This window comes from Bombina bombina, chromosome 2 (genome assembly GCF_027579735.1).
Source record: "Bombina bombina isolate aBomBom1 chromosome 2, aBomBom1.pri, whole genome shotgun sequence".
NCBI classification, from domain to species: Eukaryota; Metazoa; Chordata; class Amphibia; order Anura; family Bombinatoridae; genus Bombina; species Bombina bombina.
In genome coordinates, this window is record NC_069500.1 from 1,318,794,208 (window position 1) to 1,319,082,565 (window position 288,358).

Genomic DNA, 288,358 nt, shown 5'->3' on the forward strand with positions numbered 1-288,358 from the left:
ATAACCTATGAAACATAATCTTCCTTCTTTTGTTAAGTAATTTTCCATATATCTGTTTTCAAGTTGATGAGGTTAATTTTCCTAAGAAATGACAAAGTCTCTAACTGTGTAAGTGTCTCATAAATGATTGTAACTGAGATTCAATCTTTGAGATCAGTTACTTTCCATATGAGTAGGTTTTATGTTTGGGGAGTAAACCTAGTATGTGTAGTATTAGTTAGTTCATTGGAAATCACAAATAGCTATGCACATAAAGGTTAAATCCCCAGGTAACTGCAGAAACAAAGTAAGAAACGCTAGCAAAATAAACTGGTAGTAATATCAGGTAAGTTGGTAGAAAAAGTTCTTCTATCTTTATAGGTTTGAATGATCTCAGAAGAGCAAGCCCTGTGTTCGGAGAAAGCAGCAGCGCTGTAAGGAGATCCAGACTCTGCACACACTGGATCGGCAGGGAGGTGATGGAGGATGACGTCACCCAAACATGTAAGCGGCTGGAGACAGAACCGTGTGGAGATCCAGCCGGAATGGAATGAGAGTAGGGTAAGTAAGCAAAACAGATGCAACGGAGAAGTGCGATAAGCTGGAAGATGAAATAAGGAATTTAATCTAGCAGCAGAGTTAGGCTTGATAGGAGAAATCCAAACTCTCAGCAGAGAGAAGAGTAACAGCTGGAAATGAAGAGCAGTCAAAACTTCAATACCAAGCAAGGTATTGAAGCAGAAAGGCACCCTATATAGGGGAAATAATAGAGCACACCTCTTAAAGGTATATTATGCCAGAATTTATGACACATGGATATCAAACAATTGCAAACAGATTTTATATGGGGTTCAAGTCAGGGGACTGGAATGGCCATCGCAGAACTTTGATTTTGTGGTCAGTAAACCATTTTTCTGTTGATTTTGATGTATGTTTTGGATCATTGTCCTGCGGGAAGATCCAACCATGGCCTATTTTAAGCTTTATGGCAGAGGCACTCAGGTGTTCATTCAATATATATTAATATTTGATAGAGTCCATGAGGCCATGTATCATAACAAAATGTCCAAGTCCTCTGGCAGGTAAACATTATTCAACACATTTAACCGTGGGCATGAGATACTTTTCCATATGGCTACCTCTCTGTGTGCGCCAAACCCACCTCTGGTGTTTATTGCCAAAAAGCTCTATTTTGGTTTCACCTGACCAAAGAAACCGATCCCATTTGAAGTTCCAGTAGTGTCTGACAAACTGAAGATGCTTGAGTTTGTTTTTGGATGAGAGTGAAACCCTTCCAAACAAATTGTGGCGATGTAGGTGACTTGAATTGTAGTTTTGGACACTTTCTGACCCTAAGACGCAACTAAATTCTGCAAATCTCCACCTGTGATTCTCAGAGATATTATGGTCACTCAAACCATCCTCTTCACTGTGCGTTGAGACTAAGTAGCCAATTTAACAAGGGCCGAATGGCCCCTGTTCCCCTTGTTTCCGTGCGAACCTTCAGGCTTGCCGGAAACAGCAGTTATGAAGCAGCAATATTAAGACCGCTGCTCCTTAACTGGTCCGCCTGCTCTAAGGCTGCAGACATCAATCCGCCCAATCTCATATTATCAGGCTGATTGACATCTCCTGCTAGCGGCCGATTGGCTGCAAATCTGCAGTGGGCGGCAATGCACAAGCAGTTCACAAGATCTGCTTGTGCAATGATAAATGCTGACAGCGTATGCTGTCTGCATTCATCGATGTCTGTCGGACATGATCCGATGATAAATCGGCCCCAATGTATACACACATCCTCTTCCAGGTTGATTCATAACATTTCCATTTGACTGGAACATCTTAATTATTGCTTTGATGGCGGAAATGGGCATTTTCAATTATTTTTCTTTTTCTTTTTCTTAGAGCCACATCCCATTTTGTGAAGCTCAACAACCTTTTGCCACACATCACAGCTATATTAATTGGTCTCACCCATTTATGATTAATGACTAAGGGAATTTGGCCTATGTGTTACCTCATATTTATACACATGTGAAACAGAAAGTCACGGTTGAACAATTTCCTATTCCTAGTCACCCAAGTGTACTAAAAAAATTTCAAATATCACTGGGAATATACATTAAATATATTTTTTTCACATGAATTCATTGGTGTGCCAAAAATTGTGCCACACATATTTTTTTGGGGGGGATAAACCTGTTTTGTGTTGTGTTTGCAATTGTTTGATATCCATGAGAGCAGAACAGCCTTCTTTGCTAATATTTACCAAATGTGCCAATATTAGTAGAGGGCACTGTATATACAGATATATATCGGAATATCTATTTAGAAATACATGCTATGCTATGTGCAGAACATTGGAATGTGAAATATTTACAGTAAATACACACTATAACACTTTATTAAAATTAATATTGCATAAATATGCTTTTACATGTTTTCATCCACTTAACTGCAAAGGGCTCCAAAGGACATATATATTTGTAGGTATTTATATGTATATATATATATATACACACACATATATACAATATACATATTTATCTATGTATCTCTATGTTAAAGCCATTTGCGTACCTTTTTTTTTATCTGAGACCTCACTTTTTTGTGCAATTTGTTTTAAAATATTTTTATTAGATAGTGTGACTCTACTTTTAAATGTATTTTTGGTGTGTTTTGTGACACTTTTTAGTTGCTATCCCGACTACTGAAAAACCTGACTCGCCGTGATAAACCTTTTGCTTGTGCATAACTGTTAGCGCTCCACTAGTAATTTGGCCTGAAATGTTTTTAGTGTTTTATATCACTTTAACCACAACTTCAAGGTTAAAGGTTAAAATATTTTGTGATTCGGACAGAGCATACAGTTTTAAAAAAAGTTTCCAGTTTACTTTTATTATGAGATTTGCTTCATTCGTGTTGCTGTCACACACACACACACACACACACACAGATATATATATATATATATATATATATATATATATATATACTGTATATACAAATTACACATAACATAGGTGTAAAGAGATACCAATGGATCTTATCTCTAAAAGATTTCCACTGTTGTATAAATATACAGATAAATCCTGCAAACTGCAATAGGAAATAGACATGCAGAGTACCATGAATGAAAGGTATATACCTAGAGGGGTATATTCTATAGATTGTGTACACTAAAAGTATAGGACATTTAATGTCTTGCATCCACAGAGACAGGAGTTCTGCTTATGTAAAAAGAATTATTTGTTTAACAGAAAATCTGCAAGATCAACAGTATAAAACTGCAGACTGGCATAAATAAACTATCTGTTTACATCCCCTGGCAATGGAGTACAATGCTTAAATGACTTATAAATAAGCATTAATAGCTTACGGCCAGATTACGAGTTTTGCGTTATGAGCCGCTCGGTAATAATTTGCAAGTTATTTCCACCGTTCACCATTAATAGCGCTGCTATTACAGGTTTGCAAAAACCCAGCGTTAGCAGGCAATATGGCAGCGTTGAGCTCCATACCGCACACAAATACCAGCGCTGCTTTGAGCTGGTTTTACATGCTCGTGCACGATTTCCCCATAGACATCAATGGGGAGAGCCGACTAAAAAAAAGCCTCACACCTGCAATAAAGGAGCGTAAAGCTCCGTAATGCAGCCCCATTGATTCCTATGGGGAAAGAAAATGTATGTTTACACCTAACACCCTAACATAAACCCTGAGTTTAAATATCCCTAATCTGCCGCCCCCGACATCGCCAACACCTACATTACACTTATTAACCCCTAATCTGCCGCCCCCGACATCGCTGACACCTACATTACACTTATGAACCCCTAATCTGCCGCCCCCAATGTCACCGACACCTACCTACACTTATTAACCCCTAATCTGACGCCCCCAACATCGCCGTCACCACTATACTAAAGTTATTAACCCCTAAACCTCTGGCCTCCCACATCACTAACACTAAATAAATATATTAACCCCTAAACCTAACCCTAACCCTAAGTCTAACCCTAACACCCCTAAATTTAATATAATTAAAATAAATCTAAATAAAAATTACTATCATTAACTAAATAATTCCTATTTAAAACTAAATACTTACCTATAAAATAAACCCTAAGCTAGCTACTATATAACTAATATTTACATTGTATGTAGGTTTTATTTTTATTTCACAGCTAAGTTAGTATTTATTTTAACTAGGTAGACAAAATAGGTAACCCCCCAAATAAAATCCTATCTAAAAAACCTAAGATCTCCATTGCCCTAAAAAGGGCATTTGAATGGGCATTGCCCTTAAAAGGGCATTTAGCTCTTTTTCTGTGCCCAAACCCTAATCTAAAAATAAAACCAACCCAATAAACCCTTAATAAAACCTAAACACTAACCCCCGAAGATCCACTTACAGTTTTTGAAGACCGGACATCCATCCTCATCAAGCTGGGAGAAGTCTTCATCCAAGCGGCAAGAAGTCGTCCTCCAGGTGGGCAGATATCTTCATCCAGACGGCATCTTCCATCTTCATCCTTCTGACGCAGAGCAGCTCCATCTTCAAAACATCCAGCGCGGAGCATCCTCTATTTTCGATGGTTCTTGTAGAATGAAGGTTCCTTTAAATGACGTCATCCAAGATGGCATCCCTTGAATTCCGATTGGCTGATAGAATTCTATCAGTTAATCAGAATTAAAGGTGAAAAAATCCTGTTGGCTGATGCAATCAGCCAATAGGATTGAGCTCGCATTCTATTGGCTGTTCCAATCAGCCAATAGAATGCGAGCTCAATCCTATTGGCTGATTGGATCAGCCAATAGGATTGAAGCTCAATCCTTCACCTTTATTTCCGATTGGCTAATAGAATTCTATCAGCCAATCGGAATTCAAGGGACGCCATTTTGGATGATCTCATTTAAAGGAAACTTCATTCTTCAAGAGCCATCGAAAGAAGAGGATGCTCTGCATCTTGAAGATGGAGCCTCTCCGCGTCGGAAGGATGAAGATAGAAGATGCCATCTGGATGAAGACTTCTGCCCACCTGGAGGACGACTTCTTGCCGCTTGGATGAAGACTTCTCCCGGCTTCGTTGAGGACTTCTGTCCGCTTGGATGAAGACTTCTCCCGGCTTCGTTGAGGATGTATGTCCGGTCTTCATAAACTGTAAGTGGATCTTCGGGGGTTAGTTTTAGGTTTTTAAGGGTTTATTGGGTGGGTTTTATTTTTAGCTTAGGATTTTGGGCAGCGAAAAAGAGCTAAATGCCCTTTTAAGGGCAATGCCCATACAAATGCCCTTTTCAGGGCAATGGGGAGCTTAGGTTTTTTTGGATAGGATTTTATTAGTGGGGTTTGGTTGTGTGGGTGGTGGGTTTTACTGTTGGGGGATTGTTTGTATTTTTTTTACAGGTAAAAGAGCTGATTTCTTTGGGGCAATGCCCAGCAAAAGGCCCTTTTAAGGGCTATTGCCAGTTTAGTTTAGGCTAGGGTTTTTTTTATTTTGGGGGGGCTTTTATATTTTGATAGGGCTATTAGATTAGGTGTAATTAGTTTAAATATTTGATCATTTCTTTTTTATTTTGTGTAATTTAGTGTTTATTTTTTTTTGTAATTTAGTTAATTGTATTTAATGAATGTAATGTATTTAATTGTAGTGTAATGTTAGGTGTTAGTGTAAGACAGGTTAGGTTTTATTTTACAGGTAAATTTGTATTTATTTTAATTAGGTAGTTAGTAAATAGTTAATAACTATTTACTGACTAGTCTACCTAGTTAAAATAAATACAAACTTAGCTGTGAAATAAAAATAAAACCTAAGCTAGCTACAATGTAACTATTAGTTATATTGTAGCTAGCTTAGGGTTTATTTTACAGGCAAGTATTTAGGTTTAAATAGGAATTATTTAGTTAATGATAGTAATTTTTATTTAGATTTATTTTAATTATATTAAAGTTAGGGGTGTTAGGGTTAGACTTAGGGTTAGGTTTAGGGGTTAATAACTTTAGTATAGTGTCAGAGGTAAAGTTGGGGGTGGCAGATTAGGGGTTAATAATATTTAACTAGTGTTTGCGATGCGGGAGTGTGGCGGTTTAGGGGTTAATATGTTTATTATAGTGGTGGCGATGTCCGGAGCGGCAGATTAGGGGTTAATCATTTTGTTATAGTGTTTGCTATGCGGGAGGGTCTCGGTTTAGGGGTTAATAGGTAGTTTATGGGTGTTAGTGTACTTTGTAACACTTATGTAACACTAGTTATGAGTTTTATGCTACAGATTTGTAACGTAAAACTCATAACTACTGACTTTAGATGGTGGTACGAATCTTGACGGTATAGGCTGTACTGCTCACTTTTTGGCCTCCCAGGCAAAACTCGTAATACCGGCGCTACGGAAGTCCCAATAAAAAAGGACTTTTTCAAAGGTGCGTTAGTTACGTTGCGTTACGGCCAAAAAAGTGTGCGGTACAGCTATACCTGCAAAACTCGTAATAGCAGCGGTAGTTGAAAAGCAGCGTTATGAGGCTTTTTCACTCATAACGCAAAACTCGTAATCTAGCCGTTTGATAGTTATAAATGGTAATGGCACCTTATGTTATTTTGTTTAGTAATAAATACAATTTCACATATAATACATTTGGTACCCTGAAGCTCTCATAAGAATGTGCTATGGTGTACAGTTGTTTAAGGCCTTCAGAGAGGATGTTATCAATTCTGAACCTTAGGTTATCAGCACAAGAAATATTTTGCACATTTACCTCAGAACTGAGTTAAAACCCCAGATTTGAGTGACCTGTTATACTTGAACATCTTTGCAAAATAAACATATATATGTATATATAGGGATACCACTAACTGACTCCTCTATGGAAATAACTGTGGGTACAGAAATATTTTGTTCCATGTTTGTACTTCTATAACAGCATACAATGACGCCTGATATAATAAACAGTACAGAGAAAAACAGATAGAGAGCCTTCTACACTATAGAAATACTCCTTCAGAAATGTACACAATCTCCCTATGTAATCAGTGTTATAGCCCCCAGACATAAGAAGATTCCCTAACTACTTCCTGGCAGCTCCTATCTGGTTACTCACCATTTTCCTGGGTTTGGCAGGCACTAAAAATCAGATTAGAATAATAGAATCCGTTTACAAGTAAGCCTCAACTGTTGTAGCTTAAATCTAGTCACAGAGGCTCTGGATTGAGAGAGAATGGCCTGGAAACACTGATGGTGCAAAGCTACAGCCATGAATAAAGCTGGTGTCTTTGTATAATGAAAAAAAAACAACTCTTTAGGTTGTTTGTGAATCCAATCTAGTGCACCAAGCATAATAATCCTATAAACCCTGCCAAAAAGTGTTCCCCATCCTAACCGGAGCCTGCACTACTATACCGCATCATGCACTAAGCTATTGCCGGTTCTCTTACAGGGTCATACACATAATTTTTTTAAAAGTGCTCAAATAAAAAACCCTAAAGCTGCCAGAGGGTTAAAAAGGGTCAGAGCCTCCTCTAATAATGTTCCCAATGCTAGTAGAACTGTTAGGAATATAATATAGAGAAAACATTGTGTAATGAGGGGAGCAGGTGAAGTCTCCTGGATATGCAGTACCTGTGTCAGAGTACCTACAAATATCCTCTGGGCTGTTTCTATACTGTATATTGTACAAAATACCATATCATATCATGTTATAGAAACACTAGAAAGAGGGGTCCCCCAGCAGAGGAACTTACTCTTTTATAATTGCTGAGAAGATAAAAAAGACAGATTAACAATCTGCTGATATATATAACAAGATCTATAGAATGTTAGTCTCATGACTTTAAAAAAAAAAAAAGTTGCTGAAAGATTTCAGCTGTGGTTTAGCTCAATCTTCATATCCCAGACATGTCCTCCAGTACAAAATGAGATATGAACAAAATAAAGCTCAAGATGAAAGAAAATACACCCAGACTGTGTATACAGAAGAAGAGCGCCTGTGGCAACCTTTTAAGTCAGCAAAAGTCTTGAATATTTTTTTCCACAGATGTGATTTGTGTATAGAAGAAATAACTATGCAGTATTGCAGCATTGCAGCATTTTGTATCCACAATCCTGCATTCATTTTGACAGATGTGCTTGAAATGTTTGTGTTTAACATCCTTTTTCTTGTAGATTTCACATGGTGCTGAAGCAGTATTAATACAATCTGATCAATTTCTCGATGAAGCTGTGCACATTTCCTAGCAAAGATGTAAACATTTGCTATGTTTATGTGACTGCAAGACTTTTAGACTGTATCATTAGGCTATACAAGTAGGTAGCATTATATACCATTTACAAACAAAATTTATGAAAAACTTGGGAGAATTTAGAGAACCAATCTTTTTTTTTTAGATACATATTGGTTCACAATTAAGAGAACATATAACAAAGATGATGTAATTTGTAATATTTTTTTTTATATATATAAATTTTATTGAGATATAGGGGCCTAGTTATCAAGCCGTCAACCTCAAATACGCTGGAATTCCGCAGCGTATTTGTGGCGAGGCTGATTCGCCTTAGTTATCAAAGGCTCGAGACCGGCAAAAGTAGAATTTTGTGACGTAAGCATCGATCCGCCGGACTCAGTCCGACACAGATCGATTCTTACGTCACTCCAGATGTTCCGCACACAAGTGCGGCACATTCTCACTACTTTTGCTAGTTATCAAAAAACTAGCAGGTACGCTCGGCACTTTTACGGCCCAGCGTACCTGATTTTCAAACCGCCACCCCTGGAGGCGGCGGATCCCATAGGAATCAATGGGAGTCTGACCATAGCGAAAGTACAAGTTCGCTGCTGACAGACATCCCATTCATTCCTATGGGAGCTGTCTACACCTAACACCCTAACATGTACCCCGAGTCTAAACACCACTAATCTGTCCCCCCTACACCGCCGCAACTAAATAAAGTTATTACCCCCTAAACCGCCGCTCCCGGAGCCCACCGCAAGCTACTCTATACATATTAACCCCTAAACCGCCGCTCCCGGAGCCCACCGCAAGCTACTCTATACATATCAACCCCTAAACCGCCGCTCCCGGAGCCCACCGCAAGCTACTCTATACATATTAACCCCTAAACCGCCGCTCCCGGAGCCCACCGCAACTATAATAAATGTATTAACCCCTAAACCGCCGCTCCCTGAACCCGCCGCAACCCCGCCAATCAGAATTGAGGGGACGCCATCTTGGATGAAGTCCCTTAAAGGAGCCTTCATTCGTCGTAGTCCGTCGGTGAAGAAGGAGGTTCCGCGTCGGCGGAAGGAAGATTCAAGACCCGGCTTGGAAGATGACATCGCCCGGATAGAAGACCTCTTCAGCGCCTCTTTGAAGATGACATCGGCCGGATCGAAGACTTTTCTTCAGCGCCGCCTGGATGATGACTTCATCGGATGGAAGATTTCTTCAGCGCCGCTTGGAGGATTAACGTCTTCCGCTCCGGATGTCCACTTCGGTTCCATCGCTGCTCGGCTGAGTGAAGACAAGGTAGGATAATCTTCAGGGGATTAGTGTTAGGTTTTTGTAAGGGGGGTTTGGGTTAGATTAGGGGTATGTGGGTGGTGGGTTTTAATGTTGGGGGGGGGTTGTATTTTTCTTTTACAGGCAAAAGAGCTGTTTTCTTTGGGGCATGCCCCCACAAATGGCCCTTTTAAGGGCTGGTAAGGTAAAAGAGCTTTGAAGTTTATTTAATTTAGAATAGGGTAGGGCATTTTTTTATTTTGGGGGGGTTTGTTATTTTATTAGGGGGCTTAGATTAGGTGTAAGTAGCTTAAAATTGTTGTAATATTTTTAACATGTTTGTAACTTATTTTTTTATTTTTTGTAACTTAGCTTTTTTATTTTTTGTACTTTAGTTAGTTTATGTAATTGTATTTAATTGTAGTTATTTGTAGGTAGTTTATTTAATTAATTTAATGATAGTGTAGTATTAGGTTTAATTGTAACTTAGGTTAGGATTTATTTTACAGGTAATTTTGTATTTCTTTTAGCTAGGTAGTTATTAAATAGTTACTAACTATTTAATAACTATTCTAACTAGCTAAAATAAATACAAAGTTACCTGTAAAATAAATATAAATCCTAAGATAGCTAGAATATAATTATTATTTATATTGTAGCTATATTAGGGTTTATTTTACAGGTAAGTATTTAGTTTTAAATAGGAATAATTTATTAAAGTATAGTGTAGTGTTAGGTGTAATTGTAACTTAGGTTAGGATTTATTTTACAGGTAAATTTCAGTTTATTTTAGATAGGTAAGCTATTAAATAGTTAATAACTATTTAATAGCTATTGTACCTAGTTAAAATAAATTGAAAGGTACCTGTAAAATAAAAATAAATCCTAAGATAGCTAGAATATAATTATTATTTATATTGTAGCTATATTAGGGTTTATTTTATAGGTAAGTATTTAGTTTTAAATAGGATTCATTTAGTTAATAAGAGTTAATTTATTTAGATTTATTTAATTAATATTTAAGTTAGGGGGGCGTTAGGGTTAGGGTTAGACTTAGGTTTAGGGGTTAATAATTTTATTACAGTGGCGGCGGCGTAGTGGGGGGCAGGATAGGGGTTAATAAATTTATTATAGGGGCGACGGTGTAGGGGAGGCAGATTAGGGGTTAATAAATTTATTATAGGTGACGACGGTGTAGGGGGGGCAGGATAGGGGTTAATAGGTTTAATATAGGTTGCGGCGGGTTCAGGGAGTGGCGGTTTAGGGGTTAAACTATTTATTTAGTTGCGGAGAGGTGCGGGATCAGCAGGATAGGGGTTAATAACTTTATAATAGAGGGCGACGGTGTAGGGGGGGCAGGATAGGGGTTACTAGGTATACTGTAGGTGGCAGTGGTGTCCGGGAGCGGCGGTTTAGGGGTTAATACATTTATAAGAGTTGCGGCGGGGTCTAGGAGCGGCGGTTTAGGGATTAGTAACTTTATTGAGTTGCGGGAGGCTCCGGGGCGCCGGTATAGTGATAGAATAGTGTAGTTTAGTGTGAGTGCTTAGTGACAGGCTAGCAATAAAGCTGGGAAAAAGCCGAAGGGCAGCGAGATCGGATGAGTGATAACTGTCACAGTCCGCTGCTCATCGCCCCGCGGCTTTTTGACAGCTTTATTTGATAACTTAGGAGTATTTTTTCAGGTCCGCGGCGGCGATGTGAGGCGAGCTTAGGCGGGCGTATCGGGCCGGCGAAGCCAGAAAAGTAGACGGCTTGATAACTACCCCCCGAAGTAACATGCAATTACTATATAACATTTCTCCAGCTTATTATATGACAAAATGCACAGATAACATGTAGTAACATAAATATTATAGACTAGAACTTCCTATAAATTCTGTTATAGAATAATGGAAGAATCTAGAGCGAAGGATTGTTTCAAAGTGTATAGGTCTAGATAAAAGGAATAAGCCTGTTTTGTGACATCTCATTTTTTCAATTTTTTACTTGTATATGTGCTCAAATATCCCCCCTTGACTATATTTAGACAGCTTATAAAGTTTTATCCCCAAGTGGTAAGTTAGAGCCTCTCATGGACCCCTAAACGTTAAATTGGACTAAGGGGAATTTTAAGGGGAACAGGAAAAAAGTAAAATAGGATTTCCATAGAATGCATTTTCCTATGCCTATTAAATAAGCAAATTATATGGGGAGGGAGATAATGTTAGCAAATATGTATAATGCAAGCTCACATGACCATATACATTTCACTTAGGAGATAAAGTATTGAACAGGTATATATGCATTAATAGATTGCAACATAACGTAAATAAGGACTCACTCTGGCCTTAAATAATGGGTGTTATGATTGTTACCCAAACTTATCGGAGAGAATGAGTAATGTCCATTAGTTATATAAGAGGTTGGGACAGATATGGGGCAATCCGCCCCTATAACATATTAATGTTAGACAGGGTCTGAACTAATGTTTGTCTTATCTTAAGCGAGGGAATCCTATGGTAATGCACTGTACATCCAGGGATATATTATCATAACTTCTGTGTAACCCATCTGTGTGGCATCATTCCATACAAATCAACACAGACAGTATCAACATTGTGTAGCAGATTATATCAGAGCCTCAATATTGGGATACATATTTGTGTAAGAAAAAAAAACCATATATTGAGTGAGAAACGTTTCCCTCATCCTACAGTAGTACAAACTATTCCCAACTTAAACTTGTCAGCATATATTAGCAACATATAGAGTATAACATAGAGACAGGCACCTTTAATGTACCTATATAGATCCTGTAACAAAGGTCCTGAGTGCTAAGCAAGTGACTGTGAGCAGGCAACTGTAACAAACCAGTTTGGGGAACTAAAGCATCTGACTTTACTGTCGTCATAAATAGTGTCCCTTGTTAGTATGCCCCTATAGCATAAAACTTATCCCGTTGTTGCCACATGGAGAAAAAGAACAGCAGATTTCACATAGGACATAATATTAAATGCGTTAAAGAGGTAGAGTGGAATAAACATTCCCAATAAGATGAGGGTAAGGAAAAGTAAGATGGCTTTGTACTTTGCATGAGTCCATAACTTATAAGTCACTAAGAGAACATTAGTTAAATTACCACATGTGGAGCCAGATAGCAGGAAAAGCATTGGTATTCAAATCCATATTCCTGCTTGTTATGAAAGCACTATTATCCTATTCCAGTTCTCTCAGAGGAAGTGTTTCCCCCACCGCTCCCATATTGAACCAAGTGCAAGACTTGTTTGGCAGTCTCTGCTGTTCGGATCCTTGTTGAAAAATCCAGGAGGTTAAAGAATTTAAACAATCCGACCAAGCCCAAAGAAAGTGGAATTTAAGTGTCAGAGGGTCCTCCATTATGATCATCATTCTCTGCTCTTTCCCACCACAATGCCTATCAGGCAATAACGCCTTTCTTGTCTTCCACACTGGCCTCGCTGAGCATCCGATCAGCGAGTTTTCCAGAGCCATATCCTCAGTGTCCGTTAGAGAATCATAGTCTGTGCGACCAGGAGATCAGTCACTGCAGGTCTGAACGTTATGTAGTGTGGTCTGCGACAGCATCGGAAGAGCTGCTCCTGTTTCAGGCAAGTCAGTAAGTATGGTAGGTTCCAAGGCACCGCCACCCACATGCTGTTGCACAAAAAGGGGTATACTTAACATAGTGCAAGCGGACATGATACGATGTAGCATATCATGTCTGCTGCACATCGATAAATGCAGACAGCATACACAGTCAGCATTTATCATTGCACCAGCAGTTCTTCTGAACTGCTGGTGCAATGCCGCCCCCTGCAGATTTGCGGCCAATCGGCCACTAGCAGGGGGTGTCAATCAATTTGATCGTATTCGATTGGGTTAATTTCTGTCCGTGGCTTCAGAGCAGGCAGACAAGTTATGGAGCAGCGGTCTTTTTGTGCTCGCCGGAAACAAGGGGCATCAAGCTCCATACGGAGCTTGATAAATGGGCCCCTTAAGAGTAGATTTCTATAAGCCAATAGGAATTAAAGGTGAAAAAATCCTATTGGCTGTTGCAATCAGCCAATAGGATTGAGCTTTCATCCTATTGGCTGATCCAATCAGCCAATAGTAACATAGTAACATAGTAACATAGTAACATAGTAGATAAGGTTGAAAAAAAGACTGAAGTCCATCAAGTTCAACCTATACAAATCTAAAATACTTACAAAAAGCTCCAGTTAAGCTTAAATAACCCCATTAAAATGTGACCCATTTAATACTAGCAATCATATCCATAAATTTTGTTTGTATACAGAAACTTATCCAGACTATTTTTAAATGTATCTATGGTATTGGCATTCACTACCTCCTTTGGTAATGAGTTCCACAATTTTATTGCTCTCACAGTGAAAAAACGTTTCCGTTGCAGGAGATTAAATCTCCTTTCCTCCAACCTTAAATTATGACCTCTTGTCAGAAACAATTTTCTTGGAATAAACAGAGCTTCTGCCATCTCTGTATATGGGCCTTGAATATATTTATATAAAGTAATCATGTCACCTCTCAAGCGCCTTTTTTCTAAAGAAAACAGACCCAGTTTGGCTAGCCTCTCCTCATAGGTTAATTTCTCCAATCCCCTTATTAGCTTTGTGGCCCTTCTCTGAACTTTTTCTAGTTCTGCAATATCTTTTTTAGCAATTGGTCCCCAGAACTGCACTCCAAACTCAAGGTGAGGTCTTACCAGGGCTTTATATAATGACAGAATTATGCTTTCCTCCCTTGAATCAATGCCTCTTTTAATACATGCTAGTATCTTATTAGCCTTTGAAGCCGCTGCCCTGCATTGTGCACCCATCTTTAGCTTGTTATCTATTACTACTCCCAAATCCCTTTCCTCCTGTGTTTGGCTAAGTCTTGTCCCATTTAAAAAATACGTAGCCTGCTTATTTTTACTTCCAAAATGTAGAACCTTGCATTTTTCCGTATTAAATCTCATTTTCCATTCACTTGCCCATAGTTCTAATTTTAGCAAATCCCTTTGTAAAGACAGTTCGTCCTGCTCTGACCTTATGACCTTACTTAACTTAGTATCATCTGCAAAAATATAGATGTCGCTATTTAATCCTTGCTCCAAGTCATTTATAAAAATATTAAAAAGAACAGGGCCCAGTACTGATCCCTGGGGGACGCCACTGATTACCTTTGTCCAATCTGAGTATGATCCATTTACTACTACTCATTGCTCCCTATCTTTTATCCAGTTATTTATCCATGAGCTAACATTTTCAGCTATTCCCAGTCCCTTAATTTTGTGCATTAATCTCTCATGTGGCACTGTATCAAATGCCTTTGCAAAATCTAAGTATATCACATCCACTGATTCCCCTTTATCTATATTTTGACTTACTTCCTCGTAGAATCTAATTAGATTAGTTTGACATGATCTATTTCTCCTAAAGCCATGCTGATTAGAACTCATAATCTTGTTTACACGAATATGCTCATCAATATAATCCCTTATAATCCCTTCAATAGAGCCAATAGAATGAGAGCTCAATCCTATTGGTTGATTGCAACAGCCAATAGGATTTTTTCACCTTTAATTCCTATTGGCTGATAGAAATCTTACAGCCAATAGGAATGTAAGGGACACCATCTTGGAAACTTCATTTTACAGCGACCATCGCCGTATGTCTTGAAGATGGACCCGCTCTGCGCCGGATGGATGAAGATAGAAGATGCCGTCTGGATGAAGACTTCTTGCTGTCTGGATGAGGACTTCGCCGGCTGGATGAAGATTGAAGAGGCCGTCCGGATGATGAATTCTTGCCACCTGGATGATGACTTCGCCGACTGGATGAGGATGGATGTCCGGACTTCGAAAAACTGTAAGTGGATCGTCGGGGGCAATGCTCATTCAAATGCCCTTTTCAGGGTAATGGTTAGCTTAGGTTTATTTAGATAGATTTTTATTTGGGGGGGTTGGTTGATTGGGTGGTGGGTTTTACTGTTGGGGGGCGTTTATATTTTTTTACAGGTAAAAGAGCTGATTTCTTTGGGGCAATGCCCCACAAAAGACCCTTTTAAGGGCCATTGGCAGTTTAGTGTAGGCTAGGGTTTTTTTTATTTTGGGGGGAATTTTTTATTTTGATAGGGCTATTAGATTAAGAGTTATTCATTTTTATTTTTGATAATGTGTTTTTTTTATTTTTTGTAATTTAGTGTTTATTTTTTTTGTAATTTAGAAAATTGTATTTTAATAATGTATTTTATTGTAATGTTAGTTTTTAGTGTAAGGCAGGTTAGGTTTTATTTTACAGGTAACTTTTTATTTATTTTTGCTAGGTAGTTATTAAATAGTTAATAACTATTTACTAACTAGTCTACCTTGTTAAATAAATACAAACTTACCTGTGAACTTAAAATAAAACCTAAGATAGCTACAATATAACTATTAGTTATATTGTAGCTAGCTTAGGTTTTATTTTACAGGTAAGTTTGTATTTAGTTTTAAATAGGAATTATTTAGGTAATAATTGTAAGGTTTATTTAGATTTAATTTAATTATATTTAAGTTAGGGGGCGGAGCTACGCCATGCTGGTGCATGGACGTGCTGTAGAATAGCTCCGGAGCTGTTGGGGCCTTTGAGCTACCAAATTGGCATCTATGTCGCCTTACCTCACTCGAGCCTCAATCTAACCCTTTCTCAGTTGCTCCGGCTGCCCTTTACACTACCCAGGCTAGAAGAGGGAACACCGGGCAGAGTGCTCAGGACCACTGAAGCGGGAGCCGCGGCCGCCATCTTGCCGCCCAACTTGCTTGTCCTGCATGATCTTGTTGCTTGCTGCGGGCCAGTTCTCACCCAGAAAGCCTACCTACACGAGCATTAAGAGAAACATCACAGCACAGCTGACCTGTCTAGCCGGTACTGCACTGGGGGAGATCTCGCTACCGGAGGCTGACTCCTGCTTCCCACGTGGTGAGTCCCGACATTTGCGCTCACCTACCCTGTCGCATACTCACTGTGACACTGCTGGGCATACTTAGAGGGGAGAACAAGCAATATCCCCTATAACACATATTACAAGCCACCATAGAATAACACACAAGCAGACTGCTTATTTCCAGATAAAGCCAGAGTGAGGGGACAGCCACCACAGGCCGCACATAAGGCATATAAAGACTGTTCTATGCATAAGGAGACATTCAAACACCCAGTCAGCAGTGCTTTTTGCTGCCACGAGGGGACTTTATGCTAGCTTATGAACTTTAAAGCACTACAATCCTGTAATTCACTGTAGAACGACCGCAACACCCACTGTCATCTACCCCTGAGGACAGTAATAAATTGCGACAGCTTCTTGGTGTAACGCCACCATACCTCTCAAAAATCCCACAACCTACAGTGATATTGTCTGTCTATCTTTCATCTATCAGCCTAAGCAGGGCTATCATTGCCCCCGCCATTCACCTTGAACTCTCAATACCCACACCTGGCTATAATGGCAAGCAAGAAGGGAAATAAACCTGACAAACTAACAAAACTACAACCCTTGGGCCCCTCTGTCTCATCATTCTTTCACCCCCATGACCCTGCGCCCACTGAGAATACGCAACCCTCGGACCAACCCGCAGTGGGCCCTGACCACAACGCCCCACACAACCCGCTTCAATCTATACAGTCCCAGATAGCGGGCCTCCCCTCAAAATCTGATATAGAATCCCTGAAGAAGTTTATTAAAGACGAAATAAAGGATCTTAAAAAAGACCTCAATGACTTGGGATCCAGAATAGAATATGTTGAAGAAGGCCAGGAACAACTCAATACCATGGTCAGCACTAATACCCATCAACTTTCTATACATGACTCTATGATTCATCCCCTGTCTGATAAAATCGAAGACCTCGAAAATCGAGGAAGGAGGAATAACCTTCGCCTGAGGGGAATTCCAGAAGACACCTCTACTGACCAACTCAAAACTTATGTCAAAGAATTTTTTCATTATCTCTTACCTCATACCTCTCCCCTCAAAGACGAAGATATTGAGAGGGTACACAGGGCCCTGAGACCCCCCGCTAAACCTCCTGCCCCTCCCAGAGATGTAATCCTCAGATTCCTCAAATTCACCACCAGAGAGGAGATCTGGCAGGCTGCCAGGACCAGACGATCAATACAATTTCATAACCATTCTCTACAAGTATACCAGGATCTATGCCCTCAAATGGTCCAAAGAAGAAGGGAGGTCCACTTCATTACCAAAACTCTACAAGACAATAACATTAGATACCGGTGGGGCTTTCCATTCAGTCTCATCATCTCACACAATGGAAGCCAGATCATCTATAAAAGTTTCTCGGATCTAGAAAGCATCTCTAAAAAGCTTAACCTCTCACTCGAACCTCCATCCGAGAAAGTCATTGATAACTCTCTCTGTGCGCCTGCACCTGAGGATGGATACCCTAAAGAACAGAGGCTCAACTGGTCCAAAGTAGCACCTAAAAGGCGCAAGACAGGCCCCTCCTCCTCACTTGCAGATCCCTGATCCCAAGGGCACCTTACTGTGCTTGACTTTATAATTACCATCAATCTAACACTTCAACTTCCCACTTACTCACTTTGGCCCCATGAAACAAAAGGCCTTCCCCGGGTTGCTCAATATCTCAAGTCCCCCGGAAATGCTTTGGGACATTGATACATCATAGACTTTTTTAGGTTGATATTGTTTGTATGTTTGATGCTCGGTCCCTACCTCCCCATACCTACTAACCCAACTGAGCTTAGAGTTATATTAATTATTTTGAACATGCCATTAGTTCTAATACAAATTATTAAATACCCTCAAAGGTTACCCAACATCATGCCTCCCCCATGGATGATGTTCTTACAACCTTATCCAGGCCACAACATTTTTAAATGTGGCTTATTTTATGTTTTTTTCTTTTTGTTCTTTTGTTTTACTGTTGATTCAGCTTTTCTTCAACTGTTATACTGTTGTTAACCATATGCTCTCTTGTTTAGTTTGTTCCAGCTTTGATATCTTTAGTGCTGTCCTACCATCATCTGATCTCCTAAGGCTTTTCACTCGCTTTTATGCCTCTACTCTTCACTACCTTAATGGGTCTTTCGGCAACGACAGGTAATTCTACACAACATCACTCCATACTGTCTAGGGACACTTACCTACACATTCTACACTTCCACTCCCGAACTCAACATGCTCCTGTATTCTTCACGCCTTCACAATTATTCATAGCTTCCCCCACCACATATAGACATGGATAGATCCCCTAGATCTATTAAGATTTCCTCACATAATGTTAAGGGATTTAACATTCCTCAGAAAAGGACCACGGCTATGAGGGACTACCAAAAACTAAAATTCGATATCATCCTACTACAAGAAACACACTTCCGAAAAGGCAGGGAACCCTTACAGTCTTTTAGAAGATTTGGTCAGGCATTTTTCTCCTCCCACACTTCAAAACAAAATGGGGTGGGGATCTTGATTAGAAAACAGTTTCCCTTTACCCCCACTAACATATACAGGGACAGGGAGGGCAGACTGGTGGTTATCACTGGGCGACTTTTTAACAAGGTCATTACCATTGCCAACATATACTCACCTAACTCCAACCACGCACAATTTTTTACCCAGGCATGTAATATAATTTCTGAACTCACTAAGGGCACACTAATCCTAGGGGGTGATATTAATGTCCCCCTCGACCCCAGTGTAGATTGCTCATCTGGCTCCTCCTCCATACCCCAGAAAACTCTAAAATTCATTAAGTCGTCCCTGACAAAATTAAAAGTACACGATGCTTGGAGAATATTCCACCCACAAGAAAGGGGCTTTTCCTTTTACTCCTATCCCCACCAAAGCTACTCTCGCATTGACTACTTGATGATAGATGTCACCAGTCTAGCTTTAGTCCAAACCTCAGATATCCATCCTATTACATGGTCCGACCACGCCATGATTAGTATCTCAATAAACTGGCCCACATCTCAGAGATGCGACCGCACATGGAGACTAGACGAATCCCTATTGTCTGACCCCATGACTAGATTACGTATACATGACAAGATTATAACATACTTTAGCCTAAACTCCACCCATGAGGTTTCACCCCTCAATATATGGGAAGCCCACAAGTGCGTTATTAGAGGGGACCTAATTGCCATCAAGGCGGATAGAGATAGACAAAACTCATTAGCTCTTAAAAACTTACTAGAAGAATTAGAAAAGCTAACAGACTCGCATAAGAGACACCCAAAGTCCCATTCCCTACTCGAGCATATTCAGCACAAACAGAAACAACTAGATCTCCTCCTGGGTAGAGAGGCTAAACGTAGGGCCCTATTTCTAAAAAGAAGATTTTACGAGGGAGGAAACAAGCAGGGTAGGCTTCTGGCGAAACTCTTACACAATACATCTGCAAAAAGTTACATTATGTCCATAAAAGACCCTAAAGGTAAAACTTGGAATTCCTCATCTGACATTGCCGACAACTTTAGAACATATTACGAGGGCCTTTACAATTTACACAAAACCACGACTCCACCATCTCAATCTGCTATCACTGAATACCTAACTTCCCTTGACCTTCCTACCCTCTCCGCAGACCAGAAATCCGACTTAGACTCCCCCATCACCTTAAAAGAAGTTCAGGCCGCTATACGCTCTTTCCCCCCTGGGAAAGCCCCAGGCCCAGACGGCTTTAGCCATTCGTACTACTCCAAATTTATTGATATATTGGCATCCCCCCTCCTTGCCCATTTTTTAGACATTGACAACGGAATCTCCTTCCCCTCTCTATCCCTTCAAGCACACATCTCTGTTATCCCTAAACCTAACAAATCCACCGACTCTATCCCTAACTACAGGCCGATTTCTCTGCTGAATGCAGACATAAAAATATATGCTAAAATTTTATCATCCAGACTGAATCGATATCTCCCCTGCTTGATCCACCAAGATCAGGTCGGTTTCATCCCCTTCAGAGAAGCTAGGGACAATACGGTCCGCAACCTCCATCTCCTCTGGCACTCTAAGAAGTGTAACCTTCCCACATTATTCCTATCCACCGACGCGGAGAAAGCCTTCAACCGCATCGGATGGTCCTTCCTCAGAGCCACCCTCCAATCTTTCGGCCTTGGAGATCTCATGCTCCACAGAATTTTTGCGTTGTACAATGGCCCTAGTGCACAAATTCGAATCAACGGTATATTATCCACCCCTTTCCAGATATCAAATGGCACTAGACAGGGGTGTCCCCTGTCACCCCTGTTATTTGTCTGCCTCCTAGAAACCTTCGCTACCAAAATCCGGCAAAATAAAGAGATACGGGGCATCTCGATCGGGGATGACTTATATAAGTTGTCTCTGTTCGCAGATGACATACTGTTCACACTTACAGACCCCATCAAATCCATTCCTGCACTACTAGACAAACTCACACTCTTCCACAGCCTGACCAACTTCCTCATAAACCACTCCAAGTCAGAATTCCTAGGAGTCTCCCTGACACCATCCATTTCACAGCTCCTTAGATCCGTTTGCCCCTTCCGCCATTGCCCATCCTCCCTGAAATATTTAGGCACATATCTTACTGACGACTTAGACAAGGTCTTTCATCTAAATTTTGCCTCCCTAAAGACTTCGCTGGAACGTGACCTGTCTTCCTGGCACTCCAGGCGCCTATCCTGGATGGGCAGAATTAATGCAATTAAAATGACCGCCTTCCCGAGAATTCTATACTTACTACAGGCCCTTCCTATCCCCCTCCCGTCTCGATACCTGGCCGGCCTCCAGCGATTATTTAATTCCTTTATCTGGGGGGGAAAACACTCTAGAATCAATAATAAAACTATGATGAGCCCCCGCATACATGGGGGCCTGGGCATCCCAAATTTGAACTTGTATAGCCGAGCAGTCTTTATCCAAAGAATACTCGACTGGAGAATTCATAAGACCCAAAAAAGATGGGTCACTCTTGAGAAATCTTTGAACCCTAGTTTAGTACTAGAGTCTAGTTGTTGGTCCCCGAGGGGGGGAGACTGGCCGGACATTTCAGACAACCCTATCACTAAAGAAACTCTGACCCAATGGGAAAAGGTGAATAGGGAAAATCCTTATCTTTCATCCAGACCCTCCCCTCTGACCTCATTGATATATATTCATGAGTTTTCTCTAACTGATTGTGAGGGACCCCTTGGAACGAGAGCTTCCTGCTCAGACATATCCATCTATCACATTTCTGATAATGAAAGCCTCCGTCCTCATCCACAGTTAGTAGAGATGGGCTTCTCTTGGGCCCAGCACTGGTTCACCTATAGGAAGGTACACCACTACATTACGACCCACAAACAACACCTTAATCTATTGAGACCTCGAACTAAACTTGAGCATCTACTTTCAGCTACATCTACACTAAATCACACTTTATCCAAAATATATTCCATTCTCACCCCCCCCCCCCCGGCAGCCTTCCCGCCTCCGTGGAGTCCTGGGAACGGGAGCTGGGAGTTATCATCCTCCTACAGGTGGCTTCATCCATATTCATTAATACCAAATCCTCATCATCATCTGCTCGTCTATTAGAAATGAATTACAAAATCCTACACAACTGGTACCTCACCCCACGTTGCCTACATACACTATACCCTTCGACTAATAAACGCTGTTGGCGGTGTGGACACATAGGCAGTGGCATGGGCCACATGTGGTGGTGGTGTAATGCCATTAATTCTTTTTGGAGATCTGTTGTCTGTGAAATGGAAAAGATTTTTCAGAAAACACTACAGTGGGATCCACTCCCCTCCAAGCCATACCTTATACTTTTTCGCATATTCACAAATAGCGCTAAATCACTCATTGCTAAAAATTGGAAGTCCCAGACCCCCCTAGCCTTATACAATGGAGGAGTATGGTCACTGACCTCTTAGAGTTGGAGGAATACAGCGCATTCAGATTAAATAATAGAGACCATTATATCATTGCACAAGATGCTTGGGAGCAGTACATTAAAAAACACACCACACTCTCACAGGTTGACGGGCCCCCAACACTCTCTCCTAACACGCCAATGGAGACCTAGCTTTTCTATACTCCTTCAGCTTTCCCTTAGAGCATATATTATATAAACATGCTGGACTAACACATGGACTATTACCTTATTTACAGGTAACTTTCTTATCTTTTTCGCTATTTATTTTCCTTCCTTGCTTTATCTCAACCCACGTGTAAACATACGTTTGTTGTCATTATTGTTATTTCACTTGGGATGTATCACAAGTTTGTATATGCTGATACATTTTGTATTGTTTTCCTTTTTTTTTTTCTCTCTCTTTAAAACCTTTAATAAAAACAGACCTTGGAATAATTATATTTAAGTTAGGGGGTGTTAGGGTTACGTTAGGGTTAGGTTTAGGGGTTAATATATTTATGAAGAGTTAGTGATGTGGAAGGTCAGAGGTTTAGGGGTTAATAAGTTTATTATAGTGGCGACGATGTCGGGGAGTGGCGGAATAGGGGTTCATAATTTTTTTTTAGTGAAGGCGATGTCTGGAACAGCAGATTAGGGTTAATAAACTTATTATAGTGTTTGCAATGCGGGAGGGCGGTGGTTTAGGGTTTAATAAGTAGTTTATGGGTGTTAGAGTACTTTTTAACACTTTAGTTACTTTTTACTTTTATGCTACAGCTTTGTAACGTAAAACTCATAACTACTGAGTTTAGATGGCGGTACAGATCTTGTTGGTTATAGGGTGTACCACTCACTTTTTGGCCTCCCAGGCAAACTCGTAATACCGGCACTATGGAAGTCCCATTGAAAAATGACTTTTTTTAAAGTGCGGTACTGACGTTGCGTGACGACCAAAAAGGTGTGCGGTATACCTATACCAACAAGACTTATAATAGTGGCGTTAGGGAAAAAGCCTTCTATAAGAGTAGGGGGCGCCCTAAATTACAATTGTAACAATGGTGAGGAGTAATACTATAAGGTATAATAATCTAGTATACAATTTTCTAGCAATCAGAACAGAATAATCAAATGTCAGATACAATTCAGGTTACTTAGTAGAAAGTTACTATGTGGAGAACAGATATTATAGAGGCAGCAATCTGTAAAGAATCCGGCCGGGATCCCAAGAAGATGATCTACAAAACATAAAAAAGACAGATGCGCCACATGGCCCAATATTGTATGTTCAGCGGGGTAGATATATTCTAGTGGTGTCAATATTAACTCACAATCTAGGGAGCACTTCAGTTAGTGCAGCAGGAGCAGTCTGGGATCAATCACAGTCACCCAGCAGACCGACCTCTAGGGCAAAATGGTATGGTTCTGTAGTGGAGATACAAGCAAAAACAAAAGTGCCTATATGGCCTAGTACTGTTTGAACCAAAGGATGGAGTTCTGTGTATTTGAAAATATACTCACAATTTGTATAGCATCTTTATTGATGCTAATCAGGCAGGAAGGGATCAATGCAGTCACCCAACAGACTATGGCAGATTTTTACAGCAGGCAGAGCCGCAGAGCTCTCAAGAATCAGGTTAGGTCCAAATGATACACAATAGCAAGTGTTTAAATAAAAAGTTGATACTTTACTAGATAAAACCAATAAAAACAAGCGACGCGTTTCTCAGTCACAGACTGTTTCCTCAGGCTTAAAAAGCAGCGTTCTGAATCATAACAATGCTTTTTCACTCATAACGCAAAACTCGTAATCTAGCTGTAAATGTTTTGCCTTATTGAAAAAGTACTTTTATTAATAGTTATTTTGAGAAAGATTCAGCATAACATTAGCCTTACACATAGTGGGATGTATGTACATAGATGGACTTAAAAAATGGAACGTTATATTCTTGTATATGTTTTATTCACAGATATTGTAATAACAGGAATATGTCAGCATGTTCCATCATGTTGAGATATGATTAAATATAAATATATATATATATATATATATATATATATATATAATTCCATTGTGTTTTTCTCTTGGTGTTATTTTGTAATGAAGTTATTGTGTTATTAAAATCTGAAAAAAAATAATGAAATATATTTATTTGTTTTTACTTTATTTTCTTTATGCTATATCTTACAAAGAAATGATGTATTACTTTAAAGAATTGGCCCCGTCTGGATGTTTCAGCACATCCTCATGATCAAGGTAAAGTGCAGGTTCATCCAGAAGGCCATTTCATTGTTCTATATTTTGTCAGCAACAACACACCTAGATCAACCCTATGATGTTCTGGAGAGCCTACTGTAAACTACCTCCTGAATGGTCCATGTACCAAAGATACACACACTCGCCAATCTGGTACTAGTATTGGATAGATTTTAGGCTCCTATCCACTTCATCCTGATTATGAGTGACAGTCTTTATACATCAGCATCAAAAAAGTAGACACTAACAAATGACCAATTTTTATTTTATAGCACTTTTAATATATACTTTTTTCAATATCTTATAAGTATTTGTCTGATCTGAAAATATTATTGGAAAACTGTATTCCTTACAGTGAACAATAGGTAACTGTAGGTGTGAAAAGAAACAAACACAAAAGCGGGAAAAAAAGATAAATTCACAACAGAATATCATATGCAAAAAAAGTAGTGCATGAACGTGTAGGTAAATTAATTTCAGCTAGATTAAGAGTTTTGCGGTATGAGGGGTGAGGTATTAACTTGCATGTTATTGTCACCGCTCACTTCCCTACATCGCTGGTATTACAGGTTTACAAAAAAACGGCGTTAGCAGGCAAGAAGTGAGCGTAGAGCAAAATTGTACTCCATACCGCACTCCAATACCAGCGCTGCTTAAGTCAGCGGTGAGCTGGTTTTACGTGCTTGCGCACGATTTCCCCATAGACATCAATGGGGAGAGCCAGCTGAAAAAAAGCCTAACACCTGCAATAAAGCAGCGTAAAGCTAAGTAACGCAGCCCCATTGATTCCTATGGGGAAAGAAAATGTATGTTTACACCTAACACCCTAACATGAACCCCGAGTCTAAACACCCCTAATCTTACACTTATTAATCCCTAATCTGCCGCCCCGACATCGCCGACATCTACATTATACTTATTAACCCCTAATCTGCCACTCCGGACATCGCCGCCACTATAATAGACATATTAACCCCTAAACCGTCGCACTCCCGCATCGCAAACACTAGTTAAATATTATTAACCCCTAATCTGCCGCCCCTAACATCACCACCACCTACCTACATTTATTAACCCTTAATATGCCGCCCCCAACGTCGCCGCCACTATACTAACTTTATTAACCCCTAAACCTAAGTCTAACCCTAACACCCCCTAACTTAAATATAATTAAAATAAATCTAAATAAAAATTGCTATCATTACCTAAATTATTCCTATTTAAAACTAAATACTTACCTGTAAAATAAACCCTAAGATAGCTACAATATAACTAATAATTACATTGTATCTATCTTAGGGTTTATTTTAATTTTACAGGCAAGTTTGTATTTATTTTTACTAGGTAGAATAGTTACTAGTTATTAACTATTTACTAACTACCTAGTTAAAATAAATACAAATTTACCTGTAAAATAAAACCTAACCTGAGTTACACTAACACCTAACATTACACTACAATTAAATAAATTACCTAAATTAATTACAATTACCTAAATTTAAAAAAAAAACACACACTAAATTACACAAAATCAAAAAAGAAATTATCAGATATTTAAACTAATTACACCTAATCTAATAGCCCTATCAAAATAAAAAAGCCCCCCCAAAATAAATAAAAACCCTAGCCTAAACTAAACTACCAATAGCCTTTCAAAGGGCCTTTTGCGGAGTATTGCCCCAAAGTAATCAGCTCTTTTACCTGTAAAAAAAATACAAACACCCCCCCAGTAAAACCCACCGCCCACACAACCAATCCCCCAAATAAAATCCTAACTAAAAAAACCTAAGCTCCCCATTGCCCTGAAAAGGGCATTTGGGTGGGCATTGCCCTTAAAAGGGCATTAAGCTCTTTTTCAATCGCCCAAACCCTAATCTAAAACTAAAACCCACCCAATAATTCCTTAAAAAAAACTAACACTAACCCCTGAAGATCCATTTACAGTTTTGAAGACCGGACATCTATCCTCAACGAAGCCGGGAGAAGTCCTCAACGAAGCCGGGAGAAGTCTTCATCCAAGCCGGCAGAAGTGGTCCTCCAGGCAGGCAGAAGTCTTCATCCAGACGGCATCTTCTATCTTCATCCATCCAGCGTGGAGCGGGTCCATCTTCAAGACATCCAGCGCAGAGCATCCTCTTCAATCGAAGTCTTCTTCCCGAATGAAGGTTCCTTTAAGTGACGTCATCCAAGATGGCGTCCCTTGAATTCTGATTGGCTGATAGAATTCTATCAGCCAATCGGAATTAAAGGTGAAAAAATCCTATTGGCTGATACAATCAGCCAATAAGATTGAGCTTCAATCCTATTGGCTGATCAAATCAGACAATAGGATTGAGCTCGCATTCTATTGGCTGATTGGAACAGCCAATAGAATGCAAGCTCAATCCTATTGGCTGATTGCATCAGCCAATAGGATTTTTTCACCTTTAATTCCGATTGGCTGATAGAATTCTATCAGCCAATCGGAATTCAAGGGACACCATCTTGGATGACGTCACTTAAAGGAACCTTCATTCGGGAAGAAGACTTTGATTGAAGAGGATGCTCCGTGCCGGATGTCTTGAAGATGGACCTGCTCCGCGCCGGATGGATGAAGATAGAAGAAGCCGTCTGGATGAAGACTTCTGCCGTCTGGAGGACCACTTCTGCCGGCTTGGATGAAGACTTCTCCCGGCTTCGTTGAGGACTTCTTGCCGCTTTGCTGAGGACTTCTTCCGGCTTCGTTGAGGATAGATGTCCGGTCTTCAAAACTGTAAATGGATCTTCAGGGGTTAGTGTTAGTTTTTTTTAAGGAATTATTGGGTGGGTTTTAGTTTTAGATTAGGGTTTTGGCAATTGAAAAAGAGCTAAATGCCCATTTAAGGGCAATGCCCATCCAAATGCCCTTTTCAGGGCAATGGGGAGCTTAGTTTTTTTTTAGTTAGGATTTTATTTGGGGGGTTGGATGTGTGGGTGGTGGGTTTTACTGTTGGGGGGTGTTTGTATTTTTTTACAGGTAAAAGAGATGATTTCTTTGGGGCAAAGGCCCTTTTAAGGGCTATTGGTAGTTTAGTTTAGGCTAGGTTTTTTTTTATTTTGGGGGGGGGGCTTTTTTTATTTTGATAGGGCTATTAGATTAGGTGTAATTAGTTTAAATATCTGATAATTTCTTTTTTATTTTGTGTAATTTAGTGTTTTGTTTTTTTGTAATTTAGGTAATTGTATTTAATTTAGGTAATTTATTTAATTGTAGTGTAAGGTTAGGTGTTAGTGTATCTCAGGTTAGGTTTTTTTTTTACAGGTAAATTTGTATTTATTTTAGCTAGGTAGTTAGTAAATAGTTAATAACTATTTAGTAACTATTCTACCTAGATAAAATAAATACAAACTTGCCTGTGAAATAAAAATAAACCCTAAGCTAGCTACAATGTAACTATTAGTTATATTGTAGCTAGCTTAGGTTTTATTTTATAGGTAAGTATTTAGTTTTAAATAGGAATAATTTAGGTAATGATAGTAATTTTTATTTAGATTTATTTTAATTATATTTAAGTTAGGGGGTGTTAGGGTTAGACTTAGGTTTAGGGTTTTAATACATTTAGTATAGTGGAGGCGACGTTGGGGGCGGCAGATTAGGTGTTAATAAATGTAGGTAGGTGGCGGTGATGTTAGGGGCAGCAGATTAGGGTTTAATAATATTTAACTAGTGTTGACGATGCGGGAGTGCAGCGGTTTAGGGGTTAATATGTTTATTATAGTGGCGGCAATGTCGGGAGCGGCAGATTAGGGGTTAATCATTTTATTTTAGTGTTTGCAATGCGGGAGGGCCTCGGTTTAGGGGTTAATGGGTAGTTTATGGGTGTTAGTGTACTTTTTAGCACTTTAGTTATGATTTTTATGTTACGTGTTTTTAGCATAAAACTCATAACTACTGACTTTAGATTGCGTTACGAATCTTGTGGGATAGGCTGTACCGCTCACATTTTGGCCTCCCAGAAAAAGCTTGTAATATCGGCGCTATGGAAGTCCCATTGAAAAAAGACTTTACGCAAATTGCGTAAGTTAATTTGCGCTAAGGCCAAAAAAGTGTGCGGTGCCCCTAAACCTGCAAGACTCGTAATACCAGCGGTAGTGAAAAAGCAGTGTTATGAGCCTTAACGCTGCTTTTTCACTCATACCGCAAAACTCGTAATCTAGCCGTTTGAAAATTAAAATTTTGGTGCATGTGCTGTTAAAAACTTTGGCTGATGTACAATGGTGAAATAGATTGCGATACAATGCACTGCAGTCCTTCCTAGCAGTCACGAGGGTAAACTAATTCAAGTTTATTTTAAGTGAACATTTCTAAAAATAAATAAATTAATGTCTATCAGCTAGATTACAAGTTTTGCATTGCGGCTTTTAACGCTGAAAATATGGCATTTTCAGCGTCAAAATAGCACCGCAGCTATAACAAGTGTTGCCAGTATAGCTGTACCGCACACCTTTTAGCCTGTAACACGTCAGTCCCGAACGCGTAAAAATGACGTTTTTTCATGGGTTTCCCATTGCGCCGGTATTACGAGTTTTGCGTTCTGGCTAAAAAGTGAGCGGTACAGCCTAAAATGACAAGATCTGTACTGCCATCTAAAGTCAGTAGTTATGAGTTTAACACTACAAAGCTGTAGGATAAAACTGATAACTAAACTGCTACAAAGTACACTAACACCCATAAAATACCTATTAACTCCTAAACCGAGGCCCTCCCGCATCGCAAACACTATAATACATTTATTAACATCTAATCTGCTGCTCCCGACATCGCCACCACTAAAAAAAATGTATTAACCCCTATTCCGCCGCTCCCCAACATTGTCACAACTATAATAAACTTATTAACCCCTAAACCGCTGCCCTCCCGTATCGCAAACACTATTTAAATATTATTAACCCCTAATCTGCCGTCCGCCCACACCGCCGCTATAATAAACCTATTAACCTCTAAACCGCAAGCCTCCAACAACGAAATATACTAAAATAAACTATTAACCCCTAAACCCAAAAGCCCCCCACAACAAAATAAACTAATTTAAACTAGTAACCCCTAAACCTAACGACCCCCTAACTTTATATTAAAATTTCCCTAAAACTATTATAATTATTAAACTGAAATTAAACTAACTACCAATTAAATAAAACTAAACTACCAATAAAAAAATCCTAACACTACAATTACAAAAAAGTTTCTAATTTCAAAAAAATAAAAACTAACTAAATTACAAAAACAAACACTAAATTACGAAAAATAACAAACAAATTATCAAAAATAAAAAATAATTACACCTAATCTAATAGCCCTATCAAAATAAAAAAGCCCACCCAAAATAAAAAAAAACGTAGCCTACAATAAACTACCAATGGCCCTTAAAAGGGCCTTTTGCTGGGCATTGGCCCAAAGATATCAGCTCTTTTACCTGTAAAATAAATACAAACACCCCCACAACAGTAAAACCCACCACCCTAACCTAAAAAATAAAACCCACCCAATAAACCCTTAAAAAAGCCTAACACTAACCCCCTGATGATCCACTTACAGTTTTTGAAGTCCCACTTGAACGATCTTCATCCCGGCAAAGTCTTCATCTAGAAGGCCTCTTCAATCTTCATCCTGGCGACGACGTCCTGATCCAAGTGGAGAGAAGTCTTCATCCAGGCGGCCTCTTCAATCTTCATCCAGGCGGCATATTCTATCTTGATCCTGGAGGCGCGGAGCGGGTCCATCCTGAAGACATCTGGTGCGGAGCATCCTCTTCATATGGTCGCCACTGTACACTGGATCTTCAATGCAAGGGATGCGATTCAAGATGGCGTCCCTTGCATTCCTATTGTCTGAGAAATTTGAATCAGTCATTAGGAATTAGGGATGCTAAAATCCTATTGGCTATTAAAATCAGCCAATAGGATTTAAGAAACTCTCATTCTATTAGCTAATTTGAATTTTAGGCTTTTTTAAGGGTTTATTGGGTGGGTTTTATTTTTTAGGTTAGGGCCTGGACAGTAAAAGAGCTAACTCTAAATGCCTTTTTAAGGGCAATGCCCATACAAATGCCCTATGGGGTAGCTTAGTTTTTTTTTAGATAGTTATTTTTTATTTTGTGGGTTTTGGGGATGTTAATTTTATTTTTAAAGAAGAGCTCATATCTTTAGGGCAATGCCCTACAAAAGGCCCTTTTAAGGGCCCCCAAAAAGGCCCTTTTAAGGGCCCCCAAAAAGGCCCTTTTAAGGGCCCCTGGTAGTTTGGGGAGTGGGGGTTTGTGTAGTGTTAGGGGGTGTTTGTATTTTTTTTGGAGAAAAATGGCTGTTTATCTCAGGGCAATGCCCTACAAAAGGCCCTTTTAAGGGCCCCCCAAAAGGCCCTTTTAAGGGCCCCCCAAAAGGCCCTTTTAAGGGCCCTTGGTAGTTTATTCTAGAGTAGTTTTTTTTTATTTTGGGGTGGGTTTATTTTTTTAAGGGTATTACAATAGGATTAATCTTTGTTTTTATGGATAATTTCTTTCTTTTTTTTTGTAATGTTAGGTTTTAGTTTAAGGCAGGTTAGGTTTTATTTCAAGGTAAGTTTATATTTATTTTAACTAGGTCGTTTATAAATAGTTAATAACTATTTACTAACAAGTCTACCTAGTTAAAATAAATACAAACTTACCCGTGAAATAAAGATAAAACCAAAGCTATCTACAAAATAACTATTTGTTATATTGTAGCTAGCTTAGGTTTTATTTCACAGGTAAGAATTTAGTTTTAAATAGGTATTATTTAGTTAATAATTGTAAATTTAATTTAGATCTAATTTAATTATGTTAAAGTTAGGGGGTTAAGTTAAGGGTTAGGTTTAGGGTTAGGTTTAGGGGTTAATAGTTTAATTAAACTTGTTGCGATGTGGGGGGGCTGGCGGTTTATGGGTTAATTGGCTTATTTAGTTAATATTGGTACATTTAATTTAGCTATATTTTTATTATGTTAAAGTTAGGGGTGTTAGGGTTAGGTTTAGGGTTATGTTAGAGTTAGTTTTAGACGTTAATATAGTTTAATTTAGCTTGTTGCGATGTGGGGGGCTGGCGGTTTAGGGGTTAGTAAATGTAGTATAGTGGCAGCGGTATCGGGAGTGGCAGATTAGGGGTTAATAATTTATTTAGGTAGCTGCGATATCGGGAGCGGCAGATTAGGGGTTAATAACTGTAGGCTCGCGTCAGCGATGTTGGGGGCAGCAGATTAGGGGTGTTTATACTCAGGGTTTATGCAGGGTGTTAGGTTTAAACTGTATTTTTATTTCCACGTAGACATCAATGGGGCTGCGTTACGGAACTTTTGTTTCTGCGATCGTAGGTGTTAGTTTTTTTTTTTTGCCGGCTCTTCCCATTGATGTCTATGGGGAAATCGTGCACGAGCACGTCTCAGCGGCGCTCTGATTGTGTGCGGTATGGAGCTCAATGCAACCATATCGCACGCAAAAGGCGTATGTTTCCAAACTTGTAATAGCAGCGCTAAAGGAAATTAAACAACATAACTTTTGTTGCGTTCGTTAATTTCTCTATAGCGCTCAAAACTCGTAATCTATGTGTATGTAAATAAATGTTCATATAGTAAAATGTTGAATCATTCATACATTGAAATTTGAACAAATATACTCTAGATGAGATGTAACCATAAATATGGACCAGAAAATGTATACTTGTTTATAGTATTTTACATACACTTAAAAATATATTTGTTGTACCAATACAGTTCCAATGCTGTTAGCGCAGTATAGGGCTAGATTACAATTGGGTTTTCGTGGTCATTTGCAAGTTAAATTCCGCTCATTATTATAAGCTGAAAGTAAATGCGATCGTGTGAGCGCAATCGCGATTTATGCTAGAATGATTACCGTGACCTCAGAACTCTGGTTAAATGTTACGCGCCACAAAAATGTGTCCTAAAACACTTTAAAAATGTATGTAAAACTACTTTTACACTTATGATAACACTGTCTGATAAAAATTATTAAAAAAAAAATATTGCATTAAAAAGTTATAGAGGCTCAAGGATATGAGGTCTCAGGCGTTAGGAAGTTAGGAAAAAGGACTGCAAAGGGCATAAACAAAGAGATACATAAATACACATGTCTAAATATGTATATGTATGTATATATATATATATATATATATATATATATATATATAGTATATGTGTGTGTGTACTTATATGTGTGTGTGTGTACATATGTATTTATATGTGTATAAATGTATTTACAGACATATACACACATATAAACACATAAATTCATATGTATACATATAAGTGCATTGGAGCTCTTTGAAGTCAAGTAGATGAAATCATAAAAATATATATTTATGCAATGATGATATTTAAGTGTTATACTATGTATTTGCTGTAAATATTATACATTCCAATGTTCTGAACGTAGCAGAATATGTTCTATGTATTTTTAAATAGATATTCCTATATACTGTATATCTATACGTATAAAAAATCATCTATATAAAGGTATAGATATATATATTCATGCAAAAACTCATCAGATATACATAGAAATAGCTCTTATATGTGCAGACCATTGGATTATGAAATATGCAATTTAAAATAACTCCAATCGTGTTTGCGTGAATTGTGGGTGTTAGTTTTTTTTTTTTCTTTTTTGGCTCCATTGAAGTCTATGGGGAATGCGATTTTGCATTTGCGACTTCTCAAACACTCGAACGCGAGCGCAGTCTATCACTCCATTTGTAAACTGGCCCATAGTCATCTGTTAATAGGTCATACAAGGCAAGAAGAATACATCTTTCTACTATGCTTCTGTCTCTCAAATCCTGAAGCAGAACTTATTGACATTACATTATTTGTGGGGGCACTGGGCCTTACAGACTACTCATTTTCCTGGTTAATTTCTACCCCAGGATGGATCAACTTTTTGTGGCTATCCACATCTTTCAAACCTGCATCCATTGGACCTTCCCTCTCATTGCCTTATGCCCCTCACCACACTCTCTGTTTTCCAGCTCAGCTTCTGCCACTGTCTGGACCTGACTCATTCTATCTGTTACTGGCAACATTTTTATGTGAGGTTCGTCCACTTTGGCACATAGCCTTTGCCATAGGCCCCCTCTCTCACGCACTGCCACCCTTACTGACCATAATATTCTTCCTCTTCCTATTGATCCAGATCTTATACCTCTCACAGGATGGGGACTTCTTATTCCCAAACCATGACATAATGGAAGACATAGGCCCCAATTTATCAAAGGTTTTGCGGACCTGATCCGACACTGCAGTCTTTAGACCACTGCTTCATAACTTGTGTTTCTGGCGAGTCTGAAGCTTGATAAATATGGGCCATAGTGTGATCCATCTTGGAACTAATTTGGACAAGTAATTGCTAAATTGTATAGATATTGATTGTAAAGAAATGGTGACAGCTATACAAGAACTAAATGGTGGAAAGATCTATTAAAACAATTCTCATTCTTGAAATTGGTCAAAAATGTGTTTTCAGTTTAAAAGGTGAAACTGCAGGATAATGTTTACATATTAGTATACCCTATCAAATTTTCCCCATTAATGGTATAAGGGATGTTTTCATAGCGCAAATATACTTTAAAAGCTTAAAGGAGCATACATGTGCAATAAGAGAATGGTCTAATGCATTTTCTTATAGACCTATTGCTTGTATAAACTTAAAGGGACAGTCTAGGCCAAAATAAACTTTCATGATTCAGATAGAGCATGTAATTTTAAACAATTTTCCACTTTACTTTTATTGCCAATTTTGCTTTGTTCTCTTGGTATTCTTAGTTGAAAGCTTAACCTAGGAGGTTCATATGCTAATTTCTTAGACCTTGAAGCCCACCTCTTTCAGATTGCATTTTAACAGTTTTTCACCACTAGAGGGTGTTAGTTCACATATTTCATATAGATAACACTGTGCTCGTGCACGTGAAGTAATCTGGGAGCAGGCACTGATTGGCTAGACTGCAAGTCTGTCAAAAGAACTGAAAAAAGGGGCAGTTTGCAGAGGCTTAGATACAAGATAATCACAGAGGTTAAAAGTATATTATTATAACTGTGTTGGTTATGCAAAACTGGGAAATGGGTAATAAAGGGATTATCTATCTTTTAAAACAATACAAATTTTGGTGTAGACTGTCCCTTTAAATGAGTACCCTTAAATTGGGTAATAATAACAACTATTACTATTCAGCTGCCGATTTGGTTAATTCATTAATTAATTTGAGTCTCACTGGGAGAAAGGCGCTATATAAATACTAGTTATTATTATTATTATTATTATTATTATTATTATTATGTGCTAAACTAATGCAGAAGGATTCAACAAATAATTAAAGTCAGCTCCGGAGGAGCAATACAGGGTTCATCCTGAGCTAGTGAGTCAACCATGAGTGACATATATGCATAGCTGCCAATCAATAGTCATGTTTAGCTGTGGCCAATTAGGAAATAATTAAATGAGTTTCTGCAAATATCTACAGTGCAACATGCAGTCCAACTTCACTGGACTGAGTAGAAATATTACAATTTCAGAGTTAAATTACAGTAAAAGCAGAAAACAAAAACAATGAATATGCATTGCAAAGATTTAATTAATTATGCATAATTAAACATTGTGGGCAAGATTACAAGTGGAGCAGTATTTAACGCTCCCACTAGTGCACTAACTTTGCTAGAAGTAAGTTTTTTGCGAGTGTCAGGTAGCACTCCTATTACAAGTTGAAAGTAAAAAGTTTTCGCTTGTGCTCTAACCCGATGCACGCAAAAAGCCGAACCTAGAATATCGTGTTAACATATTCTCCCATAGAAGTCAATGGAGCAAAAAAGTCGAAAAAAACTAACACCCTACTCGTGCATAAACCCGATCGCATATTCTCATGTGCGCTAAACCAACATGAAAGTATGAATATTTTATATTCCAATGTTCTTCACATAGCAGAATATTTCCTATTCATTTATATACACATATCTCTGCATATATCTAATGGTATTTTGGTACAATATATATCTATATATAGATGATTATATATACTGTAGGTGTATATATATATATATATATATATATATATATATATATATATATATATATATATGTATAGGAATATCTATTTAAAAATACATAGAACATATTCTGCTATGAGCAGAGCATTGGAAATTGAAATATGTACAGTACATAGTTAAAACCATTATTACATATGAATATCTATATATATGTACATATGTATTTATGTGTTTATATGTGTATGTCTGTAAATACATAAATACATATGTACACAGATATAAACACACATATTTAAACATGTATATGTATGTATTTCTATGTTAAAGCCCTTTGAGACCTAATTTCTTTAAGCCCTCATAACTTTTTTGTACAAAATTATTATTATTAATAATAATATAATAGTGTTTATTATGAGTGTAACTGTACTTTCTAATGCATTTTTGATGTGTTGTGCAACTTTTTTGCTTTGCAAAACCGTTACCCAGAGCGCTGAGGACGAGGTAATCATTCTAAGGTAAATTGCAATAGAGTTCACGTTTGCGTTTACTTTCAGCTTGTAATCCGAGCCCTAAACCTGATGCACAAACACTCTCGATAAACCTATTTTCGCTAGCGTGTAACTGTTAGCGAGCCACTCGTATTCTGGCCCTTAATGGGGAATTACATTTGAGTTTAATATCTGTTTAGCCTTTTGTTTAAAGCGTTCATTAAGGTTAAGTACATATTTACATGCACGCAATAGTGCAATAAGATGGCTTATTGTTGAATTATCAAATAATTTGAAATGGGTTCAAATTTGAAAACACAAAAAAATACAATGCATTTGCAAATGATTTATCTATAATCGGGCTGCTGCAGAGGTAAATTATTTGACAGGAAAAAAAAAATCATAATATTTTCTTGTTGGCAACAGCTGTCTGTTTTCACAAGAAAGTATGTATAACATTTAAAATATACGCAAATAAAAAATCAGGATACATCTGGATTTCATTTTAACTTTACAACATATGTACTCAAATCAATTTACTTAATACTCTTCCATGGGTGTTCCTCTAAACTGTAACTAGATATGAGACACTTTTTTTAGACTCACTTACTTACTTTAACAAACTATCTTGATGATTTTACATTTAACAATTTAGCAACCAAATGTTGAATATTTCAAATGTTCACAAATAATTTGAGATTATGCAAAGACTATAGGGCCGATTTATCATTTGTCTTGCGGACATGATCTGCTGTAGCAATCACGTCCCCAAGACATCGATAAATGCCGACAGCATACTCTGGTGAACTGCTTGTGCAATTCCGCCCCCTGCAGATTCACAGCCAATCGGTCGCTAGCAGGGGGTGTCAATCAACCCATTCGTATGCGATCACGACGATTGATGTCAGAGGCAGTGGATGAGTTAAGGAGCAGCGGTTTTGAAGACCACTGCTTCTTAACTCCTGTTTCAGGCGAGCCTAAAGGATTGCGCGGAAACAGGGGTATTTGGCCCCATTCGGGCCATGATAAATTGGCCCCTAGGTGTATTGTTCTGTCTGCTAATGTTAGCATATCTAAATACATTTGTAGCTGGAACTGCTGCAGAGATAGTGGTTGTATGGACTGGCCAATGGCAATAAATGAGGCAGGAATTTAGGCAAACTGGTCATGCGTAGTCTGGAATCAACCAGATCTGAAACCTAGAAGCAGAAAAGGATTTAACATTCAGGAATGGAATGGTTTAACAGTTTAGCAACCTAAAGGGACATGAAACCCAATTTTTTTCTTTCATGATTTAGATTAAGGGGCCGAATTATCATAGTGCGAGCGGATATGATCCAATATTGCGGATCATCTCCGCTGCACATCGATAAATGCCGACAGCATATGCTCTCTGCATTTATCATTACACAGCAGTTCTTGTGAACTGCAGGTGCAATACCGCCCCCTGCAGGGGGTGTCAATCAACCCGATCCTTTCGATCAGGTTGATTTCTGTTGATTTCTGTCCGCCTCCTCAGAGCTCATAGGGAGCTTGATAAATATGCCTCATAGAATACAATTGTAAACAACTTTCCACTTTAGTCCTGATAATGACCAACACAACATTCATGATATTATTGATTTCAATGAGGGTTGTGATTATTTTGCCCTACAAGGTCTCTATGCAGAATCCTCCACTTCTCAACACTTCTCCATCAAATCAAGACACACAGGGTTTAAACCCAAGTCTGTCTTCTACCCCACTAAGGAGAGAGGTCCCTTTTTAGAGGCCTTTCACCATAGGGTGGAAGAAGACTTGATCAAGTTGACTAAATATCATAAGAGAGATTACAATAATTTGTCCATGGAAGAGCTGCGTGCCCTTGACAGCCTGAAAGAAAGAGATACGATTGTCATCAGACAGGCTGACAAGGGCGGTAGCATTGTTGTCATGGACAGACTGTCATATACCCAAGAGGCAGAACACCAGATTAATGATCCAGAAGTGTATATTAACTTACACAAAGACCCCACAGCTGATTTTAAGCGAGAACTGGTGGATTTGCTGGATGATGGGCTGGAGATGGGGATTCTAGATCAAGCGACATTTGATTTTCTAAATGTTCAATCACCAGTCATTCCTATATTCCATCACCTCCCCAAGGTTCATAAATCCTTGGAGGAGGTAAGAGGAAGACCGATTGTTTCAGGAATAGGTTCTCTATTTGAAAACCTTTCAGGTTGGATAGAGTCTCTACTCCAGCCCATTGTCTATCAGTTACCTTCTTATTTGAAGGATACCACCCACCTACTCAATAGCATGGATAAAATCTCCTGGGATGAGGAGTGTGAATGGCTGACCGTTGACGTAGTCAGCCTTTACTCCACTATACCACACAAAGATGGTTTAGAGGCAATCAAATTTTCTCTAGACGTGTATACTACTTATGATGATAATCTGAAAGGATTTGTGTTGAGGGTCATTCAATTCCTTCTAGAACACAACTACTTTAAGTTCGGGGATGGCTTCTACCTACAGAGACGTGGGACCGCTATGGGGGCTAAATTTGCCCCTTCCTATGCCAACCTGTTTATGGGTTGGTGGGAGCGGTCCCACGTCTTTGGGGAACAGAATCCATTCAGGTCCAGAATTAAGACATACAAGAGATATATTGATGATCTCTTGTTTGTATGGACAGGAGGTACCGAAGCAAAGGCAGATTTCATTAAGTATCTTAATAGGAATCAAGTTAACCTCAGATTTACTGCAGAATCAGGAACTGTGGAGATACCATATCTAGATGTAATCCTCAAAAGGGTCAGTCTCTACAGGCAAAGTAACCACTGGTCTGTATAGCTAGCCCATATCTTCCAATACTATCCTCCATGCAAAGTCCTCACATCCAAAACATACTGGTTTTGGTGTAGCTAAAGGCCAGTTCATCAGACTCAAGCGTAATTGCACTCTTGAGTCAGATTTTTTAGTTGAGGCAGATAAACTGAGGGATCAATTACTGGAGAGAGGGTACTCAAAAAAGACTACGAACAGGGCTTTGCTTGAAGTTAAGAGACTAGACAGGGATTCACTATTACAGGGCTCCAAAACCAAAAGTAATTATAGATTTCAGGAAGATAGACCCTGTTTTGTTACAACTTATAGTCCACAGTTTGAAGAAATATGCAATATTGTGAAAAGACATCTATCAATAGTGACAGGAGAGGATAGGACTATGTGTCAAAAGGATGCAGCTTCATCTCTAAGAGGGGCATAACATTAGGCAACATACTATCTCCATCCATGTTACCAAGTAAGCATAAGAGAACTAGCAGCTGGCTTACTTCCAAAGGCCACTACAAATGTCACTTTTCACAATGCATAGCTTGTAATCATATGAGACCCACTAAACACTTCCAATCTTATGTAACCCAAAAAGTATTTGATCTAAGTGAGTGCACGAATTGTCGCACAAGATTTGTGATCTATCTTGCAGAATGCTCCCAGTGTAAATTACAGTACGTGGGGTGCACCTCAAGGGAGGTGCGCTCACGCATAAGGGAGCATCTTAACAATATTGAGCAAGAAATAGATTGTTCAGATCTTGTGCGACATTTCATACAAGAACACAACAAGAAAGTTACCACCTTTAACTGGTGTGTAATTGAACGTATTAAAGTAGGTCCCAGGGGAGGTGATAAAACAGTAAAAATGTTTTTATAGAGAAGCCTTTTGGATATTCTTATTGAGAACTAGAAAACCTCAAGGGTTCAACATTAGTGGTGACATAATCAATTTTTGGCAAAAAGTATAAATACCAGTGCAACTTGTAAATTTTCTAAAAACAAGAAACATGTTTCCCCATATCAATGAGCCTAAGTAGGGTGTCCCATAGAGTAGAATAGAGTCCCCCACAATAAGACATGCATTAGCCAAGAGAATTTATATTTATTAAATACATTTAACATATACTTAATGTTTTATTCTTGGCTAATTCGTCAAAGCTCAATTAAACAGGGAAATGTTGGTAGATTATAAAGTATTTACGTTTCTGTTTATATTTACATATTTACATATTTTATACTATACTGATTACAATGAAACCACATTCTCAGTATATCCATTTACCCCAATACATATTCCTAGTATCCACTCAAGGTCTGATTGTGTTTTAGAAATTCTGCCACAGTGTTTTTGTATTAACTTGATTAGGATGGCTATTTAAGAGTTGATTGGCCATCAGTAAGCATCTACGATTAAGGCATACTAGCCGAAACGCGTCAGATGCTACACTGAACAGCACTGCCTCTGTGCAGTTTTTACTACTTGACATGTAGTTTCCTGTGACAAAAGGAATTAAAGTTTATTCAAACTCTACCTGAGGCTCGCTGGTTTTCTTTTCATGTTTGGAACTTTCCACTTTACTTCTATTATCTATTGTGCGTTCTTCTCTTAGTATCTTTTGTTGAAGAAACAGCAATGGATGTTGGTGAGCCAATACCGTGAGGCATATGTATGCAGCCACCAATCAGAAGCTCCTGAGCATATCTAGATATACCAAGAGAAGGAAACAAATTAGATAATAGAAATATATTGGAAAGTTGTTTAAAAGTGCATGCTCTGTCTGAAAAAAAATTGGGTTTCATGTCCCTTTAAGCAGAAAAAGACTTGGTAATTTTGTTACCAGGTGCACAGCCATATTAACAACAGGACAGACTTGGTAATCTCAGTCAGGAACAGACTTGCAAGCAGAACAGGACTTCCAAGTATGAACCGGGTTACCAATTTACAAGCAGGGCCGGACTAGGTAATCTAAAAGTCAGGTAGGCAACTTGTTGCTTGGACAATACTACGCATGTGCATCTGGATCATTATATATCATGGAAGAAGACGGACATTCACAGCATCCTGCTCTTTTCTGACATGTTTTTCTTCTTGTGAAAGTTCACCCCAATCAGTGTTCCTTCTAAAGCCTGTTTTGGGAGCATCCCAGCAGTGAAACAGTTAATTAGAGCAATTAGTAAACACTGCAAATTGCAGACTACAAGGTGCGTTTCCCTTATTAACTATTTCACTGCTGGGCTGCACACAAAACTGGCCTTAGAAGGAACACTGACTCCAATATGATCTGCACAAACCCAGTCTTTTGAAAAACAATTGCAGCAAACAAGGTGTTAAAACATTACAAATATTTTCAAACCAACCTAACACATTCATTTACTGCAAGACTTCAGAAAATGTTTTAACTACCAGGTGCTTAGTGTCCCTTTAAATGGAAAAAAAATTTCAGTGCTTAGTGGGCATACTCAGCAGAGGACCCTGGAGTAAACATATACACATAAAGATATACAGTATAGACAGTAGGATGAGTGCACTCACACTAACTATATTCAAATGTCAGGGTGCTAAGAAGCAGGTAGGTAGTAGATCTGGAACAGAGCACTCACTGCTCTTGAAAAGTATTAAAACTTGAGTTTATTTCAGTGACGTTTTGGGGTGTTCACCCCTTTGTCAGACAAACAATAGTGAACAATTACCAGAAAAAATTCAAAGGGGTTACCTTGGCAACATACACACACAGTAATATCAAATAATGATAGTGGTAATAAAAACAAAAAACCTAAAAAAATGTATACAAAAATATATATATACAGTGATACGTGAACCAATATACCCACTGTGTACCATACAAGAATCTACTAAACCCATCCTAAGTGCTGAGACAAAGATGTTACAATCTGTCATAAAAATGGATACAAAATAGCAGCTAAGTGTATAAAAATCCCCCACTGCTATTACGAGTCTTGCAGGTATAGGTGTACCGCTTGTTTGGCCTTACCGCAAACCGACTTACATAAACTTCGTAAACCCTTTTTTCTGTGGGACTTCCATAGCGTAGGTATTACGAGTCTGTCCTGGGAGGCCAAAAAGTGAGCGGTACACCCTATACCGCCAAGATCCGTAACGCATTTTAGTAGTAATTATGAGTTTTACACTACAACGCTGTAGCATAAAACTAAAGTGCTAAAAAGTACACTAACACCCATAAACTACCTATTAACCCCTAAACCTAGGCCCTCCCGCATTGCAAACACTATAATAAAATAATTTAACCCCTAATCTGCCGACCGGACATCGCCGCCATCTACATTATACCTATGAACCCCTAATCTGCCACTCCGGACATCGCTGCCACTATAATAAACATATTAACCCCTAAACTGCCGCACTCCCGCCTCGCAAACACTAGTTAAATATTATTAACCTCTAATCTGCCGCCACCTACATTATACTTATTAACCCCTAATCTTCCGCTCCGGACACCGCTGCCACCTACATTATACTTATTAACCCCTAATCTGCTGCCCCCAACATCGATGACACCTATATTATATTTATTAACCTCTAATCTCCCGCCCCCAATGTCGTCGCAACCTACAGGGCCGGATTTCCCATTAGGCACAGTAGGCATGTGCCTACAGGCGCCTTGCAGTGAGGGGCGCCTGCCTGTCAATAATAATGAAAAAAAAAAAAAAAAAAAAAATTTTTTTTTTTTTTTTTTTTTTTTATGAGGGCATTTATTTTAGTAAGAATTGTGCTGCCAGGTGCCTACAAAGTCGAGTGTTTCATTGGGAATATGTTACAGCAGTTGAGGGAGCCATGAAGGAGAGAGGGGCAAAGATTAAAACTAAACCCCTCCCATTGAATTTCTAAATTCTAATTTTAAACACATTTGTTGACCCCTGGATTACATATAATCTACAACATCCCATGTTTTCCTTTGAGAGCAACATCATATGATATTTATATTTCAGAACAAAATAAATGTAACATCCGTGTGTATTTGTACCAAAAATATCAGAGTTTACAAGATTTTTTTCATATAGTGGAAAAAAATACCTACATTTTATATTTTCTTCCACTGGCTGCACAGGTTGTTGATGGTGATGAGCTTGCATGCTGCTAGTTTTAATATTGCTATTGTTTACACAAAACTGTGTTTAACTCCAACAAAATGTTAAGCACATAGTCAAAGTCATCTCCAGAAAAGCAATACACTAATGGCTTGTCAATAAACATGTCCTATGAGCCCATCTAGGTCTGCACAGATGTGTATTGCTGTCTCAGAACTGACACTGTCTATGTGTTTAACTCTTTTGCAAGAGGCTAACACACTTCTGTGCAAGCACTAGTGCAATAATAAAATGCCCAGCAAACTGTCACATTTTATGTCCCTTTAAATAGGGTTTTCTTTAGAATATTTTGCATTAAAAGTTTAACATGATTTGTTTTTGTTATACATAACAGAAATTGTATGGCCATTTGAGTCAAGTGAATATAGATTTTTGGTGTAGCTTCCATTACAACAAATATTGCAATTGGTGTGTGTATTTGTGTATCTCCATAAAAGGGAAAATGTAATTTTACATCTAATATTTATTTTTAGTTGTCCTAAATAATAATAAAAAAAAAGTCCTCATTTTTTCCACTTTTTTTCTGGGGGGGTGGGGGGGTTGGGGGGCGCTTCAGGTTTTTGTGCCTACAGCCACCTGAGATGTAAATCCGGCCCTGGCAACCTACCTACATTTATTAACCCCTAATCTGCCACCCCCAACGTCGCCACCACTATATTAAATTTATTAACCCCTAAATCTAAGTCTAACCCTAAACCTAACACCCCCTAGCTTAAATATAATTTAAATAAATCTACATAAAATTACTATCATTACCTAAATTATTCCTATTTAAAACTAAATACTTACCTATAAAATAAACCCTAAACTAGCTGCAATATAACTAATAGTTACATTGTATCTTAGCTTAGGGTTTATTTTTATTTTACAGGCAAGTTTGTATTTATTTTAACTAGGTAGCATAGTTATTAAATAGTTATTAACTATTTAATAACTACCTAGCTAAAATAAATTCAAATTTACCTGTAAAATAAAACCTAACCTAAATTGCACTAACACCTAATACTACACTATAATTAAATAAATTCCCTACATTAAATACAATTAAATAAATTAAATTAAATTAGCTAAATCACAAAAACCAACAAACACTAAATTACAGAAAATAAAAAACAAACTACAGATCTTTAAACTAATTACACCTAATCTAATAGCCCTATCAAAATAAAAAAGCCCCCCCCAAATAAAAAAAACCCTATCCTAAACTAAACTACTAATAGCCCTTAAAAGGGCTCTTTTTCCTTTAAAAAAAAATACAAACCCCCCCCCAACTGTAAAACCCACCACCCACACAAACAACCCCCCAAATAAAAGCCTAACTAAAAAACCCTAAACTAAAAAAACCTAAAAAATAAACCCACCCAATACACCCATAAAAAATCCTTAAAAATCCTAACACTAACCCCCGAAGATTCGCTTACCTGGAGAAGTCTTCATCCAAGCGTCTACATGTCCTCAAGGAAGCCGGCAGAAGTGGTCCTCCAGACGGGCAGAAGTCTTCATCCAGACGGCATCTTCTATCTTCATCCTTCCAATGCGGTTCGGCTCTATCTTCAAGGCATCCGGCGCGGAGCATCCTCTTCAAACAACGTCTTCTTCAGAATGAATATCACTTTAAATGACGTCATACAAGATGGCGTCCCTTAGATTCTGATTGGCTGATAGAATTCTATCAGCCAATCGGAATTAAGGCAATCAGCCAATAGGATTGAGCTGGCATTCTATTGACTGTTCCAATCAGCCAACAGAATGCGAGCTCAATCCTATTGGCTGATTGGATCAGCCAATAGGATTGAAGCCAATAGGATTTTTTCTACCTTAATTCCGATTGGCTGATTGAATTCTATCAGCCAATCGGAATCTAAGGGACGCCATCTTGGATAACGTCACTTAAAGTGATGTTCATTCCGAAGAAGACGTTGTTTGAAGAGGATGCTCCACGCCGGATGTCTTAAAGATGGAGCCACTCCACGATGGAAGGATGAAGATAGAAGATGCCGTCTGGATGAAGACTTCTGCAGGCTTCCTTGAGGACATCTTGCCGCTTGGATGAAGACTTCTCCCGGGAAGTGAATCTTCGGGGGTTAGTGTTAGGATTTTTTAAGGGTGTATTGGGTAGGTTTAATTTTTTAGGTTACGGCTTTGGGCAGCAATAGAGCTAAATGCCCTTTTAAGGGCAATGCCCATCCAAATGACATTTTGCCCATTTTGGTGGGTTTTTCTGTTGGGGGGGTGTTTGTATTTTTTTTACAGGAAAAAAAGCTGATTTCTTTGGGGCAATGCCCCGCAAAAGACCCTTTTAAGGGCTATTGGTAGTTTAGTTTAGGCTAGGGTTTTTTTTTATTTTGAGTTTTTTTTTTTATTTTGATAGGGCTATTAGATTAGGTGTAATTAGTTTAAAGATCTGTAATTTGTTTTGTATTTTCTGTAATTTAGTGTTTTGTTTTGTTTTGTGATTTAGCTAATTTAATTTAATTTATTTGATTGTATTTAATGTAGGGAATTTATTTAATTATAGTGTAGTGTCTTTCACAGTGTGACCTTGCTCCAAAAAGTGCCTTCCCACCGGTTGGTCACTCTTGTTTTTTAATTGCCGTGCGAATCGCACTGCGGTGGTTCGCCATCCTTTTCTTGATGTCATCCAAGATTTTCCCTATATAGAATAGTCCACATATTCAGCTTAACATGTAGATCACATATGGGGTAGTGCATGTTAGAAAATGTTTGATCTGGAATCCCTTATTGGTATGGGGGTGCTTTAAGTTGCTGCCCTGAATCATAGAATGGCAAGTTACACAGCTCGGGCATCTGTATGATCCTTTCTTAGCAGTCTGTAACCATGAGTCTTTTTTGTAGCAAAGCTGGGGGTCTGTTAATACCGGCATATCAAGTAGACTCCTACTGCATATAAATGCAACTCTTGGGGGTCCGTATCCCTCATAAGGGAGGGATCTATCGCTATTGATCACATACCAATGTTGATTCAGTGCCGCCCCCCATGTTTCTTAGTTGTGGGCAGTAAGGTGTGATGAAATTGACCCTCTGTGTATCAACCTGAGGTTTCGCTGTCTGCATAAGTTCTTGCTGTGTGGTTGATTAAACCATTCTCCTTGCCGTGGTAACATCACCATTCTTATAGCCTCTTGCCACACATTTTTCTTCCATTTGGTATAGCTGTAGCAGTTTCTGTGCTTCTGTGGAATTTTTTCTGGCCACCCATAGCATCTGTGCCCTCGGGATGGTTCTTACCAATGGTCTTGGATGACAGCTGGTGGCATGTAAGATAGAATTCCTATCACTGGATTTGTGGAATAGTGTAGTGCCTAGCCTGTCAGACTCTTTAAAAATCCGTAGATCCAGAAAGTCTATGCTGTTTTTGCTTGATGTCATTTTCAGCTTAGTGGGGCAATTTGAGTTGTTGAATGCATCAATTCGTTCATGGAGGGCCTGTGCTTTATCTCTCCATATCAACAGGATATCGTTGATATACCACCTGTAGAATATCACTTTGGGATGCTGGTATATCTGTAGTACTTGTTCCTCAATATGTTCCATAAATAGTTTGGCAAATGCTGGTGCCATATTGGAGCCCATAGCTGTAACGGTTATCTGGAGGTAGTAGCTCTTCTCAAAGCGGAAATAATTTTTCAAGCATAGCGTGAGTAGTTCTTTAACAAACCCAACTGGTGGGCCAACATATTGATTTTTCTTTACACAATCAAAAATCCTCTCTATGCCCTCACCTTGCGGGATCACAGTGCACAGGCTGGTAACGTCCATACTCACAAGGAGGTCTTCATCTGCAACATCTGTGATTTTTTACAGCAAGTCAATGAGTGCCCATGAATCTCTAAGATACAAATTCATATTCCTTACCATTGGTTGTAATATGTGGTCAAGGAAAATCGCCAATGGCTGTAGTAAAGAGTCTCTCGCTGAAACTATGGGCCGACCAGGTGGGGACATAAGAGCCTTGAGAATTTTTGATAAGGTGTACATTATAGGGCGTACTGGATGATCTACTGTCAGCCAGCCCTTTGTTTTAGTATCAATTCATTCCGTGGTATATGCATTATAGATTATTGTGTCGATCTGTTGCTTCAGTCTGATGGTGGGATCCCCAGACAGAATTCTGTATGTCTGTGTGTCAGAGAGTTGTTTAAAGATCTCGTCCTTATACTTCTGGTAATCTTGGATAACAACTGCTCCACCCTTGTCAACTGGACGTATCACAAAGTTTGTTACCCTCTCAGTACTTGGGATGTTCTCCATAATATGTATATGTATGAATTGACTGCATAGAAGTTAGCTCAGCGCTTCCAGTGCTATCTATTGGTAAATATATAGTTAGATTTTAATACACTTAGCTGCTATTTTGTATTCAGATTGTAACGTCTTTGTCTCAGCACTTAAGATGGGTTTAGTAGATTCTTGTATGTACACAGAGGGTATATTGATTCACGTATCACTGTATATATATATATATATATATATTTCTATACATTTTTTAATGTTTTTTGTTTTTATTACCACTATCATTCTTTGGTATTACTGTGGGTGTATGTTGCCAAGGTAACCCCTTGGCATTTTTCTGGTAGTGGGAGGGGCCTAATGCCTTTAAATTGTTTTTCACATTGTTCACTATTGTTGGTCTGAGAAAGGGGTGAACACCCCGAAACATCACTGAAATTAACTCAAGTTTGAATACTTTTCAAGACCAGCGAGTGCTTTGTTCCACATCTACCATAAACATATATATATATATATATATATATATATATAAGCACAGACATCAGCAGAGAGATCATGTTGGAGCATAAAACATACAGTCCATCAGATAACGCATTTTTGCCCCTCCTCTTTTGAAGACGCTCGTGCTCTCTCTGCTGATGTCTTCAGCCTACTTATGCATGGATGCTCACAATTTGCACATATGAATGCTATCATGTACCACGTATTATTTGTGATTAGTATGGCCCTAATTATTCAGGGTTAAGTGATGGTGGGCCGTTAATCCCACTGTATGATGCTTGCATGTACCATGGTTAAAGGACCACTCAATGAACTGCATAATTAACATGTGCATAATAAAAAGACAATGATTTAAAACCTCTGAATTTCAAAAAAGCAGTAGATTTTTATTTTCTTACAAATTTATTTTTTCTCCCATTTTCTGGCCCCCTGTAACATGTGACAGACATCAGCCAATCACAGACGAGTATATGTATGCCCTGTGAGCTTGTGCACATGTGTTCCCCAGCAAGTGTCCTGATTTTCTTGGGTTGTCAGCTTGTTTTGTGTGTGTGTGGCTGATTTGCACTGTGTCTTTTCCGGATGTTACAGCATTAAAGACTGCATCAGGATTAAAGTATTTTGCTTTGGACAACTCCTACAAACTTTTCCTGAGTTTACCTATACTGGATAGCGTTCTCCACACATCTGCAGACTACTTATTATCACTTTTAAGTTATGTGATGTTATTGTGCACTTAATTTTGTTTACATTTAGGTATCTATGTGTGCAGTTTTGGATGTACTGCCAGACCGAGTGCGTCATGGTCATTCTTTGAGTTTTGTGTTTTATTTCATTACCCCCTCTCTCCTATATTTTATTTCCTATTTTATATCTGTTCCTTCAGCAAGGAAACAGATAAGGGACAACTTATGCACAAGCATGGCGGCGCCCATTACTTTATATAAACTCAGTGGAATTTAGAAAACCAATAATTTTCTAGAGTTAAAGGGACTTTAAACTGCTGTGCACAACTATAGTAGGATTGTTACTACTCAACATGATATTGTTTTCTCTCCTGTACCTTAAGCTCTCTTTAAAGCTGTTCTCTTATTTTGCCTCCTTACAGAATCCAGTCAGTAAAGCTCTGCATTTTATACTGGGTGCCTCCATCTTGTAGCTCACATATTGTTGCACCCTGTGATAGGAGCAGTGCACTTTCACAGATCTGCATTTTGACAGCTGTACCTTGCACTTCAGTTTAGATCACATAAACGAGAGCAGAAGAGTTACATTTTTCCATTTTTTTTGCACAGTTTAAAAGTTACATAACAAAGATAAGCTCCAAGATGGCGGTGCCCAGTGTGAGGATGCTGAAATTCGACTAACTGATAATTGTAAGGGGTTAAAATAAGAGAATTACTTTGAAGACAGCTACAGGCACATGAGGAAAAACAATAGACAGTGGAGGGACCAGCATGGGACTGAAACAAGCTAAGGGTTAATGCTGGAAGGAGTGAGATAGGAGAAGAGGGCAGTCTTGGGTCTAGCTGCAACAATGTTGCTAGTGTAGGGAGGAGATCCCCTTCCTTACCTTAAAAGTGATCAGCACAGCTTCCTTGCCCTCTTCTTCCTGGATCCTGGAGCAGAGAAATTTTGCCTCCCACCCTTCCCTGTTGACAAGATGGTGGCCCCCCTTTTTAGTTAATGGTTAGGGCATGGACCTAGATATGCCTAGTCAGGCTAGCCTCAGTTAGTCCATACCTGTCTCGATTTATTTTCCATTTCTGGATTTCTCCGTTCGTGCGGCTGAGATACAGAAAACCTCACTGGGAAAGTGTTGTTTGGCACCCTGACTGCGGGAGGTAGCGGCCCTGTTGCGTAGGAAAGGGCGAAAAGGGGTGAGCGATGACCGATCTGAAAGTGAGAGGGGTGGACGTCCCCAAGTGCACGTGGAGTGCCCCTCCTTCCTCTTGTGGGTGGGTCACAAGAGCTCGACATCCCTCAGTAGCATTTCCTTGAGCAGAGAGCCTCTCTGCTGCAGGTTCCGTTTTGGGCCGTTTACCTCCAGCAGCGCTGGTTTATGTTTAGTGATAAGTTCTTGCCGCCATCTTGCCTGTCGGTTCAGTTATAGAAGTCATTTAATAAATGTTTTGACCCGTGACGGTCAAAAATGTACCCACAATCAGTGTCTGTGTCTTATTTATTCCTTAGATTTTATTTAAAGGTTAAGTTATGTTATGTCCCTCTCTGCTGGTAACAACTGATAGGCATTTAATCCCTTAAGCACAGTGAATAGTAATCATGTTACTGTAGTTGTGCTCAGCAGTTTAATGTCCCTTTTAATTACAGGGAAAGGGAACAAAACAAATATGGAAAGTATACTGCAAAGTTTTTAACTTCACATAATTAAACATTTTATATTACAATCTTATACATCTCATGTTTAATATTCCTTTAATACAATCACACTAAATTCGTATGTTTAAAATCCTGTAATTACAAGGTGCTAACTTTCCCTTTAAAGATGAGGTTATATAACAGGGTAAACACTAAGGAGAGCGCATGTGTGTAATTCAGATGAGAGGGGACAATCTGATATGCAGCTGAGGAATGTACTGACACATCTGTAGGATACAAGAGCAGAAAGTAAGTTATTATGAACTGACACAGGAAGAGAAGAAGTGATCTAGTTACAGATACAGGGGGTATGAAGACTAAGTAGAAAAAGAGTACATTGTGGAAAGCTTAATAAAATACAAATGTTACTTTTCCACATTTTCTTCAATGTAGAGGGATGGGATAACCCTTCATATCAGTGTAATTCAGATGAGAGTGTGTGTTACAGGCGACGCAGTCTTAAAGGGATAGGAAAGTGAAAATTAAACTTGCATGATTCAGATAGAGCATGTCGTTTTAAGACACTTTTAAATTCACTTCTATTTTCAAATGTGCTTTGTTCTGTTAGTATCCCTTGTTAAAAAATGAATACGCACATATCATACACTAGTGGGAGCTGCTGCTAATTGGTGCCTGCACACATTTGTCTCTTGTGATTGGCTAAATAGATATTATCAGCTTCCTGTTAGTAGTGCAATGCTGTCTCTTCAGCAATGGATAACAAGATAATGAAGAAAATTTGATAATAGAATTAAATTTTAAAGTTGTTTAAAATTGTATGTTCTATCTGAATCATAAAAGAAAATTTTGATGTTTACTATCCCTTTAAGGAGCATCTCAGGTAAAGAGAATATTGATACTTTTTTAAAATAAACTCTATAGGCAAAACATTAGTAACCTTTCTAAAATGCTCAGAAGAAGAATTTGCTGTGTTTTTCTACTAAAAAAAAAAATTAAATATTTAAAGGAAAACCAAATCTTTTTGCTAAAGGGACACAGACTCTCTACCCAGACACTTATTCACTTACCGTTCCAGCCACCCATGCCCTATAGCAGTTCAGCTAATCAGAAGCCATACTGCCAGCATTATTCAGAAATATCAGTGTGCTCCATAAAATGAAAGACTGTGGCCCAGCTAGAGCTGTCACACCAAGCAACAGTTTATTTTGAAGCTGGGCTGGGCAAGGGACCCTGCTATCTATTGAAGGGCAAGTGGTATGCTTCTGTACTGTACCGTGCTGTCATCTTGAAAACCACCAGAGGAAATGAAAGGTCTGACTAATACCGTATATAAGTGGCCTAAAGGAGTTAAAAAGTTATGGAAAGCATTTTCTGCTATTTGCCATAGACACAGTTTGTGCATAGACTACAATGAAGCAAACACATTGTTGAAAATTGTAAGGTTTAGTTTCCTTTTAAACTTCATCCCATTATATTTAATTAACAATCACCTAGATTACGAGTTTTGCGCTATAGAGGGTGCGAAACGAAAGCAACAAAAGTTGCGTTATTTCACCCTCCATAGCGCTGCCATTACAAGTTTTGAAACAGCCGGCTTGTGCGTGCGATATGGCGGTTTTAAGCTCCAAACCGCACAAAATACAAGCGCTGTTTTGACGTGCTCCTGCACGCTTTCCCTATAGACATCAATGTGGAGAGCAGGCTAAAAAAAAACAACTAACACCCTCGATCGTGGAATGAAAAGCTCCGTAACGCAGCCCCATTGATGTCTATGGGGAAAAAAAAGTTATGTTTAAACCTAACACCCTAACATAAACACCACGTTTAACCCCCCTAATCTGCTGCCCCCGACATTGCCGACACCTATATAATGCTATTAACCTCTAATCTGCTGCCCCCGACATCGCCAACACCTAAATAAAGTTATTAACCCCTAATCTGTCGCTCCAGATATCGCCGCCACTGAAATAAAGCTATTAACCCTTAATCTGCCGCTCCCAATATCGCCACCACTATACTAAAGTTATTAACCCCTATTCCCCTGCACCCACAACATCGCACACACTATAATAAATCTATTAACCCCTATTCCGAAGCTCCCGGACATTGCTGCCATTAAAAATGTTATTAACCCCTAAACCGACAGCCCCCCACATCGCAACAACCTAAATTAAACTATTAACCCCTCAACCTAACCCTTACTCTAAAGTAACCCTAACACCCCCTAACTTTAACATAATTAACATAGGGCTAAATTAAAGTTACAATTATTAAATAATAACAATTTAAAACTAAATACAAAGTAACTTACCTGTGAAATAACTAATAGTTATATAGTAGCTAGCTTAGGTTTAATTTTTATTTCACAGGTAAGTTTGTATTTATTTTAACTAGGTAGACTAGTTAGTAATTAGTTATTAACGATTTACTAACTACCTAGTTAAAATAAATATAAACTTACTTGTGAAATAAAACCTAAGCTGCCTTACACTAAAACCTAACATTACAAAAAATAAAAAAACTACCATTACAAAAAATAACAAACAAAATTATACAAAATAATAAAAATTATTCCTATTCTAATACCCTTTTAAAAAAATAAAAAACCCACCCCAAAATAAAAAACCCTAATGTATAATAAACTACCAAGGGCCCTTAAAAGGGCCTTTCGTAGGGCATGGCCCTAAAGTTAACAGTTCTTTTGGTACAAAACAAAATAAACACCCCCTAACAGTATACAAACCCCCCCCCCCAACCCACAGAATAAAAATAAAGTAAAACCTAATCTACCCATTGCCCTGAAAAGGGCATTCAGCTCTTTTATGAAATGCCCAAACCCTAAAATAAAAATAAAAACCCACCCCAAAACAAAAAAAATTACACAAAATAACAAACGAATTATCAAAAATATTAAAAATTATTCCTATTCTAATGCCTATTTAAAACAAAACCCACCCCAAAATAAAAAACCTAATCTACAATAAACTACCAATAGCCCGTAAAAGGGCTTTTTGTAGAGCATTGCCCTAAGTTAATAAGCTCTTTTTTTTTTACAAAGACCCACTAACAATACAAACCCCCCCAAACCCACAAAATAAAAAAAAACTATCTAAAAAAACCTAAGTTACCCATAGCCCTGAAAAGGGCATTTGTATGGGCATTGCCCTTAAAAGGGCATTTAGCTCTTTTCCGAAAAGCTCAAACCACAAAATAAAAACAAAAACCACCCAGAAAAAGTTTAAAAAATCCTAACACTAATCCCTGAAGATCCACTTACAGTTGTTGAAGTCCCACTTGAAGGATCTTCATCCTGGCGGCTCCATCTTAATCCCGGCGTCTTTTATCTTCATCCTGGCGGCGCAGAGCAGGTCCATCTTGATAACATCCGGCGTGGGGCATTCTCTTCATACGGTAGCTGCTGTACACTGAATCTTCAATGCAAGGTACGCGATTCAAGATGGTGTCCCTTGCATTCCTATTGGCTGATTTGATTTTGGAAATTCAAATCAGCCAATAGGATGAGAGCTACTGAAATCCTATTGGCTGTTCAAAACAGCCTATAGGATGAGAACTTCTGAAATTATATTGGCTGTTCAAATCAGCCAATAGAATTTGAGTAGCTCTCATCCTATTGGCTGATATTTTCTCATTCATGCTCTTAATCAAATAATATAATTTATGGAAGAACAAGATATTAAAAAAGGCATGAAAGACTGTTATACAGAGAGTATAATTTTAAAATTACTTTCCAATTTATGTCTTATCAAATTGACTTTGTTCTCCTGGTATCCCTTGTTGAAACTCTGCCCATTTCCATGAGAACATACTGAGGAAGGCTCAGAAGTAGCATCAATGTTAGCAAAAATGTTTGTAGCAAAAAGGTCCATTCTTTTCACATTTAAATATATTACAGTAAATACCTAGTTATTACAAGATTTATCTGCATTTTTACAATAAATGTATTATGTGAGTGTGAAATTTTGAATGCATTAAAAGCATGTTTTTCAATAGCCAAACTTTTTATAGGAGTACAGGAACATAGATCTTACACACACTGGCTGATGAAATCAAAGAAATGTAAAAAAGTACAAACTTTATTCTATAAAAAGATACAAGCATAAAAATAGGGTTGGGGTTTAACATAAGAATAAGAGATGTCTTTGGGGGGGTCACAGCCCCTCCGCACAGACCCGTTTCATAGCTCAAAGGCACTTGTTCACTGATATTTCAGTGAGGCTGGCCCAACTTTTTTATTAGACTCCTGTCCAATCAAATATTTATACCTAGATAATAAAAATATTGTTTAAAAATTGCTGGCAACAGTGGCAAGTATTTTAAAATAATTTTCAAAAATAAGCAAAATTAATTACATAGCAAAGCTGCCTGGAGCAGCCAACTCTACCACCTTATCATTGTTCAGACATAGGCATTGTATTTCACAGCTTCTAGGCATGCTCCAGCTGATAATACCTATGCACTTTTGCATTCTATCAAAACAACAATAGATATAGAGATACAGCCATAGAAGGAAATGTGTGGGGGGAGTTAGAGCTTTACAATTCAAAAACTAAAAAGAAAAGATTAATGGCGAGGCACTGCAGTATAAATTTGCAGGTAAAGTACATATTATTATATTTCGTCTCTTTCCCAACTTGTTTTATGCCCCTTTAATAATTAGATAAATCATATAAATCAATCAAAGCAAATAAAATATGTTATTTCATAAAGGCAATATATTTGAATTGATATATCCAATGGGTTAAGGAAGAAAGGAGAAAGAGTAGAAAAGAAAAACAAATGTGAGTTTAAATCATATGTCTGTGACGTGGAGGTCCTATTCATGCGATCCATTATTAACACCTAAACAACCAGCCCCCCCGCATCGCAACACACTAAATTAAACTATTAACCCCTAAACCTAACACCCCCTAACTATAAATTAAACTTACAATATAACTACCTTAAAATAAAGAAAAACTTACCTGTGAAATAAATTAAAAAAACTAAGATTAAACTATAAATTAACCTAACATTACTATTTTTAAAAAAAAATAAAATAAAATAAAAATAAAAAAACTAAATTACAATATTAAAAAATCCTAACACTTGAATTAAAAAATGTAAAATAAAAAAAACACACTAAAATTACGAAAAATAAAAAACACTAACGGCTAGATTTAGAGTTCTGCGGCCAAAGGGGTGCGTTAGCTACGCATGCTTCCCCCCCCCGCACCTTTTAAATACCGCTGGTATTTAGAGTTCACAGAAGGGCTGCGTTAGGCTCCAAAAAAGGAGCGCATAGCATATTTACCGCAACTGCAACTCTCAATACCAGCGGTGCTTACGGACGCGGCCAGCTTCAAAATTGTGCTCGTGCACGATTCCCCCATAGAAAACAATGGGGCAGTTTGAGCTGAAAAAAAACCTAACACCTGCAAAAAAGCAGCGTTCAGCTCCTAACGCAGCCCCATTGTTTCCTATGGGGAAACACTTCCTAAGTCTGCACCTAACACCCTAACATGTACCCTGAGTCTAAATACCCCTATCCTTACACTTATTAACCCCTAATCTGCCGCCCCCGCTATCGCTGACCCCTGCATATTATTATTAACCCCTAATCTGCCGCTCCGTACACCGCCGCAACCTACATTATACCTATGTACCCCTAATCTGCTGCCCCTAACACCGCCGACCCCTATATTATATTTATTAACCCCTAATCTGCCGCCCCCAACGTCGCCTCCACCTACCTACAATAATTAACCCCTAATCTGCCGACCGGATCTCACCGCTACTATAATATTAATGTATTAACCCCTAAAGCTAAGTCTAACCCTAACACTAACACCCCCCTAAGTTAAATATAATTTAAATCTAACTAAATAAATTAACTCTTATTAAATAAATTAATCATATTTAAAGCTAAATACTTACCTGTAAAATAAACCCTAATATAGCTATAATATAAATTATAATTATATTGTAGCTATTTTAGGATTAATATTTATTTTACAGGTAACTTTGTAATTATTTTAACCAGGTACAATAGCTATTAAATAGTTAATAACTATTTAATAGCTACCTAGTTAAAATAATTACAAAATTACCTGTAAAATAAATCCTAACCTTAGTTACAATTAAACCTAACACTACACTATCAATAAATTAATTAAATAAAATACCTACAATTATCTACAATTAAACCTAACACTACACTATCAATAAATTAATTAAATAAAATACCTACAATTAAATACAATTAAATAAACTAACTAAAGTACAAAAATAAAAAAGAACTAAGTTACAAAAAATAAAAAAATATTTACAAACATTAGAAAAATATTACAACAATTTTAAACTAATTACACCTACTCTAAGCCCCCTAATAAAATAACAAAGACCCCCAAAATAAAAAAATGCCCTACCCTATTTTAAAATTAAAATAGAAAAGCTCTTTTACCTTACCAGCCCTTAAAAGGGCCCTTTGCGGGGCATGCCCCAAAGAATTCAGCTCTTTTGCCTGTAAAAAAAACATACAATACCCCCCCAACATTACAACCCACCACCCACATACCCCTAATCTAACCCAAACCCCCCTTAAATAAACCTAACACTAAGCCCCTGAAGATCTCCCTACCTTGTCTTCACTTCGCCGGGTTCACCGATCCATCCACCGAAGTCTTGATCCAAGCCTCCGAAGTCTTGATCCAAGCCCAAGCAGGGGCTTAATAGAGTGACGTCCATCCTCCGGCTGAAGTCTTGATCCAAGCGGGCAGAAGAGGACATCCGGACCGGCAAACATCTACATCCAAGCCGCATCTTCTATGTTGTTCAATCCGATGATGACCGGCTGATCTTCAAGACCTCCAGCGCGGATCCATCCATCTTCACCGACGACTTCCCGACGAATGACGGTTCCTTTAAGGGACGTCATCCAAGATAGCGTCCCTCGAATTCCGATTGGCTGATAGGATTCTATCAGCCAATCGGAATTAAGGTAGGAAAATTCTGATTGGCTGATGGAATCAGCCAATCGGAATTCGAGGGACGCCATCTTGGATGACGTCCCTTAAAGGAACCGTCATTCGTGAAGATGTTTGCCGGTCCGGATGTCCTCTTCTGCCCGCTTGGATCAAGACTTCAGTAACTTAGTTCTTTTTTATTTTTTGTACTTTAGTTAGTTTATTTCATTGTATTTATTTGTAGGTATTGAATTTAATTAATTTATTGATAGTGTAGTGTTAGGTTTAATTGTAGATAATTGTAGGTATTGTATTTAATTAATTTATTGATAGTGTAGTGTTAGGTTTAATTGTAACTTAGGTTAAGATTTATTTTACAGGTAATTTTGTAATTATTGTAACTATTTTAGCTATTAAATAGTTCTTAACTATTTAATAGCTATTGTACCTGGTTAAAATAATTACAAAGTTGCCTGTAAAATAAATATTAATCCTAAAATAGCTACAATATAATTATAATTTATATTGTAGCTATATTAGGGTTTATTTTACAGGTAAGTATTTAGCTTTAAATAGGAATAATTTATTTAATAAGAGTTAATTTATTTCGTTAGATTTAAATTATATTTAATTTAGGGGGGTGTTAGTGTTAGGGTTAGACTTAGCTTTAGGGGTTAATACATTTATTATAGTAGCGGTGTGGTCCGGTCGGCAGATTAGGGGTTAATAATTGTAGGTAGGTGGAGGCAACGTTGGGGGCGGCAGATTAGGGGTTAATAAATATAATATAGGGGTCGGCTGTGTTAGGGGCAGCAGATTAGGGGTACATAGGTATAATGTAGGTTGCGGCGGTGTACGGAGCGGCAGATTAGGGGTTAAAAAAAATATGCAGGTGTCAGCGATAGCGGGGGCGGCAGATTAGGGGTTAATAAATATTATGTAGGGGTCGGCGGTATTAGGGGCAACAGATTAGGGGTATATAGGGATAACGTAAGTGGCGGCGGTGTACGGAGCAGCAGATTAGGGGTTAAAATAGAGTGGCGGCGATGTGGGGGGGCCTCGGTTTAGGGGTACATAGGTAGTTTATGGGTGTTAGTGTACTTTAGAGCACAGTAGCTAAGAGCTTTATAAACCGGCATTAGCCCAGAAAGCTCTACTGACTTTTTTCTGCGGCTGGAGTTTTGTCGTTAGATTTCTAACGCTCACTTCAGCCAAGACTCTAAATACCGGCGTTAGAAAGATCTCATTGAAAAGATAGGATACGCAAATGGCGTAGGGGGATCTGCAGTATGGAAAAGTCACGGCTGCAAAGTGAGCGTTAGACCCTTTCCTGACTGACTCCAAATACCAGCGGGCAGTAAAAACCAGCGTTAGGAGCCTCTAACGCTGGTTTTGACGGCTACCGCCAAACTAAATAAATTAACTCTTATTAAATAAATTAATCCTATTTAAAGCTAAATACTTACCTGTAAAATAAACCCTAATATAGCTATAATATAAATTATAATTATATTGTAGCTATTTTAGGATTAATATTTATTTTACAGGTAACTTTGTAATTATTTTAACCAGGTACAATAGCTATTAAATAGTTAATAACTATTTAATAGCTACCTAGTTAAAATAATTACAAAATTACCTGTAAAATAAATCCTAACCTTAGTTACAATTAAACCTAACACTACACTATCAATAAATTAATTAAATAAAATACCTACAATTATCTACAATTAAACCTAACACTACACTATCAATAAATTAATTAAATAAAATACCTACAATTAAATACAATTAAATAAACTAACTAAAGTACAAAAATAAAAAAGAACTAAGTTACAAAAAATAAAAAAATATTTACAAACATTAGAAAAATATTACAACAATTTTAAACTAATTACACCTACTCTAAGCCCCCTAATAAAATAACTATTGTACCTGGTTAAAATAATTACAAAGTTGCCTGTAAAATAAATATTAATCCTAAAATAGCTACAATATAATTATAATTTATATTGTAGCTATATTAGGGTTTATTTTACAGGTAAGTATTTAGCTTTAAATAGGAATAATTTATTTAATAAGAGTTCATTTATTTCGTTAGATTTAAATTATATTTAATTTAGGGGGGTGTTAGTGTTAGGGTTAGACTTAGCTTTAGGGGTTAATACATTTATTATAGTAGCGGTGTGGTCCGGTCGGCAGATTAGGGGTTAATAATTGTAGGTAGGTGGAGGCGACGTTGGGGGCGGCAGATTAGGGGTTAATAAATATAATATAGGGGTCGGCTGTGTTAGGGGCAGCAGATTAGGGGTACATAGGTATAATGTAGGTTGCGGCGGTGTACGGAGCGGCAGATTAGGGGTTAAAAAAAATATGCAGGTGTCAGCGATAGCGGGGGCGGCAGATTAGGGGTTAATAAATATTATGTAGGGGTCGGCGGTATTAGGGGCAACAGATTAGGGGTATATAGGGATAACGTAAGTGGCGGCGGTGTACGGAGCGGCAGATTAGGGGTTAAAATAGAGTGGCGGCGATGTGGGGGGGCCTCGGTTTAGGGGTACATAGGTAGTTTATGGGTGTTAGTGTACTTTAGAGCACAGTAGCTAAGAGCTTTATAAACCGGCATTAGCCCAGAAAGCTCTACTGACTTTTTTCTGCGGCTGGAGTTTTGTCGTTAGATTTCTAACGCTCACTTCAGCCAAGACTCTAAATACCGGCGTTAGAAAGATCTCATTGAAAAGATAGGATACGCAAATGGCGTAGGGGGATCTGCAGTATGGAAAAGTCACGGCTGCAAAGTGAGCGTTAGACCCTTTCCTGACTGACTCCAAATACCAGCGGGCAGTAAAAACCAGCGTTAGGAGCCTCTAACGCTGGTTTTGACGGCTACCGCCAAACTCTAAATCTAGGCCTAAGATTACAAAAAATAATAAACGAAATTATTCAAAATAATAAAAAATTAAACCTAATCTAATACCCCTATAAAAACAAAAAAGCCACCACAAAATAAAAACACCCCCCTAAGCTACAAATAAACTACAAATAGCCCTTAAAATGGCCTTTTGTAGGGCATTGCTACACAGCTCTTTTACCTAACAAATTACAAAGTCCCCCCTAACAGTAAAGCCCCACCCAACCAACCACCCAAAATAAAAGAATCTAAGTAAAAAAAAATCTAAGCTACCCATTGCTCCTAAAGGGGCATTTGTATGGGCATTGCCCTTAAAAGGGCAATTAGCACTTTTGCGCCCATAAAAAAAGCCCTAATCTAAAAAACCCACCCAAAAAAACTAACACTAACCCCAGAAAATGTACTCACTGTTCCTGAAGTCTAGGCGGAGCAATGTCTTCATCCAGGCGGCAAAGATCTTCTTCGAGGGTGGCACCATCTTCTAACTTCTTCCTGAAGGTGCGGAGCGGTCTTCGGCGATGCACGGATCCGAAGCGCTGGTCCTCATCTGGAGCGCTGGTCCTCTTCAGCGGCGGCGGTCTTCAATGAGGTGGATCCTCTTCATGCAATCGTCAGCCGCATACTGAAGCTTGAATGCAAGGTACCCCTTTTATATTGTGGTACCCTTGCATTCCTATTGGCTGAAAAATTCAAATCAGCCAATAGGATGAGAGCTGCTTACATCCCATTGGCTGATAGCTCAGACAAAACAAACAGTAAGTGCACAACCATTCATTCTTATAGTACAGGTGTTATACAATCTGATTGGTTATAGTGCCTGCTGACAGTTTTTTTAAATTTTATTTTTTAAATGCCTGATAGTGGGAGTGTTTGGTGCAGCGGTTCTACAGTCAACTTTACTAGTAATGTAGCAAGATTACATTGCCAATGCAAAGTAAACATAGTTAAAAGTTCATAAAATCAACATTTACAGTCCCTTTAAATACAATTATTCAAATAAGTTCAAGCAGTGTTTGTGATTGTCATTCAATGTGATCTATTCATTAACCAGAGTACCCTGCAGCTACAAAACTTAAAGGGATATTCCAGTCAAAATTTAAATGCACATAGATGAATTACATCTTTGAATAGAAACATTTTTGCAATATAAATGTATTGAAAAAAATGCTTCTTTCTCTGCACGTGCATGTAAAGCAGCGCTAGATATTCTCAGTGCATTAGCATTTTAAATACTGCAGCTGCTCAGAGCAGCAGTGGGGCCTGTTTCATGTCAGCAATTAACAAATTGTGTAATTTCCAGATGGTACAAGCACCTTAGGCATACTTAAATACACTTTTGAAACAGTTATGGCTTTTATTAGAAGCATTTTTGCTAATATATGTATATTACTAAAATGCTTATATTCAAACCTGAAATGCACCTGTGTGGATTCCAATTTTGTCTGGAATGTCCCTTTAATACTGGATACAAGTTTAACTATATGTCTAATGACAGAACATTATGCTTTCAGGCAGTTGAAACAGATCCAATAAAAACAAAAATATCTGTCAAATGTTTAAACCAGAAAGTAATGCACTTGTGCAGATATTCCATAACAAATAACTCTAGTGGAACAACATGTTTATTTTATAGACTGGAAAGTATTAACGTCTCGAAGAGAAACTTGTTAGATCTGAGTAAAATACTTTAAAATAAATAAAAATATTTACCCATGACAAAATACGCAAATATATTTTGGAAGTTAAAACAACACAAAAAATGATAAAGCGTATTCTCTTTTTTATCCTGCACGGTAGAAATATACTATAAACATTAGTACTTGCAATGGAAAAATCACATGTGGTTATTAACAGTTTCTATAAATAATTTAACTTCAAACAAATCTAGAGCTTGGCTCTGCAGGACAGAATTAAAAAGATGTTGTTAATTTGAAGTCAGCTGACAAAGAATAGAAACAGTTTATGGTCTAAAAATAAAGCTGGTCAAATGTTAGCAATGTGTTTCCAAATGGTCTGCAATGAAACACATATTTTAATTTTTATGTTCTAGAAAACCTATATTACAGTGGTCACAATTATATTTTTCTCACAAATCTTATTTGTGAAATTGATGACAGTAGATACTTTATTATATTGTCATGTGCACTTCTTTAAAGGGATAGTCTAGTTAATATGGAACTTTCGTGATTCAGATAGAGCGTGTGATTTTAAGCAACTTTCTAATTTACTCCTATTATCAATTTTTCTTTGTTCTCTTGGTATCTTTATTTGAAAAGGCAAGAATGTAGGGGCGGAGCCAACTCGGAAACAGAATGGACGCACATTTGTAGAGCTCCTGATAACTCTTCTCTTTTTATATTAAGAATTGCCATCCAGCTGACTGAATAACACTGTAAAAGCGAGACTGAACTCTACTGAGACTACCTAGTCTATTGATGTAACCTATACTTCAAGCTACTGGAACAGTGGAGCTGCACACTTTGATCGTGGCCTGGTTGGTATAGAAGCTATTGTGTAGCGGCCACCTTGCCTCTGTCACCCTCGTGGCACATTATAACCCGGACAGTAGCAGCTCATTCGTGTATGGACTGTTAGCAACCTGGCAAAACCACCCTTAGCCATGGAGGATCTTTGTAACACTGTCCATATAGTGTTTGAGGAGCTGAAGAGAGAAATTTCCCAGATATTTGACAACTATACCCACCCTCTGTCTCCTCCCTCGGAGCAACAAGTGAAGTCGGAAAGGGTACTCGATTATACTACCGAAAGGCATGTGATACAGAGCCGACAGACAATGCTGCAATCTGCCCCACCATCAGCAGAGGATACATCTGTGGCACAAAAGGTGTTAGACGGGGAGCACGGGTTCCGAGGAGCTACTATGTTTTTACCTCCATCAGACAGCGATGAAAATTTCGGTGCAGGATGTGCCGCGTTTGTGAGGCTGGGAGACATCGAGCTCGTAATAGTGTTGAAAGTCGGCAGAAGAGCGAGAGCTAAAGATTTGCATAGCACCTTGCTTGCAGAGACTGGTTCGGCCCTGAAAGATGTGCTGGTCATGCTTAGTGACCGTGTCCGGGAGATTGACCGGCTATGCGGCTTGGTAACGGACCGAAGGTGCTATACCCATGCATGTAACTGTCAAGCCCTTGAGAAAGGTGTCTGGACTATACTGACTGTTGGGATAGGATAAAGGCCATAATTGATGGACTGTATGTATGGCTGGGTTTTTCACCAGATGATATAGCTTTGTCTCCTATAGTTCTAAAATACGTTCCCCTTACTAATGTAAGCTTTTAATATCCCCTTAGAACACATATATATCATTATGCTCAATCTCACATATTAGAATTTGTATGCTCTCTCGCATGTTTTTTGTTTGTTTAAAGGGACAGTCAAGTATAAATTAAACGTTCATTATTCAGATAGGACTTTTAATTTTAATTGACTTTCCAATTTACTTTTATCATCAAATGTGCTTTTTTCTCTTGGTATTCTTAGTTTAAACTAAACATAGGTAGGCTCATATGCTAATTTCTAAGCCTTTGAGGGCTGCCTCTTATCACATGCTTTTTTAAATCTATTTTCAACACAAAGAGACAGAAAGTACACGTGGGCCATATAGATAACACTGTGTTCAGGCACAGGGGGTTATTTAAGATTTAGCACAAAACAATGCTAAATTTAAGACAATAGATAATAAACAGTCACAGTCATGTGATCAGGGGGCTGGAAGAAGGTTCCTAGATACAAGGTAATCACAGAGGTAAAAAGTACATTAATATAACTGTGTTGGTTATGCAAAACTGGGGAATGGGTAATAAAGGGGTTATCCGTCTTTTAAAACAATAACAATTATATGGTTGACTGTCCCTTTAAGTAAGAACTGCTAGAGTGTTGTTCGTTTACAGTTTAGTTCTTTTACTTAGCAGCACACACTTATGCTAGTTCTATATATTTGCTGTATATTATTTGCTGATTCACCCCGGAACAAATTTAGAGGCTCAATGCTGCTTATGGATATGTTTGTGGAGCTGGAGTTGCTTAGCTGAGATATTTCATATGTTATTTATCAGACATGCTCTAAGATTGATGCTCATATCCCTAAAAACCTATACTTACAGAAGTAGCTACCTCTCATACTATATAAAAGCTTAAGGTAGATGTTGTCTGCGGCTGGGGCAACATAACATATAACTCAGGAGGAAGGGGGTTTACTAGATTTCTTTTATGATTTAGGGGACTCGATCACTGAAAAAGGCTGGCAATAACCTCTGTGCTAAATTCGTATCTTTTTCATAGTTAAGTATAGTTAGAGCATAATCTGCGCTGAACATGAATAAGAGCTCCCTGCTAAGCTACCCTGTTTAGTTTAGTTTCAATGCTATAGTTGTATTGAACATTAACAAGTTGCAGGCATAGTTTATCATAGTTTTATGGGGTAACCCACCACCTTATCTTAGTACTATGCGTTAGCCAGGGCATGGCAGACCATTGCAGACAGGCACTTTTATATACTTGAACACTCCCTAGAAAGGGTAATTTATATAGATAGAGTTTATTATGTAGCGTATTGGCCCTGCACTAGATTGTACATAATGATTTTAATAATTTCACTCTAGTCTTGCCTGGCACTAGGCATGCATACTATTTGTGAAGATATACCGGGCAATATCCTAGTCTCTATTAGTTTAATATCAAGACTCTATGTTAAGGTAAGAAATAGTTGCAAGTTGATAATTTTGTCCATCCCTGTAGCAATATAAGAGTGTACTTTCCTAGTAGGGTTAGGTATATTATTTATTTGTCTCTTTTATATCTGGATATTTTAGTAACCACAACCCTCAGTAACACCATCCCGCCCCCCCCCCCCTAAACTTCTTGTTTATTTAATAAACACAGGAATGTAGATTCCATAGAACCTCCCTATTCAACTTCAAAACTAGTCTCCCAATCTTAAGTTGTTCATATAATGTAATCTAGATGAGCTGAGAGCTTGTGATATATAAATAATACAATGACCAATGGTGATATTGCTTGCTAGATATTGCCAATATATGTGAAATGCGTGTCCAGTTATTTCTCAGAGATAGTTGTTTTTTCATATGCTCTCATGCCGCTGGAGTATTGAAAGCACTAATGCTTTAACAAGCTTCTTTATAGTAGCTGTATAGGCTATGAAGAAGAGCAATAGGTTTTGATTAAATCCAAACTGGGACCCTATAATATAAAACCCTCCTGCTATTTTTTTATTATCTTTTATAATTGACATGTTGGAGGCCCGAGAGTGGCCTCACCTATGTTATGGAGGTTAAAAATTGAGGATACACAATATACTTTCCTTTTTTATTATATTACTGTGCAGATACAATTGGGATTCAAGGAAGTCTTATTATATTTCATGATTTTTATGTATCTCTGTCAATATGATCTTTTGTCACTTTATTGATATGACATATATCACATGTATCTTGCTCTGTTTTTGTATAATTGCATTTATGTCTGTTTTTTTATTTAATCCTCAATAAAAATATTTAAAAAAAAAAGCAAGAATGTAAGCATAGAAGCCAGACCATTTTTGGTTCAGCACCTGGGTAGCGCTTGCTGATTGGTGAATAAATGTAGCAACCAATTAGCAAGCGCTACCCAGGTGCTGAACCAAAAACGGGCCGTCTCCTAAGCTTAAATTCCTGCTTTTCAAATAAAAATAGTAAGAGAACAAATAAAATCTGATAATAGGAGTAAATTAGAAAGTTGCTTAAAATTGCAAGCTCTATCTGAATTATGAAAGAAAATTGGGGTTTAGTATCCCTTTAAATTTGAATTTGTTTCCTGGTTACATTTCAGTTTTCAAAGTTCAATAACTTTAAACCAAAGAAAGTAGTTCTGCTAAAACATGGCAGTTTTATAGCCATTACTAGTGAGAGTGCTGCTATTCAGAAAAATGTCATTGTCTTATAACTGGTATTTTTAGATGGTGCTTCAGCAGACAGGGCTCTGAGGGCTGCAAGTTAATTTCATGAAACTTGGCATGCTGATAGCTTTTGACTTAATCTAATGACTTTTGTTATTTTGGAGCTTATACATTTTGTAATTTTAAGTTATTTTATTCAAATTAGCTTTTGTTTTGCAGCAGGCCACAGTGTGGGTTGTACAGCTACTTTTGCACCTGACACAGTCAGCAGTACTTTATTAATCTAGCTGCAGTGCAGGAACCTGTCAGCAGGGGGAGCCTATTTCTGTGTTCACTTCCCCACACTACTAGAGGCCCAATTCTCAAGCACGTTACAGCTTGGATTGAAGTTGTAGTGCAGACTTCTCAGGGGCAGAACTCATTTAGGGCCAGAAGCTAAAAGCATTATCACAATAGATCTATTAGAAATGTGCAGCCAAGAAAATGTAATTTCGGACTAAATTTTCTTTCCCAATATTTAGGGAAATTCGTTTCCCCAAATATTTTGGTGGCTGCAATATTCGGTATTCATTTAGTTTAAAACAAAACAAATACTGAATTTTTGTTAAACATTTACATTTGTTTTTGAAAAGTTCACCTGTAGCTACAATACTTACCTAATGATATGGAGAGCGCACTAAGGTAAGCATTAACCCCTTAATTTTTTTTAAAGCAAACAAATTAATACTGACGTTTTCTTTAATTTTCGTAGTGCATTCATTTGGATTTTTGTTTCGTTAAAACAAAATGAAAATCTGATTTTTGTGATGAATGTACATCTCTAAGACTTATATAATGAAATAACTGTTGTCTTGCTAGGAGGCATTTTACTATAATTCACTGTCACCTAGATTACGAGTTTTGCATTACTGCTTTTAACGCTGAAATTGTCCATTATGCTGGAATGGCCAGGAATGCAAATTACGAGTCATGTCGGTATAGCTATACCGCAAGCATTTTAGCCTGTAACGCAACGTCCATTCCGCACTCAAAAAAATGACGTTTAAGTGGGGGATTTCCATAGCGCCGGTATTACAGGTTGTGAGGTCCGGCTAAATGTTTGCGTTACAGCCTATACCGACACTATCCATACCGCCATCTGAGACCAGTAGTTATGGATTTTGCAACTAAAATGTTACAAAGTACACTAATACCCATAAACTACCTAATTAAACCCTAAATCGCCACCCTCCTGCATCGCAAAAACTATTTAAAACTTATTAACCCCTAATCTGCCGCCCACCCACATTGCGACTATTAAATAAATTTATTAACCTCTAATCTGCCGCCCACCCACATTGCTAACACTATTTAAATATATTAACCCCTAAACTGCCGCTCCTCAACATCACCGCCACTAAATAAGCCTAAAATATTAACCCCTAAACCTCCAGTCCCCCACATCGCAAAACACAAAATTAAACTATTAACCCCTAAATCTAACATCCCCCTAACTTTAAATTAAAATTACAATTTAACTATATTTAAATAAATAAAAACGTACCTATGAAATAAAAATAAACCTAACATTAAACTATAAATTAACCTAACCTTACTATTTTAATAAAATAAAAAACTACCAAATAAAAATCATAAATTACAAATTAAAAAAAAACTAATCCTAAAAATTTTTTAAAAAAATCTAACATTACAAATAAAATAAACATTAAAATTCCGAAAAATAAAAAACACTAACGGCTAGATTACGAGTCTTGCGTTAGCCGTAAAAAGCAGCGTTAAGGGGTCCCAACGCTGCTTTTTAACACCTGCTGGTATTACGAGTCAGGCAGGAAAGGGTCTACCGCTCACTTTTTTTCCGCGATTTTAGCTTACCGCAAATCCCCTTACGTCAATTGCGTATCCTATCTTTTTAATGGGATTTGCCTAACGCCAGTATTACGATCGCCTGAAAAAGTGAGCGGTAGACCCACTCCTGTCCAGACTCCTACTGCATATAAAAGTCAGTAGTTAAGAGTTTTATGGGCTAACGCCGTAACATAAAGCTCTTAACTAAAGTGCTACAAAGTACACTAACACCCATAAACTAACTTGAGGAAACGGCCAGGAGCTTGCGGCCAAGAAACGCGTTTTAAGCTCGTAAAAATAAAACATACATTGTTTTAAATATACACTTTGTTACGGCTCGTATACAATTGTCTCCCCCTGCTTCACTGGGGGAGTTTTCAAATGTATAAGCTGTCTCCTAATTACGGATTGCGCCGCTCGCTCCAGACACAGAGGGGTAATCGTTGCTAATATTGAAGATCTCCTGTGCACTACGGAGGAGAGTCCACGGCTGCATCTCTGAATCTTTGGAGGATCCGTGACTCAGCGTACTGACTGCTGTTGAATGTCAGCCTGCACATTCGCACTTCTTTACAGAAGAGTGCCAGTACTTTTGTGAGTATATCTCCATCCGTTTTTAGTGTAGTATTGCATTCTGAAGTTTGTCTACACCATGAGGCGCTGTCTTTTTTTGTCCTTCCTATAGATGCACTGATCGATCACTCAAGCAGCCCATCTTTCTAACTCACCACCAAACCAGAGACTGTTTTTACGTCTGTGATACCGGTCAAGGTTTTATTCAAACTTTTTTTGGACTTTAGATAAAATTGTTTCTTGGACTTTTTTCCAAACTGGTATATCCACAACTATTTGTTTTATTGTATGTACGTGTATGAGCACTTTTATTTTGTATATTTTTTTATCTGTATTTTAGTTCTAACTATTTTTACTTTGGCGCACACTATCACTATATATTCAATATAGTGCTATTTTCCAACACCCATAAACTACCTATTAACCCCTAAACCGAGCCCCCCCCCACATCGCAAACACTATAATAAAATGATTTAACCCCTAATCTGCCGACCGGACGTCGCCGTCACTTTAATAAATGTATTAACCCCTAAACCGCCGCACTCCCACCTCGCAAACACTAGTTACATTTTATTAACCCCTAATCTGCCGTCCCTAATATCGCCGACACCTACCTACATTTATTAACCCCTAATCTGCCGCCCCCAACGTCACCACTACTATATTAAATTTATTAACCCCTAAATCTAAATCTAACCCTAACCCCCCCTAACTTAAATATAATTTAAATAAAACTAAATTAAATTACTACTATTAAATAAATTAATCCTATTTAAAACTAAATACTTACCTATAAAATAATCCCTAAAATAGCTACAATATAAATAATAATTACATTGTAGCCATCTTAGGGTTTATTTTTATTTTACAGGCAACTTTGTATTTATTTTAACTAGGTACAATAGTTATTAAATAGTTATTAACTATTCAATAACTTCCTAGTTAAAATAAATACAAATTTACCTGTAAAATAAACCCTAACCTAAGTTACAATTACACCTAACACTACACTATCATTAAACTAATTACCTTAACTACCTACAATTAATTACAATTAAATTAAATAAACTAAATTACGAAAAAATCAAACACTAAATTACAGAAAATAAAAAAAGAATTACAAGAATTTTAAACTAATTACACCTAATCTAATCCCCCTAATAAAATAAAAAAGCCCCCCAAAATAATGAAATTCCCTACCCTCTACTAAATTACAAATAGCCCTTAAAAGGGCCTTTTGCGGGGCATTGCCCCAAAGGTATCAGCTCTTTCACTTGTAAAAAAAAATACAATACCCTCCCAACATTAAAACCCACCACCCACACACCCAACCCTACTCTAAAACCCACCCAATCCCCCCTTAAAAAAACCTAACACTACCCCCTTGAAGATCACCCTACCTTGGACGTCTTCACCCAGCCGGACACAAGTGGTCCTCCAGAGGGTCCAAAGTATTCATCCTATCCGGCCAGAAGAGGACATCCAGACCGGCAGAAGGCTTCATCCAGGCGGCATCTTCTATCTTTATCCTTCCGGAGCAGAGCGGGTCCATCTTGTGATCACATGTAAATTCTGTGGTAAACAATATACAGGGTCTACCAGTAGAAACCTAAAGGACAGGATATGTGAGCACCTTACATCAATAGAAAAAGAACCCCCAAAAACCCCTGTGGGGAAACATTTTAACCTTCATAAAGAAGGAAAAACTGCACTCAGTTTTCAAGCTATAGATTATGTCCCTCCAAACAAGAGAGGAGGGGACAGATACAGGAAACTATTGGACAGAGAAGTCCAATGGATCTTTAAACTAGAGACTAGGGAACCTAACGGGATACATTTAAGATGGGATTTGGACTTATATCAGGGTATGTAACAAATAGGCTTTGTCCTCTATAAGTATATAATCTCCTATACTATCCCTCTTATTTCCTCTCTCTTCTCTGGTATAAATTCACCAAATATACTAATAACCATATGAAACAATAATAAAAGAACCTATGTTTATACATACAAAAATAATAAAGAGAATTGGCCTTTTGTGTATAATATAATAGAACAAACAGTTACTTCAATATATAAATTATGGCACCCTATGCGAATAAATCTAACCCTAAATGATAGAAAGTTACATCATGCCTGTAGAATATAAAATAAGGTAACAGATATGCAAATAAAACAAAAATATATATATTCATACTAAGCTAATTGTGTCTGTAGTTGTATATAAACATATGGTTTTGAAGTCAATAAGTACTGAGTCCTCTTGTTTAAAAATATCACGCTTTTAGTGGAAAGTATTTTGCTCACATTTATCAGTATGGATACTAAGAAATGTATATGGTATATGGAATAATAACATGACATTCAATACTTGCTACCGCTTTTTTGAATGTATATATATGTATTGTGTTTTCAATGATATTTATGTTTTTACAATGTATTATGGCTTTTAAGCAACTTACTAATAACTAGTAACAAGTGTCCATACACTTATAATTCTAACTTATGTTGCTATTTTCCAACTAGAGCCACAACGCTGTATTGAATGTTTTCTCTTTTTTATTATGTATTTTGTGTGTTGTATATATTGTTCTCTCTATGTATGTATTTCTCTGTGAACATGGCCGCAATTGCTCTAAAAAACCGCCCTCAAAGACTTAACTACTTTGCAGATATAACTGTCTGCGGTAGTAAATGAGAAAGGGCGCTCCAGCACTTGCGGGGATGATCATGGAGACTCCTCTAATACGTCAGAATCCTTGGGAGGTGTGTCCATTGTTTAGTTATTTATACCTGTATGTGGACACTCCCAGGACATCTTTGAGAAACAGCCTGTGGGCGTGAAACGCGTCAGATGATATATCTCGTATCGTCTCTCCTCGATTTCATGTGAGTTACAAATGTTTTAAGGCATATCCAATAAATTTTTGTTACTTTTTATAAGGCTGTGTACATATATGTGTCTTATGTTCACCTACAAGAACTTGTCATTGTGAAAATACACACGTAAGAAGAAAGAATCCTTGTTTTGTCCATATATATATATATATATATATATATATATATTACCATTAGAACAAATAGTTTATAATCACCTAACATACTTTCTCTTAAAAAGTTATTTACTTGACCAACTCCAGTCTGGCTTTCTAAATAAACTCTCAATGAAAACCGCTTTCACTAAGGTAAACAATGATCTAGTATCTGCTTAAGCTTACTCATTCTTTAAGACCTATCTGCTGCATTGGCAAACGTATCTACCTTTACAACATTCTTTCAAAAACATATCTTCTGATCCTCTTTTCTCAATCTAGAAATACACTCTTGAAAAATGTATATCTTCCATTGGGGGTCTAGTACAACCTCTATTCCAAAGACACACAAATCTATCTCTCTTCTGTTAACTTCTCTCATAGGGCCCGATGATCTAAAGCTCTCTGGCCTGGCGAGATAATGGAAGAATGCTCGCCAGTCCTTCTATTTTCCTGGAGGAGTGTTCTACAGCCACTTTTTATCCTGAAAACAGAGTGTCTCGTTAAGGGGCGTATACTGCATTTTCTATTGAAAAGTGCACAATAAAATTTGTATTTTAAACATAGAAAAATAATAGTTTAACCATGCATACAAAAATAAGCAGGACAAAATTGTATTGTTAATGTGCATCAAAAATCTTAACAAAATTCTTCACCAAAATCGTACAATTTGTATGTAAATTACACAAGAATAAATCATATTAAATATGCACAGCATAAATTGTAACTGTAGTACACTGGATGTGCAAAAATCACTTAGAAATTCCTACTTATAAATACAAAATGCAAAGCGTTCCATGGGAGTATATGAAATTGTCTCTCTAATCCCTGTGTAAATCTGTAAAGATTTTCTCACTACAGTTTAGATCATCAAGCCCATAGACATTCTATACCAGAGATCTCTCTTGCTGTCTGGAACTCTGCACTCAAAATATCAGCCAAGGTCCACTGTGTTGACATCACATTGGACTCTGAACTCCACATATACAAGCACTTGTCAGATCCTGCCATTCTAATAATACCTCTATAATTTGCTGCCTTCTTTACCCAAGAATCTGCGGAATCTGTTGGTGCTCTACAAATAACTAATAATAATAACAAAATGTTTATTCACTCACTCATTTTGTCGTGTATTGATAACTCTACTCTTAATTGACTTTCCCAACACTTGCCTCTCTCCCAGTTTATTGTGAATGCTTTGGCTGGGCTCATCCACCTAAGTTGCCGATCATATCAGCTACCTTGTTCTGCCAGTCCCTACACTGGCTCCCCATGTGATTTAGAATCTAATTTAAAATATTGAACCTAACCTACCTAACCTAACTATAAAGCTGCCAACAACTTCACACACAGATATTTATTCACTTATCTGTATGTACTTCCCGACCAGCCCCCAACCAATGTCTATCAATTGCCATCATTACTATTTTTCTCTGCCACCTCCAAGACTTATTTCATACTGCTCCTCCTCTCTGGAACACTCTACCTCACTCCATCACAGCGTCGCCCACCTTGCAAAGTTTCAAGAATACTTTGAAAACCCACATATTTAAAGAGGTTTACCACAACTTCTCTGAAAGTTCTAATTTATCCTCTTGAATTGCTTGCAGCAACTACAATACTTGTAACAAGCTACCGCACACCCCTAAACCTGTAGATTGCAATCTCCACAGAACAATACCCTTCTCCTATACTGACTTATTTTATTTAGTCTGTTTTATGTATATGTGCATTTTTGTTTACCATAAATCAGTGCCATTTTCTATCCCTACATATGTGCCCCGAGCTTCATAATTTGTCACCTATTCACAAATAAATTATAATACTAAATAACCCGAAGATGCATATTGTGAATAGGGATGGACAAAATATTTGCATCCAAGTAGTAGAAAAAATATACTCTTTGACTCAGATGATTTAAAACAAGTTTGTGCAAAACTGAACCCTAGAGTTAAATAGCTCACTGACTGATAAGAACAACCCCCACAGCTCTGTTTGTGGACAAGCACTTGCCACACAAGCATACAAACAAAATGTACTTTTATTCAGGACTGGAAAATCCCATTCAAAAAAGTAAATCAATTCATTTCAAAAGCACACTTGTTTAAAGTAAGTAATGTAAATGGAAAAATAAAATGTACCAAATGCAGAAAATAATATATAATAGCTATATATAGAGCAAATGATAAACAATCACAAAGACCAGTTCTGCTTGTGGGATTCTGAGTCACCTTTTATGCACCTGGAATATGAGGTCATATACTCAAAAAATGTTTTTAAATTGTCTGGTCTCAATTGCTGCAAGGTATGTGAGAACAAAGAAAAATATAGGTTAAAAAGTTACAGGTACTCTCTCACTTTTGCCATGCTAGTTAGTTTTCATAATCTTTCATTAACATGTTAGCTATTTCATTAGCTAATGCAATTGTAATGAGTAAATGAATATATATATATATATAAATAATTCAGACTAATTATGCTTTTATATTGTTGGCGGCTCTTATTATGCTAACAATGGAGTACTGCAATTTTAGTAAATTTTATTAATGCAAGGCCTTGGACAAACACTAATGCTTGAAAGGGTATTACAAATTGTTAATTAAAATAACATGCACCTTTACAGCTTGCCCCATACTTTCAGTGGGAAGCTGTTGTAGCTCGCTAATTGCACCCAGATTAAAAGTGTTACACTCAAGTGCAATCCTAAAGAGGGATTTCACATTTAAAGGGAAATTAAACCCATTTTTTTTTTATTTAATTTTTCAGATAGAGCATGTGTTTTTAAACAACTTTCCAATTTAATTTTATTATCTAATTGGTTTAGTTGTCTTTGTAACCCTTGTTAAAAAGGATACCTAGATAGGCTCAGGAACTGCTGATTGGTAGCTGTACATATTTGCTTCATGTCATCGGCTCACTCAATGTGCTAACTAGCTTCCAGTAGTGCATTGCTTCTTTTTCAACAAAGAATACCAAGAGTTTGAAGCAAATTTGATAATATTGGAAAGTTGTTTAAATTGCATGCTCTTTCTGAATCAAGAAATAAAGATTTTGGGTTTCATAACCCTTTAAGTATTTCTCATTAATGTTTGTTATTGGGCATTCATATACAAATGAAAATACTATACTAATAAATATATTAGGGTTGCAGCGATACCGATACTAGTATCGGTATCGGTGCCGATACCAAGTATTTGCATGAGTACTTGTACTCGTGCAAATGCACCGATACTTAAACCTATACCTCCAATTCCTACCCATACGCCATCTTGTGGCATTTTTCAAACTGCATGTTCCCATTTCATTTTAAACTGGAGTGGAGACTTAACTAAAAATTGTTCTGCCAATACAAATTGCTGTTATTTGTATTATTGTACATCAGAGCAGTTATTCAGACAAACCCCTGAAGTACTGGGCAGTTAATAAACTGAGATTTAATGGCCCAAAAATATCTTTCTAACCCATGCAGTAGTGTGAAAAGTGAAAGACTGTTCAGCTTAACGTCAAACGTCCTTGTTGTTAGCAGAAACAGACTTATAGCTGAACATGCAGAGATGCTTCTGTTCCTTAATAAGAACTTTCCACTAACTTTTGAAAAAATATTCTAATTGCTATATTGCCTGTTATACTGCTAGTTCTCCTCTTGCACAAATATGCTCAAAACATACTGTACTCTGAGGAACAACCTTAGCCAGGGCTGGACTGGGAATAAAAAGCAGCCCTGGAAAAATATGAAGACCAGCCCTATTTTCTGTTGAAGAAAAGTTGTCGGACTGTATTTGAAAAGGTTAGAATAGGGCAGCAAACAGTGTACAAAAGGCTTATGATATAATAGACCATACCATAAGCAGAAACATAGAGCCTTATCTTTTCAGAAACAACTTGTATAATCCTATATTTTAACTGTAGTTAGCTGATAATGGATTTGAACTTCGTTTACCACATTTCACACATAAGAAACTCAGATATAGTCCATACTAGATCTAGAGCTATCAACACAATAAATGCGAAAAAGACTCACTTGTATCAAGCGGTGTTACCTCCAAATGGAGAGAGTATTAGGTAAGCGGTCAGTAATCCTTATCCTCCATAGATTGCAGCACAGCAGTTGGAGCACTGAAAAATTAAACAGCGTCTCGAATTGTCTTCTCAGTGTTGTGAGGGCTCCCCTACGTAGTCCTCTCAGGAAAGGCAAAATAGATATAAAGAGGTTACAACACCATTGCAGATGACATTAACCCATATATATGACGGCAGGAAGGCTGATGAAAGATAATTAAAACGTCCACTTTATTAGTATATTGCAGATAAAAAACAGCAAGGCACAGTTGAACACAGACCTAGATTACTGCTGACGCATTTCCTGCCACATTCGGCACTTCATCAGAGCTAGCAAACCGGTGTGTGAGGGTTCCTTAAAGCAAGGTGTAACACCGCACACACCAGTAAGGTGACCACGTGTCCCGTATTGCCCGGGACAGTCCCGCATTTTGAAGGTCTGTCCCGGGTCCCGCCATTCATTGTCCCGGACTGACTGACTGAAACTGACAGCACTCTGACAGCACTGAAACAGCCACGCGGATTGACTCACTCTCACTGACTAAGACTTTAGGGCACGGGCGGCTTGTTGCCGGCTTCCCGCAGTGCAGATAGTGAGAGTGTTGAGACTCCTCCCAGACGCTAGACATGATCATCCCAGGGGGCCAGACTGACCAGAGGCGCCGCCAGTGGCCACCTGGCCAGTAAGTTGAGGGAGCCGCTTCCGGAATCCGGATATGAATTTATGTATGCACGATTCACCCGCCACCCCTCTGGTTGCCGTCTAGACTCTAGCTCTAGCCTACTATATAATGTGATATGTCGCTGGCTGCGTGGACAGTTGGACCTGGCCCGTGAACGTTATTGGAGTCGAGAGTCAAGACCGGTGGAGCCGTGGAGAGTGCTGTTGCTGTGCATGACAGTTGGACTGAAGCCAAGCCAATGAGGAGCAGGAGAGAGTGCAGGCCCTTAATTTTAAACATTGTAGAAACCTACACTTATTTTTCTTGATTTGATTTGTTTATTAGTCTTTTTAAATTGTTCTGTATAACATGAAATGCATATTTATGTAGCTACTGCGGGGGGGGTGTTTCCTGTGTGATATGCCCCTCTGTGTGATATGACCTCTGTACCCTCATGCCTGGCAACGTCTCCTACAGCTCATATTCAGCTTCTTTCCCATAAAAAGCCTTGTGGATATGTTATCTACAGTACAGGTGCCCAGTGTATGTGATGCTGGATATGTTATATACAGTATAGGGTGCCCTGTATGTGATGCTGGATATGTTATATACAGTATAGGTTGTTTTTTTTGGGGGGTGGGGGGCAGGGGGGGGGCGGACCAGGGGGGGGCAGGGGGAGGCGGTCCAGAGGTGGGGGGGCAGCCCAGGGGCCTCTATATCACTGTAATCAGAAAAAACATACAGTATATATATCGCGATTTATAACTAGTATACGACCTGTCACAATGGTTTAAACAGAGAAAATCCCAAAATCAAGCAAATAGCCCCAATAATGTATTACTTTGTATAAAAAGTTAAATGCCAATATGTAAAAAACATAATGGGGCAAGATAAGGGAAGCAAGTAATATACTCATTATACCTCTGTAAACACATACCAGCAGTAGCGATTATATTTTGCAAAACAAGTGTAAAAAACAAAACATAAACAGCATAAGAAAAAAGTATCTTATATAACCAAAATATAAGTAAAAATATGAGTAAAAATCCAAGTGGAAAAAATAAAAAAGTGAAAAATATATATCCCTACAAATCAGAAAAATAAACCTATTGAAAACATGAACATAAACATAGTAATCAATAGCAATGGGCGCACCACAGTAATTACCTGGCAAACTTGCCAATATCCCTTATAGATATAGATAGGACATTGACATGTATAAATGTCAATACTGTGAAAACGGAATATAAACCAAATAAATCACCCAATAATCCATATAGACATATAACATCGTCGCAAATGAAAAATCTAAACAAAAAGCAAATAGAAATAGACATAGAAATAGGCACCAAAAACCACAAATATGCATCATGAGCAATTCAGATCCTATTTAAAGTGACAGTAACACAAGTGTCTCATAATAATCTATAGGACAAATACGTGTACATTCTAAGTCCTAACTATTCAAAAAGATCCAGTAAACCACCCCTCCACTCGTGTAATATCGTACAAAAAATTAAACACAAATATATGTATTAGGTGCTGAGACTAGTAAGATGAGACAAGTAGTGTGATATATACATCCAACCATATCTGAAATCCATAAAATCATACAGACTACAGTAAAAATGAGAACATACAGACTATACTAAAAATAAAAACAGTCTGTAGACAATCCATCCCTTCAAAAAAAGGGGGGGGGGCATTATGACTAAACAATTTTATATCACTGATCTTGTTCATACCAAATGGAACACCATTCTTCTGTGTGTGAATCCAAAAGACCTCACGTTTGCTGAGGGCTGCATACCTATACACCTGGTGTGGGCGGTGTTACACCTTGCTTTAAGGAACCCTCACACACCGGTTTGCGAGCTCTGATGAAGTGCCGAATGTGACAGGAAACGCGTCAGCAGTAATCTAGGTCTGTGTTCAACTGTGCCTTGCTGTTTTTTATCTGCAATATACTAATAAAGTGGACGTTTTAATTATCTTTCATCAGCCTTCCTGACGTCATATATATGGGTTAATGTCATCTGCAACGGTGTTGTAACCTCTTTATATCTATTTTCTGTTGAGTCAGTAGAATGCAAATGCCCCATTTTTCTCAAAGGGGATTATTGGGATACTCCTTCCCCAATATTATTTTCATAATTAAATTATATTACTTTGTATTAAAGGGCCATAATACCCAAATGTTTAACCACTTGAAAGTGATGCAGCATAGCTGTAAAAAGCTGACTAGAAAATATCTCCTGAACATCTCTATGTAAAAAAGAAAGATATTTTACCTCAAAAGTTCCTCAGTAGCCACCTCCCATTGTAAAGGATTTCTAAGCAGCATTTTAGTGTGTCTGTCCTGGGACCTCTTAGGGGATGAGCATCGTGCACTCTCATATTATTTCACCAATCAGGTAAAGGAAGCTTACTATGAAATCTCATGAGAGTTAAGTAAAATCTCGTGAGATCACAGTAAGAGTTCATGACCTCAGCACTGCTGATGCTGATTGGCTGCTGTTCATTTCTTCATTTTTTATTTTTTTTTACCTGCAGCTGGCTGCAGCTGAGTATAACTTTTTACACAGCACTTACTCTGCTGAGCTGAGAAGATTGTGAGGTAAAATATCTTCCTTTTTTACATAGAGATGCTCAGGTGATATTTTCCTGTCAGCTTTTTACAGTTATACTGCATCAGTTTCAAGTGATTTAGCATATGAGTATTATGTCCCTTTAAGTACAAATGTCAGATTGATGAGTTATATAGGCACCCTACAACTCAATTGCATCCAGTAATCCCCCTTTAAATTGTAGCTTTCCAGCCCTAGCTGCTGCAGCTGTTATTTATTATTGTTATTATTAATACAGTATGTTATTGTAATATTTTTATTTATAAACATGTTCTGTAAACTTTGTGACAACAAGCACATAAAACTGTTTTATTATTTCAAAATGTCTTTTGAGATACAGTTCATAATTATAAAGAAGTGATCTTAAATCATTACTCTGTAATGTGCTAGGTAAACTGTCATGACATAAAAAAGTATCGGTAATTGGTATCGGTGAGTATTTGAAAAAAGTATCGGTACTTGTACTCGGTCTTAAAAAAAATGGTATTGGTGCAACCCTAAAATATATGGAGGTGGATAAAAACATAATGAAATTGGAACAATGGATAAGGACAAAACAGCTTGAGAGAAGGGTTAAAAAGATGAGGTATATGACAAGGGATTGGAGTGGGAATGGGTTACGAGTGTATGTATGTATGTGTATGGGTGTGTGTATGCATGTGTATGTATGGGTGTGTGTATGTATGTGTATGTATGGGTGTGTGTATGTATGTGTATGGGTGTGTATATGTATGTATATGTGTGTGTATGTATGTGTATGGGTGTGTGCATGTATGTGTGTATGCATGTGTATAGGTGTGTGTATGTATGTATATGTGTGTGTATGTATGTGAATGGGTGTGTATATGTATGTATATCTGTGTGTATGTATGTGTATGGGTGTGTGTATGTATGTGTATGTATGGGTGTGTGTATGTATGTGAATGGGTGTGTATATGTATGTATATGTGTGTGTATGTATGTGTATGGGTGTGTGCATGTATGTGTGTATGCATGTGTATAGGTGTGTGTATGTATGTATATGTGTGTGTATGTATGTGTATGGGTGTGTGTGTGTATGTATGTGTATGGGTGTGTATATGTATGTATATGTGTGTGTATGTATGTGTATGTGTGTGTATGTGTGTGTGTGTATGTATGGGTGTGTGTATGTATGGGTGTGTATATGTATGTATATGTATGGGTGTGTGCATGTATGTGTGTATGTATGTGTATGGGTGTGTGCATGTATGTGTGTATGCATGTGTATAGGTGTGTGTATGTATGTGTATGGGTGTGTGTATGTATGTGTATGGGTGTGTATATGTATGTATATGTGTGTATGTATGGGTATGGGTGTGTGCATGTATGTGTGTATAGGTGTGTGTATGTATGTGTAGTGGTGTGTGTATGTATGTGTATGGGTGTGTGTGCATGTATGTGTGGATGCATGTGTATAGGTGTGTGTATGGGTGTATGTGTATGCATGTGTATAGGTGTGTGTGTATGTGTATGGGTGTGTACATGTATGTATGGGTGTGTGTGTATGTATGTGTATGGGTGTGTGCATGTATGTGTGTATGCATGTGTATAGGTGTGTGTATGTATGTGTATGGGTGTGTGTATGTATGTGTATGGGTGTGCGCATGTATGTGGGTATGTATGTATGTACAGTATGTTGATGGGTGTGTGCATGTATGTGTATGGTTGTGTATATGTATGTATAGGTGTGTTTATGTATATGTATAGGTGTGTTTATATATGTATTGGTGTATCTATAGGTGTATGCATGTGTATGGGTGTGTGAATGTATGTACATGTGTGTGTATGTATGTGTGTATGTTTGTATGTGTTGTGTATCTATGTGTGTATGCATGTGTATCTGTGTATATATATATATATATATATATATATATACCTGTGGTGTGTTTATGTATGTATGTGTGTATGTATCTGAATGGGTGTGTATATGTTTGTGTGAGGGTGTGTATGTATGTGTGTGTATGTATGTATGTATGAGTGTGTGTGTGTGTATATGTATGTATGTATGTATGTGTGTGTGTATATATGTATGTATGTATGTATGTATGTATGTGTATGGGTGTCTGTATGTATGAGTATGTATGTATGTGTGTATGTACTGTGAGTGTATAGGTGTGTGTATGTATGTGCATGGGTGTGTATGTATGTGTATATGTATGTGTGTGTGTATAGGTTTGTGTATGTGTATAGATGTGTTTATGTATGCATATGTGTATTTATGGGTGTGTATGTATGTATGCATATGAGTGTGTGTGTATGTATGTGTATGGGTGATGTGTGTGCATGTATGGGAGTGTGTATCTCTGTGTATGGGTGTGTGTATGTATGTGTATGGGTGTGTGTATGTATGTGTATGGGTGATGTGTGTGCATGTATGGGAGTGTGTATCTCTGTGTATGGGTGTGTGTATGTATAGGTGTGTGTATGTATGTGTATGGATGTGTGTATGTATGTATATAGGTGTGTTTACATATGTATGAGTGTGTGTGGGTGTGTGTATGTATGTGTATGGATGTGTGTAAATATATGTACGGGTGTGTATATGTATGTGTGTATGTATGGGTATGTTTGTGTGTATGTATTTATTAAGTCATATGTTAAATTCAGGCCAAGAACAACTGATAACTTGCCGTGCATTCATTTGCACTCTGCCTTGTGCATAACAATAATCACTGATCAGGTATTATAAGTTGTTGGATAAAATGTTTAATTAAAGCATTTTTAATGCACCTGATCTGTATATAGTAAGCCCAACAGTTTCAATGTGATTCAGTAGTAGCACGCCCATTGTGTTACTATCACACATAAGTCGTTACGTTCTACACTCTCACACAATCTGAAATACTGCTATAGAAGTGAAGGTGAATTACGGCATAATAAATGTTAAACAATGGGTTCAAATGAAAAAGGCTGTGGGGAAGGGTTAAATGGATAAGGTATATGAAAAAGGAGCAGGGGTGGGAAGGGGTCTAGGCTGCAGGCAAGCAGTATAGATTGTTCTACAGCTCGCGTTTCTGTGCTTCACTTGTAATCTAGGCCAAACTATATAACAAAGAACTAAAGAAAAACTCCTCTAGTTGAGTAGAATTTTTGAGTTTGTGTTACTCTACATCAATAATGTAATCAAGGGCTGTCAGAGAAATCTGTAATCTATGTGAAATGATGTATCTGCATTATCTGACATGAATACTGTAGCGGTCACTATATTACCACAAAACATGATCCAGATAGAGCACACAATTTTATATACAGATACTTCTATTATCAAATCTGATTCATTTTATTGGTATATTTGCTGAAGGTGCAGCAATTAACTACTGGGAGCTAGCTGAGCACATTGAGTGAACCAATGACAAGAGGCATATATGTGCAGCCACCTATCAGCAGCTAGCTCCAAGTATTGCAAAATTGAATGCTCTTAATCACTATACTTTAATTATGACTTTACTCTTTTTAACCATTGACTTGTAATTTAAACGCAATACATCAAAAAGTATGGATTGTGCACAAGCGTTATTAACATTCCATACCAGCTGCCATTTTATAAACCCATTTTTTTTTATCTAAAAGAAAAACATAACCAAAATAAAACTATTACTAACTTTATTTAATTTCTGAAATGATGTGAATGATTCATAGGTTTTATGTTTTTTTCTTTTAATTTGTCACTATGGAATATGTCACCTTCAGGAACGTTTTATTGCCTCCTGACTTTGCTTACTTTTAACTGCTATAAATATTCATGTTTGGCTGCATTTACAGCCACTTCCAACAGCAAAAGAAAGAGAAAAAAAAATCTCCATTTGTTTACTTGTTATATAAATTAATAGTCCAGCCAGATAACACTAATAAAGAGATGACTGTTATAGAAGCAAAAAGAGAGTAGCCCTTTATGTGACGACTCCAGTAAATAGTGAAATGTTTTTTCCTACCATGTTATCCCTCATGAGAGCTCTGGTTTTTACCTCTAATTGTACAGTATATACAGGTGGCCCTCATTTTACAACGGTTCAATTTACACCGTTTCAGAATAACAACCTTTTTTTTCAGTCATGTGACCGCTATTGAAAAGCATTGAGAAGCAGTGCATTTATTAAAATAGCCAGTAGGTGGAGCTGTCCGCTTGTGTTGCAGCAAAATCAAGCAAGCTGAAATTAATCAGTTTAACCAGACCTGAGCTATCGAGCAGATTTCAAAGGAACAAGATCTTCCTGTCTATAAATCAGTCCAGATTGGAATGCATAGAAAGAACTTTTTGCAGAAAAATGCAAATGAAGTCTCTGTTGTGTGATTATTTTATTAGTTTTATAATGCTGTTTAGCAAATGTTTTTGTTCATTTAACTTAGTTTAATTATATATTCTGTGTTGTGTGATTATTTTATTAGGTTTATAATGCTATTTAGAATTTAAAGTCTTCATTTCAAAGCTTTAAAAATAATGTATTAGGTGCTACTTATGTCAATTTTGAGAGGGGTCTGGAACCTATCTTCCTTACTTCCCATTGACTTACATTATAAACTGGGTTTCAATTTACAACGGTTTCGATTTACAACCATTCCTTCTGGAACCTAACCCCAGCGTAAACTGAGGGCTACCTGTATGTATATATATATATATATATATATATATATATATATATATTGTCAGCTATATTAAAGAGACAGTAATTAAAGTGTAATTACAATGTTTTTCTGCAGTCTTGCAATAAATTAACATACGTGCATGCTCATGCATGAGTAAAAATCATTTTAATAACTTATTGTTAGCGGTTTTTCAATAGCCAAACTTGACCTTCCACTTTATTTGGAGCAGCCAATCCAGACTAAAGGATCCATATATATGTGAATGGAGATCACAAAAAAGAGGGCGCCTCCTAGTATAATACTGCGAGTATAACCAACAATGGCAAATCTTGAGAGAGAAAATATACTCACAAAATGAGCAGCACCAATGTGCTAAGTGACGCGAGCTGAGATATCACAGTTTCCCAGCGAATTGATCCTCAAGAGGATATAGGGGCTCGGGAGTGCTCAGATAAGGTCCAGGTAAGACTCAGGCTTCCATAAAGTTCAGCAAACGTTTAATAAAACCAGTAATAAACCAATGGGTATGTAAATTACCCAAAGTGTGTAAAAACAAAGTTTCTACGCGTTTCTCAGCTGTGCTAGCTGTTTCATCAGGCATCAATCCAGACTAAAGTAGACAAAGCTTGCTGCTGTCACTTTGTTAACAAAGTCTTTATTGTTTTGTAGTTTCTCGTCAGATTAAACCTGGTAAAGCCAATTAGGGACATATATGTGGCAGGGTTAGGCTTGTGAGATCAATTACAGGAAAAGGATGCAAATAAGTATATTGCATTTATTACTACACATACATTTCATATTACAAGTATTTATGGTCCCTTTAAAACCTGACAATTACTGTGTGCCAAGCTGTCATTGTGCCTAGAAAATGGGTTCTAACGTCTGGTAAGTGTCCTTAGGAACTGCCATAATGGCTGGTGGAGGGAGGGGATGAAATCATATCAGAGTTAATGGCACTTTTGAATGGTTAACCTTGTCTCAAGTCTCAGCAAGCTACTCCGCCTTCCATCCTCAAACTCCAAGGGGCACTCAGAAAGGATGTGAACAGTATACCGATGGCCAAGACCAACAAATGTAAAAGTGGCGATCCTAGGGTTAAATCTCTGCTTGTGCAGCAAGGGAAGCACAAAGCTACATGGAGCCAGGTGGGAAATAACAACTAGCGACCATATTCGGCATTTGTTTCAGAACAAACATTCCGAATGCACATCCCTGCGATCATGTAACAGGCAAAATTGTCCTCTAGTGTTTTGAAGGGCCATTATAGTGGTAAAATGACATGCTCTAATCTATAAGAGCATGTAAGTCTCTAGTGACGCAGTAATTCTATGTGTTTAGGAGTTAAACACATACTTAAAGTCCGATCAAGCTGTTCAACTTAATATAGCACATTTCCTTGCTGGGTAAAGCAGCCAACAGCTTTACCCAGCATGGGAGCGCTCTACCTTAAATGGACACGAAACCCAAAACTTTTCTTTTCTGATTCAGATGGAGTATGGTATTTTAAACAACGTTCTAATTTACGTCTATTATCAAATTATTTTCATTCTCTAGATATCTTTTGTTGAAAGCAAAGGACATAAGCTCAGGAGCATGCATGTGTCTGGAGTACTATATAGCAAGAATAATATCCATTTGCATTTGCAAGAGCACTAGATGGCAGCATTATTTCCTGCCATGTATCTTTTCAACAAAGAATATCACGGGTACAAAGCAAATTTGATAATAGAAGTTAAATTGGAAACTTTTTTAAAAAAAATTGTATGCTCTGTCTGAATCACAAAATAATTTTTTGGAGTTTCATATCCCTTTAATTTGTGATATGCACCATTCTAATTGCTCATTTTAAAGGGACAGTCTACATCAGAATTTGTATTGTTTAAAAAGATAGATAAACCCTTTATTAAACCATTCCCCAGTTTTGCATAACCAACACAGTTATATTAATATACGTTTTACCTCTGTGATTACCTTGTATCTAAGCATCTTCTTATTTATGATCTATTGACTTGCATCTTAGCCAATTAGTGCTGTGTTGTGCTGACTCTTAAATAACTCAGTGGGCATGAGCACAATGTTATTTATATGGCTTACATGAACTAGCAGTCTCCTGTTTTGAAAGCTAATAAAAATGCATGTGATAAGAGGCTGTCTGTATTGGCTTAGAAACAGGCAGAAATTTAGAGGTTTAAATGTTATAAAGTACAGTATATTAATATAACAAAGTTGGTTGTACAAAGCTGGGGAATGGGTAGTAAAGGCATTATCTATCTTTTTAAACAAGAACAATTTTAGTGTTGACTGTCCCTTTAAGTCTATATAGAAAATAGTGTACAAAGATACAGAAGTATAAAGTAAAACAAGTATATGGATTTAATATATTACATATTTTCCTGTTTGATAAGGGACATATGGGTTCATTCGGGACCCTTGTGATGAAGTCTCGCACAAATCATTTTTCGCACATGCAACTGGCAACTGCGATTTAAGAAGCAGCGATCATAAACTGCTGTTTCTTACCCTCTCTGCCACCTCAGAGGTGAAGGGTTAAAATCACCCATGATTGATCAGACCAGGAAAAACATCAGTTCCTGAGAGCTCTTGTCTGGGAACTTGTTTGCCGATACCTCCTTAAAGGGAAAGTCTAATTTTTTTGTTGTTTAAAAAGATAGATAATGCCTTTACTACCCATTTCCCAGTTTTTCACGACCAACATTATTATAGTAATATACTTTATACCGTCTAAGTTTGCCAGTTGTCCCTTATAGCATTAGCTTTTAATTAGCTCTTTAAATCTTGCACAACAGCCAGACAGTTGCTAGTTCATGTGTGCCATATAGATAATATTGTGCTCACTCCCGTGGAGAATGATAATGGTTATACAAGAACCAGCACTCATTGACTGAAATGCAATATTGTTAAAAGCACTGAGATAAGGGGCAGTCTGCAGGAGTTTAGATACAGGTAATCATAGAGGTCAAAATTATATTAATATTACAGTGTTGGTTGTGCAAAACTGGGGAATGGGTAACTGTCCCTTTAAATATACCTAATAACAGTCAAAACTGAAAAGCACATGAGTTATATTTTGAAGCCCTGTGCTAACACAGTCAAATCATATATGCTCAAAGAGAGAGCAGTGGAGTGTGAGGCACACGGTACATAAGGACAAAGCGCTCTGGTGTATTGGTACATGACAGACACACTGGAGGGGTCGTTTTCTTTGCCAGACAGAGTCCCTCCTAGTGGGCTGGACCTGAAGAGATTCCAGGAATGACTTCCCAGCCCATGTAAGCCCCTTAGTCACCCCCTCCCATGACTATTGTATATTAGAGTCTGCAGGTCCTGTAGCTGCATTATTAATGTACTCTACCTCTTGTAGTGAGTGAGGCAGGCTGATGGTTTAGCAAGACATCCTTACCCTGCTCACTTGCCTGTGTCTGTGCACCCTAGGCTGTCTGTGCGAGACTTATCTGGGGACAAACTAACCCAGCAAGTACAGACTGGATCTATGTCCCCCTTATCTGTGAACTGAGATACAAGAAGCTACTTTTGATCGATCACTAAGGATGAAGTTCAGCCATTTCTGTTCCCTCCTTCCTCTCCTGCTACTGAGCCGGGCATCAGCTAACTGCCCAGCACGCTGTGATGTGTCTAGGTGCCCCAGCCCCATTTGCCCCAGTGGGTATGTCCCGGACAAATGCAACTGCTGCCTGATTTGTGCTGCGGGGGAAGGCGACTCCTGTGGACGGGAGGGGGATCCACCGTGCGGGGACAGCCTGCTCTGCAAACCCCCTCCTGGTATGAGAGGGGTGAAGGGGACCTGCCAGTGTAAGCACAACTACAAAGTATGTGCCAACGATGGGATAACCTATGACAACTTGTGCCAGCTGAAGGTGTCCAGCCGTCGAGCTCTGCAGCAGGGGCTCCCCCCGGTGGTGCAGGTGCAGAAGGGAGCCTGCCAATCGGGTAAGCATGGCATTAAGGCTATGGGCACTCACTGACAATGCAGTTACATATTACTCAGTAAATATGCTGTTTATTCAGTTACTAACCCCATGGCAGCCAGAGAGGTTCGCAATATATAAAAATGCACAGACTAATAATACTGAACTAGAAAATACACTCAGTAATATGAATCAAGTAGGACGATTTGTTCACATTAATTAAATATAAATATAACCTGTAAAATTAAACACAGTAAAGGTTATACTCTTATTTACCCTTGGGATTAATAGATTCCTAAAAATTTGAAGCTTTATTCCAGAGCATAATTTAATAGTATCTTCTAGGATTCTGTCCATCCTTTTCTTAGTTTTAACTCACAAACTCTTAACTCTCTGCCATTTATTCATCTTCCAGACACAATTTCTTAGTGACTCATTCACATTTAAATATACACAGCCAGAGAACAGTTACATAGGATGTAAATTGTAAACACAAGGGCAGCTATATAGCCTGTAACCCCTCATTATGCAAACACTACAAACAGACAGAAGCAATACACAGTGAAACCATAGATCTTCAAGACTGTCTCAAGCCAAAAAGTTGACTGAAAATGAATGAGCCATATATGTAAAAAACATGAAAAGGGTTAAATATATCCTTAAATTGCTGCAAGGAGCTGGGAGCCACTAATATCAGGGTTAAATTTAGCATTTTTCAAACTGGCAGCAGTCCCACATTCCAATGCATATAAAAAAATAATACGAAATGAAAAGCCATAGTAGTGATGTAGTGTCAAGGAGTGTAGAATGTTTTGGAGAAGATGTGATATCTTGCTGTAGCTGCATTTTAAAGTTTAATTATGCATAGAAAAACAACTTGCTATATACTTTCATTCTTTATTTAAAATGATCAGAACTGGATGTACACGATGCAATCTCAATGCTAACTCTGCTACATATTTGTTTTTGCAAACATAATGACTGTAGGTATACTTTTCTACTCTGGGAACATGCCCAGATTGGCTCCTACAAAGGAAATTAGTGGGTAGAGTTTGGTTATTGAAAAAATACTGCAGCAAAAGTTTTTTTTTTATGTTTTGATTCTTGTCTGATAGGCTATATGATTGCAATACACCAGAAATGTCATGTAATTAATTATCAGGTGTTTTATTTCCCTTTATCTATATGACTGTCATAACAGGAAAAGCTAGGTAAACATCATCAGAACTAATAGGACTAGGAGGCTGTTTATAGGTGATTTGGAGGGATCTTATGGATTTCAAAGAAACAAAAGATACAACAGTTACACGCAAGTGAAAAGGGGTTTATCGCTCGTGCGTCAAGTTTTCAGCTCGTATTACAAGTTGAAAGTAAACTCGATCGCTTGAGAGCAATTGAAGTTATTGCTCGTCAGACAAGCACAACCTCAGATCTCTGATTAACTGTTTGGCAAAACAAAAAAGTGTCACAAAACACATAAAAATACAGTATAGTTACGCTCATAACAATACCTAAACAACAGCAACAAAAAATATTGCACAAAAAAGTGTTAAGGGATCAAAGATATGATTTCTCAGGTGTTAGAAAAAAAGGCAGGTAAAGGGCTTTAACATAGACATACATATACATGTCTAAATATGTATGTGTATATTTATATTTATATGTGTATATATGTATTTACAGACATATATACACATATAAACACACAAATACATATGTACACACATAGGAGATATATAAAAGTGGTATATATATATATATATTTATTTATATGTGTATATATGTATTTACAGACATATATACACATATAAACACATAAATACATATGTACACACATAGGAGATATATAAAAGTGGTATATATATATATATATTTATTTATATGTGTATATATGTATTTACAGACATATATACACATATAAACACATAAATACATATGTACACACATAGGAGATATATAAAAGTGCATTGGAGCCCTTTTCAATTAAGTAGATGAAAACATGTAAAAACATATTTATGCAATATTAATTTTTAATAAAGTGTTATACTGTGTATTAACCGTAAATATTTCACATTCCAATGTTCTGCACATAGCAGAATATGTTTTATGTATTTTTAAATATATATATATATATATATATATATATATATATATATATATATATATATAAACATATATAGAACAAATGGAGTAGAATGAAGGGCACTCTCAGGATTTGTTTGTATTTGTAAATCAAAGTAGTTTATTCATAGTATCAAAGCTTTTGCAAAAGCTCTGGTGAAATTGCTGTCAGGCGTGTGGGTCTGCTGAGATATTATCCGTCTTGAGGAAGGCTTCTGTTAAAGCCGAAACGTTGACTATGAAGAATTGTTGATACTATGAATAATACAAACAAATCCTGAGAGTGCCCTTCATTCTACTCCATTTGTTCTATATGTTCCTTTAAGGACTGCACCCAGGTGTTTGAGTATCACCTAAGGTTTGAGTGCTGGACAATTTGCTATTTTATATATATATATATGTATTTAGGAATAAATGGAACATATTGTTCTATGTGAAGAACACTGCAATGTGAAATATTAATATTTTCATGTTGGGTTAGCGCACATGAGAATATGCGATCGGGTTTGCGCGAGAGTAGAATGTTAAGTTTTGTTTACACTTTTTTTGCTCCATTGACTTTTATGGGGGAATAGGTTATTGCGCGTGCAATATTCTAAGTTAGGCTTTTTACGCCTGCCAGGTTAGTGCGCAAGCGAAAACAGTTTACTTTCAACTTTTTATACAAATGCGCCTACTTCTAACGGAGTTAATGCTCCACTTGTAATCTGGCCCAATGTGTTTCCATTGACTTGTTTAGACGTGTTTTTCCACTCCAACACTTGCAGGGGCAGCCCTCATGGAATTGTATAAAAAAGGCAGCTGTCCCTACGAGTGGCGAGATGTCCCCCATACAGTGCACTGTACCTTAAAATTGCTGTTATTTTCGTATGCAAAGGTTTTCCTTTCAGAATTATTAGCGCTTTGAGTATTTTGATAAAAGCTTGCCACCTTTTAAGTTGCAAGAAAAAACAGTGAGACCTGTAGGGCGAAAATGTTTACAGAATTACGCTGGGATTTTAAGAGACAATTTCATATACGCCCATGGAATGCCCATGTTTAGACTATTTTATCAAAAAACAATTACGTTTTTGTATTTCGTACTTGTACCAAATAATTTCTATGTACTTTTTGCACGTTCAATTTATACTGTACGGAGCCCCAGAAGTGTCACACAAGATTTGTTTTATAAATCGTGCGCACATTTTGCTAAATCGTGAGCACATTTTGCTAAATCCTGAGCACATTTTACTAAATCGTGAGCACATTTTGCTAAATTGTGCACACGATTTAGCTAAATTGTGCGCAAGATTTAGCTAAATCGTGAGCATTATTTATAATCATGCTATGCCACCTTAATCACCCTGCTCACAAGCTACACTTTGAGTTTCAGTTCAGTCTATGGGGCCGATATATCAAGCTCCGTATGGAGCTTGATGCCCCTGTTTCCGCGCGAGCTTTTAGGCTTGCCGGAAACAGAAGTTATGAAGCAGCGGTCTAAAGTCCACTGCTCCAAAACAGAAATCATCCTATACGATCAGGTTGATTGACACCCCCTGCTAGCGGGCAATTGGCCGCAAATCTGCAGGGGGCGGCATTGCACAAACAGTTCACAAGAACTGCTGGTGCAATGATAAATGCCAACAGCGTATGCTGTCTGCCTTTATCAATGTGCAATGGACATAATACGCTACATCGTATCATGTCCGTCCGCACTTTCATAAATCTACCCCAATGTGTCAGAGTCAGACTGGAGACTCAGTACAGACAGACTGGTAAGTAACTGCACCTTAGCTTCAGTCACATGGTTTTCTAAAAGCCCAATGTTATCAATACGTTATGTGACAAACAGTACATTTAACATAAAGCATATTTATCCTTTCACAATACAATGCAATTATATTCAAATTATTGGAGGTGAAATAGGTGTACATTAATTATATTATATTTTAAGTATATATCGAACAGAAATTAGTGAATTATTCAGGTTAAAAACTGGTTTCTCAAAACAAAACATTTGTGCTCCCTGTAAAAAATGATGAATTGTACAATTTCAAATGCATATTTTTCTGTCATTTCTCTATAAAATATTGTCACAGTCTTTTTTAACCCCTTAACGACCAAGGACGTACGCCACACGTCCTCAAAAAAAATACACTTAATGACCGAGGACGTGTGGCGTACGTCCTTGGTCTGGAAAGCAGCTGGAAGCGATCCTGCTCGCTTCCAGCTGCTTTCCGGTTATTGCAGTGATGCCTCGATATGGAGGCATCCTGCAATAACCCCCCTTGGCCATCCGATGCAGAGAGAGCCACTCTGTGGCCCTCTCTGCACCGGACATCGATGGTCGGTATCGTTGGTGGGTGGGAGCTTACGTGGGAGGCGGGTGGGCGGCCATCGATGTTGTGTATGGAGGGGAGGGGGGCGGGATCGGGGGCGGGACCCACGGGGGCGCGCGCGTGTACGGGGGTTGGAGGGCGGGCGCGTGCACGGGGCGGGAGCGGGTGGGAACCGCTACACTACAGAAAAACATAAAGTAAAAAGTAAACAAAAAAAATAAAGTTTAAACTTTATAAATATAATCTAAGGGATCTGGAAGGGGTGGGGGGTTGGTCTTGGTGGGGGGGAAAGCTACACTACAGAAAATGGCTTTTTTTTTTAATAAAATGGCAAAATTTTTGCAAAACTGGGTACTGGCAGTAAATATGCTTTTTTTTTTTTTTTAAATGGCCAAATACTTTTTATTTTAGTACTGGCAGAGTTTCTGCCAGTACTTAAGATGGCGGGGACAATTGTGGGGTGGGGGATGGAAGAGAGCTGTTTGGGAGGGATCAGGGGGTCTGATGTTTCAGGTGGGAGGCTGAGCTCTACACTAAAGATAAAATTAACCCTGCAAGCTCCCTACAAGCTACATAATTAACCCCTTCACTGCTAGCCATAATACACGTGTGATGCGCAGCGGCATTTAGAGGCCTTCTAATTACCAAAAAGCAATGCCAAAGCCATATATGTCTGCTATTTCTGAACAAAGGGGATCCCAGAGAAGCATTTACAACCATTTGTGCCATAATTGCACAAGCTGTTTGTAAATAATTTCAGTGAGAAACCTAAAATTGAGAAAAATTTAACTTTTTTTTTAATTTGATCGCATTTGCCGGTGAAATGGTGGCATAAAATATACCAAAATTGGCCTAGATCAATACTTGGGGTTGTCTACTACACTACACTAAAGCTAAAACTATCCCAAAAAGCTCCCTACATGCTCCCTAATTAACCCCTTCACTGCTGGGCATAATACACGTGTGGTGCGCAGTGGCATTTAGCGGCCTTCTAATTACCAAAAAGCAACGCCAAAGTCATATATGTCTGCTATTTCTGAACAAAGGGGATCCCAGATAAGAATTTACAACAATTTATGCCATAATTGCACAAGCTGTTTGTAAATAATTTAAGTTAGAAACCAAAAGTTTGTGAAAAAATTTGTGAAAAGTGAACGATTTTTTGTATTTGATTGCATTTGGCGGTGAAATGGTGGCATGAAATATACCAAAATGGGCCTAGATCAATACTTTGGGTTGTCTACTAAAAAAAAATATATACATGTCAATGGATATTCAGAGATTCCTGAAAGATATCAGTGTTCTAATGTAACTAATTTTGAAAAGAAATGGTTTGGAAATAGCAAAGTGCTACTTGTATTTATGGCCCTATAGTTTACAGAAAAAGCAAAGAACATGTAAACATTGGGTATTTCTAAATTCAGGACAAAATTTAGAAACTATTTAGCATGGGTGTTTTTTTGTGGTTGTAGATGTGTAACAGATTTTGGGGGTCAAAGTTAGAAAAAGTGTGTTTTTTTCCATTTTTTCCTCATATTTTATAATTTTTTTTATAGTAAATTATAAGATATGATGAAAATAATGGTATCTTTAGAAAGTCCATTTAATGGCGAGAAAAACGGTATATAATATGTGTGGGTACAGTAAATGAGTAAGAGGAAAATTACAGCTAAACACAAACACCTCAAAAATGTAAAAATAGCCTTGGTCCCAAACGGACAGGAAATGGAAAAGTGCTGTGGTCATTAAGGGGTTAAGCAGGGTAATGTTGGCAATTCATTTTTTATTAATACTATGGAAACATCCAATTTGATTCTACTACCTAAAGAAAAAACTGGCAGTGAAAACTATACACATTTTCATAATTCTCTGTGCACAATAGAATCCAGGAAAGCCTGTGTTATTGTACACGCAAGGCTGTACATTGCAAAGCTTATCCAAAAGAAAGGAATTGGATCCTGGATAGCTGCAAAATGTGTTGTTTACATTGAGATTATCTGTCTGAGTACAGTGTAAAGTTTAAAGGGACAGTCTACTTCAAATGTTTTATTGTGTAAAAAGATAGCGCCTTTACTACCCATTCCCCAGCATTGCACATTCAACATGGTTATGTTAATATAATTTATAAGAACTAAAATCTATAGCATTTTATAAGTTTTTTACAGCAAGACAAAAGCTAGTTAAAGTTGTCAGTATATGGCCGGGTTATAATACAATATATTTAATAATTATTCATTAAAACAAACCCCCAATAAAATGTGTATACCAAGACAATAAAATTAATGTAAATTCCTGAATTCTTTTTATTAGTTAATATTTATAGACACATTGAAATATATTTGTAGAAAACTAAATCTGAATCAAATTATACACGTTTAAATTAATATAATATGCTATACAAATATCATAAAATGTACCTTTAGAACTAGCCTTATTCACAATTGAGTTTCATTAAAATATCACAATAAGATAGCAAGATGTAAGCCACTAACATTCAGAATTATACTTTAACAGTGCTTAATTAAACAGTAGAACAATATACACTCTAATTAAAAACACCAGGAGTTATATATATTCTTAATGTAAACAGTCAGTTTAAATGCCAATTTATCTATGTTGAAATAAGTTCTTATTTACCTACAGTTAAGACAATTCTAAAATATATTTGTATATTTGCAAAGATAAATTACTTAGCATACAAAAGACAAGCTTAACACTGTACAGAACTATGAAACACAAGGTTAAAATACAATTTGTTCTTTTAGACCTGCTATTACAGCAACAATGGATGTTTTTTTTAGATATTACCTATACTTAGCAACCTCCTATACTTTACCAAAAATAACCAAATCAACATTCAGCTTCCAATATTTCTCAACATGTCCAATTTCACCTCAGAATACAAAAAGGGAGTATTTTGCATGTGGAGAATAAGGGTAGCTATTAGCTTAATAGTAACAGTGTTCCAGCAGCAAATTTTTATCAGTTACAAGTTTAGCAGACAAGACCAGCCAGCAGCAGTCAAAGTTTTGCAGCCAAGTTCTTAGCAAAAGTTAGCCCCTTTCTCTCTCTATGCTTGGGGTTAAATCATGTGATATAACTCCACCCCTTTTTGTTATGTACCATCATTGGTGAATTGGTTTGGGAGGCCCTTTGAAGCTGAACATCTCATTGGACCCCTAGAAATGCATGGTTGCTTAGGGAAACACATTTTTAACAGTCAAATCTTTTGGCTGTAATTCTCGCATCGCAACACCAGGGGCAGCAGACAGACAAACAGTTCATTTTAATTGTTTCTATACAGTAAAAACATTTCTTTAAAAATGTTCATTTAAAATGCCATAATTTCTTTATATTAATAAGTTACATGTTCAAATACACATGGTCACACAGTATCCTTTTCCTAATCATTTTAAAACCACATGTGAATGTATTTCACTTATAATGTATAAAAACAGAATTTATGCTTACCTGATAAATTACTTTCTCCAACGGTGTGTCCGGTCCACGGCGTCATCCTTACTTGTGGGATATTCTCTTCCCCAACAGGAAATGGCAAAGAGTCCCAGCAAAGCTGGTCACATGATCCCTCCTAGGCTCCGCCCACCCCAGTCATTCGACCGACGGACAGGAGGAAATATATATAGGAGAAACCATATGGTACCGTGGTGACTGTAGTTAGAGAAAATAATTCATCAGACCTGATTAAAAAACCAGGGCGGGCCGTGGACCGGACACACCGTTGGAGAAAGTAATTTATCAGGTAAGCATAAATTCTGTTTTCTCCAACATTGGTGTGTCCGGTCCACGGCGTCATCCTTACTTGTGGGAACCAATACCAAAGCTTTAGGACACGGATGAAGGGAGGGAGCAAATCAGGTCACCTAAACGGAAGGCACCACAGCTTGCAAAACCTTTCTCCCAAAAATAGCCTCCGAAGAAGCAAAAGTATCAAATTTGTAAAATTTGGCAAAAGTGTGCAGTGAAGACCAAGTCGCTGCCTTACATATCTGGTCAACAGAAGCCTCGTTCTTGAAGGCCCATGTGGAAGCCACAGCCCTAGTGGAGTGAGCTGTGATTCTTTCAGGAGGCTGCCGTCCGGCAGTCTCATAAGCCAATCGGATAATGCTTTTAAGCCAAAAGGAAAGAGAGGTAGAAGTCGCTTTTTGACCTCTCCTTTTACCAGAATAAACAACAAACAAGGAAGATGTTTGTCTGAAATCTTTAGTAGCCTCTAAATAGAATTTTAGAGCACGGACAATGTCCAAATTGTGTAACAAACGTTCCTTCTTTGAAACTGGATTCGGACACAAAGAAGGTACAACTATCTCCTGGTTAATATTTTTGTTAGAAACAACTTTAGGAAGAAAACCAGGCTTAGTACGCAAAACCACCTTATCTGCATGGAACACCAGATAAGGAGGAGAACACTGCAGAGCAGATAACTCTGAAACTCTTCTAGCAGAAGAAATTGCAACCAAAAACAAAACTTTCCAAGATAGTAACTTAATATCTATGGAATGTAAGGGTTCAAACGGAACCCCTTGAAGAACTGAAAGAACTAGATTTAGACTCCAGGGAGGAGTCAAAGGTCTGTAAACAGGCTTGATCCTAACCAGAGCCTGAACAAATGCTTGAACATCTGGCACAGCTGCCAGTCTTTTGTGTAGTAAGACAGATAAAGCAGAGATCTGTCCCTTTAGAGAACTTGCAGATAATCCTTTCTCCAAACCTTCTTGAAGAAAGGAGAGAATTTTAGGAATTTTTATCTTATTCCATGGGAATCCTTTGGATTCACACCAACAGATATATTTTTTCCATATTTTATGGTAAATCTTTCTAGTTACAGGTTTTCTGGCCTGAACCAGAGTATCTATCACCGAATCTGAAAACCCACGCTTTGATAGAATCAAGCGTTCAATCTCCAAGCCGTCAGTTGGAGGGAGACCAGATTTGGGTGTTCGAATGGACCTTGAACAAGAAGGTCCTGTCTCAAAGGTAGCTTCCATGGTGGAGCCGATGACATATTCACCAGGTCTGCATACCAAGTCCTGCGTGGCCACGCAGGAGCTATCAAGATCACCGAGGCCCTCTCCTGATTGATCCTGGCTACCAGCCTGGGAATGAGAGGAAACGGTGGGAATACGTAAGCTAGGTTGAAAGTCCAAGGTGCTACTAGTGCATCTACTAGAGTCGCCTTGAGATCCCTGGATCTGGACCCGTAGCAAGGAACCTTGAAGTTCTGATGAGACGCCATCAGATCCATGTCTGGAATGCCCCATAATTGAGTTATTTGGGCAAAGATTTCCGGATGGAGTTCCCACTCCCCCGGATGAAATGTCTGACGACTCAGAAAATCCGCTTCCCAATTTTCCACTCCTGGGATGTGGATCGCAGACAAGTGGCAGGAGTGATCCTCCGCCCATTGAATTATTTTGGTCACTTCTTTCATCGCCAGGGAACTCTTTGTTCCCCCTTGATGACTGATATAAGCAACAGTCGTCATGTTGTCTGATTGGAACCTTATGAATTTGGCCTTTGCTAGTTGAGGCCAAGCTCTGAGAGCATTGAATATCGCTCTCAGTTCCAGAATGTTTATCGGGAGAAGAGACTCTTCCCGAGACCATAGACCCTGAGCTTTCAGGGATTCCCAGACCGCACCCCAGCCCACTAGACTGGCGTCGGTCGTGACAATGACCCACTCTGGCCTGCGGAAGCTCATTCCCTGGGGCAGATGGTCCAGGGTCAGCCACCAACGGAGTGAATCTCTGGTCTTTTGATCTACTTGAATCATTGGAGACAAGTCTGTATAATCCCCATTCCACTGTTTGAGCATGCACAGTTGTAATGGTCTTAGATGAATTCGTGCAAAAGGAACTATGTCCATTGTTGCAACCATCAATCCTATTACTTCCATGCACTGCGCTATGGAAGGACGAGGAACAGAATGAAGCACTTGACAAGAGCTTAGAAGTTTTGATTTTCTGACCTCTGTCAGAAAAATCCTCATTTCTAAGGAATCTATTATTGTTCCCAAGAAGGGAACTCTTGTTGACGGGGACAGAGAACTCTTTTCTTTGTTCACCTTCCATCCGTGAGATGTGAGAAAGGCTAGAACGATGTCCGTATGAGCCTTTGCCTTTGACAGGGACGACGCTTGTATTAGAATGTCGTCCAAGTAAGGTACTACTGCAATGCCCCTTGGTCTTAGAACCGCTAGAAGGGACCCTAGCACCTTTGTGAAAATCCTTGGAGCAGTGGCTAATCCGAATGGAAGAGCCACAAACTGGTAATGTTTGTCCAGAAAAGCGAACCTTAGGAACTGATGATGTTCCTTGTGGATAGGGATATGTAGGTACGCATCCTTTAGATCCACGGTAGTCATAAATTGACTTTCCTGGATGGTGGGTAGAATCGTTCGAATAGTTTCCATTTTGAACGATGGTACCCTGAGAAATTTGTTTAGGATCTTCAAATCCAAAATTGGTCTGAACGTTCCCTCTTTTTTGGGAACTACGAACAGATTGGAATAAAATCCCATTCCTTGTTCCTTTATTGGAACTGGGTGTATCACTCCCATCTTTAACAGGTCTTCTACACAATGTAAGAATGCCTGTCTCTTTATTTGGTTTGAGGATAAGTGAGACTTGTGGAACCTTCCCCTTGGAGGTAGTTCCTTGAATTCCAGGAGATAACCTTGAGAAACTATTTCTAGTGCCCAAGGATCCTGAACATCTCTTGCCCAAGCCTGAGCAAAGAGAGAGAGTCTGCCCCCCACCAGATCCGGTCCCGGATCGGGGGCTACTCCTTCATGCTGTTTTGTTAGCAGTGGCAGGCTTCTTGGCCTGCTTACCCTTGTTCCAGCCTTGCATTGGTTTCCAGGCTGGTTTGGGTTGTGAGGCATTACCGTCTTGCTTAGAGGATGCAGAATTAGAGGCTGGTCCATTTCTGCGAAAGGGACGAAAATTAGGTTTATTTTTAGCCTTAAAAGACCTATCCTGTGGAAGGGCGTGGCCCTTTCCCCCAGTGATGTCTGAAATAATCTCTTTCAAATCAGGTCCAAATAAAGTTTTACCTTTGAAAGGAATGTTAAGCAATTTTGTCTTGGATGACACATCCGCTGACCAAGACTTTAGCCAAAGCGCTCTGCGTGCCACGATAGCAAACCCTGAATTTTTCGCCGCTAATTTTGCTAATTGCAAAGCGGCATCTAAAATAAAAGAGTTAGCCAATTTAAGTGCGTGAACTCTGTCCATAACCTCCTCATATGGAGTTTCTCTACTGAGCGACTTTTCTAGTTCCTCGAACCAGAACCACGCTGCTGTAGTGACAGGAACAATGCATGAAATTGGTTGTAGAAGGTAGCCTTGCTGTACAAAAATCTTTTTAAGCAAACCTTCCAATTTTTTATCCATAGGATGTTTGAAAGCACAACTATCTTCAATAGGAATAGTAGTGCGTTTGTTTAGAGTAGAAACTGCCCCCTCGACCTTGGGGACTGTCTGCCATAAGTCCTTTCTGGGGTCGACCATAGGAAATAATTTCTTAAATATAGGGGGAGGAACAAAAGGTATGCCAGGCTTTTCCCACTCTTTATTTACTATGTCCGCCACCCGCTTGGGTATAGGAAAAGCGTTGGGGGGCACCGGAACCTCTAGGAACCTGTCCATCTTGCATAATTTCTCTGGAATGACCAAATTGTCACAATCATCCAGAGTAGATAACACCTCCTTAAGCAGTACGCGGAGATGTTCTAATTTAAATTTAAATGTCACAACATCAGGTTCAGCTTGATGAGAAATTTTTCCTGAATCTGAAATTTCTCCCTCAGACAAAACCTCCCTCATGGCCCCTTCAGATTGGTGTGAGGGTATGACAGAACAATTATCATCAGCGTCCTCTTGCTCTTCAGTGTTTAAAACAGAGCAATCGCGCTTTCTCTGATAAGTAGGCATTTTGGATAAAAGATTTGCTATGGAGTTATCCATTACAGCCGTTAATTGTTGCATGGTAATAAGTATTGGTGCACTAGATGTACTAGGGGCCTCCTGCATGGGCAAAACTGGTGTAGACACAGTAGGAGATGATGTAGTATCATGTTTACTCCCCTCATTTGAGGAATCATCTTGGGCAATATCATTATTTGTGGCAGTACTGTCCTTACTTTGTTTGGACGCTATGGCACAATTATCACATAAATTTAAATGGGGAGACACATTGGCTTTCATACATATAGAACATAGCTTATCTGAAGGTACAGACATGTTAAACAGGCTTAAACTTGTCAACAAAGCACAAAAAACGTTTTAAAATAAAACCGTTACTGTCACTTTAAATTTCAAACAGAAAACACTTTATTACTGAATATGTGAAAAAGTATGAAGGAATTGTTCAAAAATTACCAAAATTTCACCACAGTGTCTTAAAGCCTTGAAAGTATTGCACACCACATTTCAGAGCTTTAACCCTTAAAATAACGGAACCGGAGCCGTTTTTCAATTTAACCCCTATACAGTCCCAGATATAGTCTTTGCTAAGACCCAACCAAGCCCTGAGGGGAATACGATACCAAATGACGCCTTCTAAAAGCTTTTTCAGAGATTCTTAGATCCTCACACATGCATCTGCATGCCCTGCTCTCAAAAAAACAACTGCGCATTAATGGCGCGAAAATGAGGCTCAGTCTATGACTAGAAAGGCCCCCTGACTGAAAAAGGTGTCCAATACAGTGCCTGCCGTTTTATAAACGTTCCCCAAGATTATAAATGCCAATTGTTAGCCTAAATCTTAATAATATGCACAAATAAAGCAATCGATTTAGCCCATAAAAATGTCTACCAGTTTTTTAGCCCATAATAAGCCCTTTATTCTGTTTGTTTTTGACTAAGAAAATGGCTTACCGGTCCCCATGAGGGGAAATGACAGCCTTCCAGCATTACACAGTCTTGTTAGAAATATGGCTAGTCATACCTTAAGCAGAAAAGTCTGCTAACTGTTTCCCCCAACTGAAGTTACTTCATCTCAACAGTCCTATGTGGAAACAGCAATCGATTTTAGTTACTGTCTGCTAAAATCATCTTCCTCTTACAAACAGAAATCTTCATCCTTTTCTGTTTCAGAGTAAATAGTACATACCAGCACTATTTTAAAATAACAAACACTTGATAGAAGAATAAAAACTACATTTAAACACCAAAAAACTCTTAACCATCTCCGTGGAGATGTTGCCTGTGCAACGGCAAAGAGAATGACTGGGGTGGGCGGAGCCTAGGAGGGATCATGTGACCAGCTTTGCTGGGACTCTTTGCCATTTCCTGTTGGGGAAGAGAATATCCCACAAGTAAGGATGACGCCGTGGACCGGACACACCAATGTTGGAGAAATGCATTTAAACCATATTTTCTATGAAACAATTTAAGGATTATAATATTTTTATCCTGGATTCAATTTCCTTCTTCAGCCATCCGCTCAACATTACATACATGCTTTGAGATCAGCAAATATATGTGGTTTTCACACAATTATATCTACATTGGATAATTATCCCATACATATTAATATTTCATATCTGTATGTTTCTTTTTGAGTGTATAAAACACATAGGATATTATTTAAAATACCAGTTATATGTGTACTTACTAGGTGCCTGAAATGAAAGAAATAATTGTTAGAAATGTTAAACATTCATATATCTATTTGCAATATTTATCAATCTCAGAAAATATTTATCTAATATGAATGTTATTTGTCTCTGCTTCTTAGGTCCACAATCTCCCATATTCATGTGTTTAAAAAAAAATACAGAGGTTAAGACATTTTGAAATTTTTGTCTGAATATTTATTTGAGTATTCCCTTATATGAAGATTATATAGATAATTTCTTTTGCAAGATTTATAATATACAAAATATACATGACCATTTCTTTTGAAGCAATTTTCCTTTCCTTGAAATAACTGATAGCCAAATGTTTTATATGCAGAAGAAAGGGTTAGTGACAATCTGATAGGGATTTTAGCTTCACACCTCAGCAGGATATCTTTGGAAGCAAACCTTTGTTCTCAGATGTGGAATACATAGAGTGTGATGAATGAGCATGCTCAAACTTATTATTTGAGACATTTCATACCTATTTTATCTTATATTATATATATATATATATATGTATTTTCCACTGACATTTACAGATGCCCTGACAATGTGTAACATATAGATTACACTGAGCTGATTCTCGTTGAATCGTGAGTGATCACTGATTGGCTAAATTCAAGTATGCACACACCTCTGAGATAAGGGGGATTGGTGCAAAGCCTTAGATACAAGTTACTCATGGATTATTTAGTATTGTATTGTGAAAGGATAAATATTCTTTATGCTAAATGTACTGTTTGTCACATAACATATTGCTAACATGGGGCTTTTAGAAATCCATGTGACTGAAGCTGAGGTGCACAGTTACTTGCTACCAATTTACCAGTTTGTGCTGAAATTTACTGACAGATAGGGCTTGGTTTATCAATCAAGGGGCGGACAGGGGCATACATATTCATCCTGTCCGCCCCAGCTCTCTTCTGGTGGTGCCTGCAATCCCGCTACCTACCCACACACAGCCAATCACGCACGGGCAGAGGCTGTCAATCTCCCTGGTCGGACAAGGAGAAAAGGGTAGGGAAGTAGCTGTCTCATGGCCGCTGCTTGATAAATCGTAACTGCAGGTTCTCTTGTGAGAACCTGTAGTCATAGGGAGGAGAAGGGCTTCATAAATCAAGCCCATAGTGATGTCCAGTTTATGAACGATGCAGTAGAATTACATAATTAACAAGTGAATAATAAAAAGACAATGCAAAAACACCTACTCTGAATTTCCAGTAAGCAGTAGATATTTTTCTGACAAATAATTTTTTTCTCTCATATTCCAGCCCCCTGTATCATGTGACAGACATCAGCCAATTACAGACTAGTATACGTATACCATGTGAGCTTGGGCACATGCTTAGTAGGATTTTGTTCCCTAGAAAGTGGAAAAATTGAAGTAAATTGGAAAGTGTCTTAAAACTGCATGCTCTGTCTGAATCATAAAAGGTTATTTTGACTTGAGTGTCCCATTTAACTTACTCATTTGCAATGAAACACTCAGTTAACAGTACACTGATTTAAATATCAGGTCACAGCAGTTCTCAATAGACGCCTGCCTTTACCCCAAACTGCACCTTACTATAAATACTCCTCACCATAACTTAACCCGAAGGATCCCTGTTAACCCTAACTGTCCCTAAATCTGGGATAATAATTATTGTGTTAATGTAAATTTATTATAATACCTATTAGGTAAATAAAGTGGGTATCACTTCCCTGTGTATGATCATGGATAACCAGTCTTTTGTCAGATATGCAACTATTAGGCAAATACAACCGTACAAAATGCAGCATACTCTGTTCTATGCACTGTGTTGGAACCCACACAATATATGCAGCACACTCTGTTCTATGCACTGTGTTGGAACCCACACAATATATGCAGCACACTCTGTTCTATGCACCATGTTGTATGTATTTGCCTTGGTTTTTCATATACAACAAAAGACTGCTTATCCATGTGATATGAGTAAGAAATAGATGTAACGCTGCATTGTATGTCAGTACGAGTCGGACAGTGACTCAGGAGTCAGGTATCGGATTGGTGGAGCATCCATAATAGGAGAATCTGCGGCTCGTCCTTCATGCATCACGTGCCCAACAAGTGAACTGATGAATTGGTTCATGAACTGGTTCAGTTAAACAAACCGTCCAAAATGAATTGATTCATCAAGATGAATCAGACTTCCCATACCACTGAACTAAACTGAAAGAACTAGTATCTGGTGGGCGGGAGCTCCTCCTCCTGTAGATAGGTCATCAAAACTAGGGGAGGAGCAGGCTGATCTATAAGGGGGAGAATTCATGCTTAAAGGGACAGTATACACCAATTTTCATATAACTGCATGTAATAGACACTACTATAAAGAAGAACAAGCACAGATACTGATCTAAAATTCCAGTATAAAACCTTTTAAAAACTTACTTAGAAGCTTCAAATTTAGCACTGTTGATGAAATTAGCTGTAACACCCAGTGAAAGGGGCGTGATGCAGATACTCCCCCCCCCTTCCCTGCATATGAAAAGACAGATTAGACAATCAGAAGCCAGCAGTGGTCTGTAAACGCATGTATACATCTGACACATTGGCCCATATTTATCAAGCTCCGAACGGAGCTCGAAGGGCCGTGTTTCTGGTGAGTCTTCAGACTCGCCAGAAACACAAGTTATGAAGCAGCGGTCTAAAGAGTACGATCGGGTTGATTGACAGCTCCCTGCTGGCGGCCGATTGGCCGCGAGTCAGCAGGGGGCAGCGTTGCACCACCTGCTCTTTTGAGCTGCTGGTGCAATGTTAAATGCGGAGAGCGTATTGCTCTCCGCATTTAGCGAGGTCTTGTGGAGCTGATCCGCACTGTCGGATCAGGTCCGCAAGACCTTTGATAAATAGGGGCCTTTGGAGCCTGGGTAGGAGTCTGAAAACCAGCACAATGTTAAAAAATAAGCAAAACTATACATTGTTGCAAAAAACCTCCCAGGTGGACTGTATAAATGGATCATCTACAAAACATTTATGCAAATAAAAATCTAGTGTATAATGTGGAATAGCATTATTATAATTATTTATAAATCGTGTGCACAATTTAGATAGATAGTGAGCACGATTTAGCTAAATCGTGCGCCCGATTTAACAAAATGTGCTCATGATTTAGTAAAATGTGCTCACAATTTATTTATAAAAAAATCTTGTGTGACACCTCTGGGGCTCCGTAATACTGTGCATATTTAATATGACTTATTCCTGTGTAATTTACATGCATTTTTGATAAAATTCGATATTTGGCGAGCACTTTTGTTATGATTTTTGATGTACCTTAACAACACAATTTTTCCTGCGTATTTTTGTGTGAATGGTTCAATGATTCATTTTCTATGATTTTTAAATTACAATTTTCACTGTGCACTTTTGTAATGGATGCATCTCCTTCCTATATGAAAATGCAGTATACGCTCCTTAGCAAGACAGGGTAAACAGTGGATTTATAAAATTCCACCAGGGAAATAGAAGTACTGGCGAGCATTCTTAAAGAATTTCACCAGCCCAGAGAGCTTTATAGAATCGGGCCCTTAGAGAGAACAATTTAAATGTAACATTTTAGTGACAGTCTCTCCTAGATCCCACTGTGTGATTTCTTCTGCTAGCTCTTTTTTACATAGCTTTTATGCTCCCGTTACTGCAGTATTGAAATTTTTATAGGTGCTAGTTTCAACAAGCAAAATAAGCTATCTAAAATGACAAAATAAAGATAAAGGATCTATTTGTAAGCAATTTAAAGGGACATGAAACACAATTTTTCTTTGTTTCTAGATCACACACATGCAAAAGTGATTTGATGCACTTGACTGCCCCTCGCTTATTCCTGCTCAATTTGTATAATGTGTTGAGGCATAGAAGGCCTTTTACGGTCATCTAACACTCAGAGACTTTAAAAAAATTGGACATTTTTCAGTGTTAGTTTATTTAGTGATTTATTTCTGATTAGAACAATGACTCATTGAGGTTATGGAAATGACAGAATATTCTGCAACACCAACTTAAAATTTCACCAGTCGCCACTGCTGCTGGTGGTCATTGCACATGCCACACAGTGATTACTTTACCAGGCTCAATAGCCCTATATGTATTAATGTAGCACTGCCTTTATCAGTATCCACGCAGAGTAGTGCATTTTACAGATCTTTTATCTCTGACTATTTTTGTTTCTTTTTATAATAAAATATGCTTCCTCCTTAAGGCTTAATTCCCTTTTCAGTACAAAAAACAAACTGAAAAACTTATTTTTGGCAACAGTAAATATATCTTAGTCTTGCCAAACCATACAAAAAAGAACAATTCACATAACTTAAATGGTTCATGTGTAAAAGAACATTAGTTGGATCCCAAGTTTAACTATCACTAAATCTGTGACCTGAATTGACATTTATCCAAACTCATAGATGCAACTTCTGGTTTTGTACTTATTTTATTGCAGTGATACCCAAAAATTTTTTAGTGAGATTGACACAAATCATAAGAAAAAAATAAGTAATTTCTAAACCTTTTAATGCTGCAAGAAACTGACGGCTAGATTTAGAGTTCTGTGGCCAAAGGTGTGCGTTAGCTACGCATGCTTTTTTTTCCCTGCACCTTTTAAATACTGCTGGTATTTAGAGTTCACAGAAGGGCTGCGTTAGGCTCCAAAAAAGGGAGCGTAGAGCATATTTACCGCCACTGCAACTCTCGATACCAGCGGTGCTTACGGACGCGGCCAGCTTCAAAAACGTGCTTGTGCACGATTCCCCCATAGGAAACAATGGGGCTGTTTGAGCTGAAAAAAAAAACCTAACACCTGCAAAAAAGCAGCGTTAAGCTCCTAACGCAGCCCCATTGTTTCCTATGGGGAAACACTTCCTAAGTCTGCACCTAACACCCTAACATGTACCCCGAGTCTAAACACCCCTAACCTTACACTTATTAACCCCTAATCTGCCGCCTCCGCTATCGCTGACACCTGCATATTATTATTAACCCCTAATCTGCCGCTCCGTACACCGCCGCAACCTACATTATACCTATTTACCCCTAATCTGCTGCCCCTAACACCGCCGACCCCTATATTATATATATTAACCCCTAATCTGCCGCCCCCGCTATCGCTGACCCCTGCATATTATTATTAACCCCTAATCTGCCGCTCCGTACACCGCTGCAACCTACATTATACCTATGTACTCCTAATCTGCTGCCCCTAACACCGCCGACACCTATATTATATTTATTAACCCCTAATCTGCCGCCCCCAACGTCGCCTCCACCTACCTACACTTATTAACCCCTAATCTGCCGACCGGATCTCGCCGCTACTATAATAAATGTATTAACCCCTAAAGCTAAGTCTAACCCTAACACTAACACCCCCCCTAAGTTAAATATAATTTAAATCTAACGAAATAAATTAACTCTTATTAAATAAATTATTCCTATTTAAAGCTAAATACTTACCTGTAAAATAAACCCTAATATAGCTACAATATAAATTATAATTATAACTTTGTATTTATTTTAACCAGGTACAATAGCTATTAAATAGTTAATAACTATTTAATAGTTACCTAGTTAAAATAATTACAAAATTACCTGTAAAATAAATCCTAACCTAGGTTACAATTAAACCTAACACTACACTATCAATAAATAAATTAATAAATAAATTAAATAAACTACCTACAATTATCTGCAATTAAACCTAACACTACACTATCAATAAATTAATTAAATACAATACCTACAAATAAATACAATTAAATAAACTAACTAAAGTACAAAAAATAAAAAAATATTTACAAACATTAGAAAAATATTACAACAATTTTAAGCTAATTACACCTACTCTAAGCCCCCTAATAAAATAACAAAGACCCCCAAAATAAAAAAATGCCCTACCCTATTCTAAAATTAAAATAGAAAAGCTCTTTTACCTTACCAGCCCTGAAAAGGGCCCTTTGCGGGGCATGCCCCAAATAATTCAGCTCTTTTGCCTGTAAAAAAAAACATACAATACCCCCCCCAACATTACAACCCACCACCCACATACCCCTAATCTAACCCAAACCCCCCTTAAATAAACCTAACACTAAGCCCCTGAAGATCTCCCTACCATGTCTTCACCACGCCGGGTTCACCGATCGATCCAGAAGAGCCTCCGATGTCTTGATCCAAGCCCAAGCGGGGGGCTGAAGATGTCCATGATCCGGATGAAGTCTTCATCCAAGCGGGAGCTGAATAGGTCCATGATCCGACTGAAGTCTTCTATCAAGCGGCATCTTCAATCTTCTTTCTTCTGGATCCATGTAGTTCATCCCGCCGATGTGGAACATCCATCTTCACCGACGACTTCCCGACGAATGACGGTTCCTTTAAGGGACGTCATCCAAAATGGCGTCTCTCGAATTCCGATTGGCTGATAGGATTCTATCAGCCAATCGGAATTAAGGTAGGAAAATTCTGATTGGCTGATGGAATCAGCCAATCAGATTCAAGTTCAATCCGATTGGCTGATCCGATCAGCCAATCAGATTGAGCTCGCATTCTATTGGCTGGTCCGGATGTCCTCTTCTGCCCGCTTGGATCAAGACTTCAGCTGGAGGAAGGATGTCTTCAGCCCCCCACTTGGGCTTGGATCAAGACATCGGAGCCTGGACGGATCGCTGATACCCGGTGTGGTGAAGATAAGGTAGGAAGATCTTCAGGGGCTTAGTGTTAGGTTTATTTAAGGGGGGTTTGGGTTAGATTAGGGGTATGTGGGTGGTGGGTTGTAATGTTGGGGGGGGCTATTGTATGTTTTTTTTACAGGCAAAAGAGCTGAATTCTTTGGGGCATGCCCCGCAAATGGCCCTTTTAAGGGCTGGTAAGGTAAAAGAGCTTTTCTATTTTAATTTTAGAATAGGGTAGGGCATTTTTTTTATTTTGGGGGGCTTTGTTATTTTATTAACGGCTAGATTTGGAGTTTGGCGGTAAAAGGGCTGTTAACGCTCCGCGGGTTTTTTTCTGGCCGCACCATAAATTTAACTCTGGTATCGAGAGTTCAAACAAATGCTGCGTTAGGCTCCAAAAAAGGAGCGTAGAGCATATTTAGCGCAAATGCAACTCTCGATACCAGAGTTGCTTACGGACGCGGCCGGCCTCAAAAACGTGCTCGTGCACGATTCTCCCATAGGAAACAATGGGGCTGTTTGAGCTGAAAAAAAACCTAACACCTGCAAAAAAGCAGCGTTCAGCTCCTAACGCAGCCCCATTGTTTCCTATGGGGAAACACTTCCTACGTCTGCACCTAACACTCTAACATGTACCCCGAGTCTAAACACCCCTAGCCTTACACTTATTAACCCCTAATCTGCCGCCCCCGCTATCGCTGACCCCTGCATTACACTTTTAACCCCTAATCTGCCGCTCCGTAAACCGCCGCCACCTACGTTATCCCTATGTACCCCTAATCTGCTGCCCTAACATCGCCGACCCCTATGTTATATTTATTAACCCCTAATCTGCCCCCCACAACGTCGCCGACACCTACCTACACTTATTAACCCCTAATCTGCCGAGCGGACCTGAGCGCTACTATAATAAAGTTATTAACCCCTAATCCGCCTCACTAACCCTATCATAAATAGTATTAACCCCTAATCTGCCCTCCCTAACATCGCAGACACCTACCTTCAATTATTAACCCCTAATCTGCCGACCGGAGCTCACCGCTATTCTAATAAATGTATTAACCCCTAAAGCTAAGTCTAACCCTAACACTAACACCCCCCTAAGTTAAATATAATTTTTATCTAACGAAATAAATTAACTCTTATTAAATAAATGATTCCTATTTAAAGCTAAATACTTACCTGTAAAATAAATCCTAATATAGCTACAATATAAATTACATTTATATTATAGCTATTTAGGATTAATATTTATTTTACAGGTAACTTTGTATTTATTTTAACCAGGTACAATAGCTATTAAATAGTTAAGAACTATTTAATAGTTACCTAGTTAAAATAATTACAAATTTACCTGTAAAATAAATCCTAACCTAAGATATAATTAAACCTAACACTACCCTATCAATAAAATAATTAAATAAACTACCTACAATTACCTACAATTAACCTAACACTACACTATCAATAAATTAATTAAACACAATTGCTACAAATAAATACAATTAAATAAACTATCTAAAGTACAAAAAATAAAAAAGAACTAAGTTACAGAAAATAAAAAAATATTTACAAACATAAGAAAAATATTACAACAATTTTAAACTAATTACACCTACTCTAAGCCCCCTAATAAAATAACAAAGACCCCCAAAATAAAAAATTCCCTACCCTATTCTAAAATGCAAAAATTACAAGCTCTTTTACCTTACCAGCCCTGAACAGGGCCCTTTGCGGGGCATGCCCCAAGAATTTCAGCTCTTTTGCCTGTAAAAAAAAACATACAATACCCCCCCCCCCAACATTACAACCCACCACCCACATAGCCCTAATCTAACCCAAACCCCCTTAAATAAACCTAACACTAATCCCCTGAAGATCTTCCTACCTTGTCTTCACCATCCAGGTATCACCGATCCGTCCTGGCTCCAAGATCTTCATCCAACCCAAGCGGGGGTTGGCGATCCATAATCCGGTGCTCCAAAGTCTTCCTCCTATCCGGCAAGAAGAGGACATCCGGACCGGCAAACATCTTCTCCAAGCGGCATCTTCTATGTTCTTCCATCCGATGACGACCGGCTCCATCTTGAAGACCTCCAACGCGGATCCATCCTCTTCTTCCGACGACTAGACGACGAATGACGGTTCCTTTAAGGGACGTCATCCAAGATGGCGTCCCTCGAATTCCGATTGGCTGATAGGATTCTATCAGCCAATCGGAATTAAGGTAGGAATATTCTGATTGGCTGATGGAATCAGCCAATCAGAATCAAGTTCAATCCGATTGGCTGATCCAATCAGCCAATCAGATTGAGCTCGCATTCTATTGGCTGATCGGAACAGCCAATAGAATGCGAGCTCAATCTGATTGGCTGATTGGATCAGCCAATCGGATTGAACTTGAATCTGATTGGCTGATTCCATCAGCCAATCAGAAAATTCCTACCTTAATTCCGATTGGCTGATAGAATCCTATCATCCAATCGGAATTCGAGGGACGCCATCTTGGATGACGTCCCTTAAAGGAACCGTCATTCGTCGTCTAGTCGTCGGAAGAAGAGGATGGATCCGCGCTGGAGGTCTTCAAGATGGAGCCGGTCGTCATCGGATGGAAGAACATAGAAGATGCCGCTTGGAGAAGATGTTTGCCGGTCCGGATGTCCTCTTCTTGCCGGATAGGAGGAAGACTTTGGAGCACCGGATTATGGATCGCCAACCCCCGCTTGGGTTGGATGAAGATCTTGGAGCCAGGACGGATCGGTGATACCTGGATGGTGAAGACAAGGTAGGAAGATCTTCAGGGGATTAGTGTTAGGTTTATTTAAGGGGGTTTGGGTTAGATTAGGGCTATGTGGGTGGTGGGTTGTAATGTTGGGGGGGGGGTATTGTATGTTTTTTTTTACAGGCAAAAGAGCTGAAATTCTTGGGGCATGCCCCGCAAAGGGCCCTGTTCAGGGCTGGTAAGGTAAAAGAGCTTGTAATTTTTGTATTTTAGAATAGGGTAGGGAATTTTTTATTTTGGGGGTCTTTGTTATTTTATTAGGGGGCTTAGAGTAGGTGTAATTAGTTTAAAATTGTTGTAAAATTTTTCTAATGTTTGTAAATATTTTTTTATTTTTTGTACTTTAGTTAGTTTATTTAATTGTATTTATTTGTAGGTATTTTATTTAATTTATTTATTGATAGTGTAGTGTTAGGTTTAATTGTAGATAATTGTAGGTATTTTATTTAATTAATTTATTGCTAGTGTAGTGTTAAGTTTAATTGTAACTTAGGTTAGGATTTATTTTACAGGTAATTTTGTAATTATTTTAACTAGGTAGCTATTAAATAGTTATTACCTGGTTAATATAATTACAAAGTTGCCTGTAAAATAAATATTAATCCTAAAATAGCTACAATATAATTATAATTTATATTGTAGCTATATTAGGGTTTATTTTACAGGTAAGTATTTAGCTTTAAATAGGAATAATTTATTTAATAAGTGTTAATTTATTTTGTTAGATTTAAATTATATTTAACTTAGAGGGCTGTTAGTGTTAGGGTTAGACTTAGCTTTAGGGGTTAATACATTTATTATAGTAGCGGTGAGGTCCGGTCGGCAGATTAGGGGTTAATACTTGAAGTTAGGTGTCGGTGAGGTTAGGGAGGGCAGATTAGGGGTTAATACTATTTATTATAGGGTTAGTGAGGCGGGAGTGAGGGGAATTAGGGGTTAATAACTTTATTATAGTAGCGGCGCGGTCCGGTCGGCAGATTAGAGGTTAATAAGTGTAGGTAGGTGTCGGCGACGTTGAGGGGGGCAGATTAGGGGTTAATAAATATAATATAGGGGTCGGCGGTGTTAGGGGCAGCAGATTAGGGGTTAAGTAAGTAAGTATAACGTAGGGGTTAAGTAAGTAAGTATAACGTAGCTGGCGGCGGTGTGCGGTCGGCAGATTAGGGGTTAAAAAAATTTAATCGAGTGGCGGCGATGTGGGGGGACCTCGGTTTAGGGGTACATAGGTAGTTTATGGGTGTTAGTGTACTTTAGAGCACAGTAGTTATGAGCTTTATAAACCGGCTTTAGCCCAGAAAGCTCTTAACTACTGACTTTTTTCTGCGGCTGGAGTTTTGTCGTTAGATTTCTAACGCTCACTTCAGCCACAACTCTAAATACCAGCGTTAGAAAGATCCCATTGAAAAGATAGGATACACAAATGGCGTAGGGGGATCTGCGGTATGGAAAAGTCGTGGCTGCAAAGTGAGCGTTAGACCCTTTCCTGACTGACTCTAAATACCAGCGGTAGCCCAAAACCAGCGTTAGGAGCCTCTAACGCTGGTTTTGACGGCTAACGCCAAACTCTAAATCTAGCCGAAAAATTAATACAAAAGTTTAGACAATAAGTTTATACAATCAAACAACATTTAACCATACTTACCTTGTCCTCCTCACCCTTAGCCACTGATTTATCTTCCATTAAAGAGAGAACAGGTGCACGCTTGCGCTGTTTTCTCTCAGCTTGGTATCTTTATTTGAAAAAGTAGAAATGTAAGCTTAGGAGCTGGCCCATTTTTGGTTCAGCAACTGGGTAGCGCTTGCTTATTGAATGGCTACATTTAGACACCAATCAGCAAGTGCTACACAGGTGCTAAACCAAAAAATGGGCTGGCTACTAAGCTTACATTAGTGCCTTTTTAAATAAAGATACCAAGAGAATGAAGAAAAAATAATAATAGAAGTAAATTAGAAAGCTGCTTAAAATTGCTTGCTCTATCTGAATCATAAAAGTTTAATTTTGACTTTGCTGTGCCTTTAAATAGAACATTATTAATTATTAATTTTAATTTAACTGTGTATACTATTCTAATATATAAAAAACTAGTCTTAAAGCCTGTTCACAGGGGCCATTTTTTGCAGTACAGCGGTCCTACCCCTTGCACTCTCCCTCCCACTCTCTTTTGCTCTCTCTCTCTTCCCCCTCTCTTTTGCGCTCTCTCTCCCCCTCTCTTTTGCACTCTCTCCCCCTCTCTTTTGAGCTCTCTCTCTCCATCCTCTCTTTTGCGCTCTCTCTCTCCCCCCCTCTCATTTGCGCTCTCTCCCCCTCTCTTTTGCGCTTTCTCTCTCCCCCTCTCTTTTGTGCTCTCTCTCTCCCCCTCTCTTTTGCTCTGTCCCCCCCCCCTCTCTTTTACACTCTCTCCCCGCTCTCTTTTGCTCTCTCCATCCCTCTCTTTTGCTCTCTCTCTCCCCTCTATATTGCTCTCTCCCTCTCTCTCTCCCCCTCTCTCTCTCCCCCCCTCTATCTCCCCCCCTCTCTCTCCCCCACACTCACTCTCTCTCCCCCTCTCTCCCCCTTTCTCTCTCCCCTTCTCTCTCTCCCCTCTCTCTCTCTCCCCCCTCTCTCCCCCCTCTCTCCCCCCTCTCTCCCCCCCTCTCTCTCCTCTCCCCCTCTCTCTTTCTCCCCCCTCTCTCCCCCCTCTCTCCCCCTCTCTCTCTTTCTCCCCCCTCTCTCCCCCTTCTCTCTCTCTCTCCCCCCCTCTCTCTCCCCCTCTCTCTCTACCTCCCCTCTCTCTCTCTCTCTCTCTCTCTCTCTCTCCTCCCCCTCTCTCTCTATCCCCCCTCTCTCTCCCCCTCTCTTTCTCTCCCTCCCTCTCTCTCCCCTCTTTCTCCTCCCCCTCTCTCCTCCCCCTCTCTCTCTTTCTCCCCCCTCTCTCTCCCCCTCTCTCTATTTCTCCCCCCCTCTCCCCCTTCTCTCTCTCTCCCCCCTCTCTCTCCCCCTCTCTCTCTACCTCCCCCCCCCTCTCTCTCTCCTCCTCCCCTCTCCCCCCTCTCTCTCTATCCACCCTCTCTCTCTCCCCCTCTCTTTCTCTACCCCTCTCTCTCTATCCCCCCTCTCTCTCCTCCCCCTCTCTCTCTCTCTACCTCCCCCCCTCTCTCTCCTCCCCCCCCTCTCCCCCCTCTCTCTCTATCCCCCCCTCTCTCCTCCCCCTCTCTCTCTTTCTCCCCCTCTATCTCCCCTCTCTCTCCTCCCCCTCTCTCTCTCTCTACCTCCCCCCCTCTCTCTCCTCCCCCCTCTCTCCCCCCTCTCTCTCTATCCCCCCCTCTCTCTCCCCCTCTCTTTCTCTCCCCCTCTCTCTCTATCCCCCCTCTCTCTCCTCCCCCTCTCTCTCTTTCTCCCCCTCTATCTCCCCTCTCTCTCCCCCCCTCTCTCCCCCTTCTCTCTTTCTCCACCTCTCTCTCTTTACCTCCCCCCTCTCACTCTCTCTCCTCCCCCCTCTCCCCCCTCTCTCTCTATCCCCCCTCTCTCTCCCCCTCTCTCCCCCCTCACCCCCCTCTCTCTCCTCCCCCTCTCTCCTCCCTCCTCTCTCCCCCCTCTCTTTCTCTCCCCCTCTCTTTCTCTCCCCCCCTCTCTCTCTCCCCCCTCTCTCTCCTCCCCCTCTCTCTCTCCTCCCCCTCTCTCTCCCCCCTCTCTCCCCCCTCTCTCTCTCCCTCTCTTTCTTTCTCCCCCCCCTCTCTCCCCCCTCTCTCTCTCTCTACCTCCCCCACCCTCTCTCTCTTTCTCCTCCCCCTCTCTCTCTATCCCCCCCTCTCTCTATCCCCCCCCTCTCTCTCTATCCCCACTCCCCCTCTCTCCCCCCCTCTCTCCCCCCTCTCCCCCCTCTCACCCTCTCTCTCTCCCCCCTCTCACCTCCTATCTCCCCCCTCTCTTCTTTTGCTCTCTCTCTCTCCTTTTCCTTTGCTCTCGCTCTTCCCCTCTCTTTTGCTCTCTCTCTTTCCCCCCCTCTCTTGCTCTTTCCCCTCTATCTCGCGTGCGTGACCGTGCCCGGCCCCCTCCTCACACCCGACCGCGCCCCCTTCACGTCCGGCCACACCCCCTGCTCACACCTGGTCACGCTCACTTCTGCCCGCACTGCAGATCAGGTAGGGACTCCAAGGCCAGGTGTGTTTGTCCTTGTGCTGTCTCTACTGCGCATGACAGCTTCGGACAAACACACTTGGCCTTTTATATAATAGGATGGTACAAAATCTCCTTTTACCTAGGAAGGAACCTGTAAAAATATACGGCTAGATTACGAGTCTTGCGTTAGCCTTAAGAAGCAGCGTTGAGAGGTCCCAACGCTGCTTTTTAACGCCCACTAGTATTACGAGTCTGGCAGGTACTGGTGTACCGCTCACTTTTCTTCCACGACTCGAGCATACCGCAAATCCCCTTACGTCAATTGCATATCCTATATTTTCAATGTGATTTGCCTAACACTGGTATTATGAGTCTTGGAAGAAGTGGGCGGTAGACCCTCTCCTGTCAAGACTAATACCGCATTTAAAAGTCAGTAGTTAAGAGATTTATGGGCTAATGCCGGAACATAAAACTCTTAACTAAAGTGCTAAAAAGTACACTAACACCCATAAACTACCTATTAACCCCTAAACCAAGCCCCCCCCCCACATCGGAAACACTTTAATAAATATATTAACCCCTAATCTGCCGATCGGACATCGCCGCCACTTGAATAAATATATTAACCCCTAAACCGCCGCACTCCCGACTTGCGAACACTAGTTACATTTTATTAACCCTAATCTGCCGTCCCTAACATCGCCGACACCTACTTACATTTATTAACCCCTAATCTGCCACCCCCAATGTCGCCGCTACTATATTAAAGGTATTAACCCCTAAACCTAAGTCTAAATCTAACCCTAACCCCCCAACTTAAATTACATTTTATTAACCCCTAATCTGCCGTCCCTAACATCGCCGACACCTACTTACATTTATTAACCCCTAATCTGCCACCCCCAATGTCGCCGCTAGTATATTAAAGGTATTAACCCCTAAACCTAAGTCTAAACCTAACCCTAACCCCCCCAACTTAAATATAATTTAAAATAATCTAAATAAAATTACTACAATTAAATAAATTAATCCTATTTAAAACTAAATACTTACCTGTAAAATAAACCCTAAGCTAGCTACAATATAACTAATAGTGCAATAGTTATTAAATAGTTATTAACTATATAATAGCTTCCTAGTTAAAATAAAGACAAATATACCTGTAAAATAAATCCTAACCTAAGTTACAATTACACCTAACACTACACTATAATTAAACTTATTACCTAAACTACCTACAATTAATTACAATTAAATTAAATAAACTAAATTACGAAAAAAAACAAACACTAAATTACAGGGGGAAAAAAAGAATTACAAGAATTTTAAACTAATTACACCTAATCTAATCCCCCTAATAAAATAAAAAAGCCCACCAAATAATAAAATTCTCTACCCTATACTAAATTACAAATAGCCCTTAAAAGGGCCTTTTGCGGGGCATTGCCCCAAAGTAATCAGCTCTTTCACCTGTAAAAAAAAATACAATACCCCCCCAACATTAAAACCCACCACCCACACACCCAACCCTACTCTAAAACCCACCCAATCCCCCCTTAAAAAACCTAACACTACCCCCTGAAGATCTCCCTACCTTGAGCCGTCTTCACCCAGCTGGGCACAAGTGGACCTCCAGAGGGGCAGAAGTCTTCATCCGATCCGGGCAGAAGAGGTCCTCCAAGCAGCAGAAGTCTTCATCCAGGCGGTATCTTCTATCTTCATCCACCCGGAACGGAGCGGATCCATCTTCAATCCAGCCGACGTGGAGCCATCCTCTTCCATCGGGGTCCTAACGAAGAATGAAGGTTCCTTTAAATGACGTCATCCAAGATGGCGTCCCTTGAATTCCAATTGGCTGATAGGATTCTATCAGCCAATCGGAATTAAGGTAGGAAAAATCCTATTGGCTAATCCAATCAGCCAATAGGATTGAACTTCAATCCTATTGGCTGATTGGATCAGCCAATAGGATTTTTCCTACCTTAATTCCAATTGACTGACAGAATCCTATTAGCCAATCGGAATTTAAAGGAACCTTCATTCTTCGTTAGGACGTCGATGGAAGAGGATGGTTCCGCGTCGGCTGGATTGAACATGGATCCACTCCGGATGGATGAAGATAGAAGATGCCGCCTGGATGAAGACTTCTGCCGCTTGGAGGACCTCTTCTGCCCGGATCAGATGAAGACTTTTGCCCCTCTGGAGGTCCACTTGTGCCCGGCTGGGTGAAGACGGCTCAAGGTAGGGAGATCTTCAGGGGGGTAGTGTTAGGTTTTTTTAAGGGGGGATTGGGTGGGTTTTAGAGTAGGGTTGGGTGGGGGCAGTAGATTAGGGGTTCATAGGGATAATGTAGGTGGCGGTGGTGTCCGGAGCAGCAGATTAGGGGTTAATAATATAATGTAGGTGGCGACAATGTCGGGGGTGGCAGATTAGGGGTTAATAAGTGTAAGATTAGGGGTATTTAGACTCGGGGTTCATGTTAGGGTGTTAGGTGCAGACATAAGTTTTATTTCCCCATAGGAAACAATGGGGCTGCGTTAGGAGCTGAATGCTGCTTTTTTGCAGGTGTTAGTTTTTTTTTTCAGCCAGCTCAGCCCCATTGTTTCCTATGGGGAAATCGTGCACGAGCACGTTCAGCCAGCTCACCGCTGACTTAAGCAACGATGGTATTGAGGTGAGATGTGGAGCTAAATTTTGCTCTACGCTCACCTTTTTGCGGCTGACGCCAGGTTTAAAAAAACCTGTAATACCAGCGTTGTCTTAAGCGAGCGGTGGGAAAAAAAGGCTCGTTAGCCCCGCAAGCCTTACTGACAAAAACTCGTAATCTAGCCCATAATTTGATGTCTTTAAATGGACATAAAATTGTGGTTTATTTATGCATAGTATATACAGTATCAGCAATTAAACATATAATGAATGCAGTAAAATAATTTAAAACTAAGTTAAATAGGGAGATTTTATCTATTTTATCTTATTTTAACATGTCCCCAGTGCTAATCTCAGAGAGAAGCCAAATGATAGGGAAGTGAGGAGACAATCAGTAGTTGAGTTTGTTCTGAGATTGTTACAGGAGCCTGCAGAAAAGCTGATGTTTAAAAACAAACACTTTTTTAACCCCTTCCTGCCGGGACCCATTTCAATTTTTACAAATGAGTAAAAATTGAAATCACGCAATCGTTCATGTGATTGGGTGTTCAATGATTGGATCAGGTCAAGGGTGAGTGCCTGTGATGCTAGGCACGCTTCCCAGCAGTGGCATCACTAGGGTTGGTGTCACCCGGTGCGGTAAGTCATGGTGTCACCACCCCCCAGAAAGCAGACACACACAAAAACACGGGCAAACAGCTCTACATACAAAATATGTAAACTGCACTGCATTAATTATAAAGCTCATGCCTAGAGCTGCTCCCTGGCTCAGCAGAGCATCAGATGAAAGATAAACAGAGCACTCTAAAATAAATCACTGAAGAAAAGGTTTAGGCGCGCAAACTATGAAAATTCTGCTCTCTGACTCTGTTCCAAGTCTGTCAGTGCACAGCCCTGGGCCGCATGTCACTGAGCAGTGAGCACAGATAGGCAGGCAGGTTTAGGCTAGCAGCGCAACTTTGCAAGCCCCACGGCACACCCACAACATTCATCATGAAATTGGGCAGGGGAGGAGCAAAGTACAAACAAGCAAAAGCAGCTGGGAAAACTATTTGTTGAAATTGCAGCACTGGCTCAAGGGACAAAAAAATTGTGTGTCTACAACTTCCCCAGTCCCACTAATGTTCACAAATGCCAGCCTCTAATAAAATAATCTATGCATCTCAACATTGAATTTCAATAAAATAAAAAAAAAAAAAAAAAAAATTATTTTTTTTTGGTGTCACCCCCTGGAGGGTGTCACCCTGGTGCGGCCCGCACCCCCCGCACCCCCTAGTGATGCCACTGCTTCCCAGCCCGCTATCCCATATAGAAAGCAGCTATTGTTTCAGGACAGCCAAACAGCTAGGACGTTCCATATTGTTCTAACGGAGCTAAAGCCCAACGGGTTAGGGCAGCATGGATAGTCATTTAGCCTGAAATAGAACTAGTATCAGATGCAAACCTATCAGTAGCAGCTCATGAAGAAGAAGCAGGTTTATTTTCTAAACTATTGTGAAAGAGACACAGAATCAGAGCAAATTGTACGGTCTGGAAGCTCTGTCACACAAAGTGCAACTGGGAACAATTTTAAGCCAATTTTGGACTAAAATGCTTTCTGATTACATTATAATTTTAGTATTGTTTTGTGATGAACACTGCTGTTCAGTTATTTGTTTTGGTGAAAAGAATATTACTAGAATGATGATTTCATTTTATGATCATAGTTTGAGTTATGATATGAGCATGTTTAAGAAAGTGTATTGGTACTCAAAGTGGGATCTGTTTGGCATTTTGAACAATTGTTCTGCTTAGGGAATTACTAGGGTGTATTTATGACCTGAAGGATAATAAACACTTTGTTAATATCAATAGCTGTAAAGTCTGTGTTTATTCCTTGCTAGTGCAAAATCACATATACTATACAAATATCTAGTCAAGTTTTGTTTCAGAATATAGAAGACATATATTGTACAATACAAAAATCACTTAATAATATTTTATACAAACATAAACTGATGCCAATAAGGGCACCTAAAAAAGAATATATTACAAATAGTGTTTCTAAAATAATTTAAAAAAAAATCCAAAGAAAGGTTATATGCAGCCGATGCAGGCTGTAAATATTCAGGCAGCTCTCCTCAAGTGTCAGGCCATCCACCATGAGAAGCCTAAGAAATGAATCAGAGAGCCTCATAGTGTAATACAGAAATTCAAACACTTCAAATATGGCAAGAAAAAAACTCACATTTGGTGAAGAACACAGAGTGCGGTATAGGCAGGCCGGATTCTTAGAGTCACGTGGCTAACTCGCCCCTCGTCTCAGGAACGTTTGCAACCGTCCGCAGAGGATCCACCAGCTAACTGGAGTGTGACCAAAGTTGAAGAACATCAAGTAGTTTCTTTCTTAGCAACATCAATAGATGTACAAAATAGTGAATAGTTAAAAAGTGTTTATTAATTAAAACACCAAGGGGTAGATTTGTCAAGAAACGTACGCCCCTGTCCGCCCCAGGTCGTCTCTGGTGGGCAGCAATCCGCTGGCAGAATTAAACATTGCACACGTGTGCTACTTTGCACTCGTGTGCAATGCCGCCCCCCTTCCCGCGTACAGCCAATCAGCTGTTAATCTCCCTGGTTGGACGAGACCGGGGAGATTGAAATTATCCTCCTAAGAGGTGTAGAAGAAGGTAGGGAAGCTACCAATCGAGCCCCAAGTATCAAGTTATGCGTTTATCAGTAAAACACTGTTTCATCACTCTTTGTTACAATACAATAAAATCTGCTACTCTAAATACATAGTGTAATCCAATCACAAAAAAACTCCCCTTTTTTTTACTTTCGCACCATATTTGACGATCATAACGAAAACATATAAAAATTATTTTGCAATATGCTCAACAAATAATCAAGATAAGTCTCATATACAATATATGTAAATACAATGAAATAGATAACATATTGGGGCATATTTATCAAGCTCCGTAACTTGTCCACCTTCTCTGATGCCGCGGACAGAAATCAACCCGATCGAATACAATCTGGTTGATTGACACCCCCTGATAGCGGCCGCGAATCTGAAGGGGGCGGCATTGCACCAGTAGTTCACTAGAACTACTGGTGCAATGATAAATGCCAACAGCGTATGATGTCGGCATTTATCGATGTGCGGCAGACAGGATACGCTACTTTGTATCATGTTCGCTCGCACATTGATAAATATGCCCCATAGAATGTATTAATAATTCATTTGCATTACTTTAAACATTTGACCCTTCTCGTCCTTCTAAACCCTGATAGGATACTCATCGCGTGGCAGATCACTATACACTATAATTTCTCTCGAAACTGGAGAATCTCTGCTTATCAGGCCCATATAAAATATTGAAGCTCTCTAGGAAACTGAAGCTGTCAGTTTTAAAGTTGTATTTTAAAAGAAGAAATACAAAGTGCAATGTAGTTTGTAAAAGATACACATACTTGTACAAAGTGTGATCTTACTGAAAAAGAAATTGTAAAAGAAGCATGTGTGTGTACAGAAAGTGATAAAATAAGGAAATCTGATTTCTCTGCAAGCTCAACCCATTTTAATAGTTTGTGGTTTCAAAGAACAAGATCAGCTATTTAATATACAAAAATAAACCCAAAGAAGCAATTTATCATACATTTTAAAAAACTGCAGCTGGTATAACAAGTCATTGGAAATGTCCCTTTAAGCTGAATTAATGGAAGGGATGGGAGAGTATTTACAGGTGAGGTAAGAGATATAGAAGAATGCCGTGTTACTGAGGGCAGTTTTATTTTTAAGGCTAAAGCAAGCTAATAAAGAGATTGAATATGAGAAGCATGAAGGGAAGCTGAGGATTGCAGGGCTATTGAAATGTTTGAAATAGGGACAGACAGTTCCGATGATCAGTGAAGATAGAGTAGCTGTAGACAAGTCGGAATATAATGCATCAATGCATTATAATATTTAAGTACTATTAAAAACAGTAGGATTGCATAATAAAAATACAATGCAATAGTACACACTATTTTTTTTTTTCAAAATTTACTTCAATTTGCCAGCCCCATTGTATCATGTGATAGCTGTCAGCCAATAACAAACTCATATACTTATGTACTGTGAATGCAGTAAGAGCTGGTGCCTCATAAAGTGTGCATAATTTGATAATGAAAGTAAATTGGAAAATTTTATAAAACTGCAGTATCATAAACATTTCATTTTGACTTTAGAATACCTTTAATTGTATGTGTATAGGAGTTCTAGATTGCAGGAAATCAGAGCTCAAGAGTGATACATTGCTCTCTCTGGGGAATCTCATCAACCTTAAAGGGACGTCACTTTTTTGCTTCTGAAGTAGTGTAGTATGAGTTGAAAGCAAACATGTTCGCTTGAGCGCAATTGAATTTATCGTGCGTCGGATAGCGCAACCTCAGAGCTCTGGTTAATTGTTATGCAAGACAAAAAAGTTGCACAAAACACATCAAAGTTACATTAAAAAGTAAAGTTACACTCATAATAACACTGCCTGCTAAAACGTATTTTAAAAAAGTGCATAAAAAAGTTATAAAGGCTTGAAAATATTAGATTTCAGACGGCAAAGGGCTTCAACATAGATTTACAGACATATACACATATAAACACATATATACCAATGTATACATATATAGACCCCCCTCTCTCTCTCTCTCTCTCTCTATATATATATATATATATATGTATATTTAGTTAGATAGACAGATAGATAGATATGTGCATTGGAGCCCTTTGCAGTTAAGTAGCTGAAAACATGTAAAATCATGTTTTTGCAATATTTATATTTACTAAAGTGTTTAACTATGAATGTAGTGCAAATATTTTACATTCCAATGTTTCTTCTTTCCGCAATAGAAGAGGAACATTTTGAAAAATGTATAACAATTTCAGAAGAGCAATCATTTTTAATCTAGATTGTAAGTTCCCACGGGAATAGGGCCCTCAATTCCCCCTGTATTTTGTCTGTAAAATTTTGTCTTTTATCATATTGTTTCTCCACTGTACTGTTATCCTTGTACCCATGGGCAGCGCTGCGGAATCTGTTGGCGCTTTATAAATAAATAATAATAATAATAATAATAAACTAATCTTGCCAGATAGGGATAGAGGGACCGATTTTTATCTCTCAAGCTGTTCACAGAACTTATGAACTGCTGTACCTATATTCATCTTATACCACTCCTCATGATCATTAGATATTTTAATCCCTAAATATCTTGCGGACTCTCTAAACAATCTTTATTTTTGAATACCCACAGAATCTCTGATTTATATAAGTTAATTTCATATCCAGAAAAAGCACTAAACAACCTAATAATATTACTAATTTGGGGAAAATTAATTGAAGTGTGCCGTGAAAAAAATAAAAGATCATCCGTGTACAAGGCAGTTATAATTTCTTGTCCTGAAATTTGTATACTCTGTATTTATTGTCTCATCAAGATTGCCAATGACTGATGTATATAATATATACATCAGAAACCGTGGAAGAAACAGATAATAGTGATACATTTTTGAATAGTTTAGATATACCAAAGATAACGCAGCTACAGCAGGAAGTGTTAAATAAAACAATAACAATAGAAGAAGTTAATAAAATCATTGCTAGTTTGCCTTCTGGTAAATCCCCAGGTCCTGATGGACTACCAGTTGAATGGTATAAAATCATGAGAACATCTCCAGTAGACATAATGACAAATTTATTTAATAATTATCTGATTGATAATATGTACCCCTCGGAATCCATCTTGGCAGCCAACATTATTGTAATCCCCAAAACTGAGAAAGACCCACTTAATGTTACTTCATATCGTCCAATTTCACTCCTTAATCAGGATTATAAGATACTAACTAAATTGTTATCTAATAGACTAAGGAATATCCTCCCTGAGTTAATCCACTCGGATCAATCAGGGTTTGTTTAATCTAGAACATCTAGTAGAAATATGCGTAAAGTCTTACATATAGTAAATCATTTTTAGTTATTAAAAAAGAAAAGAGGAAATGGGCAACCAATACAGAATGCATTAATGTTGGCCCTAGACGCCAAGAAGACTTTTGATAGGGTAGAGTGGCCGTACTTAATGTCCTGCTTAGGAAGATTTAATATAAAGGGTCCTTTTAGGAACTTTATTGAGAATGTATATTCCAATACTACTGCTTCAGTCATAGTTAATGGAGGGATGTCTCTGAGATTTAGGCTAGGCAGAGGGACCCGGCATTGCCCTCTGTCTCCCCTTTTGTTTAATTTGGTGTTGGAACCATTGGCGATTAAATTAAGAGAACATTTTCCAGGTATAGTTATAGAAGGGGAAATTTATCTTCTCTCCTTATATGCGGACGACATGTAAGTGTTTATTTAGGACCCAGAAAAATACTTACACGATATTGTTAAAGTGATTAATGAATTTTATTTTACTTCTTAAAAAAGACATTGAGAGACTGAATAAGATCGTCAATAAGTTTCTCTGGTGTGGGAAAAAAACTTGGATTAGCCTAGATAAATTGAAACAACCAATAAAAGGTGGCGGTATGGGGGTTCCAGATATTTATTTATACAATCTGTCATAACTAACAAGGATGACTGTAGATTTGATGCTGGAGACTGAACATTTCTATGTGGATTCACTGGAAAAAATCACTGTAGGGGGATAAACAGAGCTTTTGCACTCCATATGGAATTTAAGGAGTTTCAACCCTCAATCAGAAATAATATTATGTATAAAGGTTCAAGATTAGTAAAATGCTTACATTTCCAAATAAAGGATCATTCTATTTACCAATAAGGGGGAACCCAAATTTTCAGCCAGGCAATGACTCAAATATATTTAAGGAATGGGAGAGAGTGGGAATTTATATGATAGGAGACTTATTAGATACAGTGAATAAGACTATGCAAACATTTTCAGAATTACAATACAGATATAATCTCACAGAAACACATAATTACTCATACACTCAAGTATCACATTATATAAATGGAATCATAAAAAGCCCAACATTTGAATGGGAATCACACCCCCTGAACGAGATGATATAAGGATTTCAGAAACTAAAATGTTCTTATTCTGCTCTCTATAAAGCTCAACTGGACTTAAGTTCATGTAAGATAAGGGTTAAAATTTTGGAGGGGTGACAAAAGGAAGCCTCCATACAGATAGATATTAAGGATATGGAAAAAAAAGTCTTTGAAATATTATAATAACTACACAGGAATCATACTTTAGAGAAGCACAAATTAAAATCGTACATAGATTCTATATTACACCAAAGAAAGCATCAAGATGGTGTAGCTGTGAAAACAAATGTGCTAAATGTAATTTTTATGACCCTAATTTGAAACATCTATTATGGGATTGCCCTAAAATTATACAGTTTTGGGCTAAAGTTAGTTTTGGGGCTTCAAAAGCATTACATGCAAACATCAATATAAACTTTAAAAATGCTGTGTTGGCCTTTGATAAACAAATTAAGCATGAGGAAGCTAGTTTCATGACAATGAAACTCTTACTAACAAGCAAATGTATAATGACACTATGGTTGTTAAAACAAGGTCTCAGTATTCAAGAATTTAAGTCAGCTCTTTTAGAAGAAATGAATACGGACATTTTTTATGTATTATACGACATAGATACAAGACATAGGCCTAGATTTAGAGTTTGGCGGTAGCCGTGAAAACCAGCGTTAGAGGCTCCTAACGCTGGTTTTAGGCTACCGCCGGTATTTGGAGTCAGTCAGGAAAGGGTCTAACGCTCACTTTGCAGCCGCGACTTTTCCATACCGCAGATCCCCTTACATCAATTGCGTATCCTATCTTTTCAATGGGATCTTTCTAACTCCGGTATTTAGAGTCGTGTCTGAAGTGAGCGTTAGAATTCTAACGACAAAACTCCAGCCGCAGAAAAAAGTCAGTAGTTAAGAGCTTTATGGGCTAACGCCGGTTTATAAAGCTCTTAACTACTGTGCTCTAAAGTACACTAACACCCATAAACTACCTATGTACCCCTAAACCGAGGTACCCCCACATCGCCGCCACTCGATTAAAACATTTTAACCCCTAATCTGCCGACCGCCACCTACGTTATACTTATGTACCCCTAATCTGCTGCCCCTAACACCGCCGACCCCTATATTATATTTATTAACCCCTAACCTTCCCCCCACAACGTCGCCGCCAGCTACCTACAATAATTAACCCCTAATCTGCCGACCGCCACCTACGTTATCCTTATGTACCCCTAATCTGCTGCCCCTAACACCGCCAACCCCTATATTATATTTATTAACCCCTAATCTGCCCCCTCAACGTCGCCTCCACCTGCCTACACTTATTAACCCCTAATCTGCCGAGCGGACCGCACCACTACTATAATAAAGTTATTAACCCCTAATCCGCCTCACTCCCGCCTCAATAACCCTATAATAAATAGTATTAACCCCTAATCTGCCCTCCCTAACATCGCCGACACCTAACTTCAAGTATTAACCCCTAATCTGCCGACTGGAGCTCACCGCTATTCTAATAAATGTATTAACCCCTAAAGCTAAGTCTAACCCTAACACTAACACCCCCCTAAGTTAAATATAATTTAAATCTAACGAAATAAATTAACTCTTATTAAATAAATTATTCCTATTTAAAGCTAAATACTTACCTGTAAAATAAACCCTAATATAGCTACAATATAAATTATAATTATATTATAGCTATTTTAGGATTTATATTTATTTTACAGGTAACTTTGTATTTATTTTAACCAGGTACAATAGCTATTAAATAGTTAAGAACTATTTAATAGCTAAAATAGTTAAAATAATTTCAAAATTACCTGTAAAATAAATCCTAACCTAAGTTACAATTAAACCTAACACTACATTATCAATAAATTAATTAAATAAAATACCTACAATTATCTACAATTAAACCTAACACTACACAATCAATAAATTAATTAAATACAATTCCTACAAATAAATACAATTAAATAAACTAACTAAAGTACAAAAAATAAAAAAGAACTAAGTTACAAAAAATAAAAAAATATTTACAAACATTAGAAAAAAATTACAACAATTTTAAACTAATTACACCTACTCTAAGCCCCCTAATAAAATAACAAAGACCCCCAAAATAAAAAAATGCCCTACCCTATTCTAAATTACAAAAGTTCAAAACTCTTTTACCTTACCATCCCTGAACAGGGCCCTTTGCGGGGCATGCCCCAAAGAATTCAGCTCTTTTGCCTGTAAAAAAACACATGCAAACCCCGCCCCAACATTACAACCCACCACCCATACCCCTAATCTAACCCAAACCCCCCTTAAATAAACCTAACACTAAGCCCCTGAAGATCTTCCTACCTTATCTTCACCTCTATCACACCGATCGGTCCTGGCTCCAAAATCTTCATCCAACCCAAGCGGGGGCTAGACATCCATCATCCGGCGGCTGAAGAGGTCCAGAAGAGGCTCCAAAATCTTCATCCTATCCGGGGAGAAGAGGCGATCCAGACCGGCAACCATCTTGATCCAAGCGGCATCTTCTATCTTCATCCGATGAGGACCGGCTCCATCGTGAAGACCTCCAGCGCGGATCAATCTTCTTCCGACGACGTCCAACTGAAGAATGACGGTTCCTTTAAGGGACGTCATCCAAGATGGCGTCCCTCGAATTCCGATTGGCTGATAGGATTCTATCAGCCAATCGGAATTAAGGTAGGAAAATTCTGATTGGCTGATGGAATCAGCCAATCAGAATCAAGTTCAATCCGATGGAATCAGATGGAATCAGCCAATCAGATTCAAGTTCAATCCGATTGGCTGATCCGATCAGCCAATCAGATTGAGCTTGCATTCTATTGGCTGATCGAAACAGCCAATAGAATGCGACCTCAATGTGTTTATTTAATTGTGTTACGGTTGCCTCCAGGCTGGCTGGAAGTTGGACCGTAGAAAAGGATGCTCCTAGCGCTCACCAAAGGAGCAGCAGCACCGTGGACACTCTAACTGCTGCGTAGCCACCATCAGTAATGCAGACTATATGAACCACCGCTGCTGGGCTGGTATCTCGCCGTCTGCTCTGCGCCCTGGACCTACGACCAGGCTCCAGTAGGCGAACCTCTTCCTTCTGTAGCAATCCCTGTAGCTAAGGGAGTATGAAAAACATAGCAATCCCTGTAGTGATTATAAGCTGTCCCCTACAAACATGAGTCAAAGCTGCAAGTTAGAGGGTCAAAAATAGGTCTGATGTGCTGGAGCACACAGCCTCCTTTTTATTGAGGTTACATGCAAACAGGACACTCTCAGGGGGAGGCATAAAATCCCCCATCACACATTTGATATTAGATAGAGAGACACTCCCTTTGACAGGCCACAACATTTACTTCAGCAGATAACATTACACACAATAAAACAATGCAGTCCACCTTATCAATACTAGTCTGATTAGACAATGGGAAAGTTGATCACTAAACCTAATTAGAGCTAATCCCAGCAGACTTGTATTTAGAATAGGTTTCTTGAAGCTGAACAAAATTTAACTCTTAATGGCACACAATGAAACTGAACCAAGTGGGAGAAAGCCAGGGACAAGTCATTTCACAGGTCTGGGGACATAGTCTTAAAGGGGGCATTGTTCACCAGAGTCACAATATGTCCCCAGACGTTTCCCAAAGGGCCACACACACCCAACAAAAGTCAATATACTCTCAGGGGCACAATCTTCCAGGGGCCATAGTCATGAGGAAGGAGGCTGGCAAATAGGCTTCTCCAAAATCCAGGGAAGCAGGGCAACCTTCCATTTAAAGGGCCAGTCACAAATAGCAGTTTGTAACATATCTCCCCTTTTGGAGGGAGACTAACAAGGCACCTGACCTTCTGTCGGTCAGTGCCTAAGTTAGTCTCGCAACCCACCCACAAATAAACACTAGCAGCAAAGCAGCCCCCCCACAACAAGTAGCACTGGCCTGTAGGTTCCAGGTTATAGGATGAAAGTGTAGCATCCTCTGCCTTCCTGGCGCAGCTGTGCAAATAGCTGATGGTACTTGGGGGGCAGAGGCCAGCGGCACTCTGCCCTGGTGCCAGCGCTTCTGCTGGGGTGAGGGGTTTGCAGGCCAGTCCTGTAACAAGGGGGTCTGTAGGGCAGAGGCCAGCAGCGCTCTGTTCTGATGCCAGCTCTTCTGCTGGGGGAATTGGGGCATAGTCCTGCCCGGTGGCAAAGGGAACGTGGGGGTCAGTGGGGGTTAACATCTCCACTGTTAACCCTGGGCCCAAGTTAGGAGTTAGCTGGGGAGGGGGAGATTGGCTTACCTCCTCCTCCTGATACTCCGGTGGCCGTTGGGAAGGGAGGTCGATGCTCTCCGCTTCCTGTGGAACATGCTGCGGCTGGGGAGAGAGACCGGTTGTCTCCTCTCCCTGGAAGGCACACTCCGGCTGGGGAGGGAGGTCGATGCTCTCCCCTCCCTGTAGCTGGGTCTGTCGCTGGGGATCTGGGCCGCCTGCCCAGCATCCCTGTAGGGCCGGTAGAGAGACTGCGGTCCCATCTCCACCTGCCTGCTGGGGGTCCTCCCAGGACCAGTCTATGAGGCCTGCTGCCTCTGGTATCTCTGGCTGGGGAAGGGGACTGGTTGTCTCTTCCCTCTGCACGGTATACTGCCGCTGGGGAGGGAGGTCGCTGCTCTCCTCTCCCTGTAACTCTGGCTGCCGCTGGGAAGGGAGGTCGTTGCTCTCCGCTCCCTGTGACTCACTTTCTCGCTGGAGACCAGGTGTCCAGACCCTCAAACTCCACAGTTGGCGCTCAAAGGCTCGTGCCGCTTTGTTCTCCGTATCCAATTCCCGGATGATGCGACTGACTACCTCCTGTGCAGGGTCTGGACCATATCGGACTAGCCGCCTCTTTACCTCTGGAACGAAATCCGCGCCCTCATAGCGACGGATCAGGTTGAGGTGCTCTTCACAGGGTTCTGAATAGTGTCTTGTCAGCTCCATGCTGCTGTAGGTAGGGACGCTGCGCAGTGGCTAGCGTTGCCCTCAATAACTCTCCTACGATACCAGTGCTGTTGTGGTGCTGCTCCTTGCGCTAGGACGCCAATCCCACCGCTGCCACCAAATGTTACGGTTGCCTCCAGGCTGGCTGGAAGTTGGACCGTAGAAAAGGATGCTCCTAGCGCTCACCAAAGGAGCAGCAGCACCGTGGACACTCTAACTGCTGCGTAGCCACCATCAGTAATGCAGACTATATGAACCACCGCTGCTGGGCTGGTATCTCGCCGTCTGCTCTGCGCCCTGGACCTACGACCAGGCTCCAGTAGGCGAACCTCTTCCTTCTGTAGCAATCCCTGTAGCTAAGGGAGTATGAAAAACATAGCAATCCCTGTAGTGATTATAAGCTGTCCCCTACAAACATGAGTCAAAGCTGCAAGTTAGAGGGTCAAAAATAGGTCTGATGTGCTGGAGCACACAGCCTCCTTTTTATTGAGGTTACATGCAAACAGGACACTCTCAGGGGGAGGCATAAAATCCCCCATCACACATTTGATATTAGATAGAGAGACACTCCCTTTGACAGGCCACAACATTTACTTCAGCAGATAACATTACACACAATAAAACAATGCAGTCCACCTTATCAATACTAGTCTGATTAGACAATGGGAAAGTTGATCACTAAACCTAATTAGAGCTAATCCCAGCAGACTTGTATTTAGAATAGGTTTCTTGAAGCTGAACAAAATTTAACTCTTAATGGCACACAATGAAACTGAACCAAGTGGGAGAAAGCCAGGGACAAGTCATTTCACAGGTCTGGGGACATAGTCTTAAAGGGGGCATTGTTCACCAGAGTCACAATATGTCCCCAGACGTTTCCCAAAGGGCCACACACACCCAACAAAAGTCAATATACTCTCAGGGGCACAATCTTCCAGGGGCCATAGTCATGAGGAAGGAGGCTGGCAAATAGGCTTCTCCAAAATCCAGGGAAGCAGGGCAACCTTCCATTTAAAGGGCCAGTCACAAATAGCAGTTTGTAACAAATTGTATTTATTTGTAGGAATTGTATTTAATTAATTTATTGATAGTGTAGTGTTAGGTTTAATTGTAGATAATTGTAGGTATTTTATTTAATTAATTTATTGATAGTGTAGTGTTAGGTTTAATTGTATCTTAGGTTAGGATTTATTTTACAGGTAATTTTGTAATTATTTTAACTAGGTAGCTATTAAATAGTAAATAACTATTTAATAGCTATTGTACCTGGTTAAAATAAATACAAAGTTACCTGTAAAATAAATATAAATCCTAAAATAGCTATAATATAATTATAATTTATTTGTAGCTATATTAGGGTTTATTTTACAGGTAAGTATTTAGCTTTAAATAGGAATAATTTATTTAATAAGAGTTAATTTATTTTGTTAGATTTAAATTATATTTAATTTAGGGGGGGTGTTAGGGTTAAAGTTAGACTTAGCTTTAGGGGTTAATAAATTTATTAGAGTAGCGGTGAGCTCCTGTTGGCAGATTAGGGGTTAATACTTGAAGTTAGGTGTCGGCAATGTTAGGGAGGGCAGATTAGGGGTTAATACTATTTATTATAGGGTTATTGAGGCGGGAGTGAGGCGGATTAGGGGTTAATACATTTATTATAGTAGCGCTCAGGTCCGGTCGGTAGATTAGGGGTTAATAAGTGTAGTTAGGTGGAGGCGACGATTAGGGGTTGATAAATATAATATAGGGGTCGGCGATGTTAGGGCAGCAGATTAGGGGTACATAGGGATAATGTAGGTGGCGGGGGTGTACGGAGCGGCAGATTAGGGGTTAAAAATAATATGCAGGGGTCAGCGATAGCGGGGTCGGCAGATTAGGGGTTAATAAGTGTAAGGTTAGGGGTGTTTAGACTCGGGGTACATGTTAGAGTGTTAGGTGCAGACTTAGGAAGTGTTTCCCCATAGGAAACAATGGGGCTGCGTTAGGAGCTGAACGCGGCTTTTTTGCAGGTGTTAGGTTTTTTTTCAGCTCAAACAGCCCCATTGTTTTCTATGGGGGAATCGTGCACGAGCACGTATTTGAAGCTGGCCGCGTCCGTAAGCAACTCTGGTATCCAGAGTTGCAGTGGCGGTAAATATGCCTGTACGCTCCCTTTTTGGAGCTTAACGCAGCCATTCTGTGAACTCTCAATACCAGAGGTATTTAAAAAGTGCGGCCAGAAAAAAGCCAGCGTTAGCTACGCGGGTCGTTACCGACAAAACTCTAAATCTAGGCGTAAGTGATTTAAAAAAAAATTGGGAGATTTTATTAATACATTAGAAATGGATGTTAAACTACAAGCCCTTGCACCATTAGCTCCATACATAGTGGTAGGATACATTTTTACAGAGTTGGAACACACCTAGTTAGGCATATGGTATGAGTTGGGGCTTTTTGAAATAGAGCGTATAAGATCGAGTTTTGGGTGTGTAATGTTGTGGCCTTTTCATTGGGATAAAAAAATGTTTATGGCCTTGGATTGATAAATTATATATACCCCTCTCTAGTTCTTACAATCATGAAGGTCCTTAACAAAGAGTTATTAGTAAAAATGTATGGTTGTTACAATGGGTAATTTGTATAATCTGGAATAGGCAAAGAAGGATCATTGTTGCCTTAAGTATTTAACATGTGTATGTTTTAAAACTTTTTCTGTATTGGATTGAATTGTAACTGTAATTATATATTATGTAATTTGATATGTGTATTCTCTTACACCTAGATTTAGAGTTCTGCGTTAGCCGTCAAAACCAGCATTAAGGGGTCCTAATGCTGCTTTTTACCGCCCGCTGGTATTTAGAGTCAGCCAGGAAAGGGTCTAACGCACACTTTCCAGCCGCGACTTTTCCATACCGCAGATCCCCTTACGCCAATTGCGTATCCTATCTTTTCAATGGGATCTTCCTAACGCCGATATTTAGAGACTTGGCTGAAGTGAGCGGTAGACCCTCTACCGACAAGACTCCAGCCGCAGAAAAAAGTCAGGAGTTAAGAGCTTTATGGGCTAACGCCGGTTTATTAAGCTCTTAACTACTGTGCTCTAAAGTACGCTAACACCCATAAACTACCTATGTACCCCTAAACCGAGGCCCCCCCACATCGCCGCCACTATAATACATTTTTTTAACCCCTAATCTGCTGACTGGACACCGCCGCCACCTACATTATCCCTATGTACCCCTAATCTGCTGCCCCTAACATCGCCAACACCTACATAATATTTATTAACCCCTAATCTGCCCCTCAATGTCGCTGCTACCTTACCTACACTTATTAACCCCTAATCTTCCGACCGGACCTCGCCGCCACTATAATAAATTTATTAACCCCTAAACCGCCTCACTCCCGCCTCGCAAACCCTATAATAAATTTTATTAACCCCTAATCTGCCCTCCCTAACATCTGCAACACCTAACTTCAAGTATTAACCCCTAATCTGCCGACCGGACCTCGCCGATACTCTAATATATGTATTAACCCCTAAAGCTAAGTCTAACCCTAACCCTAACACCCCCCTAAGTTAAATATAATTTTATTCTAACAAAATAAATTAAATCTTATTAAAAAAATTAATCCTATTTAAAGCTAAATACTTACCTGTAAAATAAACCCTAATATAGCTACAATATAACTAATAATTACATTGTAGCTATTTTAGGATTTATATCTATTTCTCCAACATAGGTGTGTCCGGTCCACGGCGTCATCCTTACTTGTGGGATATTCTCTTCCCCAACAGGAAATGGCAAAGAGCCCAGCAAAGCTGGTCACATGATCCCTCCTAGGCTCCGCCTACCCCAGTCATTCTCTTTGCCGTTGTACAGGCAACATCTCCACGGAGATGGCTTAGAGTTTTTTAGTGTTTAACTGTAGTTTTTATTATTCAATCAAGAGTTTGTTATTTTGAAATAGTGCTGGTATGTACTATTTACTCAGAAACAGAAAAGAGATGAAGATTTCTGTTTGTATGAGGAAAATGATTTTAGCAACCGTCACTAAAATCCATGGCTGTTCCACACAGGACTGTTGAGAGCAATTAACTTCAGTTGGGGGAACAGTGAGCAGTCTCTTGCTGCTTGAGGTATGACACATTCTAACAAGACGATGTAATGCTGGAAGCTGTCATTTTCCCTCTGGGATCCGGTAAGCCATGTTTATTATGATTGTAAATAAGGGCTTCAAAAAGGGCTTATTAAGACTGTAGACTTTTTTTGGGCTAAATCGATTGATTATTAACACATATTTAGCCTTGAGGAATCATTTTATCTGGGTATTTTGATATAATAATATCGGCAGGCACTGTTTTAGACACCTTATTCTTTAGGGGCTTTCCCAAAGCATAGGCAGAGCCTCATTTTCGCGCCGGTGTTGCGCACTTGTTTTTGAGAGGCATGGCATGCAGTCGCATGTGAGAGGAGCTCTGATACTTAGAAAAGACTTTCTGAAGGCGTCATTTGGTATCGTATTCCCCTTGGGGCTTGGTTGGGTCTCAGCAAAGCAGATACCAGGGACTGTAAAGGGCTTAAAGTTCAAAACGGCTCCGGTTCCGTTATTTTAAGGGTTAAAGCTTCCAAATTTGGTGTGCAATACTTTTAAGGCTTTAAGACACTGTGGTGAAAATTTGGTAAATTTTGAACAATTCCTTCATGTTTTTTCGCATTTGCAGTAATAAAGTGTGTTCAGTTTAAAATTTAAAGTGACAATAACGGTTTTATTTTAAAACGTTTTTTGTACTTGTTATCAAGTTTATGCCTGTTTAACATGTCTGAACTACCAGATAGACTGTGTTCTGAATGTGGGGAAGCCAGAATTCCTATTCATTTAAATAAATGTGATTTATGTGACAATGACAATGATGCCCAAGATGATTCCTCAAGTGAGGGGAGTAAGCATGGTACTGCATCATTCCCTCCTTCGTCTACACGAGTCTTGCCCACTCAGGAGGCCCCTAGTACATCTAGCGCGCCAATACTCCTTACTATGCAACAATTAACGGCTGTAATGGATAATTCTGTCAAAAACATTTTAGCCAAAATGAACACTTATCAGCGTAAGCGCGACTGCTCTGTTTTAGATACTGAAGAGCATGACGACGCTGATATTAATATTTCTGAAGGGCCCCTAACTCAGTCTGATGGGGCCAGGGAGGTTTTGTCTGAGGGAGAAATTACTGATTCAGGGAACATTTCTCAACAAGCTGAACCTGATGTGATTGCATTTAAATTTAAGTTGGAACATCTCCGCATTCTGCTTAAGGAGGTATTATCCACTCTGGATGATTGTGACAAGTTGGTCATCCCAGAGAAACTATGTAAAATGGACAAGTTCCTAGAGGTGCCGGGGCTCCCAGAAGCTTTTCCTATACCCAAGCGGGTGGCGGACATTGTTAATAAAGAATGGGAAAGGCCCGGTATTCCTTTCGTCCCTCCCCCCATATTTAAAAAATTGTTTCCTATGGTCGACCCCAGAAAGGACTTATGGCAGACAGTCCCCAAGGTCGAGGGAGCGGTTTCCACTTTAAACAAACGCACCACTATACCCATAGAGGATAGTTGTGTTTTCAAAGATCCTATGGATAAAAAATTAGAAGGTTTGCTTAAAAAGATGTTTGTTCAGCAGGGTTACCTTCTACAACCAATTTCATGCATTGTCCCTGTCGCTACAGCCGCATGTTTCTGGTTCGATGAGCTGATAAAGGCGGTCGACAGTGATTCTCCTCCTTATGAGGAGATTATGGACAGAATCAATGCCCTCAAATTGGCTAATTCTTTCACCCTAGACGCCACTTTGCAATTGGCTAGGTTAGCGGCTAAGAATTCTGGGTTTGCTATTGTGGCGCGCAGAGCGCTTTGGTTGAAATCTTGGTCGGCTGATGCGTCTTCCAAGAACAAGCTACTTAACATTCCTTTCAAGGGGAAAACGCTGTTTGGCCCTGACTTGAAAGAGATTATCTCGGATATCACTGGGGGTAAGGGCCACGCCCTTCCTCAGGATCGGCCTTTCAAGGCAAAAAATAAACCTAATTTTCGTCCCTTTCGTAGAAACGGACCAGCCCAAAGTGCTACGTCCTCTAAGCAAGAGGGTAATACTTCTCAAGCCAAGCCAGCTTGGAGACCAATGCAAGGCTGGAACAAGGGAAAGCAGGCCAAGAAACCTGCCACTGCTACCAAGACAGCATGAAATGTTGGCCCCCGATCCGGGACCGGATCTGGTGGGGGGCAGACTCTCTCTCTTCGCTCAGGCTTGGGCAAGAGATGTTCTGGATCCTTGGGCGCTAGAAATAGTCTCCCAAGGTTATCTTCTGGAATTCAAGGGACTTCCCCCAAGGGGGAGGTTCCACAGGTCTCAGTTGTCTTCAGACCACATAAAAAGACAGGCATTCTTACATTGTGTAGAAGACCTGTTAAAAATGGGAGTGATTCATCCCGTTCCATTAAGAGAACAAGGGATGGGGTTCTACTCCAATCTGTTTATAGTTCCCAAAAAAGAGGGAACGTTCAGACCAATCTTAGATCTCAAGATCTTAAACAAGTTTCTCAAGGTTCCATCGTTCAAGATGGAAACCATTCGAACTATTCTTCCTTCCATCCAGGAAGGTCAATTCATGACCACGGTGGATTTAAAGGATGCGTATCTACATATTCCTATCCACAAGGAACATCATCGGTTCCTGAGGTTCGCATTCCTGGACAAACATTACCAGTTCGTGGCCCTTCCTTTCGGATTAGCCACTGCTCCAAGGATTTTCACAAAGGTACTAGGGTCCCTTCTAGCTGTGCTAAGACCAAGGGGCATTGCTGTAGTACCTTACTTGGACGACATTCTGATTCAAGCGTCGTCCCTTCCTCAAGCAAAGGCTCACACGGACATTGTCCTGGCCTTTCTCAGATCTCACGGATGGAAAGTGAACGTGGAAAAGAGTTCTCTATCTCCGTCAACAAGGGTTCCCTTCTTGGGAACAATAATAGACTCCTTAGAAATGAGGATTTTTCTGACAGAGGCCAGAAAAACAAAACCTCTAGACTCTTGTCGGATACTCCATTCCGTTCCTCTTCCTTCCATAGCTCAGTGCATGGAAGTGATCGGGTTGATGGTAGCGGCAATGTACATAGTTCCTTTTGCACGCATTCATCTAAGACCATTACAACTGTGCATGCTCAGTCAGTGGAATGGGGACTATACAGACTTGTCTCCGAAGATACAAGTAAATCAGAGGACCAGAGACTCACTCCGTTGGTGGCTGTCCCTGGACAACCTGTCACGAGGGATGACATTCCGCAGACCAGAGTGGGTCATTGTCACGACCGACGCCAGTCTGATGGGCTGGGGCGCGGTCTGGGGATCCCTGAAAGCTCAGGGTCTTTGGTCTCGGGAAGAATCTCTTCTACCGATAAATATTCTGGAACTGAGAGCGATATTCAATGCTCTCAAGGCTTGGCCTCAGCTTGCGAGGGCCAAGTTCATACGGCTTCAATCAGACAACATGACAACTGTTGCGTACATCAACCATCAGGGGGGAACAAGGAGTTCCCTGGCGATGGAAGAAGTGACCAAAATCATTCTATGGGCGGAGTCTCACTCCTGCCAACTGTCTGCTATCCACATCCCAGGAGTGGAAAATTGGGAAGCGGATTTTCTGAGTCGTCAGACATTGCATCCGGGGGAGTGGGAACTCCATCCGGAAATCTTTGCCCAAGTCACTCAGCTGTGGGGCATTCCAGACATGGATCTGATGGCCTCTCGTCAGAACTTCAAAGTTCCTTGCTACGGGTCCAGATCCAGGGATCCCAAGGCGGCTCTAGTGGATGCACTAGTAGCACCTTGGACCTTCAAACTAGCTTATGTGTTCCCGCCGTTTCCTCTCATCCCCAGGCTGGTAGCCAGGATCAATCAGGAGAGGGCGTCGGTGATCTTGATAGCTCCTGCGTGGCCACGCAGGACTTGGTACGCAGATCTGGTGAATATGTCATCGGCTCCTCCTTGGAAGCTACCTTTGAGACGAGACCTTCTTGTTCAGGGTCCGTTCGAACATCCAAATCTGGTTTCACTCCAGCTGACTGCTTGGAGATTGAACGCTTGATCTTATCGAAGCGAGGATTCTCAGATTCTGTTATCGATACTCTTGTTCAGGCCAGAAAGCCTGTAACTAGAAAGATTTACCACAAAATTTGGAAAAAATATATCTGTTGGTGTGAATCTAAAGGATTCCCTTGGGACAAGGTTAAGATTCCTAGGATTCTATCCTTCCTTCAAGAAGGATTGGAAAAAGGATTATCTGCAAGTTCCCTGAAGGGACAGATTTCTGCCTTGTCTGTGTTACTTCACAAAAAGCTGGCCGCTGTGCCAGATGTTCAAGCCTTTGTTCAGGCTCTGGTTAGAATTAAGCCTGTTTACAAACCTTTGACTCCTCCTTGGAGTCTCAATTTAGTTCTTTCAGTTCTTCAGGGGGTTCCGTTTGAACCCTTGCATTCCGTTGATATTAAGTTATTATCTTGGAAAGTTTTGTTTTTAGTTGCAATTTCTTCTGCTAGAAGAGTTTCAGAATTATCTGCTCTGCAGTGTTCTCCTCCTTATCTGGTGTTCCATGCAGATAAGGTGGTTTTACGTACTAAACCTGGTTTTCTTCCAAAAGTTGTTTCTAACAAAAACATTAACCAGGAGATTATCGTACCTTCTCTGTGTCCGAAACCAGTTTCAAAGAAGGAACGTTTGTTGCACAATTTGGATGTTGTTCGCGCTCTAAAATTCTATTTAGATGCTACAAAGGATTTTAGACAAACATCTTCCTTGTTTGTTGTTTATTCTGGTAAAAGGAGAGGTCAAAAAGCAACTTCTACCTCTCTCTCTTTTTGGATTAAAAGCATCATCAGATTGGCTTACGAGACTGCCGGACGGCAGCCTCCCGAAAGAATCACAGCTCATTCCACTAGGGCTGTGGCTTCCACATGGGCCTTCAAGAACGAGGCTTCTGTTGATCAGATATGTAGGGCAGCGACTTGGTCTTCACTGCACACTTTTACCAAATTTTACAAGTTTGATACTTTTGCTTCTTCTGAGGCTATTTTTGGGAGAAAGGTTTTGCAAGCCGTGGTGCCTTCCATTTAGGTGACCTGATTTGCTCCCTCCCTTCATCCGTGTCCTAAAGCTTTGGTATTGGTTCCCACAAGTAAGGATGACGCCGTGGACCGGACACACCTATGTTGGAGAAAACAGAATTTATGTTTACCTGATAAATTACTTTCTCCAACGGTGTGTCCGGTCCACGGCCCGCCCTGGTTTTTTTAATCAGGTCTGATAATTTATTTTCTTTAACTACAGTCACCACGGTACCATATGGTTTCTCCTATGCAAATATTCCTCCTTAACGTCGGTCGAATGACTGGGGTAGGCGGAGCCTAGGAGGGATCATGTGACCAGCTTTGCTGGGCTCTTTGCCATTTCCTGTTGGGGAAGAGAATATCCCACAAGTAAGGATGACGCCGTGGACCGGACACACCGTTGGAGAAAGTAATTTATCAGGTAAACATAAATTCTGTTTTTCCAGGCAACTTTGTATTTATTTTAACCAGGTACAATAGCTATTAAATAGTTATTTACTATTTAATAGCTACCTAGTTAAAATAATTACAAAATTACCTGTAAAATAAATCCTAACCTAAGATACAATTAAACCTAACACTACACTATCAATAAATTAATTAACTAAACTACCTACAATTACCTACAATTAAATCAACTAAACTAAATTACAAAAACAAACAAACACTAAATTACAAAAAATAAAAAAAGATTACAAGAATTTTAAACTAATTACACCTACTCTAAGCCCCCTTAAAAAATAACAAAGCCCCCCAAAATAAAAAAATGCCCTACCCTAATCTAAAATAAAAAGTTAACAGCTCTATTACCTTACCAGCCCTTAAAGGGCTTTTTGCGGGGCATGCCCCAAAGAAATCAGCTCTTTTGCCTGTAAAAAAAACATACAATACCCCCCCAACATTACAACCCACCACCCACATACCCCTAATCTAACCCACCCAAACCCCCCTTAAAAAACCTAACACTAAGCCCCTGAAGATCTTCCTACCTTGTCTTCACCCAGCCGGGTACCATCCGATCCATCCAGAAGTGGGTCCGAAGTCTTCATCCTATCCGGCCAGAAGAAGTCCTCCAGAGGGTCGGAAGTCTTCATCCAGGCGGCATCTTCTATCTTCTTCCATCCGGAGCAGAGCGGGTCCATCTTGAAGCAGCCGGCGCGGATCCATCCTCTTCTAACGACGTCCTAACACCGAATGAAGGTTCCTTTAAGGGACGTCATCCAAGATGGCGTCCCTCGAATTCCGATTGGCTGATAGGATTCTATCTGCCAATTGGAATTAAGGTAGGAAAAATCTGATTGGCTAATTGAATCAGCCAATCAGATTCAAGTTCAATCTGATTGGCTGATCCAATCAGCCAATCAGATTGAGCTCGCATTCTATTGGCTGTTCCGATCAGCCAATAGAATGCAAGCTCAATCTGATGACTCTAATGCGATATAAAAGATTAAAAGGGATAATGGACATCCTTGCATTGTCCCGTGCAATAGCCTAAATGGAGTAGTCTGGATGTTATTTATCAGTAAATATGCGGGCGGTTCAATGTATAGCAATTGTATTACATTGTATATTTTGCCTTGGTATCCAAATTTACTCAGGGAGGTTAGAAGATGATCCCATGTTATGGAGTCAAAGGCTTTACAAGCATCGAGGGAGAAAATAGATAGGTCATGTTTGAGTTGAGGATTTTTAAATTTCAGATTATACCAGGTATTTGAAATAGTCAAGAATACTTTCCTATTGTTTACATTTGAAGATCTGTCCTTCATGAAGCCAGTCTGGTCCGAGCAGATAACACCCCCAAGCAAAGGCTGAATTCTCTTTGCTATTAGTTTAGTTAATATTTTGTAATCCAGGTATAATAATGCAATTGGTCTGTAGGAGTCAATACTCTCTGGGTTTTTCTCAGGTTTTCGAAATAAGAGTAATTGCAGATTTATTAAAATCCCTTGGGGGCATCATTTGTCCCCACCCGAACTTATTAAAAAGAAGGGTCAAAGTTTCGGTATTATCTTTAATTAGGATCTTGTTTAATTCTGCTGGTAATCCATCTGGTCCAGCTACTTTGTTATTAGCTAGTTCTCTAATGATCCTAGTTATTTCATTTTCTGAGATTGGAACATTCATTTTCTCTAACTCTGACAGGCTAACACGAAGATTATCAATGCGTAACCAGAACTGTTCCTTCTTTTCCAAATCAATTGTGGGGCGAGAATCTAAATTCTTATAGAATTCCTGAAAATCCTCCTTAATCTTATCTGTTTCTATCAACTCTGTCTTGATATCTTATTTTAGTAATAAAGGAAGCGCTGTTGTGATGTTTATTAATTTGTACCAAAAGTTTCCCAGATTTTCTGCCAAATCTATAATATTTAGGAAGCATGCTTAATATCACCCTTAATAGTCATATTGATGAAAAAACATCTCATTTGTTTTTAAGCCTCTACTGTAAATTCTTCCTCCAATTACTTCTACCTTGGTCTCTAATATATCTTGTATATGCATTTATTAATTGTTTTGTTACCTGCTCTTTCCTTTGGCCAAGTTTCTTTTTTAATTTATGCATGTATGACATAATCTCTCCCCGTAAAACAGCTTTCCCAGCTTGCCATAAAATATGTTTTTTCCATATATCCCAGATTATTTTGTGTATATGCTTCCCACTTACCTTGTAGGCAGCTAATTGATTTTGTATCATTTAGTAAATATCTAGGGAAGGAATAAAATTACCTGTTCTGTTATCATTTGATGTCTCAAAAAAGATAAAGGAGCATGATCAGATATAGTTATTTTACATATCCTAGCATCTTTAACCAAATTTACAAATTTTTCTGAAATCAGAAACGTTGATTCTAGACAATACTGAAAAGGTTTTTCGAAAGGCAAGTAAAATCTTTCTAATCCGGGTGCATATTCCTCCAAATATCTTGTAATTTTAAAAAGATAACCAACACTGTTACATTAATATACGTTTTACCTCTGTAGTGCTGGTTCCTGCATAACTCCACAGGAGTGAGAACAATGTTATCTATATTGCACAGCACACATGAACTAGCAGGAAAAGCTAATAAAATGCACTATACTAAGAGGTTGCCTACAGGGGTTAGAAACAGGCAGACAATTTGAGGTTATAAAGTATTGTAATATATCAATGTTGGTTGTGCACAGCTGGGGAATGGGTAGTAAAGGCATTATCTATCTTTTTAAACAATAAAAATCAAGTAGTCCCTTTAAATTTGAAGTGATCTTTCATCACATTTTAAAAGTTGGAGGATCAGTTACCATCATTCTTTCTAAAAGGATATTATCTAGTTATTTTACAGATAACAATTTTACTATATTTTTGGACTATTTCTTCTGTGTTTTTTACATTTTTAACCATGAAATGTAAGCTTAGGTGATTTCAAAATAAATTAATAAACCACTGGAAAAAGAAAGGTATTTGATTAATATTTAGTATTTAAAACATTGCAAACCCATAGAATTAACTGAAAAAGCTAAACAGAGTAATCTGTCATAACTGTAAAGCATAAAGCTGCTTGGGAAATAGCTTGAAAATTGTCATTTTTATAGATCTGTATGTGATTAGTCCTTATTGTTTTTTCTTCACTTATCTTTTAGCTCAGCAATGCAAATTCCCTTCTGAAGGGAAATGAATGCAGAAGCATTGCTGACATGGGAATACTTCATGGGAAGGAAAACACAAAGGGACAGTCTACACCAGAATATGTATTGTATTAAAATATAGAAAATCCCTTTATTACCCATTCTCTAGTTTTGCATAAGCAACACAGTTATATTAATATACTTTTTACCTCTGTGATTATCTTGTATCTAAGCCTCTGCAAACTGCCCCTTATTTCAGTTATTTTGACAGATTTGCATTTTAGCCAATGTGTGCTGGCTCCTAGGAACTCCATGTGCAAGCATAGTGTTATCTATATGAAACACATGAACTAACACCCTCTAGTGGTGAAAAACTGTCAAAAGGCACTGAGCTAAGATGCGGCCTTCAAGGGCTTAGAAACTAGTATATGAACTTCCTAGAGTTAGCTTTCAACTAAGAATATCAAGAGAACAAACAAAATTGGTGATAGAAGTAAATTGGAAAATTGTTTAAAATGATATGCCCTGTCTGAATAATGAAAGTTTGTTTTTGGATAGACTGTCCCTTTAAAGGGACTGTAAACACCTTCAGATAGTTATTCAAAATATTTGCTTATGCATTATATTTGCATTATTTATTTTCAAGACTAAGGGATAGATTACAAGTGAGGTGCAAACCTATTTGCACAAGCAATATTGTGTTTTTCGTGAGCAGTTTTAATTTCGCTGATATTACAAGTTGAGCAAAATCATTACCGCAATCTCAGAGCTGTGGTTAACTGTTTTGCGAAACAAAAAAATTGTCACAAAACACTTCAAAAATACATTACAAAGTACAGTTACATTCATAATAACACAATCTAATAAAAAAATATTAAAAAAATGCATTAAAAAATTATAAGGGCTCAAAGATATGAGGTCTCAGGTGTTAGAAAAAACAGGCAAAGGGCTTTAACATAGACATACATACATATACATGTCTGTAGATGTAAATGTATGTACAGTATCTCACAAAAGTGAATACAACCCTACCAATTTTGTAAATATTGTATTATATCTTTTCATGTGACAACACTGAAGAAATGACATTTTGCTACAATGTAAAGTAGTGAGTGTACAGCCTGTATAACAGTGTAAACTTGCGTCCCCTCAAAATAACTCAACACACAGCCATTAATGTCTAAACCTTTGGCAACAAAAGTGAGTGCACCCCTAAGTGGAAATGTCCAAATTGGGCCCAAAGTGTCAATATTTTGTGTGGCCACCATTATTTTCCAGCCCTGCCTAAACCCGCTTGGGCATGGAGTTCACCAGAGCTTCACAGGTTGCCACTGGAATCCTCTTCCACTCCTCCATGACAACATCACGGAGCTGGTGGATGTTAGAGATCTTGCGCTCCCCCACCTTCTATTTGAGGTCGAATGTTGAACTTCCATTGACCAGTATGAGAGAGTGTGAGAGTGATAACAAATTTAACACACCTGCTCCCCATTCCCACCTGGGAACTTGTAACACTAACGAGTCACATGACCCCAGGGAGGGAAAATGGCTAATTGGGCCCAATTTGGACATTTCCACTTAGGGGTGTATTCACTTTTGTTTCCAATATATATATATATAAATCCATGGGGTGTCATCATGAAAGGACAGCAACCCTTAATCATGGTTTTTGTTACCCGAAATGTTGCTGTCCTTTCATGATGACACCCCAATAAAGGTTTCTAACTTTCAAGAAACAGTGCTGGTGCCATTTGTCTTTTTCTCTTTGGATTCATATGTTAGAGGTGAACAGGACCCTCTGGCGGACGTGCACTTTGTTATCTACTATGAATTTCTGACTAGTGCTGGACCTATTGCCCTTTATATATATATATATATATATATATATATATATATATATATATATATTTATATTTATATTTATATATATATATATATGTATATATATATATATATATGTTTATATATGTGTACATATGTATTTATGTATTTTTATTTATATGTGTGTATATATATATATATATATATATATATATATTTACAGTCATAAATACACATATAAACACATAAATAAATATGTATACACATATAGACATATATCTAAGTGCATTGGAGCCCTTTGCAGTTAAGTATATAAAAACATATAAAATCATATTTAAACAATATTCATATTTAATAGTGTTCTACTGTGTATTTACTGTAAATATTTTACATTCCAGTGTTCTGCACATATGTATTTTTTTTTTATTTTTTTTTTAAATTGTCTTTATTAAGAGCTTTAAAAATGACAACAAGGTTACTCATTACTTACATTAGTGAGAGTAACAGACAGGATAAACATTGAGCAAACTCCCATTGTCATTACCACACACATAAGAATTGGGTAATTTGTGAAGAAATTCCAGTGAATATTACATAGAATTTATACCCCAAATGGTTAGACATTTTTAGATTTTACAAAACATAATATCAGTGATTAACTTTTGATTAAAACTGAAAGAGGATTAAAAAAAAATCCTCCATAACTAGAGGAAAGAAGAAGAAGACAGAGAGTCAGGAGAGTAGAAGGACAAGAGGAGGGGAGGAGGGAAAAAAAAAAAAAAAAAAAAAAAAGGACATACATCTCAGGTGTTTCCAACTAGATTGTGCCAGTCCAAATCGACTTCATCATTTCATATGTCTCTAATTTGTTTGTCTTGAGGTAATGATATCTTTCCAAGGACAAAAGTTCCGAAACCACTGACCTCCACTCCTCCAGCGAAGGTGTTATTTTGGTTTTCTAGTGCTTAGGAATCAATTTTTTTGCTGCCGTAAGCATTATCAACACCAATGGTCATATGTATTTTTTTTTAATTTATATTTATGAATAAATAGAACATGTTCTGCTATGTGAAGAATATTGGTATGTGAAATATTAATATTTCATGTCAGGTTAGCGCACTATGCGATTGAGTTTGCACGTAAATAGTTGTTTTTCAGCTTTTTTTTTGCTCCATTGACTTCTATGGGGGAAAAGGTTATCACGTGTGTGATATTCTAAATTCAGCTTTTTAAGTGCCTCAGGTTAACATGTGAGCAATAACTTTTTACTTTCAACTTGTAATACAAGCACAACCCGACGCACAAACAAAAATTACTTCTAGCGCAGTTAATGTTCGAGCGGGAGCGTTACATAGCGCTCCACTTGTAATATGGCCCTTAATTGGTTGGAGCTCACTCTTTCAAATAGGAGTTCTATGACAAGAGAGTAATAAAGACCTCTTAAAGCAATATTAAACAAAACAGTATCGGCTAGATTTAGAGTTTTGCGGCCAAAGGGGTGCGTTAGCTGCGCGTGTTTTTTCCCCCCCGCACCTTTTAAATACCGCTGGTATTTAGAGTTCTCTGAAGGGCTGCGTTAGGCTCCAAAAAGGGAGCGTAGAGCATAATTTACAGCCACTTCAACTCTAAATACCAGCGTTGCTTACGGACGCGGCCAGCTTCAAAAACGTGCTCGTGCACGTTGGATCAGCCAATCAGATTGAGCTCGCATTCTATTGGCTGATCGGAACAGCCAATAGAATGCAAGCTCAATCAGATTGACTTATTGGATCAGCCAATCAGATTGAACTTGAATCTGATTGGCTGATTCAATCAGCCAATCAGATTTTTCCTACCTTAATTCCGATTGGCTGATAGAATCCTATCAGCCAATCAGAATTCGAGGGACGCCATCTTGGATGACGTCATTTAAAGGAACCTTCATTCGTCGTTAGTCCGTCGGTGAAGAAGGATGGCTCCGCGTCGGCTGCTTCAAGATGGTCCCGCTCCGCGGCCGATGGAAGAAGATAGAAGATGCCGCATGGATGAAGATATCTGCTGGTCCGGATGTCCTCTTCTGCCCGGATAGGATGAAGACTTCGGACCCTCTGGAGGAGCTCTTCTGCCCGGATAGGATGAAGACTTCGGACCCTCTGGAAGAGCTCTTCTGCCCGGATAGGATGAGGACTTCGGACCCTCTTCTGGACGGATCGGTGATACCCGGCTGGGTGAAAATAAGGTAGGAAGATCTTCTGGGGCTTAGTGTTAGGTTTTTTAAGGGGGGTTTGGGTGGGTTAGATTAAGGGTATGTGGGTGGTGGGTTGTAATGTTGGGGGGGTATTGTATGTTTTTTTTTTACAGGCAAAAGAGCTGATTTCTTTGGGGCATGCCCCGCAAAAGGCCCTTTTAAGGGCTGGTAAGGTAATAGAGCTGTTAACTTTTTATTTTAGAATAGGGTAGGGCATTTTTTTTATTTTGGGGGGCTTTGTTATTTTTTTAGGGGGCTTAGAGTATGTGTAATTAGTTTAAAATTCTTGTAATCTTTTTTTTATTTTTTGTAATTTAGTGTTTTTGTTTTTTTTGTAATTTAGTTTAGTTGATTTAATTGTAGGTAGTTTAGTTAATTTATTTATTGATAGTGTAGTGTTAGGTTTAATTGTAATTTAGGTTAGGATTTATTTTACAGGTAATTTTGTAATTATTTTAACTAGGTAGCTATTAAATAGTTATTAACTATTTAATAACTATTGTACCTAGTTCAAATAAATACAAAGTTGCCTGTAAAATAAATATAAATCCTAAAATAGCTACAATATAATTATTTGTTATATTGTAGCTATATTAGGGTTTATTTTACAGGTAAGTATTTAGTTTTAAATAGGAATAATTTATTTAATAAGAGTTAATTTATTTCGTTAGATAAAAATTATATTTAACTTAGGGGGGTGTTAGGGTTAGACTTAGCTTTAGGGGTTAATACATTTATTAGAGTAGCGGCGAGGTTCGGTCGACAGATTAGGGGTTAATAAGTGTAGGTAGGTAGCGGCGACGTTGGGGGGGGGGCAGATTAGGGGTTAATAAATGTTATGTAGGTGTCAGCGATATCAGGGGCAGCAGAATTGGGGTACATAGGGATAACGTAGGTGGCGGCGGTGTGCGGTCGGCAGGTTAGGGGTTAAAAAAATTTATTAGAGTGGCGGCGGATGTGGGCGGACCTCGGTTTAGGGGTACATAGGTAGTTTATGGGTGTTAGTGTACTTTAGAGCACAGTAGTTAAGAGGTTTATAAACCTGCGTTAGCCCATAAAGCTCTTAACTCCTGACTTTTTTCTGCGGCTGGAGTTTTGTCGTTAGAGTTCTAACGCTCACTTCAGCCAAGACTCTAAATACCAGCATTAGAAAGATCCCATTGAAAAGATAGGATACGCAATTGGTGTAAGGGGATCTGCGGTATGGAAAAGTCGCGGCTGGAAAGTGAGCGTTAGACCAAATAAATAAATACCAGTGGGCGGCCAAAACCAGCGTTAGGAGCCCTTAACGCTGGTTTTGACGGCTAACGCAGAACTCTAAATCTAGGCGAAAGAGATTGTAATACAGTATAATATTTTTAATTATATGTAATGGAAAATATATTTTAATAGTCTAAATTAAACCAGTAATGTGTAGAAATACAAATAAATACAATTAAAACAGCAAATTGATTTTTACACTTACATCTCTGTTATATAATGGAAAAATGACCCTCCATACATTCATTTGTTTTTGGAACTTCAAAGCACATTTGTTTTGTATTTTCTGTTTTCAAGGTAGCAGTTTACTGGTTTCAGATGATGAGTGAATCGCAAACGTATGTGCGCAAACTATATTGGGTTTTTGCAATTGTGCACAGGTTAAATTGCCCTCATATTACAAGTAGAAAGTAAACGCGATTGCTTGAGTTCAATTCAAGTTAACGCCCATCGGGTTAGCATGTAATATTTCAGATAGTGTCTTATTACTCAGCAAAGTTTCTGGCCTCAGAGAGCTGACACTGGTATGTATTGCTTCTCTGAAGTAGTAATGTGTGTCATACAAGTCACTGCTGACTCTTTGAGAAGGTGTGGTGTTTGAATACTGGTGTACAGGCCTGGCAGCATATGTGCATATGCCAGAGAAAATCAGTAATAACTTTTATAGAACCATTTTTGCTAAAGGAAGTATATTGCAGAAATGCTTCCATTTCAAAGTGAAATACACCCACGCCCTTTTCAATTTTCACTTTTCTATCCCTTTAATTCAAAACCATTTTTTCCTTTTCTAATATATAGCACCAAGCATTTGTTTAAACTAGAATGTGCTTTACATACAGTTGTAAAGGACCTCTCCATATGTTTAAAATGGTTCACACATGACTGACATCAGGCAATAAATTGTGCTAAAAAACATAGTATAAGAGGGCATATATCTGAGATTAAATAAAGTTATTAAAAACATAACTATAAGATGACTCTGCTTGACATGCATTTTTTAATAGTTATGAAAAGGATAAGTGGGCTATCTACTATGATACACTATGATTTTATTTCCATATGCTAACAGTATCATTTTGTCTGGAAAGCAAATCATAGCGTTATTATTTCCAGAGTTAAAATGCCATATAATCATCTGATTTCCTAGTCTCTTCAACACTATATACAGTGCGGCGGCTGCATTACAACATTGCGTCTGCACATCGCGCAGTCATCAGTGCTTGGAAAAAAAAGGTTTGGTTATTTGAGTACTGATGTTCACAAATGGGAATTACAGAGCTGCCAGTCACAAAGTGTCTAGAGGTGTTATGCCCAATGAGAAGTGGAAACCACAGAAATCCAACCAGAAAGCAGTCGTGTTCCATTCCGGTTATTTACATGGGTTAGTTCTTAACATGGGGAGAAGTGTGTTTACATAGGTGCAGCTTTAGAATGTTTAGGTGCGTCTGCCAAGCAGTCTAAATAGTTCTAAAATTCTTTTTGGCTTAGAGTCAAATGTATTAACTGTTCTTTTGCAAATAGTGTACATTCCACAGTGGCTGACACTTTCCTATTAATTCACTTCATTTTGAAGTCAAACTAATTCAGGGTTCAAATGATTTTTCAATGTCAGTCTCAGTTTTACAAATTTTCATGAAAACAGCTGACAAGGCCGTTTGTTCTCTAGACACTAAAATAATTTATTAATGGTACAAATTGCAGCCATGTATCTATAAACTTCATTTCTTTCATAGATCTTAGAGTGAAATATAGTATTTCTCTTATTCTACTTTGTAAACTTTAAACTTGGATATATGATGCTAAATTTATTAAGGATTACTAAGAAACATATAAACATAGTTTTAAGCAGCATATAAAAAGCAGGACATATTAAGCCTGCCATAGGGCTCGATGATTGAAAGCTCTCTGGGCTGGCGAGATTATTAATGAATGCTCGCCAAGTTCTTCTATTTCCCTGGGGGAATGATCTAAATCCATTTTTTACCCTGAAAACAGGGGTGTCTCGCTAAGGGGCGTATACTGCATTTTCATATGAAATGTGCACAACAAAATTCGTATTTTAAACATTATACAAAACAAATATTTGAACCATTCACACAAAAAATAAGCAGGGAAAATTGTATTTTTAAGCTGCATCACAAATCGTAACAAAATTCTTCACCAAAAATCTTATGTTAGCAAAAAATTAAAATTAGTATGTAAATTACACAGGCATAAATCAAATTAAATATGCACAGCGTAAATCGTAATTGTAGTACACTGGATGTGCAAAAATCACACAGACGTCTAGTCCATGAGCCAATCACACTTCTTGTAAAGAAGAGCTTACACACTCTAGAACTTACTACTCTCCAACTTGAGCTCAAAACCCTTGTTCTATGTTTTTTTGTGAAATATACTTTCAGACTTCAGTTTTATTATTAATATATGTGAAGTTTTCTATCCTATCAACTCTCACTCTTCTCTTCAAGTCAGGATGTCATTTTTTTGCACGTTTCATTTTTTTAGATCATATACAATTTTAGTAGCTCTCCAGAGTTGTACACAACATTATGTCATGCCTAATGTATGTTGCAGGCATTCTTTAATTGACCCCTACCACATCTATTTTAAAGGGCCATAATACCCAAATTATGTCACTTGAAAGTGATGCGGCATAGCTGTAAAATGCTGACTAGAAAATATCACCTGAGCATCTCTATCTAAAAAAGAAAGATATTTTACCTCAAAAGTTCCTCAGTAGCCACATCCCATTGTAAAGGACTTCTAAGCAGCATATTAGTGTGTCTGTCCCGGGACAGCCGAAGGATTGAGCCTTGTGCACTCTCATGAGAGTTAAGTCAACTCTCATGATATCACAGTAAAAGAGTTCATGACCTCAGCACTGCTGATGCTGATTGGCTGCTGTTCATTTCTTCTTCTTTTTTTTTTTTACCTGCAGCTGGGAGCAGCTGAAATAGAACTTTTTACACAGAACTTACTCTACTGAGCTGAGGAGATTGGGAGGTAAAATATCTTCCTTTTTTACATAGAGATGCTCAGGTGATATTTTCCTGTCAGCTTTTTACAGTTATACTTCATTAGTTTCAAGTGATTTAGCATATGAGTATTATGTCCAATTTACTTCTATTGTTTAATTTGCTTCTTTCTCTTGTTATCCTTTGCTGAAATGTTTGTCTAGGTAAGTTCATGAGCAGCAGAGCACCTAGGGTCTAACTGTTGATTGGTGTCTGCATATATATCGATTGTGATTGGTTTACCCATGTGTTCAGTTGGAAACCAGTAGTGCATTGATGCTCTTTCAACAAATGATACCAAGAGAACTAAGCAAATTTGATAATAGAAGTAAATTAGAAAGTTGTTTAAAAGTGAATTCTCTATCTGAATCATGAAAGAAAATGTTTGGGTTTCATGTCCCTTTAAGTCTATTGCATAAAGAAACCAGCCTTTTGTTAGAGTGTGTAATTTATCTATCAATCCTACATTACTGTGTGTTTAACCCTCTCTCAGGACTTGCAGAGCATTGCTGGTCCCGACCAGAAAAGCTGTCAACCCAATCAGCAGGCGGACAGGGTTATGGAGCAGCGGGCCCTCAAGCTCCATTCGGAGCTTGATAAATGGGCCTCTATGTTTACAACTGTGTTGTATAAATGTCACATACGAATTCGAAAGGGACATTTAAATTCGAAAGTGACATTCGAAAACTCTAAATAACATTCGATAATAGAATTTTTAAGAATATTCGTTCTTCTCAACATTCTATTATGTAAATCGAATTTCTACAATAACATTCGTTCTAACATTCGAATATAAACACATTTGCCCATCCCTAATCTCTACACATCATGTGAGGTATGTTTGTCTATAAGAACACTCACTGTGGGAAATTCACTAACCTTCCTCCCTTTTCTTATCTCTCCAGCTTTACCAGTTGCAATATTCTACGCAGCTAATTCTCTAAACTTCTCTCTCCATTCCTTAGTAAAAGTAGGTAACAAAGAAATTTGTGAAACTAAAGCGATTAAAGAAAATGGATAGACTGGAAATTTCTCTTCCTTGTTCACCTGTAGATGCAGGAGACTGAATACCTGCCGTAAAGAATCTAGCACTAATGCCAATCGCAAAAGGACAAAAGAGATAGCGACAGACAGAATAAAAATACAGAAGACAAAACAGTGTGTGTAATAGAAACTATCTCTAGTACAGCTGAAAGGGGACGATTAACATGAAAAAAAATAGACAACGTTCTAAAATATAGACTAATTGCAAATTATTGTCTTTTACTACAATTATTAGCAATAAAATATTATAGGGACAGTAAAGTCAAAATGACATTTTGATGATTCATATAGAGCATGCAATTATAAGCAACTTTCCAATCTCTTTCTGTAATTTAATTTGCTTTATGCTCTTGGTATTCTTTGTTGAAAAACATACCTAGGTAGGTTTAGGAACAGCAATGCACTAATGGGAGCTAGCTGCTGATTTGTCATTGGCTCATCAGATGCAGTCAGCTAGCATCCAGTTATGCATAGTTCTTTCCACTTGGGAACTGTAGTGCTCTGCAGGCCCCTAGCAGTACTTCTACTGTGTGTTTAACCCTTTAGCATTAAAGGGTCGCTAGTCTTAAATTACAGTTTTAACTAGATAGAGCATGTCAGTTTTCAACAATAGTTTCCACTTTAAACATATTTATACATGTTATCTATTGATTGGTCTGTTTATATCTATCTCTTTCTACCTATCTGTCTGTCTCTCTGTCTGTCCGTCTCTCTTTCTTTCTTTCTGTCTCTGTCTGTCTGTCTATCTATCTGTCTGTCTGTCTGTCTGTCTGTCTCTGTGTCGGTCTATCAATCTATTTATCTATCCCCTGAAGCATTACCCCAATAAATGTATATTCAATAAATGTATATTCAATGTATTTCTTTGTTCCTGCCACCCTGGTTGCTTAAATATATATTTTAGTCTGAACGGAATTATGATGGTGCTAAAGGTCAGAATTTTACCCTGGGTGGTCCTTGTTTTAATTGGTTATGTAAAATACACTTGTATGTTTTTAAGGTTTCTCAGTATTTAATTTATCATATCATATATTGTAAGCTTTTAAATGTAGGAGGTCAGATGAGGTTATAACTATTTATGGGTTTATGAGCAGTCAAGGACATTTTGGTCAAATGGAAACTCTAACACTGTAATTAAAGAACGTCTTTTGGTGTCTAGGAGCCCTGTTCACGAAAAGTTCTTACTAACATACCCAATTCTTTCTGCCAGTATAGGTCACCAACATCCTAACAGTCCAAGATATAAATTTAACTTCATTGCTGATGTGGTCGAAAAGATTGCTCCTGCCGTGGTGCACATTGAACTTTTTTTAAGGTAACGTATATTATACACCAGTATGTTTGACAGCTCTGCTGAAGAGGGGAATTCTTTATGCCCAGTGAAGCTTATTATAAATTTGCAAAGCATTGAGATCAACAGAGGGTAAAGCTATAAGGAAATATTATTAACAACAGTAATCAACAATTGCATATTCTTTGGGTAAGGTTAAATGTAAGGGCAATATAAATTGGAGATACTAATTCTTCTTTGCACTGGGAGAAGCAGTAGTTTTTTTTGTAGTATTATGGAGGTAATAATATCTATTGACACTGCATATTGATTTGCAAGTTTGTTTTAGGTTCAGTTCCCAAAGGAACATCATATATTTTGTGATTGTTATATAAATCAGGACAATTATATAAATTTTTTATTAGTATAAAAATTAATTGTTGTGCAATAGGTTGGTTGTAAAAGTTATAATAGTTTTAACAGGAAGTTGCATTTAAAAACACTCCATAATGAAAGAGTAAGATGTCAAAATAACCAGAGTATTGCAGTATGCAATCAGATCTTTTTTTATTGCACTAAGACAAGCTTTTGAGAGTTTTCCTCTTCCTCAGGTCTGAAGCAATACTAATCAATATGACAGAGTTTAACACTTTAAACAAGATATTGTTAAAGAAGGGGAGGGGGGAGGGGGTATTGTAAATAGCAGAATCGGCCTGAGAGTGAAAGGTGCAGAGCGTTTTTGAGAAAACCAAGGCCAGAACAAATAAACATAGAAGAAACAATATGCACATTAAACAGCAGAAATAAGTATAAAAATCATATACAGCTGCATAATATGTTAATATATAAATGTTCAAATAAAAGTAATATATAAATTAGTTCAAATAAAAGTAATATATAAATTAGTTCAAATAAAAGTAAAGTAGTGGTGACAAAAAAGAAGAAGAAAATAATTAGATATACAAGAGACTTTTTTTCTTCTTTCATGATTCAGATAGAGCATGCAATTTTATGCAACTTTCTAATTTACTCCTATTATCAATTATTCTTCATTCTCTTGGTATCTTTATTTGAAAAAGCAGGAATGTAATCTTAGGGGCTGGCCCATTTTTTGTTCAGCACCTGGGTAGTGCTTGCTGATTGGTGGCTAAATGTAGCATCCTTGATCACACGCTGTACACTGTATCATGTACACCACGTTTGCAGATGTGCATGAATATGGTCCCTTAATGTTGTATGTTTTTTTGTCTGGCTGCTATTTTCACATACAGTATATGTTGGCACAGTTTGCAGTTTGTTGCATTGTACGGTGCCATTCTGTGTAAGATCCTTTTCTTGGGTCAGTTTGCAGCCGACCAATCTTAGTCTCATGTTTGGTGGTTGTTTAAATGCCAGTATCGGGGGCTTGGGAAATATTTCTTTAAGTATGGGGTCCTCTGAGAGTGCTGGCTGTAGGAAGGTCTTTGATAATTTAGCTTTTTTCCTCAAGAGTTGGGTTATAGGTAACTACCAGAGGGGTCATTGTTGTGTTTTGTTTTTGCTTTGTATTGCAGAAGCCTTTCCTGTGGTGTTTTTATCTAAAACCAACTATAGAGGAAATACATAAAATTATTATTATTATAAACCTACAGCAAGCACTCTCAGAGGACCCCATACTTAAAGAAATATTTCCTCAGCCCCAGATACTGGCATTTAAACAACCACTAAACCTGAGATTGGTCTGCTGCAAACGGACCCCAGTATAGGAGCTTACACAGAATGTAACAAATCTCACTGTAAATGGTGCCAACTTATATGTGAAAATAACATATAATGTGTCCCTCTATGCCTGATGCATAGAGGGACACATTGTTTATTTTGTTCCCTTTTCCTGTAATTTAATTCTGAATATTGTGGGCTTTCCAAATCCCTGTTAAAAGTGGAAGTTCAGACAAAGCTATATTCCACGCAGTCATTCGTTGCACACTCTAGTAAGCCATTTATTACTGTCCCTAATTGGCTTTAGTAGAAAAAGAAACCCTAAGTTACAATATGGCGGCGCCCACTACTTAATGGACATTAGAATGTTACCCATATATTTTCAATATTTAAACAACTAATATCATTTTAAAAATACATGTATATATTATTCTCAGCTAATATTTGCTCTGAATACATCATTCTATCGATGATTTATTTAGTGTTTAATGTCTCTATAATAAAGATGCAATATACATAAGCTGAATCTCCCAATCCTGGCCTCTCAATCAGGCTATAATTGCAAATGTAATCTATCTCAATGCAACCATTAAAGGGACACTGAACCCAATTTTTTATTTTGTGATTCAGATAGAGCATTCAATTTTAAACAACTTTCTATTTCTCTCCTAATATCAATCTTTCTCTATTTAAAAAAGAAGGCATGTAAGCTATTTTTTTGGTTCAGGACCATGGAAAGCACTTTTTTATTGGTAGGTGAATTTACCCACCAATCAGCAAGAACAACACAGTGTGTTCACCAAAAATGAGCCAGCATCTAAACTTACATTCTTGCATTTCAAATAAAGATATCAAGAGAATGAAAAGAATTTGATAATAGGAGTAAATTAGAAAGTTGCTTAAAATTGCATGCTCTATCTGAATCACGATAGAAAAAATTTGGGTTCAGTGTCCCTTTAACTAAACGTGGATGTATTCTCCTCCTCATTTAGTAAAAATAAAAAAAAATAAAAAAATTTCAGGAACTTTGAATTATATATAAAACTATCTAAGAATAGCATTAGCATTATATTTTATTATATTATAGTATTTAATTTTTGTAATAAGAGTATTTTGATTACAGCTTAATTGCTTAATTAAGAAATAGGTTTTAGCTTCTATAAAATGCAAAGGAACGTAAAGAGCAAGATTTATCAAGCACAATCAGTTTTCCCCTTATAATTCTCCTATGCGTTCACCTCAGCACACCTTAAGAGAAGCGCCTTTTTTGTGCTTTTCCATAAGCGAGTTCAGGCGATGTAATGATATATTTCTTCTTGTCGAATTAGTCTATGCACTTCATTTATCATTGAGAATAAGCACATTCTCTTGCTAGCTCATGTTCACTGAAATACCCAAAAGTACTAAAATGTATATTTTTTAAAAGGGTCAAATTTTCCACCATAATCGTATATATATATATATAGTAGACAAACATTCCTTTTTTTAAAATAATAAAACATAAATAATTCCCAGAACATAAGATAATATAAAACACACACACATATGTATATATATATATATATATATATATATATATATATATATATATATATATATATATTTACATCATAAAGTTTCATATTTTTGTCTTGAATTTTTTACTGCAGAGTAGGTACTGCACAATGTTATCTCCACATTGTGCGGCAGCTCCAAGATTTATTTTCTTTCCATAAGGCAGGCAGAGTCCACAACTTCATTCCTTACTGTTGGGAAATACAACACCTGGCCACCAGGAGGAGGCAAAGACACCCCAGCCAAAGGCTTAAATATCCCTCCCACTTCCCCTATCCTCCCAGTCATTCTTTGCCTTTCGTCACTAGAGGAGGTGGCAGAGAATTGTCAGAAGATTTGGATAGTCTTGTAATGGGTATGTTCCCTTCAAGAGAGGACTGAAATTTTAAGTAATCATATAAACCTCTCAGTGAGAGTATTGATGAAAGTTAGAGTCTGGAGGTGCAGGGAAAGTTTTTCTGCAAAACCATCCAGGCTGTTAGCTAACAACTCCTGAGCAATCAGTGTTGACGAGTTTCACTGCTTGCTTTTAATCACTCAGGTCCCTGTCAGAGCGTTGCTACAAGGCTGTCACACTTAAGAGGCTGTATCTGTTCCACAGCATGGATCCTAAAGGGTAAGTCCACTTTATTGTTATAGCAGGGACTGCTGTATAGGGTCACAGTGTGACTCCTCTATACCTCAATAGGATCAAGGGTTAATATATTTTAAGGAGATTATTGGAAACAGTTATGGGGATTTATGTTCTGCATTAGGTTTAGGCTCATAAGACTGTGTGCTTTTGGCTTGGGAATAGACAGGTTTCACTTTAGTTTTTGGGCTTATAAGACTGTGTGCTTTTGGCTTAGGAACAGACACTTTTGTTTTTGAGTGTTGTGCAGCTTATATTAGCTTAACACTCTTTTGCATAGCAATGAAAGTCCTGTCTTGAGCACCACGTGACCGGGTGCGGAATCTTTCACATCCTTGCGATCCTGCTGCAGACAGCACTCCTGAGGAGAGTGTTTCACTGATAATTTGTCTGGGTCTACGAGGTGGTGAGTGCCCCAGCCATTGGGATTGTAAAGGTGCCTGTTTATATTAAAAACGCTTGTATTTTGTAACGTTTTTTACTCCATCTGTGGAATTACATACCAAAGCTATGGAGGAATCTGATACTTAGAGGGTTCCACTCCTTCTATAGTGAATAATAATACCTGTTTAAATTGTGAGGAGGCTGTGGTTTGCCCACCTGCTCAATTTTGTTCCAATTGCCTAAGCACTGTTTTAAAGTCTAAGAAGGGAGCTAAGTCTGCCAATACCCATAGCACAATTAGTTCCTCTGAGCCATCAATCTCTCAGGATTCTATGACCCGAGAGATTTCTGCCCTGTCAACTCAAACCGCTTCACAAGCAGTTCCCCGCGGCACAGATAATTCTCCATCTGGAGGGGGCCTTTTTCCTGCGGGCTTTACCTCTCAGCTACAATTGGCGGTGTCTGTATCTCTGAGTACCCTACCTATCTCTGGGAAATGTAAGATCTAGCCTGTATGTCTCAGCTATCCGAGGATGAGTTAACCTCTGTACGTCAGAGGGTGAACTTTCTGAGTTGGAGACATCTGTTACTAAGTCTCCTCCAGTGGCGGAACCCTCCTTTAGATTCAAAATTAAACATTTGCGTATTTTACTAAAGGAGGTCCTGTCTACGCTAGAGGTTTCAGAGGCTAAGCTACTTAAGGAACCTAAGATCCCTAAGTTAGACAGGGTCTACGAAGACAGGAAGGTCCCACAGACTTTTCCTGTACCAGTTCGTATGGCGAACATTATTAGTAACGAATGGAAAAGAATCAGGACTTCCTTTTCTACCTCTGCAACTTTTAATAAATTGTTTCCGGTCCCTGACTCTCAAATAGAATTGTGGGGTTCCATACCTAAGGTGAATGGCGCCATTTTGACGCTATCAAAGCGTACTACTATCCCCCTTAAGGATAGTTCATCCTTTAGAGAGCCTATGGACAAGAAGTTGTTCATGCATGGGATTTTTATTCCAACCTGCGGTAGCAGTAGCCGTAGTGGCGGGAGCAGCTACCTGCTGGTGCGACTCTCTGTCTGAACATATTGAAGTGGAATTTCCGCTCGAGGATATTCAGGAGAAAATTAAGGCATTAAGAATTGCTATCGCCTTCATCTGTGATGCGAATATACAAATTATTCGCCTGAACACAAAGGCTTCAGGTTTTGCGGTTCTAGCCCGCCGGGCTCTCTGGTTGAAGTCTTGGTCTGAGGATATGACTTCTAAATCCAGGTTATTTGGACCAGGTCTGGATTCCATCATTTCCATGGTTACCAAAGGGAAAGGAGCCTTCCTGCCACAGGATAAGAAGAACAGACCTAAGGGACTACAGTCGTCAAATTTTCCTTCCTTTCGTTCGGACAAGTCCCAACAATCTTAATCCTCATCCAAGCCCAAGCATCCCAAGAGTATTTGAAAGCTGGCTCAGTCCTGGAACAAGTCCAAACAGGCAAAGAAGCCCGCCGATAACAAGTCGGCATGAAGGGGCGGCCCCCAATCCGGGATCGGATAGAGTAGGGGGCAGATTGTCGCTTTTCTCAGACACTTGGTTTCAGGATGTTCAGGACCCTTGGGTTCTGGAGGTCGTATCTCAGGGATACCGAATAGGATTCAAGTCTCATCTGCCCAGGGGCAGATTCCTTCTCTCCAGACTGTCTACAAGACCAGAGAAGAGGACTGCCTTTTTAGGTTGCATACTGGACCTTGTCTCTTTAGGAGTAATTGTCCCAGTACCTGCATCAAAAAGAGGTCTGGGGTTCTATTGAAACCTCTTTGTGGTTTCCAAGAAGGAGAGAACTTTTTGTCCAATTCTGGACTTGAAGTGCCTAAACAGATTTCTAAGTGTCCCATCCTTCAAGATGGAGACAATAAGATCAATCCTTCCTCTGGTTCAGGAACGACAGTTTATGACTACCATAGACCTGAAGGAACGTGAAGATGCATACCTTCACGTTCCGATACACAGGGAACATTTTCAATTCCTGAGGTTTGCATTTCTGGAACCAACACTTCCAGTTCATAGCACTTCCGTTTGGCTTAGCTGCTGCTCCAAGAATATTTACAAAGGTTCTGGGAGCTCTCCTAGCGGTTGCCAGAACACAAGGTATCGAAGTAGCACCTTACCTGGACGATATTTAGGTACAGGCACCATCTTTTCATCTAGCAAGGGAGCACTCGGAATTCTCTTACTTCACATACCAGGTTGAATTTCCTTGGTACAGTTATAGACTCGGTATCCATGAAAATCTTTCTAACGGATCAGAGACGTTGCAAGCTAACATCAGCTTGCCTTGCCCTCCAGGCCTCCGTAAGTCCTTTGGTGGTCCAGTGTATGGAGGTGATTGGCCTTGGTGTCTTGTATGGACATCATTCCCTTTGCCATATTCCATCTCAGACCCTTACAACTATGCATGCTAAGACAATGGAACGGCGACCATTCTGACCTGTCCCAACAGATAATTCTGGACAGCCTGCCGAGAGATTCACTCTCTTGGTGGCGCTGTCAAGATCACTTGTCCCAAGACACGTACTTCATGAGATCATCCTGGAAGATTGTGACTATGGACGCAAGTCTATCCGGCTGGTTAGCCAATTGGGGTGCCAGGAAGGCACAGGGTCTGTGAACTCAGGAGGAGTCCATGTTGCTGATCAATATCTTGAAACTTCGGGCAATATTCAATGCCCTGAAGGCTTGGCCCTTTCTGGGTTCGTTCCAGTTTATCAAATTCCAATCGGACAATATAACTTTGGTAGCCTATATCAACCATTAGGGAGGAATGAGGAGTTCCTTAGCGATGAGATAGGTTTCTCAGATCCTGGAATGGGTGGAGACCCACAACTGTATGCTGTCAGCAATCCACATTCCGGGGGTGGACAACTGGGAAGCAGACTTCCTCAGCAGGCAATCTTTTCACCCAGGGGAATGGTCTCTCCACCCCGAGATATTTGCAGAGATATGCTCCAGATGGGGGATGACAGAGATAGACCTCATGGCCTCCCGTCTAAATGCCAAACTACCCAGGTACGGGTCGAGATTGAGGGATCCTCAAGCAGTACTAATGGATGCTCTAGTGGTTCCCTAGAGGTTCAGACTCATATATCTATTTCCTCCATTACCTCTTCTCCCCCGTGGGGTGGCTCGGATCAAGCAGATGTGAGCACCGGTGATTCTAATTGCTCCTTCCTGGCCGTGAAGGACTTGGTTCACGGATCTGGTGGGGATGTCCTCATCTCCTCCATGGAGGTTACCCTGTCATAGGGACCCTTCCTACATTCTCTGAGGCTGACTGCGTGGAGACTGAATGCTTAGTCTTAGCCAAGAGTGGTTTCTCTGAGAGTGTTATTGACACTTTGGTTCAAGCTTGTAAGCCGGTTACTCGACGCATCTACCATAAGGTGTGGTGGACTTATCTGCACTGGTGTTAAGAGCGTGGTTTTTCTTGGCATAAGGTATAGCTATCGGCCCTGTCGGTGTTGCTGCACAAGAGATTAGCTGAGCTTCCGGATGTGCAGTCCTTTGTTAAGGTCTTGACTAGGATCAGGCCTGTGTTTAGAAGGGTGGCTCCTTGGAGCCTTGGAGATTGTTGTTCCTTCCTTTTGATCCCAATCCTTCCTCGGTGAAGGAACGTTTACTTCACAATCTAGATGTGGCTCGTGCCTTGAAATTTTACCTTCAGGCTACTAAGGAGTTCAGACAATCTTTGTCTTTGTCATCTATGCAGGTAAACGTAGGGGTCAGAAGGCCACTACGTCTTCCTTGTCTTTCTGGTCTAGGAGTGTCATCCGTCTAGCTTATGATACAGCGGGATAACAGCCTCCGGAGAGGATTACAGCTCATTCCACTAGAGCAGTAGCTTCTTCCTGTTCTTTTAAGAACGAGGCCTCTATGGAGTGGATTTGTAAGGTGGCTACCTGATCCCCCTTACTAAATTTGACAAGATAATAGATGTCCTAGAAGACAAAAAGAAAAAAGAGGCGCTCTTGGTGCAGCAAGTTCCAATCAGCACAACAACCAGAAGTTCGTTGTTGTGCTAATTGGAAGTTGCTGCACCAAGAGCGCCTCTTTTTTCTTTTTGTCTTCCAGGACATCTATTATCTCTGCATACAACTTGGAGAGAGCTGCTCATCATCGGATTGATGAACTTTTTATCCACATTGACCAATATTGGTCTGAGTATCTACTAGAGCAGTGATTTTCAACCTTTTTTTTGCCGTGGCACACTTTTTTACATTAAAAAATCCTGCAGCACACCATCATCCCAAAATTTTACAAAATACAAAACATGACATATTGACATTCATTCACAAACAATCATAATGATTGTCTGTGAATGAATGTCAATATGTCATGGTTGTAGATGATGCCTGATGAGCCTGTCACATACCTCCCAATATTTCAAAATTTGAAAGAGGGACACTCCCGCTGGCTGGAACTGTTCTGGTGGAGGAGCAAAGTTGCGCCAGCATGCATGGGGGATTGAAGTGTTGCGGCGTGAAGAGCCGGCACTAGACACATGTTGTGGTGGGTGGGGGTTCCTTCCAAGTGTGGACACGGGTCAGGGAAGCGAGCTGCCGCTGCGCTGTTACCCTCAGTCATCATCTCACTCAAAATAAAAAAACGGCCCAGAATAAAAAACAAGTAAAATTTTAAAAATATGTCACACTGTTGTCAGTCTGCCGCGGCACACCTGAGGATCTCTCATGGCACACTAGTGTGCCAAGGCACACTGGTTGAAAAACACTGTACTAGAGGGACTTATCCTAAGTATTTAAGACTCTCTTTCTCCTCTTATCTTGTCGGGAATTATCTATATATTTTTACAACATAATAATATCCTTTCTATTGTATCTTATAGAGTACAAAAACGTTGATATTGGCATCTCATAAGTTAATATTATCACATATGATTGTATATATTGGCGCACCTCTGTTATCCTTTTGGTTAACACAGCAGTTGTACTGTGCTTAAACCATACTTGTTTCTCTAAATTTGACAAGTTTGATGTGTTTGCTTCGGCTGAAGCAGCTTTTGGGAGAAAGGTTTTGCAGGCTGTGGTACCCTTCGATTAGGGTCCGCCTCCTTTTAGTTCCCTCCCGTTATTCCTTCAGTGTCCTCTAGACCTTGGGTATGGTTTTCCCAACAGTAAGGAATGAAATCATGGACTCTCCCTGCCTTATGGAAAGAATAGTACATTTATGCTTAACAGATAAATTCCTTTCTTTTCTGGCAGGGAGAGTTAACAATTTTTAAAGATATTTTGTTTGGGCGGCTCCCTTTTTATACTATCTTCTGGCACCTTTATACCCTGATGTTTCTCCTACTTTTCCTTGTTCCCTCAACCGAATGACTGGGAGGATTTTGCCTCCTCCTGGTAGTCAGGTGTTGTATTTCCCAACAGTAAGGAATAATGTTGTGGACTCTCCCTGCCAGGAAAGAAAGGAATTTATCTTTTATGGTAACTGATTTCTATAGCTGTTCTCCACAGTACTTATGGAGAACTTTAATGAAAGCATTTGAAGGAGAACTTTAAGACCGCTCTAGGCGCAAACAAAATGATAAATAAGTAACTAGTCAATTTAACAAGGTGTATAATAGAAAATACGACTGTGGCTATCTAATTTAACCTGTTTTTTGGTGCTCATATGTGCTTAGGCGAACGCAAACTAAGTAGGAGAATTTTACAGTCGACCTTGCTTATTTTTAGGTGCATTTTATAATGATAAATAGGTGCATTAAATCGTGTGCACATTTTTAGGCGCAAAAATAGGAGAACTTTAAAGTGAATGTAAATTTTTATGCAAAAGTGCACGGTTTTTAAAAATTCGATTAAAAACAGGGGCACTTTAATTTATCAAAATTTACATTTCACTAAATGTGAAAAAATACTTACCTTTTAAACTTGACAGCTGCTCCAGCTTCCCCCGGTCATCGCAAGCCATTTCTGACGTCAGAAATGATGGATCGGTCCTCATTTTAGACCCAGGAAGAGGCTTTGCAAAGGGGGCGGAGGAAGCTGGGTGGGCTGTCAAGATTAAAATGTATGTATTTTTTCACAACACGAGTGAAATGTAAATTTTGATGAATTAAAGTGCCCCTGTTTTTAATCAAATTTTTAAAAAACGGGCACGTTAGCATCTAAATTTACAATCACTTTAATGCTAAATCTTGCTCAAAGAGACATTAAAGTGAAGGTAAACTTACCTTGATGCCGATCAAGTATGTCATTCTTTGTTGAAAATCATTATCACTTTCATTCATCAAACGTTCTAACTTTTAGTGTAATTCAAGTTATCAGCGTTTTAAATCAATTACTGTTGGTCCACAAATTCAACCCGTTTTTTGTTTTTTTTTTGTTCTATCACATGTTTCGATTATCCAATTGATAATCTTGCCGTTAGGCGGCCGTCACTCCATATCACCCGCCTCCTTTATCCTCTGCGCATGCGCTATTTTTTATTATTTATATGGAATCCCTTGCGCGCTCCCGTTTCTCATTTGGGTAATGGCTTCGCATGCGCAGTAGAGTTCAATTGCCGATTTGCGCAGGCGCGGTTGATCAGAGCATCTGATCTGATCATCGTGCATGCGATTTTGAGAGACGTATACAGCGAGTGGGACCGCTCTATACGTCACAGACAGTGTTCCCTCTAAGGCCAGTTTTGTGTGCGGCCCAGCAGTGAAACAGTTAATTAGGTAACCACACCCTGCAATTAGCAAACACTACACAATGCAGATGGCAAGGTATGGTTCTCTTGTTAACTGTTTCACTTCTGGGCTGCATACAAAACTGTCCTTAGAGGGAACACTGGTCACAGACCAACAAAGCAGGAACTAGAGGGAGGGAGGAGTCACCATCAAAACCGTAGCGTTTAGATAAATGTATATACATTGAAAATTTTAAAAGTAATAGAAACTCTAACGGCTAGATTACGAGTTGTGCGTTAGGGTAAAAAAGCAGCGTTAACAGGTCCTAACGCTGCTTTTTTACGCCCGCTGGTATTACGAGTCTTGAAGGTTTAGGGTCACCGCACACTTTTTTGGCCTTACCGCAAAACGACTTACGCAAACTTCGTAAAGTCTTTTTTCTAAGGGACTTCCATAGCGCCGGTATTACGAGTCTGTCCTGGGAGGCCAAAATGTGAGCGGTACACCCTTCCCCGTCAAGAGTCCTAACGCATTTAAAAGTCAGTAGTTAAGAGTTTGATGGTACAACGCCTGGTACAAGCATAAAACTCATAACTTAAGTGCTAAAAAGTACACTAACACCCATAAACTACCTATTAACCCCTAAACCGAGGCCCTTCCGCATCGCAAACACTATAATAAAATTATTAACCCCTAATCTGCCGCTCCGGACATCGCCGCAACTATAATAAACATATTAACCCCTAAACCGCCGCACTCCCGCGTCGCAAACATTAGTTAAATATTATTAACCCCTAATCTGCCGTGATCCAATCAGACAATAGGATTGAGCTTACATTCTATTGACTGTTCCAATCAGCCAATAGAATGCAAGCTCAATCCTATTGGCTGATTGAAGATGGACCCGCTCCGCGTCGGATGGATGAAGATAGAAGATGCCGTCTGGATGAAGACTTCTGCCCGTCTGGAGGACCACTTCACCCGGCTTGGATGAAGATTTCTCCGGGCTTCGTTGAGGATTTCGGCCCGGCTTGGATGAAGATTTCTGCCACTTCCTTGAGGATGGATGTCCGGTCTTCAGAACTGTAAGTCGATCTTCAGGGGGTTAGTGTTAGGTTTTTTTAAGGGTGTATTGGGTGGGTTTTATTTTTAGTTTAGGGTTTGGGCCTGCAATAGAGCTAACTCTCCTTTTAAGGGCAATGCCCATCCAAATGCCCTTTTCAGGGCAATGGGGAGCTTAGGTTTTTTTAGATAGTATTTTATTTGGGGGGTTGGTTGTGTGGGTGGTGGGTTTTACTGTTGGGGGGGGTTGGCTGTATTTTTTTTACAGGTAAAAGAGCTGATTTCTTTGGGGCAATGCCCCGCAAAAGGCCCTTTTAATGGCTATTGATAGTTTAGTTTAGGCTAGGGTTTTTTTTTTATTTTGAGGGAGCTTTTTTTATTTTGATAGGGCTATTAGATTAGGTGTAATTAGTGTAATTATCTTGTAATTTGTTTATTATTTTCTGTAATTTAGTGTTTATTTTTTTTGTACTTTAGCTAATTTAATTTAATTAATTTAATTGTTTTTAATTTAGTTAATTTATTTAATTGTAGCGTTAGGTTAGGTGTTATTGTAACTTAGGTTAGGTTTTATTTTACAGGTACTTTTGTATTTATTTTAGCTAGGTAGTTATTAAATAGTTAATAACTATTTAATAACTATTCTACCTAGTTAAAATAAATACAAACTTGCCTGTAAAATAAAAATAAACCCTAAGATAACTACAATGTAACTATTAGTTATATTGTAGCTATCTTAGGGTTTATTTTATAGGTAAGTAGTTTTAAATAGGAATTATTTAGGTAATAATATTAATTTTTATTTAGATTTATTGCAATTATATTTAAGTTAGGGGGTGTTAGGGTTAGGGTTAGACTTAGGTTTAGGGGTTAATAAATGTAGGTAGGTGGCGGCGATGTTAGGGACGGCAGATTAGGGGTTAATAATATTTAACTAATGTTTGCGAGGCGGGAGTGCGGCGGTTTAGGGGTTAATATGTTTATTATAGTGTCAGCGACGTTGGGGCGGCAGATTAGGGGTTAATAAGTGTAGTTGGGTTGCAGCGACATTGGGGGAGGGAGATTAGGGGTTAATAAATATAATGTAGGTGTCGGCGATGTTGGGGGCAACAGATTAGGGGTTCATAAGTATAATGTAGGTGGCGGCGGTGCCCGGAGCGGCAGATTAGGGGTTAATAAATATAATGTAGGTGTCGGCGATGTCGGAGGCGGCAGATTAGGGGTTAATAAGTGTAAGATTAGGGGTGTTTAGACTCGGGGTTCATGTTAGGGTGTTAGGTGTAAACATAAAATGTATTTCCCCATAGGAATCAATGGGGCTGCGTTACTGAGTTTTACGCTGCTTTTTGGCAGGTGTTAGACTTTTTCTCAGCCGGCTCTCCCCATTGATTCCTATGGGGAAATCGTGAACGAGCACGTACGACCAGATCAGATCAGGTATTGGAGTGCGGTAAAGAGCACAATTTTGCTCAACGCTCACTTCTTGTCTTTTAACGAGAGGTTTGTAAAAACCCGTAATATCAGCGCTGCAGGTAAGTGAGCGGTGAGACAAAACTGCTCGTTAGCACCGCACAGCTCATAATGAAAAACTCGTAATCTCGCCGTTTGTTAGTGATTAGATTATGCTAAGATTAAGTAATGAATTTATGTCTTCAAAAGCTTCAAACTTTACCTTCACTTTAAAGGGCCAGTAAACCTAAAAAATAATGTTATATAATTCTGCACATAGTGCAGAATTATATAACATTATATTAGCAGCAGCTTTATACATCCTAATATTCCCTGTGAATTTTAATAAAAAAAGACTGTTTTTCAGACCCGCTCTCTGTGCTCTTCTGAGCACGTCTGTTTTTATCACAGAGCGCATCTGGACAGCTATCCAGTCACAGCCCGGCCCGACCGCGCCATTATACTCAGTGCAGCTCGCTCCCGCTGTCAGACAGAGCAGGAGCGGGCTGCACTCAGTATAATGGCGCGGTCGGGCCGGGCTGTGACTAGACAGCTGACCAGATGCGCTCTGTGATAAAAACAGACCCGCTCAGAAGAGCACAGAGAGCGGGTCTGAAAAACGGTCATTTTTTATAAAAATTCACAGGGAATATTAGGTTTTATAAAGCTGCTGCTAATATAATGTTATATAATTCTGCACTATGTGCAGAATTATATAACATTATTTTTTAGGTTTACTGGCCCTTTAAAGTGAAGTAAATATCAACCAATACAACTATGGGAGACTTCCTTATCAGTCAGTGATCTTTTATCTTTATCCTTAGGAACCACACTAATTAAACATGCTGCTTGAAATATTTAGAATATATATTATAATTTGTTTTATAACCATAAATGTGACCGTAAGGGCTCTATTTATCAAGGTCTGGTGGACCTGATCCGACACTGCGGATCAGGTCCGCCAGACCTCGCTGAATATGGTGAGCAATGCGCTCGCCGTATTCAGCATTGCACCAGCAGCTTACAAGAGCTGATGGTGCAACACCGCCCCCTGCAGACTCGCGGCCAATCGGCCGCCAGCAGGGGGTGTCAATCAACCCGATCGTACTCGATCGGGTTGATTTCCGGCGATGTCTGTCTGCCTGCTCAGAGCAGGCAGACAGGGTTAGGGAGCAGCCGTCTTTAGACCGCTGCTTCATAACTGGTGTTTCTGGCGAGTCTGAAGACTCACCAGAAACACGGCCCTTCAAGCTCTGTATGATAAATATGACCCTAAGTCTTCTAAAATATTGATCTGTAGCTCCCATGTGTTAGTAAGTTGGCAATCCCTGACTTTCAGTATAAAGTCTGTTGGTTTAAAGGGATTTTGAAACCATGAATTAAATGCACAATGAAGCTGTAAATTATTACATTTGCACTTTAAAATATAAAGTTACCTTTATTTTGTCCAACTTGCCCTGTACACTAATTTTTATTTTTTTTGTGTTTTAAAGTCAGGTGACTGTTGGGGACTGTATTATATTGAAACCATTTTGATCTGACTAGACCACATACTTAGTTATTAGAATATTTTTTCAGTTTAAATAAAAAATATTTATTAAAATGCGTTTCTGTATTTTGTTTACACTTTATAACTGCCTGTGTATATACTTAAATGCCAGATATAAATATTGTTCCCCTGTGGTAATATAAAGTTACTACTAAAGTTAACAATATATCAGTCTGTGTTTTTGAGATATTGTATATAATGAAGTTAAAAATACAGTTAGTAATTTTCTCCTGGAAGATTTTGTGCCAGAATAAATAATTTCTCTTCATAATGTGTATAAATCACAGTCCTAAAGTGCTTGTCATGCTCAGTGCAATGAACCAATGCTGGTACGTTTCTCTGAACCATATCCTGATCATAATCGTGCTACAGAATGACTAGCATAAAAATAACATTGCTATAAATAACATACAAGACTAATTAACTTGGTGTTATAATTCTTCATGATTCTGATAGAGCGTACAATTTTAAATCCCCCCCGTATACTTCAGTTAACAAATTAGGTCTTTCTCTTAGTCTCCTTTGTTAAACGTTACCTTCTTTCAATGAGAGCATACTGAGGTAGGTTCAGTGTACATGGGTCTTGAACATTATGGGCTATAATAACGCATCTGTTATAACACATGTATGGTTAAAAGTTTTAAAAGTTGGAATCAGAGTAGCAAAACTTTTTATAATACGCTTTTAATACGGCTAGATTCAGAGTTTTGCGTTACGGTTTTAACGCTGAAAAAATGGCCATTTCAGCGTAAAAACAGTAACGCAGAAATTACGAGTCGTGTCGGTATAGCTATACCGCAAGCATTATAGCCTGTAACGCAACGTCAATCCCGCACTAAAAAAAATGACGTTGTTGCGTGAGATTTCCATAGCGCCTGTATTACAGGTTGTGCGGTGAGGCTAAAAAGCTTGTGTTACAGCCTATACCGACATGATCCATTCTGCTGAGAGCAGTAGTTATGGATTTTGTGTAACAAAAATGTTTCACAAAACTCATAACTAAAGTGTTACAAAGTACACTAATACCCATAAACTACCTATTAACCCTTAAACTGCCACCCTCCCACATCGCAAACACTGTATTACAGAAAATAACAAACACTAAATTACAAAAAATAACAAACGAAACAGTAAAACCCACCACCCAACCAACCCCCCCAAATAAAAAACCTAATTCTAACAAAAACCTAAGCTACCCATTGCCCTGAAAAGGGCATTTGTATGGGCATTGCCCTTAAAAGGGCATTCAGCTCTTTTACATTGCCCTGAAAAGGGCATTCAGCTCTATTACCTAAAGCCCAAACCCTAATCTAAAAAAAAAACCACCCAAAAAGATAAAAAAAAAACTAACACTAACCCCTGAAGATCCACTCACAGTTTCTGAAGTCCGGACATCAATCCTCATCCAGATGGCGAGAAGTCTTCATCCAGACGGTGAAAAGTCTTCATCCCGGCGGCGCAGAGCAGATTAATCCTTGAAGACATCCGGCGTGGAGTGTCCTCTTCATACAATCACCGCCGTACACTGGATCTTCAATGCAAGGGAGCTTTTTCAAAATGGCATCCCTTGAATTCCTATTGGCTGATTTGACTCTTGAAATTCAAATCAGCTAATAGGATGAGAGCTACTGAAATCCTATTGATGGTTCAAATCAACCAATAGGATGAGAGCTAATGAAATTCTATTTCAGTAGCTCTCATCCTACTGGCTGATTTAAATTTCAAGAATCAAATCAGCCAATGGGAATGCAAGGGACGCCATTTTGAAAAGGCTCCCTTGCATTGAAGATCCAGTGCACGGCCGTGACCGTATGAAGAGGACGCTCCGCGCCGGATGTCTTCAAGGATGGATCCACTCAACGCCGCCGGGATGAAGATAGAAGATGCCACCAGGATGAAGATAGAAGACGCCGCCTGGATGAAGACTTCTTGCTGCCTGGATGAAGACTTCTCGCCACCTGGATGAGGATGGATGTCCGGACTTCAGAAACTGTGAGTGGATCTTCGGGGGTTAGTGTTAGGTTTGTTTAAAATCTTTTTGGGTGTTTTTTTTTTTAGATTAGGGTTTGGGCTTTAAGTAAAAGAGCTGAATGCCCTTTTCAGGGCAATGTAAAAGAGCTGAATGCCCTTTTAAGGGCAATGCCCATACAAATGCCATTTTCAGGGCAATGGGTGGCTTAGGTTTTTTGTTAGGTCTTTTATTTTGGGGGTTGGTTGGGTGGTGGGTTTTACTGTTGGGGGGTCTTTGTATTTTTTTCCAGGTAAAAGAGCTGATTTCTTTAGGGCAATGGCCTTTTAAGGGCTATTGGTAGTTTATTGTAGGCTAGTTTTTTTTATTGGGGGTTATTTTGATAGGGCTATTAGATTAGGTGTAATTGTTTTTATTTTTGATAATTTCGTTTGTTATTTTTCGCAATTTATTATTTTTTATTTTTTGTAATTTTAGACTTAATTTTTTTTAGTAGTGTTAGTTTTTTTTAATGTGTAATTTAGTTTTTTTAATTGGTAGTTATTTTAATTTTAGCATTATAGTTATGTTAGGTTTATTTATAGGTAAGTTTTTATTTATTTATTTTAAGATAGGGATATTGTCATTTTAATTTAAAGTTAGGGGGTTGTTAGGTTTAGGGGTTAGTAGTTTCATTTAGTTTTTTTGCGATGTGGGGGCTGGCGGTTTAGGGGTTAATAGGTTTATTTAGTGGCGATGATGTGGGAGGCCAGAGGTTTAGCGGTTAATAAATGTATTATAGTGGCGGCGTTGTCGGGGAGCAGCGGAATAGGGGTTAATAACTTTTATTAGTGGCGGCGATGTCGGGAGCAGCGGAATAGGAGTTAATAACTTTTATTAGTGACGGAGATGTCAGGAGCGGCAGATTAGGGGTTAATAACTTTATTTAGGTGTTGGCGATGTCGGGGGTGGCAGATTAGGGGTGTTTAGACTTGGGGGTTTATGTTAGGGTGTTAGGTTTAAACGTAACTTTTTTTTCCCCATAGACATCTATGGGGCTGCGTTACGGCGATCGCCATTCTGCACTTCAGGTGTTAGTTTTTTTTCTAACACTCTCTCCTCATTGATGTCTATGGGGAAAGCATGCACAAGCACATCAAAGCAGCCCTTGGCTTTTGTGCGGTATGAAGCTTATCGCCACCATATCGCACGCACAAGGAGGCTTTTCAGAAACTCGTAATGGCAGTGCTATAGAGAGTGACTTTTGTTGTGTTTGTTTCGCACCCTCTATAGCGCAAAACTCATAATCTAGGCGTTTGTTAATAGTGTAAAGGAACACTATTGTTCTGTGACCCCTTAATGACCACAGCACTTTTCCATTTTCTGTCCGTTTGGGACCAAGGCTATTTTTACATTTTTGCAGTGTTTGTGTTTAGCTGTAATTTCCCTCTTACTCATTTACTGTACCCACACATATTATATACCGTTTTTCTCGCCAATAAATGGACTTTCTAAAGATACCATTATTTTCATCATATCTTATAATTTACTATAAAAAACATTATAAAATATGAGGAAAAAATGGAAAAAAACACACTTTTTCTAACTTTGACCCCCAAAATCTGTTACATATCTACAACCACCAAAAAACACCCATGCTAAATAGTTTCTAAATTTTGTCCTGAGTTTAGAAATACCCAATGTTTACATGTTCTTTGCTTTTTTTGCAAGTTATAGGGCAATAAATATAAGTAGCACTTTGCTATTTCCAAACCATTTTTTTCAAAATTAGCGCTAGTTACATTGGGACACTGATATCTTTCAGGAATCCCTGAATATCCCTTGACATGTATATATTTTTTTTAGTAGACATCCCAAAGTATTGATCTAGGCCCATTTTGGTATATTTCATGCCACCATTTCACCGCCAAATGCGATCAAATAAAAAAAATTGTTCACTTTTTCACAATTTTTTTCACAAACTTTAGGTTTCTCACTGAAATTATTTACAAAAAACGTATGCAATTATAGCATACATGGTTGTAAATGCTTCTCTGGGATCCCCTTTGTTCATAAATAGCAGACATATATGGCTGTGGTTTTGCTTTTTACTAATTAGAAGGCTGCTAAATGCGACTGCGCACCACACGTGTATTATGCCCAGTAGTGAAGGGGTTAATTAGGGAGCATGTAGGGAGCTTCTAGGGTTAATTTTAGCTTCAGTGTAGTGTAGTAGACAACCCCAAGTATTGATCTAGGCCCATTTTGGTATATTTCATGCCACCATTTCACCGCCAAATGCAATCAAATAAAAAAAAACGCTAAATTTTTCACAATTTTAGGTTTCTCACTGAAATTATTTACAAACAGCTTGTGCAATTATGGCACAAATGGTTGTAAATGCTTCCCTGGGATCCCCTTTGTTCAGAAATAGTAGACATATATGACTTTGGCGTTGCTTTTTGGTAATTAGAAGGCTGCTAAGTGCTGCTGCGCATCACACGTGTATTATGGCTAGCAGTGAAGGGGTTAATTAGGTAGTTTGTAGGGAGCTTGCAGGGTTAATTTTAGCTTTAGTGTAGAGATCAGACTCCCACCTGACACATCAGACCCCCTGATCCCTCCCAAACAGCTCCCTTCCCTCCCCCACCCCACAATTGTCCCCGCCATCTTAAGTACTGGCAGAAAGTCTGCCAGTACTAAAATAAAAGGTTTTTTTTAAAACAAAAATAAAATAAATTTTTAGCATATTTACATATGCTACTTTGTAGGATCCCCCTTAGCCCCCAACCTCCCTGATCCCCCCCAAAACAGCTCTCTAATCCCCCCCTCTGCCTTATTGGGGGCCATCTTGGGTACTGGCAGCTGTCTGCCAGTACCCAGTTTGCAAGAGAAATTGTTTTTTTTAATTGTTATGTACTTTTTCTGTAGTGTAGCTTCCCCCCCCCAGACCAATCCCCCACCCCCTGACTAATGTATAGAAATACTATTTTAAAACTTTTAATACATCTTTTTTGTATTTTAAAACTTTTAATACATCTTTTTTTCTGTAGTGCAGCGGTTCCCACCCGCTCCCTCCCCATGCCCGCCCCCGCTCCCCCGTGCACGCGCGTGCGTCCGTGCGCGCCCCTGATGACCCCCGCCCACGATCCCGCCCCCCTACACATCATCAGGGCCATCGATGGCCGCCACCCGCCTCCGAACCGGCTCCCACCCACCAACGAATTTAGCCGGTGATGTCTGGTGCAGAGAGGGCCACAGAGTGGCTCTCTCTGCACCGGATTGCTAAAAAAGGTTATTGCAGGATGCCTCAATATCGAGGCATCACTGCAATAACCGGAAAGCAACTGGAAGCGAGCAGGATCGCTTCCAGCTGCTTTCCAGACCAAGGACGTATGCCACACGTCCTCGGTCATTAACTGTATTTTTTTTGAGGACGTGTGGCGTACGTCCTTGGTCGTTAAGGGGTTAATGATTCAAATAGAGCAGGCAATTTTAAGCAACTTTATAATTTACTCCTATTATACATTTTTCTTCATTCTCTTGCTATCTTTATTTAAAAAAAGCAGGAATGTAAAGCATAGCAGCCGGCCCATTTTTGTTCAGACCTTGGTTACTCGTGCATATTGGTTTGCTAAATGCAGCCACCAATAAGCAAGCGTTATCCAGGGTGCTGAACCTAAAATGGACTGGCTCCTAAGCTTTACATTCCTGCTTTTTAAATAAAGATAGCAAGAGAACGAAGAAAAAATGATGAGTAAATTAGAAAGTTATATATACACAAATGGTTCCCCTCTGCAGCTCAAGGCTTTGTGTGGCATACGTAATACTCAGGAGGATGTGTGCATTAGATTAACTCACCCGGCCGTCTTCAAGTTATGCTGTAAGTATGGCCCCACTATGCGGTTGCGGAGTTACCTTCTATTATATTCAAAGGCTGTCCTGCTGTATCCAGGATCTCTTCTCCACCGGCCTATCATGCACCAACCTCTGTCGATGATATGCCGGGTGAGCGTCAGCGTGTTCCTCGCTGCCGATTGCAGCACACGTTACTCTCCGTTACTCTCCTTGTACACTCCTCCTTCCCTCTGCGTGAAGGCGTAAGCTGCTCCACTCGGACTGTTGCTGTTCCAGGATACGCCAAGACTCAGCTGGAGGATAGGTAAACAGACTTGATACAAGAAAACCAGCGAGACCTCAAAGCGTAATGAAATATTTGGCTTTATTTGGAGAAAAATAAAACTGCATAAAAGCTAGTAACCCTTGCATCAGGGGTACCCCTGATGCAAGGGTTACTAGCTTTTATGCAGTTTTATTTTTCTCCAAATAAAGTCGAATATTTCATTACGCTTTGAGGTCTCGCTGGTTTTCTTGTATCAAGTAAATTAGAAAGTTGCTTAAAATTGCATGCTCTATCTGAATCATGAAAGAAAAAAATTGGGTTTAGTGTCCCTTTTATAATTAAAGTTATGTTTGTTTTAACATTTTTTCTAAATATTTGTATTGTCTAATTAAACAATGAAATAAACACTGTTTTGTATTTTCTATAACTGCAGACATCCTTTATTTGGCCGACAAGTTCCTTTGTCCAGTGGATCTGGGTTCATCATATCAGATTTGGGTTTGATTGTAACCAATGCACATGTGGTATCAAGCAGTAATGTAGTATCCGGACGTCAGCAGTTAAAAGTACAGCTGCACAATGGAGCTACCTATGAGGCAACAATTAAAGATATTGATAAGAAATCAGACATTGCAACTATAAAGATCAACCCTCGTGTAAGTATTCACAGTTTTATTTGGTTTTATTTTCATAAGAGTGCACTCACCTTAGATAGAAATGACCCCTTCATATGTGTTGCTGCTGATTTCATTAGTAAAACGTTTGAAAAAAATTAGCACTAGGTAACCCATAGAACAATGTCATTATTTCTTAAGCTTTGTGTTTTTCCCTGTTGTTCCGTGAAAACTCTAAAATATTCCTTTTTAATTAAATTGTGCATCTCTCTTCCCCCAAACAATCATAGATGATCATTTTTTTTGCTATACTCAGGGCATTTTTTGTTATCCACATTTATTTATTTACTTTTTTAAATAAAGAATGCAGCTCTAGATAAATGGCTGACAACTCCCTGATCTCAGGGCTAACTCACAGGACAAGCTGATATGGATATCCTTGAAGTCAGATCAAGAACAAATGGATTTATGTATGAATAATACTTCTAGTGAAGACAAAGTTACTAAAATAGAATAAAATATAACCAATAAATATGGATATCTCGGATCTTTGCTCTAGATATTAAATGGTGGTGTCAGTGGATGTGACTGACACCTATTAATGGGGGCGATGAGGGAAAGTATCTGAGCAGAGTTAGCACAAGTGAGTATTGTTGGCATTTCATAGGTGGAGCTGTTGGTTTAGGGTGCGGTCAGTTTTGTAGAAATAAAGATGGAGAAGGTATATTTTCTCCTCCTCAGCACTATGGCTGTGCAACCTATAGGATGGGGGGGGGGGGGGGGTTGTGCATCACCGTAGAGCTGTCTTTGGGTGGTGTAATGTAACTATCCTTTGCTGTGTTTGTTTTGATTGTAGAAGAAGTTGCAAGTCCTGCTGCTCGGACATTCAGCAGATCTGAGGCCTGGAGAATTTGTAGTCGCCATTGGAAGCCCGTTTGCCTTGCAAAATACTGTTACAACAGGGATTGTCAGTACTGCCCAGAGGGATGGGAAGGAACTTGGCTTAAGAGATTCTGATATGGATTACGTTCAAACAGATGCCATTATTAACGTAAGAGGATTGCTCTCTTATAGTGTCTAAACAAATACATTCTTCAATGAGTTTAGATAATAAGTGTAACATTATATATATTTAGAGAATCATGAAATTATATTTCCATCTTAATATGGGAAGAGTCCACAGCTGCATTCCTTACTTGTGGGAAATACTGAACCTGGCCACCAGGAGGAGGTAAAGACACCCCAGCCAAAGGCTTAAATACCTCCCCCACTTCCTCCTAACCCCAGTCATTCTTTGCCTTTCGTCACAGGAGGTTGGCAGAGAAGTGTTTCGGAGTAGTCTCTTATAGAGGGTAGTACTCTTCGAGATGGGACTGGAGTTTTAAGTAGTTCTGTCAGCCTCTCAATGAGAGCATGGATGAAAGTTAGAGTCCGGAGATGCAGGGAGAGTCTTTCTGCAAAACCATCCTGACTCATTAACAGCTCCATATGCAATCAGCGTTGACGAGTTTCGCTGCCTGCTTTCTTTACTCAAGTGCATGTGAGAAGCGACGCTACTATCTGTCACACTTGAAGGGCCGTGTTCCTGTTCCACGGCGTAGATTCTTGTAAGATTGTTTCATATTTTATACATGTATGATAACGCAAGAAGACAGGGTCACAGTGTGACTCCTTTTATCTGTATAGAATCAAGGGTTAATATCTCCTTAGGAGGATTATTGAACAGGGGGGGGATAATCTTATATGTTTATTTGATTTTATGCTGCTATATCTGTGAGATGTAATGGGCTTATAGGCTGTTATGGAACCTACAGGTTTCACTTTCACTTTGAGAGCCATGCAGCTTACAAACTTGGCGCGCTTTCACATAGCAGGGATGGTCCTGCATTGTGCACTATCACCTAGATTACGAGTTTTGCGTTAGAGGCTGTGTGGTGCTAACAAGCAGTTTTCACTCACCGCTCACTTACCTGCAGCGCTGGTATTACGGGTTTTTACAAACCCGGCGTTAAAAGGCAAGAAGTGAGCGTTGTGCAAACTTTTGCTCATTACCGCACTCCAATACCAGCGCTGCTTAAGTCAGCAGTGAGCTGGTTGCACGTGCTCGTGCACGATTTCCACATAGGTATCAACGGGAATAGCCGGCTGAGAAAAAGTCTAACACCTACAAAAAAGCAGCGTAAAACTCAGTAACGCAGCCCCATTGATTCCTATGGGGAAACACATTTTATGTCTACACCTAACACCCTAACATGAACTCCGAGTCTAAACACCCCTAATCTTACACTTATTAACCCCTAATCTGCTGCCCCCGACATTGCCGACACCTGCATTATATTTATTAACCCCTAATCTGCCACTCCGGGAGACACCTCCGCAACCTTCATTATCCCTATGAACCCCTAATCTGCTGCCCCTAACATCGCCGACACCTATATTATATTTATTACCCCCTAATCTGTCCCCCCCAACGTCGCCACCACCTACCTACACTTATTAACCCCTAATCTGCCGACCGGACATCGCCGCCACTATAATATATATATTAACCCCTAAACCACCGCACTCCCGCCTCGCAAACACAATAATAAATTGTATGAACCCCTAATTTGCCCTCCCTAACATCGCCGCCACCTACCTACACTTATTAACCCCTAATCTGCCGCCCCCAACGTCGTCGCCACTATAATAAACATATTAGCCCTTAAACCGCCGCACTCCCGCCTCGCAAACATTACTTAAATATTATTAACCCCTAAACCTAACACCCACTAACTTAAATATAATTGAAATAAATCTAAATAAATATTCCTATCATTAACTAAATTATTCCTATTTAAAACTAAATACTTACGTATAAAATAAACCCTAAGCTAGCTACAATATAACTAATAGTTACATTGTAGCTATCTTAGGGTTTATTTTAATTTTACAGGCAAGTTTGTATTTATTTTAACTAGGTAGAATAGTTATTAAATAGTTATTAACTATTTAATAACTACCTAGCTAAAATAAATACAAATTTACCTGTAAAATAAAACCTAACCTAAGTTACAATAACACCTAACACTACACTATAATTAAATAAATGATCTAAATTAAATTAGCTAAAGTACAAACAACCCCCCCAACAGTAAAAACCACCACCCACACAACCAACCCCCCCAAATAAAATACTATCTAAAAAAACCTAAGCTCCCCATTGCCCTGAAAAGGGCATTTGGATGGGCATTGCCCTTAAAAGGGCAGTTAGCTCTTTTGCCGCCCAAAGTCCCTAACCTAAAAATAAAACCCACTCAATACACCCTTAAAAAAATCTAACACTAACCCCCTGAAGATCGACTTACCGGGAGACGTCTTCATCCAAGCCGGGCAAAGTGGTCCTCCAGACGGGCAGAAGTCTTCATCCAAGCCGGGCAGAAGTGGTCCTCCAGACGGGCAGAAGTCTTCATCCAGATGGCATCTTCTATCTTCATCTATCCGGCGCGGAGCGGGTCCATCTTCAAGACATCTGACGCGGAGCATCCTCTTCTGGCGACGACTAAAACAGAATGAAGGTACCTATTCTATCAGCCAATCGGAATTAAGGTAGAAAAAATCCTATTGGCTGATGCAATCAGCAAATAAGATTAAAGTTCAATCCTATTGGCTGATCCAATCAGCCAATAGGATTGAGCTGGCATTTTAATTGCTGTATTTAAGTCGTTTTGCGGTAAGGCCAAACAAGTGTGCGGTACACCTATACCTGCAAGACTCGTAATACCAGCGGGCGTAAAAAAGCATCATTAGGACCTCTTAGTAATTCCTGTTTATATGGTGAGGAGGCCTTAGTTCCGCCCTCTCAATTATGTTCCATATGCTTTGATAATGTGATCATATCAAACATGTTTGATACCACGGAGCCGTCCACCTCTGAGGAGTTGTCATTCAGTGAGGGGCATACCCTACATTCTTATATCTCTACACATGCAGTTTTCCTGTAGCATTAGTGATCCTCCATCTGGAGGGGGCCTTTTTCACCAGACGTTACTGCGCAGTTCAGATGGCGGTATTTGCAGCCTTTAATGCCCTGCTAAGTCTAAGCGAAAGGTTACATATTGCACTCTTTCCCAGAGTACATCAGATAATTTATTGGATTTAACTGAGGACTATCTGAAGATGAAGCTCTTTCTGAGACTTCAGAGTATGAACATTCTGGGTCGGAGTCTGCTGCCTCTAAACCTCCGACTGTGGAGGAACCAGACTTTAGTTTAGGAATTTGCACTTTCTTCTAAGGGAAGTTTTTGGTGAATTCAGAGGTTCCAGAGGCCAAATTGCCTGATGAACCTTTAATTCCTAAATTGGATAGAGTTTGAGGACAGGGTGGTACCTTAACCCTATCCTTCCCTGCTCCTGTTAGATGGCGAACATTATTATGAATGAATGGGACAGGATTGGATTCCTTTTCCCCCTCTTCTTCCTTTTACAAATTGTCCCCGGTCCTGGACTGTCAATGGAGTTGTTAGGTTTCGTCCATAAATGGGATGGTGTTATCTTCACCCTTGCTAAACGTACTACTATCCCGCTTGAGGATAGTTCTTCGTTTGAAGAGCACATGGATAAAAGATGGAAACTCTGTTAAGAAAGATGTTTCAACATACAGGATATTTGTTTCAACCGGCGGCGGCTGTTGCCGCGTTTACTGGAGAAATTACCTTCTGGTGTGACTCCTTATAGGATTTGATCGAGGTGGAGGGTCCCCTTGACGTTACTCAGAAAAGATTTACGGCCTTGAGGTTTGCTAAATTCTTTTATCTGTGCTGCTAATAGGCAGTTTATTCACTTGAATGCTATGGTTTCAGCCTTTTTTGTTCAGGTCTGTCTCGCTCTGGCTGAAGTCATGGTCTGCGGATATGACTTCTAAGTCTAGACTTCTTTCCTCCCTCTAAGGGAATGATATTGTCTGGTCCAGGCCTGGACTCAATTATCTCCACGGTCACAGGGGGCAAGGGTGCCCTCCTACCGCAAGAGTATATGAACTAATCTAAGGGATGATTTTCATTCTTTTTGTTCCGATGAAGCCCATGGCAGCAGTCCTCCGCTAAGCTAGAGCAAACCAAGAGCTCTTGGAAGCCGGATCAGTCCTGAAATAAATCCGAGCAGAGCAATAAACCCGCCGAGTCTATGACAACATGAATGGGCGGTCCCTGGTCCTCTTCTGGATCGTGTAGGGGGCAGTACGTCACTCTTTTCAGTCGCTTGGTTCAGGGACGTGCAGGATCCATGGGTCCTGGAGGTCATAACTCAGGGTTACAAGATAGGTTTTAAGTCTCAGCCACCCAAGGGCAGATTCCTCCTGTATTCCTGACCATAAAGAAGGGAAGCCTTTCTGGGATGTGTATGGGATCTTTCCTCTAGGAGTTATTGTCCTGGTGCCTATAGCAGTGAAAGGTGTGGGATACTATTTAAACCTGTCGTGGTCCCTAAGAAGGAGGGAACTTCCATCCGATTGTGTACCTAAAGTGCTTAAGCAGGTTTTTAAATATCCCCTCGTTTAAGATGGAGACAATAAGATCTATTCTTCCCCTTGTTTGAGAGGGGTAGTTCATGACCACAATAGATCTGAAGGATGCTTCGTTTACGTACCAATCCTCAAGGACCACTTCCAGTTCCTAAGGTTTGCATTCCCTGACCAGCACTTCCAGTTTATTGCCCTTCCGTTTGGTCTAGCTAAAGAAATTTTTTGAAGAGTGGACTATTCGAAATATCTCCTCTGTTTTATTCAATCCCATGGATGGCAGATAATCTAGAGAGAGTTCTCTTGTATCAAATACCAGGGTAGAATTCTCGGGTACTATAATAGTCTCCATAGACATGAGAATATTTCTAACAGACCAAAGACGTTGCAAGCTAGCTTCAACATGTCTTGCCTTCCAGATCTCCTTAAGGCCATCTGTGGCTCGGTGTATGGGGTTGATTGGTCTCATGTTGTCCAACTTGGACATCATTTCCTTTGCCAGGTTTCACCTCAGACTGTTGAAACTGCGCATGCTGAACTAGTGGATCGGCGATCATTCGGATCTGTCTCAACAGATTTTTCTGGACAACCAATCGGGAGAATTGTTCTCTTGGTGGTTTTGTCCGGAGCACTTGTCCTGAGGGACGTCCGTCTCAAGACCATCCTGGGTGATTGTGACTACGGTTGTCAGGATAGGGAGCTGTTTGGGGTGCCAGGAAGGCACAGGGCCTCTGGTCTCAGGAGGTAAAGCTCCCTCCTGATCTCATTTTGGATCTTCGGGCAATATACAATGCTCTGAAGGCTTGGCCTCTGCTGGGTTTGTCCCAGTTAATCAGATTCCAATCAGACAATATATCCTCGGTGGCTTACATCAACCATCAGGAAGGAACAAGAAGCTCCCTAATTATGAGGGAAGTATCTCGGATACATTTGTTCGCTGTCAGCGATCCACATTCTGGGTGTGGACAACTGGGAAGCGGATTTCCTCAGCAGACAATCCTTCCATCCGGGAGATCTCCATCGAGTGTTTGCAGAGATTTGCAAGGGGAAGATCTAATAACCTCTCAATACCAAGCTAGCCAGATTTGGGTCGAGGTACAGGGATCTTCAGGCGAAGCTAAAAGATGCATTAGCGGTGCCTTGGAGGTTCAATCTAATTTATCCTTTCTGACCATTGCCACTACTTCCTAGTGTAGTGCCTCGAGTCAAGCAGGCATCAGTGATACTGATTGCTCCGTCTTGGCCACGAAGGATGTGGTTTGCTGATCTAGTGGGGATGTCATCATCTCCTCCATGGAAGTTGCCTTGTCGCAGGGATCTGCTGACCAATGTTTCTTTGTTCATCAATGTCTAGATTCTCTGAGGCTGACTGCGTGGAGATTGAACGCTTAGTCCTAGCCAAGAGAGGGTTTTCTGAGTTATTTTTACTCTCATTCAAGCTCGTAAGCTTGTCGCATCTATCATAAGGTGTAGAGGACCTACTTATTCTGTTCTCCAGGATGAACTGCAGAAGGGCTTTTCTGCAAGTCCCCTGATGGGACAGTTTTCGTCCCTGTCTGTGTTACTGCACAAGAGGTTCGCTGAGCTTCCAGATGTGCAGCCATTTGTTCAGGCTCTGCTGGGATCAGACCTGTGTTTAGATCTAAGGCTCCTCCTTGGAGTTTAAATCTTGTTCTTAAAGTTTTGCAATGGGCTCCGTTGGAGCCTATGCATGAAGTAGACATTAAATTGTTGTCTTGGAAGGTTCCTTTTCTACTGGCTATTGCTTATGCATGCAGAGTATCTGTGATTGCTGCATTGCAATGCGTCCCTCCTTATCTGACTTTTCATGCCGATAACGCTGTTCTACGAACCAAGTTAGGTTTTCTTCCTAAGGTTGTGTCAATTCACAACATCAATCAAGAGATTGTGGTTCCTTCATATGTCCTAATCCTTCTTCGTCAAAGGAACATTTACAACGTATTTCTGGATGTGGCTTGTGCCTTGAAGTTCTATCTTCGAGGCCATGAAAGAATTAAGACAAACCTCTTTTTCTGTTTGTTCTCTTTTCTGGGAAGCGTAGGGGTCGGAAGGGCCTCTTCGACTTCCTCATCTTTTTGTCTGAGGAGTGTCATTTGTTTAGCATAGAGACGGCGGGACATAAGCGTCCTCTGAGGATTACGGCTCATTCTACGAGAGCAGGGCCTTCAAAAATGAGGTCTCTATGGATCAGATTTGTAAGGCGGCTACCTGGTTCTCCTTACATACTTTTTCCAAAATTTTACAAGTTTTTATGTTTTTGCTTCTGCTGAAGCAGCCTTCGGGAGAAAGGTTTTGCAGGCTGTGGTGCCCTCAGATTAGGGTCCGCCTCTCTTTTTTCCCTCCCGTTAGCATTCTGTGTACTCTACAGCTTGGGTATATGTTTCCCACAAGTAAGGAATGCAGCTGTGGACTCTTCCCATATTAAGATGGAAAACATAAATTATGCTTACCTGATAATTTCATTTCCATTTGTATGGGAAGAGTCCACAGCTCCCGCCCGTGTTCACCGATGGGCGGCTCTAAATTTGAAATTGTTTCTTCTGGCACCTTTTTCACCCTGATATTTCTCCTACTGTTCCTTGTTCCCTCGGCAGAATGACTGGGGTTAGGAGGAAGTGGGGGAGGTATTTAAGCCTTTGGCTGGGGTGTCTTTGCCTCCTTTTGGTAGCCAGGTTCAGTATTTCCCACAAGTAAGGAATGCAGCTGTGGACTCTTCCCATACAGATGGAAATGAAATTATCAGGTAAGCATAATTTATGTTTTTGTTTTGGTAACAAGCAATAAAGTATAAAAAAAATGCAGCTGAATAATTTTCGCCATACAGTTACAAGGGTCATAAAAGTAAACTTGCTCATGTAAAACAATGTGTAATGAACTATTCTTAGTTTACCTTAAAGGGACAGTCTACTTTGAAATGGTTATTGTTTAAAAAGATAGAAAATGCACTGAGATAAGAGGTGGCCTTCAGGAGCTTAGAAATTAGCATATGAGCCTACCTAGGTTTAGTTTTCAACAAAGTATGCCTACAGAACAAAGCAAATTTGATGATATAAGTAAATTAGAAAGTTGTTAAAATAGCGTGCCCTATCTGAATCATGAAAGTTTAATTTTGACTTGACTGTCCCTTTAAATGTAAGAGGGAGGTTACAATGATATATTTCAGTTTTTTTTTAGAAAGCTTCTTTTAAGTTTCTTTTTACAGCATTTTTTTTAATCATTTAATTTGTCCATAAAGAGTTAGAGGCTATTTTTCCAAACCATTCTATAATGACATGGTTAACATTTAAAGGGACAGTCTAGTCAAAATGAAACTTTCATGATTCAGATAGGGCATGTAATTTTAAACAACTTTCCAATTTACTTTTCCTTCTTAATACAGGGAGAGTCCACAGCTGCATTCATTACTTGTGGGAAATACTGAACCTGGCCAACAGGAGGAGGCAAAGACACCCGTGCCAAAGGCTTAAATACCTTCCCCACTTCCCTCATCCCTCAGTCATTCTTTGCATTTCGTCACAGGAGGTTGGCAGAGAAGTGTCAGAAGATTTTGGAGTAGTTCCTTTGGAAGGGTATCTACCCTTCGAGATGGGACTGGAGTTTTAAGTAGTTTTGTCAGCCTCTCAGTGAGAGCATTGCTGAAAGTTAGAGTCTGGAGATGGAGGGAGAGTCTTCCAGCGAAACCATCCAGACTCATAATAACAGCTCCTAAGCAATCAGTGTTGACCAGTTTCGCTGCCTGCTTTTCTTCACTCAAGTCCATGTCAGAAGCAACGCTACAGTCTGTCAAACTTGAAGGGCCGTGTTTTCTGTTCCACGGCATAGATTCCGGTAAGATCGTTTAATTTTTTTTTTATTATTTTTTTTTTAGGTTTCAAAAGAGCTTTATTGTAAAACTGTTCAAAATATAACATATAAACTGGGCTCAAGTTACAATGTGAGCCATTCCATATTCTAACATCAAAGATATGTACTATACACATTTCGGGATTTGGATTGTAGGAATTTTCAAGTCCTTATTAAGTTTATCGCTCCGAGTAGATTCTGAAGAGTTCTTTCCCCCACTCCCATTAATATGTCTCTTGGCCACTTTTGGGCCAAAGTCTGAGTGTCCAGACTGCAGAAGTGGGTGCGTGGGGTAAATGAGTTCCTTCATGAGCACATAAACATTATAGATAGTTATTTAATTCAAATGCATTAAAGTTTAAGCCCTTCATGGGCTATTGTCTCTTTTTCAACCTGTTTTTTTTTTTTTCCATAACTATTGTGTTTCTTCTGTGTTATACATTATACGGAGGTCTAACCCAACAAATAATAGATGAGAGTATATTTGAACCTGGATGGGGTAGGAGGTGGGACGGGGAAATGGGAAAAGGGTAAGTCTGATGTTTAACGGCTGCGCTTATTCAGCTGTTTTCTGAAGACCTGCGTATTTCTTTTCAATATGTGTGCATAGTGAACTTCTAGTGTTTAGTATTTTAGTGCGGAGTATGTTGTGAGTCTATTAGGTCTGGGGGGCCGTAATTCACTCTGTCTCATGGTCTAATCACTATCCCTATGTGCATTCCATCTCAACGTCATGTACTCATGTATATCTGTTTTACCTATTGTAAGAAAATGGTACCTTTCCATGATGAGTTGCTGTTCTACCTGCTGTTTCCATTCTATTAGGTTAGGTATTTCTTTGGATTTCCATTTTAAGGGTATAAGTGCTTTAGCGCTGTTAAGCATGATATACAGTAGGTTTTGCTTTATGTCATCTTTAAAATTCGGTATGTCATGGAACAGTAACAGACCCGGACCCTCCTGAACCGTTGTGTCTAATGTTTTGTTGATGTGTTTAACCACGTCTTCCCAGTAGGGTTTTAGTCTATCACACCCTCACCATACATGATACATGTCAGCCACTTCACCGCAGCCTCTCCAGCATAGGTTATTGGCCTGCTTGTAAATTTTTTGTAGCCTCGCTGGCGTAAGGTACCAACGAGACAAGTATTTAAAATTTGTTTCTTGTGTTTTAGCTGATATTGATGCTTTTTTGTGTTGTCGGAATATCTTTAACCATTCGGTGTGATCTATATCTATGTGTAGTTCCTTGTGCCATTTGTGGCAGTATGAGGGAAGCTGTTCTCCTTCTGCATTGAGTAATATTTTGTGTAATGTTGATACTGTGTGTCGGGGTTAGTGTGGCATTGAGCACAGGGTTTCGAACGGGGTCAGCTGCCTTGTTAGGCTCGATTTCTGTTTATGCGATTTTATATAGTGTGATATTTGTGCATGTAGAAACCAAGTTAGAGTTATTTTCGCTAACTCTTCCCGTGGTATTACTTTCTCTTTTGACAGAATGCTTTTAAAGGTGTGTTCCCTTAAATGTGTGGTTCTTCCTTGCTCTGTTTTGATCTGAAGTGAGAAGGGTAGGTCTGGGTTTGCTATCAGTGGTGTCAACGGGCCAGGTCTAGTGGTGATACTTGCGTTAGTGCTTATCAGCGTGTCCCATTGAGTGAAAAGCTCATCCAGCAATGGGAACTTCTGAATGATGTCTGATCTATGTTTTGTTTGAAGCCATGCTATCCAACCTACGTTTTCAGTTTGCAATATTTCTTTGTCTATTTAAATCCATTGCTTGGATTTAGAGTTATGGCTCCAGTCAATAATTCTTTGTATTAGTATTGCCTGTCTATATTTTTTGATATCTGGAAGTCCCAACCCCCCTTTGTCTCTTGTCATATGTAATGTTCTTCTGGGTATCCGTGGCCTAATTCCACCCCAGATGAATTGTTCTATGTTACGTTGTATTTGGGGAAAGTAATCTCTTGTTAGTGTAATCGGTAGTGTCTGCAAGACGTAAAGTATACGGGGAAGCATATTCATTTTTATGACGTGTATCCTTCCTAGCCATGAAATGGTTTTGTTCTTCCAGCGCGAAAGATCATCTGTGATTTCCTTTAATAGTGATCTGTAGTTTGCTGTGAACAAGTCTTGTGGTTTGCGTGTGATCAGTATTCCTAAGTATTTTAATTGTGTTGGTTGGTACCTGATAGGGCATGTGCTTCTCACTTTATTTAGTATGTGTGTTGGGACATTGATGTTGAGCAGTTCTGATTTATTCAAGTTTAAGTGGAAGTTTGATAAACTACCATATTCTTCTAGTGTTTTCAATAGTGCTGGTATTGACTTATCAATGTTTGTCAGCGTTAGCAGCACATCGTCGGCATACATTGCCAGTTTGTATTCGCTCTCTTTTGTGTGCACACCTTTGATGTCATCATTGGCTCTTATGTTACTTGCAAGTACTTATATCGAGATTGCAAATAATATGGGTTGAAGTGGGCAGCCCTGTCTCGTGCCGTTACTTATTTTGAAGGGTTTGGAAAGGACTGAATTGGCCCCTACTCTGGCTGTCGGGTTGGTATAGAGTGAGAAGACCTTTCCTATGAAATTATCTCCTATGTTCATGCCCCGCAGGGTGGCCCTGAGAAAATCCCAGTCCACCCTCTCGAAGGCCTTTTCCGCATCTGTTGAAACCAGTGCTAGCTCTTGATGTGTGTTTTGGGCCAGGGCAGTTAACTGTAAGATTTTGAGGGTATTATCTCTTGCCTCCCTTCCTGGTATAAACCCTACCTGATCTGTTGCTATTGATTGAGGAAGGTATGAATTTAACCTATTTGCAAGGATTCTGGCATAAATCTTTACGTCAGTATTTAGCAGCGAGATGGGTCTGAAGTTCTCTGGTGTGTCTGGCGTCTTACCAGGTTTTGTTAGTACTGTTATGTGAGCCTTGAGCATTGAGGTTGGGAAGCCGTTCGTGCTGTCTATGGAGTTGAATAGGTGTACTAATTTAGGGGCTAATATTTGAATGTATTTTTTGTAGTATTTTGTGCTGAACCCATCTGGGCCTGGGCTTTTCCCTCCTGGTAATGATTTAATTGCCTTTTTTGTTTCTGTAATGTTAATTGGCGCATCTAGCGTTTCTGATTGGTTTTCGTCTAGCTTGGGTAGTTGCGCTTTGGAGATATAGTCAGATATAACTTGACTTTTGCGGTTCGGTAGTTTATTTATGTTATTGCTTGTTGAGATGTTATAGAGGGAAGAGTAATATTCGCTGAATTCCTCTGTCACAGAAATGCTATCATGTTTAATTTGGCCTGATTTGGTTTTTATTTTGTGTATGTGTGTTTTGAGGCGCTTGCGTTTCAGCATTCTAGCAAGTAGCTTCCCTGCCTTGTTTCCCTGATCATAGTATTTTTGTTGCAACTTTAATGCCCTACTCTGCTGTTCTTTTTGTAGCAATATATTAAGCTCTGACCTCGCCTCTGCTAGTTGTGCGCCTAGCTCAGTGTCTTTTGGATTTTGTTTGTGGGAGGATTCTAACTGTTGAAGTTCTGTGAGGAGTGTATTATATTTGATTCTGTGTTGTTTTAGGAGGTTTGCTTTGTGTTTTAGTAATTCTCCTCTTATGACGCATTTGTGTGCTTCCCATATGTTGACCCAGGATGTTTCTGAGTTTGTATTTATTTGGAAGTATTCAGTTAGTGTTTTCTCTACATTAGTGTGGATGATAGGATGGTCCAAAAGCCCATCTTCTAGCCTCCATATGTAAGGTGTTATTGGGCTGCTGGGCCAGATGATTTTCACATTTTTAAATTGTATAAACAGCAGACAAAATATCAGAAGCTTGCTATGAAAAAATGCGCTATGTTAAAGGTGATAAAAACAATCAGAATTAGATATTAAGTATACAAATCTGAATACCTATTCAATATTCAACTATCTCAAGTTTGGTACTGTGCCTGAGGGCTGTGGCCATCTCCTCCAGCGGCACTCTTATAAACATAAAGTATCTATTACAATAGCAGGGTATAACATTTAATCAATCAAGGTGTACGACCATATAGTTGATCCCCCCTCCCTCCATGTTATTATATATGTATCCCCTTTACACATATTCAAGTGTTGTTATTTTGGCTGTGCACGTCTATTGGTATACAAGTAAGATTTGCCATATAAGGATTCAAGTTTAGCATCATTGTACATCACTTAAGGTATATAGTCAATGTCTTTATTATACTTATCTGTCCGTCATGATGGTACTCATCTGTAGATAGTAGAATCTTCTATGGGGTGGTATTTCTTATTGAGGAGGTAGCTTGTTGAGACTGAGTGTTCTTGCTGGGATCTTCTTCTCCTTGGTTTGTTGGTCTTTGTGTTCTCATTGTTGTGCGATCTGGAGGTGGTGGGACTGGTATCTGAAGGATTTCGCAGAATGTTTCAAGGTCTTCTATATGGCGGAGTGTAGCGGTACAGTATTTTCTTGGACCTTAGTACCGCAGTCACAAATTGCAGGTCCCTTCTTTTTTGTAATGTGGTGGGACTTAAGTTCGTGAAAATTTGTATTGCTATTCTGTCGGGCATGTTTCAGCACCTCTTCTTTGTCTAGGAAGTTGAGAAACTTCACAATTATATCTCTCTGCGGCGCTTTTGCAGGTGGCTTGGGTCGCAACGCCCTGTGTGCCCTTTCCAGTATAATGTCGGGTGATGTATTATTGCCCTTTACAGTTCTGAAAAGGTCTTGTAGGTAGCCAGGTATTGCCGATGTTTGAATGCTCTCTGGAACCCCTCTGATCCGTAAGTTGTTCCGCCGCCCCCTATTATCTAGATCTTCCACCTTTTCCATGAGGTTGTGTATTATTTCTTCCTGGTTATACGATAACTGGGAGAGGTGTTGTATGTCTTGGGTTGCAATGTTGTGTCCTTCCTCCAGCGTGGAGACTTTGCGCTCTACCTTCTTTATATCTTTTTTTATTTCATTAAACATATCACGCATATCTGTCATTGCTGTTTTGATATCATCTTTCGTAGCTAGCAACATTAGATCTGCTTTAGTAATTTCTCCAGATTTGTTTTCTAATTGAGGCCCTGTTGTTTGGTCATTTATCTGCGCCATTTCTTCAGTGCGTTCATTATTTGGTGTTGTGCTGTCTCTTGGCTTTAAATACTGGTTTATTTTCTTTGCTTTCGTTGTGGTATCTGACTTAATTTTTTTTGCTGGCATGTCCAATATTCTAACTTTTCTTAACCTGGGGTTCAATGCTGTGCTGTTTAGCTATTTTCTCACTGCTTCAGAAATTGCAGGGTGTGCTTATCAGTTATACTGTATTATTCACTGCAGTTATGTTCCAATAGCAGTAAAGTTTGTGCTTTTCCAGTCTTACCAATGCTTTGCCTGTGCTTTATTTGAGTGCAGCAATGGTGTAGGTGATTTGAAGCAATGATGAGGTGTCTCAGGAGGCAGCGGTTTAGTGTGTGTTGTTAATTTAGTATAGCTTATGTCCCTTGCAAAGTAGCTTGTTTGTGCTGTTTATATGTTTATAGCACCTCTGCTTATTTCACTTTGTATTGTATCTTTATTTTTCCCCCTCTCTATCACCTCTGACTGCGGTGGTGGAGTTTAACTTGGGGAGGCTTGACGGATTTTGTGTCAGCTTTGTGCCCGCACGTGCAACGCTCTAATTGTCTGTACCTTGCTCTCTTAGGCTGCCTACTGACTGATGCAGCTTTAAATCTCTGCCTCCGGTATTGATTTTACTTTTACTTGCGCTTCGGTTCGCTCTGTGGGCTTATGTGTTGCAGTATGTGATAGTTACCCACGTGGCGGCCGCAGCAGTCTCCCTTTATGGCGCATCTCTTCTTTTCTCTTTAATGCTCCGGATCCGTTGTTGCGGTTGGCAGTCGCCTTATTTTAGTCCCTTCATGTTAGGACACCTCTCTGTTAATTTTTTATCTGCCATAGCCCTGCGTGTGACTGTTAGAGTGCCAGTCTGGAGGATAGTGGCCCGAGAGCTGTTCTATTTTGCGGCCATTACTCTATGCGGCCAAGCTCCGCCCCAGATCATTTAATTTTTTTATACATAAGTTAACGATAGAAGACAGGGTCACAGTCGGACTCCTTTTATCTTGTGGAATTAAGGGTTAATATCCCCTGAGGGGGATTATTGAACAGTGGGGTTTTCAATCATATTTGTTATGTGATTTCTACTGCTTTATGTGTAGAGACGTTTGGGCTCATAGGCTGATTGGAACGTACAGGTTAATTTTTTATAATTCATATTTGAGAACTGTGCAGTTTTATTAAGCTGGGGCGCTTTTCCTTAGCAGGGGTGGGCCTGCATGACGCACCATGTGACCGGGAGTGGTCACATTTCTTCCATTTCCTATTCCTGACCGAGTGTCTGCGGAGAGGAGTGAGTTTCTCTATCTGTCTGGGTCATAGGAGGTGGTGAGTGCCCCAACCATTTGGGGTATAAGGTGCCAGTTATTTTTTTTCTATAATTTAAATTAGACGAGTTATGGAGGATTTTGATGACTTAGAGGGGGATCCCTCTAATACAGAATTTGATACCTGTGTATATTGTGAGGAGGCCCAGGTAGTCCAGCCCTCTCAATTATGTTCCGTATGCCGCAACAGGGTGTTCTCATCAACCAATGTTGAGATGTTAGAAACCACTGAGCCATTGATTCCTCGTCCCGTGAGGTGTGTTCCCTAGAATCTTCTGTTCCTACAAATGCAGTTTCCCCGGGTATTGCTGATCCTTTGCCTTAAGGGGGCTTTTTCCACCAGATGTTACTGTGCAGTTCCGCATGGCCATCTCTACGGCCTTAGCAATTTCGCCTCTTCCTGCTACGTGAGAGCAAAGGGTTAATCCATTCACTCCTGCCCAGGACCGTCGTGTAAATTGATGATTGTATCCGATCAGTCTTCTGGGGATGCGGTTCCCTCTGAGGCTTCAGAGGTAGGACCTCCAGGGTCAGAGTCTGCTTATTTGATTCCTCTGACTGAAGAGGATTTAGCATTTAGATGGCACGCCTGCGCTTCTGGGAGAAGTTCTGGCAATGTTAGAGATTCCTAGTACTTATCTGTCAGTCGAATCTCAGTCCTCTAAATCAGATCTGGATTAGACGGGTGGAGTAGGATGGAGATCATATTCCTTCTCATCTATATATATATATATATTTTAGTATCCCAGTTCCGAGCTCTATAGGGAGGTTTGTGTCGTATGACAGGCAGGACCTGTTTTTGCACATTCCTTCTTGGCTACCGCTTTTTGTGCACTTGCCTATTTCCCTTTTCTAGTCTGTTTCAGGGTAGTTTTTTGTTCAGAGCTCTTGGTTGTTGTAGAAACTCTTTTTAGGAAGACGTTTTGTCGTATGGGATATTAGATACGGACGACTTCGGTTGTCACAATTTCTGGAGACTTCCTGTGGAAGCATCTCGGTCTCAGTTCGAGGTGATGGTTCCCTCGATATTTTCGAGACAGATTTAAACCATGGAGCTTATACTTCTTTATCTGAATTATTCTCTGTCCTCTAGCATAAGCTGGAACTTCATAATTTTCTGTTTAGCCCTTGAGTTGCTCTGGCAGATATGTCGGTTAAGTCTACTCTTTCCTTCTACTCGAGAGAAGGAGTTATTTCCGTGTTGACCTGAGCTATTCCGGTTAAGTCCAGGCAGAGCAGGTCCACCTAACCTAGATGACAGGAAAGACATGTTTTAGGTACTATCTTGGATGGGCGCTTGATTCTGAATCATATAGGATCCAGGGGTCCTAGAGGCCGGAGCTAGGCTTTACATCCAGCCTTCTAAGCAGTTTTTCTTCTCTTGATTTGTCCTTCGGCAGAGAGAGGGAAGCTTTTCAGGTGACTTTAGGAGTCATTGTCCCGGTACCTATCGCACAGTTGTTTCATGGTCCAATAAAGGGAGGGGTCTCCCGGGCTATTTGGGTTCTATGGTCCTTAAGCAGAGCTTATCATGTCTCCTTCTATTTGGGGGAGAATATAAGGTTCTCTCTACCTTTTGTTTGGGAGGATCATTGTAGGATCTTTGTCGAGAAGGATATCTTTCCTTATTCATTCCTCTTTTTGAGTAAAATCCGGTTCTTATGGATCGTCTCTTCCAGTAAACCTCATTTCTGATCTTAGTTTTTTTGGGGGGGATCTGGGGTTTAACTTGGCAGTATCCTGATTCCAGAATTATCAGTAGCGCCCTGGTCTTGGCGATTCTGGTTTACTTACCATTGTCTGTTAAAAGACTTGTAGGGATTTTCATCTGTCTTCTTTGATCCTCAGAGATGGATCTAGAACAGAGTTCTCTGGTATAGGCGCCAGGGTGGATCCCTGGATGCTAGAAAATTATAGACAGGAAGATTTTTCCTTAGATCTTGTGAAGTTAGAGTTTACTTCATCAGGTTGTGCCCTTCAGGCCATCGCTGTGGTGGGGGGTGATGTTTTTGTCCTGGGGCCCTTCTTGGGTTTCTTCCTTTGACAGGTCTCTTTTCTTCCTAAAGTTGTATCTATTTGTGACTTTAATTGAGAGATTGTGGTCTTTTTGATATGTCCTATTCCTTCTCTAGAGGGAAAAGGTTTTCTCTTTTTATGAAATCGTGCCTTGATGTCGTTTTTAGGCTACATAAGAATGGACAGATTTCTCTGTTGAATATTTGTATCTGGGAAGCGCAAGGGTCAGAAGGCATTGGCCACTTCCTTATTTTTAGTTGAGGAGTGTCTTCCGCTTGACATAGGAGACAGCAGGACACAAGCCTCCTCAGAGGGTTACGGCTCAGTTTGAGAGCAGTTATGTCATTTTGGGTCTCTGGCATGAGATCTCTATGGATCTGATTGTTGGGCGGCTACTTGGTCCTCCTTACTTTCTTTTTCCTTTTTGAAGCAGCCTTCAGGAGAATGGTTTTTTGCAGGCTGTGGTGCCCTCAGATGGGGACCGCCTCTCCTTTTGCCCTCCCGTTAGCATTCAGTGCCCTCTATAGCTTGGGTATAATTTCCCACAAGTAATGAATGCAGCTGTGGACTCTCTCTGTATTAAGAAGGAAAACATAAATTATGCTTACCAGATAATTTCCTTTCCTTCTGTACAGGAAAAGTCCACAGCTCCCGCCCATGTTCTCCAATTAGCGGCTTTACATTTTATCTGGTTTCTTCTGGCACCTTTTTCACCCTGTTATTTCTCCTACTGTTCATTGTTCCCTTGGCAGAATGACTGGGGGATGAGAGAAGTGGAGGCGGTATTTAAGCCTTTGGCTGGGGTGTCTTTGCCTCCTCCTGGTGGCCACGTTCAGTATTTCCCACAAGTAATGAATGCAGCTGTGGACTCTCCCTGTACAGAAGTAAAGGAAATTATCTGGTAAGCATAATTTATGTTGTATCATCAAATTTGCTTTGTTCTCTTGGTATTCTTAGTTGAAAGCTAACAGTTTTTCATAGCTACAGGGCGTTAGTTCATGTGTGCCATATAGATAACATTGTGGTCATGCCCATGGAATTACTTATGAGAGGGCACTGATTGGCTAAAATGGAAGTCTGTCAAAAGAACTGAAATAAGGGGCAGTCTGCAGAGGCTTAGATACAAGTTCATCACAGAGGTAAAAAGTATATTAATATAACCGTGTTGGCTGTGCAAAACTGGGGAAGAGTTAGAAATCTGATTAATAATGCATATAAATAAAGCACATGATGGTAAAAATTAATACGCTATACTGATTATTCTTACTTTTGATGAAAAATGAAACTTCCAAATATATAAAAACCTTCTAATCAGCACAAAGAGCCACGATAAACCCCTGTTCGCTTGGGCCCAACTGTTTCCTCGCCACTTTGAATTTGATTTAATTTGATTTATTGTTAAGTTATTTTTGCCTAATTAGAATAAAATAGAGCTATATTTAATCAAAGCATTTGATGATAAATAACTGTATATCTACTTTGTTCATATTATTTTTCTTTTTTGTTTTAGTATGGGAACTCTGGAGGTCCTTTGGTTAATTTGGTAAGTAATAATTTTCAATTATATTTTTGTGTACAAATGGCTCTTTCTTAATTTGTTTAATCATGTTGAAATTTGTTGTTTCATAAATTGTGTATCTAAAACTTTCAAAAAAATAAAGAAAATCTTTATGTCAGAGTATGAGTGGACAGTGGACTGTAAAGTTGGTTTCCCCATAAAGGGATATGAAACCTAAACAATTTATTTTGTGATTCAGACAGAGCCTACAATGTTAAAAAAACGTTCAAATTTACGTCTGTTATAAAATTTGCTTTGTTCCCATGGTATCCTTTGTTAAAGAGATACCTACGTAGGTGTCTGGAGCACCACATGACAGGAATAGAGCTGTAATCGAATGTTCTTGCAAATGGATAACATTCTTGCAAAACTGCTGCCATTTAGTGCTCCAGAAATGGGCAGGCTCTTAAGTTTACGCCCATCCTTTTCAACAAAAGATACCAAGATAATGAAGAAAAAAATATAATATAAGTAAAATAGAAATTGTGTAATATCACATGCAATTGAAACATGAAAGAAAAATGTTAGGTTTCATATCCCTTTCATGATTTTACAATGACTTGTTTAACCAGCTGCAGAGTTTAAAATGAGTGGGAAATTGCACCTTTGTTTATATTTTTGTATATGGAATAGCTCTGTATCTTATCTCTGTATACACATTGAGACCAATACTTGGGGCACGATAATCAGAACTTTGCAAGATGTGAGTTAACACACTGACCTTTACAGTGGCACTCCTTAGGGAATTATTTATAAAGGGAGCTGCCCCTGAGAATAGCGAGATGTCTACCATAAAAGTTAGTAAAGCGTGCTAGACAGGTAAACTTTGGTAGGGAGAGGAAAGTTAGCTGGGGGCAGGGGATGCACTTTAAAAATTAATTATACAACTCAGGGATGTCCACAGCACTTTTCAAGTCAAAACAATTCCTTTATTAGGACAGAACAGATTAAAATATGGTAACGTTTTGTGCGTTTCCAACCTTAAAGGGACACTGAAGCCATGATTCAGATATAACATGCAATTGTAAGCAACTTTCTAATTTACTCCTATTATCAATTTTTCTTCCTTCTCTTGCTATCTTTATTTGAAAAAGAAGGCATCTAAGCTAAGGAGCCAGGACAGTCTACACCGGAATATTTATTGTTTTAAAAGATAGATAATTCCTTTATTACCCATTACCTAGTTTTGTATAACCAACATAGTTATATAAATACACTTTTTACCTCTGTGATTATCTTGTATCTAAGCCTCTGCACACTGCCCCTTATTTCAGTTCTTTTGACAGACTTGCATTTTAGCCAATCAGTGCTGGCTTCTAGGAACTCCACGTGCATGAGCACAGTATTATTTATATGAAACACATGAACTAACACCATCTAGTAATGAAAAACTGTCAAAATGCCCTGAGATGAGAGGCGGCCTTCAAGGACTTAGAAATTAGCATATGAACCTCCTAGGTTTAGCTTTCAACTAAGAATACCAAGAGAACAAAACAAAATTGGTGATAGATGTAAATTTGAAAATTGTTTAAAATTACATGCCCTATCTGAATAATGAATGTTTGTTTTGGACTAGACTGTCCTTTTAAGGCCCTGACTAGGATCAGACCTGTGTTTAGAAAGATGGCTCCGCCATCGAGTCTCAATCTTGTTCTTCGTGTGGTGCAGCATGTTCCTTTTGAGCCTATGCATAATGTTGACATTAAACTGTTATCTTGGAAGGTTTTGTTTCTATTGGCTATTGCCTCTGCTCGCAGAGTCTCTGAGATTTCTGCCTTGCAATGTGACCCCCCTTACCTTATTTTTCATGCCAGCAGTTTTATGTACTAAGTTAGGTTTCCTTCCTAAGGTGGTGTCGGATCACAACATTAATCAAGAGATTGTTGTTCCTTCCTTGGGTCCCAATCCTTCTTCGGCGAAGGAACGTTTGCTTCACAATCTAGATGTGGTTCGTGCCTTGAAGTTCTACCTTCAGGCTACTAAGGAGTTCAGACAATCTTCATCTTTGTTTGTCATCTATGCGGGTAAACGTAGGGGTCAGAAGGCCATTACGTCTTCCCTGTCTTTCTGGTTGAAGAGTGTCATATGCCTAGCTTATAAAACAGCGGGACAACAGCCTCCTGAGAGGATTACGGCTCATTCCACTAGAGCAGTAGCTTCTTAATGGGCTTTTAAGAATGAAGTGTCAATGGATAAGATTTGTAAGGCGGCTACCTGGTCCTCCTTACATACATCAAACTTGTAAAATTTAGAAAAAGTATTTGCTTTGGCTGAAGCAACGTTTTGGAGAAAGGTTGTGCAGGCTGTCGGGCACTCAGATTAAGGTCCGCCTCTTTTTTGTTCCCTCCCGTTATTCATTTAGTGTTCTCTGGAGATGGGGTATTGTTTTCCCAACAGTAAGAAATAAAGTCGTGGACTCTCCCTGCCTTATGAAAAGAAAACAAAATTTACCCTTACCAGATAAATACCTTTCTTTCCTGGCAGGTAGAGTCCACGACCCCGTCTGTAAATTATTCTTTGTTTGGGCAGTTCCCTTTTTTGTTTTTTCTTCTGGCACCTTTATACCCTGATGTTTCTCCTACTTTTCCTCATTCCCTCGGCCGAATGACTGGGGGGATAGGGGAAGTGGGAGGGATATTTAAGCCTTTGGCTGGGGTGTCTTTGCCTCCTCCTGGTGGCCAGGTGTTGTATTCCCAACAGTAAGGAATGAAGTTGTGGACTCTCCCTGCCAGGAAAGAAAGGAATTTATCTGGTAAGAGTAAATTTTGTTTTGAATTTATTTTTCTCAACACTCTCTTTATTGCGGCAAGGCAATCCCTTTGGAATGCGTCACTCTTTTGTGAGCATGTTTGTGGTTTGTTTTCCATATTATTATGTTTTATTCACCAAGCTGTACTGTTTCAGCCAGGCTTTACTTCCATGGTTCATTACTGCGCCACTGTTACTCATATTTATGGTGTTACCCATGTTTTTGCAGTCCATTGTATACCACACAGAAGGCCCAATTTATTAATGTCCAGAAGGACAAGATTTGATATTACGAACCTGTCCACCCGGCCTTGTTGCAAGTAGGCAATATACGCACCCCTCCATATTTAGTCTTAAGACTGCTGCTACTTAACTAGCGTTTCAGGCTTCTTAGCGTGAGCCTGAAATAATGAGGCCCAGAAGCTGCTTTCGCACCTTGATAAAAAATGTCCTTTATCTTCCTTTTCCATTGCTCCTTTTTGGAATCTTAAATAGCCATTCTAGTGAAAGAATTCTTCCTCTAATTAGTTCATGTGGTTTTATCACTAGTGACCCTGCAATGCTATGTGTTCAACCCCCGCAAAGGGATTAAACCCATAGTTAAGGTACCACTCAGTAGCTGCAGAGAAGTGCTGGTCCCAAGTTGAATCTTCTGCTGACCCAATCAGCAGCAGTAGTAGTGCATCTGGTTCATGCAACTACCACTGCTGATTGGATGAATTGGGTCAGCGACTATTTCTGTTTAGGACCAACACTTCTCTGTATCTTTGGAGTGGTACTTTAACTATGTATTGCAGTGTTTCTGGTGATAAAATGATATACGCTAACAAATTAGAGCATGTCATTTCTTCAGCATAATGGTCCTTTATTCAAGTTCTCCAGCAAAGTTTTGTGCCAGGCTTCTGTCTTCTCTGTATGAAATAATAGATTAGTTTTGTGCCTCTTTTGTCTTTTTTGTAAGTGTAATTACAGAGAAGTATCTAAATTATTGGCAAGGATACTCCCTTTAAATCTTTTCTGGGCTGTTAAGGTTTTCATGCCCCACGGGTCTATTAGTTTGTGATATTCCTGACCACTTTCCAATAAGATAATCCAGAGGTTTTTTTCCTCCATTTTTTCATCTTCTCTGTATTTTCTATTATTATATAAATGTATTTCTCCAACATAGGTGTGTCCGGTCCACGGCGTCATCCTTACTTGTGGGATATTCTCTTCCCCAACAGGAAATGGCAAAGAGCCCAGCAAAGCTGGTCACATGATCCCTCCTAGGCTCCGCCTACCCCAGTCATTCTCTTTGCCGTTGTACAGGCAACATCTCCACGGAGATGGCTTAGAGTTTTTTAGTGTTTAACTGTAGTTTTTATTATTCAATCAAGAGTTTGTTATTTTGAAATAGTGCTGGTATGTACTATTTACTCAGAAACAGAAAAGAGATGAAGATTTCTGTTTGTATGAGGAAAATGATTTTAGCAACCGTCACTAAAATCCATGGCTGTTCCACACAGGACTGTTGAGAGCAATTAACTTCAGTTGGGGGAACAGTGTGCAGTCTCTTGCTGCTTGAGGTATGACACATTCTAACAAGACGATGTAATGCTGGAAGCTGTCATTTTCCCTATGGGATCCGGTAAGCCATGTTTATTCAGCAAGTAAATAAGGGCTTCACAAGGGCTTATTAAGACTGTAGACTTTTTCTGGGCTAAATCGATTCATTATTAACACATATTTAGCCTTGAGGAATCATTTTATCTGGGTATTTTGATATAATAATATCGGCAGGCACTGTATTAGACACCTTATTCTTTAGGGGCTTTCCCAAAGCATAAGCAGAGCCTCATTTTCGCGCCGGTGTTGCGCACTTGTTTTTGAGAGGCATGGCATGCAGTCGCATGTGAGAGGAGCTCTGATACTTAGAAAAGACTTTCTGAAGGCGTCATTTGGTATCGTATTCCCCTTTGGGCTTGGTTGGGTCTCAGCAAAGCAGATACCAGGGACTGTAAAGGGGTTAAAGTTCAAAACGGCTCCGGTTCCGTTATTTTAAGGGTTAAAGCTTCCAAATTTGGTGTGCAATACTTTTAAGACTTTAAGACACTGTGGTGAAAATTTGGTGAATTTTGAACAATTCCTTCATGTTTTTTCGCAATTGCAGTAATAAAGTGTGTTCAGTTTAAAATTTAAAGTGACAGTAACGGTTTTATTTTAAAACGTTTTTTGTACTTTGTTATCAAGTTTATGCCTGTTTAACATGTCTGAACTACCAGATAGACTGTGTTCTGAATGTGGGGAAGCCAGAATTCCTATTCATTTAAATAAATGTGATTTATGTGATAATGACAATGATGCCCAAGATGATTCCTCAAGTGAGGGGAGTAAGCATGGTACTGCATCATTCCCTCCTTCGTCTACACGAGTCTTGCCCACTCAGGAGGCCCCTAGTACATCTAGCGCGCCAATACTCCTTACTATGCAACAATTAACGGCTGTAATGGATAATTCTGTCAAAAACATTTTAGCCAAAATGAACACTTATCAGCGTAAGCGCGGCTGCTCTGTTTTAGATACTGAAGAGCATGACGACGCTGATAATAATATTTCCGAAGGGCCCCTAACCCAGTCTGATGGGGCCAGGGAGGTTTTGTCTGAGGGAGAAATTACTGATTCAGGGAACATTTCTCAACAGGCTGAACCTGATGTGATTGCATTTAAATTTAAGTTGGAACATCTCCGCATTCTGCTTAAGGAGGTATTATCCACTTTGGATGATTGTGACAAGTTGGTCATCCCAGAGAAACTATGTAAAATGGACAAGTTCCTAGAGGTGCCGGGGCTTCCAGAAGCTTTTCCTATACCCAAGCGGGTGGCGGACATTGTTAATAAGGAATGGGAAAGGCCCGGTATTCCTTTCGTCCCTCCCCCCATATTTAAAAAATTGTTTCCTATGGTCGACCCCAGAAAGGACTTATGGCAGACAGTCCCCAAGGTCGAGGGAGCGGTTTCCACTTTAAACAAACGCACCACTATACCCATAGAGGATAGTTGTGCTTTCAAAGATCCTATGGATAAAAAATTAGAAGGTTTGCTTAAAAAGATGTTTGTTCAGCAAGGTTACCTTCTACAACCAATTTCATGCATTGTCCCTGTCGCTACAGCCGCATGTTTCTGGTTCGATGATCTGATAAAGGCGGTCGATAGTGATTCTCCTCCTTTTGAGGAGATTATGGACAGAATCAATGCTCTCAAATTGGCTAATTCTTTCACCCTAGACGCCACTTTGCAATTGGCTAGGTTAGCGGCTAAGAATTCTGGGTTTGCTATTGTGGCGCGCAGAGCGCTTTGGTTGAAATCTTGGTCGGCTGATGCGTCTTCCAAGAACAAGCTACTTAACATTCCTTTCAAGGGGAAAACGCTGTTTGGCCCTGACTTGAAAGAGATTATCTCTGATATCACTGGGGGTAAGGGCCACGCCCTTCCTCAGGATCGGCCTTTCAAGGCAAAAAATAAACCTAATTTTCGTCCCTTTCGTAGAAACGGACCAGCCCAAGGTGCTACGTCCTCTAAGCAAGAGGGTAATACTTCTCAAGCCAAGCCAGCTTGGAGACCAATGCAAGGCTGGAACAAGGGAAAGCAGGCCAAGAAACCTGCCACTGCTACCAAGACAGCATGAAATGTTGGCCCCCGATCCGGGACCGGATCTGGTGGGGGGCAGACTCTCTCTCTTCGCTCAGGCTTGGGCAAGAGATGTTTTGGATCCTTGGGCGCTAGAAATAGTCTCCCAAGGTTATCTTCTGGAATTCAAGGGACTTCCCCCAAGGGGGAGGTTCCACAGGTCTCAGTTGTCTTCAGACCACATAAAAAGACAGGCATTCTTACATTGTGTAGAAGACCTGTTAAAAATGGGAGTGATTCATCCTGTTCCATTAAGAGAACAAGGGATGGGGTTCTACTCCAATCTGTTCATAGTTCCCAAAAAAGAGGGAACGTTCAGACCAATCTTAGATCTCAAGATCTTAAACAAGTTTCTCAAGGTTCCATCGTTCAAGATGGAAACCATTCGAACTATTCTTCCTTCCATCCAGGAAGGTCAATTCATGACCACGGTGGATTTAAAGGATGCGTATCTACATATTCCTATCCACAAGGAACATCATCGGTTCCTAAGGTTCGCATTCCTGGACAAACATTACCAGTTCGTGGCGCTTCCTTTCGGATTAGCCACTGCTCCAAGGATTTTCACAAAGGTACTAGGGTCCCTTCTAGCTGTGCTAAGACCAAGGGGCATTGCTGTAGTACCTTACTTGGACGACATTCTGATTCAAGCGTCGTCCCTTCCTCAAGCAAAGGCTCACACGGACATTGTCCTGGCCTTTCTCAGATCTCACGGATGGAAAGTGAACGTGGAAAAGAGTTCTCTATCCCCGTCAACAAGGGTTCCCTTCTTGGGAACAATAATAGACTCCTTAGAAATGAGGATTTTTCTGACAGAGGCCAGAAAAACAAAACTTCTAGACTCTTGTCGGATACTTCATTCCGTTCCTCTTCCTTCCATAGCTCAGTGCATGGAAGTGATCGGGTTGATGGTAGCGGCAATGGACATAGTTCCTTTTGCGCGCATTCATCTAAGACCATTACAACTGTGCATGCTCAGTCAGTGGAATGGGGACTATACAGACTTGTCTCCGAAGATACAAGTAAATCAGAGGACCAGAGACTCACTCCGTTGGTGGCTGTCCCTGGACAACCTGTCACAAGGGATGACATTCCGCAGACCAGAGTGGGTCATTGTCACGACCGACGCCAGTCTGATGGGCTGGGGCGCGGTCTGGGGATCCCTGAAAGCTCAGGGTCTTTGGTCTTGGGAAGAATCTCTTCTACCGATAAATATTCTGGAACTGAGAGCGATATTCAATGCTCTCAAGGCTTGGCCTCAGCTAGCGAGGGCCAAGTTCATACGGTTTCAATCAGACAACATGACAACTGTTGCGTACATCAACCATCAGGGGGGAACAAGGAGTTCCCTAGCGATGGAAGAAGTGACCAAAATCATTCTATGGGCGGAGTCTCACTCCTGCCACCTGTCTGCTATCCACATCCCAGGAGTGGAAAATTGGGAAGCGGATTTTCTGAGTCGTCAGACATTGCATCCGGGGGAGTGGGAACTCCATCCGGAAATCTTTGCCCAAGTCACTCAGCTGTGGGGCATTCCAGACATGGATCTGATGGCCTCTCGTCAGAACTTCAAAGTTCCTTGCTACGGGTCCAGATCCAGGGATCCCAAGGCGGCTCTAGTGGATGCACTAGTAGCACCTTGGACCTTCAAACTAGCTTATGTGTTCCCGCCGTTTCCTCTCATCCCCAGGCTGGTAGCCAGGATCAATCAGGAGAGGGCGTCGGTGATCTTGATAGCTCCTGCGTGGCCACGCAGGACTTGGTATGCAGATCTGGTGAATATGTCATCGGCTCCACCTTGGAAGCTACCTTTGAGACGAGACCTTCTTGTTCAGGGTCCGTTCGAACATCCGAATCTGGTTTCACTCCAGCTGACTGCTTGGAGATTGAACGCTTGATTTTATCGAAGCGAGGGTTCTCAGATTCTGTTATCGATACTCTTGTTCAGGCCAGAAAGCCTGTAACTAGAAAGATTTACCACAAAATTTGGAAAAAATATATCTGTTGGTGTGAATCTAAAGGATTCCCTTGGGACAAGGTTAAGATTCCTAGGATTCTATCCTTCCTTCAAGAAGGATTGGAAAAGGGATTATCTGCAAGTTCCCTGAAGGGACAGATTTCTGCCTTGTCGGTGTTACTTCACAAAAAACTGGCTGCTGTGCCAGATGTTCAAGCCTTTGTTCAGGCTCTGGTTAGAATTAAGCCTGTTTACAAAACTTTGACTCCTCCTTGGAGTCTCAATTTAGTTCTTTCAGTTCTTCAGGGGGTTCCGTTTGAACCCTTGCATTCCGTTGATATTAAGTTATTATCTTGGAAAGTTTTGTTTTTAGTTGCAATTTCTTCTGCCAGAAGAGTTTCAGAATTATCTGCTCTGCAGTGTTCTCCTCCTTATCTGGTGTTCCATGCAGATAAGGTGGTTTTACGTACTAAACCTGGTTTTCTTCCAAAAGTTGTTTCTAACAAAAACATTAACCAGGAGATTATCGTACCTTCTCTGTGTCCGAAACCAGTTTCAAAGAAGGAACGTTTGTTGCACAATTTGGATGTTGTTCGCGCTCTAAAGTTCTATTTGGATGCTACAAAGGATTTTAGACAAACATCTTCCTTGTTTGTTGTTTATTCCGGTAAAAGGAGAGGTCAAAAAGCAACTTCTACCTCTCTCTCTTTTTGGATTAAAAGCATCATCAGATTGGCTTACGAGACTGCCGGACGGCAGCCTCCCGAAAGAATCACAGCTCATTCCACTAGGGCTGTGGCTTCCACATGGGCCTTCAAGAACGAGGCTTCTGTTGATCAGATATGTAGGGCAGCGACTTGGTCTTCACTGCACACTTTTACCAAATTTTACAAGTTTGATACTTTTGCTTCTTCTGAGGCTATTTTTGGGAGAAAGGTTTTGCAAGCCGTGGTGCCTTCCATTTAGGTGACCTGATTTGCTCCCTCCCTTCATCCGTGTCCTAAAGCTTTGGTATTGGTTCCCACAAGTAAGGATGACGCCGTGGACCGGACACACCTATGTTGGAGAAAACAGAATTTATGTTTACCTGATAAATTACTTTCTCCAACGGTGTGTCCGGTCCACGGCCCGCCCTGGTTTTTTTAATCAGGTCTGATAATTTATTTTCTTTAACTACAGTCACCACGGTACCATATGGTTTCTCCTATGCAAATATTCCTCCTTAACGTCGGTCGAATGACTGGGGTAGGCGGAGCCTAGGAGGGATCATGTGACCAGCTTTGCTGGGCTCTTTGCCATTTCCTGTTGGGGAAGAGAATATCCCACAAGTAAGGATGACGCCGTGGACCGGACACACCGTTGGAGAAAGTAATTTATCAGGTAAACATAAATTCTGTTTTTGAACCAATAAGGATAAATGTTATGTTACAATTTTTTTATTTGCATAACCTATGCTGAAATTGGTTATTTTTCAATTATAATCCAGTTAAAATTCATATACAAAGTTACAGTCCAGTCTATAAAAATGTTACATTCTAAGGTTTAAAAGTTTGTAATGTTGTTCTTTCTCATAATCCAGGTTACAGTTAGGGTAATTAGTGTAGATATGGAAGAGTTTTACTCCAGATGTTAACAGCTGGTTTTCCAAATTCTTTGTGCAGTCCCCACCCCCTTTATAATGACAATGGAGCTGTGTGTGTAGAGGGACGTTAGCCAAAGCTGTGATAGAGAACTGCATGTTTAGTAAGGAAAGGGTGTACTGCAGCTATGACCTCTATTGACACAGCCTAAAGCAGGTATCCATGCCGGCTTTCTATTGCCAGAAGCCTAAGGCAGGTGCCTATGCAAGGAACTCATTTGCCACAGGCCAATGACAGGCACCTATATAGGGGCAGATTACAAGTGGAGCAATATTTAACACTCCCACCAGAAGTAAGCTTTTTGAATGGGTACAGTAGTGCACGTTTAACAAGTTAAAAGTTAAAAGTTTTTGCTCACGCACTATCTCGATGCGCGTGAAGAGCATAAAGTTAGAACACCACGTTAACATATTTCCCCCATAGAAGTCAATGGAGCAAAAAAAGTGGAAACACCTAACACCCTACTCGTGCGAAAACCTGATCGCATATTCTCAAGTGTGCTAACCCGACATGAAAATAACAAAATTTGTGCTTACCTGATAAATTTATTTCTCTTGTGGTGTATCCAGTCCACAGATCATCCATTACTTGTGGGATATTCTCCTTCCCAACAGGAAGCTGCAAGAGGATCACCCACAGCAGAGCTGTCTATATAGCTCCTCCCCTAACTGTCACCTCCAATCATTCGACCGAAGACAAGCAAGAGAAAGGAGAAACTATAGGGTGCAGTGGTGACTGGAGTTAAAAAATAAAAAACACCTGCCTTAAAATGACAGGGTGGGCCGTGGACTGGATACACCAAGAGAAATAAATTTATCAGGTAAGCATAAATTTTGTTTTCTCTTGTAAGGTGTATCCAGTCCACGGATCATCCATTACTTGTGGGATACCAATACCAAAGCTATAGGACACGGATGAAGGGAGGGACAAGGCAGGCGCTTAAACGGAAGGCACCACTGCCTGTAAGACCTTTCTCCCAAAAATAGCCTCCGAAGAAGCAAAAGTATCAAATTTGTAGAATTTAGAAAAAGTATGAAGCGAAGACCAAGTCGCCGCCTTACAAATCTGTTCAACAGAAGCCTCATTCTTAAAAGCCCATGTGGAAGCTACCGCTCTAGTAGAATGAGCTGTAATTCTTTCAGGCCAGCAGTCTCATAAGCTAAGCGGATTATACTTCTTAGCCAAAAAGAAAGAGAAGTTGCCGAAGCCTTTTGGCCTCTCCTCTGTCCAGAGTAGACAACAAACAATGCAGATGTTTGACGAAAATCTTTAGTAGCTTGTAAATAAAACTTTAAAGCACGAACCACGTCAAGATTGTGTAATAGACGTTCCTTCTTTGAAGAAGGATTAGGACACAGTGACGGAACAACAATCTCCTGATTGATATTCTTATTAGATACCACCTTAGGTAGAAAACCAGGTTTGGTACGTAACACTACCTTATCTGCATGGAAAACGAGATAAGGGGAATCACATTGTAAAGCAGATAACTCCGAAACTCTTCGAGCCGAGGAGATAGCTACTAAAAACAGAACTTTCCAAGATAAGAGCTTAATATCTATGGAATGCAAAGGTTCAAATGGAACCCCTTGAAGAACTTTAAGAACTAAATTTAAACTCCATGGCGGAGCAACAGGTTTAAACACAGGCTTGATTCTAACCAAAGCCTGACAGAACGCCTGAACATCTGGAACCTCAGCCAGACATTTGTGCAAAAGAATAGACAGAGCTGAAATCTGTCCCTTTAAGGAACTAGCTGACAAACCCTTCTCCAATACTTCTTGGAGAAAGGATAATATCCTAGGAATCCTGACTTTACTCCATGAGTAACCCTTGGATTCACACCAATGAAGATATTTACACCATATCTTATAATAGATTTTCCTGGTGACAGGCTTTCACGCCTGTATTAAGGTATCAATGACCGATTCGGAGAAACCACGCTTTGATAAAATCAAGCGTTCAATCTCCAAGCAGTCAGACGCAGAGAAATGAGATTTGGATGGTTGAAAGGACCCTGAAGTAGAAGGTCCTGTCTCAGCGGCAGAGTCCATGGTGGAAAGGATGACATGTCCACCAGATCTGCATACCAAGTCCTGCGTGGCCACGCAGGTGCTATCAAAATCACCGAAGCTCTCTCCTGCTTGATCTTGGCAATCAGCCGAGAGAGCAGAGGAAACGGTGGAAACACATAAGCCAGGTTGAAGGACCAATGCGCTGCTAGAGCATCTATCAGTGCTGCCTTGGGATCCCTGGACCTGGATCCGTAACAAGGAAGCTTGGCGTTCTGACGAGACGCCATGAGATCCAGTTCTGGTTTGCCCCAAAGTTGAACCAACTGCGCAAACACCTCCGGATGGAGTTCCCACTCCCCCGGATGAAAAGTCTGTCGACTTAGAAAATCCGCCTCCCAGTTCTCTACCCCTGGGATATGGATAGCTGATAGATGGCAAGAGTGAACCTCTGCCCATAGAATTATCTTTGAAACTTCCAACATTGCTAGGGAACTCCTTGTTCCCCCTTGATGGTTGATGTAAGCTACAGTCGTGATGTTGTCCAACTGAAATCTGATGAACCTGACCGCAGCAAGCTGAGGCCAAGCCTGAAGAGCATTGAATATCGCTCTTAGTTCCAGAATGTTTATCGGAAGGAGTGCTTCCTCCTGAGTCCACAAGCCCTGAGCCTTAAGGGAGTTCCAGACTGCACCCCAGCCCAAAAGGCTGGCATCTGTCGTTACTATTGTCCAATCTGGCCTGCGGAAGGTCATACCCTTGGACAGATTGACCCGAGATAGCCACCAGAGAAGAGAATCCCTGGTCTCTTGATCCAGATTTAGTAGAGGGGACAAATCTGTGTTATCCCCATTCCACTGAATGAGCATGCAGAGTTGCAGTGGTCTGAGATGTAGGCGGGGAAATGGCACTATGTCCATTGCCGCTACCATTAAGCCGATTACTTCCATACACAGAGCCACTGAAGGGCGAGAAGTAGAATAAAGAACACGGCAGGAATTTAGAAGTTTTGACAACCTGGCCTCTGTCAGGTAAATCTTCATTTCTACAGAATCTATTAGAGTTCCTAGGAAGGAAACTCTTGTGAGAGGGGATAGAGAACTCTTTTCTTCATTCACTTTCCACCCATGAGACCTCAGGAATGCCAGAACAATGTCCGTATGGGACCTAGCGATTTGAAAATTCGACGCCTGTATCAGAATGTCATCTAGGTAAGGGGCTACTGCTATACCCCGCGGCCTTAGGACCGCCAGGAGTGACCCCAGAACCTTCGTAAAGATTCTTGGTGCCGTAGCAAACCCAAAGGGAAGAGCCACAAACTGGTAATGCCTGTCTAGGAAGGTGAACCTGAGAAACCGATGATGATCTCTGTGTATCGGAATATGAAGATAAGCATCCTTTAAGTCCACGGTAGTCATATATTGACCCTCCTGGATCATAGGTAGGATGGTTCGAATAGTCTCCATCTTGAAGGATGGGACCCTGAGAAATTTGTTTAGGATCTTGAGATCTAAGATTGGTCTGAAGGTTCCCTCTTTCTTGGGAACTACAAACAGATTTGAATAGAAGCCTTGCCCCTGTTCCTCCTTTGGAACTGGGTGGATCACTCCCATAACTAGGAGGTCTTGAACACAATGTAAGAATGCCTCTCTCTTTATCTGGTTTGCAGATAATTGTGAGAGATGAAATCTTCCTTTTGGGGAAGAAGCTTTGAAGTCCAGAAGATATCCCTGGGACACAATTTCCAACGCCCAGGGATCCTGGACATCTCTTGCCCAAGCCTGGGCGAAGAGAGAAAGTCTGCCCCCAACTAGATCCGTTACCGGATTGGGGGCTGATCTTTCATGCTGTCTTAGAGGCAGCAGCAGGTTTTTTGGCCTGCTTTCCTTTGTTCCAAGCCTGGTTAGGTCTCCAGACCGGCTTGGACTGGGCAAAATTTCCCTCTTGTTTTGTGTTAGAGGAAGTTGAAGCTGCGCCACTCTTGAAGTTTTGAAAGGCACGAAAATTAGTCTGTTTGGTCCTTAATTTGTTGGACCTATCCTGAGGAAGGGCATGACCTTTTCCTCCAGTAATATCAGAAATGATCTCCTTCAGTCCAGGCCCGAATAGGGTCTGCCCCTTGAAGGGAATGTTGAGAAGCTTAGACTTTGAAGTAACGTCAGCTGACCAGGATTTAAGCCATAACGCCCTACGCACCTAAATAGCAAAACCTGAGTTCTTAGCCGTTAGTTTGGTTAAATGAACAACGGCGTCAGAAACAAACGAATTGGCTAGCTTAAGAGCTTTAAGCTTGTCAAGGATATCATCCAATGGGGTTTCTACCTGTAGAGCCTCTTCTAGAGACTCAAACCAGAAGGCCGCAGCAGCAGTGACAGGGGCAATGCATGCAAGGGGCTGGAGAATAAAACCTTGTTGAATAAACATTTTCTTTAGGTAACCCTCTAATTTTTTATCCATTGGATCTAGAAAAGCACAACTGTCCTTGACGGGATAGTTGTACGCTTAGCTAGGATAGAAACTGCTCCCTCCACCTTAGGGACCCTTTGCCACAAGTCCTGTGTAGCGGCATCTATGGGAAACATCTTTTTAAAAACAGGAGGGGGAGAGAACGGTACACCTGGTCTATCCCATTCCTTAGTAATAATTTCTGAAAACCTCTTAGGTATTGGAGTGTAAACAAGCACTGCATAGTATTTATCCAATCTACACAATTTCTCTGGGACTATAATGGTGTCACAGTCATCCAGAGTTGCTAAAACCTCCCTGAGCAACACGCGGAGGTGTTCAAGCTTAAATTTAAATGTAGACATATCAGAATCAGGTTGAAGTGTCTTCCCTGAGTCAGAAAAATCACCCACAGATAGAAGCTCTCCTGCCTCAGCTTCTGCACATTGTGAGGGTGCATCAGACATAGCTACTAAAGCGTCAGAGAGCTCTGTATTTTTCTTAGCCCCAGAGCTGTCTCGCTTTCCTTGTAACCCTGGCAGTTTGGACAATACCGCTGTAAGGGTATGATCCATAACTGCCGCCATGTCTTGTAAGGTAAACGCTATGGGTGCGCTAGATGTACTTGGCGTCCCTTGAGCCGGAGTTATAGAATCTGACACGTGGGGAGAGTTAGTCGGCATAACTTCCCCCTAGTCAATTTCCTCTGGTGATAAATCTTTTAAAGCCAGAATATGGTCTTTATAACTTATAGTAAGATCAGTGAATTTGGTACACATTCTAAGAGGGGGTTCCACAATGGCTTCTAAACATAATGAACAAGGAGTTTCCTCTATTTCAGACATGTTTAACAGACTAGTAATGAGACCAGCAAGCTTTGAAAACACTTTAATTAATGTGAAAAAGCAGAATATAAAAAACGGTACTGTGCCTTTAAGGGAAAAAAACAAACACAAAAACTGCAAAACAGTGAAAAAAGCAGTTAACTCTATGAAATTTTTACAGTGTATATACAAGACTAAAATAGCATTGCACCCACTTGCAAATGGATGATTAACTCCTCAGGCTCAAAAACGAAGCAAAAAAACGGTAAAACCGTTGTAACAGTCACAAGCAAACTGCCACAGCTCTACTGTGGCTCCTACCTTCCCATAAAATGACTTTTGTAGGCACAAAAACCCTTTACAGAGGTCCAATATGTCAGGGGACTCCTTCAGGGAAGCTGGATGTCTCAGGATGTAAAAACTACTGCGCAATTAGAGCGCAAAAATAGGCCCCTCCCACCATGCACTCAAAGTCAGAGGGCCTTAAAAAACTATTCCTAGGAGTAAAATCACAGCCATGTGGAAAACAAGGCCCCAAATAAAGATTTATCACCCTTAGTAAAAAACGTTCTTTATAAATCCTGTAAACGTTTAACATACTAAGCCATAAGAGTAAGTAACATGAATATTACCCTTTACTGCAAGCATGATGCCAGTCGTTTGTTAATTCACTGCAATCAGGCTTACCTTAAATATATCAGGCACTGTCAGCATTTTCTAGACTTCTTATCATCTCTCTAGAAAAAAATATACTGAACATACCTCAGGTCAGTTAATTCTGCAGGCCGTTCTCCCAGCTGAAGTTTTCCCATACTCTTCAGTTATGTGTGAGAACAGCAGTGGATCTTAGTTACAACCTGCTAAGATCATCAAAAACCTCAGGCAAAACTCTTCTTCTAATTTCTGCCTGAGGTAAAAACAGTACAACGCCGGTACCATTTAAAAATAACAAACTTTTGATTGAAGATAAACTACACTAAGTCACCACACATCTCTAGCTACTTCCCTTGTCGAGAGCTGCAAGAGAATGACTGAAGGTGGCAGTTAGGGGAGTAGCTATATAGACAGCTCTGCTGTGGGTGATCCTCTTGCAGCTTCCTGTTGGGAAGGAGAATATCCCACAAGTAATGGATGATCCGTGGACTGGATACACCTTAAAAGAGAAAATATATTTAATATTCGAATGTTCTATTTATTCATAAATACATATTACTGCATATATCTCATGGTATTTTGGTACAATATGTATCTGTACCTATATATATATATATATATATATATATATATGTATGTATGTATATATATATATATATATATATATATATATATATATATATATATACACACATACATACATACAGTATATACATGATAATATATTGGATAGGTATATAAACAGATATATATATATATATATATATATATATATATATATATACATATATACATATATGACTCACTTTTTTACTTCTAGTCTGCTTTTTAAGGCAGACTTTCCTTTACACCATAGCATCGGCGCATTACACAGCTTCTAAGGTTAGCATTGGAAACAGTGTAATCAGAGAGTTTCTGGGGTAAAAGCAAGTCTTCTGACTTGTCTAGATTTGTAAATGGTTTACACAATGAGTTATTTTCTCTACATTTTGGATTTAGTGGAGGATTTTAAACTCACTTTTCGCCTCCCCATATTTTAAATTGCTGTTATATATATATATATATATACCCATTTCAATGATTTATTTTTACCAGTGAAACCAATATAACATCTCAACATTCACAAATATACATTTCTGACATTCAAAAACAAAACAAAAACAAATCAGTGACCAATATAGCCACCTTTCTTTGCAAGGACACTCAAAAGCCTGCCATCCATGGATTCTGTCAGTGTTTTGATCTGTTCACCATCAACATTGCATGCAGCAGCAACCACAGCCTCCCAGACACTGTTCAGAGAGGTGTACTGTTTTCCCTCCTTGTAAATCTCACATTTGATGATGGACCACATGTTCTCAATGGGGTTCAGATCAGGTGAACAAGGAGGCCATGTCATTAGATTTTCTTCTTTTATACCCTTTCTTGCCAGCCACGCTGTGGAGTACGCGTGTGATGGAGCATTGTCCTGCATGAAAATCATGTTTTTCTTGAAGGATGCAGACTTCTTCCTGTACCACTGCTTGAAGAAGGTGTCTTCGAGAAACTGGCAGTAGGACTGGGAGTTGAGCTTGACTCCATCCTCAACCCGAAAAGGCCCCACAAGCTCATCTTTGATGATACCAGCCCAAACCAGTACTCCACCTCCACCTTGCTGGCGTCTGAGTCGGACTGGAGCTCTCTGCCCTTTACCAATCCAGCCACGGGCCCATCCATCTGGCCCATCAAGACTCACTCTCATTTCATCAGTCCATAAAACCTTAGAAAAATCAGTCTTGAGATATTTCTTGGCCCAGTCTTGACGTTTCAGCTTGTGTGTCTTGTTCAGTGGTGGTCGTCTTTCAGCCTTTCTTACCTTGGCCATGTCTCTGAGTATTGCACACCTTGTGCTTTTGGGCACTCCAGTGATGTTGCAGCTCTGAAATATGGCCAAACTGGTGGCAAGTGGCATCTTGGCAGCTGCACGCTTGACTTTTCTCAGTTCATGGGCAGTTATTTTGCGCCTTGGTTTTTCCACACGCTTCTTGCGACCCTGTTGACTATTTTGAATGAAACGCTTGATTGTTCGATGATCACGCTTCAGAAGCTTTGCAATTTTAAGAGTGCTGTATCCCTCTGCAAGATATCTCACTATTTTTGACTTTTCTGAGCCTGTCAAGTCCTTCTTTTGACCCATTTTGCCAAAGGAAAGGAAGTTGCCTAATAATTATGCACACCTGATATAGGGTGTTGATGTCATTAGACCACACCCCTTCTCATTACAGAGATGCACATCTCCTAATATGCTTAATTGGTAGTAGGCTTTCGAGCCTATACAGCTTGGAGTAAGACAACATGCTTAAAGAGGATGATGTGGTCAAAATACTCATTTGCCTAATAATTCTGCACTCCCTGTATATATATATATATATATATATATATATATATATATATATATATATATATATATATAAAACACGGGTGGGGTCAGCAACATGCACAGCCCTGCAACATGCACAGCCCTGGGTGCAAACCCTGCAACAAGGGTCATAGGATGTGTACCCGGTCCGGCCTGACCTTTGACAAAGCCTTTGCGGCGAAACATGTCAGGGCAGTTGGAGAATAGCTCTCCCTTTTTTAAACTAACAGCAGTGTGACTTTCTGAACGAATGTGTTTATAGAATTTAATTTAAGACGGTATGTGTGTGAGTATGACTGGATCTTACGTACCGGAGCCTAGTATTGCCTAATTTGAGCCTGAGTGTCCTAGTACCCCTCACGGCTATAGTAGTAACGCTGACTTGTTAACGATTAACATAAGGAGTGGAGATTAGAATTCTCCTCAAGTATAATAAAGCGATATCGCTAGTAACTTATAAGGGCAACGCCTGAACAAGTTAACTGGGGAGAACCAAGTTTGTTTAACTGATTACCGGTCTCTCTCTCTCTCTCTTAACAACATTATATGTTATTGAGTACCCAAACAAGTATTATATCAGGCAAGTGTTTACCGCAATATTATTCACAGTGAAGATTTGTACTTCTCTTTGAATTAGGTATCACTACAGCCTGCTACCAAGTGAGGGTTCCATTAAGACAAATAATAGGTGAGAACCCATGTATTCTATACAATTGCTCTAGTTCTCCACACCGAGCGATAACGCAGGATTAATAACATTACACGGGAATTATAGTAACACAGCATAGACTGCCAGATTCATTAGAACTATCTTACAGGGTCCATATTTACGCCATCTCTAGTGTGTTATAACTGAATATGACCATTTGCAAAATAAGTAACGCACTAATAGGGGTGTCTGAATGTATACTATTTTAAGTAAATTACATACTGACCACTTTACAAAAATAAACAATTTTGGAATAAATTTATGGTATATTTGACCCTAAGCAATGTTTTGGTACCAGGCCAGGTAGCCACTAACTCAAGCCTTTCTCTAATATTATCACACACTAATATTTTATATCTTGTTAACTGTTTACATATTGGGCTGACTATTTTGTTTAAACCAAGTGGGTTATACCTGTTCAAATCTGGATATTTAGTTCAATCTACCCCAACAGTTATATAGAATTACACATAAGACTGTCTCTCAAATTGTTAAAAGAGAAACAGCAGGTATCAGATACTATTAATGTAACCGCCAAATTGCAACTATTTGGGAATATCCAGATAAGAGTGCACAACGTTGCTATTCCTAGGGGTACTACCCCCAACCTCCTCAACCCCTGTTTGTTAAAAATACTGGCGGTCCTCCGGCCTAGCTGGATATATACTAGGTGGTCCTGTTGAGACTCTGGATTAACATAGGGAATTTATTTTACCTTGGTATCTTACCATCCCTTACATCACAGTTTATCCAGTCATTAACTAAAAGTGTATCGATACAACAAGCAGCTCTATAATAGTGGGGTATCGCCAGGCGGTGAACCATACAGGACACCATTGATATCTATGATAATAAGGGATACTTACAAGTCTGACACCCGATAAGAGAACATTATTACTCACACTTATTACCCATAGGGAATTATACCATATAATTTACATGGAGATATACTGTAACAGATACTCCCGTTTTCTGATTTACAGCAACAATAAGGACATTTACATTCTGAATGTGATATATGTTCAAACATTCTGAATAACATAGTACACAGGTACAAATCTAAAATTGTCCCCCGTTGACTGAGGGTATAATCTCTGTGGAACATACCGGGTTCCTATATTAGATATAAGGTGATTTTGGAGACTCCTCCCCCCTCCTTATCACCCTCGTTCTCTCTCACACTGTCCGAATATTTTAACTATTTTCATTTTTAACTGTTTTAATAAAAGTTAAGTTTTAATACCGCCTTTTTTGGGCTTATTTACCTATGGTAACATTTGCTAGTAACCAACCTGTGTTGTTGAGTGCTATCTAAGTACACTCTTTCAATTGCTTCCAGCAATTGGTATTCTTCTTAAAGCATATCAATTAGCTTAGTGTTTATTTTTATTTTATCTTTACTTATTAAAGAGAAAATGTTCTGTCATACATATGAAAAAGATGTCTTTAGGACGTTCCATGTCTTTAGGGCCGTTATGACAGCATGGAACGTCTTAGCCGTTCGGCTGTCCTGAGGCCATAGAAGCTAAAAGGAACAAAATTGAATACAATGATTTGGTTCACTCCACTATAAAAACTTGAGTATTTTAGACTGGTAAATCTTATTGTATTTAAGGTAATCATTATATTTATTTATTTTTAAAAGTATAAATGACTCCTGCCTGGTTAATTATGTGCTTAATGTTACCCCTACAGGATGGAGAAGTAATTGGAATTAACACACTCAAAGTTGCAGCTGGGATTTCCTTTGCAATTCCTTCTGATCGTATCACAAAGTTCATGACAGATTCGTATGACAAAAAAATTAAAGGTAAAGAAAAACATACTTTAATATTACTGCAGAGTTGGAGAATATAAAGTGGGTTAGGTACTTGTGCTAGAGCAATTTATTATTGCTACACAGTAGATCATTGTATAACCCAGCTGTAGACCTCTCTACAGAAGACCTAAACTACCAGTGTTTTCTACCAGAGCAAAGGGCTATGGGTAAGGATATGCAAATGAGGTGTAGAATGTCTTATCTGTTTTTCATCAAATATCTGTTTATAACATAGGTTGCTTTATGCCAGTCCAGTGCTGCTCAAGACCGTTTTTAAGTGCAGCAGGGACTGTTTTTACCTTTATCAGCACATTATAGATTGTTGTTTTCTGCATAGTGAGGAACAAAGCATGGTGTTCAACCCCTGAAGAGTTAAACACATAGTTAAAGTTAGCTCCAGACCAACAATGCACTACAGATTTGAAACAGAACAAGGTCAGTGAGTCAATCATGAGTGACATATGTACATAGCCTCCAATCACCAACAGATGTTAGCACAAAAGCTGACTTTATCTAAGTGTCCTAAAACAGCTTTGCAAGGATAAACACTTAGCTCTGTTTAACCAACAGTGCAATAATAAAATACTGTTGCACATTAGAATCAAGATGAAACTGTAGATAGAGTCTAAGGGGCATATTTATCAAGCTCCGTACGGAGCTTGATGCCCCGTGTTAGCGTGTCTAAAGACCACTGCTCCATAACCGCTGCTTCATAACCTGTCGCCTGCTCTGAGGCCGCGGACAGATATCGCCAGAAATCAAACCGATCGAATACTATTGGGTTGATTGACACCCCCTGCTAGCGGCCGATTCACAAGAACTGCTGGTGCAATGATAAATGCCGAGAGAGTATGCTGTCTGCATTTATCGATGTGCAGCGGCATGATCGGCAATATCAGATCATGTCCGCTCGCACAATCATAAATAGGCCCCTAAGTGGTCGATTTATGAAGCAGCGGATTCAGGTCCGCTGTTGTAAGCCCGCTGTTCCTTAACTTGTCCGCCACCACTGAGGCGGCAGACAGCAACCATCCCGATCAGATACAATCAGGATGAATGACACCCCCTGCTAGTGGCCGATAGTTCACGAGAAATGCTTGTGCAATGATAAATGCCTACAGCGTATGCTGTTGGCCCTCACAATAGTAAATCGGTCCCTAAAGTACCAAATTTTCATTGAAATAGTTTGCGCAATGCATGCAATCAGTCTTTTTGTGTATGTGTAAGTTAACCTTGTATTAATGCTTCCATTTGACCAGATTTTTCGAATATCGTGCCATAACAAGTAACCTGAACTAACACTATAAAAGTTTTATTTAACGCTTGCACTCCTTACCTGTGATTGCCCCTTGAGAGAAAGATTGTCCTAAAACAGATATATTAAATTTCTAAAATGTTTTATTAAAGGAATTTTTTTTTGTTTTATTTAATTTATTGATATATGTAATTACTTACTGCTGCCCTAGGCATAGCCTTAGTTGGAATTATGGAGATATGTGCTTGATTATAATTTTTGTATGTAAATATATATTATTTAAATAGGAACATAGCTCCAACTAGTCTTATACATGGGCCAGCAATATAATAAAGTGTAACACTTGCATTGTTTGCAAACTTTAATATCTCACTGGGAACTAGGCCTCAAAAAGCGTATTTTTCCTGTTTTACACCTAGTTGAGCATGCCGTAATAACTTTATCGACAGCTTCCGAAAGTGTTTTACCTGTTTGGGTATTCAATGTAAACCAGGGGTAATTTTGTGCTTTTCGCCTTCTATTATCTACTATGGGATGCGTAATTTTCTTTTTTCAACAGCCTGACTGGCTGCTGGTAATGATAGAAAATGCGCCATTGGAAACTGTCAATAAGCGCAATGGCTTTTAACAGCAGTGCAACCTTGCGCAAAACCATTGATAGCTCGATGGAAACAAGCCCTAAGAGAAAAAGAATCAAATGAAAACGATGTATTTGAGGAAAGTCCCTGCTGAATTCTCATAAAAAAATAATTGCATAAAGTTTAATTCATATTACTTTATATTATTATATTATATTTTATGATGAACTACCAGCTATAGAGTGTTATAGTTTTACTGTATATAGTCATATTTGTCTTTTTATTGTAAAGGTTTATTAATGATTAATATGTTTTAAGATCATTTTTGTTTTTCCTCCAGATGGCAAAAAGCGTTTTATTGGAATAAAGATGCTGACAATAACTCCTAGGTGAGTAAAGAAGAACTAGTATAATGTGAGAGCATTCATTATTGTGTGACGTTATTTTTATTATATATGCCAGCAACAAGGTAATTAATAACATAATTTATGTAAGAACTTACCTGATAAATTCATTTCTTTCATATTAGCAAGAGTCCATGAGCTAGTGATGTATGGGATATACATTCCTACCAGGAGGGGCAAAGTTTCCCAAACCTCAAAATGCCTATAAATACACCCCTCACCACACCCACAAATCAGTTTAACGAATAGCCAAGAAGTGGGGTGATAAGAAAAAAGTGCGAAAGCATAAAAAATAAGGAATTGGAATAATTGTGCTTTATACAAAAAAATCATAACCACCACAAAAAGGGTGGGCCTCATGGACTCTTGCTAATATGAAAGAAATGAATTTATCAGGTAAGTTTTTACATAAATTATGTTTTCTTTCATGTAATTAGCAAGAGTCCATGAGCTAGTGACGTATGGGATAATAAATACCCAAGATGTGGAACTTCCACGCAAGAGTCACTAGAGAGGGAGGGATAAAATAAAGACAGCCAATTCCGCTGAAAAAATAATCCACACCCCAAAATAAAGTTTAAATCTTATAATGAAAAAAACTGAAATTATAAGCAGAAGAATCAAACTGAAACAGCTGCCTGAAGTACTTTTCTACCAAAAACTGCTTCAGAAGAAGAAAACACATCGAAATGGTAGAAATTAGTAAAAGTATGCAAAGAAGACCAAGTGGCTGCTTTGCAAATCTGATCAACCGAACCTTCATTCCTAAACGCCCAGGAAGTAGAAACTGACCTAGTAGAATGAGCTGTAATCCTTTGAGGCGGAGTTTTACCCGACTCGACATAAGCATGATGAAACAAAGATTTTAACCAAGATGCCAAAGAAATGGCAGAGGCCTTCTGACCTTTTCTGGAACCGGACAAGATAACAAATAGACTAGAAGTCTTTCGGAAATCTTTAGTAGCTTCAATATAATATTTCAAAGCTCTAACTACATCCAAAGAATGCAACGATCTTTCCTTAGAATTCTTAGGATTAGGACACAATGAAGGAACCACAATTTCTCTACTAATGTTGTTAGAGTTCACAACTTTAGGTAAAAATTTAAATGAAGTTCGCAACACCGCCTTATCCTGATGAAAAATCAGAAAAGGAGATTCACAAGAAAGAGCAGATAACTCTGAAACTCTTCTAGCAGAAGAGATGGCTAAAAGGAACAGGACTTTACAAGAAAGTAATTTAATGTCCAGAGAATGCATAGGTTCAAACGGAGGAGCTTGTAAAGCCCACAGAACCAAATTCAAACTCCAAGGAGGAGAGATTGACTTAATGACAGGTTTGATACGAACCAAAGCCTGTACAAAACAATGAATATCAGGAAGATTAGCAATCTTTCTGTGAAACAACACAGAAAGAGCAGAAATTTGTCCTTTCAAAGAACTTGCAGACAAACCTTTATCCAGACCATCCTGAAGAAATTGTAAAATTCTAGGAATTCTAAAAGAATGCCAGGAAAAATGATGAGAAGAGCACCAAGAAATGTAAGTCTTCCAGACTCGATAATATATCTTCCTAGACTCAGATTTACGAGCCTGTAACATAGTATTAATTACAGAGTCAGAGAAACCTCTATGACTGAGAATCAAGCGTTCAATCTCCATACCTTCAAATTTAATGATTTGAGATCCTGATGGAAAAAAGGGCCTTGAGATAGAAGGTCTGGTCTTAACGGAAGAGTCCAAGGTTGGCAAGTAGCCATCCGAACAAGATCCGCATACCAAAACCTGTGAGGCCATGCTGGAGCCACCAGCAGAACAAACGAACGCTCCTTTAGAATCTTGGAGATCACTCTTGGAAGAAGAACCAGAGGCGGAAAGATATAAGCAGGATGATACTTCCAAGGAAGTGACAACGCATCCACTGCCTCCGCCTGAGTATCCCTGGATCTGGACAGATACCTGGGAAGTTTCTTGTTTAGATGAGAAGCCATCAGATCTATTTCTGGAAGACCCCAGATTTGAACAATCTGAAGAAACACCTCTGGGTGAAGAGACCATTCGCCCGGATGTAACGTCTGGCGACTGAGATAATCCGCTTCCCAATTGTCTACACCTGGGATGTGAACCGCAGAAATTAGACAGGAGCTGGATTCCGCCCAAGCAAGTATCCGAGATACTTCTTTCATAGCCAGAGGACTGTGATTCCCTCCTTGATGATTGACATATGCCACGGTTGTGACATTGTCCGTCTGAAAACAAATGAACGATTCTCTCTTCAGAAGAGGCCACGATTGAAGAGCTCTGAAAATCGCACAGAGTTCCAAAATGTTGATAGGTAATCTCGCCTCCCGAGATTCCCAAACCCCCTGCGCTGTCAGAGACCCCCATACAGCTCCCCAACCTGTCAGACTCGCATCTGTTGAGATCACAGTCCAGGTTGGAAGAACAAAAGAAGCCCCTTGAACTAAACGATGGTGATCTGTCCACCACGTCAGAGAGTGTCATACAATCGGATTTAAAGATATTAACTGTGATATCTTTGTATAATCCCTGCACCACTGGTTCAGCATACAAAGCTGAAGAGGTCGCATGATAAAATGAGCAAAGGGGATCGCGTCCGATGCAGCAGTCATAAGACCTAGAATTTCCATGCATAAGGCTACCGAAGGGAATGATTGAGACTGAAGGTTTCGACAAGCTGAAACCAATTTCAAACGTCTCTTGTCCGTCAGAGACAAAGTCATGGACACTGAATCTATTTAGAAACCTAAAAAGGTTACCTTCGTCTGAGGAATCAATGAACTCTTTGGTAAATTGATCCTCCAACCATATTCTTGAAGAAATGACACAAGACGATTCGTATGAAATTCTGCTAAATGTGAAGACTGAGCAAGTACCAAGATATCGTCCAAATAAGGAAATACCACAATACCCTGTTCTCTGATTACAGATAGAAGGGCACCGAGAACCTTTGTAAAAATCCTTGGAGCTGTTGCTAGGCCGAACGGCAGAGCCACAAATTGGTAATGCTTGTCTAGAAAAGAGAATCTCAGAAACTGATAATGATCTGGATGAATCGGAATATGCAGATATGCATCCTGTAAATCTATTGTGGACATATAATGCCCTTGCTGAACAAAAGGCAGAATAGTCCTTGTAGTTACCATTTTGAATGTTGATATTCTTACATAACGGTTCAATATTTTTAAATCCAGAACTGGTCTGAAGGAATTCTCCTTCTTTGGTACAATGAATAGATTGGAGTAAAACCCCAGACCCTGTTCCAGAACTGGAACTGGCACAATTACTCCAGCCAACTCTAGATCTGAAACACATTTCAGAAATGCTTGAGCCTTCACTGGATTTATTGGAATGCGAGAAAGAAAAAATCTTCTTGCAGGAGGCCTTACCTTGAAACCTATTCTGTACCCTTGTGAAACAATGTTCTGAATCCAAAGACTGTGAATCGAATTGATCCAAATTTCTTTGAAAAATCATAATCTGCCCCCTACCAGCTGTGCTGGAATGAGGGCCGCACCTTCATGTGGACTTGGGAGCTGGCTTTTGCTTTCTAAAAGGCTTGGATTTATTCCAGACTGGAGATGGTTTCCAAACTGATACTGTTCCTTTAGGGGAAGGATCAGGCTTCTGTTCCTTATTCTGACGAAAGGAACGAAAACGATTAGCAGCCCTATATTTACCTTTAGATTTTTTATCCTGAGGTAAAAAAGTTCCTTCCCCCCCAGTAACAGTTCAAATAATAGAATCCAACTGGGAACCAAACAATTTATTACCTTGGAAAGAAAGGGAAAGCAAAGTTGACTTAGAAAACATATCTGCATTCCAAGTTTTAAGCCATAAAGCTCTTCTAGCTAAAATAGCTAAAGACATATACCTGACATCAACTCTAATGATATCAAAGATGGCATCACAAATAAAGTTATTAGCATGTTGAAGAAGTTTAACAATGCTATGAGTATTATGATCTGACACTTGTTGTGCCAAAGCCTCCAACCAAAAAGTGGAAGCTGCCGCAACATCAGCCAAAGAAATAACCTATACAGTAAGTGACTTTCAAAGAAATAGCAGGTCTAAGAAGATTACCTGAACATAAATAAGAATGACGCCACATCCGGTAACGCCGACATTTTTGGCGCAAAACGTCAAAAAAATTACGCAAACACGAACAACTTCCGGCGACAAGTATGACGCCGGAAATGACATAGAAATTTTTTTTGCGCCAAAAAAGTCTGCGCCAAGAATGACGCAATAAAATGAAGCATTTTCAGCCCCCGCGAGCCTAACAGCCCACAGGGAAAAAAGTCAATTTTTAAGGTAAGAAAAAATGTTTTAATTCAAATGCATTATCCCAAATAATGAAACTGACTGTCTGAAATAAGGAATATTGAACAGCCTGAATCAAGGCAAATAAATGTTTAAACACATATATTTAAAACTTTATATAAAAGTGCCCAACCATAGCTAGAGTGTCACAAAATATAAGGCTTACTTACCCCAGGACACTCATCTACATATAGTAGAAAGCCAAACCAGTACTGAAACGAGAATCAGTAGAGGTAATGGTATATAAGAGTATATCGTCGATCTGAAAAGGGAGGTAAGAGATGAATCTCTACGACCGATAACAGAGAACCTATGAAATAGATCCCGTAGAAGGAGACCATTGAATTCAATAGGCAATACTCTCTTCACATCCCTCTGACATTCACTGCAACACTGAGAGGAAAACCGGGCTCCAGCCTGCTGCGAAGCGCATATCAACGTAGAATCTAGCTCAAACTTACTTCACCACCTCCATGGGAGGCAAAGTTTGTAAAACTGATTTGTGGGTGTGGTGAGGGGTGTATTTATAGGCATTTTGAGGTTTGGGAAACTTTGCCCCTCCTGGTAGGAATGTATATCGCATACGTCACTAGCTCATGGACTCTTGCTAATTACATGAAAGAAATATTAATTAATAAACATTTACCCCAGCACTAAGAAGCAAATTGATACAAACTTGCTGGCAAATAGTGCTCCAAACATGTGCACGCTCCTAAACCAAGTTAGATATGCGCTTTAAAAAATATACAAAAAGAACAAAGTAAATTTGATAATAGAAGTAAATTGGAAAGTTTTCCAAATTCCAAACAGCTTACTCTAGATGAATCATTAGTTTTTTTTTTGTTTCATGTTAATTTTCATAGACCTAGATTTGGAGTTTGGCGTTAGCCGTGAAAACCAGCGTTACAGGCTCCTAACGCTGGTTTTAGGCTACCGCCGGTATTTGGAGTCACTCAAAATAGGGTCTAACGCTCACTTTTCATCCGCGACTTTTCCATACCGCAGATCCCCTTACGTCAATTGCGTATCCTATCTTTTCAATGGGATCTTTCTAACTCCAGTATTTAGAGTCGTTTCTGAAGTGAGCGTTAGACATCTAACGACAAAACTCCAGCCGCAGGAAAAAAGTCAGTAGTTAAGAGCTTTCTGGGCTAACGCCAGTTTATAAAGCTCTTAGCTACTGTGCTCTAAAGTACACTAACACCCATAAACTATCTATGTACCCCTAAACCGAGGTCCCCCCACATCGCCGACACTCGAATAATTTGTTTTAACCCCTAATCTGCCGACCGCCACCTACGTTATACTTATGTACCCCTAATCTGCTGCCCCTAACACCGCCGACCCCTATATTATATTTATTAACCTCTAACCTGCCCCCCACAACGTCGCCGCCAGCTACCTACAATAATTAACCCTTAATCTGCCGACCGCAAAGCGCCGCCACCTACATTATAGCTATGTACCCCTAATCTGCTGCCCCTAACACCGCCGACCCCTATATTATATTTATTAACCCCTAATCTGCCCCCCACAACGTCGCCTCCACCTGCCTACACTTATTAACCCCTAATCTGCCGAGCGGACCGCACCGCTACTATAATAAAGTTATTAACCCCTAATCCGCCTCACTAACCCTATAATAAATAGTATTAACCCCTAATCTGCCCTTCCTAACATCGCCGACACCTAACTTCAATTATTAACCCCTAATCTGCCGACCGGAGCTCACCGCTATTCTAATAAATGTATTAACCCCTAAAGCTAAGTCTAACCCTAACACTAACACCCCCCTAAGTTAAATATAATTTAAATCTAACGAAATTAATTAACTCTTATTAAATAAATTATTCCTATTTAAAGCTAAATACTTACCTGTAAAATAAACCCTAATATAGCTACAATATAAATTATAATTATATTGTAGCTATTTTAGGATTAATATTTATTTTACAGGCAACTTTGTAATTATTTTAACCAGGTACAATAGCTATTAAATAGTTAAGAATTAACCTAACACTACACTATCAATAAATTAATTAAATACAATTCCTACAAATAAATACAATTAAATAAACTAGCTAAAGTACAAAAAATAAAAAAGAACTAAGTTACAAAAAATAAAAAAATATTTACAAACATAAGAAAAATATTACAACAATTTTAAACTAATTGCACCTACTCTAAGCCCCCTAATAAAATAACAAAGACCCCAAAAATAACAAAATGCCCTACCCTATTCTAAATTACTACATTTCAAAGCTCTTTTACCTTACCAGCCCTGAACAGGGCCCTTTGCGGGGCATGCCCCAAGAAATTCAGCTCTTTTGCCTGTAAAAAAACCCATACAATACCCCCCCCCCAACATTACAACCCACCACCCACATACCCCTAATCTAACCCAAACCCCCCTTAAATAAACCTAACACTAAGCCCCTGAAGATCTTCCTACCTTGTCTTCACCCTACCAGGTTCACCGATCCGTCCTGAAGAGCTCCTCCGATGTCCTAATCCAAGCCCAAGCGGGGGGCTGAAGAGGTCCATGATCCGGATGAAGTCTTCTATCAACGGCATCTTCAATCTTCTTTCTTCCGGATCCATCTTGCAGACCTCCGACACGGAACATCCTCTTCTCCCGACGCCTACTAGCCGAATGACGGTTCCTTTAAGGGACGTCATCCAAGATGGCGTCCCTCGAATTCTGATTGGCTGATAGGATTCTATCAGCCAATCGGAATTAAGGTAGGAATATTCTGATTGGCTGATGGAATCAGCCAATCAGAATCAAGATCAATCCGATTGGCTGATCCAATCAGCCAATCAGATTGAGCTCGCATTCTATTGGCTGATCGGAACAGCCAATAGAATGCAAGCTCAATCTGATTGGCTGATCGAATCAGCCAATCGGATTGAACTTGATTCTGATTGGCTGATTTCATCAGCCAATCAGAATATTCCTACCTTAATTCCGATTGGCTGATAGAATCCTATCAGCCAATCGGAATTCGAGGGACGCCATCTTGGATGACGTCCCTTAAAGGAACCGTCATTCGGCTAGTAGGCGTCGGGAGAAGAGGATGTTCCGCGTCGGAGGTCTGCAAGATGGATCCGGAAGAAAGAAGATTGAAGATGCCGTTGATAGAAGACTTCATCCGGATCATGGACCTCTTCAGCTCCCGCTTGGATGAAGACTTCAGCCGGATCATGGACCTCTTCAGCTCCCGCTTGGATGAAGACTTCAGCCGGATCATGGACCTCTTCAGCCCCCCGCTTGGATTAGGACATCGGAGGAGCTCTTCAGGACGGATCGGTGAACCTGGTAGGGTGAAGACAAGGTAGGAAGATCTTCAGGGGCTTAGTGTTAGGTTTATTTAAGGGGGGTTTGGGTTAGATTAGGGGTATGTGGGTGGTGGGTTGTAATGTTGGGGGGGGCATTGTATGTTTTTTTTTACAGGCAAAAGAGCTGAATTTCTTGGGGCATGCCCCGCAAAGGACCCTGTTCAGGGCTGGTAAGGTGAAAGAGCTTTGAAATGTAGTAATTTAGAAAAGGGTAGGGCATTTTGTTATTTTGGGGGTCTTTATTATTTTATTAGGGGGCTTAGAGTAGGTGTAATTAGTTTAAAATTGTTGTAATATTTTTCTTATGTTTGTAAATATTTTTTTATTTTTTGTAACTTAGTTCTTTTTTATTTTTTGTACTTTAGCTAGTTTATTTAATTGTATTTATTTGTAGGAATTGTATTTAATTAATTTATTGATAGTGTAGTGTTAGGTTAATTGTAGGTAATTGTAGGTATTTTATTTAATTAATTTAATGATAGTGTAGTGTTAGGTTTAATTGTAACTTAGGTTAGGATTTATTTTACAGGTAATTTTGTTATTATTTTAACTAGGTAACTATTAAATAGTTCTTAACTATTTAATAGCTATTGTACCTGGTTAAAATAATTACAAAGTTGCCTGTAAAATAAATCCTAAAATAGCTACAATATAATTATAATTTATATTGTAGCTATATTAGGGTTTATTTTACAGGTAAGTATTTAGCTTTAAATAGGAATAATTTATTTAATAAGAGTTAATTAATTTCGTTAGATTTAAATTATATTTAATTTAGGGGGGTGTTAGTGTTAGGGTTAGACTTAGCTTTAGGGGTTAATACATTTATTAGAATAGCGGTGAGCTCCGGTCGGCAGATTAGGGGTTAATAATTGAAGTTAGGTGTCGGCGATGTTAGGAAGGGCAGATTAGGGGTTAATACTATTTATTATAGGGTTAGTGAGGCGGATTAGGGGTTAATAACTTTATTATAGTAGCGCTCAGGTCCGGTCGGCAGATTAGGGGTTAATAAGTGTAGGCAGATGGAGGCGACGTTGTGGGGGGCAGATTAGGGGTTAATAAATATAATATAGGGGTCGGCGATGTTAGGGCAGCAGATTAGGGGTACATAGGGATAATGTAAGTAGCGGCGGTTTATGGAGCGGCAGATTAGGGGTTAAAAATAATATACAGGGGTCAGCAATAGCGGGGGCGGCAGATTAGGGGTTAATAAATGTAAGGTTAGGGGTGTTTAGACTCGGGGTACATGTTAGAGTGTTAGGTGCAGACGTAGGAAGTGTTTCCCCATAGCAAACAATGGGGCTGCGTTAGGAGCTGAACACGGCTTTTTTGCAGGTGTTAGGTTTTTTTTCCAGCTCAAACAGCCCCATTGTTTCCTATGGGAGAATCGTGCACGAGCACGTTTTTGAGGCTGGCCGCTTGTGTAAGCAACTCTGGTATCGAGAGTTGAAGCTGCGTTAAAAATGCTCTACGCTCCTTTTTTGGAGCCTAACGCAGCCTTTATGTGGACTCTCAATACCAGAGTTATTTTTATGGTGCGGCCAGAAAAAAGCCGGCGTTAGTTTTTCAGGTCGTTACCGACAAAACTCCAAATCTAGCCGATAGACTTTAATGTAGGTCTACGGGAATCACCATTTGAATTCAATATTTATATGTTACATTTGAATATGCAAATGATAACGTTTGTTGAATAGAAACATTCAAAGGAGATATTAAATACTGAGATTAATACTCTGATTTATAATTCTCCCTAAATTACAGGAAACCGTTTTTTAAACCTAAGCATACTTAGTTTACAAAGTGGCGGAACCCATTACTTTATAGATACTAAAACTTTACACTTATTTTGTTTTTTAAATATATACAATATTTTTAAATAGTAATATGTAAATAATTTTAATGCTAATTTTGAATGCATGATTATAGCTAGCATTTATTTTGTGTTTAATTTCCTTTAAAATGTTAAGTTTAATCATCAAGTAACATTTGTTCTGCTATTTTAAAGTAAGACATATTTTTATTTTCAATTTTATTTTAGTCTTGTTGAAGAATTAAAACTGAACCATCCTGACTTTCCTGATGTTACCAGTGGAATTTATGTTCATGAAATAATTCCAAATTCCCCATCTGAGAGGTATGTCACAGCAAAATAAATGTATCTGCTTTTTATAATGGAACATATATAACAAATATAAAGCTTAGCTCCTAGAATTTTTTACATATATAAATATTACAAGATTTAGCAGATAGAATGTCAGAAATACATACAATGGCACACATTATGCTGTCTTGTTTAGCAATTGGCATTAGAAAATAGAAGAACATTGAGAGGCCTATTTATCAAAGGTCTTGCGGACCTGATCCGACAGTGCGGCTCAGGTCCTCAAGACCTCGCTGAATGCGGAGAGCAATACGCTCTCCATATTCAGCATTGCACCAGCAGCTCACAAGAGCTGCTGGTGCAACGCCGCCCCCTTTAGACTCGCGGCCAATCGGCCGCCAGCAGGGGGTGTCAATCAATCCGATCGTACTCAATCGGGTTGAATTGTGGCGATCTCTGTCCGCCTCATCAGAGCAGGCGGTCAGGGTTATGGAGCCGCGGTCTTTAGACCGCTGCTTCATAACTGCTGTTTCTGGCGAGTCTGAAGACTCGCCAGAAACACGGGCCCTCAAGCTCCATACGGAGCTTGATAAATGGGCCTCATAGTCTTAGTATAAATTGTAAGAGGTATATTTATCTTAAACACCCCACTCCCTCTTTTGTACCTTATTTCTGTCAGTGGGTAAAATCACTAAAAGACCTCTTCTGTCTCTCTAATTTAATTGTGAAAGTTTCCAAATGCCTAATACTTTGAGGGATTTTCACAGGTTTGGGATCTATGTCCCACTGTTCCTCACACTGTTTTCAATATATATATAACTCAGTTTCTGATATAGAGCAATCTGGGAGCAGTCTGCAGGACTATCCAAACTCCACCCTATCCCAACTCCACCTAGTGCCAAAGATCTCCTTTCTAAACTACTACCACACCTCCCCACACAGCTTAGAGATTGACTCTGTGTTGGGAGGTAAGTAGCTCATATTTCCATTTATTATTGAATAAACTTCATAGAATAGCATAGGAACAATAAGGATAATTATAGACAGACAGTAGAGGAATTAAAGTGAATTTTGGCAGGTGCCTTTTTCTCCTTAACTACCGTATCTGTCTGTTTTTCTCTTTCTCTTTATCAACCCCTTCACATGACTTTTCCCTTTCTTCTATTCTATTCTGTCACCTTGACTTGTGGATTCAGTGAATGAGGAACTCAAAAGTCACAAGAAACCTCTTTATTTTTCTGTCACCTTCCCCGCCTAAATACAATATTTGTTAGATAAACAAAAAGACAAAATAAACATCTTCAGTGGCTTCGTGGAATGTAGAACTTTAAGAACATTAAGTTGTTTTATGTTCTTCTACAGAGGTGGAATAAAAGATGGTGATATCATTGTGAAAGTCAATGGACGTCCACTAATCACTTCTAGTGATCTGCATGAAGCAGTGATGAACGAATCGCCTTTATTACTTGAAGTTCGAAGAGGAAATGATGACCTTCTTTTTAACATAGAACCTGAAGTTTCCATGTAACTAAAAAAACAAGACTTCCAAATTGGAACAATGTTCTTTAAGACATCATCACTAGCGTAAAACAGAAGTAATGAGTTTGGAAATCACATAAATGCACTTGGAAAACATTCAGTACAGCTTTTGTTGAAGATTAAGTTCATTTTTCCAACTTCCAAATGTTATTCTGTTTCCAAACTTGCTTTACTACTTTCAGAGTAACTTTGTTTGTATTATGAAAAAGTATGTTTCAATTTCTTCTCAACATAAATGCAGTTGTTATATCTTTAATGAATTCAAAAGCTTAACAATACCTCCTTTTTAATCATATGTCCAAATGAGTCTTTTTTTCCAATTTGGATTAGACCTCATTTCTTGAACCATGACAGTACTGTTTGTAATAGTGTATAAAAACCTGCAGGCCAGTTTTAAAATAAATATCTTGATGTGTTACGGACATAAAGACAATTGAGGAACACAATAAAAAAATCTGCTGTAAATGTGTATCCTTAAGCGAATACCAAAAGAAAAATTATATATGAAAAAGTATACTTGCAATATGTAAATGGTACTTAAAAATATAAATTTAATGAAAAAAATATAGATTTAGGAGTTATTCCATAGTTACACACAAACTAATTGCACTTCATCTGTAATCAAAATATGTATACTTAAAAATCATATGGAAACTTGCAGTTGTTAAACATGGGGTGCTTTATTCAAATTAAGGGGACATTAAAAATGTTATCTTGTATAGTAAAGGCAGCATTTACACGTCAAAAATATTTTTATGTCAAAGTGGAATGTTAATTAAAGGGACTGTGAAGTCAAAATTATGATTCTGAAAGAGCATGCAATTTAAATTTTTTTTTCCAGTTTACCTCCATTGTGCAGTGTTTTATGTGCACATGAGTCTGCGATTGGCTGATGGCTGTCACACAATATAGGGGACAGGAAAAGGAAAGGAAATTGAAATTTGTCAAAAAATCTACTACTCATTTGAAATTCAGTGTGATTGCAATGCCATTTTTTTATGCATTTGTTGGTTATGCAGTTTCACTGTCTTCATTTGTCCTTTATGTAAAATGTACTTAAATTTAAACAAATACTACAGTTTTGGTTTTGTACCACTATGGTTCAAACCTAACACTATTTATTGGTGGAGAGGAAAATGTTTTGAAATGCCTTCTGTTAGTTTTTACAAAGAAACAAACTTGACTACAGTGTCCCTTTTAAACTAAAACACTAAATCAATTTCATGCACCACCCTCTAATCATGTGTGGTGCCATATTGTAACCTAGGTAACACTGATCTGAAGGAGAGTTACTGCAAATGTGCAAGTATGTCAGCTTCTAACATGTATTTAGTGTTTAATATCCCTTTAAGCTTGTGGTGAGAAAGTGCTTATAGAGCCAAGAGGTGCCCTGGAATCACTAATATTCATCCATAATGTACTATTACATTTATTATGAATCAGTCTTTTTATATCAAATATTTGGAAATCTACTCTTTTTTAATTATCTACAAAGGATGTATATTTAAATAACATAAAATACCTTTTAGGGAAAATATATCTAAGCTTTTAAAATGTTGACTTCATTCTCTAACATATGCTCGGTTTAGTGCTAGTCTCCCTTATTTGTTTTTCTAAAATAGTCTTACTTTGTCCAGAGGTCCAGCTGTACGTTGTGCCTTACATCACAGCTATTTTTGCATACATATTTCTGTACTGCAGCAGTAAAGGATTATGCATCACTTATGATTTATGAAAAAACAAATATTTGAAATGTTATAAATCTTCTATTTTGTATATGGCACAATGGGGTAGATTTATCATATGTCGCGTGGCCATGATTCTAGCAAATCATGTCCGCCCTACTGCGTTGAATGCCGACAGCATACGCTGCCGGCATTTATCATTGCACAAGCATTTCTGGTGAAATGCTTGTGCAATGGCGCCCCCTGCACATTCGCAGCCAATCCGCCGCTAGCAGGGGGTGTCAATCATCCCAATCGGATCAGGATGATTGCTGTCCGGCACCTAAAAGGTGGCGGACATGTTAAGGAGGAGCGGTCTTGTTACTGCTGCTCCTTAACTTAGGTTTCAGGCGAATGTATGAAAGTTTACTATTCCTTGTTTGATGAGGTATTTTGGTTACCAACTTCTGACTTTTTTTCAATGAGCTGTAGATTTGTAGAACAGATTTTGTTTTCAATATATGAATTTACAGTTGGGCATCATCAAACATTCTGTTGTTATTGAGATTCAGCATCATATTGCTCTATTCTCTTAGACATTCCAGGGAACAGTTTATAAAATGTTTTTAACGGACGCTAATATTATGACTTAAAGGGATACAGAATACAAATTTTTTTCTTTCATGATTCAGATAGAGCATGGAGTTTTAAGACATTTTTTTTTTACTCCTATTAAATGTAGCCACCAATCAGCAAGTGCTATCCAGGGTTCTGAACCAAAAATGGACTGGCTTGTAAGTTTACATTCCTGCTTTTTCAAATAAAGATACCAAGAGAACAAATAAAATTGATAATAGGAGTAAATTAGAAAGTTGCATAAAATTGCATGCTCTGAATCATGAATGAAAAAATGTGGGTTCAGTGTCCCTTTATTTCAGGATTATACACATCAAAATGTATTTTATACATTTTATTTTTTAAATATGTCTTGCATTGTATTAATAGTCTCCCCGTTTAACTTTTTTTTCTGGTGGTTAATTTCAAAGCCAGGTATTGAAGTAGGCTCTTGTGACTTTTAACACACACATTAGGCCAGACCTTGCACTGAATTTAGCTGCCGTAATCTTGCTTTAGTAAGAGGCTAATATTGCAGGATAGTATACGTAGATAATGATAAAGATGACATCATAACTATCTCTCGTCATCTCTGGGAAGCATATGCGCTTCGTCTGCAGAGATTCTGGAAGTTTAACTCTACACATATGCTGGTCTGATGCATGCTGCTGCGGTCTTTGTGCTTCAGATCATGCCTATGGGGCCCATTTATCAAGCTCTGTATGGAGCTTGAAGGGCCGTGTTTCTGGTGAGTCTTCAGACTGTTGCTCCATAACCTGTCCGCCTGCTCTGAGGAGGCGGACAGAGATCGCGGGAAATCTACCCGATGAAATACGATTGGGTTGATTGACACCCCCTGCTAGCAGTCGATTGGCCTTGAATCTGCAGGGGGCGGCGTTGCACCAGCAGTTCGCAAGAGCAGCTGGTGCAATGCTGAACTCCTTATTCAGCGATGTCTGTCGGACATGATCCGCTGATCGATCATGTCGGACAGATATTTGTTAAATAGACCCCTTTGTCTGAGATCTGATTGGCATCCAGTGCAAAGGCAAATGGGGGCGAAATGTGTAATATATTTATAGAGTACATTTTACAACAAAGTCATATTTTAATGAAAATATATTACAAATGTTTAAAATAAAACTATAATGTAGGAAAGTAGTTTATGAAGTGTGTGCATATATATTGATGTTATAAATTGGTTCTATAACGTATAGTGAGGGGGAGGTGAGCACAGACGCATGGCCTGGAACTTAAACCACCATTTTCTCTCTGAAAAGATGCACATTCCCTCTGAATTAACACATAGTATCCCTAGGCATTTTTTAGGGAGTTAGACCTAATGAATTTGGCTTAGCTCAATTGCACAACCTGCCAAGGATATGGGTTAGGTCAGCTTCACAATAAAGGGAACTTATTTAAAGCATTTTATTTTGTAATTCAAACACGGATGCACCATCGTGGGAATATCCATTTAAGGGTTAGATTACACGTGAGGAGCAAACGGTTTTGCGCTAGCGCAATCGTGTTTTTGCAAGCCATTTTCATTTTTCTGATATTACAAGTGGAGCTTCAATCCTTAAAGGGACATTAAACACTTTGAGATGGTAACATAAAATGATAAATTATATATATAAAACAACTCTGCAATATACTTTCATTATTTATTTTGTCCTCTGTGTCTGTAATGCCATTCTGAAATTGTGAGCTTTTCAGTTCCTGTTAGAAATGGAAGTGCAGAACCCTGTTAAATCCAGCACAACCATTGGCTGCACACTCTAGTGACCTATTTATAACTGACCCTAATTGGCCACAACAGAGAAGGTAACACAAGTTACAACATGGCAGCTCCCAGTGTTTTATAGACACTAAAACTTTACACTTATTTTGTCACTTTTTAAACAACTAATGAAACTTTAAAAAATACATCTACATGTTAGTCATGGACTAATCTTTTCTTTGAATGCATCATTCTATCTAGCATGTATTTAGTGTTTAATGTCCCTTTAAGGCAATCTCAGTGCTGTGGTCAACTGTTTTCCGAAAGAAAAAAGTTGCACACAACACTTCAAAAATACATTATAAAGTACAGTTACACTCCTAATAACACAATCTAATAAAAAATGATTTAAAAATAATATTGCACAAAAGAGTTATAAGGACTTAAGGCAGGCAAATGGCTTTAACATTGAGACATATACATTTCTAAAGATGTATTTGTATGTATATATATATATGTGTGTGTGTACATATATATTAATGTATTACACATATAAAAACATTAATATATATGTACACATATATAAGTGCATTATATCCCTTTGCCATTAAGTATATGAAAACATGATAAAACATATTTATGCAATATTCATTTTTAATAAAGATTTTAACTTTGTATTTACTGTAAATATTTCACATTTTCTAATGCGAATATGCTTTATTGTTTGCGCAATGGGTTTTTTTTCCAACAATTTTTTTTCTCCATTGACTTCTATGGAAAATGTGAAAATGCAATGGCACTTGTCTGATCTTGGGTATAAGGGTTTTTTTTGCCACTTTTTTTCTCTCCATTGATTTCTATAAGGGAATACATGCACGCAAAAAATTAAGTTCATTTTTTTCAGGCTATTTCAAGCCCCGTGTTTCTGGCGAGCCTTCAAGCTCGTAAGAAACACAAGTTATGAAGCAACGGTCTAAAGACCGCTGCTTCATAACCTGTCCGCCTGCTCTGAGACAGCGGACAAACAATACGATCGAGTTGATTCACACCCCCTGCTGGGGCCGATTGGCCGCTAATCTGCAGGGGGTGGCGTTAAACCAGCAGTTCACAAGAACTGCTGGTGCAGTGATAAATGCAGATTGATGAAAGACACGAGAGTGCGGCGTTCCTGGCAGCGTCTGCGGACTCGGCAAGACAACCGGAAGTGACGCCGGTTTCAGTGTAGTCTTTCCATAGGGAGCCAACGGAGTGCCGTAGCAGTGGCGAAACCCAGCCACTATGTAGGTGCAGGAAAATGAAGAAATGCAGGCACTGCTGAGGATATCTTAAAACGGTAAATCTTTATTAGAGTAGCAATTAAAAAGTGAACAGCTACAACCGCTGTAAAGATAGCAGGAAAAGGTACAAAACCGGCAAGGCTGGGGAGAAAAATAGACACAGAAAAATGCAGATTGTGTATGCTGTCGGCATTTATCGATGTGCGGTGGACATGATCCACAATATCGGATCATGTCCGCTCACACATTAATAAAAAGGTCCCTTAGTCTTTAAAATATGCCAAAGTTGAAAATGTATCCTTAACTTTTTGTGAACGCTTCAAAGCACCATTTCCTTCCTTTCCTCTGCCCTCCAAATGCACAGTCCTGTGTCTTACACACATATCTAGCTGCAATATGGATGGCTACATATGGACTGCTGTGAAAAGTGTTAGATACAGTAGTGGTGCATTTGCTGCTTATTCAAGAAGCTAAGAAGACTTTTATGCCCCTTTAAGGGTAAGTAAGTGCATGTAATGGTTTCACTCACCTTTAATAGTTCATGGTATCTCTTGATGTAACCCAAATTATTTGACAAAATAATGGTTTACCTTAGCAAAAGCTGGTCACAAAATATGGTTCTGTCAGACATCTCAATGATATTGGTAGGTGCTGTTACTTTGTATATTGAGAACTATTTCACAATATTTTATAAGTTACTATTAATTTAGCTTCCCAAGAAACCAATAATTTAGCACACAGCACATTTGTTGATTTTCTAATAGTTTACATAGGTTTATAAATGAAAATAAATGTTTTTGACAGTAGGCATTTGAAAATATCAGAATCTAATAAATCTGATAAATATCAAACGATTCTTATAGAATTAATGCCTTATATAGATTAAAAAGGTAAAAAAAAAGTAGTAAGCAATTTTATATTTTGTGCAAGTAGAGAAATCTGTGTTGTTATCACTACATGAATAAGGCCTGCGTGTTATGTGTCTGACAGAACTAATAATATGTATTTACTTGTACTGTAAATATTTCTGCAGAAAAAATAAAGTTTATGTATAAAATTCGTTTTAGTTTCTTTTCTTTTCTTTCTGAAACTGAGCCCTTGATCTGAAATAACACAGGTTATCTACTTACATTAATAAAATATGCACACTTGTGTAATTGTGCAGCAGAATTAAGAAAACACAACATTGATTAATTAACAATTAAAAATTGTTTTTTTTTATAGTATTAAAAAAATTTCTCATATGGCAAATGGTAATGCTTTTATTTACTAGTCTAGGTTGTTGCATTAGTGAAAAACACTAGGGAAATACAAACAATGGCCAACAGCACAAAAATATTAGCTCTATTGAGCACTAACACTGCTCAAGTTAAGTCAATATCACTCCTATTCTTTTTTGCTCAAGTAAAAGCCTCAGGCACGCTAACATCTGGAGGTTAGATAGCACGGCCATGCTAAGTGCCTCTCCCCATAGAATTTAAAACTCTGTTCTGGCTTTCACTCAGACGCTAACTGGAAGGTGGGCTAAGCCAAGTGCGCTAAAGCCGAAGGTGTTTTAAGAAATACTTGAAATAGCATTATTTTTCACTCAGAAGAAAATGTTATTTTTATTTTATATATATATATATATATGAAAGTCACTGAGGATTTGCACTCACCTCTTAAATAGCATGCCAGGGTGACAGGAACATAGAAAGTATTATCAAAGATCTGCACTCTCTGGACTTTTAATCAAGTGGAAGATTCATTAAAGATAGTGACGTTTCAGGGATCTAACTCTCCCCTTTATCTTGGTATTCTTTGTCAAATCCTAAGCCTCGGTAGGCTGACAGGAGCTTAGGAGCATGCATGTGTCTATAGTAGTCTATGGTAGCAGTGTTTCAAACTATGTATAACACTGCCATAAACAATGTGGCAAACACAGCTGCCAGATGGCTTAAGATGTGTTAACGCTCCTAAGCTCACATTGGATTACTCTTTAACAAAAGGATTATTATTTTATAATTATCAGTTATTTGTAGAGTGCCACCAGATTTTGCAACACTATAGACATGGGTGTTATATGCAAAGTAACAATTATGGGAGACAAGTTGATAGAGGGCCCTGCCAAGAGTTGCACTGTTGTAAATCAGCTCTCATGAAGGTGATCTACAAAACAGGTGGGCTTGTAGGCTTACATGCTAAGGGGTTTCAAGGGAGAACTAAATGAGAAGAAAACAGTGGCGCCGGGCAGAGAGTTCCACAAGATAGGGGCCAATTTGGAGAAGTCTTGTAGGCAGGAATGGAAAAGGTAACAAGAGAAAAATGAAAAGGATGTCATGAGCAGAGCAAAGGGGACGGGAGGGATAGTATCTAGAGACGAGGTCGGAGATGTAGGGATGTAGGGGGGAGCAGTGTTATTGAGAGTCTTGAATGTCAGAGTCAGGATTTTGTGTTTTATTCTGGAGGCTAGAGGAAACCAGTGAACGGATTGGAAGAGATTTGCAGCAGATAAGAAGTGATGAGTAAGGAAGATTAGCCTGGCAGAGCTAGGGAGGATGGAATTGAAATAGTCAAGACAGGAAAAGATGATAGAGTGGATTAAAGTCTTAGTTGTGTCTTGTGTGAGGAAGTGGTGAATTTTGAAGATGTTTTTATGGTGGAAGCGGTAGGAATTGGCCAAACACTGGATGTGGGGAGTGAAAGTGTAAGGTGTTGTTGTCAGAGGGGGAGTGTCAGTCAGGACTTGGGCCCACCGTACCACCTGGAAATGAAAATATTATTTCTCTTGCAAGGTGTATCCAGTCCACGGCTTCATCCTTTACTTGTGGGATATTCTCATTCCCTACAGGAAGTGGCAAAGAGAGCACACAGCAGAGCTGTCCATATAGCTCCCCCTCTAGCTCCGCCCCCCAGTCATTCTCTTTGCCGGCTCTGACAGCAGGGACACTCTGCGGGAGTGTAAAGTGAATGTGGTGTTAGATTTGTAGTTTTATATCTTCAATCAAGAGTTTGTTATTTTTAAATAGTGCCGGTTTGTACTATTTACTCTGTAGCAGAAATGTGATGAAGAATTCTGCTGAGAGGAAAATGATTTTAGCATGTTGTAACTAAAATCCATTGCTGTTCCCACACAGGACTGAGGAGTACCAGAAAACTTCAGTTGGGGGGAACAGTTTGCAGGCTTAACTGCTATAAGGTATGTTCAGTCATCTTTTTCTAGACAAGACTCAGTAATGCTAGAAGACTGACAAGAATCCCCATGTGGGGAAGGTAAGCCATGTTCTGAGACTCGGTATAGAAGGAAGGCTTACTTAACAGGGCTCAATAGGCTGGTGGACACTGTTACAGGGCAATCGATTATTTAATTGGAAAAAATACTCATTATTGACGTTTTTTATGCACTTTGGTGTGTTTTATGGGGTTATCTTCCACATGGCATATGTTTAGACACCTATTTGGGATTTTGAAGGCCCCACAACTCCGGAGTGGAGGAGGCCTAAATTTCGCGCCTCAGTTGCGCAGTTAATATTGCAGACAGTTCATGCAGCTTCACGTGGAGGGTCCAAAGACTGCTTGAGGACTTCAAAGAAGTTTGTTTTCCACAAAACTAATCCCCAGGGGCAGGTAGGGCCACAGCAGTAAGCTGTGGCAAGGTGCTGTAGTTTATTAACCGGTTGTCAGCTTTAGGTTGCTCCGGTTTGGGTATTAAGGGGTTAATTAGGCTGAAAATTGTTGTGCAATCATTTCATAGCCTTAGGCTCATGTGGTAAAAATTTCAGAGAGATTGGATCATTTTTCACGGTTTGGTAAAATTGTGTGCGCTTGTTATTTCTTAAAGGCACAGTACCGTTTTTTTCAAATTGTAAATTTTATTTGAATAAAGTGTTTCCAAGCCTGCTTGTGAATAATACTAGTCTGTTAAACATGTCTGACACTAAAGAGAGACCTTGCTTTATGAGTTTAGAAGCCATGGTGGAACCCCCTCTATAATTGTGTTCCAAGTGCACTAATGTGTCTATACACTTTAAAGATCATATTGTGTCACTTAAAAATGTAGCCCTAGATGATTCTTTGACGGAAGGTAACGAGGATAGCCCACCTTCCTCTCCCCATGCGTCGCCACCAGTTACGCCCGCGCAAGCGATGCCTAGTACCTCTAGTGCATTGGCCCCTATTACATTACAACAATTAGCGACAGTCATGGATAATTCCCTTGAGACATTTCTATCCAAACTGCCAGTTTTTCCTACAAAGCGTGATAGCTCTGTTTTAAGAACAGATTATGAGCAGTCAGAAGCTTTGGGAGGTTTATCTGATGTACCCTCACAACACTCTGAAATGGCGGTGAGGGATTTGATGTCTGAAGGAGAAATTTCTGACTCAGGAAAAGTTTCTCAGCGGGCAGAATCAGATTCATTAGCGTTTCAATTTAAACTGGAACACCTCCGCGTATTGCTTAGGGAGGTATTAGCCACTCTGGATGATTGTGATCCTATGGTGGTCCCAGAGAAATTGTGTAAAATGGACAAGTACCTAGAGGTCCCTGTATACACTGATGCGTTTCCGATCCCTAAAAGGGTTGCGGATATTGTTACTAGGGAGTGGGATAGACCAGGTGTCCCTTTTGTCCCCCCCCCCCCTATTTTTAAGAAAATGTTCCCCATAAATGACCCCAGGCGGAACTCGTGGCAGACGGTCCCTAAGGTTGAGGGGGCGGTTTCTACTCTTGCTAAGCGCACAACCATACCAATTGAAGACAGTTGTGCTTTTAAAGATCCGATGGATAAAAAATTAGAAGATTTACTTAAGAAAATTTTTGTTCAACAATGTTTCATTCTACAACCTATTGCTTTCAATATTCCTGTAACTACCGCAGCGGCTTTCTGGTTTGAGGCGCTGGAGGAGTCGCTCCAGACGGAGACCTCATACGACAAAATTATGGATAGAATTAAGGCTCTAAAGCTGGCTAATTCTTTTATCACGGATGCCACTTTGCAATTAGCTAAGTTAGCGGCAAAAAATTCAGGTTTCGCCATTATGACGCGCAGAGCACTTTGGCTCAAGTCATGGTCGGCCGATGTGTCATCAAAATCTAAATTGTTAAATATCCCTTTCAAGGGGAAGACCCTTTTCGGGCCAGAATTGAAAGAGATTATTTCAGAAATCACCGGGGGAAAGGGCCATGCTCTTCCTCAGGACAAACCCTTTAAGGCTAGAAACAAAGCTAATTTTCGTTCCTTTCGTAATTTCAGGAGCGATCCGGCTTCAGCCTCTACAGCTGCAAAGCAAGAGGGTAACGCTTCACAGCCCAAGGCAGTCTGGAAGCCTTACCAGGGCTGGAACAAGGGTAAACAGGCCAAAAAGCCTGCAACTGCTACCAAGACAGCATGAAGGGGTAGCCCCCGATCCGGGACCGGATCTGGTAGGGGGCAGACTCTCTCTCTTCGCTCAGGCTTGGGCAAGAGATGTTCACGATCCCTGGGCAGTAGAGATTGTTAACCAAGGATATCTTCTAGAATTCAAGGACTCCCCTCCAAGGGGAAGGTTTCACATTTCTCGTCTGTCTTCAGACCAGACAAAGAAAGAGGCGTTCTTACGCTGTGTAGAAGATCTACTCACTATGGGAGTGATATGTTCAGTTCCAGAACAAGGAACGGGCTTTTACTCAAACCTGTTTGTGGTTCCCAAAAAAGAAGGAACTTTCAGACCAATCCTGGATCTTTCAAGATGGAAACCATTCGAACGATCTTAGAAATGATCCAGGAAGGTCAATATATCACTACCGTGGATTTAAAGGATGCGTACCTACATATCCCTATCCACAAAGATTGGACAAGCATTACCAATTCGTGGCTCTTCCCTTTGGTTTGGCCACTGCTCCCAGAATTTTCACAAAGGTGCTAGGTTCCCTTCTGGTGGTGCTAAGAACGCGGGGCATAGCAGTAGCACCTTATCTAGACGACATCCTAATTCAGGCGTCATCTTTTCCCAGAGCCAAGGCTCACACAGAGATTGTACTGGCCTTTCTAACGTCTCACGGGTGGAAGGTGAACATCGAAAAGAGTTCTCTGTCCCCGTTCACAAGGGTTCCCTTCCTGGGAAAACTAATAGATTCGGTAGAAATGAAAATATTTCTGACGGAGGTCAGAAAGTTAAAGCTTTTAGCTACTTGCCGAGTACTTCACTCCTCAGCCATCTATAGCTCAGTGCACGGAAGCAATCGGATTAATGGTAGTGGCAATGGACATAGTCCCTTTTGCTTGAATACATCTCAGCAACTGTGCATGCTCAAACAGTGGAATGGGGATTACGCAGACTTGTCTCCTCAGATACAATTGGACCAGAGGACCAGAGACTCTCTTCTCTGGTGGTTGTCTCAGGATCATCTGTCTCAGGGAACATGTTTCCGCAGACCAGAATGGATCATTGTAACGACCGATGCCAGTCTGTTAGGCTGGGGTGCAGTCTGGGACTCCCTGAAAGCTCAGGGTCTATGGTCTCGGGAAGAGTCTCTTCTTCCGATAAACATTTTGAAACTGAGAACGATATTCAATGCGCTTCAGGCATGGCCTCAACTAGCTGCGGCCAAATTCATCAGATTTCAGTCGGACAACATCACGACTGTAGCTAACATCAATTATCAGGGGGGAACGAAGAGTTCCTTAGCGATGAAGGAAGTCTCCAAAATAATCAGGTGGGCGGAGGATCACTCCTACCATCTTTCAGCAATTCACATCCCAGGAGTGGACAACTGGGAAGCGGATTTTCTAAGTCGTCCACCCAGAGGTTTTTGCTCAGCTGACTCAGCTATGGGGCACTCCGGAATTGGATCTGATGGCGTCCCGTCAGAACACCAAACTTCCTCTCTACGGATCCAGGTCCAGGGACCCCAAGGCGGTATTGATAGATGCTCTAGCAGCGCCTTGGTCCTTCAATCTGGCTTATGTCTTTCCACCGTTTCCTCTTCTCCCTCGCCTGGTCGCCAGAATCAAGCAGGAGAAGGCTTCGGTGATTCTGATAGCGCCTGCGTGGCCACGCAGGACTTGGTATGCAGACCTAGTGGACATGTCATCTGTTCCACCATGGACACTGCCATTGAGGCAGGACCTTCTAATACAGGGTCCATTCAAGCATCCAAATCTAGTTTCTCTGCATCTGACTGCTTGGAGATTGAACGCTTAATTCTATCAAAGCGTGGTTTCTCTGAGTCAGTTATTGATACTCTGATTCAGGCTAGAAAGCCTGTCACTAGGAAAATCTACCATAAGATATGGCGTAAATATCTTTGTTGGTGTGAATCCAAGGGTTACTCATGGAGTAAGATTAGGATTCCCAGAATATTGTCTTTTCTCCAAGAAGGATTGGAGAAAGGATTGTCAGCTAGTTCCTTAAAGGGACAGATATCTGCTCTGTCTATTCTCTTACACAAGCGTCTGGCAGAGGTACCAGATGTTCAAGCGTTTGCTCAGGCTCTAGTCAGAATCAAGCCTGTTTATAAACCTGTGGCTCCGCCATGGAGTCTCAATCTAGTTCTTTCAGTTCTTCAAGGGGTTACGTTTAAACCTTTACATTCCATAGATATTAAGTTATTTTTGGTAGTTTTTGGTAGCTATATCGTCTGCTCGAAGAGTTTCAGAATTGTCTGCTTTACAGTGTAATTCGCCTTACCTGGTGTTTCACGCAGATAAGGTTGTTTTGCGTACCAAACCTGGTTTTCTTCCTAAGGTTGTTTCTAACAAGAATATTAACCAGGAAATAATAGTTCCTTCTTTGTGTCCTAAACCATCTTCAAAGAAGGAACGCCTGCTACACAATCTTGATGTGGTTCGTGCTTTAAAATTCTATTTACAAGCAACTAAGGACTTCAGACAAACATCATCCTTGTTTGTAATTTATTCTGGTAAGAGGAGAAATCAGAAAGCGACTGCTACCTCTCTTTCCTTCTGGCTGAAAAGCATAATCAGGTTGGCTTACGAGACTGCTGGCCAGCAGCCTCCTAAACGAATTACTGCTCATTCTACCAGAGCTGTGTCTTCCACATGGGCTTTAAAGAATGAGGCTTCTGTTGAACAGATTTGTAAGGCAGCGACTTGGTCTTCACTGCATACTTTTGCCAAATTTTACAAATTCGATACTTTTGCTTCTTTGGAGGCTATTTTTGGGAGAAAGGTTTTGCAAGCAGTGGTGCCTTCCGTTTAAGGTACCTGTCTTGTTCCCTCCCTTCATCCGTGTCCTAAAGCTTTGTTATTGGTATCCCACAAGTAAAGGATGAAGCCGTGGACTGGATACACCTTGCAAGAGAAAACAGAATTTATGCTTACCTGATAAATTACTTTCTCTTGCGGTGTATCCAGTCCACGGCCCGCCCTGATTAAGTCAGGTAACTATTTTTTTTGTTTAAACTACAGTCACCACTGCACCCTATGGTTTCTCCTTTTTCTCCTAACCTTCGGTCGAATGACTGGGGGGCGGAGCTAGAGGGGGACCTATATTGACAGCTCTGATGTGTGCTCTCTTTGCCACTTCCTGTAGGGAATGAGAATATCCCACAAGTAAAGGATGAAGCCATGGACTGGATACACTGCAAGAGAAAGTAATTTATCAGGTAAGCATAAATTCTGTTTTGATAAAGACGCCCAGAGAACAGTAATTCAGACCACGCAGCAATGATCTAACACTATTCTCCTTTATTGAAAGACACACAACATGACTTATAGCCAACAATTACAGCATGCAGGGTTAACTTGATGACACGTTATGACTGCGTCATTTTACACAGTGTTTGTCAGGAAAAATACTAGCTCATAAACAATATTTCTATAGTCCTAATAAGGAGTGCATCTAGGATGAAGACAAGGTTATTTGAACATCTTATAGCGATAGTACCCTCCAGGCGTTGTGCCAGAAACATCTACAAGGATAACTAGCTTTGCAGAGAATAATAACAAACGTGTTTCTCACTACAGAATAAACCACTACAATAAAGGTTATTCAGACAAGATGGATGCCAAAGACAAAATGGCGGCCAAGAACAAGATGGCGCTACTCACGTTAACAATAATTCCTAACAGAAAGAGTGATCACAGTCAAGTGTGACCCCAAGACATCAGCATGCAGGGTTGGGGTAATGATGTTATGATGAACAGTTATAAATAGTTGGGGTGGGGGTATAGATTTTGGAAGGCGGGATAAGGAGCTCAATTTTGGAGAGATTTAGCTTAAGGTGGTGAGAGGACATCGAAGATGAAATGTTAAAAAGAGAGTTAGTGGCACAAGTTAATAAGGAAGGAGATAGGTCTCATGTAGAGAGGTAGGTTTGGGTATAATCAGTGTACAAATTATATTGAAACCCATGGGACTTTATTAAAGAACTTAAGGGTGATGTATAAATTGAGAAGAGAAGGGGACTAAGGACACAGCATTGTGGTACCCCAACAGAAAGTGGTAATGGGTTAGAGAAAACTACACTAAAGATCCGGCTAGACAGGTAAGGGGAGAACCACAAGAGGGCTGTGCCACTGATCCCAAAGGATTGGATGGTTTGTAGAAAGAGAGTGTCGTAAACAGTGTCAAAGACTGCAGACAGATTGAGAAGGATTAACAGAGACTTGGGGACCTGTCCACCCACCTTCTTAGTGAATAAGCAGCGAACATTGCTTTTGTGTAAGCGCAGCACCTGTCAATCACCAGAATGAACATGTCCAAGGTGTTTTATGTCAGATGGTCACTGCTTCTTACACTGCGGAAAGCAGACCCCGCAAAGGCTCAAAAGCAGCGTCTGCTGCTTAGTACATTTAGTTTGTTGTGTCTTCTCCCCTTTGTACTCATGCTCTGTGTCCTCTTTCCAGTTTTCTTTTTTAGTATGTACCCTTTTTATGGAGAAACCTATATTTAAATGTTTCTACCTTTTGACATATGTGGTTAGGTGATTGGTCTAGTTTACCTACCTATTATATTGTTGAGATGAATAATGGTAAAAATACAATTTTTTTCTCACAACAAAAATTATAATAAATGAAATTCTGAATAATTAGTATACTTTTGTGAACAACACAATTCCAAAGGCACTACCTTTAATTTTCCCAGAGCAACATTTGACAACTGGGACTATTATCTAGGGTATATGGGCAGATGAAAATTTGCCACCAACATGGACTCCCTATTTCATTATTCTAAAAAAAAACTGGTTGAAGGTTTCAGATTCTTGGATGATGGTGAGAATGCATTTAACCCCTAAAAAGAGAAGCTAAAGGAGAACTGCTCATAGAGCACATACACTGGCAAGCGACATTTTGAGGTAAATTTTTTATTTTTTTAACTAGAAATGTTCATTAATTAGATAAAAAGGCATTTGTAATTTAAGTAGTATTCCTGTGAGAGAAGAGAACAATAGCATTTTGATTTTAGATTTGTAATATGCTTTGTCATGTAAATTCAACATATAGCATCAGTTTTGAAACATGCTAATTTCAATGAAATTACCCAAAATAATTTCTAGATTATTTTTATAGGTAGATATTATTTAAAAATATGAGTAGACTCCCATGGATTGCCACAGACTTGTAGCATGTAAAGTCCAAATTCAGCTATAAAGACTCAAAAATACATAGCTTGCTCTATATATTTGCATTCACTTGGGTGCATAATCATGTAATTGACTTACATTGACAAAAAAACAACTTGTAATTAAAAGATGTTTCTATAGTAATTAGAATACTATAAATGTTACATGAATGCATTAATAAGTTGTTGCCGCAATCATTTTTCAATACCCAAACCCCCCACCACTTACTTTATTTGGAAGAACGAATCCAGACAGTTACTGGAGCACACAAGGCTTAAAGTTTGTGATTTGTGAGTGCACTTCCAGTTATTGGAATTGGAAAACCCATGATTTTCAGAATTAAAAGGGGCAAAACAAATAATAATTAAACATTTATATTACATTCTCAGTGTTTCAATTTCCAGAAGTATATCACTGTTGCCATCAAAACATGGTCCAGCAATATGTACCAGATAATATGTTTTATGAATGAGAAAGAGCTAACACAAAAGTGCATGTCAGCCTTTTAATTTTCATCAGTTGGGTATAGCTGCTATATCTATAGGTACCGTGCTGGGTTCCTTTGTTACCCTTAGGGAGACAAAACCCAAAATACTTTGAATAATATGAAACACAAACTAAGACACTGTCCTTTGTTATTTAGCTTGTTCTATAAGATTTCTTTATTTAGTTCCCCCTTGCTGTACAAGTATATTACTGCCAGATATTGCCAAATAGATTTGAACAAATATTAACATATAAAACTATACATTTTGTGAATTTACTAAACAAAGCAAACATCTAACAGGTATCCTCCTGGAAATTTTTTACGCAAACACTGCCATTGTTAAAAACACAAATTATCCCAAATTAATTTGCAACAAAGATACAAACTACAAAAAAAGTGGCGCAAAAAACTAATGCTGGTTTGGAAGTCTCTGAATAAACTACTATGATCTTGATAAAGGCTTTGTAGCTGAAAAGCATAGAGAACGCTGTATCTGATCCAAGATATCATTATTTTGCTGTATCTGCAACAGGCTGTGAATCAGCCAAGAAGAGGGGAAAGGAGGAGTGCCAGATCGAGTGGCAATAAGTACCCAGTAAGGCATACATACCATTGAGCGCTCATAAGGTATTAATTCATCTTATTTATAATCCACAAAGATCTGTGAAAACCGCTACAGTTAAAAGTACCGGAGGACAGGCTCTGATTAGATTGGCCACCTCAGGGTCACATGCTTCTAAACGGAAGCTTGGGATCAATCTATGCTGCTTACGAAGTAGCCAGGATTTAGCTGTTCAGTAAAACTAGTGTAGTGAACAACTGTGAAGGGAACGTCATAAGGGAGGGGCTGCTGGGAGAGAACAATGGTGTAGTTGGTGTGCTAGGTGTGGGGGTTGCAGGAGAGATAAGGAGAGAAGGCATTGGCCAGGAGAAGGCTCAGGGGGGGGCTGGGGGAAAGGTGTTATAAGGAGAGGGACTGCAGGAAGGAGTCACTAACCTTTTTTCTTTGTTTGGGAAAGAACTTTGGAGGTTGAAAGCTCAATCATTGCTAAATTGCTGCTGGTAACGTATAAAATTGTACTACTGCTTAAGCTTTCTTTATAGCAATAGCATAGCCGAAGCTGTGATTTAAATGTGTATTGTTATGTCTATAAATTTATATTAATATATTAGTGTATCCTATATAATAATTATACTAGCATTAGTGAATTTATCACTGTGGAAAAAGTTTTTTTTTTTGTTTTTTTTTTTGTATTTTATAGCATAAGTTTATTTTTAGTTACTGGTAATGTTTTTAAAAATTGTATTGTGGCTAGATCAGACTTATTTGGCTGTATTGGTTTATATATTTATCTGTTAGTAAGGTATACATTGCTCTGATTGAATATTTAAGTCATGTAAGACTATTTTGGTTCGATAGCTATATTATACCGCCAGGAATTCTATTCGGTTTGGACATTTGCTAGCTAAATGTTGTTAAATAAGCCATATGCTGAATCGGTTATTGTTACTAGCTAATTATAATTGTTATATCTAGTAGCATTAAATTGTGATATTTATAGTTTATTAGTTTTATTTAAAGTTCAGGGGACGCTGGGCCCGGGTTTTTTCTTTCGTGATTCGGATGGGGCACAAGATTTTGGCCGGTTTATCTGGTCCGCTCCTATAGTCGGGCTTTCTTTGTTCTCTTGGTATCTTTATGTGAAATGCAAGAATGTAAGTTTAGATGCCGGCCCAGTTTTGGCGAACAACCTGGGTTGTCCTTGCTGATTGGTGATAAATTCTTCCACCAATAAAAAGTGCTGTCCAAAGTTCTGAACTAGGAAAAAAGCTTAGATGTCTTCTTTTTTGGATAGGGATAGCATGAGGGCGTGGAATATTTAATGGGGGGAGTAGATTAGGGGGTTGCTTGGGGTTGCATGCTTGGTCTAAGTCACGGGGGAGGGTTTTTTTGTTCGGTGTCCCTTTAATTCCTAATAATATGGTGACCATATCCAGGATACAGACGATTTCATTGAATATTAATTAATATTAATATTTCTATACCTTGCTTTATATTATAACTTTAATATGGTAAAAATCAATTAATATGTATCTGGTCATAATCAATATTCTATTTACTGCATAAATATAATCACTGGGTTTATAAAATAAAAAAATAACCTGTTCAGAAATTAGGAAATATTTTATTTGGGTTAAATATTAATATTTGGTAATAATCATATTGTCATTAATGGCTAGATATCTCAATAGTATTATTTTGGAGTGCGCTACTGAGATTATATAACAATTTTCTGGGGTGCACTGCTAAAATTCTACTATATGAATTGGAGGTATTGCTGACAAAAAATGTATTATTGTAATTAATTATTGATATTTATAATCCATAAATAATCTCATTAGGAGGGCACTCCTAAATTGTACTAATATTTATTGAATACACCTCCAAGATATTCTAATGAACAAAATATCTAATTGGGGGGAGAGAACGCTAAACTTTTGTGTCGGTCTTTATTATTATTAATTAAAGAAAATCAGTCGGGAGAAGGGAAGGTTATAAATTAATGGGATTACAGGGAATGAAAAACTAAAAGTTTAAATTCCTTAGTACAGTGTACTGACAGAATACTAAGGGAACAGCTTAAGGAGGTTACTTTGTTAGCAAAGGGAAGTAAGGGGTGGATTGTTGTTTTAATCATTGTTTTAGAAGCTATGTAAAATAGATAAGCCAGGTTTACAGTTTCAGATGCGATAGGGGGGGAGCATGCAAATTCAGACACATTTGCAGATACTGTAGCGGGGCGCACCCGGGGGTAGATTGCAGAAAAAAATGGAGGTAACAATGGGTATGGGAGGCAGTCCTTTCGGAGCCAAGGAACGCGGGGGGAGGGCAAGCTGGGGGGATTAGCGCCAACCCCGCTGAAAATAGACTGGTTCGTGAGCTGCAAGCATACCCTATCATAAAGGATAGAGATTTATTAATTGAGGGGCTGAGTAGGGGTTTTACAGAACAGTGAAAGGAGCGGTAACGAGGGCAGTAAAAGCTAGGAACTTAAAATCGGCAGCGGAGCTCCCCGGGATACTGTAAGAGAAGCTAGCGAAGGAGGTTGAGGGGGGGGAGGATGGACGGCCCTTTCCCAGAAAAAACAATAGCAGATCTAGTCATTTCCCCCTTGGGGGTGGTTCCCAAGAAGGAGGAAGGGAAATATCGCATGATACATCACTTATCATACCAAAAGGGTAGGTCGGTAAACGATGCTATCAATAAAGAGGAAGCAACAGTGCAATACCAATCATTCGACAGCGCAGTGCAGCTGGTAAAAAAGGCAGGGAGGGGGGTTTTTTTAAAAGGCGATTGGAGATTAGCACAAAGGGCGCAAAAAAGCCAGAGCATATGATTAGGGTGACAAAGGAGATGAGGGATGGATCAGATGTAACAATTTTTCAGTTTAAGAGCGTGCTACAAAGGGTAGTAAAGAAGCTGGGGTGGGAAAATGCACACTTCGCGCCGCATTCATTCAGAATAGGGGCAGCGACCGCCGCAGAAGGTAGGGGCTGTTCAGAGGAACAGATTAAAAAGCTAGGGAGATGGAAATCCGCAGCATACAAATCATACATAAGGTTGCAAAAAGAGTAAGGCTTCATATCAAATTGTTCTAACTGTTAAAAATTGTTTTTTCTTTTTGTGTGTGTTACAGGCAAAGCATTAAGAGTGTGGATAGTAGGACATTCCTACATTTACTGGGCGCAGACTAGGGCGGCGGCATCAGCGCAGGGATTAAATTTAGTTTTTTCGCACAGGGAAGCTAGCATTAGATGGATAGGAAAAAGAGGTATGATGTGGGACGAGTTAGTGCCAACAATACAGCAGGCAAGGCGGAGATGGGGGTGTCCAGACGCCCTGATTATACATCTAGGGGGGAATGACATAGGAGCATACCCGCTCAGAGAGCTAGAGGAGAAAGTAGCAGGGAGTATGAGATGGTTAAAAGTTGCATGGCCATCGGTGCGGGTGATATGGTCCAATATAGTGTCCAGGATATACTGGCGGAACTAGTACACGAGCAAGGCAGGATATAGATCGAGGAGAAAAGTGAACCAGGTAGCGGCGAAGGTAATGAAGGAGATAGGGGGCGGAGTGGTAGAGCACCCATTGATAGCAGCCAAAAAGGAGGAGCTATTCAGACGGGATGGAGTACACCTCACGGATGAGGGGAATGACCAAATGCTGGCGGACATCAGAGGGATGTGCCAAGAGCTGGTGGAGGTAAGGAAAGGTCACGAATGACGGAGAATGGTGGGCCGAAAGAGGGGCTCTTTTGGTGGCGGTGAAGTTTGTGCACGACACGTGGGCGGGGCAGATTAGGGGGTGGGAGGATCCTGCAGCATACTCAGCCCTGAGGGGTGATCCGGTGGTCTATCTAATGGGGGGGCTATGCCCTGCCAGGGGGGGGGGTAGTGGTTACACCCCCCTAGGCGTGGTCCCCAAAATTCTGGTTTAATGCAGTGGCATTATTTGAGGTTCTTTTGAAGTTGATTTTATGGCTGAATTTTGCAAGATATAGTTTAAAGGTGGCAAAATTCAATTAAGTAATAAATCGTGACCTTTCCACATTTCGCCATAACTACTGTGTCTGTGTTTTTATTTTAGATAAGTCTTAGATAAGTTAAAATGGGGTTCGGGGGTTCAATGGTTTTATACGGTAATTTGTTCAAAGGAATGCAGCCTCCTCACCTTAAACTAGTGTAGTGAACAACTGTGAAGGGAACGTCATAAGGGAGGGGCTGCTGGGAGAGAACAATGGTGTAGTTGGTGTGCTAGGTGTGGGGGTTGCAGGAGAGATAAGGAGAGAAGGCATTGGCCAGGAGAAGGCTCAGGGGGGGGCTGGGGGAAAGGTGTTATAAGGAGAGGGACTGCAGGATGGAGTCACTAACCTTTTTTCTTTGTTTCCCACCCACCCACCCTAGACGCAGCAGAGCACAATGCAATAACCGGAGAGGTCACGTGAGAAAGCAGTAGCAGCATGGCTAAGGGCAGGACGTTGACTAATTGGTTGAGTCGCAGTAAGACCGCCCGTGCGCCTCAATAAGGGGAAGAACACAGCGCAACCGAAGGGCAGCAGGTGACCTGGCGGTCTACGCTGGCTGGAGGATAGAAAACGGCAGCTGTTTTTTTTTGTAGTATAGAGAATACAATCGCAACAAGCGGTGAAGTTTGTGCACGACACGTGGGCGGGGCAGATTAGGGGGTGGGAGGATCCCGCGGCATACTCAGCCCTGAGGGGTGATCCGGTGGTCTATCTAATGGGGGGGGGCTATGCCGTGGGTTCTCCCATCTCCAACTGCCCTGCCAGGGGGGGGGGGGTAGTGGTTACACCCCCCTAGGCGTGGTCCCCAAAATTCTGGTTTAATGCAGTGGCATTATTTGAGGTTCTTTTGAAGTTGATTTTATGGCTGAATTTTGCAAGATATAGTTTAAAGGTGGAAAAATTCAATTAAGTAATAAATCGTGACCTTTCCACATTTCGCCATAACTACTGTGTCTCTGTTTTTATTTTAGATAAGTCTTAGATAAGTTAAAATGGGGTTCGGGGGTTCAATGGTTTTATACGGTAATTTGTTCAAAGGAATGCAGCCTCCTCACCTTAATAGCTAAGTATCCTGTACTCACGCTGTCTATAACCGGCACCTGCACACAGCTGTTCAGTAAATAGTTAAGTAGCCTGTACTCACGCTGTCTATAACCGGCACCTGCACGCAGCTGTTCAGTAAATAGTTAAGTAGCCTATACTCACGCTGTCTATAACCGGCACCTGCACGCAGCTGTTCAGTAAATAGCTAAGTAGCCTGTACTCACGCTGTCTATAACCGGCACCTGCACACAGATGTTCAGTAAATAGCTAAGTAGCCTGTACTCACGCTGTCTATAACCGGCACCTGCACACAGATGTTCAGTAAATAGCTAAGTAGCCTGTACTCACGCTGTCTATAACCGGCACCTGCACACAGATGTTCAGTAAATAGCTAAGTAGCCTGTACTCACGCTGTCTATAACCGGCACCTGCACACAGATGTTCAGTAAATAGCTAAGTAGCCTGTACTCACGCTGTCTATAACCGGCACCTGCACACAGATGTTCAGTAAATAGCTAAGTAGCCTGTACTCACGCTGTCTATAACCAGCACCTGCACACAGATGTTCAGTAAATAGCTAAGTAGCCTGTCCTAACGCTGTCTATAACCGGCACCTGCACACAGATGTTCAGTAAATAGCTAAGTAGCCTGTCCTCACGCTGTCTATAACCGGCACCTGCACACAGCTGTTCAGTAAATAGCTAAGTAGCCTGTACTCACGCTGTCTATAACCGGCACCTGCACACAGCTGTTCAGTAAATAGCTAAGTAGCCTGTACTCACGCTGTCTATAACCGGCACCTGTACACAGCTGTTCAGTAAATAGCTAAGTAGCCTGTACTCACGCTGTCTATAACCGGCACCTGCACACAGCTGTTCAGTAAATAGCTAAGTAGCCCGTACTCACGCTGTCTATAACCGGCACCTGCACACAGATGTTCAGTAAATAGCTAAGTAGCCTGTACTCACGCTGTCTATAACCGGCACCTGCACACAGCTGTTCAGTAAAGAGCAAGAAGACTACAAACTTTGTTATAACTACTCCTGGTCTTTCATCAGTTATATTGTGTACACAAAATACCCACGCTCATAATCCTTCATATATTTTTTCTATACAAGGATTATGTTTCTTTAATACAATGAATCATCTTTAGCCTCAAGCTCCTCAACCAAAAGGACAAAGAAGTAGCAGAGGCCCTTTGCCCCTTGTGCTTCCCAGAATACACCACAAAAAGAGATGTAGACTGTCTGAAATCCTTTGTAGCCTGAAGATAGAACTTCAAGGCACAAACCACATCCAGGTTATGAAGTAACCTCTCCTTTGAAGAAGAAGGATTGATGATTGATGTTACGGTTAGACACCACCTTGGGAAGAAAACCCAATCCAGTGCGAAGTACAGCCTTATCGGCATGAAACACCAGATAAAGAGGATCACATTGCAAGGCAGATAATTCAGATACTCTGCGTGCCGATGCAATAGCCTACCGAGACAGAATCTTAATGTCTATGGAATGCTTAGGTTCAAATGGAACCCTCTGCAAAACCTTAAGGACCAAGTTTAAGCTAAAAGGCGGAGCCGACTGTCTAAAAACAGGCCTGATTCTAGACAGAGCATGAACAAAAGATTGAATGTCAGGGAGCTTAGCAAGTCTCCTATGCAACAAAACTGATAAAGCCAAATTCATCCCTTTAAGGATCTAGCGGCAAGACCCTTCTCCAAACCATCTTGAAGAAAAGACAGAATCCTGGATACCTTCACCTTATGTCAAGGATATCCATGCTTCTCAAACCAGGACAAGTAAGTCCTCCACACCTTATGGTAGATGCGATGAGTGACTGGCTTCCTTGCCTGAATTAGAGTATCAATCACACTTTCAGAAACGCCTCTCTTGGATAAGCCTAGGCGTTCAATCTCCACGCAGTCAGCCTCAGAGAATCTAGATTCGGATGCTGAAAGGGGCTGTCATGATACAATCATGTGGAGTAGTTGCTACCTGGATTGGCTACCCGGCAGAGGTGGTATTGTGGTCTGGAAAGGGTTAGTGTGAAATCTGTTTTCAGGAAAGCTGTAAGCTGAGCCCCCCCTCCCTTTCCCCCTTTCCTTAGCCTAGTGTTTTATTGTGTAACACTGTGTAGGAATGCAAAACGCTCCTCTCATGGGAGACTGGTACTGTGAACTCGTCGTAAATTATAACAAGGGCGGTGTCTTTGACAAGACAAAGAAGGTTTAGCTTAAGTATGCAGCAGAAAGACTTTGTGGGCAGAACTGCCCTGGGGACCAAAGCCAGCAACATCATGATCAGCAGCTCTCCACATATCTAAAGGAATTTGATAATAAGTAAGATATTGTGTTTCTATTTTATGTCCCCCTATTCTTTTTAAAGAATTGTAGCTTTGCAATTGTATGTTATTTTGAATGTCTTTATAATTTTGCACTGTGTAACCCATATTGATATTTTTGTTATTAAACATAGAAAATCTCATTCTGTCTTTTGGGCTCTAATATCCAAATTCACACTCCTGTTAAGACAAGGTTAAAGGCACGTTGTCTAATTGTTAAATTGTGTGAGTGTTTAGGGGTTCCCAAGATGCCCCTTTAATTTAAAAGTGTTGGTGGTGGCAGCATAAATTGTTAATTAGAGCAGTGTGGACAGGATTTGGGGTTTAATGTGGTATCCCTTTTAAGGTCCTTTTGTAGAGTTGCAAGGTTAAGGGAACCAGAGCTGTGTGTCATTAACCCCTTCATGCCCACACCCCTCTATTGTGATGTTGAGAAGGTTTGATTCGTCACAAACTGGCTGGCAGCGGTGGGGATATTTAGAGTTTTTTGTGCTATTTGTTTAGTACTAAAAGAAATTACATGTTTTTGTGTAATTTCCCAAAGACAGAACTCAGTGCCTAATTACAGAGACATACAGTGCAAATAAGCAGTTCTTTTCCCCTTCCTCTTGTTTGTTCGTTGCTACTCATTATGGAAGCATATAGAAAGATGCCGAAAGAATCCCTGGAGCTGCTTTGCCAGGAGAGAGCCATTGCAACTTTTAGCAAAACAAAGGAGCAGTTGACCAGGAACTGCAGCAGGCAGATGACATTCCAGCAGAGCAGGAAACAGGCACAGAAAGGGTTACTATGGAACTGGTAAACCAGGAGATGTTACCCCTGTGAGTGAAAAGGAGTCTGAGCTACAAACAGCACTCAGGTACTTGGGGGATGCTGATCTCAAACTGAGAATGGAATTGATCCTCAAGTTTCAAGAGGCTGCAGCGAGAGAAAGAAAAGAAGAGAGAGAGAGGCTGCAGAGAGGAAGGCTGCAGAAAGAGAGAGAGAGAGAAAAGAGAGAGGCTACAGAAAGAGAGAGAGAGAGAGGCTGCAGAGAGGGAGGTGGCAGAACGAGAGAGAGAGAGAAAGGAAAAGGATGCTCAATGGAGACATGAGCTGGAAGTTATGCAGAGGAACAGAACAAGCCTGTCTCCCCAAACCAGTGAACGCGGGGAAACAGCAACAGAGAGGCCCCGTCTGGAGTATTTTCCAATGTTGGAAAGAGACACTGACTTGGATGTTTTTCTGAGGGGCTTTGAGAAGATATGCAAGCAGTATCAGCTGCCCCCAGAGCAATGGGTTCGCTATTTAGCTCCTCGCCTGAAGGGTAAAGCACTGGATGTATTTGCTTCACTTCCAGTGGAGGATGACCAGGACTATGAGGCTATAAAAACAACCTTATTCAAAAGTTTTAACCTCACTCTGCAATTCTACAGGAAAAAAGTTCGCAGTCTTTCCCAAAGTGCAGAGGACAGCTGCACAGAATATGTTGCACAGCTAAGGTCTGCTTTTAAGCAATGGACTGGGGGCCTAAAAGTCCTCACTCATGAGGATTTGGAGGATTTGATGATCCTGGAGCAGTTCATGCAAACACGAAGTCCTGATGCCAGAGTATGGATTCTAGACAGAAAGCCCAAAACAGTGGCAGAGACTGCAGATCTGGCTAATGATTACGCCAACAACAGAGCACCTGAAACAAGGCAGGCAGCTATTCAAGCTGTGTCTCCTAAGTGGAAAAGAGCAAACAAGGCAGCAGAGAGACCATCTCATCTACAACCTACAGCCAGAGGGGCAGGGGCCACACCGGGACAGGGGGATACCCTCCAGTGTTTCACTTGTAACCAGATGGGGCATCTGAGTTTCACCTGCCCAGAAAAGAAGAAGCCTGAGGGTGGGAATGTGGCTGGGGGACCAGCATCTGTTTTGTTTGTGGGTGGGTTCCCAAGGCAAAAGCGGAGAGATAACCTACAGAGAGTATCTGTGGGTGACCAGGTGGCAACAGGACTCAGGGATAGTGGAGCTTCAGTTACCTTGGTGCATCCTGAAATGGTCAAGCCGGAGAGCATAATACCAGGGAGGACTGTGTCCATTCAAGGAATTGGGGGAGTTTGCCCCACAGTGCCTGTGGCACGAGTGTACCTTGATTGGGGTGTGGGAAATGGTTTGCGGGAGCTGGGGATTTCTGCGGATATCCCTGTTGATGTTTTGCTGGGCGATGATTAGGGCCGGATACTTTGTCAGTACGTCCCAGAAGACAACACCTGCAACCTGGAAAGGCCAGTAGAGGGCCCTGCACCAACTGAGGTACTGTGTGAAACTTTGGGGAACCCAGAGGGGAGGCTGGGGATGGACACATCGCTAGCTGCACCAGAGCTGGAGGTATCCCACCAAAGGATAAAGGATGATTGTTCTAATGAAGAGGGATGTATTGAAAATGTTTGTGACACTGTTGCTTCTATTTAACCTGGGCACTGGGAGGGAGAGCCTAGGGTTAATGAAGATTTACCTGAACCTGTACCAGTACTGTATTGTGCCAGTGAACAGGGTTATACTGTCATTGACTGTGACCATGTTGCTTCTACTGGACCTGGTTACTGGAAGGGAGAGCCTAAGGTTAATGCTGATTTACCTGTACCAGTAATGTATTGTGCCAGGGGAAATGGTTATACTGCCATTAATTGTGACAATGTGATACCTGATGCAGTGTGTGGGAATGTGAGAAGGCAGCAGAGCTGGGCAGAGGGGCAGACCGAGTGTGTGTACCCTTCTGTGCTAGAACCTGCTATACCCCAGGAAAAGGAAGGATGTGTGGAGTGTGTGGGATGTGTGTAGTGGGGTAAAGTGGCCAGTATGATATGTCAGGAGCCTGAGTGCGGTGTGCCAGCTGAGTGGAGTGAGCATGGGGCAGAAGAAGAGGCTTATTCTCTGTTTTCTCCTGAGGTAAATGCACCCTTAGTGAGGGACGTCAGCTATACAGCTGCAAAGGAGAACAAGTGACAGATATGTGTAAGTCTGTCCCTGAAACAGCATTGCATATGCAAGAAGGAGTGAATGGCATGGCTGGTGTAGGGGCCAAAATACATCCTGCCCTGTTACAGAGAGTAAGACAGGATGGGACCCTGGGTGTGTCTGTGGACCTCCCCTACAGGGATGGCAGATGTGAAGAAGAGGGGGAGGGAGATGTAGCTGCAGTAACTAATGAACCTGCTACTCCTACAGAGCATACTGGGGTAGGTGTAAACAGTGGAGTATCTGGTCTAAGCATAGCAAGAATTGCTCTTAGTCCCCTAGTGAGCTACCCTGAGGGGGTGCTAGATCCTTTAATGAGTGAGAGCGAGTGTGTGATATCCTGCATGGAAATGTCCTCCACGAGGGAAATTGTGTCAGTTGATGGTAACTGTTACAGTGGGCAAATGAATGCAGAGAGTGTGCAGAAAGGGCAGATCTGGTCTTATGAACGAGGAAAGACTAGGATTTAGGTTGACATAGGGGATCAGCATGGGCTGACCCCTATTTCCACCATTTTAAAAGGGGAGGTGTCATGATACAATCATGTGAAGTAGTTGCTACCTGGATTGGCTACCCGGCAGAGGTGGTATTGTGGTCTGGAAAGGGTTAGTGTGAAATCTGTTTTCAGGAAAGCTGTAAGCTGAGACCCCCCTCCCTTCCCCCCACTCCTTAGCCTAATGTTTTTTTGTGTAACACTGTGTAGGAATGCAAAACGCTCCTCCCCTGGGAGACTGGTACTGTGAACTCGTCGTAAATTATAACAAGGGCGGTGTCTTTGACAAGACAAAGAAGGTTTAGTTTAAGTATGCAGCAGAAAGACTTTGTGGGCAGAACTGCCCTGCGGACCAAAGCCAGCAACATCATGATCAGCAGCTCTCCACATATCTAAAAAGGAATTTGATAATAAGTAAGATATTGTGTTTCTATTTTATGTCCCCCTATTCTTTTTAAAGAATTGTAGCTTTGCAATTGTATGTTATTTTGAATGTCTTTATAATTTTGCACTGTGTAACCCGTCTGATATTTTTGTTATTAAACACATAGAAAATCTCATTCTGTCTTTTGGGCTCTAATATCCAAATTCACACTCCTGTTGAGACAAGGTTAAAGGCTCATTATCTAATTGTTAAATTGTGTGAGTGTTTAGGGGTTCCCAAGATGCCCCCTTTAATTTAAAAGTGTTGGTGGTGGCAGCATAAATTGTTAATTAGAGCAGTGTGGACAGGATTTGGGGTATAATGTGGTATCCCTTTTAAGGTCCTTTTGTAGAGTTGCAAGGTTAAGGGAACCAGAGCTGTGTGCCATTAACCCCTTCATGCCCACACCCCTCTATTGTGACGTTGAGAAGGTTTGATTCATCACAGGGGCCCTGTGACAGTAGATCCCTACGACAGGGTACCCTCCACGGCGGAGAGGATGACATCCCCACTAGATCCGCAAACCACGTCCTCCACGGCCATGAAGGAGCAATCAGAATGGCCGAGGCCCACTCCTGTTTGATACATGCCACTATGCGAGGTAGAAGTGGTAACGGAGAAAAAATGTAAGCTAGGCTGAATCCCCAAGAAAGCACTAAGGCATCTATCAGCTCTGCCTGGGGATCCCTGGACCTGGATCCGTATCGGGGTAGTTTGCAATTGAGTCTGAATGCCATGAGATCTATCTCCGGCGTTCCCCATCTGTGACAAATCTCCGCAAACACTTCGGGGTGAAGAGACCATTCCCCCAGATGAAAGGACTGTCTGCTGAGAAAGTCCGCTTCCCAGTTGTCCACACCCAGAATGTGAATCACTGAGAGCGAGCAGTCATGGGACTCCGCCCACTCCATGAATCCGAGACACCTCCCTCATCACGAGGGAGCTTCTTGTACCCTCCCCTGATGGTTGATGTAAGCCACCGAGGTAATGTTGTCGGTCTGGAATCTGATGAACCTGACCATCCCCAGAGAAGGCCAAGCCTTCAGAGCATTGTAGATTGCTCATAGTTCTAGGATGTTGATCGGAAGGAGAGACTCCTCCCTGGACCACTTTCCCCAAACAGCTCCCCATCCTGACAGACTGGCGTCCATGGTTACAATCTCCCAGGATGCTCTCAAGAAGGATGCCCCTATGGACAGTTGCTCCGGACGAATCCACCAAGAGAGGTCATTCTGAGTCTGAGCATCCAGGGAAATCAGCTGTGATAGATCTGAATGATCGCCATTCCACTGTCTCAACATGTACAATTGAAGAGATCTGAGGTGGAACCTGGCGAATGGGATGACATCTATGCTTAACACCATGAGACCTAGCACCTCCATACATTGAGCCAGGATGTCGTCCAGGTAAGGCGCCACCAAATTGCTCCTAGATCTGGCCACTGCAAGCAGCGCCCCCAGAACCTTCGTGAAGGCTCTCGGGACCGTCGCCAGACCAAAGGGAAGGGCCACAAACTGAAAGTGTTGGTCCAGAAATGCAAATCTTAGGAACCTGAAGTGGTCCCTGTGGATTGACACATGAAGATAAGCGTCCTTCAAGTCTATAGTCGTCATGAACTGTCCCCTTTGAATTAGGGGCAGAAAAGATCTGATCGTTTCCATTTTGAACGATGGAACACTCAGAAACTTGTTCAAACACTTAAGGTCCAGAATCGGGCAGAACGTGCCCTCCTTCTTTAGAACAACAAAAAGGTTGGAATAGTACCCTAGACCCCTCTCTGCTAGGGGTACTGGTACGATAACCCCGAGAGAGGTGAGATCTCTCACACACTCTAGAAAGGCCTCTCTCTTCTTTGGTCTTGAAGACAGGTTTGACAGGAGGAATCTGCCCTTGGGCAGATGGGATCTGAACCCTACCCTGTAACCCTGGGAGACCAATTCTAGAACCCAAGGGTCCTGAATGTCCTGCAACCATGCATCTGAGAATAGAGATAATCTGTCCCCTACGTGATCCCGAGAGCGGTCGGGGGCCGCCCCTTCATGCCGATTTCGTCTCGGCGGGCTTCTTGCTCTGCTTAGACTTGTTCCAAGATTGAGCTGGCTTCCAAGATCCCTTGGACTGGTCCGCTTTAGCGGCAGGCTGCTGGCACTGGGCCTTGTCTGCACGAAAGGGACGAAAAGTAAATCCTTTAGGCTTAGCCTTTTTATCCTGCCGTAGGAAAGCTCCCTTGCCTCCCGTAACGTGTATATAATCGAATCCAATCCAGGACCGAAAAGGATCTTTCTTTGAAAACGCAAGGACAACAGCCTCGTCTTAGAGGTCATATCTGCAGACCAAGATTTTAGCCACAGAGCCCTGCGCGCTAAAACAGAACAACCTGACACCTTAGCATTCAGGCAAATAATTTGCATATTGGCATCACAGATGAAAGAACTGGCGATCTTCAGCACCTTAATCTTCTCCTGTATCTCGTCGATGGATGTCTCCCCCTCGACCATTTAACACAGGGATTCACACCAATATGCCTCTGCTGGCTGAAAAACAAGCCCTGCGTGCTGAAATATCTTTCTCAACATGTTTTCCAGCTTTAATCCAAGGGCTTTTTAAATGACAAACTATCCTCGAGCATAGAGATAGCCCCATCCACCTTAGGGATGGTCCCCCACAGCTCAAGCTGAGAGCCAGGAATGGGGAACAGTTTTTTAAAGGAAGAAGAAGGGGAAAAGGAAGAACCTAATCGCTCCCATTCGTTCTTAATAATATTAGCCATATTAACGGGAACCGGGAAACTAACTTGTCCTCGTATACCTTGTCAAGCTTAGGAATCGCAGGTTCCTCCGGTATCTTAGGTTCCGGAACCTCCAGAGTAGCAAGCACCTGCCATGGCAGATTGCGCAAATTCTCCATCCTATGAAGAGTCAGAGTGGGCCTCATCCTCGTATAGAGCCTCTGGATCTCCTATTGGCAGCCAGGCCACTATAATAAACCCTACGCTTGCGCTTAGCAGAACGTGGTAAGGCATGGATTACTTTCGAAAACGCCAATTCCAGTTGGTCCGCAAAGTCTGACGGTCAACGAATCTCTCCCGAAGGAGTAATGGTTGGACCCCGGGGTGCAGCATGTGCAGTCGGAGATGAATGTAGGGAACAAAGACCCCTCAGAGGTGGACGGCTCAGTAGTACTAGACATCCGTTTACCTTTAGATGTTGTAACTTTATCAAGTCATGTGGAACATAGTTGAGCAGGCTGATCTACCAGAACCTCCTCACAATAAACACAGGAATGAGACTTTATTAAGGAAGAAGAGCCTTCCAACGCGTCAGAGTCATCCATCGCTTGTGCACTTGGTTATACAAACTTTATTAAAAAGGCACCTTTATACCACCAATGGCCGGGGCACTCACCACCTCCTAGGTCTTGGACTACAGAAACGACTATGTCTCCTGCGCCACAGATCTACAGGAAGGATAGATAGCCACATCCAGTCGCATGAAATGCGAGGCAGGACCGCCCTTGTACTAGGGAAAACGCGCCAAAAAATGGCCACGCAAGTATCCGCAAGTAAACTAAAAGTTCAACACATTGCCAGAGCCTCATCTCGCACATAACGCAGCAATGACACAATAAACAATATCATGTATAAACCCCCCCCCCCCCTGTTCAATAATCCTCCTTTAAGGAATATTAACCCTTGATTCTGTAAAGATAAAAAGGTGCTACACTGTGACCCTTTCTTGTATGTTATCATTATGAATAAAAAAAGAAACAATCTTACCAGAATCTACACCGTGGAACAGGAACACGGCCCTTCAAGTGTGACAAGTTAGTAGCTTCGCTCCTGACATGGACTTGAGTGAAGAAAGCAGGCAGCGAAACTCGTCAACGCTGATTCCTTATGGAGCTGTTAATATAAGTCGGGATGGTTTCGCAGAAAGACTTTCCCTGCATCTCCGGACTCTAACTTTTGCCCAGGCTCTCACTGAGAGGCTGACAGGGCTACTTACAACTCCAGTCCCACTGCGAAGAGTACTACCCTCCATAAGAGACTACTCCGAAACTCCTCTGCCATCCTCCTGTGACGAAAGGTAAAGAATGACTGGGGGATGAGGGAAGTGGCAGAGGTATTTAAGCCTTTGGCTGGGGTGTCTTTGCCTCCTCCTGGTGGCCAGGTTCTTAATTCCCAATAGTAATGAATGAAGCCATGGACTCTCCTCCCCTTTAGATGGAAAGCATTTTAGAAACCTACATTTTAATTGAAAGATGTTTATCTCAGTATGCAGTAACCTGTATGTGAAGGAGAGACTCGTATATTACAATTGATAGTCTAAAAAAATAATCCCAAAGTGATTTCTTTCCATGGAGGCAAGTTGTTGATCATCTGTCCCTACATCTGCCTTTTACTAGTCTATACAAAATCAGATTACCACATCACCCCTCAATTCTATGTAAGATTAAGGTATTCAGAAAATTAATGACAGCTACCAAGATAATTTTTCATCTAACAAATATGTACAGCTAATCAACACAGCCCAGTTGTACTCAGGAACATATGAAGAACATTATGAGTCATTCTGAAATGATTCAATTACTAAGTCAAATCCAACTGTCAAACGTCAGGTCAGAAAGCATTGGTCAGAAGTAGACTGTGCCAAATAAAAAATATTAGTTTTCATGTACTGTATATTTATATATTTATTTATTTCCCAAATATATTTTCTAATAAATTGTTATAAATATGTGAAACTTGGAACTTCATAGAATAAATCAATTTGCTCTCTCTTGTTTCATATACTGAGACAATGCATTTATTTTAATTTAATTACTTAGGGCCAGATTACAAGTGGAGTGCTAAATATCAATATCGCAAATTAAAATATATCACAAATTCCGGCAATTAACAGGACGATCCCAATTTGGGCATTTGTTTCACTGTCCCTTCTTTTTTTATTTTTGTCCTGTTATCTATCAGTGGAACCTGGAACTACCCAAAACCCAACAAAAAAACAATGAAACTCCACAAAGATTATTATTATTATCAGTTATTTGTAGAGCGCCAACAGGTTCTGCAGCGCTAAAGACATGAGTCTAATATGCAAGTTGACAGTTATGAGAGACAAAGGGATAGAGGGCCCTGCCAAGAGTTTCACTGTTGTAAATCATCTCTCATGAAAGTGGTCTACAAAGCAGCTAGACTTGTAGGCTTACATGCTAAGGGGGTTCAAGGGGAAAACTTAAGGAGGAGAAGGAACTAAGATAGAAAAATGTTAGTGTATATTATATGCATCCCTAAACAGTAGAGTCTTTAAGGAGAGCTTGAAAGTTTGAAAATTAGGGGAGAGTCGTGTAGAGCGAGGCAGAGAGTTCCACAAAATAGGGGGCCAGTCTGTAGAAGTCTTGTAGATGGAAATGTGAGAAGGTAACGGGAGAGGAGGAGATCATGAGCAGAGCGAAGGGAACGGGATGGCGAGTATCTGGAGACTAGGTCGGAGATATAGGGTGGAGCAGTGTTATTGAGAGATTTAAAAGTTAGAGTCATGATTTTATGTTTTATTCTGGAGGTTAGAGGAAGCCAGTGAAGGGACTGGCAGAGAGGTGCAGCAGATGAGGAGCGACGTGTAATGAAGATCAGCCTGGGAGAAGCATTTATTATGGATTGTAAGGGAGATTGATGGAAGCTAGGGAGGCTGGAGTTGCAATAGTCAAGGTGGAAAATGATTAAAGAGTGGATTAAACTCTTAGTTGTGTCTTGTGTGAGAAAGTGGCGAGTTTTAGAGATGTTTTAAAGGTGGAGGCGGCAAGAATTGGCCAAAGACTGGATGTGGGGAGTGAAAGAGAGATCTGAGTCAAGGGTGACCCCAAGATATTGGGCATGCAAGGTTGGGGTAATGATGCTATTTTCAACAGTTAGAGAAGTTGGGGGGGGGTAGGGATTTTGGAAGAAGGGGGAAAAATAAGGAGCTCAGTTTTTGAGAGATTGAGCTTAAGGTAGTAAGAGGACATCCAGGATGAAATATTAGAAAGACAATTAGTGACATGAGTTAGTAAGGAATTGGAAATCTCTGATGCAGAAATGTAGATTTGGGTATCATCAGCATACAAATAGTATTGAAGCCCATGGGACTGTATTAAGGAACCTAAGGATGATGTATAAATTGAGAAGAGAAGGGGACCAAGGACAGAGCCTTGTGGGACCCCAACAGAAAGTGGTAAAGGGTCAGAGGATGTGCCAGAGAAGGTAACACTAAATGTCCGGTTAGACAGGTAAGAGGAGAACCACGAGAGAGCTGTATCACAGATGCAGAAGGATTGGAGGGTTTGGAGCAAGAGTGTGGTCGACCATGTCAGAATCTGCAGACAGATCAAGAAGGATTGACAAAGAAAAGTGGCATTGAGATTTTGCTGTAAATAGGTCATTAGTAACCTTAAAGGGACAGTTCACCACAAAAAAATTCTCCCCTTTAAATTGTTCCCAATGATTCATTTTACCTGCTGGAGTGTTTTAAATTGTTTACAAGTAGCACCTTTACCCCTATTTTGGCATTTGAAATAGCTGATTTAGCCTGTGGTAGCCCAACCTATACTGAAAGTTTCTATACTGGAGTATATTCTTTTGAATAGCCTAAGTAAACACAGCCAGCAGAAAAGAGATTACACTCTTAGTGGGGGGCATGATAGTTAAGTAATAAAATGCTAATTTTCCATTGTTCTCTCTAAGTATTGAGCTTTGGTTTTCTAGACAAATATAAGATAAGGAAGCAAGTGTGTGTACACAAAGTGATAACATAATGAGATATGATATTACCTGAAGCTCAACCCAATTTCTCATAAATTTTATACTCTGCAGCTGTTATAACAAGTCATTGAAAATACATTCATATAAAAACAATTTCACAGTGTACTGTCCCTTTAATGATTGCAGTTGCTATGGAGTGTTGTGGGCAAAATCCAGATTGTAATGGATCAAGGAGGGAGTTTAATGTGAGAAAATGTGATAAACATGTATAGAAGTTTTGAAGCGAGGGGGAGTAGGGAAAAAGGGCGGTAGTTAGATGGGGATGATGGATCAAGAGAAGATTTTTTACAGATAGACATAATTAGTGCATGTTTAATGGATGAGGGAAATATACCAGTGCTGAGGGAGAGATTAAAAATGTGTGTGAGGGGCAGAGCCTAGCCACGATCCATGATGGCTGCTTTCTAAAAGAGCTCCGGTGTCCCCATAAGTAAATGGCAGCTAATCAGTGCTTTCCCAGCTACTAAATGCACAAATAATGGTGACCGGATCACCCACAACTACTGATACTCTTAACCCAGGCTGATTAAATTGTTACCGCGTCAGGTACAGCAGCAGTCTGCTGCCAGGGAGGCCTACAGTTTTAGCAGAGCGCTTGCCATAGCGCCGAATAGAGGACAAAGCACCCGGATTGTCTTACCTAGGCGAGAATCATACAGCAGTGAACCGTTGACCTCCCTTTACATTGACCTGGAGCATAATCCTGATATTACTCGCTCCACGGGAGGCGTCGGCAACATAGACTCCTGGCCGCAGGGAAAAAAACAGGCCGCTCCCATGTGGCCGCAGGAAGAATAAGCAGCGCAGCTCTCTCCCCTGGACGGAACAACTCAAATGGCAGGGAGATGTCAAAAGGAGCGGTAAGAACATACTATAAATATCTAGCGTGAGCACAGCAGCTAAATGCATAACTAAAAGTCTAAACAGGCACCTCTAACAGGCTCAAGGGACTGTGACACTCAGACCTGTTCTTCACACAAGCAGTGAGGGACCACAAAATATTCACATAGAGGAATATTTAACTAATACCTGAAGGGGAAAAGACATATACCCATACAAAAATAAAAAGACGCATACTCTCACAGGGACATTACAAGGGAATGGCAAGTAAAAGAAATGCAAAGCCACCCAAGGGTGTTCAGTCATCAAATATGGAAAACTACCTTATCCCCACGGATGCACCCACACCTTCTAGCAAACCTCTAGGTGACGCAGCTACTTTTGTTACACCTTTGCAGGCCCCAGGCTCTGAGCAGGAAGCTCATTCTTTTTGTTATCTCACCAAAGAAGACATTAGACATTTGTCCTCTAAAGAGGACATCAAAGAGGTGATGCAGGATTTTAGAGCTATGTTTGGGGAGCTAAAGAGGGATGTGGCTCAGGTTGATCAGCGAGTTACACTGGTAGAGGAAAGGCGGGAGGCCATGAATTCAGATCTACAGCACCAGTCTAGCCAAATGCAGGCCCAGGAAGGGGCAGTACAAACCCTAATGGACCGCATAGAGGATCTTGAAAACAGGAGCAGGAGGAATAACCTCCGCCTCCGTGGCATTCCTGAGGTTATAGATCCACCTGCCCTTCTGCAATAACTGCAAGATTACATAAGATACCTAAAGCAGGATGATGCTGCGCCTGATATTCAAATTGAAAGAGCACATAGGGCTCTACGCCCGAAACCCCCTAGCAGAGCACCCCCAAGGGACATCATTGTAAAAATTTTATCATTTCGTGACAAGGAAGAAGTCCTGAGGCTTGCAAGAGGCAGACACCAGATAGAGTTTAGAGGAGCAGAAGTGCAGGTTTATTCAGACCTTTGTCCAGTCACCCTGCAGAAGAGAAGGGAAATGAGATTTGCAACAACGGTGCTGAAAGAGATGAGGATCCCCTACAGGTGGGGCTTCCCCACTAGCATAATTGCCACAAGAAATAACAGGTCCTACGTTCTAAGAACAATAGACGACCTACCAAGCTTCAATCAAGCCTTGGGCCTTGACATAAGGCCGCCACGGGCCTTAGAAGCTGCTCCACAGCGACCTCCAGAGAGAGGCCAAGACGAAAACTTGCGGAATCTAAATTGACGGCCGGGGGCTTGATCTTTGTCCTGGGTCGGGCCGCCCGACCGTTGATTGCACAGACTGAAGGCAGCTCTCTTGTTGGTATTTGAGGGTGGAACTTACCCTGGACTCAAAGGTCGTATACTGTATTACATGTATGTGATTGCATTACAGTGCACAGTTGAAATGGTTGGGTTAACACAAGTTGTTCACTGTTTTTTCTTCCTATTATATATATAGCACCTGTTATGTTCAGTATAATAGCCTGTAGAGCACTGCCAGTTTAGAATCTCAATAGCTATAATAACACTTCACCAGAAAAAAGTGGGGACACGGCACACACAAAATCTAGCCCGGGGCAATTAATTGGCAGCCCCTGAGAGAGAGCCAAGGAGAGTAGATAGACGGTAGCTGATAACCTTAGACTTACCCGAAGTTATAAGCCGCAGTGCCCCTTCAGTAAAGATACAGTGAAGAAAAATAGACAACTCCCGACTGGTCCTCAAACCCAACAGGTCTGACCCCTAGATTTATAAGGTAAATAGAGACCTATAATAGCTTATACACTGACATGTGAGGACAGCTGACTAGGTGCTTACCATAGCTTAGTTTTACAGAGGAAATGGGAAATACCGGTCATTACTTTATTGTATTAAGGAATGTACTGATTTACAATTGAAAGTTTTAAATGTTTATCTGAATAGCGTTTACGGGACGACGACTACCCCCTGGTTTTGTTACATTTGAGTATTGGAGCTCCCTTTTACGGAGAGTGATCCAATCTTTGTAAATTACTGTAAAGTTATTATTTTTTGTATTTATTTTTGTGAGTACAGCACTCTCTTTTCACAGTAACATCTCTAATATTTAAATCTTAAAGTAACACACCAAAGACAGTTACTCTTCTCTTTTCTCACTTTCCTTCGCTCTTTTTCTTTGCCCCAATCTTCCCTCCCTCCCATTCCTACCCCCCCTCCCTTACCTTCATCTCCCTTCCCTTCCTAGTCCCCCCAACCCCCTACTTTCTCTCCCCTACCACCACAGCCCCCTCCCTCCTCCCTTCTAGCTTTTTCATCCCATCCTCTCCTAACCCCCTCCATCCATCCTCTCCTAGCCCCTTCCTATTACTTTTGCCCAGCCCCTCCTCTCCCGCCTCCCCCTCCTTGCTTTTCACTGCTATCCTCTCCTAGCCCCTTACTAGCATTTGTTTTTTTTTTTTTTTTTCCTCTTCCCTCTACCCCCTCACCCTCCTTAACCTCATTTGCACAGTAGCTCAATTCCTCTTCAAATAAAGCAACATGGAAAGAAGGCGAGGTCGTACTGAGCCCCCCCCATTTGAAATAATATCAATCAATGCGAAAGGCCTCAACAGCCCCAGTAAAAGAGCTATAGCTCTCAGGGACGTACAAAGGATGGGAGGGAACATAGTTTTTTGGCAGGAGACTCATTTCCCTTCTGGTCATGAGCCACAATGGTCTAATCATCGCTATCCTACGGCCTATTTCGCATCAGGCCCTGCCAAAAAAAATGGGGTCGGGATTATGTTTAGTGCTAAAATGCCCTTCAAGATACAACAGCAGTATACCGACCCTGAGGGTAGATTCATTCTACTCACGGGCTCCTTGTTTGGCAGGCCACTCACCTTAGCCAATGTGTATTGCCCTATTCAAACCCAGCACCTCTTTCTCTCAGAGGTCATACACAAAATTACAGAAATAAAGGTTGGGGTGCTCTATTGAGGGGGAGATTTCAATGCTCCTCTAGACCCCTCACTTGATACCTCCGATGGCCTATCCAGCACTCCCCACAAAAATTTGAAGCAAATGACGGCCTCATTGGCTGAGCTAGCAGTCCACGATGTCTGGCGCATGCACCATCCTCATCACAGAAATTACACATTCTACTCGCACCCTCATAGAAAATATTCAAGAATTGACTATATTTTTACTGACACAGTAGGCCTAACATACACTAGAAGTAGCAATATACACGCAATCACATGGTCAGACCATGCCCCAGTTAGCTGCAGAGTAGACTGGCCCAGCGCCCCGCTTACGCCTTATACGTGGAAGCTCGACGACACTCTGTTGGACGATTCACTGTTTTCAGCCGAGATCAAAAAAGCATTAATTGAATTTTTTCGCCTAAATGCAGACGATAGCATTGAGAACTCTACCATATGGGAGGCACACAAGTGCACCATTAGAGGTCTCCTAATTAGCCGAAAAGCGAAACTGCACAAGCTAAGGATGGAACGCTACAAGTCCCTCCTGGGCTGCGTCGAGAAAGCAGAACAACAGCATAAAGCTTGCCCCCTTGGCGGAGACAAGCTGAAGCTTCTGACCTCTGCTAGATAAGATCTCCTGCGCTTCTTGCAGGAGGACCACCAAAAAAAGGCCCTCATATTGAGACAAACATATTTTGAGCACGGAGATAGGGAAGGGAAACTGTTAGCAAGGGCTATAGCTAGAAAAAAAATAAAGGCGTATGTCCATCATATGCAGGGGAGGGACGGCATAGTTAAGGCAGATGGAGCCTCGATTGCAAAGATCTTTAAAGAATATTACGAAACACTATATGATCTGCAGTGGTCCTCCGGGGAAGGAGCAGGTGACTCACCGCCGCTTCAGACAGTAGAGGAGGTGCGGAACTATCTAGATGATGTTCATCTCCCACATATCACGGGGGAGGAGGTAGAGGCACTGGACTCTCCTATCACTCTTGACGAAGTCAAGAAGGCAATAAAGGACCTGCCCTCAGGGAAAAGCCCAGGGTCGGACGGCTTCGGTCTTAAATACTATAAGACATTCACCGACGTTCTAGCACCAGATCCTGTGACTATCTTTAACTTGCTGGCCCATAACCCCACACTGCCAAGCTTCATGTTGGAAGCTTTCATAGCGGTAATCCCGAAGCCCGGGAAATCGCAAGACAGACCTGAGAATTACAGGCCCATTTCTCTTTTAAACTAAGATGTTAAAATTCTGGCGAAAATCCTGGCGACCCGGTTGAATAGACTCCTCCCGAGCATGATATCAACTGACCAAGTGGGCTTCATTCCAGCTCGAGAAGCCAGGGATAACACCCTGAAGGTGCTACAGATGATCACACGTGCACATGTGACGGGAACCCCATTGTCCTTGGTAACAACGGACGCCGAGAAGGCGTTCGACCGCGTGAGCTGGTTGTTCATATGGCAAACGCTAGAGAAATTCGGCTTTGGAAATGGCTTTAGAAATCGGACGATGTCCCTGTACTCCACACCCAATGCCAGGGTCAGAGTTAACGGCATGATGTCCGACACATTTCAGATCAAAAACGGAACCAGGCAGGGATGTCCCCTCTCACCTCTCCTTTTTGCTCTTACCATCGAGGTCCTCGCAGCCAAAATCAGAAACAACCCCATGATAAAGGGTTTTGTGGTGGGAAATACAGAGCACAAACTCTCCATGTACGCGGACGACGTGTTATTAACAATCTCAGATTCAGCAAATTCCCTGGCTGCGGCAATGCAAGAATTCTCAGCGTTCGGTAAAGTCTCAAACTTTTTGCTTAACCCTCAGAAGTCCGAAATCCTAAACATCTCGGAATCACCGTCAATGTTTGACACTCTTAAAAACACTTGCCCCATCAAAATTGCCTCTCACCAGATTAAGTACCTAGGGATACTGATTACACCCAACCTGGCAGAAATCTCTGATCTTAATTATAAGAATATTAGAGATGATATACTCAAAGACCTTGCAAACTGGAAAAAAAAAATCTATCTCATGGATGGGACGGGTGGGAGTAATCAAAATGAACGTGCTCCCAAGGATGCTTTATGTAATGCAGGCGGTCCCACTAGCACCATCCACAAATTACGTCCAACAGGTCCAAACCGCCATTGAGGCTTATATCTGGAATGGGATAAAGCCAAGAATCAGAAAACATACGATTTATTTACCCAGAGAAAGAGGGGGACTTGGAGTCCCACTTTTGAGGGAATACCAAAGAGCCATCTCCCTTCAGAGATTGGTTGAATGGAGCCAGGGCTCCAGCAACAAGGCATGGATTCAAATTGACAATGAGATTGCCCGAAGGAGTAACATGTGCGCGCTGGCCTGGATTTCTCCTAACGTTTGGCCAAACCCAATCAAACAATATCCCATGATTCAAGAAGTGCTCCAGTGCTGGGATGCGCAACTTAAAGTAGACTCTTACATCTCTACGCCCACCTCGCCCAACACCCCAATTAGGGAGAACCCAGACTTGGGCATGGAGACGAGACCGTTCCAGTCGGGTGCGTATCACTGCCTGGCTGACATGGCTATATCCAATATCCTACAGCAGGATAGGCTCAGACCGCAGGTAGAGATGGCGGAATGGGACCCAGCCATCTTCGGCTCGTGGTACAGAGTAGCTCAAATCTCTCACTACTACACCATGCACAAACACAAATCAGAAATGCATAGAAGTAGAACGCTCTTTGAAACGCTCTGCACGGCACCGCAGGCACCAACCCATCTAATATCAAAGATATATAAACTTCTGCTCACCAAGGGGGGCACGATACTCCCATCCTACGCGCACGCATGGCAAACGGAACTCGGTCTGGAGATAGGTATGAAGGACTGGATTAAAATATTTAGAAAAGCAAAAAAAGCGTAGGTCTCAATGAGACTACAGGAGACGCATTACAAATTTCTAAGTAGATGGTACTTGACTCCTAGTAGGCTCCAGAGAATATACCCGCAAACAAAGGGGGAGTGCTGGAGGGGCTGTGGAGAGAGTGGAACACTGCTGCACATTTGGTGGAACTGCCCTATTATAAAACCTTTTTGGGAGGGGGTGCTGGGAGAGATGAGCAGAATCCTTAAAATAATAATACCTGCAAAATCAGTTTACCTCATTTACCACAAGCTACCCAAAATAATAGGGGAAGACAAATATCTGCTCTTCATGCTGATGCTTAATGGAGCCAAAGGGCTCATCCCGAAATTTTGGAAGAAAGCACAGGCCCCTAACATCCAGGAATGGAGATCCAGAGTAGTGGATCTTCTTAACCTCGAAAGGTACCACTATTTGAAAACTGGCAAACTAGCTACGCACAAAATGATGCTACTAACCTGGGAGGGAAGGGGAATTTAATCAGATAACTTCAAGAACACCTCGCAGCAGGTGTTAGAACCATCGGTCCAGTGGTCCCCCTCCCTTCACTATATCCCTTCTCCTTTTTTTTTTTTTAATTCCCATTTCACTTCCCCTTTCCCCCTTTTCTTCAAATCTGCTCTCACCTTTCTCTTTGTCTTACTGCCAAGTTCTGTTTTGACAGTCAAAGCCCTGTACGGGCTGAAACTCCAGGAGACAGGTTGAAGCCCAGCTGTATGACTCAGGCAAGCTGGGCAATCAGGTTCAAATGATATTTAAGCCCCTGGTGTTTGGTTTCTGAGAATATGATTACTAATTAAAACTTGTGAGGATATGTCCTCACTAAAACAAGCTCATAATCGTTTGTACTGATGGACAACATTTTAATTGTATAACTGACAGACATATGAGCTAGTTATAAATCTGGGTATGATGATCAACAATTGTAAATGCTGACACTGTTTGTTTATATCACAGATTGTAACTTTAACCTTTTGCAAGAATGTAATCTGATGCATGTTGTTATCTATTTTCAATAATAATAAAGCTTGTTTTTAAAAAAAAAAAAAAAAAAAAAGGATAGGAGTAAGAATAGGAGAGAGGGAGGGCAGCAATTGTGCGGGGATGGGATCAAGGGGACAGGTAGTGAGGTGAGTGGAGGATATAAGGGCAGAAACTTCTTACTCAGTAGTGGGAGCAAAAAAGCTGAGTTTGTGGATTTGCGAGTTGTGGACATCGGTTATTGGTTGAGGGGGTTGGAGACTAGTAGTGTGCTGGGAGATGATTTTGTTTCTGATGGAGCCTATTTTGTTGGTGAAGTGGTTGGCAAAATCTTGAGCTGAGAGAAGTGGAAATAGGAGGTGGGGGTGGGCGGAGAAGGGTGTTAAAAGTGGAGAACAGAGATTTTGGGTTTGAGGAAAAAGTAGAGATACGAGTAGACAAGTATTCCTGCTTGGAGAGGTTAAGGGCAGAATAGTAGGAGTTTAAGATGAACTTGTAATGAAGGAAGTCAGCTAAACAACAGGATTTTCTCCAATGTGGCTCAGCAGTGTGGGAACATCTACATTAATAGCGTGTCATAGGAGTATGCCAGGGCTAAGGATGAGTATGTGACTTTTTGGCTATGGTAGGAAGTGCCAAAATATTAAGGACCGCTGTAAGAGTGGAATTATAGTGACAGATAGATTGGTAATGGCAGGAAAAGGAGATGGAAGAAAGCAGAGTTTTGAGAGAGTTTGAAAGGTGTTGCCGATCAAGTGACTTAATGCTCCTGTGGAATTTGGTGTGAGGGCTAGAAGGAGGAAGGGCATTATGAAGTGCTGTGATATTACAAGTGAGGAGATGATGGTCAGAAAGAGGAAAGGGGGAATTTGTGAAGTTTGAGAGAGTGGATCAATAGCTGAAAATCAGATCGAGGGAGCGTCCATCTATGTGAGTGGGAGAGTCAGACCATAGTGACAGACCATAAGAGGAAGTGAGCTGGAGAATTTTTTTTGCAGCAGGGGCAGCAGGATTGTCAACAGGGAGGTTGAAATCCCCAAGGATGAGGGGAGGGATGTCTGAGGAGAGGAAATAAGGTAGCCAGGATGCAAAATGATCAAGAAATTAATTAAAAAGATGAATATTTCAGATCTCTGTCTGTGCACTGCCTTATCTCCCAGCATCAAGTTCTAAAATCAAAAGGTTTAAGAGCTACATATATCAATATTTTCAACTCAGACAACTCAATACTGGCTTTTTATGAACAGGATAATCTGTTTCATGCAGTTACTAAACAATTCTTAATCTCACATTCTCTTTTTAAACCTCTCTATAAAATGAAATTCCAGCGTTTTCTGTTTCTTTAATCTAAATTCATGAAAACTATAGATAATTACTCTTTTATAAACCCTGTTAGAAAAATGGATATTAATGCAAAATGTGTTTATTTTCATTAAATATGAGGACTGGATCTGATAAAATGGTTTGCCGTCTTAAAAAGTTTATGCATTTTAGCATCTTTTATATATATATATATATATATATATATATATATATATATATATATATATATATATATATGCTTTTGCTGGTCTAATAAACAATGTTCTAACCTATGAAGGATAACTGTCTCTTTTACCAATACAGCAATAATTAATTTTCACGTTTCAAATAAAAAAGCATATCCAGTAATAGAAGCATTAACATATTCAGGTATATTAAATGCAATATTTATTGTAAATTGCATTACAGTTGAAAGCATTATTCAACCTATCCTATTATATAAAAGGCCAAGTGTGTTTGTCCGAAGCTGTCATGCGCAGTAGAGACAGCACAAGGACAAACACACCTGGCCTTACCTGACATGTTGTTGCGGTGAAAGTGGGCGTGGCCGGCGGGAACGTAGGCATGGCCGGCGGGAGCGTGGGAGTGGTCGACGGGAACGTGGGTGTGGTCAGTGGGAACGTGGGCACGGTCAGCGTGAGAGAGGGGAGAGAAATAGAAATAGAGGGGGAGAGGCAAAAAGAGATAGGAAAGAGCTAAAGAGAGGGGGAGAGAGAGAAAAAGAGAGGGGAAAGAGCAAAAGAGAGGGGAAAGAGCAAAATAGAGGGAAGAGAGAGCAAAAGAGAGGGGGGGAGAGAGAGCAAAAGAGAGGGATGGAGAGAGAGCAAAAGAGAAGGGAGAGAGACAGAGCAAAAGAGAGGGATGGAAAGAAAGAGCAAAAGAGAGGGATGGAGAGAGAGAGCAAACAAAAAGGAGAGACAGAGCAAAAGAGAGGGGGGAGAGAGAGCGCAAAAGAAAGGTGGGGGAGAGAGCACAAAAGAAAGGGGGGAGAGCGTAAAAGGGGGGGGGGAGAGCGCAAAAGAGAGGGGGAGAGAGAGAGTGCAAAAGAGAGGGGAGAGAGAGCGTGCAAAAGAGGGGGGAGAGAGAGCGTGCAAAAGAGGGGGGAGAGAGAGCGCGCAAAAGAGGGGGGGGGGAGAGAGAGAGAGCGTGCAAAAGAGAGAGAACGCAAAAGAGAGGGGGAGAGAGAGCGTAAAAGAGAGGGGGAGAGAGAGAGCGTAAAAGAGGGGGAGAGAGAGCGCAAAAGAGAGGGGTAGAGAGAGCGCAAAAGAGAGGGGGAGAAAGAGTGCAAAAGAGAGAGGGAGAGATAGCGCGAAAGATGGGGGGAGAGAGAGCGCAAAAGAGAGGGGGAGAGAGAGAGCGCAAAAGAGAGGGGGAGAGAGAGAGCGCAAAAGAGAGGGGGAGAGTGCAAAAGAGAGGGGGAGAGAGAGCGCAAAAGAGAGGGGGAGAGAGAGCGCGAAAGATGGGTGGGAGAGAGCGCAAAAGAGAGAACGCACAAGAGAGGGGGTTGAGAGAGAGCGCAAAAGAGAGGGGGAGAGAGAGCGCAAAAGAGAGGGGGAGAGAGAGCAAAAGAGAGGGGAGAGAGGGAGCAAAAGAGAGGGGGAGACAGGGAGCAAAAGAGAGGGGGAGAGAGCAAAAGAGAGGGGAGAGAGAGAGCAAAAGAGAGGGGGAGAGAGAGAAAAAGAAAGGTGGGAGAGAGAGAGCAAAAGAGAGGGGGGAGAGAGAGAGAGCAAAAGAGAGGGGGAAGAGAGAGAGCAAAAGAGAGCTGGAGCGAGAGAGAGCACAAAAGAGAGGAGGAGAGAGCACAAAAGAGAGGGGGAGAGAGAGAGCACAAAAGAGAGGGGGGAGAGAGAGCAAGGGATGGGACCACTGTGCTGCAAAAAATGGCCCGTGTGAACAGGCTTTAGGACTAGTTTGAAATGATTCAATAAGAAATATGATTTTTCTGAGTATGTACAAATGTTTATAATTGTTCTCTAAATATTTCTGTGAATGATAGAAGTTCAAATATGTATTTGTTTTAACAAAAAAGAACACAGCCTTCTGCACACAGCTTAGCCCTGAATTGCCAGAAGAGAGCTAAAACATAACAAAATGTGTTTTCAAGGTTTTTAACTCAAATCTTTACCACTGACTGGTGCTCGTTAAATAAACTGTAACTATCTTAAAGTTACAGGGGCATATTTATTAAAGCCCCGTGTTTGCTCACCGGAAACAGAAGTTATGAAGCAGCGGTCTAAAGACCGCTGCTCCATAACTTGTCCGCCTGCTCTGAGGCGGTGGACAGACATCGCCAGAAATCAACCCGATCGAATACGATCGGGTTGATTGACAAATCTGCAGGGGCGGCATTGCACCAGCAGTTCACAGGAACTGCTGGTGCAATGATAAATGCCGACAGCGTATGCATGATCCGCACTATGATAATTAGGCCCCACAGTATAAACTTAAAGTCTTACCTTTGATTAAGCTGCAAATATCCACCTGCCCCCTTTCTATATCAGGCAGCAGTAACAGTAAAAAAGTTATTTTAAAATGAATATTGTTTCTGGTCACTTTGAAATGGCTGCCAAGCTCTGCCCACTGATGACATCACGATCTGGGCTGCATCTATGCACACTGCTAAATAGCATTGACAGTCTGTTGAATCCAACTAGTGAATTTTTTTGTAACTAGTAAAGCCTTCAATGCAGCCCAGATCAGGATGTCGTCTGTGGGCAGAGCTTGGCAACCATTTCAAAGTGACCAGAAAAAATAGTCATTTTAAAATAACCTTTTTACTGTTAGGGCCGATGACAGATGATTGAACATGGAAATGCAATAAATTAGTTAATCTAAAGATGCTTAGCTGCTGGTTTTGTTCCTTTTAAAAATTCTGCCTACAAATCTCCATTACTTTATCTTGGAAAAACTGCTCTGTAAACATTTGTCAAGGTAGGGTCGTTTACCATAGTCTAACCTTAGAGCAACTGGTGGCATGCCTATGTGATCACAGGCTAATAAAACTGGATTTTATTTTTCAAAACAAAACTTTGGAATATGATATATAATACAAGCTTAACTAGCAACTGTCATAGACTGGTCAAATGAACACATTTGCTGAGGCCCCTTATGACAAGAATCCTTCATTTGTCTAAATGTCTTAATTGAAGAAAGTAACTAACTACTATATCTAAAACTGAAGTTTTGATCTTGCTTCCTTCACAATATGTAGATCAGAAGAGGCAAATATGTCAAAGTGGTAAAATGTGGCAAAAGTATGCAAAGAGGACCAAATGGCTGCATTACAAATTTGTTCAATGGAAGCTTCTGTCATAAGAGGCACTTGTCTAAGAGAGTGATTTCGGTCACACAGTAGAAATACCGCTCGGAACTCCCGGTGCACTGCTGGTTCCTAACAGAAAACACTGCTGATTCAATCAACAATGCAAGTTGCACATCTGAGTCATGTGACTAGCTCTGCTGATTAGATCAGCGGGAGTTCCGTTTGGGACCAGCAGTGCACCATGACTATTTCTCTTGTGTGTTTAACCCCATTGCAGGGGTTAAACACACAGTGCTGCAGGGTCCATAGCCTTTAAATTACATACTATAACAGTTATAATAGGCATTTAAAAATTCTCCTGTTTTGTTGCAGCAAAAGAATAAAAACTTTAGCACTACTTCTGCAGCAGCAAAACATTAGTCTATTCCTATTTTTTTTGACAGGTTGATCACAGGGGTATCATTGATTCTGGTGCTAGTGGTTGTTTTCTAGATTCTTCCCTTGCTCAGCAGTTGATTTTACCTTTGGAAGTAAAGGAAGATCCAACCATGTTGTGTGTTGTAGATGGTAGTCCCATTAGTCCTGGCCCTATTATGTTTGAGACTTACACCGTTGAAATGTGCATCGGTTATTTTTTCATGTGGAAAAAAATCTAATTTGATGTGGTCCAGTCTCCAAAGTTCCTAACATTTTGGGGTTACCTTGGCTTAGGAAACATAACCCTAGTGATACCGGGAGTAAGGGCAAGTCATATGTCTTCTTATTTTTGTGAACAGGAGGTTTGGGTAAACAATGTTCTTTAAATTGTACTTTCAATTTTGAAACATAGTTTGTTCTTCCATACAATTTCATTGCTGTTTTGGATAATTTGTGTAGTGCCTCCTATTTCCACTCACTACCTTACCAACCCAGTCTCCTAGTACAGCCTTGCTTTGCCCCCCCCTCATAGATGCAGTCTCCCCACTCATCCCATCCCCCTTCTCAACCTCAGTTGTTATTGTGGCCTCCCTTACGTCTCCATTCGTGTCCACCTTCCCTGCAGCAGAGCATCCTATGTCCCCCTTCAAAGCCCCTCTCTCGTATCTGCATACCTCAACCAATGCAAGATCTTTTTGTGATTTAGAATCAGATACCATCATCTTCCCCCCATGGATCTTTTTAACACCCCCTATGTCCCTCATTTTGGTCTCAGGTACAGATCCCCTTTGTTCTTGTGTCAGTTAATGGTTTGGATTAATACAAGGCCCAAAAGATTTTGTATTCTTGCATTTCCATGGGCAATCTGGAGTATCTTGTCCGAAGGAAGGGTATGGTTTTGAGGATAATTCATGGGAACCTGAAAGAGACAACCATACTCCTCTTTTGGTGGCTTCTTTTCATAGGACTCTAGAGCATGTAGGCGCACCCTGAGGTTGGGCTGGGGCGGGGCTCTGTCATAACAGGCACTTGTCTAAGGGAGTTATTTCTGTCCCTGCTGCAGTAAAGTGTGCTGTTCCTTTAAGGAGGTCTAGAAGATAAATTAGGCTTTAATTGTGGTAGTTTTTATAAGCTCTCGGTTTGCAGCATGACATTGCATAGGTATTGACCTCTTACTCTGGCAGTTTGTTATTTGGATATACTGGTTTAATTTTGGTATTAGGCTTTAGCTTGTTTTTGGACTTTGCATTTGTTTAATGATTTTGTGCTGTTTTTTTCCCCTGTGAGGCTTTGACCTTGACGGTCTGACTTTATATTTTCTTATTATCTACCTGAGCATAATGACTTGCAGTTTCCTTTTGTATTAAAATTTTTCCCTCACACTATTGCTGCTGTTACCTGCTTTACCAGTGCCTTTTTACTTTGAATGCCCCTGTGCGGGCCTGGCAAGGAAAATGGTTTACTGTTTGTTTCAGCTTCATTCCTTAGAGTTCAAGAAGTAGCAACTGCTCTAATGGAATGTAATGGAATGGTAATTCATTCTGCGAGAGACTTCCCTGCTACCAAATATTTGCGAATCAAAGCTTTAACCCAAGCGGCTTAGGTAATTGCTACAGCCTTCTGTCGCTTGTGAACAACAGAAAAATTAATAAACAAAGAAGAAGAATGTCTAAACTATATTGTGGCCTGAAGATAAAATGTCAAGTTTCTGACAGCATCTAAGTTGTGAAGCAGTCTGTCTTTAGTATTTTTGGAGGTGTACAGAGTGATGGAACCACAATTTCCTGATTATTGTTATCTGAAGACACCACTTTTAGGAAGAAAGTATCAGGTAAGGGAAAGCACAGGACAGGGAAGAAAGTGCAGACACTCTTCTGGCAGAGGAAATGGCCAAAAGGATAAGAACCTTTCAAGATAACTGCTGAATAGTAAGACCATGCATAGGTTCAAAAGGTCACAAAACCAGGTGAAGGCTAAATGGAGGAGAGGCTGGTCTAATAACCAGACTTATCCTGACCTGTCAGGAAACTTAGAGACCTTTTTGTGATACAGGATTGACAAGGTCGAAATTTGACCTTTAAGGAAATTGGCTAAAAATCCTTTTTCAGACCATCCTGTAAAAATTGTAATACACAAGGTATTCAAAAATAAATTCAATGGTAATGCTAATACCAGGTAAGAAAAGTTTTCTACACTTTTTGATAAAAGCGCCTGGTGACAGGTTTTTGGGCTTGAATTAAACTATTACTTGATCAAAGAAACCCCTTGGAGACAATATTAGGTGTTGCCAAGCCATCACATTTAGAGATTTGAGATCTTAATGAAAAAATGGATCTTGAGAGAGAAGCTCCATACTGAGAGGAAGACGCCAAGGCTGATTGGAGGACATTTGGATTGAATATGCATACCAGGTCCAGCAAGTCCATGCCAAAACAATCATAATTATAGAGGTCATTCTTGTTTTATCCTGACTATTACCCTGAATAGTAACACCAAAGGAGGAATAGTGTAAAGAATCTATCAGAGTAGCTTATGGATCCAGAGAACTCACACAATACTGATGTAGCTTGTGATTCAAGCGTGAGGATATGAAATCTGTGTGTGGCCTTCCCCCAACTACTCACAATATCTTGTGATTCAGGGACCATTTGCTGGGGTGAATGTATTGATGACTGAGAAAGTCCACTTCCCAGTTGTCCACCCCTGGGATGTGGATTGCTGACATCATGCAATTATAGCGTTCTGCCCAAGTCAGAATGCAGGATACCTCTTTTATCACTAAGGTGCTTTGGGTACCGCCTTGGTTATTTATGTAAGCCACCTCAGTGACAATGTCTGATTGAAACCTCAGAAATGACTCCTGTCTTTATAATGGTCAGCTCTGGAGAACTCTGAAGATGGCAGAGAGTTTCAAGATGTTGACTGGTAACCGTGTCTCTAGAGGAGACCAAACTCCTTTCAAAAACTGTGAACCCCAGACAGCACCCTAACCTGATAGGCTGGTGTCCTTGGTGATCAGCACCCAAGTTAAATGGAGAAAGGAGATCCCATGAACAAGAGATTGGTGAGTTTGCCACCATATTAGGGACTTCCTTGTCTTGAAGTCTAAGTAGATCTTCTAAAATAGATCCTTGTAATCTTCATTCCACTGCAGCAAAATTTTTAGATGCAAAGTACATAAATGGAATCTGGAATACAGAAATTAGGCTTACCTGATAATTTCATTTCCATCTGTATGAGGAGAGTCCACGGCTTCATTCATTACTTGTGGGAATACAGAACCTGGCCACCAGGGGGAGGCAAGCACACCCCAGCCAAAGGCTTAAATACCTCCCCCATTCCCCTCATCTCCCAGTCATTCTGCCGAGGGAACAAAGAACAGTAGGAGAAATATCAGGGTATAAATGGTGCCAGAAGAAAAATAAAAGAAATTTAGGTCCGTCCAACGGAGAACTGTGCAGGGGCCATGGACTCTCCTCATACAGATGGAAATGAAATTATCAGGTAAGCATAATTTATGTTTTGCATCTTAATATGAGGAGATTCCGCAGCTTCATTCATTACTTGTGGGAAACAAATACCCAAGCTCTAGAGGACACTGAATGAAAAAAACGGGAGGGTAAATGAGAGGCGGACCCTATTCTGAGGGCACCACAGCCTGCAAGACCTTTCTCCCAAAAGCTGCTTCCGCCGAAGCAAAAACATCAAATTTGTAAAACTTTGGAAAAGTATGTAAGGAGGACCACGTAGCCGCCTTACAAATCTGCTCCATAGAGACCTCATTCTTGAAGGCCCAAGAAGAAGCCACAGCTCTAGTTGAGTGAGCCGTAATCCTCTGAGAAGGCTTATGTCCCACTGTCTCATAAGACAAGTGAATCATGCTCCTCAGCCAAAAATATAGGGAAGTGGAAGAAGCCTTCTGCCCTTTACGCTTCCCCGAATAGACAACAAACAATGCTGAAGTCTGTCTGAAATCCTTCGTAGGCTGAAGATAGAATTTCAAAGCTTGAACCACATCCAAATTATAAAGTTACCGTTCCTTCAAAGAAGAAGGATTAGGACACAAGAAAGGAACCACAATCTCCTAAATGATGTTGCGATCAGAAATAACCTTAGGGAGAAAACCCAACCCAGTTCGAAGAAAAGTCTTATTCAGCATGAAAAACTAGGTAAGGGGTCTCACATTGCAAGGCCGCCATCTCAAAGACTCTGCGTGCCAAAGCAATAGCCAGTAGAAAAATAACCTTCCAAGACATTATGTCAACCAAGTGCATGGGCTCAAACGGAGTCCTCTGCAAAACTTTTAGAACCAGATATAAACTCCAAGGAGGAGCGGAATGTCTAAACACAGGCCTGATTCTAGACAGAGCCTGAACAAAAGACTGAATATCAGGAAGCTCAGCGAGCTTCTTGTGTAACAACACAGATAGAGCCGAAATCTGCCCCTTTAAGGAACTGACGGAAAGTCCCTTCTCCAGACCGTCCCGGAGGAAGGAAAGGATCCTGGATACCTGGACCTTATGCCAGGGATACCCACGAGACTCACACCAGAATAAGTAGGTCCTCCACACCTTATGATAGATGCGTCGGGTGACCGGATTCCTGGCTTGAATGAGAGTATCAATCACACTCTCTGAAAACCCTCTCTTGGCTAGGACTAAGCATTCAATCTGCACACAGTCAGCCTCAGAGAATCTAGATTTTGATGCACAAAGGGACCCTGTACCAGCAGATCTCTGTGACAGGGTAACCTCCATGGAGGAGACAATGACATCCCCACCAGATCCGCAAACCACATCCTTCACGGCCACGACGGAGCAATCAGAATAGTCTAAGCTTGCTCCTGCTTGATGCGGGCCACTACTCAAGGTAGAAGTGGTAACTGAGGAAATATGTAGACTAGGTTGAACCCCCAAGGCACTGCTAAGGCATCTATCAGTTCTGCCTGGGGATCCCTGGACCGCGACCCGTATCTGGGTAGCTTGAAGTTAAATCTATCCCCTGTCCCCCCCATCTGTTGCAAATCTCCGCAAACACCTCGGGTGAAGAGACCATTCCCCCGGATGAAACGATTGTCTGCTGAGAAAATCCACTTCCCAGTTGTCCACACCCGGAATGTGGATCGCTGACAGTAAACAATTGTGGGTCTCCACCCATTCCAGAATCTGAGATACCCCTCATGGCTAGGGAGCGTCTCGTCCCCCCCTGATGGTTGATGTAAGCCACCAAGGTAATGTTATCCAACTGGAATCTGATAAACTGGGACGACCCAAGGAGGAGCCAAGCCCTCAGAGCGTTGAAGATTGCTTGAAGTTCCAGGATGTTGATAGGAAGAAGCGATTCCACCTGCCCTGTGCCTTCCTGGCACCCCAAACAGCTCCCCATCACAATCTCCCAGGATGGTCTCAAGAAGGATGTCCCCTGGGACAGCCGATCTGGACAGAGCCACCAAGAGAGGGATTCTCTCGACCGGTTGTCCAGAGAAATCTGTTGGGATAGATCCGAGTGATCGCTGTTCCATTGCCTCAGCATGCACAGCTGAAGAAGTCTGAGATGGAACCTGGCGTATGGAACGAAATCTATGCTAGATACCATGAGCCCAATCACCTCCATACACCGGGCCACAGATGGCCTTGAGCAGGTCTGGAGGGCAAGACAGCTGGAGGCGATTTTGCAATGTCTCTGGTCTGTCAGGAATATCTTCATGGATATGGAAGTCTATTATCGTGCCCAGGAACTCCACTCTTGTACTGGGAACCAGAGAACTCTTTCCTGAGTTTAAATTCCATCCATGAGATCGAAGAAGTAGAAGAGCTTTTGAATGGTCCTCTGCCAGCCGGCAGGATGGAGCCTGGAACAGAATGTCGTCCAGATAAGGCGCTACTGCAATACCTCTGGATCTCGCCACCACAAGCAGAGCTCCCAGAACCTTTGTAAAGACTCTTGGAGCAGCAGCCAGACTGAAGGGAAGAGCTACAAACTGGAAGTGCTGATCCAGAAAAACGAATCTTAGGAACTTGAAGTGATCCTCGAGTAACAGTACATGAAGGTAAGCGTACTTCAACTCTATCGTAGTCATGAACTGTCCTTCTTGAACTAAGGGCAGGATAGACCTTATTGTCTTCATCTTGAACGATGGGACTGACAGAAACTTGTTTAAGCACTTTAGGTCTAGAATCGGGCAAAACATACCCTCCTTCTTTGGGACCACAAAAAGGTTTGAATAGTACCCTAGACCTCTCTGTGCTAGAGGTACTGGTACAATTACTTATAGAGAGAAGAGATCCCACACGCACTATAGAAAGGCATCTCGTTTCTCTGGTTTTGACGATAAATTTGACAAGAGGAATCTGCCCCTGGGAGGGTGAGATTTGAAACCTATCCTGTAACCGTGGGCAATGACTTCCAGAACCCAAGGATCTTGCACGTTTCTCATCTAAGCCTCCACGAAAAGATATAGTCTGCCCCCTACGCGATCTAGAGACGGATCAAGGCCGCCCCTTCATGCTGACTTTGTCTTGGCAAGCTTCTTGTTCAGCTTGGCTTTATTCCAAGACTGAGAAGGTTTCCAAGATCCCTTGGGCTGCTCGTGCTTTGCGGCAGGCTGCTGTCATTGGGACTTGTCCGAATGAAAGAAATGAAAATTAGGACCTTTAGGCTTATTCTTCTTATCCTGCGGTAGGAAGGCACCCTTGCCCCCACTGACCGTGGATATGATAGAGTCCAGGCCTTGACTGAAAAAAACCTTTCCCTTAAATAGAAGGGAGAGTAATCTAGACTTGGACATCATGTCAGCAGACCACGACTTTAACCACAGGGACCTCCGGGCCAGAACAGAAAAGTCTGATGTCTTGGCATTCAAACAAATAATCTGCATATTTGCATTACAGATAAACAAATTAGCTACCCTCAGGGCCTTAATTCTTCCCTATTCTTTCCGCTGCAGGCTGAAATAAGAACCCTGTGTGCTGAAACATCTTTCTTAACATGGTCTCTAATTTATTATCCATGGGCTCCTTAAACGACAAACTATCCTCGAGTGGGGTAGTGGTGCGCATAGCGAGCGTGGAGACAGACCCGAACAATTCTAGCTGAGTCAGGAACTGGGAACAAAAAGAAGAAGGGGAGAGAGAAGATCCAAGTCTCTCGCATTCATTCTTAATAATATTTGCCATCTTTACGGGAGCCGGGAAAGTTTGGGGCACTACCCTGTCCTCAAGCTTAGGAATAGAATGTTCCTTGCGTAACTTCGGTTCCGGAACCTCTAGAGTAGCCAACACCTCTTTTATTAAAAAAATGTAAGTGCTCAATCCTAAACCTAAAGTCTGGTTCCTCCACAGCCGGCGGTTTAGAGGACGCAGACTCCGACCCAGAGAGCGAGTCCTCTGAAGTACTCTTCTTCATCAGAGGATAATCTAGTCTCAGATACATCCAACGGAGTAGATGACCCCTGGGAAGGATAGCAATGTTTAACCTTTCGCTTGCACTTAGCAGGGCGAGGTAAAGCACTGAAGGCCACAGACACCGCCATTTGCAATTGATCAGCAAAATCTGGTGGCCACAGGGCCCCTCCCGCAGGAGGATTAGTAGTGCACTGGAGAGCTGCATGTGTAATCAGAGATGATTGTAGGGAATGCACCTCGCGGGATGGAGTCCCCTCAAAGGTGGACAGCTCAGTGGTACTAAACATCTTGTTCTTTTTAGATATCACTATTTTATCAAGGCATGTGGAACATAGTTGAGCAGGCGGATATACCGTAGCCTCCTCACCATAAACACAGGCATTGGATCTAGGAAAAGAGGGAGTACCCTCTAACGCATCAGAGTCCTCCATAGCTTGCGCCTTTAATATGGACTATATAAAAAATAAATGGCACCTTTATAGCCCAATGGCTGGGGCACTCACCACCTCCTATGACCCAGGCCCACAGAGAAACCACTTTTTCTCTTGCAACCGACAGTCAGGAAAGAGGAAGATAATTAGGCCACACCCGGTCACATGGAGTGCCATGCAGGACATCCCCTGCAGCCGAGACAAACCATGCCAAACTAAACAGACTGCGCAGTTAATCAAAACGAAAGAACCTGACTGTTTGCACATTGCCAGAGCCACATCTCACACATGTCGCAGAAAAAAACACAATAAAGCAATCATGTATAAATCCCCCCCTGTTCAATAATCCCCTTCCAGAGATATTAACCTTTGATTCTATACAGATAAAAGGAGTCACACTGTGACCCTGTCTTCTTGGGTTAACATAAATGTATAACAAATGAAACGATCTTACCAGAATCTATGCCGTGAAACAGGAACATGGCCTCTCAAGTTTGACAGTATTGTATCACCGCTCCTGACATGGACTTGAGTGGTAGAAAGCAGACAGTGAAACTCGTCATCACTGATTGCTTAAGGAGCTGTTAATACGAGTCTGGATGATTTCGCAGAAAGACTCTCCCTGCATATCCAGACCCTAACATTCGTCAATGCTCTCACTGAGAGGCTGACAATACTACTTAAAACTCCAGTTCCATTTCGAAGAATACTACCCTTCATAAGAAACTACTTCCGACACTTCTCTGCCATCTTCCTGTGACGAAAGGCAAAGAATGACTGGGGGATGAGGGAAGTGGGGGAGGTATTTAAGCATTTGGCTGGGGTGTCTTTCCCTCCTCCTGGTGGCCAGGTTCTGTATTCCCACAAGTAATGAATGAAGCGGTGGACTCTCCTCATATTAAGATGGAAAAGGTTGCTGCTTCTGATGTCACTACCATGAGACCTACTACTTCTATGCATTGAAGGAATGAAGGAAGAGAAGTGAGTTAGAGAAGAGCACATGCGTTCTGCAACTTGAGTCTATGTTGATCTGTGAGAAGCAGTTTCACTGATAAGGAATATATTATGAAACCTAGGAAGGAAACCCTGGTTTGAGGAAACAGACAGCTCTTTGGGAGGTTGATTTTCCAACTGTGAAAATGCAGGAACTGAAGAATTTTGCTTGTACGGTCTTTTGCCATCTTGAGAGATGTAACATGTACCAGAATTTCGTCCGGGTAAGGAGCTACCGCAATTCCCTGAGCTCTCACTACTGATAATAGAGCTCCTAGAACCTTTATAAAGATTATTGGTGCCATTGCAATAGCAAAGGAAAGCACCAAAAACTGATAATGCCTGTTTAAAAAAGACAAATCTGAAGATATATGTACGATATCTGTGAATAGGGATACACAAATAGGAATCTTTTATGTCTATGGTAGACATAAATTGACCCTTCTGTGCTAAAGGAAGTATAGTGTGAATCATCTCCATTTTAAAAGTCGGAACTTTCAGAAATCTGATTAGAGTTTTAAAATCCAAAATGGGTCCAAAAATCCATTCTTTCTTTGGAACAATAAAATCTTGTATTAGAACCCTTGATTCTGTTCCTCTAAAGAGACTGAAACAATCACTCCCATAGGTCTGTTACACGTGCCAAGAAAGGTCCTTCCTGCAGGCAAAAGACTGACTAAGGGATTAAGGGAGAGTGGGAGGGATTAAAAAGCTTGTTATGTTGGGTGTTTTTCCTCCTCCTAGTGGACTGGAGTCTAACTCCTTGTGCCAATCGGATGTAGATCTATGTCATGCTGTGCATAGTTCATCGTAATGCATAATGTAGATCTATGTTCGACCTTCAGGCAGCCCATGCAGTCTCGGTTGTCTTTAGCTGCAGGCATCTGTCTTCATGTGGTAACAGGGCACGATCGGTGCTCCGTTACCATATAAAAGCAGATTGCCAGATCACTAAAGACAGAGATACTGTCTGTGGCACTGTCTGTAACGATCTCCGTTGATACCAGTGGGAAATGTTGAAGGCGGGTGGGCGGCCCGGCAGTGGAGTGGGGAGGGACCCTACACTATTGAAACAAAGTTTTAAAGGGAGAGGGGGAGGATGGGATCCTACACTACAGAAAAAGTGTATATAAGAGAGAAGGGCCCTACACCACGGGAAAGTTCCTGACACTACAGAAAAATAACGGAGACAGCTGCCATTACCTAGGATGGCTACCACTAGTGGGAGGGTTAGATAGCGGTTTGTGAGGGATGGTCAAAAGCTTTGTTTTTTGTTTTTTTTTTACATTTGCAATTTCTTTCTAATGTGCTATTGGAAACTTTCCATACCTATGTTTGTATATATATATATGTGTGTGTGTGTATAGTGTATACACACATGCACACAATGGTTATTCATATTCAACCAGTTAATGAAATAGGGCTGTTTTGATTTCTTCTTGAAATGTTTATACTTTTATCTAAATTTTTAATCTTCAGATATCTCCTTACTTTTGTTTAATAAACATATGAATAGCATGAAAACTACTAATAACATGAAAAAACATGTAATGAACATATATGATCTGACGATTTTAGACTTTATTTTCTCTTCCATTTGAAATACATACACAACAAAATATGTTTAAAAAGACATAAGAACATGCTTCTATCAGGCTTTTTGCAACAGTCTTTACAGAAATTCACTGAAGCAAATAACGGCACCAAACATAAAGTAAAAAATAGCGGTACATTTATTTAATATTGCTGCCTAATGTGTCTGAATACAGTTTTTTTTACTTAACTATTTGTATAAATTTGTGCATTATACAATAAACAATTTCATATAAATGTTGGCAATTTAATCACTAATAATGAATGAACTTCATGTTGATCATAAAAGTTCCATAATTTAAGAGTTGTTCAATATATTTTCACTATTTTGTTAAAGCAGAACACCTGTACTTGTTAGCATGTAAACGGAACATGATCAGGAACACTGAAAAAGGACACAAAAACTACAATGGCAACACAATCAAACATTCTGAAAGAGTAGATTTTACAAGGTGTAAAGTGTCAAAAGTTAGAAAATTATACAAAAAAATGGGTGTTATAATTAAAATAATGAATAGGCCTGTGCCTAGGACAGCAGATATTCTGTTCTCATAATATTTTATATATTCATTATATTACAAATCAATGATCACTTGGTGTCTCCAATTGTGAGAACTATATTAGGCAAATACAACACCACAAAATGTTGGGGGGGGGGTCCGGGTGGCACAATTTTTCACAAATTTCCCAATGCCTAGGGCAGCATAAAAGCTACCTCACATTTAAAAACCCTACACAAACCTGTGCAAATCCTAACTTACTGAAATAGACTTTTCCTGAGTTATTTTAGATGCAGAGTTCCTTCATTTTTATTATGTATTTAACGCATTTTACAGGTGAGATTTTAAGTTTCCAGCCAAAGGTTTGTTGGCACAGAATTCTGCCCACCAAGACGGACGTTCCAAAACCTTTTCTCCTTGCAGTACAGTGGACCAGAGGTTTTTATAGAGCTGGGGAAAAAATAAAGATTTTACAGTAAGAATATCAAAACAATGAAAGACAATCACATAAAAACAGACAGGGGTTGAAGCATTTCAATATTTATTTGTTTTACAAAATCTGGACACAGATACATAAAATGATTAAGTTATTTTACAAGATTATTCAATGCAACCTTTAGCTAAAATCCTATTATGTCTTTACTAGATAAAGGGAACAACAGTAAGTCATTGAAATAAATGGATTCAGCATTACTGATTTGCATGGAAATGTTTGTTACAGTGGTTTGAAATTTAACAAGAATATTTAAAACAGCAGAACAATGAGAACATGCACCTGCGCTATGCTTTCTGCCTTCCAAAGTATCTCATTATAAAACTTTGGAATTCTAATTTCAAAATAAACAAATAAAATCAATTGGTTGCTACATTATAAATTACTACATCCATTTTAAGTCACTTTTATGCAAACTGTCAATGACATCCTGTGTGTTGCGTTTGATATTTATCTTGGATTTTTCCCTATGAATTTTGCACCAAAGATGGTTGCTGGTTTGGGTTCAACTGCCTCACTATTGAAAACCCAACTCTTAGTGAGCACCAGAGTCACGGGATGTGTACACACTCCAATATGAGAGTAGAGTCTTCTTATTTTATGTATGTATGTATGTATATATATATATATATATATATATATATATATATATATATATATATATTATCCAATTAGCATGTGTTCCAGCACTCCAGCTTCAACTAATAATGAAGCACCTGGGTGCAATCCTCAATGGATTGTAGATAAGAGCTAGGAAAGGGAGGGCACTCTCAGGATTTATATACATCA

At 40.1% G+C, this 288,358-nt stretch overlaps 2 protein-coding genes across 3 annotated transcripts in view; one reads left to right on the forward strand and one right to left on the reverse strand.

Annotated features, from left to right (window-relative positions):
- Window positions 1-86,703: 86,703 nt before the first annotated feature.
- HTRA3 (HtrA serine peptidase 3) lies at window positions 86,704-234,822 on the forward strand. Its single transcript, XM_053704174.1, has 9 exons — window positions 86,704-87,345; window positions 152,945-153,044; window positions 174,514-174,736; window positions 175,551-175,745; window positions 194,011-194,043; window positions 214,807-214,921; window positions 217,104-217,152; window positions 226,888-226,983; window positions 228,313-234,822. Exons 1-9 carry the CDS (start codon window positions 86,946-86,948, stop codon window positions 228,476-228,478), a joined length of 1,377 nt encoding a protein of 458 aa, XP_053560149.1. The 5' UTR covers window positions 86,704-86,945; the 3' UTR covers window positions 228,479-234,822.
- Window positions 234,823-286,544: 51,722 nt separating this feature from the next.
- The window catches only part of ACOX3 (acyl-CoA oxidase 3, pristanoyl), a 278,298-nt gene continuing 276,484 nt past the window's right edge, over window positions 286,545-288,358 (reverse strand). For both annotated transcript variants that reach the window (XM_053704177.1, XM_053704176.1), the window contains exon 18: window positions 286,545-287,526. In XM_053704177.1, the coding sequence (XP_053560152.1) occupies window positions 287,407-287,526 (120 nt within the window). In that variant the 3' untranslated portion in view covers window positions 286,545-287,406. The remainder of the gene's footprint in view (window positions 287,527-288,358) is intronic.

Bases quoted from the DNA above. Each gene is read 5' to 3' on its own strand.
- HTRA3 (XM_053704174.1), top strand. From the start codon at position 86,946: ATGAAGTTCAGCCATTTCTGTTCCCTCCTTCCTCTCCTGCTACTGAGC. The intron at 174,737-175,550 runs GTAAGTATTCAC...TTTTGATTGTAG, and splicing joins CTATAAAGATCAACCCTCGT to AAGAAGTTGCAAGTCCTGCT. The intron at 214,922-217,103 runs GTAAAGAAAAAC...TTTTTCCTCCAG, and splicing joins GTATGACAAAAAAATTAAAG to ATGGCAAAAAGCGTTTTATT.